The following is a 288,358-nucleotide window of genomic DNA, read 5'->3' as shown; positions in this document are numbered from 1 at the left end:
ACAATTACTGTGACAATCTTCTCCATGGAGACAAGCCATCACACTTCTGCTGCTTTACTCTGACCTTGTTTTGTGACTTTGGGAAAGTTATTGTTTCCTTAAGACTCATTTTACCCATCTATGAAATCTATGTATGTCATCTGTGTGGAATATTTACTACATATCTCAGGACATACGACCATAATAAACTGTGAAATGATCAAAGGGAAAAAGGTGATTGGAAAACAATCTGGGATCTTCTTTAAAAAAACTGGAATAGCCATAACTTTAGAAATATTACAGTGAAGAGCCAAACAAAACATTAAATAATGCATCTGTTTTTCTGAAAGTTTTTTGTTTGTTTTCTTCTAAGAGCTGAGGCTGTTTTCAGAAGTAATTTCATGATTTTTTATGAAATCAGTATCCAAAATTTCATAAAAAGAGTTAGTGAAGTGATCAAAGCTCTATCTCTAGCAAGTAAACAATATTAATAACACTGAACAAAGTTAATCTGCTTCTTTTTTTTTTTGGCAGGACTGCAATGCTGACTATGCAAACAACAAACTGCAAAAAATATTAAGCTCAAAAATATTTTTTATTGACATTTTTTGTCAACCTCTCATAAACATCAGTCCACACAGTGACTTTTGAAGCATGTAGAATCTCTTCTCTGCATGAAAAATTCATACTGTAGAGACGGGGTTATTCTTAGAAAGACATGGAGAGAGTGTGAGCAGTGTGATGGAGAAGGTAACTTTTTCTGTTAACAGACTCCTGCTCTCTCCCTTATTTTTCATATTTGAATAAAAACATACTGTGCATCTACCATTCCTGTTCACACCAACCCAACTGCTTACAACAGGTGTTGTCTTTGCAATGCATAGTGTTAAGGACTCTTCACAGAGGCTGTCACTTGCTAGCAAGGGACACCCTGCAGCTTGCAAGTCTGGACCTAAAATTATTTTCTACATCTGAGTTTCCAAATTATTTTCTGATCTATAAAAGGCAGATTTCATGAGACTGAAGGGTAGAGGCAGTGAGACAAAAGCTCAAATTAAAAACAAATTGAGAAGAACCTGGAGGAATTTAGGTGCCCAGTCCAAGCACAAGACCTTTACTTTTCCCCTTGAAAAGTTGTGCTCAGGGTGGCGGCTTGTGGGGACCTCACTGTGTCCTGGCCTTCAGAGGGTCCCCACTGGTGTTGCACACCCTGAGGGTGCAAGGCTTGGCCATAATTTGAGGGGGGGAACAAGCTCAGCAGAAAGGAGTGTGCTGCCTCCTGCTCCCATGCCAGAGCCTCGTGGTCAGGTTTGTTTTTGACCCTGGGGAGGATCCAGGTCCAGGTCTCCTGTGTGAAACACCAACCAGGCAGGGCTCATGGCACCTCCACTGCAGACCCTGATGCTGGCACGTTTGAGCTGCTCTGCTGCAGATCCCAAGGAGCTCAGTTCTTCCAGCCCTTGACAGGGAGTAGAGGGTCCTCATTCAAACCAACAGCCATCCCGCTGACAGAGGGGCACCTGATGCAGAGGTTTCTCTGTGAGCCCAGTGCCATGGAGGCACCCCAAAAGTCAATTTAGGCAAGCAACAAACTGCAAACAGACTTTTTTCTAACCAGACCTGTTTCAAAGAAAACCAACTACAAACAGGGTTTATCCAAAAGTATTCAGCACTTCAACATTATAAAACACAGGTTCAGATACCAGTGAGGTACCTGTCAGGTATAGTTCAGTTACTGTACAGCCAACTTAAACTCAAGCAGATCAGATCCCAAAATTCTAGAGTGATGATTCCAAATGTGCACCTTCCCATGCTGTGTTAAAGTGAGGTTAGCAAGGCATCTCAGTCCTTGAGGCATGTTCCTCAGATGGCCAGTCTAAGGAAGAGAGTCTTCACCTTGCTTCACCTTGCTCAGTGGCGGTCTCCAGCACTCTCCATTTACACCCTAGCTGAATCTGAGCTGTAGTCATTTATGGCAGTGATCCAGAAACCTCTTAGCTGAGGTGTCTCATTGGTCAAAGGCCCTGCCTGTCAGCCGAGGAACATGTGCATGACCATAGTGGTCCATTAGCCTAGAAGTTTCTGTTGCTTTGGTGGGGGGGGGGGGGAAGGGAAGTGCATCTGCCACACCCAGATCTCAGTAACTTCACAGGGTCTCACCTGAAATCTTTCATGGACATGACAATCTCTGGGATTCTGGAGTTAAGGTAAATGCTCCTTCCCTACCAGCACTTGTCAGACGTGTTTCTACTGGTATAAAGCTCTTATTTCTACATAGCACAGTGTCATAAAGATAGACAGGTACAGCAGTGGAACACACTCTGAATAGCCACAGAATACACTGACAGTTTTGTGTTAGTTGGTTATACAGTCTCTTCCTGCGTGACAAATGCTCGCTCAGCTAATGGGAATGTGATGAAGTCAGAAAATCACACCTGATTATAAACCATGCAAATGGTTTTAAAACTAATAACAGAAAATCATGTGATTTGTGTGATAGAGCTGACATGAAAAAAAAGTGTTTTCAACAAACCAGACGCTGTGCTCAGAGGGAAGCAATTTTTGTATTCGGACTGAAGGTTAATGAGCCTGATGCAAAGTGTGAGCAAAGAAACATTGCGGGAAATTAAAATATTTCAAGAATCATTAAGTGTAGACATCTGGGTTTTTAAAAATTAATTTACACTAAAACTAATTTTCTAATGTAAAGCTTTGGCAACTACTGTTTAGCTGTAAATTTCAGCAGTAAAACATCTGATGCTGCTGGTGTAACAAAGGCACTCTAAATGAAAGCTTTTCCTGTGAAATGTTTTTTTAATCTGTAATTCAGTCTAAAAATGGCAAGCAATACATCTCATGCATCTGAACTTCTGCAAAGTATTGGAGGTAGTCATTAAACTGGAGACTGCAGATTAATTCAAGGGTTGAGAGGAAAAAGCTACGCAGGACATGGTAAGAGGGTTACTGTAAGAGGAAATTTTGGCTGGATGAGTGAGGTTACCGACCAAGCTCCTCAAGAACCAGCCAGAAATAACAGAGTGATCATAGTGCCCAGCTCCAAAGTGACCCTCAGGCTCTTTGTGAGGCAGCCATTGAAAGACAACTTCAAAGCTAAGCTGGATTCAAGTGAAATGTCTCCAGCAAAGAATATCAGTTCCACAGTTTTAGGCAACAGTGACACCCCTCTTGAATCCTGTATGTAATCAGAACATCCATGCTTAAGACAACAAAAGCAGAACAGATACTGGAAATTGTCCACTTACAGAGTTTTCAGGGGATGTGGCATGCTGGGACGGTGCTGAAGGTACTTTACAGTTAAAGCATCTGTATCATCACATCCATATGAATGCAGGGTTTATACGAACTATAGTTCATGTAGGATGAGTGCTGGACTTAGACTTTGGTCCCACTGTACTGCTTAACATAGACCTCAGTGTGTCCTAACCTGCAAAAGAGACTAGTCAATCACATCATGGATGACATCAGGTACTGAAGTCAATGGGCTCCTTCCCAGAAGGTGCTTATCTTATTTACCACAAAGTGCTGTAGGTTTCATATGAAGCTGAGCTACATAAACCCTACATTGTCACAGCAAGTGTGCGAAGCTTAGGGCAAGGAACAGACCTTATGTTAGCTGTACTTTAAGCAGTGGTTTTAAGTCTGAAAAAGCCTGGCATGCTTAGTTTGGCAAAACAAGGGCTATTTTCCTTTATAAAAAGAAGAATATTTAAATGCAAAGAGAGAGCTGAGACTGGCCAGATCTTTTAGCCTACCAATAAATCTTAGAGGATCTTCAGTGACCACAAAAGAGAAATTTAACTGTCATCTAGAAAATGGTCAGAGCAAAAGTCATTCCTCTGTCATGCCATGCAGTTCTTCTTGCAGCCTGTCTGCTTTCACTTTGCATTTGTTAAAATGTCCTTGTGTGGTTGTCAGTGATCGTGCAGAGAAATAATTCCAGTCCTGTTAAAGTCTCTCAATGCTAGATTATAATTTAAAAAATAAATTACTCCAAGGAAAAAGCTGTGCCTCTCCTAAAAATGCAAAATGAAGAGCATGCCGTGTCAGCAAGGCAGAACCGGCACAGCCCTGTTTTCCATTGCTCTCTGGCTGTGCAGTTTCTTAGGCTGCTCTTTGTTTATTCGCCATTCTGAGGATTTTCAAAGATATACACTGAATTCAGAAGAAATGTGATACTTGCTACCTTTTCACCAAAGTCTCTGGGAATATGTCAAGATCGCTGATTATTAAGCTTGCTAGTATCTCTGTGAAAAAGGTCCACTGTGGAAGACTGTACCTCCAGTAGGTTTGTAGTTTGCCATGTGGCAAACACAGCTCCATCGTGGCAGTACTTATGACAGCTTTAAGGCTGGCCTTGAGCCAGTGTCTAAAAAGCAGTTCAGCTGTGCTTGATTCCTGCCTGCAGTGTTTGGAGTGCCTGGTAGACCATGGGAAGCAAATCCACCAGCATCATGCCCCAAATTAGCTGTTCCTGGCCCTCTGGCCTCTCCTTTTTTGCTCTAGTACCCTTAAATAAAGACAACTCAAGAGAAAAGAGAAGCAGGGCATAGACTGCTGTGCAGGAAGGCAGTGAGGGAAAGCAGGGTAGTTATTGGTGCCTGTTGAAGACCCCATCATTTGTCCTCGTGCTCTTCTTCCTTTTCTCCTCCACTGCTGACATTGATTCTCAGAGGGCTCAGGTGCTCTAAATCAAAGGAAAAATAATGTTCTGGCAAATAGAAAGATTAAAAAGAAGATGCTTTTTTTTTTTTTTAACTAGTTGCTATTTTAACCCTAGCTTATTTTGCTGATCTGGTTTATAGCACAGCCCTCACACAATACTGCTATGAAGGGGTTGGACCTACATCAAATAAATTTGCCAGTGGGCACATATTCATGTAACTGTACCTTGAAGTTGTCTTAGCAATTAACATAATTAAGACAAATTCAGAGTAACTCTCTACCTGCAAAGAGCTTAAATTCATTCTTTCTTCCTTTTCTGATTCTAGGAAAAAACATGCTCTGTAGAAAACCTTCTGTATTTTTCCCCAATTATACTGCCTAGTGTAATGAAAGATTCTCCTGCTCAGTTGAAATAGAATAGAATTTTGAAAACATCACAGAAATCCTAATCTTCAGAAAATCTTTAGGCTTGTTTCAGACCTTTGTGCTCATATTATTGTATGGGCCTTGTAAGCAATTACTGTAACAGAACTCTTACAGAGTGATCCAGAGATTTTATGGAAAGAATGGTGGTTTTGCAATACAAAAATCCCTAAGCAAGTCACTTTTACCCACTCCTCAGTCTCTCAGGTTTCATTCACACACTTTCCTCTGACCTATATACTCACAAGTACGAAGACACATGTGCCCAAGTGGTCTTGGACTGCTTGTATGCAACGTGGAGGACAAAGGACGTCAGCAGCTGAGGCCTCATGATGTATCTTGGCTTCTGGACTTGTGTTTTGTACCTTTTAGGAGTGGGTGTTGCTCTGGATCATTTGCCTCATGATTTTGACTCACCCCTCCTAACTGTTCAGCAAAGTTCCTGAATTTCTCAATTTTTATTTTCCTTGCCTGATAAGCACTAGTCCTGCTCTTCATCCACTTGACAACTTTAGTGCAGTTTGTTCCTCCTTTTCATTGGAATGAAATCACAGATCCTGACCTCTGTGGCAATTAACAAATGTCTCTCCTTTTAACCTTTGTTCTTCTACTTCCTCTAGTGCTTTTGAACATGTTTCCATTCTTACTCCATTCATACCAATTGTCATATTTCTATTACAAATTTCTGCAGCACTAGTGAAGTCACTCCTAACTTGAGACTTTACAATGGACAACTCATTATAGTCCCCCCAGGAATATCAAATTCATATGGTGAGAACGGGGCAAAAAGCCACTGCTTTATTTTTTTTTTTGTTCAAGATTTATAAAAATATTGAACATGAGCAAAATACAAAGAATCCCATGGCTTTGATCGCACATAACACATTATTTGATTTTAGCATGGGTACATCTATTCAGATAATTTCCCCTTGGTTGACACTGTGAATGCTGCTGTAGTCACTTGTAAATGCACCCACACCTTCCATGTGGGTTTTCCAGCTCAGCCCCGTCGCAGCCCTTCTCGGCTCCAACGGAGGAAGATTGTTGCTGATGCACTTCTGCACTCACGGATTCAACCCTCTTCTACATGACATGCAAGCAAGAGCCTCAAACAGCTCTTCTTCATCTCTGACAAAAGTGTTTTCTCCTAACAGCAGGCTCATCAGCAAACAACAAAATGTCATTGACAAAATGATTATAGTGGGATGGCAGAATGGATCTCCATAGTAACAAACAAGTGGGGCTAATGCCACCCCTTGGAGCATCTCAGGCAGCCACCTAAAGTTTCTTTTACTTTCTTGGAGCAGAATGCACAGAGGATCTCAGCTGCTGCTTGTCCCCAGGAGGTGAAAAGCCAGCAAATGTCTCTCATGGCTTCTCATTGCCTGTCTGGAATGGGTAGTCAGGTACTGCCACAGTTATGAGCAGCACCTGATGTTCCTTAAAATTGTATTAAAGGAAGTGGCACGACATAATAGTTCCCTCCAAGAGCCCTCTCCTTTTTGTCCTCAACAGCACAAGCAGAGTCAGATCCTCAGCAAAGTACACTTTGTATTTGCATTCAGTTAATTTTAAATAATTCCGTGTTTTATTTTGGAAGTGAAACATATTGGGTGGCAAGGAGGTGGCCAGGGAGCTTTTCCAATCTTCCTAACCACATATTTTATTACCATCAACATTTTGACAATTGCAGATATGCTATGCTTCAGTAGCACTGAATACTACTATTTATTAATTTCTTGAAATTTGCACAACATGAACAGGCCAAAGTTTCAGTCCTTAGTTTAGCTGAGGTTGCTCTTGTGATGTTGTTTAAATGTCTTATCTCCAAATAAGGCCTTCAGCTAATATAAACCACACTAGTTTTAATGATTTCAGAATATCTGTGCCATTTTCCCCTCTCAGTATCATGTCCTACTGTCTGTCTTGTTAGCTTTGTCTCAAGGCTCCTTGAGGAATGGAAGAAAAGGAAATGCTTCTTGCAATTCCTATGACAAAGGTGAAAAATACATGCGTGCATTTAGCAGGAAACATATCCCTGGCATGCAAAATTCTGTACTCTGAAGAACACAACCGGCTTCCAGGTAGATATTCTGATCTTAACACATCAAACAATTTCCATAAATGTCACTGCTAGATGCCTGATTCATCCCTCAGGCACAAAGCAGACCATCCAAAAAAAACCCAGGATGACACTGAAGACTAGCACAAATTTCCTACTAAGTACTTTTCTTTGTGCTTTTCTGTCATTATATATGAAATAAAGTTGTTGCCTTGAGACTTGATTCTCCTTCGCTTTGGTAGATACCTGCTGGGGCTAATTCATGTGGAGTCATGGCATTATATATCTTGAAAGGAAGGTATGCTCAGGTCTCCTTGTGCCCCTGGCTTTAATGGAGAATGTGTGATGTAAAATGATTAACAGTAGTCTGTGAGCTCTTATTACAACTCACATCCACAGTTTATGGCTTCTCCCCTGCAATACATTGCTTCCTTCATTTCCAGGCAAATTGTCAGGCAGAGAAGCCATGTGAAGAAGTGACTTACTTTCTTCTCAACAGGAACTTTGCACAAGTAAAAGCAAATCTGCTGCTCTGCATCTGCAGAAGTGTTTTCTGATATAAAGCAGATAGCCATAAAAATAACAGAATAGAACTGAATAATGAAAGTTACAAGCAACCACATACAGCCACAGAACTCAGTGATGATACTGCTAACAAATGGCTGATATTCCTAATCTATATTTCAAACACCCATGTTCTAAAGGACCAAGAAAGTAGTAAACATATCTATATATCTATATATCTATATATCTATACATCTATACATCTATACATCTATACATCTATACATCTATATATCTATATATCTATATATATCTATCTTGATGCTATGTTTCTACATTAATAACAGTCAGATTTATTTTGTAGGGAGTGATTTTCACCTTAATAGTTGTCTGGTTTAGTTTACAGCCATTTTATGACTGTCAGTTTTGTGACTGTTATTAGAGTACTGCTTCTGGAAGTTAGACTGCCTGATGTCCACTCCTTCATACTACTATGGGTGTAGCTGATCACTATAATGAGGAAAGAAGTACTCTAAAAAATGGACTCTTTCACGTCTCCTTTACCCCAATTTCCTGATGATAAAAGTCTATCTACTTACTTTGTTTCTCTGCTTTTATTTCTGCCAATATACACTTAATGAACCCACTGGCCAATTTCTACCTAATTTGACAGCAAGTTTGATATGTCAAAGCTATGAAGTTTTTCAGACCTTCATGGACATGGATCATCATTTAGTAATGTCCACTCTCAGGGTACCAGATAAATAATTCACATGTGACCCCTGCCTGGAATGGACCAACCACCAGTGCTTGGTATCTCCAGCAGTTGTTGACTCTTCACTCATCTCTATGTAAATCCAGGAACAGGTAAAACTGAATAAGTGTATGGAGCAAATGAAGTGGAGACTGGAAGAAATAAAGGTAGGTTTGGGAGTGATGAAGCATGGAGAGAAAGGAAAAATGGAAAGCAGATGGCATTACAGTAAGAGGGGTGAGAATATGGAAGGACTGTCTGGAAGTTAGAAAGATGAAAACAACGAGATCTATTGTGCTGGGTCTGATAAAGGATTTGGGGGAGATTGACGTTATTGTCAGGGAAAGACACTTATAAAATGAAGCTGAAAGCTTTATTCCAGACTTATTCATGCTGCTAATCTGATTCTTCCCTCAATTCTGCCTTTCCAGGAGTCAAAGTGTGAGGATGTGTGGAACAGATCCTGTAATCTTCCTTTCTCAAAGAACCAATTTTCCTGAAGCATTGTCTTTCCATTTTAAAGATGTGATTCAACCACTATGGATGTCTAGCACGCTCAGGTTAGATCCCATGGATGGTACAAGAATGTTGACTTTCACATAATCTTGGTATTGTAGTGCTTTGTTGGATTATGTGCTTGCCAGTCAATAAAGCAGTAATTTATCATCTGTTATTGTTAACACATATCAATATACCAAAAGGCAAGAGTGGAAACATTTTCAAGAGAAAGGAGAGAGCATATTGTAGAAGTATAATGCAAAATTACAGCTGGGCTAATCCTTGCTTCTGAGTTCTCCAAGGAAGCTCTCTGCATAAAACCAGCAATTTATGCAAGCATGAAGTGTTTCCAGTGTAACACATCAGAAGCTTTTTAAGTATTCCAAGTGATAGGACTACAGTGCTATTTTAAAATACAGATGCATGTCAGATTTTTTAGATACTGTTGCCTTAGGAAATAAAAACTTCCCACGAAAGGTTCTGAACCAGAAATCTCAGAAGGTTATTAGAAAGATTTGGTAGAAACAGGCAGTGGGTGGAAAAAATATAATCAGTAAACAGAGAATACAGAAAAAATAATTTAGACGAACTATAATCTGTTACACCAATTATTAGATGTCTATACTGCCCTTTTAGTAATATGATCACTATTCCTGAATAAGTTTTTTTCTCCCAAACAAACTCTTTATATGGATCTATAATTCTGTAATCTAATTATGTTTAGGTTCTCCAGGATCTTATATTTGGGAATCTGTTCATCGGTAATAGCAGGAATAAAAATGCATCTTATAGAAGCACACTGAAAGAGAAGGAGTAAAGGACAGGCTCAGAAAGTGATTCCTTGTCACAGTGGTATAAAAAGTGGACTGGCTGGACCTGCTATCAGGCAACAGCCTACAGCTGGTTTCTCATAGCTAGGCATTTAAATTACTTTCATCCAGAATTGCTTCAAATAAATGAAATTTGAAGAAAACACACTCACAAGAAATACACCCTTCTCAAGGGTCTCTGTGGGATTTTTATTTGCCAGAGCCCTGGAGGAATTTAGAGGCAAGGCTGGAATGATCTCAGCTCATTCTCTTCAGCCTGGGAAAAAAAAATGCTCCAGAGATGCCTTCCTAGAACTGTCTTTTCCAATTCTCAGAGAAGGATTTGGCTATGTGTGAGCTTACCCCAATTTTCCTGACAGGCTGATAAAAACAGAGAAGGCTCTCAGCTCTACACTGCTGCACTTGGGACCAGGCTAAAGAAAAACACATTTTTGGTTTTTGTCCAGGCTTCAGCTGTTTTTGGTGTACTTCTCCACTCTCCCATGGTCTGTCTTTGCCGTTCCCCTAATAACCTCTGGATCTGGCTCCATCTGACCATAGGGGGCCTGTGAGCCTGGTATCAGCCAGAATTTTAGCCTGGTGTACCTCAGTGAAACTGCTAGCTATTGCTTCTGTGGCAGCCGTGGTGTTCATTTTCTACCTTTTTTGTGAAAGCTATTGCCTTTATTCTCAAATAAAAAGAGCTGAATACACCTGTTGGTACTGAAACAGAGAAGGGGAAAAAATATTAATTGCAGATAGCTCTTGAGCACCATGTAAACCCTATTTTGCATGTTGAAGTGGGACTTTGGTGGAATAAAAGCTTTGTACTGCTCTTCAGCACCAGGATGTTCACCCAGAGTGCTCCACTTCTCTGTCATCTGCACATACAGCTAAAGTGTATTGGGAGTGCTCAGACACATCTTCAGGATGAAAAGAACAATATTTGTTGCATGGCATTAGGAAAACGATCTCTCCATCCATAATGTCTCTGGTTTGTACGTAAATCAAAATGACCTGTGCTATGCCAAAGCTGGAACAGAAAGATAAAGCTGAGTGCTGCTGCTGGACCTCATTCTCCTCCAGATTTTGAATAGGTGGAAAGCTGTCCTCAGCTCTGTTCAGTTTGAGTTTCATGGACTGCTGAGCATCCTCACCTACTTATTTTTTCACTGCCCTGTTTGACTTATTTTTGCTCCATCGAGAAAAATCTTTCCTTGTTAGACCAGGGATATTCTGAGCAAAAGTATCTGAATAGCCACCTTAAATATGTGTTGCAGTAAGTGCTTAGGAATCTGTGCTTAAAGCCCTTCAATGGCATGTAGTATTTAAGCTTGCATTTTTTAAGAGTTTATATATGCAGGTTTTCCCTCTTCACTTCTTCCTGAGTTGCCCCCAAGCATGATCCAGAGAGGTTCAGATACAGCTGAGCCACTTGGCTTCAGCATTTACTAGTTATCATGGGATCCCTTAGAGCATGCAAAGAGAGGGTTTGTCACCAATCTACCTTATAAGTTTTTTGGCACTCTTAAAAGAAAACGTTTTTGAGGATTGGTTTCCTCACTTTGGAGAAGAAAAGTTGGATGTTCTTCTAAACCAGAATTCATGTTGATTGTGACAAATGCATTTAGTGCTGGCGTTATGCCATTTTAAGAGGTGGGATGCAAATACTTCACTGCTCAGGCAGACCATTGTGTAAAGTCTGATTCCCAATCAGGGGCATGGGAAAGCTGGTCTTAAAGGCTGCATGCCTACACTTAGTGACGAATAGGAAAGGAGTGTCTCTAATAATCCATCTCTGCTTTGGGTTAGTTTTCATATTTCCTGTCACCTCAAGCATGTTTGCAGGGCCTTCATTGCCATTAAATATCCCACTTATATTGACATGCACTACTTTGCAGTAAAATTACATTAGTTTAGGGCATTTGGTTGTGTGCCTTAGCAAGCCTTCTCAGCCCATCTAAATTTCTGCAAACTGGCCAGCTGGTCTAGAGGTCACATATGGCAGTCTGTGACACAACTCGTAAAAGAACAACAATGGAAATTGGGCAGATATTGAATATTAAAGAAGTTTGTGGAGCATTAGGGGAATTTTTCTTCTCAAACAGAGAGGGGAAGAAAGTTCATGAAGCTCCTGTTTCTATATAGGCTGGCTCTGGTATTCAATACTGAAATGTGTTAGAGACTCGCAATAAACGTACCATGTAAGTGAGATTAAAGCTTCCTCCTGGCCCCATCTCCTGCCCAAAGACACAGTTGGAAAAAGTGAGCTACAGAGCTGTTGGAAGAAAATAAAGGGACCAGTTATGTCTAGCATGAAAACCTTTCAAGTTAGTAAACGCTCCTTGTTGGGACAAAACTGTGAGCCCTGTGCTATTTTTCTCCTGAAGATTCATGATGAGAGCTTTCATTTATAATAAATATGAATATTTTTACTGAAAGATATTGTAAATATTAAATATATTTGCACAGTACAAGAAATAATGGCAAGCCACCAATACACATCATCTATCAATATTGATTGCTTACATATCTGAAGCTCTTACTTTTATTTCTACTGCCTTTGGTGCTAACATGTCTTTCTGAGTGATCATTATTTCAAGTGACAGGGAATTACTATAATTCTAAACATAACTTATTATCTTCCAGGATCAAAGGTCATTTTCATTTTGAACAAATAAATGTCAAATAGTGGATGATATACAGGATAATAATGCATGGCAGCCAGCCAGAGGAGATAGCTATAATTAAATTCAAGTTCAGGATGACACAGAGAGCCAAGAGATGAAAATCTGAATGTTTTCTGGAAAGTTATCAGAGTCCATTTTACTGCAGGATGTGCTGTTATCTGATCCTCTAATCCTGACTGTGCCCTGAGCTGATCTCATAAAACACAGAAAACCTACAGGAAGAGCAGTCCTATAGAAGTCCCTCTTATCTGAGAGCCCAGGCAACCAGCAGGCTAGCTTTATGTAAGGCGCATGCGGGTGATGGTGATTCATGCTCAATGGAGCTGCAACTGCTTCCACCAGCAGAGAAGTTGCTCAGTGTCTCTGGAAATAAATACAACAGGTAGAAAAGTGTGAAGTGCTCAAGAGGGCAAAAGCTCTTCAGAGGGCAAAACTTGCTGGATGCAGTGGGACACATAGGCAGCTGTTTGCCTCCCTTGTTCTGCTCATTTTTTAATTTGCAGCTTCACTTGAGACTCAGTTCAGGACTAAAACACCAAACCGTAGTTATCCAAGAGCCAGTGGAGAGCAAGGCTTCCACACAGTTCACCTAATTTGACTAAGACAAATCATTTTATTGAATTAAGTGACTATGGGTTCAATTCACCAGCCTAATCCTAGGTATCTTCAGTGCCACTTGGGATGCCCTCAGGTATCTGAGACACCTCGCTGTGGCAGATATGGCAGAAGACCTTCAGATTACCAGCAGCCCTCCAAACAGGCAGCTGGAGTCCAGGCAGGATACTATAGAGCATGTTAAAGCACTACAGACTCCTGGGTTTTGGTCAACTGAATTGTTAACTCTTAATAGATCTCTGTGTTCAGTTCTGAGCTCCCCAGGTTAAGAAGGACAGGGAGAGAGTTCAATGGAGGGCTACAAAGATGATGAGGGGTCTGGAGCATCTTTCTTATAAGAAAAGACTGAGAGGGCTGGTTCTGTTCATCCTGGAGAAGAGAAGGCCGAGAGGGGATCTCATAAATGTTTCTCAGGCGTGGGTGTCAAGAGGATGGGACCAGACTCTTTTCAGAGGTGCCCAGTGATAGGATGAGGGGCAATGAGCACAGAATGAAACACAGGAGGTTCCATCTGAATATGAGGAGAAACTTCTGCACTTTGAGGGTGTCAGAGCACTGGAATAGGCTGCCAAGAGAGGTTGTGGAGTCTCCTTTTCTTGAGACATTCAAAACCCACCTGGATGCATTCCTGTGTGATCTGCTCCAGGTGAACCTGCTTTAGCAGGTGGGTTGCACTAGATGATCTCTAGAGGTCCCTTCCAACCCCAGCCATTCTGTGATTCTGTGATTTCATGATCTCCATTGATTCTAACAGGAACATAAACTCCTAGCTCACAGAATTACAGAATCACAGTGCTGCTAAGGCTTGCAGGCATCCTTGGAGAGCATCCAGTCCAACGCCCTGCCCTGAGCAGCATCAGCTACAGTAGGTTGCTCAGGTCTGTGGACAGTCAAATTCTGAGTATCTCCAAACGTGAATGTGGGACAACCTCTCTGGGCAACCTGTGCCAATGTTCAACCACCCTTTGTTTGGACAACTGCACACTACCTCTGTTCAGTACCATCAGCAGAGCCAAGGGAGGGACCTAGCTCACACAGCGGGAGATTCCTCCTGGAGGGACTGTTTTCCTAATATAGGGGTCTAGTGGCATTGAAAAGGTCCCTGTGTGTTCTGCCAAAAATCCACCTGCCAGTCCCAAAGGTCCTGTGTGATATCTGTCAACCCCCTGAGAATACCTCAGATATCTAAAATACCTCCCAGGGCATCTCAGATGGTTGTGGTAACCTCAGTGATCTGAGATGCCATTCAGGTGTCTAACTTTGAGCAGCCGAATTGCACTCACAGGCTGTAAGGGTGTTAAGACACAGAGCTGGCCACATGCGTAAGCATCTCCGGATAGGTGTCATTCTCACACTCATCCTTGCCTCTGTATCTGCGAGCTCAGGTACCAGCATGCTGTTCTGTGCTGGCATATTCTGGGAGTTCAATTTGAATTTACTTTTATACAGCACAACTAAAGTCAGAAAATAAACTCTCAGTCTCCAGGGCATAAAAAGCATTTAACTAAGAATGAATTTTCTCTGATGTACTGTTCCTTTTTTCCACCTACTTTTACACAAGCGCCTAATACTTGTCAGTGCCACAGACAGTATCCAAAATGAGATAGCTGATTTGCCTAATTCAAAATGGCAAATGTTATGTTATATAGTCCTATTACTACAGCTGTAGTAGATGTCTACATCCTATTATTAGAGTTCCAAAGGGTCATGAACTGGAAATGCAGGTTCAAACAGGATTTGCTCGGGCATTTAGAGGCTTTTGGAGCTGGAAGAAAATGAGCAGTTGTTTACTGCATCACCTTACTACACAGAGAAAGTCTGTGAGGGTAATATATGCATCCAAGATTTCTTGCCATTTAAGGATGAATCAATCTTGATTTTGATTCAGGCCCACTCATAGCCACAATTTGAGTAAAAGCTGTCAACCAATTAATTTAAATGAGTAATTAACAGAAAATAAACAGAAAACAAAAAATCCATAGTCATGCAATAACAGGAGATAATTCTTTAGGCACACAATAATCTCTTCAGTAAATCTGATATGACAAACTCACTTCCATCTTGTGGAGGAAAATTAAGAATTCTCAGCTTAAGTGAAGCAAAAAACAACTTTCTGAGAAATCAATAAAGCCAGATTTTTTCCTTTCATTAGAAATCTGCATATTATGTGATTGAACTATTCCCAGGACAACATAACTCCACACATGAATAAGTAGACAACTGCAATTTGCAAAACAGATGTTCTACTGACCTCCTCTCACTGGAATCTGCCAGCTGAACTGGTTGGGTTATTCTCTCTTTCACCCATCAATAAATCAACTTGTCAACTAGACAGCAATGATGGAAACTTTTAAATAAGTGTGCAGAAATATAATTGCACAATTCCCAACAGTATTGCTAACAACTGGTAGTTAAAATGGAGCCACACGCATTGCAGAAGTATTGCAAAGTAATCCTTATTAATTCTTATATGCGGTTCATTATTATTTTGTTGGCATTCAGTTCTTGGTACCAGGAAATTATAAAAAAATAATTTGAGACAAATGGGGAAAGAATGTTTTAATGGTGAAGTCTGAAGAATAATGTCATAGAGAAAGTAGTGTAAGTTTTATTGTTTAGTAATATAGAAATTGCCTAGAGAGAACTTCAGAAAACTGCAAACAATGAGTTCCTTACCCTGGCACTCCAAGAGAAAAGAGAACTGTGTGAACATGATAATTTAGTAAATCCTTTTAATCTCTAAATCCTATCTTACTCTTATCCAGTAAAATACTTGTAAATTAAGCATATGGCTAAAAGTTGTGTTGGATATGTATCTGATTCCAAGAATATTCAATATTGAGTCCAAGACAGTACCACAATCTATCCTGTCTCTGTTCCTTAATCCTTGAAATATTGTAAATGTGGGGGGTTTTTAACTACTTTTTGATTCGTGCTAATTTATGCTACAGATTGATTCAGACCACACTAGCAAGGAACTTTTAAGTGTACCCTGAGGTAAGTAATCTTCTTTTACATTGTATGTTAGTCATAAAGATCCAAAGGTGTTAAATAATTGCTATGAAGCAGAGCTGCAAAGCCACCATATTAAGATTCAGTGTTGCATAAGAAAGCGGTTTTGTAGTCTGAAGCAATGATGGCCAAGGTTTCTAACCACAAAGGCAGTCCTGAGGATGGATCACCTTGCATACAAGCAATCCCAGAAGGATACATTTAACAGATATCATATTTGCATACTTGCCAACTGTTGCCCTTTTGCTTTGTGCATTGAGGTTTAGCTGACTTGGCACATCTGCTTTCCTCTTGCTGTAGGCATGTTATCCAACAAGGTGTCAAAGCTTGTGTTGCCATGAGGAAGACTCAGTGGGAATATTTTTTGAGGTGCTGGGACTTAATAAAACATTTTTTGAGAGTAACAGCTGTCAGATGTTAATTTACGAAGTTTTCATTCTGAATAAACAGAACACAAAACTATTGCCCCAGGAAATCCAAACAGTTTGCTCTTTCAGTGATACATGTTCCAGACTGAGATTATGTGTTGGAGGAGTATCACTAAGCCATGTTTGCAAGGGTTGTCTTTCTCAAAGGAAGGACATCTTTATTTGTTTCAAGAGGGCAAACTATGGTTGTGACTCATCTGTGCTTCCTCTCCTAACTGGAGAGGAAGGACTCTTATGCTGAGCAGAAGGGGATTTCAGGATTATGAAAGTCATTCTAAAAGTTGCTTTTTTTGTCAACCTTTAATCTTCTTCAGCACTTACAGGGTACAGAAATAGCCCAAGACAGCACAAGTGATGGATTTCAAAGCCTGGTGTTGCTGTAACTGCATGGAAGCTCCCACATTATGCAAATATTCCCTTTCATTTGATTGAACTATGTGCAGAGGAAAGTACACTGAATGTTGGTAAAAATGTCAGAACCTCACCTAGAATTAATTTCTCTATTATTGGTCATGAGATACTATAAAGAGCTCTGGAATTCTCTTTCAGTAAAGTGCTAGAAAACTGTCACAACACAATTAACATGTTCATTTTATTAATGCCAGTTTTTCAAATCTACATGTTTATATTCCTCACTTCAGGCTTGTAAAACCTGTGTCCTGGGGTATAGGGAGATGAACAGCTTATTAACAAAGAGGCAATAAAGCCTCCTTCTTGGGTGAAGAGTGGCTTTCTCCATATCCATGAGCTGTAGCAGCTCTCAGATTGTCTTCCTTGCCTCTTTTGTACTGACCTCAGTATTTAACTAGTAACCTGCTACAGCCCTTTCTATGGTGTGACTGTTGTACTGGTGAGCACTGAAAAGTGGTCAGACCTCTGTCATGTTCTGTCTACTTGCTCTCCCGTTTCCTCAGGAGGATTGCCTGGGTTAATTGTTCCTCCATCTTTTCTTCTGCATCACCTCTGCTGTTTTCCAAGGAGGGTGTGTTAACCCCACATATCTGCTAACAGTACTAGAATGAACTTTACCAGGGTTTCTAGAGGAAATCGTAGAAAAATTAGAAGTAGGGTTGGACTCAGTAGTGGAAGATGTACTCCTGACATGCACAGTCAGCAAGGTTGGAAGAGACCATCTGATCATCTACCATCATCTATTTCCTGATCCAATAGCTTTAACACTGTTACATCCATACTAAGCCAGATCGTTTAGGTTTGATTAAACGTGCTTTGAGAAGGGCATCTATCCTTGAGTGTGAAAAATGAGGTGACACAGAATTTATCAGCTTCTTTGGACCCAGTGGCTAATCAGCCTGCCTGTTAGAAGTTTGTGTCTAATTTCGCACTGGAATCTGACTTCACTCCGAGCCACTAGTTCTTGATGTGCCTTTCTCTGCTAGATTAAAGAGCCATTCAGTAACTGGTATTTACTCTCCATGAAGGTTCTTACACACTATAATCAAGCTGTCTTTTGATCTGTCTGATAAGATAAACAGATTGAGCTCTCAATGTTCTCTCTTTTTTTTTTCCCCTTTCAGCCATCAAAATATATCTGTGGCTTATTTCTATACCCTCTGCAGTATTTCAACTTTCCTTTCAAAATGTTGACACAAGGACTGTATACATTATTATACATCAGTCCCCATAATGTCACATAGAAAGAAAAGTCAATTTCCTCCTCCTACTCACTATTCCTTTGTTTATACTCACAAGAATTGAATTAGCACTTTTTGTGTCTGTATCATACAGGAGCTCATGTTCAGTTTTCCTTAGAAGCTAATGCTATTTTCACTCAGTCCTTTCCAGGGTACAGAACTCCTTTCTGCAAGAACGATTTGTGCTGCTTTCTTTTAAATGGATAATTTGGTTTGGCTAGGTTTTTGCCTACCATACCATGAGGTTAACCTCTCTTTGGTTTGGCAGTCCTGTTATTCTTGACCATATTTAGTATTGTACTACTACTGGCTTTGTATTAGCTTCCTAAACAAGTGAGACTTTTGGACACAATAAAATTCCTTGCCAAACTCTACAGAAGCTCCTAGAAGTAACACTGTCTGATAAAGACCACTGGTGACAATCATTTTTTGAGATCTTTGAGACAACCGGGTATTAAGCCACTCAATGTGTACTTTGTTGATACTGTAGAGAGCTCCTTTATTAATCACCATATCGTGTGCTATTAAACCAAACACTTTGTAGAGGTCTGAATAATACCACATCTTTGCAATGACCATTGCCAACAGAATTTTTAATCTCATTAAAAAAAAGAAATAAGAGTTATCTGATAACAGCTATATCCTTAACACATAATGACTCTCATTAATTACATCCCTATATTCTAATTCTCTATGTGTGCGTTCCTAGGAGAACTGATCTGTTACTTTGCCTGTAGCAGATATTCTTAAATGACTTTCAGGTCAGCCCACTGCACTTTTGAATATTGGCACAGAAGCACTTTCAGGATCTTGCACATTCCAGCTGATATTGCAAGCTTTATTGGGAAACTATGCTCCTGATGAATGTGAAATTCAGTTACCGACTCTTGATTGCAAGTAGTGCAGAACTGACAGTTATAGGACTATTTGTCATCTATTATCCATTAAATAAGGGAATGTGACATACTTCAGCAACGTACTTCGTAACGTTCCTTCTGAACAGAGTCCATAAAATTTTTTTAGCATCTTTGCATTTTCAGCACCACTATTAAAATGCCCATCTAGTATGTAATCTATACCAGTGCCAGAGCTTCTTTTGTTCCAAAAATATTTGTTCCTTGACATTGTCCTCTAATTCAGACAGATATAGATTTTCTCCAATGCCTATTCTTGAAACATATTGCATAGTTTATCAGTGGCACTCATGAAAGCAAATTTCAGGAGCCCGTAGAACCTCACAATTGGACCTGTTCTTTTAATAAAGTGATGAATGTTGGAACATCAGCTTCAAATGCATACTAAAGTTATCAGACAAGCAACTAAACTGTGCTACCTGTGTTTGTTTTGTGCAAGGAACCATAGCAAATGCTGAGCATTTAACTGTTTACCACCTTGTGACAGAGGCTTTAGCTAACCTGCAACACAGACTTTTTAGCTTAATTGTTACACCACAATAATCTGATCAAGAGCCTGAACTGAACTTACAGCTAAGGAGGGATTCAGTTGGCACACGTGATACTCCAATGCACATGTCCATGCGGAAGTGCCTGAATGTGAGCGAGACATCAAAGCTCCCAGCACAATGGGGACTGCCCATTAACATCCAATGCCATTTCACATGCAGTGCCTGAGACATCTCCATAGATATGATGCAGGAGCCTTTGGGAAACTCAGCCCTCTCACACCAGCAGCCAGAGGCTCCCAGTTGACTCCAGCCATCCCGAATGGCACCAGGTGTCTCCGTTCAGGTAACTGCATGTGGGCCACCTCTGTTTAGTACTGCCAGTAGAGGCAAGGATGAGATCCAGCTCACAAGGCAGGTTATTTCTCCTAGACAAACTCAGGTGTCTCAACAGAGGTGTCTAGTGCCATTTGAAATGTTATTTTGTGTCCTGCTTGGTATCCATCTACCAATCCAAAAAGTTTCTCATAGGTCCCATGTGATATTTGCCAGCTCCATAGGGTTACCTCAGAGACACCAGGGCATCTCAGATGACAATAGTTAAGGCAATCAAATAGTCCTAGGTAGGTGGTCAGAAGAGTCACTCTCTGGGCTTCATCAACTGTGAAGCTTTTTCACTGACTATAACAGGAGCTTAGACAACCAACTTATGCATAAACATCTGAATGAAGTTGTTTTGGACATGGACAGCTAAATTAAAGTGTCTTGATTTTGAACCAAATGCCACCCTTCTGGTTCCTTCATGATGGCCTGGAACCGAGGCTTTTTATTTTCTTATATTTATTTTAGAGAATCTTGTCTTCTCATACTGGGTTAATTGCCAAGATGGGTTAGTCCTCTGAGACAGAAGTTATACTTTTTCACTGTGTAGGCAGGATTTAGAAACTTTGGTTGACAGATCTCTGTAGTCCCTTGAAACTCTTCCATCTCACAGTGATGGTATGTTTTTTTCACTTTCATTAAAACTTCTCATTCCCAATATGCTTTGAAGCATTTCAGCTACTTACTTTTACCCTCAAGATTAAAGCAGTGTTAATTTTACCCTTTTCCTGCTCTACTCAGTCATGCAGTAGCACTTAAGAGATTGAGGCAAAGTCTTGTGACTTTAAAAATTCAGTTCTGTCTTTGTACCATGGCAGCAGATGTAGCTCAAAAAGACAGCTCTCACTAAAAGACAAGTTGGGTCTTCAGTCCATAAGGCCACTAATTTAATGAAGCTTTCTCCAACACAGTCTTTGACAAGTTTTCAATTGTCAAACCATAATTTTTAAATTATCTCCTTTAACAACATAATGCAGTGGAGAAGGGTTTAAATCCAAGTCCATTTGATCTTCTTGATGCTGAAAATATCTTTTCAGTTTCTTATACCAGGCATCAATCTCATGTGTGATGGTCTACTAATAACCCATTAGACAGTGCAATTTCTCTTTTGCTCTTGCTATTCCTGCTTTTTGTGTGCTGTTTGTTCCCATTAGAGAAACAAGAACAAAGAATTGAGCTTTGCACTTAAAATGGAGTGAGGTGTCCTGTGCATTTGCTCTTATTTCCTACAGACTTTGATCTCAGTGCCTTGAGACTGCCCTTACCAACTCCCTCATAAAATTGTATCTTCTGTATGATGGAGCATCACACTCTACACACCTCCACTGAGCTATGAGAGTGGAGATACCAGTCAGGCAGTATTTGTTTTGGAGCATTCTGTGTTCTGGTCTCCTCCAGCTCAGGCAACTGAGCTCCTGGAAGGTGAGGATGTGAGATTTTGAATATAGTGGAACAGATTATAAGTCTGGTGGGAATGTGATAGCCTGTGTTGCAGGCAAGACGTGGTCTTGCATTTACTATAACTGTTGCTATTGAGGGCTAAAGGTTTTGTGACCAACCAAAACATGTTGCTTTAGAGGGATCACATGTAATATAGCTATGTATAAAAGGCAGGCTGTCACCACTCTGTTAGCTTACTATATTTTCTTAAAACTAACTTTCCTTTTACAGGTAGATTCCTTGGTTTTTTTACACTGAATTTGTCATGTGTACATAAAACACATTTCAGCATAAGACCTTGTGATTGCAAGATGACACCAGTTTCTAGTTCTTTCTCCCAGACTCTATCTCTGGAAAATATGCTTGGGCAATATAACTTCTATTTTGGTCTTGAACAAAAAATGAAGCTATTGCAATTGTCTAACCCTGCATCACTCAGAATCAATATGACTAGCAGAGTTTAGGCCATAATTCAGATTTCAGTCCTGCAACTCTGAAATTGTATTTTAATTCCATGCCAGATCTATCAAGTAACTGTAGTTAAACCACAGTACTGGTATATGTTAGTGCGCAGTGAATTGCTCTTCTCTGTGATGTATGATTTTGGAGAAGAAGTCCATGTAATATATAAAAGGGAAAATAATTATGTCTCTCATTGATTTACAAGTATAACACCTTCACCTACATCTGTACTCCAGACAGGAGAAATATGGGAAAAGGAAAAAGCCCAGTATGATCAGTTTTAATGTGTAGAAGATATAGAGTTCTCTGGTGATGTGCTGAACATATGAAATAAAAGCTGGTAAATATCTGTTGAGGGCTATTTCTAGTGAACCTCTCTGATCTTAAGATTTATTCAGCAGATTGGTCTTCTGGAGTCCCATGTAGAAGTCTCTGCTTCTCTGTCTCTGTCTCAGGACCCAGAGTCAGAATGCAAATCAGAAAATGTATTTCAGGCAACCTAGCTATCTCTTCCAGAAGTGACTGCAATTTCACCTTTATTCCCCTACACTTTAAGGCAAGTGATTTGATTTTAAGGGTTTCTCTAATGACTTTGTATGGCAACTAAAGCAACTAACCAGGAAAAAAAAATCACAATCATTAAATGATTTGTTAAATAGACACATTTGACCAATTGTTCTTCATTTCCATTTTACTTTCTCCATAGTCATAAAAGAAAAGGTCATAAAATGTAGCCATCTAACCTTACCTTTTACATTGACAGAAGTTGTGGTTCTGAGGCTTCATTTGGCTCCACAGTTGAATTTTACTCCAAATGGCAAATTTACTTCAGAATTAGCAGCATTTCAAAAAACACTCACCTTTATGATTGCAAACGAGGTGATACATTCCCCATAGAAGTGGATGCTAATTAGGAGAACCTTTAACCTCCCAATTACACAAAATCAAAGTTTACAGGCTTGCTGGAGGAAACATGCCCACATGAGAAGACACTGATTAACACAGACTCTCTGCCAAGAACTTTTTAATCTTTTATTCATTATTTTCAGGACTCTGCTAAATCTGACCTTTGAGTTTCCCCTTTACTTTCCAGGGGAGAAAGCAGACTTTTCCTCACAGAGCTTGAGAAAAATCCTGGATTTTTCTCACTTGAGCCATGGCATTTTTGAGGATGTTAAAAAATGAAATAAACATGCCTACAAGTGATATCAGATGTACTCTTCACAGATTTAAGGTTGATAATTTATGGTTCAAATGTAACAATCATAATTTCTTAAACCCAGACATGGTGCCTGGGAGAAGGAACGGACCATATATCTTTCTGTCCTGCCTGTTCTTCACCTTTTCTTCTTCTGTCCTGCAAAAATGTTGGCAGTTGTTTCTCTTTAGGTCACCCCCTGCCTGTTTTTTGCTGTTTGCACTTCTCTCTTTCCAGCCTTCATCTAGACCTGCTGCTGTAATGTTTCTGAGGCAACATTAAATTGTGAAAAAAATGGATTCATGCTGTTTCACACCTTTCAGCACAGTTTTTAAACAATGGAAAATCGAAACAAAAAGCTCTTTCTCAAGTGAAAAAGAGCTAAGCAAACTAATTGCATTTCTTCTTTTCTTATCTTTTTATTGCTCATGCAGATTACTTCTTCTCTCTTTAGCTGCCTCTCTTGAATTTCTATACTGCCTTACATTTAAAACTTAGGAAGACAAATTACCCAAACTGTTGGGCTTGTTCGTGCGCATGACTTTGCCAAAATAAACTTTTTTTCGATCCTTCCAGAATATAAATGATTCAAGTCATATTGAGGCCTGGCAGGATATTTATAAGAAAGTAGTCAGACAGATTCTCCATTTTAGGTAAACTCCAGTAAATGAGAAATTTGGAAAAAGGTACCTCCAGCAGCATCTCTATTATCCTGCCTGAGATTATTTCCTTATGACATTCCCTCTCCAAAGATCCACAGACTGAAAACCTTCCCTCTCCAAACCCTTGCAGGTGAAAATACTGAAAAAGCATCTCTTACCCCATGATGAGGTTGTGTTAATTATTGTACAGTCCTAAACTACAACAGATGTAAGGAGTTTGTCATAGTCCATTGTTACGTTGCAATATTTTTAACCTGTTCTTAGGCTTCCTCATGCTACTGTTGCATTTTATATTAAACTCTTTCTTTTTTAAAATTTATACTGTAGTTCATGTATACTGGATCATGATGAGGGTGCCAGACTCCAACCTGGAAGAGTTTATAGTCTATGTATGAAAGAATTTATAGTGTGAGTTAAATATTTCATGCCCCAGCACCTTCAGACACCACAGCGACATACGACTGTGTTCTCACCAGCGCTGTTATCTGACTTCTTTGTAATATAACACTTCAAACAGAGTGAAGAGATGTGACAAGCCACAGCTTCTTATAAACAACTAGTTGATCCTCTTGGATAGGATGTAATCTGTACACTGTGTTCTTATTATTTTGGGTTTTCTTATGCAAAATTAAAATCTATTCGAAATTGTACACATTTGGCCACAACAACATCAACAATCTAGGGATTTGTCTTTCCCACTGCTTCCCTGAACTGCTGGGTGATTAGCTTTTCCTGTTGTGATGAAAATAGTGTGTGAAAACCTGTTAAACTTCTTCAGGGAAATCCCTGAGCTGCTGAAAGAATTGGAGGGATCCTCCACAGTCAAAAGAGCAAGCCATGAGGTCTCCAAGCAAGGAGAGCTCTTTCCAAAGGTGAACAGAAAGCATCACAGTGCTCACCAGAGAGCGGAAAATGCTGTGAGGGTGCTCACAATAATTTTGATCAATCTAAATTGCAGTTATTCAATAAATCACATTAAAACCTTCTGCTGTGTCTGACAGCAACAAAAAAGACTGAGGAATGAGTATCCAGGGTCTCTTCTGACAAACAGCACAGTCATCCCAAAGGGTTCCTGTCCCATCCCTCAGCATCTGAGAAAATGAAATGCATTATCTCTGGGCACCTTTAGCAGGCAGTCCCTCCACTCACAAGCATTTGAAGATTTCTGCAAAACAAGTGAAAGATGGCACAGCCAGAAACGAAGGAAAATGCAACAGAACATGCTGTGTAAACAGCAATTATATCCTGATCCTTTGAGAAGGATTATCAGATGTCCATCTCACACCTTTCTCCTCTATCCTAAGGATGTCTATGAGATACTGGCCCATGCGCTGTTTCATGTTGTCTGTTTACTCCTGGCTTGGATCAATAGTAGTAGCTGCCCACATTTCCCTCAAGAGCTGAGCTAGGCTCTAAGGATGCTTTTCCCTGGTCCAGCATAGAAACATCACCTGTAAAACACGTCACCAATTCACACTTTTTAATATAAAGTTTATCTATCTCTTCTCCAGTGAGCAGCATCCTTCTCAACACCCCTCAGAGCACAGAGAAGGTCGGAAACAAGTAAGCTTTGCCACAGAATAAAAAAAATATCTCAGTCCTTCTGGGCATCTATTATGCCTCTGGAATATAACCATGACTAGACAGGTTGCAAGTACAGAGCCTAAGCTGAAAAACTTCTCTATAGTAGTTCTCTTCCCTTTTGATCATGTGGGGAAATACCACAGTGCTTGTAAAGTAAACATTCAATTTGCATTGTCATCCACAATGCTAGTAATTAACTCACTGCCTAATTTGTTATAAGCTTAGCTGGAACTAATGGATGCAAGATGAAACTTGTCCTTGTTAAATAATCAGCTGGTCTTTGATATACTTCCTTCTCGCAGAGAATCTGGATCTTTTTACACAAATTCCTAGGTATATAAATTCCTTAAAGGACAAAAATGAAATGTTGCACACACAGGTATTCTCACATTTCATAATATCAGACATGTTTCTAATGCATCTCAATTTTCAAGCTACACCTATTATTGAATGTTATGGATCCTCTTTTCTTATTCCAGTGGAAAATTCTGAATGGCTTTAAAACACAGAAAACATGGAAAGGCAATTCAGTCACCACGAACAACCCAGGATTTGGCTCCTCTTACTAAACAGCACAAATGGGTAGAAATATGATTTTTAGAGAGGCAACTAGGTCAGTAATATTGAGGGACAAGAAGGGGCAAGACTTTCTGAAATTACTGGAACAGATTCCTGATTCCATTTTTCACAGTATTACATTTACTGGAGTGTTTACTTTCTCCTTTTTTGTGTCCTGTCCCCATCCCCCCCGCCCCGATCAATTTTACAGTCAGCTGAATTATTTGAGCCATAGCAGCAATCTCCCTTATGCCCAAGGCCAATGGGGATCCAAGGGAGGGCTGTGGGGATTCTATTATAGCAGCGTCAGCGTCACTCCTGACAGCGTGTGGAGCCCGTGGTTGTTTCACATGAGCTCAGGAAACTCAGAGAACAATTACACAAGTTGTCAGAGTTTTGCATCCTATTGCGACAACCAGCCATAAGAAGTTCTCTCTTTAAATGCCACTTGCGTGCCTTACAAATTAATTAACAGAGGAGCTTGCTTGCACTTCATTTGTTCACTTCTTTATGTAAGTGACCTTAGCAGGTTGTGTAACCCAGCGTAACGCTGTGATTCACTGCAATGCTCTACTGTATTTAGTCTTATTAGCAGCTATTTGAGAAAGGCTGCTGCTCACTCTGGAGAGACATCATTTATAGTGCTATATAAAGGTCTCTATATTTTCCCCTCCTGAAAAGGATTGCTGCAGCATTCTTATCTGTAATGCAACGCAGAATAGGAAACAGTCATTGATATTTGAGGAGACATTTTCAATATGGTGACCTGTGCCATGCTTTCATTTGAAGTGTAATTACAGCAAAAAATACTAGGAAGGGAGGTGTGTGTTGTAGGGGAAAAATCAAATACATTTTTTTCTTGGCATTTACCGAGAAAAAACCTTGCCTATTTTCTAAATGTTAATGAACATCATACCCAAGAAGAATCAGTGCATTTCTTCACGGAGTTTAAATACCCACCACACTAACACCAACTGCAATGACAGTTTTCTGAAAAACAGGGTGAGGGCTGAATTTTCATTCCTAATGTTAGCTCTTTTAGTGGAGAGGAACAACCAGAAGAAAGATCTACACTGCATAAACATTTTAAAATTAAAATCAAGGAATTGATGCCTTGTCTCCTTGTCCTCCTGCACTGTGGTATGACTGTCATTTTCTGGATTTTGACAGAGCTACCCTCAGTCTTGTCAGTGCAAGTGGAAGAGGAAAAGCAAGCCTGGTGCTCGTGTTAGGTTATTTGACAGAAAAGCCATAGTTTTTGCTGCTTTATCCTGTGCATTTTAGAATTCCTTCTGCCAAAACATGAGAGAATGAAACTCATCAGTCTTGACACGTTACTAATTTTAATAGGAAATTATTTTTGTTGGGAAAAATAAAGTTTTCCTACTGGTCAATCTGGATTTTTTACCTTCGCCTTCTCCCCGGGGCTGGCGAATGCCCATTTCCTGCCCTCTCACAGCAGACCTTAGCCAGGCTTTACAGACTTCATCAGAAACGTCATTTTCAATCCGTGAAACTTTAGAAAAGTCCTCAGAAGTAAACAGCAAATTTCATATAAGGCACAAAGTTCTCATGAATACCTACTGCCAAAAGTCATATTTGAGGACATAACACACTTCCCAAAAAGAAGCCAGCACCTTTGAATATTTGAGCTTATTTTCTTTATAACTTTTTCCTTTTGTTGAAGAAAAGCAAATGAAAAAAGGAGGTACCTATATTGCATACATTTCTTTATTGGATGCTTTGAAAAATATTTTTTTTATTCTGTATGATCAAGTTATAACTTCTCTACTGCTTTATATGATGTATATAAAACCTAAAAGCCACAGGGATTTCTTGGTAGTTTTATGACACTTTAAAAATGCAATATATATATATATTACAATTTTTATCATACCTTTGGAGTGAATTATTCATATTTCTATTCATATTTCCTGTGGCACTGTTGTTTTTCTCAGCCTTGTGGAAGAAGACCAAAGAAGTTAAATGAAAGGGGTGATTTTTGTTTTGTTTTGTTGTGTGCTAAAAGAGGCTGATCAATTGCTAATCATTTCATCTCAGGATGAATTTGCAGTAAAAGATTATGGGAATTCTAGAGTAAAGACCTCAACAGTACTGTCAATACCATGAAGATCAATGATGACACTGTATGATATGGTAGAGAAACATTAAATACTGCTGGAGGGCACACATACAAATATATCTTGTTTTTTTCTTTAAGGAATGTTTTTGTTCTGGAAACCAGGTATGCAGAACTCAGCAGGGTGACAGGATTGTCACTGTGCTGAGCACAACATTACAGCCACCTTCACTGCAGCTATCACTCAGAAGATGTTGCACTCTGTTTCCATCCTTTAGACAACTACCAGATCTCATCTTCATCATGTCTTGAGCTTCCTGCAGACAAAGGTGTGGCAGCAGGTCTAGATGAGCTGGCTCACAGGCTATAGAGATGATAGAAAATGTGGAGAAGTGCTCAATCAGCAGCTTTCAGCACAGAGTCTTCTGAAGCAACTTGCCTTCATAGTAACACCTCCTGGTACATCTTTGACCCTACAAGCTTTTACCATTTGTGAATATGCTAGTTTTACTCAGAGACACCACCACCCACCTCCATCATGGTTTCCTTGTGCTCTCTGTCTGAAGTGGAGAGATCAACATCATGGGACCAAACAAACGGGACTGGAGATTAGGAAGTACTCTATCATTAGAAAGCTGGAACAGATCCCTGAAATGTCTATGCAATCTCCACCCTTGGAGGTTTTTGGGATTTGGCTGGATGAAGCTAGAAGTGCTAATTCTGCATTGGTGTAGGTCCTGTTTTGAGTGGGAGACAGGGCTATATGACTTTCTGATGTCCCTTCCAAGATTTGTATGATTCTATCAAATATACCTTAAGCACCCTGTAAGTGGCCAACACCTCTTTTTTCCACACTCTTATTTGTAATAGAATAGGACTTATATGTTGCCTATGCAAACCTCACAATGCTGGGCTAATGCTTTCAAGCAAAGAACGGTGATCTCATCAGACTGTTGTGTCCTTTCAGATTTCAGTGATGACCTTTCCTTTGCTCAGTGCTGTGGTGATTACTTCAGTGAGGATGTACAACTCCTTTCTTCTTGCTGCAGATCTGCTTGTTTAGCAAAAACATCTGTTGAACTTCACTGTTAATTCAGTCTCCTTCCCACTATCCTTTGGACTTGCATATGAGACAAAGCAATCTATATCAAGAATGGAAAATAAAATTACTGCGAGGGTTGTAAAAAGACAGTAGCTGCAACAGCAAGCTGGAAGAATATAAATTTAAACTGAGTTGAAAGAGTATATCAGTGTATTTTTGTCATACTGAAAAGGATAGAGTGCTGAAGAAACTTGCCCCGACCCCCCTGATTAAGTATTTTTTCTGGACTCTTAATGAACTGAAAGTACATATAAATTTGCAGATGACATGAAGCAGAGTAGTGTGCAAGCACTCTGAAGGACAGGTTCAAAATTAAAATGAATCTTGATAAAATGAAAAAAATATCCTAAATTCTGAAATGTAGAATTCTGTGGAGAGCTATGTGGTCCATTAAGGAAGACATTAAACGAATGAGTCCAAAATGGGAGATGATGTAGCAGGTAGCAGTGCTACATGGTATAATGGATCAGTAAGAGAATAAGTCAATGATGTGAACCTGCAAGGTAAAAAAGACAACTCTAGATCTGTACTAACAGGGGAGTTACACATAAAACACAGGAAGCAACTATTCTGCTCTATTTGGCCACAGCTGAAATGTTGGGTCCAGTTGTGGTCCTTGTACACTGAAGAAATGCAAAATTATTAGAGCTTACAGAAGGGAGAATAGACTTAGGAAACATGATTTAGAAGGAAAGAATTGGGTTTGTTGTGGGAGTCTTTGGTTATGCAAAAGATTGCTATAGGGGTGGTGATGATTCACTCTACCGTTTGCTATGTCTCCACCAAACAGCTACTGAAGAAGATTTAAGAAGATCTGATTCCTTCCCAATGCAGATGGATGGACTGTGTGATATCTTTAGATATCCCTCCACTGCCCTTCTAGAGTACAATGAGTTGGACACAACCGCAGTATGTTCTAAGGAGTTATCTTGCTAATCCTCTCTGAAATCCATTAGCCAGTTTTGTGGATAATTGTGTGAGAGCAGTGTGAATAAAGCAATTAAAACTGGGGGCCAGAGGGCAGAGAAATATTGCCAGAAAGCCCTGCTCAGATCGATTCTACTGGCTCTATTTAAATCCTTCCTCATTTGACACCTCACACCAACATCCTGCATCAGCCCCAGGACACGCTATAAATTTCTGGGAACTATTTAAATCAGACTCTCTAACTCCCTTCCCCTTACACAAGAAGCACATACTTGCCCTGTGCTCTCTGATACCTGTCCTGAAAAATTATTTTACCAATCCTAAAGTGGCCTCAGAAATAGAGCACGTTCTTGTCAAAAGGTTTCCACTATGATGAATTGCTGAGTAGCCTTGGGAATGTGACTTCCATCAACTCCAAGACTATGTAAACATACATATCATTGTCCTATTTCATCAGCAATAAGTTATGACTTTGGAGGTAGCACAGACAGTGAGAAACTTTGGGACAAAAAAATCCTCTTTACAGTAAAGATGCAATCTAAATACTTACACAGACTTCATTGCTGTGGTATTTCAGCAACTCACTTTTTACTACATTTTATACTTTCAGTACCTGTCTTTAAATTGCCCCACCTCATGAGTGAGAAAAGCATTATATCTTTTTGCAGATTGGAATTTGGGTTGGAAAACTGAGCAATGTACATGACTCAGAAAATGATTGCCAGTCTTCACATCTGCAATGCTCTGCCAGGGTGCGCTATCCTGCCACTGCCTACTTGTGATAAATATTCCTTCCATTATGTTGTGTAATTGTGACCCCACACAGAGCTTCTTTCTTGACCTATTCTGTGCTTACATGAGGCATTCTCTGGGGCGTGTTGATGGCTGTGCATAGTAGCTGAATGATGTTATTATGCACCAGATAATGAAGCCAAAAATGTACTCAAGCTTTTTCTTTTTTTGATTGATATGACTATGTTTTAAGTACCAAGAGGCAGCAGTCCAATTCCAGAACCTTTCTGCTTACTGTTTATATGTTAGTTTTCTCACTGCAAAGCCAGTATTCCTCAATGCAAGCTGAAGATTCCCAGCAACATGGTATAAGCAGAAAAAGACAAACCTAAATGACTTTCCTCCTTTCTCAGGTGAGTTTTAGGGATCACAGCTTTACTGATTCCCTGGCAAGTTTGCACCATGGTGATTAGTACTGTTCCTTATTTTGTCCATTTCTCCTGGACTGTCCATTAGTTCACAGATGTTCCAAAAGCACCAGTGGCTATGGTCCTCAGCATTTACTTTTGCTTGTGATATTGGCTGATCTCGTCCAGTACATGAAGGGAGGCAGGTTTTAGGACTTCTTTTCCACCTCTTCTTCAGAACATGTTTTCCACCTCTTCTTCAGGGTGAGCAGTGAAGCATGTCAGAAAATTACTGAGTCCTGTCGCCTTTCTAGATCAGAGCGCTTGGGTTGCTGATGGTAATGGCCATAAAGGCGACCTGCTGATAAGGGATGAAATACTGACAGAGAAAATGCTCGCCAGCCTGGGAACTGCTAGCCTGGGAATTAGGCCTGTGCAAGGAGCAGAGTGTTGGACTTGATGGTTCCTTAAGGATCCCTTCCAGCTTGAGATATGCTGTGATGCTATACTTGAGAAGCACAGCTGGTACCTCTGAAGTGGAGCCAGGTACCTGAAAAACAGAAATATCCTGAGATACTATTGGTAAGTGTAACACCAAGAAACTGTAACAGCAACTCATCATCTGGAAAGGTGAAAAACAGTCTGGAAAAGAGGGAAAAGATCCTGAGGAAGCAGGATTCAGCATCTCCTATTGGATCGTTTAGCTGAAATAACAGGAAAACAGTCTGAAAAAAAAAAAGAGAAATTGGTCTGCAAGAACAGAAAACGTCACTATCTATTAGCTGTCTCAGATGAAAAATTAGCAGCATCTATTGACTGCTCCAGGTAGTGGTGTCCTGCACCACCATATATCCCTGTAATATAAATTTGTCTTGTTTTCTACCCAAAATGGAGCATTTTCTCTGAGAACTCCCCCTGCACGAACTTCTCTACGAGATCTCCTGGACAAGTCGAACCACCACAGACTGACTCCAAATTCTGTGACATGGATCTTTTTGGAAGTAAGATTTTGTCTGCCATTGATTTCAAGGTCCTACTCCTGGGAGCAGTTTGATGAGTTCCATACTGGTACTACTTTGAATTATATATAGGTGTACATATAAAGAATTAAGAAGAGTGGGTTTCTCCCAGGCAGTTACTCCAGGCAGTCAGCAATAGGACAAGGGGGCATGGGCTTAAACTCTGCCAGGGGAAATTTAGGCTGGATATTAGAAAGAAATTCTTTACAGAGAGAGTGGTCAGGCATTGGAATGGCCTGCCCAGGGAGGTGGTGGACTCGCCGTCCCTGGAGGTTTTTAAACTGAGATTGGACATGGCACTTAGTGCCATGATCTAATAAACGGACTAGAGTTGGACCAAGGGTTGGACTCGATGATCTCTGAGGTCTTTTCCAACCCAGTCGATTCTGTGATTCTGTGATTCTGTGATAACTGTATTTGCTGTTTTACTAGTGATAATTTCCGAGTAATTTGTAATATTCAAATATATACTAGCTGCTACTATTGATTACTGTTCCTGTTGAAATATATATATATATATATACACTTGCTTTTCTGGTACTAATTTTGTAATAACTTTATACATATACAGATACATATTTGCCTTATTAATCACAAGAATACTTGCTTTACTAATAATAATTTGCAGTAATCTATAATAAAGATAGTTAGAAAATAAAGAGGCTATGTCCTTGGATATTATGAATCATGCAAACCCAGTGTCATAGTAACCCTCTAAGTCATGACAGTTCCTTAAATGCAGGTCTACAGCATTTACAACAAGGAGGCTTACAATTTTGACCTTTCTTACTGTATCATCTAATGTGCATCAGAAAACTGTGACTGCCAGCAGTTGAAGAAGAAAAGCATCATGAGATTACAGAGTATATCTTGGCTATTGTACCTCACAGTGGCTGCAACTCTCCTGACAAGTGTGATCATTTGATGCCGTATAGCCATTACAGGAGAACTGGCTGCCAAGGTGGGATTTGAAGGAGGAAAAGTAGAAGAAATGTAAATTGAGGGAAAGAGGGAATTTGAGGGAAAAGGCCAAGCAGCTCTGGGAAAAGGCAGGCAAATACTGTAGCTTCAAAACAGGCATCAGCAGCAGAGGAGAGGAAACTGAGGCAAACACAAGAGACTGGAGAAGGCAGATATGATGTAGCAGCCGTTCAATGACATATGAGTGGGAAGAACAAGGAACTTCAGACTGAAATACCAGGAAGTAGGGTGGGCTGTTGTGGCCAAAGGCAGGAGGAGCATCACTGGGAAGGAGACTGGGAAAATGGTCTCCTTCAGTACTCCCCTTGTTCCATCCTTATCCTAGCCTGGGAAAACAGTAGAAAAGTCTGATCCACTAGACAAGTTACTCATTGCATTGCGCACAGCAATGCTGTTCAATCATCGGAAAGACCTGTCCTCCTGGATCGCCACATCTAGTGGAGATTTGCGTCAACATTGCAGGTCATGACACACTGAGAACTTGTACCTCTCCAGAGCTGATGTCAAACAGCTGATTTAATTACTCTTAAGTACGCAGTGTAACTAGCGGTTCCATCAATAAAAAGCAGCTTTTCTTCCTGCCTATGTTGGCTTCTTTCCCTGGCTGTAGTGACATATCTGAACTCATATCTGTAGTTCATTATACTGCATGGGGGTTTTGATATAGTTGGGCAAACAGACTATTACAATTGAGTGTTTCTGCCTGTTTGTTCAGAATTGCTGTCTCAACAATGCAAAGTAAGGGCTTGCAAAAATAGAAGAAACTGTTAAAACAAATTTTATTTCCCAAGTTTTTTTGTCTGGATGAGAGAAGCCTAGGTATACATGACTCTTTAGTATGGGTACAGCATTTCATTTACCCATTCATGTATTCTGGTCCCAACAGCACTATAACCTCACCTGTCAGGATATATCCTGGACTTTCCTCTTTTTCAGTGCAGTATGGCTAGACCCAGTGGGCCACCAAGGTGAACCAGAAACACCATGATCTTAGTATGCAGAAACCCACTCTTCTTGCCATCAGACATGTACGCTTTTCCTGAAAATCTCCTTTCACCAATAAAGGCTCATCTTCCTTTCTACATTACCCACTGGTCTCGTGCATAACCTACAGTCCAGGCTAGTCCAGACAGAATGATATTTCCCCATGCTTTAAATTAGTTCACCTGGTAGGGCTCATAATAAGGAAGAATACACTGACTTGCATTTGCAAGAACCTTCAGCTACTCTTTTTTCAAATTATGTCACCAAAACTAAAGAAAGTTGATCTGATTTCCCCTGGCTTCAGTTGACTTCACTTCATCCCTGAATAGTGCTAAGTCATCGGCAGAAATTCTCTGGAGGGCAAAACTGTTTTCCAGTATTATCAGACTGTATTTGGGAGAGAAGGCATGAATGTGTATGTCTATCACAGGAGAGCACTTGAGGCTCCTCCTCTCAGCCCACAAGGTCCTGCCCCCTCATCCTCTTTCATGTGGCACAGGACTTTACAGATAGCCCATACTCTGGCATGTTAAGCCAGGAAAAAATCTTCAGAGCTCTTTCTCTCCAGAATCTGATCTCCCTACACAGTCAGAGAGAGATGGTTGTTGGGGCACCTATGTGAGGCACACAAAACAAAGATCTGAACAACATAACTTCTCCAACTTCTCTCCAGTCCTGTGCTATCAGAGGCCATAGTTATGCAGCCCAGGACAAAAATGGCTTAATAGGTCTCTTGGGCTTAGATTTGGGAGTAGGCAGCTCTGTTTTGTACCGTCACTACAGCCATGATTCTCAATGCAGTCACAAAATGGTTGTTTCTAAAAGGCAAGCACAAATGTTCTCAGCTAAACCTTCTAATATGAAATTGTCTGGTCAAGTTCTTCTCTATGCATGAGGGAAACTGAGCGGGGAGACTAGCAGAAAATTGTTTTCATGAGCCTATTTTGAATTGCTAGCAGCAAATGTATTTGCAAAAACCTTGGGTTCATAACTTGATTTTGTGGACAGATTATGTAACAATCTGCAATCTTGCTCCAACAGATATTTCAGTCATATACCTAAGCCCTGCTTTAAAGTATTTGAATATGTATTTGTATTTGGAGATAGCCATACCATTGTAATAGGGAATATAAATGATCTTTTCAATTCTTACAACTTCCAGTTTTGTTCAAATTGGACTTGGCTGCCTGCTCACATCTCAACAGATATAAATTTTGCTGGCAGAAGTACATGCAGCTTAAAATGGTGTGATCTGAATTTGGCTTCTTCTTCTTTTTATTCCTTAAAAAAAAAAAAGTGATCATTACACATATATCTACACTGATTATTAGGGTCATCTTTGAAGTTATCTGTAAGGACTCCCAGGTACCTATCAAACTTTCTACCCACATTACAGCTATCTATACTGGAAAGGTTACACCAGCAGTTTTGTTGTGATAAATCCTACCTGAGGGAGGCAAGTTCAGCACACCTACCAGAGGATCGTCTGACCGTCAAGGATGACCTACAGTCTGGCCCTTGGTACATGGACTATCTGAGACCAGTCAGGTGGCTGATGATGATTTACCATGAGTCCACCTATAGGTCTCTGAGCCCAGTCTTTTTTCTAAGCCTATGAAGGAAGAACTCTCCTTCCCTGGTCAGAATAGGATTGCTGGTCAGTGTTTAAACCCACTTTGTGGGCAAACAGAAGACAGTAGCTTCTGCCCAAGCAAGGAGTTTCCCTTTCAGCCCTTGTGGAGGCTGCATGCCTACTAATAGGGGATAATAAATGACGAGAGGAGAGGGAAGATCCAATGCTTAATGTGACTCTTCTTTTTCCTTCCCTGGGTGGCTCAAGCAGCTGCCACAGCTGGGACATTAGGCACATACTGAACTGCCGTTTACACTGTAGTGATTCTTCTAAGGATGCTTTGCATCACTGCTGTTCAGTAATGGAGCTTTAATCTCTGTGTTCAACCCAAGCCCGTGGGTTTCTCGCTTATAAATAACATTTCTACAAACTGAAGAACCGACGCTCATTAAGATGGCTAGTCCCTAAAATAGGATTGTGAAAATAGGCTTGCCCGTCAGCTCTAACTGCATTAGCTCAAGGAACTATTAAGATTTATTTACTACTGCTGAATCTTTCTGAGAAAATTAGGTTATTACTTCATACACATTAATTGATTACTTACCTTCAACCTGCACGTCAGATTGTATTACATTCTCATATATTTCACATCAGTGAATATTTGAAGGAGGAAAGTACCAACTGTAACACAGAAAGAAAAAATATATGTTCAGCCCAACAGATCTTAGTGTTACTGTGGCCCATAAACAGGCTATTGATTAAAGCTGAGAACTCAACCAAGCTGAGGAAGACTTGGGCTGCAGTCTGGTGAACAAACACAAAACCAAAAAGGAAACCTACTCACAGCCACTGAGATAGTTACCTTAATATTATACTCAAATTCCTTGTACTTTTATCATTAGGTAAAATACATTTAAAACCATTTGTAATATGACAGCAAGAATAATGAATCAAGTTATGTATGTATTTTAATTCAACTGACTTCTTGCATTTTGAAAAAATAGGAAGAAAGGATTTTAAAGAAGTGCCACAATGCTGAATCACACCAGTCTGGGACATGATCACAGAACTTAAACTGCAATTCAGTAAAAGATTTTTCCATACTTGTGACATTTTAATTCTAAACAAATGTTTTACACGGCCAGTAGCATCATCTCTCAAGGTAAAGAAGCCAAGTCACAGGCAAGGGAGGTTTGGGTTTTCAATGGGTAATGACTGGAGATGCCAAGGGAGCCAGGACCTAACTTTCTAAAGGTACAGACAAGACACCAGCTTGTGGAGCCAGCACAGACACAGGGCTGGACCAGTGGTACTGTTTGGAGCTTAGACCCACTTGCTGTCTTTGGGACAGCTAGCAAATGCATCCAAGCCTTGAACAGAATGTGCAAGTTTGTGTACGGGAAATCCTCTGAGATCCCATAAAGCATCCTAGAAATTTTTGCACAGGCATCAGATAGGATCAGCTGCAAACCCTTAGTTATTAAGTTGTGTGCAGCTTTTCAGTACCTCTGCAACTATACGTCCATGTATGGAGTGGAAAACCTCCAACATGCACATGGGCTACTGAACACAGCTGAGTTTATCAAGGATTGTCACAGCTCCAAAATGGAGATTACTTGGAAAATGCTCTCCCAGGTTCTCTCCAAATAATTAGAGAAAGCAACAGACATTTTTCAGAGAGCTTGTTCTTTTCATTTCTTTCCAAGTGCGATAAACAATATTAGTATGATTGGATAAAACCTAGGAAATAAATAAATTGAGGTATCACAGAATGATGGAACAGCTGAGGTTGGAAGGTGCCTCTGCAGATTGTCAAGTGCAACCCTCTGATCAAAGCAGGGTGAGCTAGAGCAGATTGTTCATGACTGTGCACAGTTGCTTCTGGAATATCTCCAAGGATGGAGACTTCAGAGCCTCACTGGGCATCCTGTGCCAGTGTCCAGCCACTCCCATGACTGAAAAGGGTTTTTTATGTTTAAACTCACTTTTCTGTATTTCAGTTTGTGCCTGTTGCCTCATGTTCATTTGCTGGTTACCACTGAGAAGATCCTGGCTTTGTCTTCTTCATTCCTTCCCATCAGGTATCTATCCATATGGATAAGATTCCCCTGAGCCTCTTCTTCTGAAGGGTCTTTTGGCCTCTCCTCACATGTTAGATGTACCAGTCCCTTAATCACATTTATGGCCCTGCACTGGACTCATTCCAGCAAGTTCAAGCCTGTCTTGCACTGAGGAGCCCAGGACTGGACTCCAGACATGCTGAGCAGAGGGGATCTCATACATAGTAAACAGCAGAACCACCTTAAAAATCAGGTTCATCAAAACACATCTGCAGTTCACAAAAATAGGACACATTTTAATAAACATCTAAACCCATATTCATAATTTTACAAGATTAAATTTATTTTTGCAATGCTATAGATTTGGAATAGATACTTTGAGATCATTTATGTCAGAAGGAAATCTACCAAATACCACTATGTTATTATCATTAAACTGAAAGGTCAATTTTGCATGTCCCTCCTGTTTGGATAAACAGGAATTTAAATACAAATCCACTTAAAATTATATAAAATGGTGAACACCAGGAAAGGAAGGCAGAGAAAAAAGAAAGCAAAACTTCTATATGATTCCCTAAATGTTGCTATATCTCTAAATTGTATTTGTCTGAATCATGGTCAATTGATTTCACAGCAGATGGTCCCTGACTATTTACATCCTGTTACCAACAGTATCTCCAAAACCAGTCAATTTTCTCTAATCTACAAAATCTAGCACACAAGAGACTGTTGCTCCCAAATCCTTAGATGTCATCTCTGCTTTTGGTATGTAATATTTTTCAGACCACAGGGCAAGAGTTTACTACAGAAGTTCTGTACTAGGGAACAAACTAATTCCAGTAAGTGTTTGTCTATAGTAAAGGACCCTGATGTACCGAAAGCAACACCATAAATAACAGAAAGCTGGGAAACTGGTGTCAAGAGAGTTTGATTTTAGACAGGAGCAGATCAATGCCGTACTTAGCATTTTAATCCTGATCAAAATACAAGAGACAGCAGATTTCACTGGTTTTCACCAGGTCAGAGGAGAAGAGAAGAGAGTTCAGATTAAGGGCCAGATAAAGGAGGTACAATTTACAGCACTGCAGACCTCAGGAAGATCGATACTAGTCTCCACATCAGCACTGAACGCTGTTTTCCTGAGCCACTAACAGCAGCAGCCAGCTCACATCTTCAGGCAATGCAGCTGCTGGGGCAGCTGAGGAAGACTCAGGTGTATTTCTAGTTGGCTCCTGCTAACGAGAGGCTAAAGCAATCCCTCCAACATATGTAATTGTGGACCTTAAAACAGAAGGTAGATATGTAGGGACCGAACGCTCAGTTGAGAGATTCCTGTGTAATGCCTGGAATTTCTCTAGGAGGGAGCCTTGGCTTACAAGTATAAAATCCTGTCACTCATTTTTATCCTGATATAAAAGAGCAAAACGATTAAGTAACCATGTGGAATGGGCATAACGGTGCTGATTTAAGTAACTGCAATGTCGCAGAAAGAAGCTACTAACAATATCTTTGAAATATTATGAGACATAGCACACTCTTAATACTGAAAATCCTTTCATGCATGCTTGTTCAGAAAAGGGCATTCAAAGGTAAATGAAGGCTGTCTGAGAGAGGCCTATTCATTGTCAGAGATCTAGTGTCATTAATATCCTCTAAGTAAACAAAATGAGAAATTATTAAACCTTCAATTAAGCACTGTTGGATATATTATAATTATACGGAAGAAATACCATGCAAGATAAATAGTTAAACTGCTAACAGAAACAGTGGATATAGAAAAATTATTTAATAGAGAGTATTATGAAATTACAGATGGTTCAGTCAATAATAATATGTTATGTATGAGAAAGCAGAGATGGTCAGATGCTTCCTAAAAGGACAAGCTCCTCTTGTCCTCCCCAATAAAGGAAAGAGATTGGGTATAGATCACAAAAGTCTACATGCATTTTGAACCATTATTTTCCAAAACCTGATGATGTGTTGTGTATTTAATTCATTGTACAAGAATTTTAGAAGTCATACAAAAATAAGACACTATTATAAATCCCAAACTATATACTCTGAAATGAAACTGCTCCAACTTGGAGAGATAAGGATATGATTTTGCCAATATTTCTTCATCAGTGAGACATAGACAGATGTGCATTCAGCAAACAGCTGTGTCAGTGGCATGTAAGACTGCTCAGGATCTTTCCTCCAGCTGTTCATAACCCTCCTCCTGCTGCATCACATCTGCCAGCAGAGCTGCTACCAGCTCACTCCACTGGATTTAACAGAAGTTTATAATTTTATTATTTGCATGTCAGACTCTTTTGGCATATAATTCTGCTGGCACATATAAAGTAGAAATGGGACAGAGAAGAGGTGAGAGGCAGACAAAGCAGGTACTTCAGATTTCAGTAGACATGACCACAACATCAGGAGATGTCTGTCCAGCACAACTTAACTGCCCTTTTTTGACAAGCCCTGAGCTTCATCCTCATACAAGTGTGACAGCCTTTTGCCCTAGAGTAAGGAAAGACAGCAAAATGGGTCACTTTTACTGAGAACTGGGCCAAATAATCAGGGCAGTTACCAAGCCTTCTCTTTTCTGTGAAAATAATACACTTAACTGAGTTGGTTAACAGCTAGGATCTCTGTTCTACAGAATAACCTGGGACTTGAAGAAATGTCGCATAACTTAAATTTTTAAATATCCTCAAGAAACACACACTCTGAAATGTTTAAATTTTATCATGGTTTCTAGCATTTCAAACTATTTCCTAGACCCCCATCAGCCTTGCAGGTAGCGGATGTGGCATCCAAAGCAGCCCTGCAGCACTTTTGTGGGGTAACGCAAAGGGGGAGATGGCCCCCGGCTTTCATGTTGTTGAGGGGCTGGGGAAACAAGAAGCCCTTGAGTTCCTTATCTCCATGGGGGTCAGACAGATTTCCTACTCCCAGACCCTGGGCAGCATAAACCATCTTGACTGAAGTGGAGGGACATACCCAGAAACTCCTTATTTTAATTCACAGCGGTTTGCATCCTAGGGGAAGTTCTCTGACATAGTGTTGATGTTTAATTTGTAGATGGCCACTTTTGAGCAATTTCCCCCCTCATAATTAAAGTGAGGAACAGCATTTCCATGATCTAATTCATCTCATTGTAGTGTATTCAGTTGTATTCTAAAATCCACTGTGCCCTAAAAGTGCCTATTTTGCTCCATTGACTGGAAGGAAAATCTGGAGTGTTCAGACATACTAATCATATGAGATGACTCACCCTACACACCTAACAGAAGCTAAAATGTAAACAGGACAAACCTATTGTGGCATTAACACTCAGTGAAGTAAAGATGATTCCTTTTTCTAAAATGAAGCAAAAAGCCCATCTGACCTCTCTTCCTGAACCACCAGGCTCCAGAATAACATCTCCTTGTTTTCTTTGTGGACCATACAGCTCATATCCTTTTCTGGTGTGTGGCACAACTTTGAGAGTTGCATACAGAAGCTGAGAATACAGGGTTTTCTAGCACCATTAAGTGTTGAGTTTTTTGGTTGGTTTTTTTTTTTTGGTTTGTTGTTATTGTTGTTGTTTGGGTTTGGGTTTTTTTTACTTTGAATTCCATATATGAGGTTGCATATCAATGCCCATAGACACAGGAGGCCCTTTAAAAATGACCACAGATCCTGTTGTAAGGGAGTTAGTTGTGATCCCCATGAGAGAGGCTAACAGCGTCCCATTCTAGCTAGATTCTTGTTGTTTTTTTAAAGCTGCTGTAATTCATCCCTGCACTTTGCAGAGAAACCTTCAAAATTCAGCAGGGAGGAAGCCCTCAGGCTAAAGAAATATTTTGCCTCATCAAATTCCATTTAACTTTGGCTGAGTTATAAACTGTTAAAAACCACCAGCTCCCTACTCAAACTTGAAATCCTCAGGAAAAAATATTGCTGGCAAAATGCCAAAACAAGTTTAAAAAAGAGGGGAGAGGATTTAAGCATCGGTTTATTGCACTGCCAAGCAGCATCAGTAAGTTCTGGAAGATCCTGGAGAATGGGAGACTGAGTGAGGTCTATTTGATTTGGCCATACTTCTTAGAGTTACACACGGTCCCATCATGTCCTGGCACATAAAGCAAAACCTGCTCAGTCCAACAGGGTCAGGCACCTTTAACCAGCTTCTAAAGATACAGAATCAGACACCAGCCATCCATGTCCTCTCTGGGATGACAGTCTTCTCTGACCAACAGCTCATACAGCAGCTAGAGCGCTGGACAACTGGGCCAACAAGGCTGTCAATCCCACATGAAAACCAGCCCATGAGGGAGAGGTTATTCAGGTTATAGAGACAAAGATTTCTTTCAAACTTTTCCTTTAAAAGAAAAAAAGTTATAACTGTCTGCATAATCTTGGCCCTCTGATGAATTCTCCATATCCATCATGATATTTCTATTCCTCTGTGCTATTTTTTCTGCTGTTATGATCTGATTCATCCCACATAGTGTAATGATATTCTTTGCAGAGGGGAGAGAATAGTGATTGCACATGCAACCATCCTTCATTTTTCTGCACTTGTAATGCTGATCAGGTTTTTTCCTACATACAACATACATGAAATATTGGTAAAATGATGGAGATTCGATTATTTTTTACTTTCTGACCTTTTTTTCTAACTTCCTCTTTGTGATGGTGCCACAATTATTTTGTTTAGTCTACAAACTTAATTACAGCCAGAAACCTATTGCGTCATTTAATTCATGTCCCTATCACCATAAAAGTGTTATTATTACTGCATTTTTCTCTCTGCTAGAAGATGTAGAATTGTTGCAGCTATCTTAAGTGATAAGCTAACAGATTTTATGTTGTGAGATTGCTCCCATCTCTCAGATTTTACTGACAGAAATTTTTGCTTGATAAAAATATTTTCTTTAAAAAAAAATAATCAGCCACTATATTCCTGGGTTTTAATTCCACACCTTTGTTACTAGATATGTCTGTTTTAAAGACTTTCACCAGCTTCACTTCTTATAATATCCAAATATTAGCAGGCAATAAAGTTTTCAGCTAATCAGCACATAGACAAGTTAAAAACATTTAGCTGCCCTAATGTTTTCTCTCAAGAATCAGGCATTCTGGCAGTGATGTTGCAGAGTCTCAGACATTGCTGATTTCTAATGAACAATTAATCTGAGCTGTGTAATTTGGCTTCAGAGCATACAAAAATCTGAATTCATCTACAGCTGAGTGCTACTGCAGCCTGCTACTCCTGTTAAAAATGTAAAAGCAGATAGAAGATTATTAAGGCACTTGCAAGATGGCTAGTAAGCCCTTATTTTAGTAGGTTTTATTCAATTTCCTTTCTTGTGTGATTGAAAGGAAGATTGAATCAATCATCAATGAAACCTGGCCAGATCAACACAAAGTCATGTAACTATTGATTAAATACTGTTTTCAGAATAGAATTCCAGCTCATAAAATGTAGCTTTTAATGAAAATAACCACAGAGCCTCCAAAATAGAAATCTGTGTACTTCAATACTGTTCTGAAATGCACACTTAAAATTGAAAGATCTAGATGCAACTCCATGTTTGAAAACCTTTAGAACATTGTATGGTTTTTATATATATAACATTCTTTCACTTACAGCTCAGGTGGATTGCACACAAATAGGAAACAAGGGAGACAGGTTAATGAATACTTATAAAAAGAGCAACAGATGCCATACATAGATTCTAGAGTATTTTTTTGCAAATATTTAGTACGTAATGTGTGCAAGGTAGACCTTTGAAACTGGGAGAAACGTGAGATAAGCCCTCTTATGTAGAAGCTGGAGTTCCTTGGAGGATGTCTTACGAGAAATCTCCATAGATTTTCATCCAATTTCTTCAGTTTATGAGGAGAGAGGGAGTCCACCCTGTTGAGCTCTGTACACTGAATGTCAGCCTGTCTTTGGCTGATGAGGAACCTGTAGCTGGGAAAGGAGACGGGCTCCCTTCACATTTGACCTCAAGGCAAAGAGTTTCAGAGAGAACGAGGATGGAAGATGACATGAAGAATAAAAAAATTGGAAACTGACTCAGAATGTTGCTGGCAAATCAATAAACTTAACAAAGGGTTGGGAAGAGCCGATGGAAGTATTGGACCACAGATACAGTACAAGTGGAGTGGAACTATTTTTTCTTGAAGATGGATCTCATTTCCCCAAGCCACACTAGAGTCTGAGGGGAGTGCTTGTGCACAGGACCTCAGGTATCAGCTTACAGTTACAGAGCACACTTAAAACCAAAGGATGTAAAATTTCCCCACAAATCGTTTACAAAAATTATTCCACCTGTCATAGCAATGCAAAAAGCAAAGAACTGCAGCTGGGATTATACTACGCATGGAACGTCTGCTTATCTGAAGAGAACTTGATCCAAAATGTTTAGCAAAAGTAGAGCTAACTACTGGCTGTATCACAAAAAGGTGTTTATTAGCCCAAACCTTTGTGGCTTCAGGCTGGAGTGACAGATCATATCCAAGTGCAAATATGCATATTATTGGTTTAGTAGTTGATGACAATTCTTCTTCATGTGTCTGATAATATAGTAGGAATTGTGATAATAGCATTTTATCAACAAATCCAGACACAGTCCCTAGGATGAAACAGAGGAATGAGTATTCTTGGAACGAGTACAGAAATGACTTTTCATGGTTCAGTAGAGAAACCAATAGTTCCCACAAGACTTACTGTACTTTACAGAGAAACACTTTCTCAATTGCTTATAAACATGTTAATGAACATAATAATTCTTAACATGAGACAAAATAAAACATTTCTTCCTAAGAAAATGGCCATTATAGCCCTCTACTATGTATCACACAAAATTCTTTTCATGCAGATCACTCTAATTTGACAGCAAAATGAATAGTGTTATTCCAAGATTTCCAGTAGCTAAAATGTTTTATCTTCCTAAGACATGCTTCAGGCATCATTCAAAAAATATTAACATGCCTTTCAACTGAGAAAGACTTTAATGCCAATATAGAAAATTACAATTTTTTTCTGTGGCCACAGATGATACAAACCATGGAGATACAAAAATGTTTTTCATAAACAACTGTTACTGCATTGTGACAAGAGGAATAATCCATTATTTTCAGGACGCCAATAAAACTGTAAGAAATGCTTGCAAATGTGAAGTGTGTACTGCGGTCAAGTAGCTTGAATTTGGCAATGCATGATTTGTGACAACGTATCACTGTAATGCTAAATGTCGACTTTGGGATAAACCTTTCTGCTCACAGATAAATGGAGAAGGATAATTAATAGCTGCTTCTTGCTAATTGTCTTTGTCTATACAATATAGCAAAACATTCAAAAGACAAATTGACAGATAAAATTGAGGGCTGTATAGCAATAATTTTGAATTTTTTCTGTATCCTCCAGGTTTCAAAACTACTGAAGATCATAAATTCTGACAATCTGAAGCAGTGGGGTAGGGTAGCCTGCACCATGGGTCTTTCCACATCTTGCAATTGAAAGAATATTAAAATGGTTTTATGTTATCAGAAGTTTCTACTGAATGGTTGAGAATTCCCCAATAAAACTTTAAAATTCTTTAAAAATTATTCATTCTGAGATGATGGAGACATACTTTTGGTGACTTCTCTCAAAAGCTGAGACTTTTTACAACCTTTTCAAAATCAGAATATGCAGTATGTGCTGAATTTTATGACCTCACTGAAAAGTAAAATACAATATATTCATATTTTAAAGCATGACATGACAAAGCAGGTAAAAATGCGAGTGGGACATTATTCAGAGATAAAATCCTTGTGAATTTCTGTTCGAATTGAGGAACAACAATATCTTAACTGGATCTATCTCCCTTTCTTAAGAAAATATACATTGACTTTTTCAGGAAATTGTAAGCACTGCTGAAAGGTTGAAACCTGACAAAAGCTTAGATCATAAAAAATATATATGTATAAAAATATTGTGTACTGAACAATTCAATAAGCTATTCATAAATATGTCAGGAGTTTTATATTAGGAAATCAGTAATATGCTACCTTAACTTCTTAGTTATTTCATGTTATTAAACCATATGGATTAAGAAACACTTTATTATGTCAAGTCTCAAGTCACATGCAACCCTGGAAATAGTATTCTCTTTATGAAAAAAGACTGGGAAGAAAGCAGAATCCTGCTAAATATTGATAATCTTCTGACAGAGCTTCAAATTAATTTCTATTTTTCATATGAAGACCTTAATAAACTTATCTCGGAAAGCAAGAAATATAGAAACACATTAAACCTGTTAATAAGCACCATTTTAATAATAAATTAAGTCTTTAACAATTTATTTGGATACTTAAAAATAGTAGAAATGTGCACTTGAGTGAAAAATGCATGACTTGCTGAAGGAAAATGGTATTTCCATAAAGTTCCTTTAAATAATAAATTGCCATTGTTTTTCATGCCATTCTCTTTATTTCCCTCAAAGATGGTAGTCGGCATATGCTAGTGCCCTGCATAATTGTTTCTGAAAGGACAGAGAGTAGAGAAATGGCGTTTATCTGTCACACGTGCCCTCAGATGCCCAGGGCTAGGAAGATAATAGTCAAGAGCAGTCTGGCTGAGTTAGTGCTTTCTACAAGAGCAACAAGGTCAAAGACAGTGACCAAATAGAGGTGTTCTACTCTGTGCCCATCTGTGCCATATGTATAATTCCTTCATCTCCAAAAACCATTATTCAGTTTTGTTTGTATATAAACTTGCTTACTGAGATCTGCAAATTTTATTTCATTTGTTTAGACGTCTGAAAATCTCTCTGCATTCACAGCATTAAACAGAACTATTGCTTCCTTTTTTCTTAAAGGTTTGTGAACCAGCCATGCTCCTATCATCTAGGTTTCTCCATATCCCTACCAGTTCTACTTGTTTTTTCCCTCTGTTTTCCAAACGTGAAGTATAAATCTAAGTTTTGCAAGTAGGAGCATTTTCCTTGCTTGATTTAAGGATTTAAGTGCATGCAGACAAATTGACTAGAGATATCTACCAAAGAGACATTCCTGGTAAGTAAAACAGATAGTGACATGCAGGGTCCTAAATGTATACAATTTAGGTAGATAAGAACTGTCTATATGATACAGAAGATGGAGATGGAGGAGCAGGATTGTCAGGGTCATGAAGTGATGGAGATGTTGGCTTTTTGGAACAGATAACTACACTGAAACTTCTCAGCCACTGTCTCCATGAGGCCAAACTACCAGTCTGAACCTCCCAGTGTGCCTTTTCCTGTATGGCTTTCACAGTCCTGATCAGATAAATCAGATTCAAACAAATGAATAAGGCATGAAGGATGGAAAAACAGAGCAAAGACAATGGTCAGCAGAACAGAGTACCAAACTGGTGATTGGACTCCAAAGGGATCAACAGTGATGTGACAGATCTGTGTTGCTGTATATAGAATCATAGAATCGTTTTGGTTGGAAGAGACCCTCAGGATCATCAAGTCCAACCATAACCTAACTCTAGCACTAAACCATGTCCCTAAGAACCTCATCTGAATGCCTTTTAAATGTTTCCACGGATGGTGACTCCACCACTTTCCTGGGCAGCCTGTTCCAATGCCTTTTCCGTGCCTTTTCCATGAAGAATTTTTTCCTAATATCTGATCTAAACCTCCCTGGGCGCAACTTGAGGCCATTTCCTCTTGTTCTATACAATCAGCTTTGTTTGTTATAGAGATAATATTTTTGTTGTATGAGATTGCTCATCCACACAACATTCCCTTTCTCTCCAGTATGTTCTGAGGGAACCTTTGTTTGCAGGCAATTACTGCTGCTTTTTTGTTAGACCTACTAAAAGGGAGGTGGGCCTAACTGAAAGTGATGTGATAGTAGTGGTGCCTGTTATGCAATACTACTTAATACCACAGGACCTTTATAAATACATAGTGGACAACCTGCCACCCTAGTGCCTGACACTCCTATCCCTGAGGCAGAAATGGAGGAAATGGTGGTGTATCCATGTGTGAGCTCCGCACCTTTACTGTCCAGCTCAGCAGTTTCCACTCCTTCGCAGGAGTGATGATTCACTATACTACCAGAGTAAATTCACAAGAAGAGCAAACTTTTCCGCCTTCCTTGTGGAAAGATCGAGTAGGTGGGATGGAAGTAGGAAGAGATGCAGTCCGTGGATCTGAATCTGATAGCACAGACCTGTCAGAACCTTCAGCGCTGACCATAAGCCTCTCTCAACTGGCAAATACTCTTACTATGAGGTGTGTACATCTGCTCTCTTGTCGAAAGAATGCCAGTCTGTGGGTGCGTGTCCAAAGAAACACCTGTTAGGCTGAGCACTTTCCAAATCAGGCAGGGCTTGAAGGAATCTAAAGTTTAAACAAAACTATTTTCAGACCCATTCCTCCTTTTGGTGATGTTCGCTGCTTCCTTCCTCCTGTTCCCCAGTTCCTGACCCGATGCAAAGGAAACAGGACAAGTGATCGAGGTGCAGTTCGGCTAAGGGAGGATCATCATATAGTGGCAGTGTACTCCAACAGGGCAGTTCTAGATGCAGTTTCCACATCTCAAGAGCTGGTGAACTGAGCACGGAAGATTTTCCTTGCCTCAAAAGAATCTGAAAATATTTATGCTTAAGTTCATGAGGCACTAAAAAAACAATGACAACATGAAAATAATTCAACATGAAAATCTTGTATGGGCAGAAGTAATTGACACAGAACTGCTGTTGTTGTCACTGGTGTATCTGAGCTATCCACATAGGACTGGCAGATATGACACCAGATCTGCAGTTGGAGATAATCCAAGATGTCTTAGGGCATCCTTATTGGCAGTTGGCCTGTGACCTTCTTCAAGTCTCTGGTCACTATAGTCAATGGAGTCTACAGGGAAATTCAGGCAACCGAACATAGGTGTTTATCCTGAGAAAGATTATTAGCTTTCCAGAACACATTGACTGCAAGGATTGAACACAACAGTAGATCAGGACCAGGCTCCTGTGAGACGCCCAAATGTACGTGCCTATGTTCTTGAGCTGCATGCTACGCCAGAAGGTCCAGCCAAGCTTCTCATCACAAGTACAGCTGCTCTCATATTTGTTGTGCTCTGACAGACCCTGTTTTTGAGAAGTCATGAGTTCTGCACCTCTTGACTACCTACCTGTTCACGGATAATCACACACAGCTTAAGCTGTACCTCTCCCAATTTTGATGACATTGTTTCAGTGAACTAGTCTATTTCTGGTTCTTAGATAACCATTTCATAAAGCTGCCTATCCTACTCTGTTTTTCATCATTACCATCAGTAACTTTTTCACTAAGATGCCAGTTTCTGAATTGGAAATATTGCCTACAGAGTTAACTATTTTTTTAATAGAAGCTATTTATTTATTTCTCTCTGTAATGTATCCTCGTTAGCTTTTCATTGCATACAGGGAAAAAGAGGAGTTTTTACGTTGACAAATTTCATACAAGGTACTGACAGTTAATGGAGTGTGAAATGCGCAGCCATAAAAGCAAACTAATGTTAATTGAAATGGCTACTAAACATGTGTGCTTATTTTGCTAGCACATGGTTGAGAAAAATGCACATTCATTTCAACTAGCTGCGCACAAAATCACCTGCTTCTGTGCAACAATCTTTTAATCATTGTTTACAGCAATTGAACTTTACGTTTGCCAGTAATACTATCATATTATTACTGTAGACACTGTAATGGCTGCAGAGCTGCATCAAGGATAGGAGAAAAAAAGCAACTTCTGTTGTAGCAAATAGAGTAAAAAAGCAAAAGAGGATAATTTTCATTCTCTCCCGTCTCCCTCCTCTTTCTTCCTTTCACACATGTTAGCACAGTCCTTGTAGATACACATAAACAAACATATTTATTTCTCATTAATAAAAATAAATAAAAGACCTGAGCTTGGACTTCAAATTTTAGTTCCTCTGAAGATGTTATCAAGAATCTTTCATTGAACAGCAATACTCCAGTGCTGACTGCTCGGAACAGAGCCCAGTGCTGTGTGATGGGCCCTAGGAAGATGCCCAAAGTGGTGTGGGGAGGTTTTTCTGCCTGCCTCTCTGCAGGTGTCACAGGATCCTAGCAACAGTGGCAAGAAAAGCAAGTAACACCCTATAATAACCCTTTATGAGAGGCTTAACTTGATGATAGCAGGTTTTCCATCACGCCTCTTCCCTAGCAGAACAGCTCTGGTGCTGCTCCTCTTCTTTTAGCTGGGCCTGACAGGCAGCAACATCATCCTCCAGGTCCTTGACAGAGCAAGTTCCCCAAGGAGAACTTGGGTACATGCATGGAGGAAAGTCACTAAGAACTGAGATTTCAAAGCTCTCCTACTTCATCTGAGCAGTAAGGGATTTTCCATTCTCAGGTTTTCGTTTGTTCGTTTGTTTTCCCCATAGAAAAAGTAGAAGGAAAGTGAGAAATCCATTCCAAAAACTGACAAGTTAACCATATCTTGGACTTATCCAGTTTCTCAGAGAGGCAGACAGAAAGTCTGTGACTTCACTAAGTCAAGGCCATGTTCCTCTTAACATACTTTCTTGTGTAGCCATGGTTTGGAAAAACAAAGCCTATCAGGCCTTGGGATGCATGTCATTATTATATGCATGTGCTTACTAAGAGTCATTTGAACTGAAATAGTTGTTTCCTTTAAAAGATCCTAGCTGGTTGCACCCCTAAACTTACTTCACAATAATCTAAGAAATGTTGCTCAGCTAAAGAGCAATCAAGAGGTAAGACAAAGAAGGACAACAGATAGTCAAGAGAGTGATGGTGTAGGCCAACGGACTGTAGCTGGTATGAGAAACCCAGTTATTATCCAACAACAACAGATATATTGCTATTCTCAACCTCATCTTCAAAAGGAAAACAAAGAGCAGAGTACCTGCCATAGCATGATTTACCATTCCCTAAACGAGACAGAAGAGGAAGAAAAAAAGGAACATAAAAGTTGTAGGAGGAAAAGCAGCTGCTAAGGTAAACACTACCAGCCTCAAAGGAAGAACTGGAAAAATTATGAAAGTCATCAGAACGAAGAACCTGTGACACCTGGAACAGAGAGCTGAATGCACACACAGCCTGTGGCTCCGTACCCACGTACTCCTGGGCAGCCCACGTACCCCAGGTACCCCTGCTCCATGACAACAGAGTTGCCAGGTGGTATTAAAAAGGACTACACATCACTGTTTATTATTGTACAATTTTGTTTGTTCCCAGGTAAGTTTCTCCATTAGAGTTGTGCCACCTTTACCTTCACTGCCAACTGCTTGATTGCTGTCTGGATTTATCCCTTCAGCTACAGTGGTGGCAGTGAAGCAGAGAAAGAATGGTGAGGGACAAGGAAAGGAACAGTTTAGGTGAGGACAGAGTTTCTTTCTAAAAGAAAAAGTTGTAGGTGAGAAGATAGTAATAGTAAGATGGTGTTCAGTCAGTGGAGTGTAGTTTTAAGTGCAAATTAAAGCTCAGAAGAAAGTGTAACTCTGAAAGTGGGCTTGATGGTAGGCTTGATGCCAATTAAACAGAAATGCAGACTGAAACTCTCTGCAGAAGAAACGAGTTCCACAGCTCTGTCACCAAAGTGTTTTTCCTTCACTGGAAGATGCCTTTCTCACTAAAAAAAACCCCACATTGTCTTGTTCTCATCTCAAAATAACTCAAATAATTCTTCCTTATGTTCTAACTGTTCATTTCCTTGTCACAGCAGGAAACCAACTTAAACTGTTGAGTTGCAGTTGTAATTTTCTGGAGTCAATTTGAGGTTCATGAGGTTCAGGGAGAAATATATAGAGCTCCATTGGAAGATGAGGTATTAGCATTGACTTCATGTGTAAGATCTCCTCTCCCCCAAAATAGTGCTGAAACAAGGCAAGAACACTGCCAGTACCTACAACTATTAGGTTGATATGTTTGATCTCTCAAGTAACTTACAGATGATTGAAATGTTAGCAGCTTCAAAATCCAGTCTCCAAAATCATTGCTGCCACTTTTGACCATATGTGTCCTAAATATAACTTTTTTTTTTTTTTTCTTCTATGACAAGTATGCTTAGGAAACTTGGTGAGCCTTATATTTTCAAAATTTACTCCAGAATTATCTCCCTCTGTTTGCTACTTTGCAGGTTTTAGAGTTTCCTGTGGTATGAATCCCCATTCCCAGTCTAGGAACTTTGTTATAGTTTTGCCTTTTAGGATCTTGACTGGAGCTTACACCAGGATATGCAGCCATGTAGACTAGGAAGCAGCTTGGAAACAGACCACTTGTTGGTACCACTTGCATCTCTTCCAGTTGTCATTGTCTCTGATAAGAAAGCAAGAACATTACAGAAAAGGCAAAAATATCTGGAGGTTATAGTATATTAGAAGCTGAATATGAGCCGAGAACATGCTGATGCAAGAAAATTCAGTGCAATTGTGGGATATACAAGCAGAGGTTTCATAAGTGGCAAAGAATGTAATATTTCTGCCCTACACAGCTCTGCTGAGGACATGTCTGGAGTACAAAAATGTAAAAATAATGGGAAAATGTCAAGAGTGTAACACTGTTTCTGAGGGCTTTAGAAAACAACCTGATGAGAAATGGTTGTCAAGAATCTTGCTTCTTCAATCCAGAATACAGCGACTTGAAGAAGGACATGACAACAGACCTCTCATTAATTAAAATACTATTAAAAGAAAAACAGAGATCAAATGTTCTCCATGTCCACCAAGTGTCTTCCAATATAAACAGACTTTTCATGAAGAGGGCTGCAATCAGTGGCTTGAGTTTTCACCAAGTGTGGAACAGGATGTTCTTTGCCACAAGAGATAATAGACCAAGCATAATAAAAAAACGTCTAAAGGTAGTGATATGCGGAAACATGGATCTTAGGCATATTTAACACTTTTTAAAAGCCTACAAGCACCGTCAATGACATACGCTTATACTTTCCCAGAGAAGGAAGACAGCTAAAAGGACTTCTTCTTGTCTCTTCCAGGATTAATAATTTCTGATTCTGATAAATCCTAAACTCATACATGTACTCAACAGAAATCCTACACAGTCAGCTTTCAAAATCTCCCACCAAGCTGCCCCAGCATGGAAACAGCACACCAAATGCAAAATAATATTATTGTCATCACCAGAGGCTCCTACAGAAATTTCATTCATCAAGTGTCTGTTGGTATTAGCTGCCAAGTAGACAGATGTCCTAGTAGTGAAGTCCTCCCTTTCATCATTTCTCTCCTTTTACTGGTAATGTTTCCTGTGAGCCTAGTATGGATTATATATAAGCACTGTTCTCTCTCCATTTCTGTTTTGCTGTCTCCACAGAATTCAAGCACCTTTTGTTTTATTTTATACTCTATATAATATAAATATATGATCACTATAAACCGTATGTTAAGCTGACTTTTACAATTAAACAGCTGGGTTGGATTTAGCGGGATGGTTCAAAGAGCTCTCAAAAGCTCTTACTCTAAAATCACTGGAGCAGGTTCGTATCCTCTGACAGAGTCCCAAGTGAACGCTCATCAAGCACATGCCTACTCATGATATGATATTATCCAGATTTTAAGAGGAAAGTAGGATGGACAGCTGAACGGGGAGATGTTCTTTCAGCAGCTGAGACTTTACTGAAAGAAAATGCATTTTAAGCAGGAGGTGTTGATTGCTGCTTCAGTCCCAGCCTAGATTTGAACAAAAGGTGGGTCACAAATTTGTGTCACATGCACAGCATTTTCCCTGCTTTAGCCTTCTGAGTGAAAATAAGATGAAATGGAAGAATAATGTTTAATGTACTCCTAATGATTTATCCTGTCAAACTATGGTACCTGAGCCCAGCTGAGGTCTACAGTCATTATCTGAAACCCGTTATCACCTATAGTGTTCGCATACAAATTGTATTCCCTCTAAAATCTCATAAATCCTAATTAGCTTTAACTCTGATGCCTTGGAGTCTCTGATTAAGGAGAACATAGTATCTCACTTTGCTGCAGGATCCCTCAAGAAGTAGAGTACAGCATTTGAAGAATAGTCTGATATAAATTTAATAACCTACGAGCATCATGTTCAGACCTGATATTTTTAATTAAGAAAATGCCAGTTGTCCCATTTGGAAGTTCATAAGAAAGAACAGGACAGATAAAAGGAATACATTTACAAGAGGAGAGTGGCAATTTAGCAATGTAGTTATTGTGACTGCCTTTAAGAAATATTCATATCACAAATGTATTTCACACTGATGTCATTTGTCATAGAGCAATTTGGGAGCTTGCATCTCAATTACACCTTTACTGGTTTGTAACTGCAAGACGTTATGAAATGTTGTCTGCAACTTGGCTAGCCCATTTTCTCCCACATTATTGTTTTGCTTCCCTATATCTAATGCTTTCTTAAAAGACACAAAAGCCAGTTGCTTCTCACAGTCTGCAGTTCTTGCTTTTAAAGAGAATAGTCTCTTATACTCTGTGCATTTTTCCCTTCTGTTCTAGGCTTGTCCTTTATACTCACAGCCTTTATGGCATAGCTATCAATTTGCTTTTTATTTCCTGCCTGCAAAGCTACACTCCTTTTTCCTTTTTCCACAAGTACGGACCTACTCTACTCCTTTTTGAGTGCTACCTTGGAAATTCGATTTGAGCTTCCCTGAGTTAACCTCGGTTTCACTTCACTCGTTGACTGTATATTCCCAAATAGTTTTTGCAGCATTACAGTGTTCTGTCCTCTGACCTCAAAGGGAGATCTGTTTGGTGTCAACAAGGCTAGCTTCCATTTCCACTAAAGTACCTTAAAGCTAGACTTCTTGCCCACAGTGAAGCACACACTTCAGAGTGATTTTTGCCTCCTTGCAGACATATAGAGTGCCAGATACACAAGAAGCCAAGCTGGTTTGAAAGTATTCTTCCCATTGGAAATGTTGACCAAAATTTCAAGGGAAAATATAGTTGGTTGTTAAAAGCAAAAACTGTTGTGTTTGGATTTCTTGACATCACCTTCCTCACCTTGTTGTTTTCCTTCCCTCCATCTCTCTTTTCTTCTGTCAGAAAGAAGGGGAAAAGACTAAAAAGGAAGAATGAGAGAATTCTCCAAATTTTCCTCCTAAAGAGTCTCATTCTCTGTTTTCTTCCTCTCCCTCACATTGTCTCTCTCACTAGAACACTTTTTAAAAAGAAAACAACAAAGTAAAATAAATTCTGAAAACTTTCCTATTCTTTTAAATGTTTCCTTTCCACTCCCACTGGGAAAGGGAATAAACCACCAAGATGCATATATGAAATGAAGGGGTTCTTCCACCTTTTTGAGACAAGCTACTCCAAAGTCTTCCCAAAGTAAAGGACTTTATTCAGTTCTGATCTTGAATGCCTGTGAGGTGATAAGGCAAAATAAAATTGTTTTCTCTTAGGTCACAGTGAGCAGCTTGAGATCTTGAGTTATACCTAAAGTTTTCCTTTGACTTTGCTGCCAGTTAAAACATCTTCCACTTCCAAAGGTGACAGAGAAACAGCAGTTGTGGGCAGTTTTAATTACAGCTGAGTCTGCAGTAATATCTTCTGCAGAATTTTCCCTGCCTTACATATTCATGTAGCTTTTACCCTCTGCCTGTCTCTCTTCTCAAATTCAATTTGCCTTCAGCTCTTTGCAGCAAGACACATGTCTCCAAGGAGTTCACCTTTGTATTTCAGGGGGATACTTGGCTTCCCTACATGCACAGAAATTGCATCTGCTCCGCTGAATCACAAGATACTCATGTCTGTGCATGAGACTGGATTTACTGTGCATTTGGTGGTTGTACTGTGAAAGCTTCTGAAGACACGGAAGAACAAGGGTCAGAAAAGAGCCCATCTTCAGGAGAGCGGGGTGGAGATTTAACCCCGGTCATCTCAGGATGGGTGGCTAATGCAGCTGTCTGCTTGTGGTCACATCACAAAGCAAGGAATGGCCTGTTAACAGGGCCACATGCAGCCCCTGCCATCCTTTTCTCTACGAAACCTCCATCTCTGCCAGTCACTAACAATTCCAGACAAATGTACAACGAAGACTGGGAGCACAAAACCACTGACTCCAGCTATTTACGTTCCCTATTGACCGCAGCAGCTTTAGCACTGGGCAATGCAGGTGTTAGGCACAACAGGTAGTGGGGTGAGTGACAGAGGGAGGTTTGCATTGTCAGGCTGAAGACACAAGTACAGTTTGAGGTCACATCTTCACTTTTCCTCCAGGCTTCCTACAGGATGACATCTGCCATCTCCCAGCCAAAACACAGGCATATGTTCTGTTAGCCAGTGTCAGCAAACCACGTGGCTACATTTCTCCTTACACGAGCAGAGGACTTTGTCACAGTAAATGACTGCAGTGCTAAACCTAAAAAGTGTCATGAAATGTTTCAGCCCCTCTGAAGAATTAGATCTTAGTTTCTATTTGTCTTCTTACTTGGGGAGAAAAGTTGAAAACTAATGTTATTTCTTTAGCTGTGACAGAAAACAGAACTGAAAAAAATATTTTGGAAGCTGAGAGGTTTTTCTTTTCATAATGTTGCACCAAACCTTCTCAAACTCAAAATTTTACAGTGAAAATGTGAGGTATGTGTTTCTACTTACCATATAATAAAGAACAGTAATTCCTCCCAGGAGAAGACATCAGCACTCCAAGAACTTTTGCTGTCCTAGATACAACAGGATTTCAGCTATCTCCTGGCACCAGAGATATATTCAGAAATATATTCCTTCCTATATTCAGAAATCTTTGCTGGCAGGAAAAGAAAAGAGCAAACACCTACACCTCCCATGAGCTGCTGTTAGCACTTGGTAGGATGAATTAACAAGAAGCAATTTGGTCCCACAGTTTCTGCGCTCCAGTCGAGTTGGCTGTGGTTTCCAAGAGCTGGTGAGACTGCATGTCTGGACAGTCAGCTTTTGATTTACATTTATTTTCAACACTATTAGTCTCAGGCATTTTTGTAAACAACCTGCCTTTGACCACTGCCATCAGGAGTGTCTTCTGCCTAATAAATACTTTCTGATTCCAGATACTAGGATACAAGATTACAGCCAGGATTAGGAATTTGGGGTCTAAGGTTGAACAGGTTGGAGAGAAACAGCCACTCAAACACTAGTGTTCAATTTCTTGGGAGTGGAACATTAGCAGCAGCAAAGCCCAAGGTCCTCTTGGAACTGATGACAGTCAGTCTGAGAACTGGTTGCAGTTACCAACCAGCCCTTCCATACTTCCTCTAGCATAGCTTTGAGGACCTGTGACCTGTGACCTGCTGTCCCAGTGGCTGGCTTCTTTTTATGGGTCAGAAGTGATCAACTGCCTTACAGAAGCTGGTATAATAAACTTTCAGCTAAGCTCTAAAATAAAGACGTCAATCACAGAAATAGAGATTTCATAACATCTTCCTATGTGTCCTAGCATTGACCAGTGTCTGCATACTGAATCTCTGGTACTTCTCTTTTGTTTGCATTAATTCCTAAATTGAGTTTCTTGTAGAATGTACATTGGGGTCTTGTATTTCTAGGGTAATATCTCTCAAGACAGAAAACTAGCTCAGTTCCACAGAAAAAAAGAATACATCCTTTGCAAAGATAGGGTAAAAGCTCCCCAGAACCACTAATTACAAAGTTAACCACTGAGAAATATTTTGCAAATATATATAAGAAGTATACAGAAATATGCTATATATAATAGATATATAGTACTATACATAGGATATAGTAATAACATAATTAGAGTACTAATTTGATATGCAATTAGGAAACGACAAACTAAACTTGCAATACTCCATAAAATTCACTGTTTGAAGAGAATTGACTTAGTTATGAATTAAATTCTAGCCCAGTCTTTTTGTTAGACTTCAGTTATCTTTTTTTTTTTCTTTAAGAAAAATGCACATAGTGATTAGATGAGGAAGCATTACTTTTGTTGTCACTGCTGTTTCCCAGCTTTACCAAAACCCTCTGGTCTCAGATACTATTCTCAGTCATATTCTATAGACCTATGTAGATTATTTCATTACATTTATTTGACAAGGAGGGTTTTTTTTGGGGAAAAAATAACAACAACAACAAACAAAAACAAAAAACAAAACAAAACAAAAAAAACACCCAACAACAACAACTAAAAGCAAGTCAATCTCCACCCCCCCCATATTATTTGATTTCACTAATAAAACATCGGTACCTTGGGTATGACCTTTGCTCTGACTCTGTGTGTGATTCAGACAGTATTGATAACAACCCAACTGGTATGTAAACAACTGTTAAAAGTTAATGTTGCAAAAAGTATGAAAGGATTAGATGCACAGTAAGTGTGCTTTCAATTTTAAGGGGAATTGCAATTGCCCACTATTATGCAAAGTGTGAATCAGGATTAAGTAGGTAAGAATTATTTTTGTTTTCGCCAACACTTGAAGCTCTAAATTATATTGAGTGCAGCTAATTATAGCATAGTTCTTTGAACAGGGAACAACATATCGGTTCACAGGAATGCCTCTATTAATTAACAACTCTTGACAGAGGTTTCAAAAGTCTGCTTTAAAATGTTCACTATTCTCTAGTAGAAGAATATTAAAACTTTAAGAGAGTATCTCTTTTATCCCAGTGTGAAATTCTCAGCGTACCTTCCTGTTGGTAGCCTTCATGAGGCTCCTTATGCCTGGGAGGAGATTTCCATCAGCAAAGCCAGAACTCTTCATCATCTCTTAAGAGAAAAAATATACCTTAGTGAAGAGAGATCCAGAACTGGAGTTTCCCCAGTTTCATGAGACTGTGTATGTGGAATGGAATATCTCCTGTGAGCGAGGAAAATGTGACACCAACTAACTTTGGCTTTGGCCATCAAGCTCAGAAGGCATCTGATGTACTTCACCCAGTGTGAAGTCAGGAATATTGCTAGAATAATTGCTGGAATTGCAGGTTTTCACTGAGCATTTGTACGGTGTGTTCATTCCCTAGCTTTGGTAAGGGGGCTGCAGGGTGCCCTCTGTGAGGAGAGACCACGGCTGCCCTGACACGGGCACAGACAGTTCCTGCTGGCTCCAATGGGCCATCATAGGGCATGGATGAGCCCAGCAGCCAAGATGGCAGTGCCTCTGGGAAAAAGTATTTAGGAAAGGGAAAAAAATTCCAGACAGAGCAAGAGGAGAGAAAAACAAAAGTGAGAAACATCAGTGTGAACACCAAAGTCAGAAGAAAGCGGGGAGGAGGTACTCCAGGTACTGAAAAAGACCACACCAGAGAAGATATCTACACTGCAGTTCATGGAGGACCCCCTGCCAGAGGAGATATCCAACGTGCAGTCTATGGAGGACTCCACACCAGCACAGGTAGATGTGCCCTAAAAGAAAATGCAGCTCATGGAGAGCCTGTGCTGGAGCATGTTTGTCCTGACAACTGCAGCCTGTGGGAAGGACCAACACTGGAGAAGGGGAAAAAAATGAGGAGGAAGGAGCAGCAGAGAGGAGCTGTTTCAGACCAACCATAACACCCCTCTATTCCCCATTCCCCATTTCACCTGCATGACCTGGAGGAGCAGGAGGTAGAGAAGTTGGCAATGAAGGAGCAAAGTTGAGCCTGAGAGGACAGAGAGAGTTAAGGGCAGGTGTTTTAGTTTTTGTATTTGTTTCTTACCATACTATTCCATTTTTAATTGGCAATAAATTAAACTGATTTTTCCCAAGTCATTTCTGGTTTGTCCGTGATGGTAACTGGTGAGAAATTGCCCCATCTTTATCCTGACCCATGAGTTTTTTCAAACAATTTTGTCTCCCTGTCCTGTTCAGGAGCGGGGGTGAGCAAGTGGCTGGGTGGGTGTTTGGCCCTTAACTAAGGTCAACCCACCACAGTATTGCACAGCGGGATTTGGGGAATTTGACATGTTGTCAACAGAAAGTCTGCTGCAAAGAGTCTCCTCTCGAAAGTGTGCAAGGTGATTATCAATGTACATCTGCTCAGAATCAGTTTATCCCTGTAGGTGATGACTAAGGTAATCATGCAAGTGCTTAAAAATACTGATCACAGAACCACAGAATCACAGAGTGGTTGGGGTTGGAAGGGACCTCTGGGGATCATGCAGTCCAACCCACCTGATAAAGCAGGTTCAGCCAGAGCAGATCGCACAGGAATGTGTCCAGGCGGGTTTTGAATGATGAACCCGTCAAGGAACTACATGGAAATAGTCTAGTTCACCATTTAATCTGAGTTGAACACTCAGTTCCCAGTTTACCTCAAAGGCAGAAACTCTGTTTCAGTTCTACCTTTATTGAATAAAAGTTATTTTGCTTTTCTGCCAAATGCAGCAAATTATTTAAGCCTCAACTTTAGTGGAAAGGCAACTTAATTAATTCACAGAGTTATTATTTTAATTGGATTTGAGTGAATCAACTTTTCTGAAACTCAGGAAACGGGGCTTATTGGCTTGGCTTCACAGATGCTATTCCTGTTTGCATTTCAGCTAGCACCAGAAGCAAGGCTATTTCTCTTAGAAGATGCTGGTCTGAGACAGTAGCATCCACTGCAGTTTTATCATTCTAGAAACATAAAATTCAAGGAAATGGAATGTTAAAATAAAACTCTCACCTTCTAAATGCAGTTTTAAATGATGAAATGTTAAGTAGGCTGACACCAACTTGATCATCAACTGCCAAGAAAAAAAATCAATGAAAGGGGAAAAGATTCATGTTTTGGTGAGGAAATTTTCCTCTCAGCTTCATCATGGAACTGAGTGCAGGCTGGTAGGTGAGATAGAAGTGATATCCACAGAAGTGTTGTCAGTTCCCTTTGATGTGCTGAGTAAAGCAAATTCAGTAAAACAGTGAAGAATGGGCAGAGTAGTCTGCACTAAAATAACAGGAGGCTTTGCCTGTACTGTGGCAGGACCAGCAAGTTGAGAAGACATTATAAAATAATGACTGAAACAAATAAAAAACTCTCAATGTCAACTTTTACCTAAAACCACCATGTCTTGAAATGGAATGAGCCCTCTATGCACAAGATATGCCAAGAGAAGGATTTTTCTTTATCTTTTTCACTTGCAGTGAATTCTTGGGTCATTAGGAAGAATGTAGCCATCATGATATCAGCTCCAAACAGCTGGAGCTTCTAAATGGTGCCTTAATGTCAACAACTCTCCTGCTTCCTCACTCTGTCCCTTTCCCATGTGTGGGCAGACAGGAGTGAGCAGCGTGTATTACCAGCATTTGTGTTTATGTACCGTGTATAAACTGAGCCTGCGGCTGACCCTGTGGTCCCCTGATGGCACCAGGCACAGTATAAAAGCAGAATAGGCCACAGTTCTTGCCTCCAGAACTTTCTAAGTCAAATGAGACAATAGATATTGTAAAAGGAAACAGAACAAAGAGAGGTGAAATGATTTGTCCCAGGCTACACTGGGCCCAGGCTACTCACTGCCAGAGCTGGGAACTGCTACCAGCTCTCACATGCCGGAGGCCCTGTCCTTGACACTGTGCTTCTCTTCAAATCAAGCAAATTGGTTTTGCACCTGTTTCTACAGGATCAGCAGTAATCCATAGGACATTCAGTGCTAGTAAAGAGATTATGCATCTGAACTCATAAAAAAAAAATCCTTCTAACAACAATATTTACAAAATTGGAATTCAGGTAAGGTAATGAATTCACATTCTATGGCTGCACTTGTAAACACCAAGGTGGATGTTGACATTTAATTTTCTCACATTTATATTTCTAAGAGCAATTATACATTCAGTTTACACAGATTTATTGCACCTAATTGCTTAGCAGCATTTGGTATAATATTAAAAAGGTCAAAAAAAGTTTTTAATACCTACTGTGAGGTCCTGAGCTCTGGTGGATTACAATGATACAGCCTTCCCTCTAAAACAAAAAAGCAGTCTAGATGTGAATGTGCACAAATGAAATGGCTTCAAAGTGGGAAAAAGGAAAAAAGAGGTAAATGCTGTTTGAAGCCAAGTGCACAAAAGCATATTTATGGAAGTAAATACTACCTTCTCTGGTGGTTGGAAATATGCATGCATTATTGCATCTGAAGTCCTCAGCTGTCATCTTTTCATTGCCTGTTCGTAAGCAAAGACCCTGGAGTGATCACATTTCATGGTTCTGCTTGTACAGAAGTCTGATAAGATCATCAACTGGATTAGTCCCAGTGCTTGGAGTGGATGTGAATTCATTGCCTTACCTGGATTCCAATTTTGTAAATATTGCTGCTAGAAGGATGTGCATGCACACTTTACAGTAGTGGGAAAATTAGAGCATTTATTAAACAAAACCATTTTGTAGAAAGCTTTGCCCTCTTTTAAACACATTCAGATTCTGAAGAAAAACCTTTCTTTATCTTAATCAAATACATATTCCTTTTTTCCAACAAAGTTTCAATATTTTTCTAAAGAATGTTTTCTTTTCCAGATAGATCTAGTAGACATGTCAATGACTAATTATGTAACTGATTATCTTTTAAGGTCAAGATATGATCTTGTGTAACTCAGGTTAGGTCTGCTGAAGTCTGAAGAGTTATGGCTGGGCAGCAAATTTTCTGAGATACTGTGAACTCTGCACTACTGCACCACACAGTCCCCTCTTTCCATGCCAGCAAGTGAACTTGCAATAATTAATGCATTGAGTCTTATACATCTCCTTCCCCACTCAGATAAGGGCTGAATTCTCCAGTGAGGATATGGTCATCCATGTATTCCTCTTTCAGTCCTAAATTTCTCTACATGTTTCCCATGTGCAAAGCCTCGAACAGCTTATGAGCTCACTGTGACTAAATAGGAAATTCTTTCAATCAAAAAGTTTCCCACTCTGTGTTGATGACATGTACTGTAACTTCAGTGTATGACTCCTACTACTGATCTACCTTAATAAGAACGTGTAACATCACAAAATCATTTGGCAACAGCAGTGTTAGAATGCCAACCAGAGTTGCTGCCATGAAATGAAAATTAGTTTAATCTTCTAAACCAAGGAGTATAAGCAGTCAGAAAACCAGCATAGTGACTGGAATGAACAAAGGAGTCAAAGTTAGGATGGCCAAATGCACAGACTTCTGCAAGAAAAACACATTCAGTAACTTGTAAAACATACTGCCAGTGCTGAGACCAGCAGGTGCACCAAATATCGATAAGAACATGCCACTGGCCAGGCAACCCTTGGGCAAAATCTGCCCTGCAAGTCTGCCCAAGCATAAGTTCATTTTTCTTCCCACAAGGCAAGAACAATTCAATATTTCTCGAGGTGCTGGGGTGTGAGCAAGCTGTTGGAATTACATTCAGGAGCAGTCCTGCTTTGTTTTCCTCTTTTTTTCATGTGTATAGGACAGTGTAAGCACCTACAAATATTCTTCTGCCCAGAACAGAAAGGGGGATGTGTGCCAGTTCACAGCAATCACACAGACCCTCAACCTTGCTGAATTGTTTCACATGGAGGAACTGACCAAGCCCTTGCTCCTGTGCTCATGCAGTTAACCCATATGAAGATGCCTGGCTATATACTATGGAACCTCTGGCTGCACTGTGAACACAAAACATTTTGCAATATGAGATTTTTTACACCATACAAAACTCTGCTCAAGCACATGCAGCTGGAACAAGGGATGGTGACACCTCTATGACTAATGAATGCAGGTCATTAAGTAATCAAAAAAGGAGCTTTCTGCCTCAAACTCGGTTACTGTTTGGGAAATTCTATTGTTATGCTTCGGGAAATTGCATTCACTTTTTGCCCTGGATGCTCATTGCTGTGGTAGTGATGAAGTCTTAAAATAGGAAGGGTCACGCTTGTTTAACACTTAAATGCTTGTTTGCTGGAGACCATTTCCAGCAGGAAAACCTGGATTGCACATTTAAAGAATGAAGAAGCAGAAATGTAGCTAAAATCCTGTTAATAAGAGGGAATCTGCAGAAATATGTAAAAAATGTTCAGAAACAAAACAAAACAACCATTATTTTTATATGCTAATTTGTTCCAGTGGGTTGCTTGCAAACCCCAGTAGTCTGCTTGATGCTTCTCTGGCTGTCACCCCCTGGGAAATTCCTGTGACCATTAAGCATTATGGACCTAAAACCAAAACCAACTGATATACAGGGCTTCCTTGTGCTAATTGCAACAGTGAATATTTTTTGGAACACTTGTCATCCTGGAGGAACAGGCAGAAACCATGAAAATGAGGCTGCTTTTGCAAATTTATCCAAATATCGTAGCTCCTACCATATTAGATGCACACCCCTGGGCTTCTCCTCTGGAAGGATGCTTCTGTAATAGCAGAATATTCCCCTATATGCTTGCATAGAAATTCCCCTTAGAATTTTGACTCCTCTTGCTCCCCTGAGCAGAGTTTTATCATTAAAGGTCTTACTTCTGCCAGTCTTCTTTGTTACAGTGCCATGCAATGTCAAGCACATCATGGTGGAAGACTTCTCTGTCTTAATGCCTGTTCACTCCGCTCCATCTTACCATGTCACATCATCCCACATCAAGACCTACACTCAGTTCAAATGGTTTTCCCAGAGCATTAGCTTTTTTTTGAGGTTGCAAATACTGCCTTTCCATGTTCTCGGCTGCACCACGAAGTCTGCTTTTCTCACCCTACACATCCAGCAGGCGATAAATTTAGTTGGCAGCAGTACTACACCACTTCCCCGTCCCCCACTGTCCCTCTGTCCCATCAGCTGTCACTGCTTCTCTCTTCCTCCTGCCACCTCCTGCCTGCTTGTGCTCCCCAGTTCAACCTCCCAACATAATCCTGCTCAAAAGTGCCTTTTTCCCACAAGTCCTCCAAAACATTTGCCTTGCTTTATCCCCTTTGCTTGTCACCAGCCTCCCACTGGGTCTGACTTTTTGCAGACCCTTTTAGCACTGACAGGGTTAATAATGGAATTAAATGGCTGTGAAATGAGAAGGACTAAAGCTTCTAATTCCCTCCCTCTTTTTTTCCTTCCCCTCTCCCTCATTTTTAAGGGGAAAAACTGCAAACACTATTTCAAGGACTGAATGTGGCTGAAATTGCACTGGAGGGGACAATCTGTTCCAGCCCATAAGGTGGTGGGAAGAGAGTCCAAGCAAAAGCAAATTGTCTATCTCCAATTGTAAAATGGAAGAGCAACAGGACTAATTATCTACCACTTCGGATGCAAGGGTTTGGCAAACCTGTCCTGACTGTTGTATTACCATCAAAGCTGAAATGTTAAGATGTATGCACAGTGAGAAATCATAAAAGCAGAGCAGCAAAAAGGTTGCGGGGGCTGAAGGAAGAAAGATTTAAAGGGCTATTATGCATAGAACTGTGCTTAAACATATCTGCAAAAGAAAAGGGACACAGTGATTTTCTTATCAATATTTGAAGGGTCTGAACACCAAGGGGTGTTACCTTCTTCAGCAGAAAGAATACAATTAGCAACAGTGGATGAAATCACAAGGTGAATTTAAACTGCCCATTGCAGAGAGGGAAAAAACCCAAGAAGTCTTTTTATATGAAGATATTCTAGAATATGGCTGTCCTGTTGCTTGGGGTGTGGAGAGCTAGACTGATTCAACAGAAGCACACTGCTTGCAGCAGTCCTGCCCTCCATATTCTGGATTAAATGACCACAAACTAAAGATTTGTATGTGTTTATTAAAACAATTTAAGATTGCTTCTTTGTGCTGTGCCCCACAGGCTGGCATCACTTTGCTTCCCTCTGTTGCCAGCACAAGTGCCACTTGAATTATTAATGGAGTGCATTTTTAAAGGTTTTCCTACCCTAATACATTAAATCTGTCTTGGAGTTGTACTACTGTGTAATTAAGTTTAACGCATTTGAGCTGGAGGCACAAATAAGGTGGATGCTATAGTAACAGTGTAATGATGGGATTTTTCTCCAGCTGATGATACACCCTGAAGCATTTCAAATTTTCAAATTTTGAATATAGGGGCTCATTCTTGTTCTTTACCAGGGAGCATGCATGAGATAGAGACACAGAGTGAAAGCACTGAGCTGCTTATCTCCTAAAAGTCAGCGGCTACACAGCATGTGTGAACCCAGACCAGTAGCTCATCCCAGAAGCTGGGAGGGGGGACACAGAAAACAGACTTCAGGAGGTAATTTGCTAGTTGGTTTGGACATGACAGAACTAATTGCTCTCACTTGCCAACACACGTGGATGCCAGGGACATTACAGGAACTTGGAACAGCAGATCTAAAAACCTAAACAGCAGCAGCAGGATGGGGAAATGGGGACCCTCATTCCAGACAGCTGCAGGCAGGAGGGATGCACCATTATCCAGCTTAATGTTTGCATTTTTCTGGAAATGAGGGCCTCCTGGGATGGCCTTCCCAAAGCACCAGGCTGATTTCTTAGTTTCTATGACTCTCTATAATAATTAATTTTCCGTACTCTGGACAGCGAGGTGAGTAGCACTGATTTGTTTATTTTGGAGAACCACCTACGAGTCCTGGTAAATATTGTGTTCCCATGCCAGAAAGGACTTTGCAGAGTCCAGCCCATAGAAATAGTCCTGGATCACTTTGGTACTTAGAGTCGCTGAGACAGCTCTGCCCCACATTCTCCAGCTTACGTTTAGTGGGAGCCTGATTCTTCATTCAGTTTACATTAGTGGGAACACTATTTGTTTCAGAAAATTCAGTGTCAGGAAAAATAACTTCTTGCTTTTATGAAGTCTCCCTTTATTTGTCTTGGATCATGCTATTTTCTTTGTTCACCTATCACCAGTACAGGATAATTCAAGCCGGATGCACCAGTTCAGCGGCCTGATATTTAAGCTCACATTTACAGGAAAGAGGCATTCACTGAGCAGCCTTTGACTCAGGAGTCAGACTCTGCCAGGCTGGCAGGGCCCAGGGGTTTCAGCCTGTAGAAAACAAAACAAGGCTCATCTCCTGTCAGGCGCCTGGGTGGATGCCCAATTTACTTTCAAAGGCAAACTTTTGGCTTGAATCTTGCATTTTAATGCCACACTTTACATTAAACACTACACATGGAGCATCAAAGAAGCAATTCAGTGCAATACTTGTAGGTCTCTGGTGTGAAGTATTGATTGCATCTAGCATGTGCCAGGTATGTTTTGTAGCCTTGAAATTTTCCAGCAGCACAGAACAGTCTGATTTCTGTTCCCCTCTGGGTGTGTTTCTTGCTGACAAGGTATCTGGTCTTGGTGAACCTGCTTTAGCAGCTGGATTGGACTAGATGATCTCCAGAGTCACCTTCCAACCCCAACCATTCTGTGATTGATTAATTCTGCATAAAGCACAAATGGCAGAAAGAATCTCCTTTTAGCAGAAGTGTCTCTTCAAAGTCAACACACTGTAGGTGCTTCTGTCCTTTTTACTTCCAAACTGCCCTACGCACAACTCCTGACTGTAATAAACAATACGTTGCTGATAAACGAGTTGTGTTCATAACAACTCTTCCTACAAGACAACCAGGAAAGAAAAGGCACTTTTTCCACTGCCTTTTCCCCTGTGGATTATGCAGTCAAAATAAAACCAGTCATATATAAATATGCAGCCTCTAACCTCTGCCAAGCAGACCATGGTGGGACTTCCAGTAGCACCAGGAGCCTATCACTGCAAACAAAAAAATAACAAATCTGTGTTCCAAATTTGCTCCCTGTTATAACCTATGCAACTAATTATGACTTCTTGCCTACATACAGTTTCTACTGAAAGCTCACATGTCTGTTCCAAGCGTTCCTTTACAAAGACAGGTTTTCTGCTGTTTTCTCTCAGACTGTCACTGGATTTCCAGTGTCAGAGGTATTAGAAGTCAGTGTCAGACAGGAAATCATACTGGCACAGCACCTTGGGATATGGCACCAAGAAGATCCCCACAGACCAGATCCTGCCCCACTGCAGAACCCGGCTCAGAATAAGCTGTTTCCCTCCTACTCCTGGAAACACGCTGGACTGAAAACAGGAGATTTTCCATTTACACTGATTTACTAGTGGTTTGAAAGATACTGTACTCCCCTGCCAAGCTCTACTTTTCTTAGTCCAAACAGGGATGTGGGTCTAAGTTACTTGGAGAATTTTTTTCTTTCTACAGCATGCTGGGGAAACATGTGGAGATAAAGTAGTCTAAGAAATACTGAAGGATAAAAAGGGCATTAAAATAAGGACTTGACAGTGTATGAAAGCCAAAAAGGATTTAAACTTTAAAGAGAGCCCTCCAGGACCCTAACGACTCTTTTGGACACAGATATAATCTTGTTGGGTTTTTCTTTCACTTTGTGAGTTTTTGCATTTGAAGTAACAAACTTCAAATTATGGATGTGGGAAAAGGTTATTCCTGGGCTTACAAAGGAATCTAGCTGGCCACAGGAGATGGGAGTTTTTGTCAAAGACTCATCTGACTCTGCATACCTGACACCTGAAAGAAAGGTAAATACCATAACTGATAGATCTTCCTTCTCTCCCCTTTCTTCCCTTCACTCATCAAACATCAAATCTTTCTGCATCCTCCTATACCCCCTCACTTTCTGTTCTGCAGGACCTGCTACTTTGCAGCAGGCCCTGCTCTTGGCATCTCTCCTCCTTATCACTCTGAACATCTGCTTTCACATCAGCATTTAAAGTGCCTTCCTTTTTGCCCATGCCTCTGCTCATCCCTTGAGAGCTGTGGCGCAGGTCCCAGTTAGTCACTGCAGCCCTGGGGCTATTGTCACCCCATATCTGCGAGCATGTCCCAGGGAATGCTGTCATCCCAAAGGGCTCTCCTGGATGCCTCCCATCCATCCTTTGGGCAGCCCAAGGGTGCTTCTGCATCCTCCCTGCCCCTGCTGCGGTAGCACTGGCAGTCTTCATCAAGTCTTTTCCTCGATAGTATCTCACAAGGAGACACACAGGACAGCTGCAAAGGCTATATGACCTGCTATCAGCCACCCCCATGAGGGTTATGTATGCTGTGGGAAGTACTCTGATCTGCCCAGGTCCTGGGACTCCTTTACTCATGCATTTTTCTTGCAGTGGGTCTGCCAGCATGTCTCTCAGGACTTTTTCATAGAGCAGACCAGCAGCTAACTGGGATTTATTGATGTGCAAGGGGGTAACCTATCCATCAGTTCAGTGACTCTGTGCATACCATGGAAAGGTGCAGTGTCCTATATTGCATTAGCAGGCATTACAAAAAAAATGGTTGGGAGAAAAGCAATAACTTTTACCATTCAGCACTCCAATACTCTTAACGGTAGTGACTGTTCCATCATTCTTGCCTCTCATCAACAGCTTTCAAGGAAGCATCATTAAGAAGGCATATTCCAGTACAAGAGAGACATCAGTCTCAGTTCATTTAAAAGAGATATTTCAATAAAGCCAATTTAACATTCAGATCAGAGGTGCCTTCAGGGATCCCTGAGCATGTCCTGCATGGCTCTGATGCTCAGCTGTAGTTCATGTTTTCACAATACATGTGTGTAATATATGGAGATGCCCAGTGAGGGTGGATTTTCATAAAAGACTATAACATAATAGTTTGGTTTTCTGTTGGCCTCCACAATGCAGCTCTGTTTAGCCACATATTAGAGTGTGGGAGGCTGTAAATTGTACTACATAAAGAGATCTTTACTTGTACTCCAACTTACAGTACTTGAACCTCTGGTGGAAATTGATAGAAAACTTGATGTTTGGATCCTTGGTGGACTCAAAAATGAGTAGGAAGAAAACAGAAGCCAAAATATTTACAGAGATTTCAGTCCCCACTGGAAAATATTTTAGCTTTCCGTAGTATTCCACTTGTTTCCTTAAGTGATTCAGTGCTTTAAATAAATAGTTTTGATGGCCTTAAGTGTTCTAAAGAAAAATATTTGGATTCCAGTGATATTCAGGAACTAGAGCACAAATAAAGCAGTGTTTATTAAGCTGGGTATATAACAACAGCCTCCTCTACAAATCAAGCTGTAAGCTTTTGTGATCTCCCCATGACTTCCACAACAGAATTTTACAGGCTCTGTAGAGAGTACCTGCTCACAAACAGTCTAAAAAAGAAGGTGGGAACTGGTTACACCATTAAGCCAGAAGGATGCTATATATCCTCTGGAACACCTTAAATTGTAGTAAAATTATTCTGCAAGGGATACAGCATTTAAAACATTGGAAGTAAGCAGCAAAATCTCAGCACAGTCCGTTGAGCTGAGTCAACTAGTTCAGACAATGTTGCATCTAGAGGTAAAAAACTATTTACGTACGTGGAGGTAACACAGTTCTTTTAGTGTATTTTGCAGATGTGGCTTGGCTTTACTGTTTTAAGAACCAGAAGCTAGGAAGATATGATTTGTAGCTTGATATGTGAATTGCCATCTTATATGTAATGATTACAGGGTAGGATCCAGCATGGCAGTCCAGGGAATGAGTGCTCCTAAATTTATTATCACAGAAACTTTTCCATTGACTCTCAATGGAGAAGTTGAATTGCCTTTCCATTAAGGAAACAGTTTTTCTATGCACCTACAATTTAGGTAGATATCTATCTTAAACAGGCGGCCTGGATCCTAACCTATGATACTAACACTATTGACAAGCCATGTTCACAATATCATGACTAATATTTAAGGATCCAATTAGCCAGTGAGTCTCTATTACAAATTTGTACCTTCTTGCCAGTCTGCGTTGCCCAAACAACCTATGTTTGCTAGACTATGTTTGCAAAACAGGCAACAACTTTGCCTAATTTCACACAAAATTAAACCTATTGGGACTGTCCTTTACAGAACTCTTCCATACATCTTTTAAAGCTGTTCTAATCTGTCAAATATCATTAAACAAAACTTGATAGCAAAAAGCTTAGGTTTGCCAAGGAGGGATAACTGCATATTTCTATAAACATAGCACACATTCAATAGCATTCATACTGATGCTAATTCATGTGCTGCATAATGTTTTCTACTTTGATGGTTATAAATTACACACTATAATGTAACAAGTTGGAAAATGTGCTATCCCAGGAATAAGAGAGGGAAAACATAACAGCAGTCACCTGCCAGTTTTAATAGAGAGCTGTAACAAATAGCAGCTATTCTTTTTTTTTAAGATCCTCACTTCAGGGCTGCAGCTGTTCCGTTCTGACATATTAAAAGAGCAAGAAAGGTATGCAGGGAAAAAATAATTGTAATCTTAACTCCTGCTGGCCTGGCAGGTGCCCACATATTTCCCAGATCTCTGGTGCTGTCTGGCATATGCTGGTGAACCCATGAGCTTCTAGAGGGGATGGGAAGTACAAACATATTTGGGTTACTCCCTGCCACTCTGTACTGCTGCTAAACCAGCACAGGTGACCCACCTCTTAAAATTCAATATTGATGTCTTGGGTGTTTTTCAAATGCTTTGCCATCCATCAATGTCCAAGTAGAAATGTAACAAGATCCTCGTGGATTCAGCTTACTCTTGCTTTTCTGCTCATGTGCTACCAGAGAAACAAGGAAAAAAAAGCCCAGAGAAGTACTGAAAAACCAGTGCCTGGAACACAAAAAAAAATGAAACAGCTTTTGTTTTCCTTTTGTAGGAATGTACTGATCTTAAGAGAGAAGAAGTCTAATTTGAATACTGCAAGATCTAAAATTACAAGTGACCATCAGCAGCGAATATGGGAAATAACCAAGTCCACCATCTTTAATTAAGCAACGGAAGTTATTGGAAGAGGAGAAAGAAAGGAAGGATGAAGTGCACCCACCTTATTCTGCAATGCCTGTCACCTGATGAAAGGAAAAAACAGCTTTTAATAGAGAGGTAAGACTCCCCACAGATGATACTCTCTTGGCAGAAAGTTTCCACAATGCCACCTTTGCAATATGGTGTTTGGTTTTGATCACCCCATTGAAAAGATGTCATTTCACTGGATAACAGCTGAGATGATACAGGCTTTGGATGATGACCAGTGTTAACTGTGGGCAGCAAGTGCATCTTGAAGCAGTAAACTAAATCAAGTGGAAAATGCTCACTACCACTTGGCAGTTTAAATTGAGGAAAAATATAGTGGAAGAGATTCTGGTACTAATGCTGGAATATAAAGCTTTATGTCATGGGATTTGCACTGATGTGTGTCTGGATGAAATAAAAATTTTACCTAGAGAGGAACAGGCCAATTTGTAACTCAGAACACAGCATAATATTGTCTCAGAACAAGCCAACCTGCCAGCTTCTTCCTAGCGGAGCTGAAATTAAAATATCTAAAGCCAAATGAGTTTTAGTAAATCAAATGTCTGCAGAGGCCTCTGGTGATACAAAAGCTATTGTCAGGTATATAAATAGTTAATATTTACAGCTGAGAGAAAGACATGAAGAAGAACCTGTCCATTAAGGTTTCACTAAAATAAAGCATAGATTTTTTGGAGAAGTTTCTTTAAATAAGGCTGCAGAGTTCCTCTTTAAAGCATCAGAGGCCATTCATTGCTTCAGCACTAAAGCTTAATGGACGGTCCCCAGCATTGTGGCTTCTATTGGGAAATTAAGTTTCCACAGAATCAACTTTTTATGCAAGAAAAAACTAATTTTGCCCAAAGCATTCAGGTTTCCTTTGGGAAAACCAAAACAAAATACTTCCTTCGCTAGATGGGCTTGACCTAAATCAAACGTTTCAGTTTATTTTTTAACTGAACAAGCATATTTTATTTCAACTCAGTTCAAATTGAAACTGCCTCTGGGTTTGCTGTTGTGGTGGATATAAATTGTCCAGGAGAGTAGGGAGTAAGACAATTTGCATCTCAGCCAGTTAGCTGGCTCATAAGTAAACATTTTTAATTCAGCAATATTAAAATGTTACATTTAGATCAACAAGACTGAAGCAGAATTTTTACTTCCATGAAAAAAATTTGATATAGGAAAATAAACATTTAAATAGTCAAAATTGCACGAGAAGAAAAAAATTCTGACTCTAATTTCCAGCCAACTGATCACTACATCAATTTTATGCCACAGCAATTCCATTGAGCTCCCCTGGAACCACTGGAATCATATAAACCTAAAAGAGGTCGCAGGTGCAATGTTACTGACCTCAGTGCACAGGTTTAGGCAGATAAAAGATGTGCCTTAAGGTGCTCCAGGTCTCTCTCACATCCACCTCCTTGTTGGGACTGTAAGTATGTGGATGAACTTGCAGATCCTGAAAGAATAACATGTGGTTAGAAAGGAGGACGCCTTACAAATCACCAGAAATACTGTACGTCTTTCCAAAACTCCAGGATGAGTGAGATAATCAGGCTTTTAAAAGTAAGAGATAAATGACAGCTTCACCTGGGATTGAACAGAGACTGAAACTAGCATTTGCGTATGGTTTAGACATGAAAGTTGAGAGGGTTTCAGTTATTTTATGTACATATATGATATATATATTTGCTTATTACAGATGCTTAGTATCTATTACACATAGAAATCAACAGAACAAATCAATAAAAAGACAATCCATTTCATAGCAGAGACCTCCACAGAAACAAACCAGTTAACACAGATTTTCAGCCATCAGGACCCATGGTCCATGGGAGGACAAAGGGTGCTAATGCCACAACACTCAGCTTCCTCAGGATCATCACCTGTGGACAGCAAGGTTGAGGGACACTGCTCCTACATAGATTTCAGAAAGGTCATGCCAACCTATTGTCACCTCGTTGCAACGTCACGGGTCAAGAAGGTTGAGAGATGCAGCTTGACTGTGGAGCGTGCATCAAAAAGAGAGCAGCACTGTTTAGTTACTTGTACTGGTTTTTAATAACTTGTCTCTGATTCAAATCTTGAGGCACCACGGCATTAATGGCTCCAACAGCCCCTGGTAAATGTAAACAGAGGTACCAAATAGTAGTAGTCTTGACCGCAACATAAATTATTCACATTCCACTTGCCTCACTTTTAGATGTCAGAGTGAACGATTAACCTCTACAGTTTATACATTTACTGGTTACACAATCCACTTAAAACATCGAGGAGGGCAATGACAAACTCAAAAACCAGGGAGTTTTATACCTGAAATAATCCTGAAAACACAAAATTTAAGTTATATAAACTAGGTTTTTTACTTCTCCTCTTTCAGATGAAATAGTTGAAAAGCAGCATTTCTAGGAAGCAGTTATATGCACGACATCAAGCATAAAAACCTTGCCCAAGAGGACAGATTAATGTCCTACAATATTTCCAAGCTGAGCTAGGGAACAGAGGAGGGTCCCTCATGAATCTGATACACTGGTCCCTTCCAGAAATGAAAAACAATATGTAGACTGTTCCAGTGCCAGCTGTGTTTCTAAAGAATGTTTTATGTCTAATGCTGACCACATTATAGCCATTTTTACGCTAAGATTTCACTTAATTTACATAGACCAGGACAGACTGCAGCTGTCTGGTTTTAGTGCAGACACCCTGCCTGGGATTGCGGGTCGCAGTGTGTGAGGCTCTGCTGCTATCAGAGTCACAAAATCACAGAATCACACAGAATCACAGAATGTTAGGGATTGGAAGGGACCTCAAAAGATCACCTAGTTCAATCCCCCCACCAGAGCAGGAACACCCAGATGAGGTTACACAGGAAGGTGTCCAGGCGGGTTTTGAATGTCTCCAGAGAAGGAGACTCCACAACCCCCCTGGGCAGCCTGTTCCAGTGTTCTGACACCCTCATTGAGAAGAAGTTTCTTCTCAAATTTAAGTGGAACCTCTTGTATTCCAGTTTGAACCCATTACCCCTTGTCCTATCATTGGCTGCCACCAAGAAGAGCCTGGCTCCATCCTCATGACACTCACACTTCATATATTTATAAACATTAATAAGGTCAACCCTCAGTCTCCTCTTCTCCAAACTAAAGAGACCCGGCTCCCTCAGCCTTTCCTCATAAGGAAGATGTTCCACTCCCTTAATCAATCCAAGCTGGTTTGTTTAAAAACGGAAGATGATGGGACCTACAGTTTTCCAGAGCTAACCACCTTTAGGAAAAGCAATGGTCAAGGCTGAATTTAGACATAATTAATCGTCTAGGAGTTGTGCCTGACTATTGTCTCAAGGCAGAGCACATGCTCAGTTCTGAAAGGAGACAAGAGCACCTGTGAAAGCCCTGGCACCCTCCTCCCACTGGGTTCAGCACAGGAAGGTTGGATGTATTTTTGTTGCTCGACTATTGTAATGATACTATATGGAGGGAAAACCATATTCAGGTTTCTGCAGTGGTTTATGCAGTCAAAAAAAAAAATCCTGAGATAAATAATACAATATACTTGTGCTCAATAACACATCCAACATACTTTGCTATAAGACATCATAAGATCACAGATCTGTTTCTGGCACACTGGGCTACACAAGGGTGGTTTCTGACTCATCAGCATTTCATCTGCAAACCTAAAAAAGACATTTCATCTACCTGTGCCTCAGTTTGACATATGTAAAACCATTTTCTGGAGGGACAAAGTAGTGCTCAGAAGGCACTCAGACCTTATGGCGGTGTGTCTACAGCTAGACCAAAGGAAATGGTGCAGTGCCTATCTAAAGAGCTTTGGGCATCTGCTTCATGTCTACAGGGAGCTGCAGATGTGAAATCAGGATTCACAAGCCTTTTAAACACAGCCTGTTTCTTAGGGTATTCATTCAGGGAGGTAGAATACCAGGTTCTAAACCTCCACTCCCATCTTTGGAGTGGGAGAAAGTTTCACAGCCCTGCTTAGTGAAGCTGGGCTTTGCTGGCAGCTACGGCCTCTGACCAATAGTTTGAGTATTCACCTGCAAAAAAGTACCTCTCATCCATTTACCACTTATCCATGATGGTTACCTTAGAGTCATTAGAGCCCAGAGGGAGCCATCTAAGAAAATAACAGCACACCTGAGTTCCTCATCAAGGATTCTTATGCCCTGTTTTTCACTGTAGCCATGTTCAACAGAAGCAGAGCCCAACCTCTGCAGCAGATCTGCACTCTCATGTTGAGGCCATCTTCACAGGGATGGCTACCAAACAGTCTGGAGCATGAATGCTGAATTCTCTTGGTGAACACAGTAACCCATTTGGTTATCATCTAAAAGGAGAGAGGGAAAGGGCCTCTTCTGGCTCCTTGACCAGAGCTGAAAAAGTTCTTGCTCAACTCAGCATTACCAACCTTTTTCACCAACTTGTGTTGCCTGATAGTGTTCTGGCCTCACCTGTGAGACTGGAAAACTTGAGTACTGGGATGACTCATTTCTGACTCCTGAGTGGGCATGAGTGGGAGGTACTGCCCAGTTGCTCAATCCTGCCGTGACGGCTGTTGGTCTGGGCTCGGCTGGAAGCAAAACCAGCCCCGAAGGAACTTTACTGTAAAAGGCTTTCTGTAACACTGCCTTATAGATTCAGATGTGTGTTGGTGGGTGCGCTGAGAGTCTGATAAGATTTTGACCCCTGAAGAGATTAGCATGTGTCCGCTGAGCTGTACTAACTCTCCGTGTGTTTGCAGCAGGATTAGTGGTGCTGCACATAGAGCTGAGCTACGGGAGCACACTGAGCTCCCGTTGGTGTGCTGGGACCCACCGGTGCCTGGTGACAACTCACACCTCTCCAAGCTCTCACTGCCAAATGCCTGAGGCTGCCTCAATTAAGCTATTTCAGTATGGGCAAGGAAGCAGCAGACCCACTCAGCTGAAAATTTGACAACTCTAAGTCTCAGAAAATCTGGGAGTAGGTTTAGTGGAAAGCTGAAGAGTTGGCTACTTGTTCATCCATGTCCTGGCAGCAGACGTACAAGGCAGAAATAGTGGAAGGCTCTTTTGTTTCCCCCTCTGCTATATGCTGTTTTGCTTTCCTGAACTGCCTCATTTGGGACACTTCCTTTGGGCAGGCTGCTGGCATTAATTGTTACATCCACGTCCTAACAAATGTGTGACATCAGAGTGACTTCTATTTTTTATAAATATGTATTACCAGTTTTGTTAATATTTCGTCACAGACCTGGAGTCAGAACTGAAAGGGACTGAATATTGGTCCTTCCTTTTAAGTATGTCATAATTACTCCTCTGCATGCAAAAAGCTTCATACTTACATTTTTCACTAGTATCTACCGTTGTCAGTCTTAGATTTTGTCTCTTTTAAGCCTGCATCCTGTAAAACACTGTAATTGCACACAGCTGTGTTTGCAAGCCATCCTCTGCAAATGGAAAGCATGCATTGAAAAAGCACCCAAGCAGAGGACTTCCAAAATACACACTGCAAAAGCTGCTAGTTTACCAAAAAGTCCCTCTTTGGTCTGCCCTCCCCTGCCCTCCTCTGCTGTTGCTACCTTGCAGTTTGTGACATCCCGATAGTGGGAGGTCTGACAAACCGAACAAGGCAGCGAGCAAGAAATTCCATTCCTGTTGAAATCAGTAATTGCTCTGTGCAGGCTGCTTTTTTTTTTGTGTGTGTGTGTGTGTGTGCTCTTTCTTTTGTGTCACTCTGAGAAGGGCTCTGATATTGTTATTATTTTAAATATAGCTTGCCCTGGGGCGGGGAAAGGCACAAGGAAAGAGTCGGCAAGCAGCCTATCTCTCAGAAGAAAAGAACAAGCCTCGCAGCACAGGAGCTGGCTTCACTCAAGTGTGCAGTTTAGAAGTCAAAAAACTATTCCAAATACCACCATTTTGGAGGAGACTGAGGAAAAGGGATGCAAAACTGGCTAAACACAATGAAGAATATAGTGAATCTGTACAAAGTGAACCTAATCGCATTTTGAGAGTGGGCTCTGATGTACAACGTAAGTCTTCCTTAAATTCTATTTTTTTAACATAGTATCTACCTGTTTAATTTCCATTTTGAAGCCAGGCTGGGCCAAAAGGTACAATTAGCTATAAAAACTAGCATGGAGCAGAATGTGTAATCTCTGATATGAGGCTGAAAGTGATACTGAAATACAACAGAAGTCAGAAACTATCAGCCATATTATGAAGGATAAACTATAAATAAGAGCATGTCTAATTATTTCAAGAGAAAGATGCTGGATGGAATCTTTAATCAACTTTCTTAATAGGGAAGCAAGAGCTCTGCTGTTTTGTATGGCAAGCTATTTTAATACTGCTGTGTTTAAAATTGTGTGATTACAGTTACCAATAGCAATAAGATGTAGCTCCAGAGGGGAGTCCTAGTGGTTTGCAAAAGTTTTTTCTCTTTTATTTCTCCAACATTTTTGCTCTCTGAAGCCTCAAGTCCACATTCTCTATCCTACAGTTTGGTTTTGCTTTTCAGCTGGATTTTCAATGTATGCCTACACTGGACTTCCTATGGAACTGAAAACAAAACATTTCAGCATTCAGAGTAATTCTGGTATGTTTTTCTACATCACGCTAGTGGCAAAAATACAGTCGACAAAAGATTGTGCTCCTTCAACTTCTGGCATGGACAACTGAGGAATATAAAGCCCGATGGTGACAAAGGGCGATAATTTCCTGTTTTTCACTATTTATCCCACCGGTTTCAGACTTCGCAATGGATATTCTTTGTGATCAGGAGAACTCTGCGAACCCAACTGCAAAATCTTTAATACAAATAAATCATGAGAGAAGACTTTACAGAAATGTTTATGGAGCTGGAGAGATTAATGCATCACATCTCTTTAACTTGACTGTGGACTCTGAAAACCTAACCAATGTTTCGAGTGAAAGTAGCATGACTCCACCGTGCTACTCTTCTCTGTTTCAGCTTTCACAGAAAAACTGGCCAGCTCTGCTGACAGTCATAGTGATTGTTTTAACAATTGCTGGAAATATTCTTGTCATCATGGCTGTGTCACTGGAGAAAAAACTACAGAATGCCACTAACTATTTTTTAATGTCACTTGCAATAGCTGATATGCTGCTGGGTTTCCTTGTAATGCCTGTGTCAATGTTAACCATACTGTACGGTGAGTATTAGCTGTGTAACTTACTGCATGTATTGAGAAGCTTTAAACATTGCATGCACATGTTGTTGTTTTTATTGTTTCATTCTCTTACCACAAAAAATTGTAGTCGCTCCATACAAACTGAAATATGTGTAATTGGTTAAGGGATGTATGAATAGGTGAAGTACTTGAATCTTTTCCTACTTTAAATTTCTAGTGACAGACATTTTAAACACAGTCCAGAACATTAGTTTATTAATCTGTTGCTGAAGGAATTGTTTCAAAGTGTATATGAAGGTGCTTTGTTCTCTCTATTCTTTCAGTGTTTTTCTGTGGCTAGTAATTTTCAATATTCCTAATGAGAATGTAAGGTCCTGCCAGTTACTTTGCTCTGCAAATATGCATAGAAGCACTAATGACTACCTTTAGATTCAAAGTAGGCAGCCCCTCCAATTACTTTTAATGAAGTAACAAAAATGTAAATAATTTTCTTAAAACCAGTGCCCTACTTTGACATCTACTTACCAGCAAACGCTGGCATAAATATTGTGGAAATTCAAAAATGGATGGGAACTAATTCTGCCTAATTTTTAGTAACATTTACAAATGCAAAGCTATGATTTCTTAAAAGCAGTCATTTAACAATTAAGTGAATAATGACTTACAGTTCATACCCTTGTAGGTCATTAGTAGCAGATTTTTCTTCTCATTTTCACCAAAATCACTTGCAGCACATCTCACGTAGAAAAAAGCAGCAGCCTATGTGTTCAGTACCAATATTGTCAGACTGTTATAATCCCTAAACTTTGAGAAACAAAATTTCTAGTGCCAGAACTGAATTGCTACAGTTCAAGGGGAAACTGGACAACATCAGGAGGAAAGTGAGGTTTTTGCAAATATTTCTATTGCTTCATTATTTTGGAACTAAAGGTCCATGCATGAGCCTGTGATTTAAGAGAGATTTCATCCAGAAAATTGAAAGTTTATTTCCCAGTTTCAGTATCTCTACACAGATTGCCCTCAGTAGCATTTTCAAACTGTATTTGGCATCAGTGACGGCATAACGTTGTGATTTACTGTATTAGTGGTGCAATTACCTTTGGCGGGAGAAACAGTGTAAAAGGGAGCCGTGGGAGCAGAAAATTTCCGATGCGTGAGATTAGCAAAACCCTTTTAAATTCGGAGTGATTCCCTGAGACATGCAACAGGGACTCCTGCTGGCCAGGCTCTGCTGCTGAGGAAAGAGGCACCTGAAATCCGCGTCTTGGAAGCAATCTGGAGGTCAGGACATGGGATTTCCTGCATGCAGCGAAGCCGAAATCCTTGTTGCAGGAGGAAGACTGTGTTGTCCTCCCTTCTGATGGCTGCACAAAGGAGCAGCAGGACACCTAAAGCTGCAGGCAAGGCAGTGTGCTGGCATTCCCTCCTCTCTTCCTGCTTTTTCCCTTGCCAGGTCAAGAAGGGGAGGCCTTTGCAGGGTAACTTGGCGTGAAAAATCATCTGGTGTTGTGCACGGGTACCAGAAGAGCTGTCTTGGCATGGTGAACCCCCAATCTCTCCAGGGCAACCAATGATGCTGCAGAGGGAAATCTCCCCTTATACAGGAGCATTTGCTTGGCCTCAGCTGCTCAGAGAAAGGCCAGGACACAGCCAGCGTGAGCCACATCTCCCATGTTGACAGTCCTGAGCCCAAATGGAGTGCCTTTGCATCTGCTTCGCTCGGCTGGAGTACCTCCAAGGCTGTGGAACAAGGGTGTTTCACCACCCGCCCTGCAACCCCTTGAAGGGGAATTGTTTTGCTCAAAAGAGAGATGATTGCCCTCTTGAGAGCTTTACAGCTACTGTGGACGACTCCCATTCCGAATGCCCTGCCACACCAGCCAGACATCTGCCCAACCCGCAGTCTTTGGGCCAGTCAGGCTTCTCCATCCACCCAACAGTGTGAGCCTCCACTGGAGAAAAAGACTCCCACCAAGGTGATGTGCCCACAGAGCAGAGAATTCATGGAGTTCAACAGCAGCACTGGTTCCCACCCAATCACATGTCAGGTTCCAGATGTTTGTTGCTCCTGCCTCAGAGACTTGCCCCATGCCAGTGCTGAGAAGCTGTCAGGATTATTGGCAGATTCTGTGTAACTCCCTGTTGCACTGGAAAGAGCAGGCATTTCAGAGGGCTGCTGACCAGCTGAGTGCTGACCTTAGATGCAGCTTCAGCTTCAGACCAGGCAGGATGGTGCACTGGGCCTCCTCGGCAACCTCCCGGCCTATGGACTCTCCTCTCCCTCTCCTCTCTTCCCTCTCTCCTCTCCCCTCTCTCCTCTCTCTTCACTCTTCTCTCTCCTCTCTCTACAGCATGTCCTTAGCCTTCCACTCAAAACCTCCTGTTGCCAACAAGCAGCAGCCCAACCATCCTGGATAACTTCACGTGTTTGCCTCCTTGCCTTGCCTCTTATGGACCACATCAAATCCTGCACCTTAGAGATGGCCTACCCAATCTTTAAATTGCAGCCATGTTTTGTTATGTTTTGTTTTGTTTCCTTTTGGATACATGGAGGGCTGAATTGGACAGTGGCCAGAGTGCAGCATAAGGCAAAGACACATAAAATGTCCCAAGGCCTGCCTGGAGAATGTTATTTACAGCCTTCCTAACTCTTATTGCATCTACAGTTGGCTCCTATCATGTACTTGGCCCTTTCTTTGCCCTGTTATCTGATGGATACTGTTTTGTCCTTGCTCCATCCACATTTAGAGTAAGGACAGGAGGTTTAGAGGGATACAACAAACATGTTCCTAAAGGGCACTAAAGCAAGAGAACAGACGCATGTTGTCAAGTGTAAAAATACTTCGTTGCTTTTCCTTCTGTAAACTGGGGTGGCCTGACACAGAGAGCCTGCTGGGAAGACATGCCCCTGAAAGCAAACCTTCATGTAACACATTCCAGAGACTGGATTCCCCATTGGAGGACCAGAAAACAAGATAAAACATATTCATAAATACTGTATGACTTGTCAGGGTAAGCTCATATTACAGCAGTCAAATAGCACCAACAAATAGGTCTTCCCAGTGCTGCCTGAGCCTAAGTTTAATTAGACACAGACCTAGCTCCTCTGCCTCTCTCTCTGTTCCTGTTGTTGCAAATCTTGTATTGTATCATCTCCAAAGGAGACAGACACACCCCTGAAACACCAGCGTGTTCAATACCTGCTCTGGCATTGCCCTATGCTGCACTGTTATGGGCAACTCAGATAATATGCTTTAAATAAAATCACAACAAGCTAAGGACACAGCTAACTGCAAAACCTGCTCCAAGGAGAGTTATTAATGGTTCCCTGCAGGACTAGGAAGGGCCTTTGAATGGAGTCCTGCAGGGCTCTGCTTAGCCTGGGTCTGCTCAGCATTTGCTCCTGACAACTTGGACAGTGTATAGAGTATGAGCTTACACAGCTTTCCAAAAGCACCAAGCTGGGAGAGGTTACAAGCACTCAGAGGGACAACATCAGAATCATCAACAATCACCTGAACCCCTGAAGAGAAAGTCTGAAATGAACAAATAACATTCAGTGAGGATAAATGCAAAGATATCCACTTAGGAAAAAGACAGCAAACCAACTACTGCTGGGGAAATTCGTCCAGGCTTCAGGGATGCCGAACGAGATCTGGCTCTCAAAATGGATCATAAGCTGAGCATGTGTCACTAGTATGATATTTTTATACAGAAGACACTCATCATTCCAGGTTGTGTAAGTAAGGACATTCCCTGCAAGACCCATGAAGTGATCTTGTATTTCACTTACCAGTCAGGAGGCCTTTGCAAGAGTAACGACTCCTGTTTTGGTTACTGAAGGAAAAGCAAAATGTGGATAAATTAAATATATTCCAGGACAGGGAAACAAGAAGCACAAAAGCTTTAGAAGCATTATCTGCAAGCAAAAGATAAAGGAATTGGCTTTGCTTAGTCTGGAAAAGAAAAAATTAGGCAAGACAGGATAGCCATCTTCCAATAGCTTCAAGAAAGGCATGTGATCAATTATTCTTCATGGCTAGTGAAAAGAACAAGGAAAAAAGGGAAGGCTCAGTTTGCAGCGAAGATGTTGGCTGGATATTGGTAAACACTAATGCTTTTAGTTTGGATTCCTCTTTCTGGAGGAGCCTATCAATATTCATTGATACAGAGAATATCCTTATTGAAGTAAATGGTAGGTACCCAAAGACAGGCAAGATAAATATCACTGGTATGCAACAAAATACACTTCTTTCTTCACCTGCCACTAAATTGAAAGTTTCGGTTTCAGAATTCAGGCACCTTTGCATATCAGCAGGTACTAATAATGCAGTAATCATGTGGATAAAAAGTCCTAAAACAAAATTGAGAACTTGCAGGAATACAACGACAAAATTGCTTCTCTTTCCATAGATTTGCTGCCAGAAATGGTTGATTATAACACCAAGCGTCTGCAAATAGAATTAAAAAGAAAAGAAAAAAAACATACACTGCTTGTACCCTGGGAAAGAAGCAGAGTTAATCTCAACAGCTACAAAATTAGAAGTCTGCAAGCAAATAAAAGAAGGTTTCTTAAAACAGTGTCAGGCATGTCCTATTGAAAGCGTCACTTCCCACCAGCTTCTCCTAGAAAGATACATGCACTAAGATGTATGTGTCACAACAAAAGGTGTATGTCATATTCTTAGCTGATGTCAACTTTGTCTTGTACAGGATATGCATGGCCTCTACCTAGAAAGCTCTGTGCCATTTGGATCTACTTGGATGTGCTTTTCTCCACCGCCTCCATCATGCACCTCTGTGCCATCTCACTGGATCGCTATATTGCCATTCGAAACCCCATTCATCACAGCCGGTTTAACTCAAGAACTAAGGCTTTTGCAAAAATAATTGCTGTTTGGACCATATCAGTTGGTAAGTGAGGCAATATTTCAGCATGTAATTGCAGATTTCTAGCCTTTGAGAGGATTTGACATACATTGAAGTCTAAATCTGTATTCCCTGCCTGCAGTATTTTGCTTGCCACAGTCTAAGAAGTGCTGTAATGTAGTAATTATGCAATGGAAATCAACAACAGGAAATGGAGGAGAACTGAGCAGCACTGTCACTGAAAGAATATACATCAGTGATAGGACTATTGGGTTCAAGTTTGTTTTAAAGATGTGTTTATTTCCCATATTGATTATCCACCATTACGTTAATGTCTGAAAAGAAAAAATGATCTCAAATGAAAAAAAAATCTCCCTGTTTTATGTAAGTCAGTTGTTCCCAACTTCTTATGAGGGTAATTTGCTTAGAGGTGTTTCTTATGGGCAGATCTCTTCTGCCTTTCTCAGTGTGTAGGGCAGGCTATTTATTGCATCCTATTCAGGAGGCATTAGATACTCTCTGTTCGCCATAAATGAGAGAAGTTTCTCCACAGGACAGCTCAGAGTTGCAGCCTAAAATAGGTGCCATGAATGGCTCCCTAGATTAATATCTCTTTGTGATGGAAAACCTCAGAGACTCAAAACCAGGCATAGGAGTGTTGCTCTTCCGTTCCCATGGTGGCAGCATCTTCGGTCCAGAGCACTCTCATGGCATGGGAGCTGGTGTTTGATGCTATCAGGGATGTCCTCACACACCCGGGATGGAGGTTCTCAAACATGTTGAAAGCACAGTTCCCTTTCAACTATTCTGCTTTTGTAGATCCCCCTGAGCATTGGCAGCTCATTTATTCAGAATCAGGAAAAAATTCACACTTTTGCCCTGCAAGAGGTAAGTGTTGCCAGCAATCAAAGGTAATTAGCCTCTTCCCTGGCTAATAAAAATTATTGCAAGGGGTAATTGTGATTTGTTATCATCCTTCTGAGGGGAAGGAAAGGAGACGATGCCTAACACTGTGCCTGCCTGATGCTCTGAATCATCTTCTGCTCTCCTACTTGATCCTGGTCCAGAGTCTGAGAAAAAGCAGTTCAGGATATATATGGCTTAAAATAGCTGTATTTTCTGCTGCACAGCAAGAAATAGGAAGAGCACTCAACAGGAGGACAGTTCTGCATCCTTCAAGATATGGTGAGGTTCAACAGCATCATGTGTGGCTCCAGGGTGCATTCAGGTGATCAGATTTAGATGTCTTGCACCAGCCAGGTGAACTCCACCCTAGCTCTCTACTATAAAGGAGGCCTGGAGCAACTCAGATGTAGATGTCTTCATTTAGATTAGACAAATCATACCTTGTATATCACTTATATCAGTGACTTTTTAATCAATCCAGTAGAAAACATGTTACTTTGTCCAGTTTTTCCAATCTTGGACACTGCTAAGTACAAGAATTTTCAGTGTGTTCTCCATATAACTAAAAAAGTCAAGCATTACTTCAATTTGTACATACTGTTTTTGTCTGGATTTGTGTGTGGTGCCTGTATTTGGCGTGTGTGAAATAACTGTCCTTTTTAAACACAAATAAATTTACAGAAGGATCAGAATGACCATTCCAGGGGCAAAACAGCAATCCACACTGCTCAGTGTCTTTTTTTAGGCAGCAGCTCACTGCCAGAGTATCTGAATTAGCTCACTATTAAATGACTCCAGAAAAATGTATTATTTAAGCCCTTTTAGTTAGAACACAGTTTATGTCCTGTAGCAGGAGGCTTTAGTTCTTTGATATGTTGATATTTCAGTTCAAAAGTTAGGACTATTCTTTGCAGTAATAACTGATAACAATTTACCCATTGTAAAAACACCTTTTCTGCTCTCTAGAGAATTTTCTTCTAACAGTGATCAGACAAGCCACAGATGTTATTTGTTATTACTACAGCAAGTGATAGCAACATGGTCTCTATTTATATACCTCTGAAAAATACAACTCTGTATTTTATTGGAAAGCACTCAAGTGTGGGATGAGTGAAGAGTGAAGAGTTCTGCTTTACTGCAGCTGGGTAAGGACACATGTGAGGGAATGGTGGATGCCAGAAGAATTTTGGGGCAGATAGGGTAAACTCCATCCCATTTGCACACCACCTGCCATCAAAACAGTGAGTAGGTTAAATAGATATAAATGAATGCAGGCAAGCATGCTGAGGTGTGCAGGAATGAAGTGATGCTGAGCCAGTTTGCTAGTCCTGTGGATGCAAGGGCCATGGGGAGATGAGCTCAAGGAAGACAGGTCAGTTCCCAGCCTGGCAACTGTGTCGTGAATGACAAATGTGATGTCCTCCAGAGGACAGACAGGGAAGCAAACACACAGCAAACTGCAAAGAATCTGCTGAGCTAGTCACTGCCAGGCTGGACTGAGATTGCACCGTGGCGTGTTGCTATACCATATAGAATAAAAATGCCAGTATTATAAGGAAACTTGATAGATCCCAGTTCACCCGTGCAAATGGTTGTCAGTCTGTCATTGACCCTGTCCTGATCTGCCATGATCCAAGTCAGAACAGACAGGAAATGGTTTCTGAAGAATGAAGTGTTTTGCATGTAAGTTCTATATCATTTACTAATAGGAAATGTTTTCTGAACAAAAACGTGCTCCATGTAACATTTACTAATCTGCATGCTTTCGGTGCTACTTAGAATGGCAGGGCTATAAATCATTTGGGGTGGAAGGGACCTTTAAAAATCATCTAGAACAATGCCCCTGCCACACGCAGGGACATCTTTCACTAGACCAGGTTGCTCAAAGCCCCATCCAACCTGACCTTGAACACTTCCAATGATGGAGCAACCCATTCCAGCCACGCTTATAGTAAAAAAACTTCTTCCTTATGTCCAAACTAGATCTACTCTCAGTTTAAAGCCATTGCCCCTTGTCTTGTCACTACAGGACTTGATAAAAAGTCTCTCTCCATCTTTCTTATAAGCTCCCTTTATACACTGGAAGGCCCCAATAAGGTCTCCCTGGAGCCTTCTCTTCTCCAGGCTGAACAACCCCAACTCTCTCAGCCTTTCTTCATAATGAGAGGTGTTCGAGTCCTCTAATAATTTTCATGACACTCCTCTCTTTCTTGAGTAATGACAAATAGTTTTGCATATTTAGATAGGGTTCCCTCCAACTAACCTACAACTCTTTGCTTCTTAGCACTGAATTTTCTCTGCTACTTTGCTGTCCATTAGCTGAGATTTATGAGGACCTTCTGCAATTCTCTACAGCCAACAGTTGTGTGCTGACAGCACATTTACTCAGCTCCAGTGTCCAAGCAGACAGGTCACAGATGGGATGAACAGCACTGATAAACATAGAGGGCTCCTGGATGTTACCTTCTACCCTGCTCACTGTGGAAACAAACCATTTAATCCTACCCAGTGTTTTCTGTCTTTCAACCCATCCTTTTTCTACAAAAGGACCTTTCTTCTTCTGCCACTAGGGTTTAATTTCTTTAACAGCCTTTGACAAAATAGCATTGTCAGAGTTTTCTGGAAATCCAGGAACATTATGTCAGCTGTATCATCGTTATCCACCTGATCACTGGCTCCTGCAAATACTTCTAGCTGATTTGTGGGGCATGGCTTCTAGTTTGTTTTGTGGGGCATGCAAAAGTTCTCCAAGTGCTTCTCAATCTACCATTATGACTTCCAACTTACCTAAGTAATAACACTTTCATTCACTAAATTCATAATTTTCTTTTTATTCACTAAAGTCACAATTTTCTTTTTATTCACTAAATTCACAAATTTGTTCAGCGAATTTGATCCAAAGATCAATCAATCAGTGGTGTTCCTTCCATTGGCTTCAGTGATATATGAAATATTTTTTAAAAGCATTACAAAAGGACAGATGATTTGATTTATTTGACTTCTGAAGTCTTGACTTTCTTAGATTATTTAAAAAAACTAAATCATACTAATATTTGGGTTTGCACTTAGTGGAAGAAAAGCATTTAGCCAGCAGCCTTTCTTTCACTAGACCATGTAATGCCACAGGCAATTGGTTTAAAATGGATTCTAATTAGTGTAACAGATTCTAATCGTGTCTTTAATTCTTAAATCATCCAGTACCCAGAGTGGCCAGATAATTAGATTATTTGTAGCTGTTGAAGGCAAAAGCCAGTTAAACCCTGAAAATTATTCCATTTGTTTTAAAGCACAGAGGTCATTACTGAGAACAGGTGTAAAAAGCCCAAGCATTTCCCTTACCTAGAAAAATTAGAGTTGAATTTCGAATAGCGTTTAACTGGACTCTACAGAATTGTAAACAGAGGCTATGCTGAAAAATACAGGTAAAGCACCTTTGAGTCCTAAGTGGGCCTAAGAAACCTATTGCTCTGCAACTGGACAAAAATGCATCATTCTCTTCTTTAAAAATCCTTGAAAAGGCCACATAAAAGAATTACAGTCATGAACGGTAAGCCCTTATATATATATCATTCCTCAGTCCTTATTTCTCTCTATTGCTCTATTAATGGTCTAAGTAATGTGAAGTTTGATGAAACCCAAATCCTCTTAGCTGAGTTTTCTCTTATCATTTCTCACTCAGCCTACACATCTGTTCATTGCCTCCAGGCAGTCTCTGCTCTCCCCAGTTGCTAACAACTCAGATTTATTCAGCACTTTTCATGCAGAAAAGTCGTCCGAAGTGGAACTGGCTGAAACTGGTGAAATATCTCCCACAGAACAACTCTCTTAAAATTTTGCCATTGCTTTCAAGGCTTCAAAAATAAAGAAATACCGTAGCATGTCAAGCATCATTCTCCAAAGTGCGAAAAGTTACCTGCAGGTATATGAAGAAGTCCAGTGCAACTGAGCCCACTGGTGATTTGGCAGCAGGAAGCTTTATGCTGACACAGAGGCTTTCTCTCTCTTCTCAGGCAGCCTGCCATTTATCTCCATGACTTCTTGCTGTCCTACAGAGTATGAAGGGCCAGGGAAGCAACTGGGATTTGGAGAGGACAACCACCAGCATTGTCATTTGATGACAGCTTTGGCGTCCTTTAGCACATCAGCCACTCAGTTCTGCCAAGGACAGCCTTCGTTTGAAAGCCCCTTTACTGTTTTCAAAAGGCAAAAATAGCCAAGGGGCTTCAGGTTGGGAATCCCTGTTCTGGATCAACCACATCCTCCATTTCTTCCAGATGACATAGTTATCATTTGCCACTTAATTCTAGTTTATTTTAGGGATGGGTTGGCACAGGAAAAGATCACTTGTTATAACATGGAACACACTGCCAAAATATGCAAAATTGCAAATAATTACACGCAGCACCATACTCTGACAATATAAATTTAAAGTTGAGTACCTACATTTGGAAATGCTAGAGCTAAACTTGAAATATCTGCGACACTACTCTCTTTACCATGTAGTCATTCACTTTGCTTCCATTTCTTCTTCGGAAAACTTGGCTTTGGATTCTTAGCAGTACTTATAATCATTTCCTTAGCTGACATTTCATTGTATCATACCCATGAAACCATCTCCCAAAGAGTGAGCATACTGTTTGCTCTTTACAGATGGAAGATCTCAAGGGCAAACTTTATAGTTTTTGTGTTTGGACAATCCCCTGGGACCCTTCCCATTTATGAATGTAGATGCCACCATAAAAATAAAATGCCATAAAGATGCTGTCAAAAATAGTGACACAAAATATAGAAAAATTTGCATTGACTATAATGAAGGGTCAAGACACAATATTTCATAAATGAAGTGTTAGAGCTTCAACACCAGGTCACAGAAATAGGATCCTCATTGTATCATTTTATAGAGACACAATGTATGAAGCTCCATAGTTACTAACAGTCATGGCAGTACAAAGTTCATTGCTATACTAATGACCCCACCAGCAGTGACAACTAATGAGTAAATAATGCTTCATGGGTAGGTTGTTCAAGGGAAGCTAATATTCAGTGCTGTGATACACATTTCTGAGTTGGCTAGCACGTACATTCTGTTTATGAGACATTACATAAGATGGTTCTGAGAAAGAGACATAAATATCATATTTACCTTGTTCATTGATGTAAATGATTCCTGTGTTTCCCATACAACAGAATCTTTTTCTTGATTTGTTCTTCCCAGAAGAGTGAACACATCTCAGCCAGCATCCCAACAGCTTACCACACATATCTCCCTCTCATAACTGTGAAGGTTAAAAAAGCTTGCACTTTGAACTTGTATATATTTTTTTCATTTTCTGATGATGAGGTGTTACGAACCTCGTGCTTTTCTTTATGAAAAAATGCTAAAGGAATGGTAATGATTGAACTGCTTTCTAAATCCTCCAAATTTGAAAACACAGAGAAAAAGAAGCAACATAAAAATCCATATGGCCACATTCGCAAACCAGAGACATGGAGCAACCTGGCATACATCTGGATGGGGAAGAATACATTATACCAGTACATATATATTGACAAATGAAGAATAATTATTGTGCATAGATTTACCATTTTCTTTGTGTAATTACTGATTAACAGGAGATGAAGGTTTTTGCCTCTGAAAAAGGGACACACCCATTTTGTGAGCTCCTCTTTTGCAAGAAACATTCTGCTTTACAGGTAAAAAGGAATGAGGAGTGCTCACAATATTAGTATTAACATTAACATGTGGCTTTTCTTTCTGCTTTGGCAATATTTTTAAGGGCAAGTTTTAAACAATAGAGCTGTATTTTTAATACCAGAGCTACGTGAAAAGCACCTGATTAGTCAAGTTACTGATGACAGAATTTGTTCATTGTCTTTTTTTTTTTTTAAACTTGTATTTGCTTTGAAGACCATAAGGACCCTGCTCTCCTTCCCCTGAAGCTGACAGCAAAAAAGCATTATGTTCAATTGGACCAGGCTGATCCTACTATCAGGTTTCTTTGAATTAATAAGTAACCGTTCCTCATTGGCAATATGACCTGTAATCGGCCAGTCTCTCTTTGGAAGATACTTCAGAGTAAACGAAATGTTTTAAGGAAAAAGGCAGCAACACCACAGTACCTATTTTAAGTTACTCCTCCTTCTCCAAAAGATGATATTTTTTTAGCCAGTTGCGTACCCAGCACAGTGTGAAATACATACAAGAATCCAGAATGGATTCCCCATCCAGAGGGTGAAGGATGAGCTTAGGTCCTACCTCAGGATACTCTTTTCTGCAGAAAGTGCTATGTGAGGTATTGGAAAGTGCAGAAAGGACATGTTCACAGGCCTGCTCTGGTCTTCTTCCTGTAGGTCTCCACAACAGTACATGCTCAAAAGGATCCTATATTGACCAAGGAATTACCTGAGCATCTCTAACTAGAGGAACTGGGATTTCTGCATAGCAGAAGCCACATGCAATATAAATAAGCAGAAAAGGAATCACGTTAGGATTTATTGACTCTGTCATCTGTACACTGTAATTGCATTTAATCGCCTTCTAAATTAAAAATAGTGTTGTTAAAGTAGCACTGTATTGCATAAAAGAAAATGTCAAGAACAAAGAAATTTTTGTTCATTTTAAAATTATACAGTGCAATTTCACAGCTTCTTTTATGTATTTTAAAGCATCAAATTTTAACTAAGCCAGATTTTGCATTTGATAATGCTAGGAAAAACAAACATATCACAGAATTCTGCTTTAAAATGAAATCCTTACATTTAGCCCAATTAGCAGGAACATTGCAAACTATTGCACACTTAGGCTGCAATTAACCTTCCCCATGCATTTCTGGCCCATGCTATTGGCACCATTTCTAAGTAGCAGCCCAGCTAATAAAAGTCTCGGGCTTTGTCAGAGCTGAAACAACATATTCCTAATTACCTACAACAAATTTAGAAATACCTGTCAGCTGGTTTATCCTATGATGTCCTCCAGAGTCATTGATGGAAAATGGTCTGTCAAACTCCAGTGACATCCTGAAAGCAGGCTGAGGCATCGCAATAAAGGATCTCTTTTCTGGATGATCAAAATTGGAACTATGTATTTCATGGTATTCAGCCCTGCACTTATGTTGCAAGTAAATCACACCCACTGGGAAGACTTGTTTCCCCTCAGCAGAAGATAACCCTCACCATGATTTTGTATTTGATCTAAGTTTTGGCATGTCAAATTGACCACTATTGCTAGGACCATAGTCTGGACTGAACTGTGAACATCCCAGGATAAACACTGTGGTTTTAGGTCTCAGGTGCACTGAATGAGCAGTGTGTCAAAGTGCCCAAAAGTTTTAGGCTGAATGTTCCCAGGGTTAAACAAGCCTGCCTTGTATACTACTGTAGGACATGAGGAGGTCCGTCCAGCATGCAGAGTAGCCATTTCTTATTGCAAGGGTAGGTCATGTATTTATTTTTCATTTTCAAGGTGGTTTGTGACATATTTAGCAAGAAAGATAGCCCTAGGGATTGTGCTATAGCACCGACGTAGACATCGGTAGATGGCAAATATATGCTCTAACACTTTTTCATCTCTTCTTCAACCCTGCCATCTTCTACATGTGACCAGGGCACTGAGTGATCTGACAAAAGAGCAGGTCATTCAGGGTGAAGGGCATTACCCATTGGGTGGGCAGTGAAGCATAAAGAACAGGATCTTGAGTCAAGATGTTCAGACCAGTGCAGGTCTCTAAGCTGCTTCTTGTCCTGTTTTTTTGCTTCCAAATTATCCATCACGTTAGGACATTTACCCAAATAACTGTCCAGCCATTGGTGCAGCATCCTTGTATAACTAGTAAGAAGCTGATCATTTGCTTCATCAGCAGCCTCTGCAAGTAACCATAAGAGATGTAAATTAAAATGGGACCTGGTCTGAGGTCTAGGAAATCCAGAAGAATTACAGTTTTGGTTGTCTGTGCCCTTCAGACTCAGTGCAAAATTGTTGCTAAAAAATAACAATAAATAAACAACTTATCTGATAGTTACATTCAGTCTTCTGTTAAACTACTCAAGAAGGCCAAGCAGCACTGCTGGAGAAATCTCAGAGAGATATCAATAGAAAATTCTGTTCAGTTCAGAGGAGGAACAAGGCAGAGTTAAGTAAATATTCAGCATTCAACAAATCATATCAAGTAATAATTTAAAGCCCAGAAGTATAAAAACCGGGATAATAGAGGATCTTGTCACTTAGACTGCTCCAGCAGCCATCACATTCATTGCTTAACACAGTGGAATACCTAAGATCTTTCCATAAGTTCTAGCTTCTTGCTACTCTGTCTGTCTATCTATCTATCTATCTATCTATCTATCTATCTATCTATCTATCTATCTAATCTTTTTTAAGCGTTACTGTGTACATAGCATGTATAGCATAGAAAAGTTAGCCCTGAGGAGCCTTCAGGGGCTTCATAGCTAAAAAGGCAGACTGACAATGTGTGATCCAGGAAGATCCTGTTACAAATGTATAGTATTTCTTTCTTTCCCAAAGCACAACTATCCCCAAATCTATTCTCCTAGGGGCCTGAACTGTGACCATTGCCAAGCCATCAGATGTGATGATGGAGAGAGAGGGATGTTTAAATCGGATATTAGGAAAAAATTCTTCAGGGAAAAGGTTGTCGGGCATTGGAACAGGCTGCCCAGGGAAGTGGTGGAGTCACCATCCCTGGAGGTGTTTAAAAGGCATTTTGACGAGGTTCTTAGAGACATGGGTTAGTGCTAGAGTTAGGTTAGGTTATGATTTGACTCGATGATCCTGAGGTTCTCTTCCAACCAAAATTATGATTCTATGAGATACAAAAAGGTCCTGTGCTGAACAGGAGGGATATCACAGGTGGCTGGAGCTGATCCCACTTAGAGGTTCTTTTTGTTTTCAAATTAACATATTTACCTAAGTCAGTGACACCTGTAAATTTGTAACTTCTTTTGAGAAGAAATCAACACCAGTGCAATTTAAACAACAATAACTGAGTACACAGAAAGGAAAAAGGGTGTTTACCCTGCTCTGCTGCATTTTGTTGAGGCACAGAAGTAGCAGATTTGTCCATTCAGGAGCTTTAAGTATGAGTGAGCAGCAGCTCATCCCTCTGTGCAGAGCGAGGCTGGAGACCTGTGGCACCTCTTGCAATTTTTCACATTAAATATTAGGCTCTTTATCACAAGGTCAGCCACATCTAATCACTTCTAATCACCATGGATGAAGGGGCTACACAGCCATCATCAGCCTCCATGCCCTGGAGGAGAACATGTAGCCCAGCTCCCTACTGACTCCCAGCTGACAACAGGACTGTAGCTGCCATCTGGCTACCTCCGACCTGGGCTCTGCTCAGCCAGCATCCCCCAGGCAAGCTGGTTCCTCATGCTTAGCCAAACACTGCCTTACTCTCTGCTTTTTCCAGACTTAGGGATAGTGACCAGTTTCTATTGCACACAGATGGTGACCAGTCCCAACCTCACCAAAGACCAGACTGCAAATAAATTGATATTGTAAATAATAATGCAATTAAATTAGAGGGTGAGAGGTCTTGAAGTCTTTTATTGTTACATTAGAAACCTCCCCCTACCCCTAGATTTTTGCAGCCGTGGTTTGATTTCCTCCAGGCACTGTGCATGTGACATACCACCCTGTCTCCCTCCTGGCAGGGCTTGTTTGGTGGGAGGCAGGGATTAAAGTGCAGGCAGATGTGCAGAGCAAACTGGAGTCCATGTAAATGGGCTGGCACTGGCCTTATTGGTCTTCAGGGGACTGACAATGTTTGCAACAACCTACACATGCTGTTATCAAAACAAGGATGATGTAAGTAGTGATGACATCAGATCACGAAAATACAGCTTGAAACTCAGTTACTCAGAAAAGCTGGCAATCTTAGTTGAGCAGGTAGGCAGGCACATGCAGATGGTGCATGTCCATGTGAAATTAGTGCTTATTTTCAGCCTTGGTCCTTTTAATGTGACATGTTGTGGTATTCATGTGCCTCTCAGCTAAGCAGGCTGTAAGAGTACCTGTGGCTTTCCATCTTTCCATTCATCATATTTCACGTTCTCAAATTTAAAAATGCACCAGAGGTGGCAAGCAGGTCTCCATGACCTTCCCTTCTTGGGGCACTTCCCCATGAGAATGTAGGACTAGCTGGCCTGAGGAAGGGCTCATGAGAAAGAGAAGCCTCTTTTGAGATGCAAATCTAACCTAGCTCAGCTCTCAGCAGAAGAAAGTTATGATTTCTATACAGATCACCAGTTCGCCCTTCTCTCAGTGCTCCTTCAGCATTGCCACTCTGATACCAGTTGTCCATGTGCTCTCAGCATCATCTGGGAACCACGGGACTGAGTAGAGCAAAAGAGGAGCAATCTCATTGGGATGCAAAGTGGTGATGTGGTGCCAAAACATTGCTGAATCATTCCCATAAACATTTCTTTGTCCTGTCTCTAAAGATGGGCTAAGTTTTCACCCGAGGAACACAAGGATGGTGCTTTCTCAGGTCGACAAGTTTGCTTTATGTGGCACAATGGCATGCTCATTACTGGAGATTAGGTTGAGTGGTTTCCTCTGGATCACTAAAGAGGAAAAGGATTTTTAGGCTCTATTATTGGCTTTCAAACTCCTGGACATCCTGGAACTAAACAACTCTGCCCGGCCTTCTGCTGCAAAAAGAAATCCTCCCTCTTCTTCCCTGTAGATGCATTTATAATTATCTGTATTTGCACAGTAATCTACACAAGGTAAAAATATTCATTTTTTATGTAAAAGTTGACACACTTGAGTCTAGGGCTGGGGTCTTTTGACATCTTTCTCCAGGCTTAATATCACTAAAATATTCAGAATTAGACCATAAGGTCCAACCAAGCACAGTAAACGGGAGATTCATTGAATCCATGGGAGATCTCTGTAAGAACATGGCAAGTGGTACACATAACTTTGTTCTTCAGTCACATTGGGCAAAAATTTATTTACTGGGCAGTTTGGTATTTCTTACTTATTTAGGAAAAGTTCTCTCCCTCAGTAGATACAAATGCTGTAGTAAACAAGCAGATGGAATGCAAGTATTCCAGCAGGATGAGGGAAGTGAGTCCCTTTCTACTGGCCGCTGATGAGGCTGCACCTCGAATCCTGTGTTCAGTTTTGGGCCCCTCACTACAGGAAAGACATTGAGGTGCTGGAGAGAGTGCAGAGAAGGGCAACGAAGTTGGTAAGGGGTCTGGAGCACAAGTCTGATGAGGAGAAGCTGAGGGAACTGGGGCTGTTCAGCCTGGAGAAAAGGAGGCTGAGGGGAGACATCACTGTGTACAACTTCCCGAAAGGAGGTTGTAGCATGGAGGGTGTTGGTCTCTTATCCCAAGTAACAAGTGATAGGATGAGAGGAAATGGCCTCAAGTTGCACCAGGGGAGGTTTAGGTTGGATATTGGGAAAAAATTCTTCACTGAAAGGGTTGTCAGGCATTGGAACAGGCTGCCCAGGGAAGTGGTGGAGTAACCACCCCTGGAGGTGTTTAAAAGGTGTTTAGATGAGGTGCTTAAGGACATGGTTTAATGCCTGAGTCAGGTTAATGGTGGGACTAAATGATCTTGAGGGTCTCTTCCAACCAAAATGATTCTATGATTCTATCATTCTATGTGTCATCTGAAAAAAAAAAATTCTCTATAAATTGATAAAGTCTTCCAATTTTCTGAGGTTTCCACTGATCAAGAACATACTTATTCTATTTGCTGGTCCTGCAGGTGAAGGTTTTACCTGTGGCTGTCCCATACAGCAAGTCACCAGTGTGCTAACTCCAAGCAGAAAGACTTTTACTCTACAGAGACAGAAGCACTACAGAGCTTCAGTTAAAATGAGGCAACATGCAGTCAAGAGCTAAGGAGTTCATTACTTGGGAACAACTACAAGCACATTAGGAAATAACTAAAAAATTTAATATTCAGATGAGATACCAAGACTAGCTTTGAGAAATGTGACTGCCTTCCTGTTTATGAAAGAGCAGACCAGGCAGCACAGCTTTGTCCAACAATCTCTTACTCCTTGGAGTCCTCTCTGCCCACTGCAGTCCACAGAATATGAAGGCAGCCTATACAAACCTGTACTGGCACTGAATTAAGATCGTTTGGTTGTACTAGCAAGACTCTCTATTTCTGCTTGTTCAGCTGAAACCATCAGCGTCTGTTCACCATTGCTCCTCACTGCATACATGAATGGTATAATCTGAAATCCCCAGTCCCTAAATCCTTTTTTCAAAATAAATTTCCTCAGGACATTTATAAATCTTTCTTTCTAGCTATTTGGTAAGTGTAGACTTCTATATGCCTCTGTTAGTCCCTTTAGTGACTGGTTAATCACATTGCACTGGGGGATAACAACTTCTCTCGATTTGAGATAGCTGTGAGAAGCCAATAAGCACCTTAGCAGAAGCTTCTGCTCAAACCAAAGATAATGTCACTAGCTGAAAAGTAACTACTATATTGGTGGAGAGACTCCAGTGAAAATCACTATGCAAAAGGTTGTGCCTTCCTCAGATACTCAGAAGGATCAGAAAATCCAGCAATGAAATAGGAAGGAGCAGACACAAAATACACAGAACTGCTGTAAACAAGCCCTGCAGCACAGCTAAGAAAGGGGATTTGAGGTGTGTATAGGCAGGAACAGCACTTAAAACCAAGAACAAAGAAACTGCTTCCTGCTGTTGGGTTCTTGCTGCCCCTGGGAAACAGGGCTGCATTCACATTTTGTAAGGGAAAAGGATTATACCAAAGCAGCAAATGACTCCATCAGTGCTTTCCATTCATAACTCAGCCCATCCTGGAGCCCTGGGTTTCTAATCAGTTGGGTCAAAAAGGGGCAACTGTCCTTCATTTCTTGCTCTGTCCTCCCTGTAATGCTCCTCTAATTCTGTTTCTATTTAATTTATTATCACAGTCCTACAAATTAATTTGGACAGACACATCTCTCTACTTGTAAGAAATAGGCTTCAGGACTGAGAACATAAATGAGAAATCAGGAGGAGACTCAGATTTTTGCAGAAATCAGTGAAGTGTTTGCAGGTCTGGGGAAATGATGACTTGCGTAATGGTGAGTGCCACATGCCAAACAAAGACATAGAGCCAAACTGAGTGGCTCTTCTGTAGATATTTAAGTGAAAGCACATAACGAGCTGTTGTGAAACTCCAGCTCCTGATACAAGGTCCAGACACATTTGCATCCTTGACACTCAGAGAAGGACACAGTCCATGCACTGTCCCCCGCCAACCAGTGGCTCCCTGTGGTCTGTGTTCCTAGAGCAAGCAAACATCCACACAGTGCACCATGGTAACCCAAATGAATAAATATTATATTGTGTGGTTATTTCAGTCCAAAATGTTGAAAATAATGTAATGGTTGTGTTGCATCAAGGCAATTCTTATAAAACAGGAAACTGAGGTATGCGCTGTATGCCTTGAGTTGCTGCAAGTATATATGGATGGGTGTTTGTTCTTTGATTTTGTAGATATACCAAGGAAGGGCATTCCTGGATTACAGAAAGGCACCAGACACCAGGCATGGGTTTTTCTAAAGAAATTAGACAATATTGCCACACCAAGCTGCTTTAAGGAGAGACCAGCCTTCTCCAAGCGGCAATCCCTTCAGAGGTCCCCAGTGCCACAGCACATCTGATGTGCCCATGACTGGGCCCATAACATGAGTATGTCTGAATCAATGCCACTGTTGAAGCTTGAGCTGGAGAGGCTTTTTTTCTTTTTCATATGAAGGAGAAAAAGGTGACAAATTTTGCTGAGAAACTGTAAAGACATTTCTAAAAGACATTCCTATCCCTTGGGCATTTATTAAGGCATATAGTAATGTTCATTTGTATTCAAATTGATTGAAATGGATATATGTGAGGTGAAAGCCCGTGACTGACAGTATCTGCTTGGAGGGAACTTCATGAAAGGAACCTTGATTTTATCAGTTCATTCCCCCCTCCTTCTCTTCATCCTAAGTAGAACAAGTGTACCATTCTGCTGAGCGTATTGTAAATTCTGGGTTTGATTCATTGACAATCTCAGCAGCTCAAGGCAGCTGCAAATCCAGTTTACCTGTCCAGTTAAAGACATTTTATGGCTGCTTTATATCTCTGAAGATTTGCAAGCCAGCAATGTGTACCACTAAATCAACCTTTGTCAGTTTTACCAGGCTTTTTGAGAGAACAAAAAGAAGGATGCTATTGCTTTACTTCTTAACCTTTGGTGTTTTCAAGAGCCTTTTGTCATTCTGAAGTTGTGTCCAAATGCTTCAGGTGTAATGCAGGATTTATTACCCATCTTTACCGTTTGAGTTCTGTTTTGTGGTTTATTAAAGTCCATAGAGTTTGAAACAGCCACCTGTGTATAAATCAAGCTATATTATATAAATAAACTACCTTCTACCACAGGAACATAATATTTAGGGTTTGTCCACAAGGGAAAATGTTCTAAGTGGAAATGTCAACTGGAAACACAGTGGTTAATATACCTCTAGTGCCTGAATGGTTGCTCGCATTCTGTGCCGAGTGCTTCCTTTGTCTCAGCTTAGTTTGATTTTGAAACAGAGTAAGATAAACAGTAAAAAAAGCACTCAAGGGTTATCAAGACTTTTGCCAGGCTGACCCGAGCTAGTGGGAGCCAAGAACATGGAATGGGCAGGGTGTGGAATAGCTGTTCTCCTACAGCCCTGCCAGGTTGTTTCCTCCAGATCTACTGTTTGCACATGGTCCATTTCCTAAGTACCTGCTCGTCACTACCTGGTAGCACTGCGTGATCCTTTCTTGTGAAGCTGATTTTCATCTCCTGATGTCTGAATACACAGATGCAGCCTGTTTCTTCTTAAACATCAGCAGTCACCAAGAGCAGGGAGCTGGAAAGCAAGGACAATAAAACCAGCAAGAAATTACACATCTGAATCATCAAGGAGAAATAGATTGGTCAGCTTTGATCTTTAAAGAATGAATTCAGACAGCTGTGATAATGCTAATACAGCTTAGACTGTGACTTTTTGTTATGTGTCTACAGTACAAGCTCGATCTTGACCAAACACGAGTGACATGTGGGTGACATTCTTGGCCATGTATGCTGCTTCCTAAAAATCCCATCAAAATAGGGGACATGAGTTGCACATGGAAGCTCCTTTATTTAGAGTTTAAATATGACTACCTTTGAATTTGGTTCCCATGTCCTCACTGGGATTTGCTATCCCCATGCTACAGAAGACAGAAGCTACCTGTTGAGGGACAAACTCTGTTCCACTGGGGAGGAAAGCAGTAAGTTTAGTCTCTGTAGAGATATGAAAAGAGAGAATTGGGCTGGAAGTTAATTTATTCCATGCAGGAATGCCACAATACCATTTGTGGGATGCCCTACATCATCTGAACTGGAATGTGCACAAAAAGCAGGTTACAGCTGTCGGTGTTTTCTGTTACAACACTGTAGTACAGTTTTCTCAAACTGTATGCAGGCCAGTTACCTGTTGCTGTAGGGGAAAGATGCCTTGAACCATCACTCAGAAAAACTTACATGACTAGCAGTGCCTGTTACAGCTCTGCTGTGAACAGCACTTCTGCACTTGCTAAAGGAATGACAAGGAAATGTGGAAACTCCAGCTATAAAGCTGAAGCTCATTTCCATTTTTTAAAGCCAGAAATCTGGATTTAGATACCCGTCCTCCAGAAGCTACTAACAATAAAACAAAGGAGATGGGGAATTGCTGCCTTTGTGTTTTGGGTGAGGAGTTGTAGCTGACTGTGGCCTTTTAATTGAAAGAGCTTGCCGTTATGCTAGAATTTTCACCTTTCTAGTGCTGCTGCCTCTCCTCCCATGCCTCCTGATGCAGCAGAACCATAAGGTCTGTAGTAACGAAAGCCATCTTTTTACTCTGTCAATACCATTGCTTATTTTATCTCTGCAGCTCAGACGAGGTCCTTGAATTACAGGAAAAAATAGCCCTGCTGTTATCTGTACAGGGCAGAACTAGACAGGAAACTTGTGGTATTGCTCTGACTAGTGCTGTGTCTTCATGCAGCTGGGAGGTGCTGGATGCCTTCAGTATCCCCTCAACTCATCCAAAAGAGAAAATTAACTTCAAAGCATTCCCCAGTTCCCTGGAGGTGATTTGCACCCCAGATTACTCAGCCATGGCTGGTTGATGAGGCTCCTGCAGGTGACCTCTCCCTCCGTACCACCAGTCGGGCAAAACTCCAACCATTTTAGGCAGCAGCTTTCCTGGAGTTACTGGAAGATTTCATCAGCTTGATCCAGGAGCTGCCACACACTTTATGAGTTTGCATCGCACTCAGTGGTTTCTCACAGCCCAAGTTCAAGAATTTAGGGTTTGTACAGTCTTTGAACAGAAACAGAAAGGGCAATACTGCAGGTTCTCCACCAGCTTCTGCCTTGGGCAGATAAGAACGGTACTTTTGTAAATTGGCCCGAGGCATTGCCATGACTCAGTTCAAAGCTGTGCAGATAAAATAAGCTACAGTGTTGTTAAAAAAATAAAGAGCAGTGGTGTTAGAAAAATAAAGAGCTTTGTAGAAGCTCCAGAAGCACCAGAAGAATGGAACATTTGAAGAGAATAATAGTTTAATATTATTATTACTGTTATGATTATTGTTTTGTACTGTGCTCAGACTCCACAGCCAACCTGTAGGACTGGATCTGTCATGCTGGGCACTGGAAATCTGTGAAATGAAGAGACAGCCTCTGTTTTTAAAGGGCTCCCAGTCTAAGCACCAGAGTGGGAAGAAGGGAAAAGAAGGGAGGTAGAGGTACCATTGAAGTGCTGATGTTGAGAGGATGAGTTTCAGGACTCTGTGAACCAGTAAGGACATTCTTGGGCACACAGGGGACAAGGCAGAGCACAGCATCATCCTCACATCATAAGAAATTCTTCTCTAATTAATTTTTTCTTCCTCAGAAGCCAAATACAGAATCTGGGATTTCTCTTCAAAGATGCAAAGGGGACTGAAGCTCCCTGATGACGTTAACTTTCCATAGGAGTCTGACTCCTGGCTGCTCTTATCCAAACAGGGCTGTACTGTCGCTCCCTGCTTCACAACTCCACTTCTGCTGTGTTCAAAACACATCTTCCCTTTTGCTATCTGAATGTTGCCCCTCTTGGAGAGACAGCATCCCTCTGTGGGGAAGGGAGGAGACAAATATTGAAAAAAAGCCCAAAACAACAACCAAAGAAACAGCAGCTGCTTGATTTTACACAGACAGTGGCAGCATTTGCAGAAGTCCCTGAAGAAATGGCTGAGTGAGCTTGAATCAGACAGAGCAGTCCAATGAGAATGGACTTCACCTCCTGGCCTTGCCGTTCATGACAGGGCAAGGACATAGCAGGGGGAAGACAAAGTTTGCAGGGCTGTTGTTGCCCTCAGGGCTGTGTGTTGAGAGGGAAGCCTGTAGCAGATGCAGTACCATGAAGGGACCTTGGCAGTCCTGCTGGGTGAACCACATCTCAGGCTGCTCATTGGTGTCTCTCAGTGCTTAATTTGTCCTCATCTTCCCTCTGGCTGTTGCCATGGAAAGTTTTTGTAGCATTTAGACTGTGCCGACTGTATGGGGATTACAGGGAGAAAAGAAAAAAGACCCAATGAAAGATTACTCTCAGACCTATGATAAAAATGTATCTTTCCTCCTAAAATCAGTATTTCACAGCCTAGTCAGAAACCAGTATGCAGAATATTTTTAATTCTCTTATGAAAAATAGCTCAAGACCACTCTTAAGCCACCTCAGAAAAAAAAAGACATGGTATCATCTTTATTATAGTTGCTAAGAGCCTTTGCCAAGGTGGCAGGAACTAAGAAGAAAGTCTGGAGATCCAAGAACGTTAGGAGTCATGCTCTTGTTGCTAGCAGGTGTCATGGGACAGCTGGATGGAAGCATATGTGTTCTATTAATACCTGTGGCTGAGGTTTCCTTGAAGGAGAGAGGAAATTCAGGTTAGAGCAACAGCAAAATCCCATGTCACACCAGTGATGCTCTTCCCCTGTCCTTCTTCACCGAGATCCTGCAAAGGTGGTGGCAGCACAAACGCCAGAGCTTGGCAGACCAACGTTTCACACAGCATCTTTTCTTGTGTAGCCCCAGTAAAATGTCCCAAGAACAGGACTAGCATTGTATTACTGCTGAAACATGAGATGCAATATTTTTCCTTCCCATGTATAAATTCAGTTTGCTTTGGGATGTCTACTGATTGTAGTTCTGTTAGTGTTCGTTTGTGTCCTATATCCATTAATTAATTGAGAAATGATCTGTGTATAGCTAAGAGCACTTTTTAATTTTTTTTTACTGGAGACTGAAAATAATGTTTTTTATTATTGTGTTTAACTTCTTCTTTAATCTACCTTCAGGTATCTCCATGCCTGTACCTGTCTTTGGACTACAAGATGACTCCAAAGTGTTTAAGAAAGACAGCTGTTTACTTGCAGATGACAATTTTGTCCTAGTAGGTTCTTTTGTGGCATTCTTCATCCCTCTAACCATCATGGTGGTTACCTACTTTTTAACTATCAAGTCGCTGCAGAAGGAAGCTATGCTATGCGTGAATGACATTGGCCCAAAGACCAAGTTTGCTTCATTTAGCTTCCTCCCTCAGAGTTCCCTGTCCTCAGAAAAACTCTTTCAGCGCTCTTTGAACAGAGACGTGGGGACTTCCGGGAGGAGAACCATGCAATCCATCAGCAACGAGCAGAAGGCTTCCAAGGTTCTTGGCATTGTCTTCTTTCTGTTTGTTGTGATGTGGTGCCCGTTTTTCATCACCAATGTGATGGCCGTAATTTGCAAGGAGTCATGCAATCAAGAAGTCATTGGAGAACTACTTAACGTATTTGTTTGGATTGGCTACCTTTCTTCGGCTGTCAACCCACTCGTATATACGTTGTTCAACAAAACCTACCGCTCAGCTTTCTCTCGTTACATTCAGTGTCGCTACAAGGAGGAGAAGAAACCTTTCCAACTGATTTTAGTGAACACTATCCCAGCACTCGCGTATAATTCCAGCCAGCTCCAGCTAGCACAAATGAAGAGTTTGAAAAAAGAGGCAAAAATGATGGCTAAGGATTATTCGATGGTCACGATCGGAATACATCATTTGGATGGTACCTCCAAGGGAAGTATCAGCCCTGTGAACGAAAATGTTAGCGGTGTGTGACGGTTGGCAGCTGCCATGACAACCACTGTGCGTGCGCTGAACATTTCACCTGGCTGAGAGAAGCTCTGATAGCTTAAGGAAAATCAGCCCTGTTCAAGAGACCCTCCAATAACATCACACATGCCTCATATTATCCTGTGGATGAAAAGCAGGGTTGAAATGGTATCAAATGTGCAATTTTTTTTCATACAGTACTTTGGCTGTTTTAAGCACAGGCTTTATTAAACTTATTTTTTTAATATTCTAAAGAATATATTTCTTAAAGAAAAAAAATGCAATTTCTGGTATTATAACATAGGCTATGAAGAAATCCATGCATTTCTTTTCTCTTTGCAAATGAAAGCTAAGCTGCCCTTTGATGTCCACACAGAGTAGGCTCCAGCTAGTTTGTCTTGCTACAACAGAATTTTGTTATCATTAACTGAATGAGCACTTTATGGAATTTTAAATAAAATGATGGTTAGTTTGCTAATACATATTTAAAATAAATTTTAAAGTATTAAAGAAAAATCTATTAAAATCTGTATAGATTAATTATATGGACATTTTGGTAACAGTGTTTTTATGGCTATTTTCAGTTCTGAATGACCATTCTGAAATGTTACTGGGCTTTCCTGCCATTTGTTCTATAGTTCAAATTAGCAGTCGTCGAAGGCAAATTATACTTGAATGATCTTTTGTTTCTACCACCATGCTTAACCTTTATCTTTATTTTTTGTCTTTTATTTCCATTCCAAAATTTCCATCTGTTCTGCTAAAAACTTGACAGTAATTTTTTCAAAAGTAATTATTAGGCTTGATTCTCTTCTCCTTTTCACTGGTGTTGACAGGGAAATGAAGTGAGAGAAGAGTGGATAATCAGGCACATTGCTAAATAATTTCAGGGATGATTCCACATCCATGTCTCTCTTAGATTTCAACAGAGTCTGATTTAAGTAACGCCAATGGAAGTTTTGCACGAGTAAATCCTTCAGTAAAAGGCTGCAGCACATCCTCACTCACCATTTCTCTTTGGTTAAAAAGGCCATTATGAAGGTGTTCTTCTGTTTTTGTTTTAAGGCTGCTAGATCCAGAATTATTAGAAAACTGTTAGTTGTTCAAAATTGTTTTCCCTAGTTTTGCTGTTTTGGTAGATTGCTCAGGAACGGTACGTAGCTTGCACTATTAGGCCACAGCCTTAATGAAATATGTATGGGCAAATGGGCCCCACTTGAAAAATAACAGGACTTATAATCGGCAATGTAATTCACCTGCGTAGCTCCAAGGGCAGAATACATTACACAGAGAACATCGAATACATTGCTTGACAGAAATGCATAGTCATGAAACTGTTTCCTTTTGGGCATCATAGACAATTTCACTGAAGCCAGTGGGACTGTGCTAGAGAGAAGAAATATAAATATTGCATCCACTGAAAAACCTAAATCCGAGCATTTGATTCATTCAATTAATTTTGCAGCCATCAGCAGCAGCAGCAACAGGATGTATTCCAGCTTCAGATCCTGTCCACTCTGAAAAAAACTTTGCCCACCCAGAAGCCAAACTCCAACGCCCTCATCAGTCCTTCTCTTGCAGTTGTTCATTCTTCACAGACCAATTAAATTTCCACTAAGGAAAAGAAAGAGAGACAGAGAAAAACTGAATCTGATTCTAGCTTACCAGTTAGGGGTCTTGGAAGAGGAAGATTTTCAGCTTAAAATACTGATCTGTGGTAAAGAAGACCTAAAATTTGGCTTGGTATTTGGCTGCTTTACAAGAAACTGGTTTTATTGTTCTCTTGACAGTATGACAACTAAATCTGCCGGTTTTACGAGCTGTTTCCTCTGATGTGGGACAGGTCAGAGCCACCATGCACAGGTCACACAGGAGCTCTGTGTGCACATGATGACACTGACTCATTCCAGAGCCCTCAGCCTCCATGCCTGTGTCAGAGTCTCGTGCTCTGGCCCTGTTGCAGCGATGCCACGCATGTCACCCATCATGTTGTGGACATTAAAACTGGGAATTTAGGATCACCTGATAAATCAAGTGGTATAAATGCTGTGCTCACTGAGCTGGTTTATATGTTCTCTCTCTTTACACTCGGTCACCATAACCAAACTGAACAGCTTCAGTAGAAGGAAAAATGAACTCGTGGCTCCTGCCTCCCTGTGCACACCCTGCTCCTGCACAAAGTCGTGTGAAGGGTGCACACAGACACAGAAGGGATTTCAGGAGGGGATCCACTGAATGCAGCTGAATATGAGGAACACCAAGTAGTAGGTGGGAGCAGTGACTTTCCACTGTTTCCTGATGAGTTTGATATAGAGCCTAAATCAGGGGGGTTGAGCTAAGGACAACAACCAGCTCATATCACATGCGCCATCCAGTCAAGGGATGGAGCACTGATTGAGCACAAGTGGTCCAGAGCATCCCACAAAACAGGGTATTCAGGTACTTCCTGGTGTCCAGATGTCTCCACTCCACAAGTGGAGTGATAGTTTTGAGGATTCACCCTTGGGAACAGGCACCCCAGGGAAGAATTAAGCAGTAATAAAACCAAAGGCCTTTTGTGAGCAAAGACCTGAGGCTCAGGATCTGCCACCAAAACAGATTGCCTTCACGTGGTGGGTAGAGACACAGGGTTGAAGGACTCTAATCCCGTGTGTGAAGGAAAAGGAAACACAGGGGCTTCCACCATTGGAGGAGATTGCCACATTTTGTGCTATTTGTGCCCATCTTGTTCCAAGTATCCCTGGCCTAGCAAGAGAAGGAAGCAAACAGAACAGACAACTCAGGTCCTATTGCGTGTGTGTGCCAGGGAGCAGAGCCTGACCGCATACTGTATGATGTATATGGCACCCTGCACTTCTCCAAAGCTCAACTTCTCCCAAAACTTCTGAGAGCGCAGTTGCTGGTCTGTGCAGTCTCCTTCACCAGCTTGTGCTCGATGAGCTGTTATTGAGCATTTAACATTCACTGCTTACTCTGTCTGCTTACTGTCTGCATTTCGCTCACGTGGCAGAGCAAATCAGGCCCCCCTGTTTCTCTTTCATTTCACCTTTCGTTCCTCTTTCACAATGTCAAACTGCTCAGGTTGCAAATACTGATGGGGAATATTTCACTACAGACAGGGTTTCAATTACTTGCTTCATGTTTCATTAGAATATGACTCTGAAGAATAATAATTTTTCCAGCTTATTAAAATAAAGCCTGTGTTTTGGACCTAAGAGACATGACAGCATTTCTTTAATTGGCAGCTGGAGGTAACATAACCCTTATTTTTTGCTTAGAAGCAGGGTTAGCTGATGCCTGATATTTTAATTCTGCGAGCACTCAGCAGCTTTTACCTAAGAAGCTTCTCAAAACCAAGAATGCACAGCAGATAAAGACCAATACGTATAGCTTTTTATGGACAACTTTGACAGTTTGGTGAGGCCTGATTCTGCCACCCTGCACCAGAATATTAATAGATTCTTGTGTGGTTTGCCTTAGTGAGGATGACAGAGTCAGCATCTGAATTTGTTCTGCCCACCATGCCAGATCCGCGGGAGGTCGTTCATCAGCAGATAGCAATTGATAGAGTAATTATATTTCTGATAGATGACAAAGTTCAGTCATTTTAAACTAGAACTTACAGCACTGGGCCCACGCTTGGGGTGAACAGTTCAGTGTGACCACTTTCAGAACAACACTTCCATCTTGCAAAAAAGTGAGTGTTTTCATTATGCATCAGACTGAAATGGAAACTTTTGTAATTTTCCAGGCAAAAAAAAGAAGACATTCACATAGACTAGCTCAGAGGTTAGGGCCTTCCCCTACCTTAGTGGAAAGGCATGGTGAATCAGACTGTCCTATCTGCATCTAAAAATCCTACTTTGTCTGAAAAAATGTTTTAATCAGCAATTTTTAAAGTAGATCGACATTTTATTACTGTTAAGACTGCATCTGAAAAATGTCCAAAGACATAAAGCTCACCATGTATCTCCTAAGCTGGTGTGCATACTTTATACACTTCAGGGTAAAAAATCCTATGTATCTATCCCATCCAGCCAACCATGCACTGTACTTATGTAATTATTGCCAAACAGTGAGATGCATTCTATTTTGAATACCTACATTTGCTTATGTAAATACATAGAGAAAAATGTTTGCTGTATTTTGTAAATGTTAATGTAAAACAGTGTTCCAATGCTTTATTGTTTTGTCAGATCCCACTGCTAGTAAAGCAGATTAAAACATTTAAATGCCATCAGTTGTTTTATACATTGGGGGTTTGTCTTAAGTAGTTATTTTGGTTTGATTTAATTTCTCCCATTCATAACCCCAGCACAATGTTTGCTAAAGTCCTTTCAAATACCTTGCTGGACAAAGAGAATGTTGCAGAACTTAACTGTCTCAGTAAACTGGTCCAATAGGAGACACTGCAATCATTCTCTTTTTCTAAGGATGGCCATTCTCCTACGGAAAAGGTATACTCTTTAGATAAGGACATATAGCTTAAAACATTTCAGTCTGAAGAACAATGTATTTGCAATAGTAATAAGCCAATTAAATTAATTTCACTAAGAAGTCACAATATAAGACTAAAATTAATAAGCAGCATAAATAAGTAGCATTGCACAATCACACAGACATAAATAACACCTGAGTTACAGAACCGCAGTGCCCTCTATTGGTAGTAGTTCCTTTCACAAAGAGTATTATAATAAGAAACCAAAAAGGATTTTGTTATCTTTCTGTTTTCTCTATCTTAAAACAAAAATAAATGTATTCCTCCAACTGATCTAATGGCATACACACTCTTGTTTACAATTTCAATGTATATCAAAGTAGTACAGCTGTGAATAAGAAGTCCTCTCAAAACCTTGCTGTAATCTTAAGGTTTTATCATGCTTTTTAATTTGTAGAGAAAAGCACACAAAGGCATATGTGTGTTTCCATACAGGTAAATATCTAAATAGATATATCAGGACTATATAGCTGCATATAACGATATAATAGATCAGGACTCCCCAAAAAATGGACAAATTCATGAAGGGATGATAGACACTTCTAGCCAGAGAATGTCGGGATCCCAGACTGCTGGGTGTTGGCGGGGGGGTCTCCGGAGCTGCTTGCCAAACGCTTGTGCTCCTTCGACCAGCTTGTGTTACAGCACATCTCCAAAATGGGCTGTTCAGCCGAACGGACCTTTGGTCTGCACAACTACAGCTGCTCTTGCATTACATTTCAAACTGAAAAAGTGATCTGTGTATGAATTTAATTAAGCAACTGCCCATTTTTTCTGTTCCTGATCATCCATAAATAGTTGTGCGAGTGCATTTGTGATTGAACTAATAAACGTCAAGGAGTTAATTCACAAATTGTTAGGTAACAATTCACTGACAATACAAATATTAGTACTTTGTGAGTTCACTGTTACTTTTCCTGTTACAAATGTTCTGTAGCAACAGAAAAGATTGTTAGTCTGAAAATGCTTAAACACTTCGCTGCTCTCAGGAACTCAGTAATAAAAATTATGTTCATGCAACCACACAACTGCTGCAGGAAACAGAAGCAAAGAAAACAGTCATCAAAATGAATTTCCAAGCAAATTTACAACATACTTGTTTTGTGAAAGTAGAAAGAATCACCCTTTGGAATTGTCTACTGGGGAAAAGTCCAGCCTTCAAATCCCAGAAGCATAAAATAAAATTCACAACTAACAGCAGCTACAATGTAGTCACAAAACATTGCTTTTCAAAACTAGATACTTGGGGCTGGTGGGGCTAAGGCTGAGCCTGGAGATGTGGCACAGGGGATAAATTGCTCATTGTAAGAGGACTATCAACAGCCACGTCTGGGGTCCTTGAGGGAGAACACAGACTATTTGCTGAACGGGTCTTTTGAGCAACAATCATCTGGGAGAAGGAGAAAAGATTGAACCGTGCCATCTTCTGATCTGCCCAAGAAGCAGGTGTTGATGAAAGAGGAGCACACCGTGCTATTTTAAGTGAGGTTTTACCTTGCAGATTTACATCCAAGCAAAAAAACGGGGGAAAGAGAAATACGTTAAGCAGATTACTGCAGTCACTGTTGGACTACATTCATATTTATTTATCTATCCTTAAAGTTCTTCTAAGGTAAAGACAGCTTCTGTTGGGACAACGGAGGTAAAGTAAGATAAAATCACCAAAAGAAGCCACTCAGTGAGCTGGGAGCAGAACCTTGAACTTGAAAGATACGAGTGAGGGTCCCCTCCCTGTAAGGCTCTATTTCCCAGTGTCGAGGGAGCAGAGATTTCCAGAGGGCATCTGGGAATCTGCAGTCCTTACAGAGACATTGGAAAAAAACATCCTAACAGTGCAGTCAAGGTTTGCAGATTTGAAATTAATCAAGTCTATTTACTTTAAGTTTGAGGAACCAGCAAAAGTAGGAAATCAAAGCAGTTTATAAAGGCACTTTCTGAGCTGAATTACAGCACTTGTGACACCCTGAATGACCCAAAGAAAGATGGATTATCCCCAAGTTCCTCTTTGGTAGTCATTTGGGAGGGAGCACACAGGGGTCTGGCAAAGAATCCAGGGCAGGACATCTGTTTCAGAAATTGGCCTGAGAAAGACAAGGAATTTTGCAGGGTCAAATAAAGGTGGAAATCTCAGAATTTAGAGCAGCGTGGTCCAATGGATACTCCACCAGAATATTTTGAACTGCTGCATATAGCTATGCATAAAGTCACTGATCAAGTTTCCACATGAACAATACCCATCATGGCTGAATTCAGGAAATTTGTATTGTATCTCTGTTCTCCACATGTGACTTTTTCTCCTTTTTATCTTGTAGACAGCAAACTCCTCAAGCCAGAAGGTTTGCTTAAACAGGGTTTTGTACATTGCTTTGCACTGTGGACCTGGTCACTCTCAATGACAATAGCTCTTCCCTTCTTTTTCAGTCACCTATATTATCAATGGTGCAGAATAGCGCATACATTGCTTCCTCCACACCTTACTCATGGGCCATCCATGGTGCTGGGGATGTCAGTGCAACGACCAAGCTACCATTAATGTCACTTTTAGTTTTAAGATTATGGTTAGGGTTCCAAGACTCACAAAGCCTCCAGCTCCAGGGCCATGGGGCTGCAAAAGGCATGCCAAGGGGAGCACGACACAGCACCTACATTGCTGCCTCCACCTCTGTTGTTTTAAAGCCCTTGCTAATGGCAAGGTGCACAACTCCTACTGCTCTTGTTTTGTCCATTGCAGCAAACTTCTCATCAGAACGCAATTAGACTCATCAGGTGTGCTGTGTTCTTGGTAAAACCCTGTTGGCTATTACAAAGGGCTGGCTACTTATGAAGAATTTATGGAAATAGATAGATCATGCAGAAAAAAAATCAGGGAAACAAAAGTGCAATTTGAAGTTAATTTGGCCAATTCTGTCAGGGATAATAAAAAGTCCTTCTTCAAATATGTTAACAACAAAAGGAGGGGCAAGGAAAATCTTCATTCTCTGTTGGACTCTGAGGGAAATATAGTTAACAAAGATGAGGAGAAAGCTGAGGTACTTAATACCTACTTTGCCTCAGTTTTTACCAGTAAGACAGGTGGCCCTCAGGACAACTCATGTCTGGAGGTGGTTGACAGAGATAGGAACCCAAATAGGCCCTTGTATTCCAGGAGGAAATAGTTGGTGATTTACTGAGCCATCTGGATCCTCACAAGTCTATGGGACCAGATGGGATCCATCCTAGGGTGATGAGGGAGCTAGCAGAAGAACTTGCCAAGCCTCTCTCCATCATCTTCCAACAGTCCTGGCTCACTGGGGAGGTCCCATATGATTGGAAATTGGCCAATGTTACCCCAGTCCACAAAAAGGGCTGCAAAGCTGACCCTGGCAACTACAGGCCTGTCAGCCTGACCTCAGTGCCTGGCAGGGTTATGGAGCAGATCATCCTGAATGGAATCACACAGCACCTTCAGGATGGACAAGGGATCAGACCCAGCCAGCATGGGTTTAGGAGAGGCAGGTCCTGTCTGACCAACCTGATCTCCTTTTATGATCAGGTAACTCACCTGGTGGATGAGGGGAAAGCTGTGGATGTGGTCTATCTGGACTTCAGCAAGGCCTTTGACACTGTCTCCCATAATATACTCCTGCAAAAGCTGGTAGCCCATGGCTTGGACAAGTGTACTCTACGCTGGGTTAAGAACTGGCTGGAGGGCCGGGCCCAGAGAGTGCTGGTGAATGGGGCTGCATCCAGCTGGCGGCCAGTCACTAGTGGTGTTCCCCAGGGGTCGGTGTTGGGTCCAGTCCTATTTAACATCTTTATTGATGATTTAGATGAAGGGATTGAGACCATCATCAGCAAGTTTGCTGATGACACCAAGTTGGGAGGGAGTGTCGACCTGCTGGAAGGCAGGAGGGCTCTGCAGAGGGATCTGGACAGACTGGAAAAATGGGCCAATTCCAATGGGATGAAGTTCAATAAGGCCAAGTGCCGGGTGCTGCACTTTGGTCACAACAACCCCCTGCAGCGCTACAGGCTGGGCGCAGAGTGGCTGGAGAGCAGTCAGACAGAAAGGGACCTGGGGGTACTAATTGACAGGAAGCTCAACATGAGCCATCAGTGTGCCCGGGTGGCCAAGAAGGCCAATGGTATCCTGTCCTGTATCAAAAATAGCGTGGTCAGCAGGACAAGGGAAGTGATCCTTCCCCTGTACTCTGCATTGGTGAGGCCACACCTGGAGTATTGTGTTCAGTTCTGGGCCCCTCAGTTCAGGAAAGACATTGAAGTGCTGGAGTGAGTCCAGAGAAGAGCAACAAGACTGGTGAAGGGACTTGAGCATAAGACCTATGGGGAGAGGCTGAGGGAGCTGGGGTTGTTTAGTCTAGAGAAGAGGAGGCTTAGAGGTGACCTCATCACTCTCTATAACTACCTGAAGGGAAGTTATAGCCAGGTGGGGATTGGTCTCTTCTCCCAGGCAGTTAGCAATAGGACAAGGGGGCATGGGCTTAAACTCTGCCAGGGGAAATTTAGGCTGGATATTAGAAAGAAATTCTTTACAGAGAGAGTGGTCAGGCATTGGAATGGCCTGCCCAGGGAGGTGGTGGACTCGCCGTCCCTGGAGGTTTTTAAACTGAGATTGGACATGGCACTTAGTGCCATGATCTAATAAACGGACTAGAGTTGGACCAAGGGTTGGACTCGATGATCTCTGAGGTCTTTTCCAACCCAGTCGATTCTGTGATTCTGTGATACACAGGTAGCGTCTTTCTTACAACCTTTTTATGTGCAGATGATGATACACTTCCTAAACAGAGCAGTACTTCTTTCTTCAGTGTCCTCACCACTAACCTGTGTGAAATAGCCTTCTTGTTCTTTGTGTACTGGCAATGGCCTCCAGGAGAATTTGTTCCACATGTTTCCCAGGGACGGCAGTAAGGCCGAAGAGCCTTTACTTTGCTTCATCCTCCTCATGCCTTTCTTGAAGGAGGGTGTCTCATTTAAAATTCAGATCAATCAAGGGGTTTTTGCAATTTTTCTTGGGGCAACATGAACAGCTACTTTTACTTTTTCTGTCTTAAAACATGCTTGGAATCTTCTGACTCTTTCATTACCTGTATTTCCCCAAGGACACAGATCTATTACTGGAATAAATGTTCTTCTTTCTGGAGATCTTATCAGTTGTTCCAAAAGTCATCTAGGCCTGCTACCATACTCTGTCTTTGACAGCAATAAAATTGTGTTTTTTCTTCAGCATATTTAAAAGCCATGTTCTTCAAAATAATCTTTTAAAGAAAGAGCAGAGGGAACCTTATGCATTGTAATTTTGCATGTCTCTTTGTCTTACATCATTATAAAATAATATATATATAATATATATATAATATACAAAATAAAACGGTCCTCACAATAACAGTTTATGATACACAACTCAAAGCATCTGTCTACTATTTTGATCCTAATTTTGACAAATGACTTCAAGTCTGTGGCCTGAATTGCATCCCAAGACCAAGAAAGAATGTCCAATGCATTTGTATTACTTCAAGCTTCATACAGGGATCAAGATCCTAGGAATGTCAGCTGATGTTCCTGATCTTAACTTATTCTCTCAGACCTAAAGAAAAGCCTATCTGCTAGGGGAAGACAACCAGGAACCTAAACAAATTGCATTTATGTCTCCTCTTGTCCTTGGGACTCCCATTAATAAAGCAAGCTCTAATGTTCTACTAAATTATTTATTGGCTGAAATAGAATTTAAATTTGTGCTTTCGTGTTGATTTAGTCTGATCTTAACTATTACATTCCTGTCAGCCAATATCTTTCTTGAGTTGCAATTATACCTCAAATTTTACTTGGATAACTGAGTTTAAAATACCAGCTTCAAAGGCTCAGTAAATCAAACATGAGGAATTTAATACTGTATGTGGAAAAATACACAAGCAAGCAGACTCTGTGTAAGTTCAAAATTAATCTGTACTGAAAAGAATGAGAAAACAAAAGGCATAATACAAATATGTGCAGTCAATTTAATATTAAAAAGCTGGACTGCTCCATTTTTAATTGTAAATTGTTAAGAGGAAAATACTTTGTCAGAATTATCAGACACATACACCTCACTGGATTTTGGTATCAGTTGTAACATGTGCTTAATTTTTCATTTTCCTGAAATGATAAGAAAGTATTACAAATCTTTCTTACGCACATAACTGTAATAAATGAAGCTTTCCTCCTGCCCCCAAAAAGTTTTCAGTGCTTTAACTGCTCCAGAAACAAAGATTTTTTTTTTTTCAAAAAACTCTACCTTTTTCTTATTTCTTATTGTAAATACCTTATTTCTGCAACTGCAAATCTTCTGTGTATATATTCCCCACAGTCTCTCTGCAAAGAAGATTGATGCACGTGCTCAATCTTATAGCAGCTCAGAGCTATTGAGGTCATTCCAGATCACCAGTGCGGCACTGCAGAAACACCAATACAATACGTGGCCAAATTGAAGAGAAGCCAAAGGAGCTATACTGATAATCAGAATGACAAAAGACAACTGCTCATTTAGAAATCATCTCTGGCCACAGAAGAAACTGTGTAACTTGACCAAAGACAAACTGACAAAGCTGCCGGGAGAAACCTCAGTGTTTGCTAATCTGTTTAATCAAATAAGGTTTTTATTACAGACTCAAATTCTTTTTCCTATAGAATTAGAAAACTTGTGAAGAACACAAAAAGAGTAGATGGGTAGCACTGACACCACTGTAACTCACATTACAGTGCAAGCAAGACCAAAGGACAGTGTTGTCTCCCAAAAAGACCTAGTCTCAAATGACATACGAAGCCTCTAGTGAACAAGAAAGAAATAATGAAAGCAAGAAATGGAGCAAAGATGAAAAAAAAAACCAACCAGCCAACCTTAATGTAGGCAGATAAAACAAGTGAGGGTGTGTAGTCTATGCCATGGGTTTTGTTGGCTAAGAAGCACCTTGGGCAAGTTGCCGGAAAATGTGAAGAACTGCCTTGAAGGGACAGAAGTTAATGATGTGACAAGTTGCACTCAGGTGAAATCTTAACAGTATGGAAGGAAAGAAAATAAATTTTGGAAGATCATTTGAGACAAAAGGTAAGATAGATGGATGTGATAAAGAAGGGGAAATAGAAAATAAATCAATAACAATGAAGTGGCAGAAAATTTTCCTTTTCTCTGTGTAAAGTTTCCCCGTTAAGAAGCTAAAGACTTGAAACAGATTGTGTCAGTACAGTTGGAATGAAATATACTGAAGAATACTACTCTTACAAGCCACATATGTTGTTTGGAAATGACTGATAGGATGGTATTAGACAGTTAACAATAATTTAGACATACATGACATTACAATCATAAACAACTAAATTATGGACAATTGCTAAAAAGAACACTGGAAAAGTTATTTACAGAAAAGAATGGCACACAAACAGTCTCCTGGCAAAGCAGACAGTGAAGTGCAAATTCAGTGGTCTGAGTAACCAAAGTCAAGATGAGATCACATACAAAAAGTTATTGAAAAAACGACAGGAGCAGGAGTTGGAATCCACAGCTATTGGGTAAAAGAGATTAGCAACTGCCACCCTTAATTCAGGCTACTACAACAAAAGCATCAGGAAAGCATGTACCAAGATGCATGGCCAAGGGAAGGACTGTACTTACTGAAAAAAAAATGGCAAAGGAAGAATTTGGTACTATAAGCTTAAGACATACAGGTTGCTTGCCTACAATGTGGAAGTTTCTTGCTGGAATCTTCACTGCAAATGTGGTTGAGCAGGATGAAGCCAATGATATTTCCCCAAATACAGTAAAGATGCTGGAGATAGGGTGAAAAAGCAAAAAATCTTGTGACAGAATACAAAACAATCCTCACAGATGCCAGAAGAGCTGTTATACAGACAAAATGAAATTGTATCTCACCACTGGATTTGATCAGGGGTGAAGTGGTTGAAAGTACTGCCTGTGTAGGAGGAACACACAGAAAGTATGTTAGAGAAGTATCTATTGTACATGGAACACAAGAATAAAGTAATATACAAGTATAAGATAAAGTAATATAGAGTATAAGAATATGTAAGCCATAAGATTTTACAAAGAGTCTTTCTTATCTTTTTAATATCCTCATTTCCACTGTTTGCCATGATGCACCATATAAGTAGAAAACATTTAATGAAGAAGGTCAGGAAGCCCATTTCACATCTGTTTTTTCAGATAATCTGAAATGATATGCAGAATGAAACCAAAATGAATTCACTAATGACAGCTCTAGGCACGGTCTCAAAGGATACAGCAATGGCATTAAGGTTAAACAAATGTACCTATGCATTTACTTCAGTAATTTTTAACTGAAAAGACATACAAAATAATGCATATATCTTGATGCCATGGAGACATGGGGAGGCCAGGTAAACTCATCAGCAGGCTGCCAATTAGATCCTTCTGAATACATCACTCTGAAATGGGAGCAAATTGGACAAAGGTTATTTAAGGGACTTGGACAGGAAGACCAGGAACATATAAAAATCTTATCAGCATCAGTGCTCAGGTAGGCAGGCTTTATACTGACAAGAGAGAAACAGCTAAAATTGAATTGCAGATACTATGGAAAACAAGATGTATATAATGACAGCTGGCTATCTATACAAGAGAGAAAACACCCTGGCTAAACTTTTGATCAAATAACAAACTAACTGGGCCATATTTTGCTAGGGAGAGCAGGACATTAAAAGAGCTACAAAACGCACACAGATATAGATAGAAGGAACAACCTGAAAAGTGTTTGAGAAGCCCTAGTGAAGAAACATATTTTAATTTGATTAATGGCAAATTAAACCTTCCAAAAGAAAAACTGAGAGAAGAAAGTTTAAACAGGTCAGAGACTGATTATTTGTACCAGCTACATCCAAGTAGAGAGACAGGACAGGAAAACTGCTCTGGAAGGCAGGATGGGTGTCCCAGGTCTAGCAGCCACAGTCCAAACAAGTCTGCTAGAGAAGAGCAGAAAGTAATGGGGGTGCAAAGTTGTTGATACTATGGTTTGCTAGAATTAGGGATTAAAATCCCAAGTGAATAATTTGCACATTAGCAAAGTAACATGATCAGACTGCAAACTCTCATGGGCAAAACCAGTTACTGCTAATGCAGTACATGCTAGGAGACTAAAAAGAGGGAGAGAGCTTTGCTGAGGACATTTTTGGCATCCAATGGGTATATTTAATTGGAACTTTTAAAGTCTTTTTAACAGCAGCCAGTGAGAAGAATTTAGGTTATGAACACGAAGCAAGCAATGCCAGGTATCATCTTTATTTTACGTGAGCTGTCAAGACAAACACTATCTAGACTAAAATTTGGTTTTTATATAAAATCAGGAGTCTGTCAGGTGGTGTCTGCTGTAAAAGAGCTGAAATATTAAGGAGACGTGGAGAATCTATGATTCTATGACAAGGTACACAGAATCACATAATGTCAGGGATTAGAAGGCAAAAGATCATCTAGTCCAATCCCCCTGCCAGAGCAGGAACACCCAGATGAGGTTACATAGGAAGGTGTCCAGGTGGGTTTTGAATGTCTCCAGAGTGGGAGACTCCACAACCCCCCTGGGCAGCCTGTTCCAGTGTCTGTTACCCTCACTGTGAAGAAGTTTCTTCTCATATTCAGATGGAATCTCCTGTGTTCCAGTTTGTACCCATTGCTCCTTGCCCTATCATTGGTTGTCACTGAGAAGAGCCTGGCTCCATCCTCGTGACACTCACCCTTTACATATTTATAAACATTAATGAGATCACCCCTCAGTCTCCTCCAAGCTAAAGAGCCCCAGCTCCCTCAGCCTTTCCTCATAAGGGAGATGCTCCACTCCCTTAATGATCTTTGTTGCCCTACGCTGGACTCTCTCCAGCAGTTCCCTGTCCTTCTGGAACTGAGGGGCCCAGAACTGGACACAATATTCCAGATGTGGTCTCACCAGAGCAGAGAAGCGCCCGAGGAGGCGGAGTGCAGCACTCGCGGCCCCCCAGACACGGCAGACCCTCAAGGAACGAGCATTTCCCTTCGACAGCGACTACTGCCCAACGCCCGCCATGGCAGGCGGGAACCCGCCGCCTGAGGGCTCTGCCGCGGGCGGGCAGCGGGCGGGCCGGCTGGAGGCCGCGCCCGCACGGGGGCAGCCTCCTCCCCTCCGTCCTCCGCCGCGCTGCCCCGCCGCTCCTTCGGGGTAAGGGAGCGGGGGAAGGGACCGCCGAGACCGCCGCGGGCGGCTCAGGCTGGGGAGCGCGGGGGCAGGGCCGGGGCCTCGCTGCGGAGAGAGCGGGGCTGCGGCGGGGCCGCTCGGGCGGCCCAGGGGGAGGCGGCGCTGCGTGTGGGCATGGCCGAGAGCGGGAGGGCGAAAATGGAGGCGCAGGACGGCGCTTTGGTGCAGCGGCGGGGCTGGTGGTGTGGAAGTTTAATCCGGGAACGGAAATGGGCGTCCCGAGCCGCGGTGCGGCCCCTGGCTCGGTGCTGCTGCCGGGGGTGGGGTAACGCGCTCCGGCGTGGGCGCCACTCGGCTCCGGCCTCCGGGGCAGATAGAAGACAATGAAGAGGCCATGCTGGCTGCCCGTGGTGCGTGGGGTTTCGTGCCCCGTGAGGGAGGGAACTGCTCTGCTGTTACCTGGTTTCTCCTCAGGACTTTTCTGGTGTGCCGGCTCTTGAGGCCTGCTCCCCTTCCAGCTGCCTGGCTGGCCTTGGTCTCCATGAAAACTGATAGTATATCCATTTGTGTCAGCCTTCCCCAGTTCCCTTAGCAGATTTGCTACCAGTGTGCTGCTGGCTGTTCTGAAGCTCCCATGACTCTCACCTTGCTTTTTTCGTAGCTTTTCCCATGAAAGGGACCCTTCAGCTTCCCTCTGAGGCCTGTGTTTCTGCTGCCCCCCAGACTTTCAAAGTGAAGTAATTAAATGGTCCTCAGTATTGTGGTAATTAGTGGTTGGATACTGGCACACAGGGCAGAGGAAAGGTGGGACAGGTTTATCTGCTGCGGCACACGCAGCTCAGGCTGACCACAGCACTCCAGGTTTCTTAGCTGGTAGCAGCGTTGGTAGGCAAAGATGGAGCTACGGCTACGGCAGAGGTCAGGGTGGTGGGAGATGTGGGTCTGTACAAAAGCTGGAAGGCTTTGTCAGCTCCCCCTCCATTTCTACGGGGGAAACAGGAAGTTAATGAAAGAGTTGCAGGAGAGTCTTACTTCTGAAATACTACAGTGTTAAACAAAGGTGCCTTAAGTTGTATTCAATGTTTCTGTTCCCATAACTCATTTTAAGTTAAATCCAGAAATGTTTTACTTTCAAATTTAACTTGCTCATGTGTTTTTTTTTTTCCTTACAGTTAAAGCCATGGCACTGAAACAAGTCTCCAGCAACAAATGCTTTGAGGGTTTCCAGAAGGTGTTTGAACATGACAGGTAACACTACAAAAGAAACCTGTACATTTAGCATAGGGCAGTGAATCCATCACTGCTGTCTGTTCTTCAGCAGTCTGCAGGAAAACAGCATGTTCTTGCTAATATCCATACTCCAGTAAGGAATGCTATCAGTTGCTGTTTTGGCTCTGTTCTTGTATTTCAGTGTTAATGTTTAACATGTCTAGTAGAAACATAGTGCTGCAAACTTGATACAGAAAGCCAGTACTTTTACCTTTTAAGATAAAGCTTCATTACTTTGAGTTTTCCTGTTTGCAGCATAGAGAACTGCAGTGTGTACAAAGTTGTATCCACTCTATTGTATATTTCACTTTTATGCAATCTGTCAGACAGATGCAGTAGATAGATTCTTGTTGTTTGAGCAAGCTGAAGAGAAAAAATAATTCCAAAGGAAAAAATCATTAGTTTTGCTTAGATAAGCTTTTATTGACAATTTTAGGCTTTAGTATAAATTGGGCAATCGGTTAGTCTGTAGGTTTAGCAGACAGAAAACACTTCTCTCTTGGCGGGGTATGCTGTATAGTTTATGTTCTGCGAATCATGTGGATGTGTTTTTCACTAAAAATTACTTTCCAGTTTAATAGGCAAGGCTCAAGTTAAATATTGCTGGGTTCAGAATTCAGTTTTCAGGCTGTTGCCTGTTAGCAACACTGCAAAAGTGTGGCTTATTTTTAAGTCTCTGGTGTAGATATATTCACAATCAGGTAGGAAGGTTAGCTATTGTCAGTTCAAGAGACTGAGTTTTTAAATAGCTTTTCACTTTATTTATCTTCTTAAGTTGTTGTAATTCACTGACCAAATCACTCTTTGCATGAAATGCATTGATTAAACTTTTTTTTTTTAATGTTAGTGACCTTGTTAATTAACTAGTGGTGATAACAAGGAGTATTTTATTAATACAGTGCAGAGCTAAAATGCAAAATGAAATTTGGAATCTACTTGCCTCCAAAAGCTGAAACTGGAAAGTGTCCTGTGCTATATTGGCTCTCAGGTAAGTAACATGAATTTTAGTACCTTAAAAAAGATATTCTCAAGCATGTTTAAGCTACCACGCTGCAGTTACTGGAAACCTGATGTAGAGGTACTTCAGTGGCAGCTCCTGCATTCTACAAAAGATGATCTTCTGGAACATGCATTTACTTTGAATGCCCTGTGATAAAGTTGGATGCAGACAGCCTCAGGCAGTAACCTACCAGATTGTGTTCTAAAGTGCTGAGTGTTCAAAATATTTTACCCTTTTGTTCTAAAACATGCATGCTTTTAGTTCTAAAACATATTTAAAGGTTCTCCTGAAAGGCCTTCCCATTGGGACACCTCCTGCTTCCTTTCGTCTGTGACAGAATGTTTCAGCTGACAGGATGGGGGGCAAAGTTGGCCCATGGGAGCCAGCAAACTCGCCCTCTGGACCCCACCTTGTTCTGAGTGCAGTTTTGCAGGGGTCGGCTGGTGAACTTGGGCAGAGAAGTGCTGTTAGGTGCCTTGGCACAAGCTCATCCAGAGTGAGGTGACCCTGTGGGATCAAAAGGGGCCAGGGGCTGAGGAGGGATGTGTGTCAGGAGTGAAGTTGTCTCATGCACAGCATCACTTCTTCATCCCTCTAGCTGCTGCGGGGCCCCATCCAGCTGCTGTCTGGCGGGATGTAAGGCAAGCTGGGTGAGACTGGATGGACCAACATGTGTTCCCAGTTATCCTGGCTCTGTTCCTCTGCCCTGTTCCTGTCACCTCCTACAGAGCTGGGTCTTGCACCAAAAGTGCATAAAAAATTTTAAGGCATTCTTTTTGGAGTGGTCAGATTTTTGTTAGTGATGGCTCCAGGATTAATTAATTATGGGGTTTTTTTTCTGTTATTCAAAATGAAAAGCTCTGTCTGTTCTGTAATTTTAGGACTTGCTTTATTAACTCTTGTGTTTAGAAAATTGGAGAATTGACTGGTAACGTGGATATTATATTCCTTGTATGTGCTTGTTTCACAAAATACCTAGTAGATCTGATTTGTGGTATGACAGTGGACTGGGTAAAAATGTTTAGCCTTGAAGTTGAAGCATCAAAATTGAAGAGCTCCAAGTCATGCAGCACATTTATTTTTTTAATCTAAACCATGCTGTCCTTACTAGTATATCAGTCAAATTAGGTTATTTGCAACTTGTCCTCAGAGAAAACCAGAATCATTGAACACTCAAATGGCACAGTAAAGAAAAATTGAAATACTGGTATGCAGTATTATTTATTTGTTTTGGACTTCAGCTGGGCCTGCTGCAGTACAACAGGCATGAATTGCTGTGAGTTTTGGAGCCAGAGTGCTTATGGGCCTTTATCCTGTCTAAAGAATTTGGGATTTTTTGGACCATACATATAATTTTGTAATGCACACAGCTGAAATGGTGGTAGAGAGAAAAATGGAGTTGCAGGGTCAGATGTCAGAAGTTAACAATGTTAACCTTAGCAACAGTGTCTGTAGTCAATGGATTTAAATACACAGTACTTGAGGAAACTATATACCATATAGAGTAGGTGCTCTAGGGGATACAGAGTACACACTGACATGTTTTTCACCAAATGCTAGTGTGACTAGATGTGAAGGTGCAACTGTGGCTGTTTCTGTGGATTGTTAAGTATTGTTGAAACCAGGGATAAGACTTTTTTATGTTCATGGAGATAGAAATCGCTCATGTTTTTCAAAATCTTTTCTATCAAAAAGGGTTTTTAAACTGGTATGCTGTGAGCAGTTTGTAACCAATGATATTTTGATCTCCTTAGGGTTGACTTGCACAGAACAGAATTTTATAACAAAAGCTGGTTTTCATCAAGCTGCAGCTGAACACGGCCTCATTGTAGTTGCACCAGACACAAGCCCACGTAAGTTTTAATGAGATGTGATAACAGTTGTTACGCTCAAGTTCATCTCTTTCTCCTCAAAAAACTGAGTGCTGCAGTTTGCTATGGAGTGTCTTGTCTACCTAAGTCAGAATACGACCTCACCACTGTATCTCGAATTGTTTGCTACTTATTGTCTATATTCCTAATAGCATGGTAGTGAAGGTTTGACATTTGAAACTCTTTTACTGTCATGGCACTAAAACTAGAACAAAGGGGCTGTTGAGTTCAGCATGAAGGAGGAGAGGGAAGAAAAGGAAAGGAAAGCACGGGGCATGTGTTATCAGAGTCACTTGTCTGCACTTCGTGGCTTTCTGAAACTTTAAAAAAACAGCAGAACTGTGTTGTCACACAAGGATGAAATGTTCACTCTTTATTGTGTTCTGTCTTCAAAAGCCTATTAGATACATGTCTCCAGAGTATTCCCATACTTAGAAAGGTAAACCAGAAACCCTTCCTCCCTGCAGCTGCAGTAAACTGCTGCTGAATGGCTTTTTTAAATTATGTGCTATTATTTGGATAAGGCTGAGCTTATGTGTAGTATGGGAAACCTGAAAATGTTGGATCTGCAGTTACTGGAAGCACAGTCTTTTGGGGATCCAGTGTATATGTGTAGCATTAGCTGGATTCTGTTAAAGTCTTTCGAGTGCTGTATGCAAAGTTGGCAGTCTTTTAATTCCTGAGCTTTAGTGGGTCAGATCTGAACACAGGTAATAGGGGAATGAAGTGATGTTCCTTCCAGGAGATATTTTTCACATCTAGGTTTTGAAGTTGTGTCAGTTCAAAGATCAAAAATGTCTATTTCTAATGAAGAAGAGCGACAGAAGAACAAGACTTGTGTATTAATGAACTTTACACTTCATTGTTGCTGTCTGCTGTAGACTAGAGATGGGCACCTAGCCTTTGTGTTATTCAGACTGGGTAATCATACTGGGACTTATTTTTAGTGCTGTTTGTGTAAGTTGCCTCTCTCAATGTGTAACTCATTTGCATAGTTCATTGCTTTGTCCATTTTCTTTTAAAACCCTTTTTGCAGCTTCTCGCTTGCCTTTTAGCCTAACAGTTGATCAGGGTTGCTCTGCTATTTAGCTGAATTTCAGTATGTATTTCATACTATACTGTTAGATTTTAGCTCAGAGACCTCAGATGTTCTTAAATGTCTTTGAGCTGTCTGGAGAAACAAGTGAAGAGTAGTTCAAATGTAACCACAAATTAAGAGATATGAGCATACGTAGAGAAAACACTAATATGTAGTTTTTAACTGTGTAGTTAAGACTACATGAGAGTTACTGGACTTACTTTCTAGGAGCTAGGAGATGTATCTGCATGGGGAAGAAGACTGCATGAAAACATGAAATACCTGTCGTTACAGACCCACTGACAGACCCTGATTGACTTTACTTTTCCTTCTTTGTAGGGGTTTGCTTTTCCAGACAGGTTTGCTAAGCAGTATTTCACAGGTTCCTTTTGAGTTTGGTTTTTTTTTTTTTTTTTTGTAGCATTTCCCTTAAGTTTCTTTTAGCAGAACCAGTGTTGCCTTTGTTGCCTGGCAGAACCATCAGAGTTTCTGTCTATCTCTGAGGGTCAGAAGATAGACTTTTTATATCCAGTATGCTGTGTAAGCACCCCAGTCCCTGTGACTGCTGGATTGTCAAGTTACAACATCACTCGGTGTTCAAGGGCACGTCACTGGAGCAAACTCAGCTTTGATCCTTGTAAAAATCTGATTTCACACTGTGACAGGTGGCAGGTATCTCTCCACAAATTGTCAGGGACTGTCAAATTGCACATGGGTTTGTGGTGTAGTTTGACAGTGGTAAAAACCCATGTAATTTTGGATTGCAGAAAGTAGGAGCATTTGGGGGAAAGGGAGGCCATTATTTCCTGTCACATATACCTTGAAATATTACATTCTGTTCTGCAAACCAGGCTGGTAAATCACAAGCTAATCAAAGGGAGTATAAGAGAGGAGTGGATGGAATATATTGACTTTCAAGGAGATATCTGCAAATTTAGTTTCAAAGTGTAGCCTTGGAAAAGAGGATATAACCCTGCAGTTATTCAAAGAAGAAATTACCTAGGTTTTATGGGGAGTTATAAGTGGGAGCAATGAAAGGAATTGCAGACAAGGTAGAGTTATATGCTTAAAAAATGGTAGGAATAGTAACTGTTATTATGCTGCTGAACCTTAAAAAGGGGAATGTAGCAGGCATTATTTGAAGCACATAAACTGATTTGGACACACTGGTGATATATGGTTCTGTCCTTCTGGGGGAAAGCAAATTTTCTGCAGTTTCTGTTTCTCGCATAGTTTCTTGTACTTGATAGGATGAGGTCTAATAATGGGAAAAAAGCTGATAGCACCAGTTAACATGTACCAACTTTTAATAGGTCCCTAGGTAAACTGAACAAAGCTCTACAGAATTGGTTTAGGAAGAGACCTGTATGTTCTGTGTATATATGAAGGGATACTGGAACAAGTAAGAAGTTGGATAAATCTGCATGTAATACCTAAGTGGCATTTTGAAAGCATTGTTGGAATAACACTTGAAAATACTGCACTGATGAATGAAAATCTGAATTGTCTTATAGTTGAAGGAGTAGTGACATGTTGATGGAGAAACTTGTGTTCCGAGTCTTTGATGTATATGGCAGATTCTCCAGCTCTGAACATCTGGTAAAGGGAAGACAGTAACTATAGAAAGAATTTTTATGGTAGGTGGCTGCAATGTTGAAGGAGAAGATGAAAGCTGGGATTTTGGCACTGGTGCTGGTTTTTATGTGGATGCCACTGAAGATCCTTGGAAGACAAACTATAGGATGTATTCCTACATAAAGGATGAGGTAACTTTGCTGCTGGGTTCTCCTGGTGGTGTTGGGTAACATAAAGAAGGGGTGCAGTTCAGTCATGCTCTTTGTTCTGAGCACCAAAGCTTGCTTAAGGTGATCTCGATAGCCTCTGGATGGTTTGCCGTTTTCTTGCTTTCCTCTTTAATAAAAAGAATTTATTATTTCTTTTTTTAATCCTTGATTATTTCAGTTGTTGGATTTATCCAGTTGTTAGGCCTTTCCTCTCCAAACAGATATTCTTGTAGAACTGAGGAGGGACAGGACTGCAGCACAGAGATGGTAACACCTGGCAGGGCTTGAGCAGAAAGCCTGAACCTGCTTTCCTGCCAGAGATGCCACAGGGTTGGCCTACACTTCTAATCTTGATTCATTAATTGTGCCATCTCTCTTCTTGTAAAATCTCTGCTCTGCTGCTTCTGAAACAACCCACCGCATTTTCCTTCAGTTGTATTGGTCATTTACACTGTTTTCATTATCTGTCTTGGGAAGGTGAGGTGTGGTGTTTTTGGTTTTTGTCCTTTCTTTCCTTTCTTTCCTTTCTTTCCTTTCTTTCCTTTCTTTCCTTTCTTTCCTTTCTTTCCTTTCTTTCCTTTCTTTCCTTTCTTTCCTTTCTTTCCTTTCTTTCCTTTCTTTCCTTTCTTTCCTTTCTTTCCTTTCTTTCCTTTCTTTCCTTTCTTTCCTTTCTTTCCTTTCTTTCCTTTCTTTCCTTTCTTTCCTTTCTTACCAGGTGTAAAAGGAGATCCTTGAGAAATATATTGTAACGGTCCATTTTACTCTTCATGTGGTTTGTGTGATGTGAACTGAAGTTGACTGGAATATGGGGACCAAATAATCTCCCAAGAACAATGTGCAGTTCTGGTTGCTGACAGGAGCACGTACCTGTTAAAATAAGACTATGTTTATTGGAAAGTTCCCACAGCTTGTGTTACAAGGTTATGATAGATTTCTGTAAAGAAACTTTGAGTTACTTATTAGATTAACTGTTTCTTTTTGATTTTACAGTCCCATTCAAATTGCTTTCTGGCTATAACCAAAGATGTGCCTCTGGTTTTAGTTATTTGTGTGCTTTTTTTTTCCTAAGCATACTCAAGCTGCTTTAACATTTTTATTCCACTGTTGTTCCTTTACAGCTGCCTAAACTAATAAATGCCAATTTTCCAACTGACCCTGAACGGATGTCTATTTTTGGGCATTCCATGGGAGGTCATGGAGCTCTTATTCTTGCTCTGAAGAATCCTGGAAAGTACAAAGTAAGATATAATACAACTTATATGAGGTATACTAAGACTTTCTGTAGAAATGAAGAAAACATAATGCCAAGTTCTTTGTAGCATTAAATATATAAATAGTTGTAGCAGTTCATTGATACCTAATATTAGAATATGGAAAATCACCAGAAACACCACTCTGGAATGTGAGTATCAGTGAAATTTAAAAGAAAAAAATCTGCAAATTTTAGAAGTTAAGAAGAGTTTAGTTTCTTTTGGATGATGCTGCAGCTCTTCCAAACCAATGATTATATTTAAATGTAAACAGGCTCATTCTAACTCTGGAGTTAAATCTTGCTGCCAGTATTGTCTAGAAATCTGGTTGTGTGATTTGCTGTATCTTTTCAGATCTTTATCATGTTCATTTTGAAGCTTTTATTACCAGCAAACCTTTTCCCCACCGTTACTGTTTATTTGCTTATAATTTACTATGGAGTCTATTAAGTCTTAATTGATAGCAAGTGTAACTCTAAGCACCTGAACTGCACATGGATTAGTATCTGGAGACACCCCACCCCATCTTTCTTTTTCCCCTGGATTTTGATGTCAGTTTCCCTAAAGATTAACTTTTGGAGTATTTGAGGTATCTGAAGTTGTGTTCATTTGTGTTCTACTTGAACCTAAAACATGCTGGAACTGTTTTGCCTTTCCTTTATACTCATGAGGTTCGAGAGAAATTTTGCTGTTCTCTTTGGAGATCGGCTTGTGTCAAATGTGCTTGTGAGGGAGAACCGGGCATTAATGTTTGAGCGCTGAGCAGCTCTGTGTCGGTGGATCAGTCCTTTCATGACCTGTCCTGCCCTGTGCTTTGTGGTCAGCTGCTGCAAAAATGCAACTGCGTTTTTGAAAATAGCATAGCATCTGCTCAGTGTCATTAGCTTGGCATTATAAGAGAGCTGAATGTAAGATAAAGCTTTATTTTTATTTTTCCTTTTTATGTTTTGGAGCTGGTAGTTCAGAATTTCCATTTTCACTGTTGGGTCTTAACTGTTATTTGTATTATCTAAAAGGATAAACATTAAATTGAAAATACCAAATCCAGGAGAACTGGCAGTGGCTCAGATAGTTTGTTGCTGTTTCTTTCAAGAGTGGAAATGTTGATGTCCCAAGGTCAAATCCAAAACAAGAATGTAAAGACAGGGCTTGGACTTCTGACTCCAGAACCTGGAGTTGTCATCTGAAATGTGCTTTCCTTGACCCCTAGTCCTGGAACTACCTGAATTTGTGAGATAACTGTTGTATGCTTGGACTGGCTGAGCAGCCCCATGCCTCAGGATTTTGTTGTGCTCTGCCAAAATCCAGCTGGAGGTGAAATGGTCCCGTGCTGACCCAACACTAGACTTGAGATCCTTCTCTGCTGCTGAAGGGAGTTCAAGATGACATCTCCTAACAAGGAAAGGAATGGGGCGTCTAGCTCTGCTTCTTGAAGCTTGGCTGATGTGCAACAAGTAAAGCAAAACTGGGGCTAGAAAGAGCGAGTAAGAGGAAAGTAGGATAATGAGTAGGGCACCTTTCTTGGAGGGTTGCAGGGGGAGCACCTGAATTCTGGCAGTAATTTCAAAACTGTTTTTGAAAATGCTTTTTGTTTGATTGTCATTCTTCTTAATTCATACGCTTTTGTTCCTGCTTGCTTTCTGAACAGTCCGTATCAGCATTTGCTCCTATCTGCAACCCAATGCAGTGTCAGTGGGGGAAGAAAGCCCTTGGTGGATATCTGGGATCAGATGCAAGCAAATGGGAGGTATGTGTTGCAACTCGCAGTCCTTTAATAACGCCTTAGATATATCTCATGAGGAATCAGAACAAAACTCTGGGATGCCCCTGAGTGGGTACTACTGTTTTACTACACCCCTAAGCATGGATAAGCATTGTATGTCTCTGGTGGGCATGACTTGCTGTTGCCTGGTGGTGCTTATAACAAATGTAATGAGATAGAAGGCTCTCATCAAACTGACTTAAAGTCCTTCCTGTTTTATGAAGATCTTAAAATCGGAACTAAGAAGAATTATGAGCAGTCTGAGACTTTCTCTCAATGTGTGAAAGCAGTGAGCAGTTTAAAAGAGAGTTAAGCTATGGCCTGTTTCAAAAACTCAGTTTTCAATATACAAAATGTAATTTTTTTTGGTAGTAGCCTGTAAAGAGAAACAACTACAAACTGTTCAGAGACTGATGAGCCTGATGGCATCTGCAGGGGTAGCCTGTTGGAGGTAGCTAGGAGGGGAGCCCATTGGGTGCTTTGAATTTGGTCTCCCCTAGAACAAGATTAAACCAGACTAAGTTAGGTTTTAGTTCCAAGGCTGTAATTTTTAAATATATGTGGTTGTACGTGAATTGCTAAGATACAAAAATGTTTGTGTGTTTCTGCATTATGTGGGCAGCCCTTCAGTATTTTTAATCTCAGCATAAACATTGCACTGTATTTCTAGAATTAAGTTAGAAGGGATCATCATGACCAGGTATTCTGATTTCCTTGTAAATAAACACAATCTGCAGTTAAATCCCTTGTGAATTGGTTTAAAGTATCTCTTCAGAAGACATCCAGGTCTCATTAAAACATCACAGGAATGGAAAGCACTAGCTGCTTTCACAATTTTTAATAGTTTGTATATTTAGAAATCACCAGTTAAACTTGCTTACACTTAACACAATGAAATTATTTTGAAAAATATTATGTTTTCTGGCCCCTTAACTTGCTTTGGAGCTCTTCTGCAAACTCAGTCCAGTAGATCGACAGAAGCATCAGGAACAGACTTAGTCCTGCCTTTGGCACAGACACACCACCTCTGATCTCTATAATTCTGCATAAAATTGCTGTGTAAATATGTGTAAGGACCATTTTATACCATGGCCACAGTGCTTGACTGAGCCAAAGCTCCCATTTCGATTGCAGTGTCATTTCTGGGTTTGGTGGCATCCTGGAAACAGGGCTCTGATGCCTCGGTGTAGGATGTTGCGTTTGGCTCTTTATTGGTAATCTATCTACTCCATTGCCTTAAACACTTCTCTGTCTTTTAAAAGGATTTTTTTGAGTATGTACCAAGCACAGGTCCCCACAGGAAATGTCCCGCATTCACAATTGCAATTTGATACATGTATGTTAATAGTCTATGCCGTGTGTGCCATTTTTGTTACAAAGTTTTTGTGGTGAAATTACAATGGTAACCTTCAAGTTAAATGTTTTCCATGAGCATAGCTCTGTTACACCCCTGTTCTAACCTTTAGCTGCCAAAATAGTTATATCAAGATACCAAGTCATTTGGCAGGATCTGGCTTTTGTACAAGGATGTGAATCGGTACCAGATTGTATTGCTGTTGGTCTATTCTGTATGAATTTAGCCCCGGGCTGGATGTTCCATTTGGTCTAGAAGTGATGTCAACCTGCCAACTTGGTAATAACTTAGGTCATACTATTTGCCCTTTTTAAAACATGGGTATTACTTTTCAGTTGTCTGGAATTTCCCCAGTGTTTTGCTCTTCCAAAGTGCAGTTTAGTGTCCTGATGAGCATAACCCAGTATTTTATACATGCCATTCTTTCCTTGCAGTCAGAAAAACTGAACCTGTCTAATGTATGTGTCATTTTTCTTTTATTTCTGCAGGCATATGATGCTACACAACTTGTGAAGTCCTATCCAGACTCTCACCTGGACATCTTGATTGACCAAGGCAAGGATGACCAGTTCCTGTCAGCAGGCCAGTTACTGCCGGACAACTTCATCGCCGCCTGCACAGAGCGGAAAATCCCAGTCGTCTTCAGACTGCAGCAGGCAAGTTGCTTCTGCAATCCATGATTGTTGGGTTGTTGCTTCGTGATTTTGAGGTTTATAGAACAGGTAGCAAAGAGGGTGCATCTCCACTGGGCATGCTTTTACTTACCTGCGGGTCTGTCCCTGGCCAAGTGAGGAAGAGGTTGGGAAGTGATGTTTTCCTGAACATCAGCCATCAGAGTGCAATATCCATCAGATTCAACTGTGTTTCACCACTAGGTGGGGTCATGATTTTAGTTATAACAAACCAGTCCGTTGATGGTAACTCAGGCTGTCAGCGGTCAGCTGAAGAAATGGCATTAATGATTTTTAATAAGTATCAGAGTCACTGTACAAGCAAAGTGACAGATGTACTTCTGCTGGGTTCCTTATCTGTACTGTGGGTACTGTGTTCAGCCTAAAACTTTGTGATTTAGTTTGCATGAGTTCGAGTAAATTGAGAGAGGTGTGGAACTGCTTGAAATCTTTGATTCATTTAAAGACGCAGTTGGAAGGTTTGCTCTTTGCTACAGTGCAGTGACCCGAACAGCGCTGTCCTGGGAGCACTGGAATCTGTGTAAAGCTACTGACAACTTCAAGCCAGACTCAGTGAGGGACCCCATTACAGAGAGTGAGAAGGACTGTCCTCTCTGATTTATCGTGAGGGCTTTTACACAGCCTTGCGTCAAAAGATGGATTTAGCGCTGACAAAGTAGAGCAATTCAGAGGTTTCCTTGTTATTTTAGTGTAGTGCTGGAGCAGTAATTCAGAGGTGGGCTGTGCTCTCCTTATCCCTGTGTTTTACTGGTAGGGCAATGCCAGTGAGGGGAACTGTTCTCTCAAATTGCATGCCACTCTGCAGCTGACACTGTTATCCATCTCTAACTTACATGCCCTTATTAGGGCAGGTTAAAGTACATTCCGTTTGTTTAGCTTCCTAGCATTCATACGTACTTAATCTATTTGTTAGGTATCCTTTACAGTTTTTGTATATAATACAGGTATTTTTGATTTCTTAAACCAGATCAAACCAGAAGAGTCATTAACTTCCCTAGAAGAGAGCTTAACTTGATTGCTTTATCATGAACTACATGTATTTGCTGATTTCTTTGTCATTGTTCTTTTCTAGGGTTATGATCACAGCTATTTTTTCATTGCTACATTTATTAATGACCACATCAAACACCACGCAAAATACCTCAATGCTTGAACCATTTGGATAGAAGCATCATCAGTCCAATGTGAATCGAGGGATAGAAGTGAACTAAACAAAAATCATTTGCTGAAGTAGTGTCTGTAAAATGAAGCTCTTCTGATTGTACTTCTAAGAAAAATAAAAGTCTCCCCTTTGTTTGCTGTGTGTGCTTCAGCGTAAGTATTTGGAATGTTCTTGCATACTTTGAAAATTCTCTCAGCCCCATGAAGCTGCATTCTGGGTCCAAATGAGAATTAGCAGATGGGTTAGTTTCAGACTACAAATGTGGGTGTGTACTTGGGACCTCAAAAGGTTTCTAGCACAACTACGTATAGACTATGAATAACTTCAGTGTGCTTCTTCAGCTAAATACCAGGGTTTACTTCACCACTTAATGCTGAAGGAATTTATTAGTGGCTTAGCCAATCAAGCTGCCTAATTAATCTGAACTGGTTCGTGTATTTTAGCTTGGTGTGTCTAAATATATTCCAAGGATAAACTTTGGTGGAGAACACAGACATAATCTTGCTGTGCAGAGTGGTGTAATGTCCTGTGCATTATTAACATCAAACAAATAATCTGAAAAGTATTTAATGGGTGATAGTTAAAAGACCTCTTAGAAACCATGTGAAGGAAGCAGTCTAGTAAAGGAGGGCTTTTTTCCTCTGCTTGCCTTTGCCAGGAGACCTGTGTGGCTAAACAGGGAACTGCTGGGTATGCTCAAGTGGAAGAGGAGAGTTTATAGATCATGGGAGGAGGGGCTGGCCACTTGGGGAGAATATAAGGCTGCTGTCAGAGGGTGTAGGGAGGCAAACTAGGAAAGCTAAGGCCTCCTTAGAATTAAACCTGGTGAGAGCGGCCAAGGACAGCAGGAAGAGCTTTTTTCAATACATGGCAGATAAAACTAACACCAGAGGCAATGTAGGCCCACTGATGAACAAACGAGGTGGGTGCCCTGGTGACAGAAGATACAGAGAAGGCAGAGTTACTGAATGCCGCCTTTGTCTCTGTCTACTCTGCCGAAGGCTGTCCTGGGGAGCCCCATACCCCTGAGGCCCCAGAGGAAGGCAGGAAAATGGAGGAGTCTCTCTTAGTTGATGAGGACGGGGTTAGGGAGCAATTAAATAGTCTGGACATCCATAAATCCATGGGTCCAGGTGGGATGCATCCGCGGGTGCTGAGGGAGCTGGCTGAAGTCATTGCTGGACCGCTCTCCATCATCTTTGCCAAGTCTTGGGAAATGGGAGAGGTGCCTGAGGATTGGAGGAAAGCAAATGTCACTCCAGTCTTCAAAATGAGCAAGAAGGAGGACCGTGGTAACTACAGATCGGTCAGCCTCACCTCCATCCCTGGGAAACTGATGGAATAACTTATCCTTGGTGCCATCTTGAGGCATATCAAGGATAAGAGGGTCATTAGCGGCAGTCAACATGGCTTCACCAAGGGGAAGTCGTGCTTGACCGACCTCATTGCCTTTTATGATATAATGAGGTGGATGAATGATGGCAGAGCGGTGGATGTGGTCTACCTTGACTTCAGTAAAGCATTTGACACAGTCTCCCACAGCATCCTTACAGCTAAACTGAGGGAGTGCGGTCTGGATGATCGAGTAGTGAGGTGGACTGTGAACTGAAGGAAAGAAGCCAGAGAGTCGTGGTCAATGGGGCAGAGTCCAGCTGGAGGCCTGTATCTAGTGGAGTGCCTCAAGGGTTGATGCTGGGACCAGTATTATTCAATATATTCATCAATGACTTGGATGAGGGAATAGAGTGCACTGTCAGCAAGTTTGCTGATGACACTAAGCTGGGAGGAGTGGCTGACACGCCAGAAGGCTGTGCTGCCATCCAGAGACCTGGACAGGCTGGAGAGTTGGGCAGGGAGAAATTTAATGAAATGTAACAAGAGAAAGTGTAGAGTCCTGCATCTGGGCAGGAACAACCCCAGGTTCCAGTATAAGTTGGGGAATGACCTATTAGAGAGCAGCACAGGGGAAAGGGACCTGGGGGTCCTGGTGGACAGCAGGATGACCATGAGCCAGCACTGTGCCCTTGTGGCCAGGAAGGCCAATGGCATCCTGGGGTGTATTAGAAGGGGGGTGGTTAGTAGATCGAGAGAGGTCCTCCTTCCCCTCTACTCTGCCCTGGTGAGACCACATCTGGAATATTGTGTCCAGTTCTGGGCCCCTCAGTTCCAGAAGGACAGGGAACTGCTGGAGAGAGTCCAGCACAGGGCAACAACGATGATTAAGGGAGTGGAGCACCTCCCTTATGAGGAAAGGCTGAGGGAGCTGGGTCTCTTTAGTTTGGAGAAGAGGAGACTGAGGGGTGACCTTATTAATGTTTACAAATATATAAAGGGTGAGTGTCAGGAGGATGGAGCCAGGCTCTTCTCAGTGACAACCAACAGTAGGACAAGGGGTAATGGGTTCAAACTGGAACACAAAGAGATTCCCCTTAAATTTGATAAGAAACTTCTTCTCAGTGAGGGTACCAGAGCACTGGAAGAGGTTGCCTGGGGGGGTGTGGAGTCTCCTTCTCTGGAGACATTCAAAACCCGCCTGGACATGTTCCTGTGCGACCTCACCTAGGCATTCCTGCTCCAGCAGGGGGATTGGACTAGATGATCTTTTGAGGTCCCTTCCAATCCCTAAAATACTGTGATTCTGTTTATGGCTTTCTTAGATGGAACAGGACTGAAAGGAAACTGATAAACAGCCCTGGAAAAAGCCTTCTCTGTCTATAGTTGATCTGATATCTCATTGTTGAAAACAACATTGCTTATTTCACAGAAGATGGCAGAATTTAGTTGTAGATCTAAAATAGTTGCCAGTGGCATAATTCTGCCAGGTACCTCATGTGGCACAAGTACAGAGATTGTTCTAGTGAGCTCTTCATCTTGCGCTCAATCAATCACTTGTAACCTCTGCTTTCTTGTGGTTCGGCTGAACCCGCATCGTTGCTCAAACCTTGACTCACTCTTGCATAGCAGGGTGGATGTAGGAGTGGTTTGCTTTGTAAGCAATGCTGTGTGCTCTCCTGTTTTGCCAGCCCCTGCTCAAGTCCAGGTTGCAGAGAGGCTGATGCTGGGACTTTATACTTCTGGTGGTGGTCACTAGCTTAAATTATTATCTTTTTTATCAGTCTTGCATTTGCCTATTTCTGAAGTAAGCTTAGAAGGCTGGGAAGATATGACTCTGTACTTTGCAAGTGTTCTCTGAAATGCTGAACACAAGTTTCACACACGGTGTATGTAGCTTTATAACAGACACTAACTCCTCTTTCCTTACAAAGCAGGGCACTAATAAAAAAAAAAAATAAGCCACAAGTGCTAAACATTTACCTTTTCCACTCCCACAACAGCAGAATTGGCTCAAAGGCTTTAATGTGTGGCAGCTTCGAGTTAGTTGTTCCTTCCCTCCGCAGCAACCACGCAACCACCCTGCTGGATCCAGCACGTGAATGACTGGGCTGTGAGTAACGCAGGTCGGGAGCAGCAGCGCGCTGTGCTCCTGCTGCAGCCTTGTGCCAAGCGCTAAGAGCAGAGCAGCAGCAAGGTCGGGCTGTCCACCTTGGTGCAGGGGCTACTCATGATAAACATTTCCATTGTTACCTCCCAGCTAGTATTTTTGTCCTAAAGCATTTTGATAATTGCATGAAAGGCAAAGGGGCATGCCATTTTTTTTTTGTCATTCCCTAACAGGAGTGTGTGCACCTGCATGTTATATTAGAAGAGATTAAAAAGCAGGTTTAGCCCTGTAATTTACTTTTAAGTGCTTTTAAACAATTTTAAAGCTGCTGGTTTAATGATATGCGACAGCTTGACCTGCATGGGGAGGTGGAAGGCCCTCTTTCATACCTGATAAATTTATATGGCATAATTCTAAGTTTCCCATTATACTGTGGGGAGCTTTATTTCCTGTATCCTTGATTTACAGTCCAGCAAGAGATCAATTACCATATCAGCTTCCCCAAACGACTGCCCAGCTACAAGTTCTGGAGCTGAAAATACCCGTCATATTTTCTACTCAGCACTCATAATTGACTGCCCTCGCACACTGCCTTCTTAATAAAACTTAGCACTTACCTGCAGTGCTGCTGCCTTCCTCCTGGAGAGGGACTTGCAGTTGCCTCGCTTGTGAGCAGGAGCAGATTCAGTTAAGCATCTGATGGGCTCTTTTGAGTCCATGAAAACTCGCTTTGGAATTCAGTAACCTCAAGGCTTTACAGGAACTGCCCGGAGCTCTTACAACAGTGGTGCTGGAGGGCTGACCAGGACAGGGCCCTCAAACCGCCCTTGTCCACAGGCTGCAAGTCCAGCGCAAACCCAGGAGACTTGGGAGACCTGAATCACTTTTGCAGGTGGCTACAGACACTTAGTGTCTCTGTGCCATCTTGATGAGAACTGTGTGCCCGTCAGGTCCCTGTTGCTGGCAATGCTCAAGCCTCAGCAGGATGGGGCCCTCAGCAGCCTGTTGTTCAACAGGCGCTGCTCTGGGACTGCTGCTGGACAATTCCTGCCTAAATTTTGCTGAATTTATTGCAGCTTTGTATTGCAACAGCCACAAAGGCATTCAGCTTCTTTGGGAATTAAAAGCAGGATCTCCCCTGGAAATCATTGCTGTAACATTATCCCCTTGCACAATCCGCTACCAAAAGTAAACCAACACAACCATAGGATCACCTGGTTAAGGTAAAGACTGTTCATTAAAGAAATGAGAAAATAGTGAAATCTCTACTTACATGACTCCAGAAAACCTGCACAGGAAAGAGAAGGCTCTACGCTACGACCTACAAGCAGTGGTCCCTACTATTGGTTTCTGCAGAGACAGGGGAAAGGCAAGCAGGTCAGCACAGCCTGTCACACTGGATTATCCCCAGGTCAGAAAGCGTTATTGCTGGATTCACTGGAATAAAGAAATCTGATTTTGTTTGCTAAAGCAAAAGCCGTCAGAATAACCTCTGCATTTCGGGAGGGCAGGGAGGAAAAAAAGCTGTGCTGTGCAAAAGTGGTAAAAAGAACATTGTATGGTAATGTAAGCAGGAACAAACCGAAGCGGGGGATCTCCCTTCTCTCCAAGCCCCGGCAGCAGAGAGGGCGCCGGTAATTCCACTGGCAGGAGATCTGGAGCACCAGGAGCAGCAAAGCTGCAGGAACCAACACCAACCCAATGGTTCACAGCTGGATCCTATTCCTACTTGAGCTGCAAAATTCCTTTGTTTGGGTCACATCATCCTCCCCATCCCCAAACCCTCATCCATCATTCCCAGTGTTGAGCTCTCCAAACACCATCTCTTTGAAATAAAATGTCAGTCACAGGGGTAGTCAATAAAGGGTTTCTACAAATAATATAGTTTAATTGTAACTACAGTAAAGATTTTCTATATACATTATGTTCACTGCTTAGGGTATTATAGATTTGCCATGCATGTTTTATTGCACATATAAATAGTATACAAAGATTCATGAAGATTCTCTTTTTAGCCGTACAGGTTAAGACTGCATAAAAAAGCTGTATTACAAAATATTTAGAGCTATTTATTTACAGCCAACTTCAAGCAAATACTGAAGGACACTATCAGGAGAAAAACAAAATTTTAATTATGAAAAAAAACCAAGATCTGTCAAAATAATAATTACAAAGCTTCATGTTGCCATATATACATTGTAAAAAAATACTCAGGAAACCTGCATTTTATCCCTCAAGATGCAGAAATCAATATTCCTATTCTTATACTCGATCTCTGAATGTTTTTAAAATTTGATAAACTCTGACCTGAAAACTTATTTTCTTTACATTGCTCGTGCTTTTTGACAAAACTGATATTTGTGCAGCTCTGTAAAATATTAAAATACATTTTAATTTAGTGTTAAAGTGCAGAGTACATTTTATAGGAAACAATACGCTAGCTGCCAATCAAAATTGCAATTTAAGTCAATGTTCCCTCTATAAAATAAACACTTTTGCTTTGGTTGAAGTAACTGGATATCCCGTGCATACTGTATGTCTTGTTGTTTGTGAGTCCACTTTCCTCCTCCTAACACGCTGCTGTCAGTACAGACCAGCACATTGGCAATTTGTGGTATTAAAAGGCGGCGTCTGCATTCAAATATGGTATTAACCACTAAAAACCTGCGATTGGAATACTGGTGGTTTTAAATGCAGCATCTGTGAATATGCATGTACCTTTGCCTAGATACACAGCAGTGACAAATAGGCATCATCCCTCCCAAAAAACTTTATACAATAGTTCTCTCCACATTCTCTTGCTGAAATACTTAACCCTCCCACCACGCGCTGCCTCTTTTTTGTGATCATGCATTTTGAAGTACCCGCTCCTGCGCACCCCGACCCCCCCGCCTCGACCTGCTCACCACGTGCAGCGTTCCCGTCCCGCTTGCTGGAGCTGCGTCCCTCGCTTCCCGGCTGTTCCAGATACGCTGAGAAACGATGTGCTGGAACTTTTCCATCTAAACCACAGGATGTTTTAATAAGAAGTTAGGCTTTTAAAAATCTCTTAAAAATGTTAACTAGTGATAAGAAAAAGAACCTTATTTCCTATTGCTGACGTGGGATTAGAGGTCAGATCCCGCAAACGCACTACAGAACATTGTGCTCACAGTTCTGTGGGACAGTGACGGAGACCATCAGGAGCAGCACTGGTTGTATCTCGAAGATCATGTCTTTGAGACGGCCTTTGGCAATTCTGATCATTTTATCTCCTCTCAATGTCATCATTGAAGAAAACAGATTTTTTTTGCTACCTGGTAATTTGTCTCGTTGATGTTCTTGTGCTATTTTTAATTAGTTTTTCTGTAGTGCTGTAGTCTTTAAAAGAAATGAAGTTACAGTGCAAAATTATATTTCAAGACACATGATCCTAATGCACATCATTCATTTTGTTGTGGCAAAAGTTAAATGTCTTGTGCATAGTAAAATAAGCAATCAAAAATATTTGTTCACATTTATTTTTCAAGTTTACATATTTCCTTTTTTTTTATTGTTTTTTTAAACATCTATATACAAATAAAATGGGTGTGCTCTCAGTTTCAGCCAATTCAGCCTAGTGGGGGGAAAAGTGCTACTGGAATGTAGGAAACTCAATGGAATGCAGACAAATTTTTACCAATGTTCCACAAATTCAAGAAATCACCAATGCCATTCCAGCTAGCTGTTTTTTTGATAAAAGCACCTATTTTGTTTGCTTTTCATCTTACAGATTAGAAAATACAATTTACGGAGATCTAGAGCTACTGCACACCAGGTAGAATAAAAAATAACTAAATATTTATATTAAAATAAAGTGTTTAACCACAAAAAAGCAGTAATAAAATACAGTTTCCTAATTTACATTTTGCATCCAAAGGATGAATAACAACTCACTAATAAATAATATTTATATAAATATTTTATGTCAGGATATCTTTAAAAGGCAACAGCCTGAAGCAACTGCAGAAAAACCTAACGTGGTCTGATTTACTCTCCCTCCCTCTCCCCCCCCGCCCCAATTATAACGATTCTTAGTTTAATAATATGAAGGTATCTTGCTGCAAGACAGCTGTGTACTCCACGCATTTGTAAGTGGCAGAGAGGTGGCTGTTTCGGTGAGCACTGTACAAAGTGAGCTTAGAAAAGCAGTGAAGCGCCAATTTGCTCTAGAAAGTGTTTCTGTTTAGCTTCTGGTTTGTAGTTCGCGCATGTACAGTCTGAAAGATGATTTTAAAATCGGAAGTATAAGAATACTCTTGGAGTACTGGTTTTTTGCAATGCAGTTTGAACAGACGGGCAGTATTTTGATTCTTTGATGGCACAGTGGAGCTGGTAACAGCAGCGAGAGCAGTTTCATGTGAACAAGGTTTGTTTCACTGTGGTTACATCTAGCAATGCTTGAACTGTTGCGCTCACTTTTACCAAGCCCTTTTCTTCTAGGATGTGATGTGGTAGGCAGAGCTTCTCCTAGAAAAAGACAAAGGAGGGAAGATTAGGATATTCAATACTCACTACTAAAACTTTGCCTTACGTGAACACAGTTGGAACACAAAGCCCAACAAGCAGGAACCGCTTCCCATTCTTAATCAAAAAGAACTTCCCATGATTTTGACAGAAAGTGTCTGATTTTGCTCTCATTATACCGTAGAATTAGTGAGAGATCTGTTAATATTCTGGGCCTCGGGAAACAGCTTGTCCTGTTGTCAGTACGGTATATAAACATCTTAACTAAGAGTGAGGGCCAGCAAGTACACACTGAACCTTCACCTACAAAGCGAGATAACATGGCATTTGCCCCTTAACATATATAAATATATATGAGTGTGTTTGGGGACAGAAGGGTGGGTTTTGGTCAAAAGAAGTTCTACCACTGAGCTCTAGACAGGTAGGTCATGGCCCCAGGATACGCACCTTGAAAACCACCCAGTAGCTTTAAGAGAAACCTGCGTGTAATGTTGTGCATTCAATGGGCAAAGTGTTTCATTCTGAGTATTGAGCAGCTTATTTTGAAATATCCAGGAATCAACTTTATGCACCATTAGGACACAGCAATCACGGCCAGGATGAAAACTGCTGGTTCCGCCAGAAGACAGTCAAACAGTAAATAGTGTAGCTCCTACAGGTAACAAGACACCTCAGAGAATCACTACAGAAAGCCCTGCTTGTGTCACACTTGGCTCTGTCTTTGAAAAGTAGGTTTTTTTAGTGTAACTGGGTATTCCCATTAATGAAATTCATGAAATTATAAAATCAGGCAGCAGGTTTGTAAAAATAAAATGGAAAGACTAGACTACATCACACAAACCATAATCACAGCTGTGAGACTCATTGCCACAACACGGAAGCCAGAAGTGTAAGCGGGATGACAAAAATACACAGAGAGAAAAAACCCCAAGCAATACTATTCAACACAAACATGTGAATACAGTGCCTGGCTCATGAAGGCCTTAAACTGTGCATGTCAGATTGCCTAAAATTTGAAAAGGCACCATCTATGTGATCTTACCTCTGTTCTTTCCCTAAGCATCCACACGTGACCACCAGCAGACACAGGATACTGATTTTTTTAGGAGAGGGCTGTTTTGATATTCTCAGGGTTCTCTCTGCTGTTCAATAAACTTACAGCTTCTAAAACTACTGATGCATTTGAGATATTTTAATTAATTGCCTGTCTTTTATTAAATATTCTTGCTTCTGTTGTGTCAACTAAGGGTCTCTATGCAATTCATGGTCCTTTGTCACACTTCCTCATATTCGCATTGATTATATCTCCAATTTAAACATCACTAATCTCTTCAACCTCTCTTCTCATGACACATTTTGTTCAGCTCTAGTCCCTTCTCTGAATCCTACGAACCCATGATATGAAATACAATATTCAGGATGATGGAACAGGAGCTGGTACATAGAAGAACAATTAACACAGTTTTTATGATGTTATGCACCCATATTTAATTGCTTTATCTGCTTCCACTGCTGTCCAGTCTTTGCTCAGGAAATCTCCAGTGGGCCACGGCTCCCTCAGAATCCTACCAGCCTTAAACAGCTGCTCTGAGTCTTCTGATGGTTGTTCCTTTTTGTTAATGAGCATTTCTTTTACACACAACCAACACTTCGCTTGCTTAAATGTTCTGTGAAGTTCCTCACACTCCAGTTCTGGCCTCAATGAGAGAAAATCCACAAAACTTACCTATTAACAACTGAACCTAAAAAGTGAGAGCCAAACTTTATTAACAATTATGACACATGACACTGATTATCTATCTATATTTGGCTTTTGTATTTTATATTTATTATTTAAGCTGGTTTAATATTTATTTTTTAAACATTTTTTAAACTTAATTTTCAATTATTTTTTTTAAGAACACCAAACAAATACTGCCGATTCCTTCTACACACACAGACCCAAGGAACTATTTCAGACAGGTAACTTTCAAGGCGCTTGGCTGAGCAGGTCTGCAAGAGATGGAGCAACATCCATTTCTCCACAGGGCAGATGCTGGAACGTTCTGGCCATTTGCTAACACTGGGTTTGCACTTACATTTGCTCCTGCCTGCGGCCGTGCCCGGCTCTGCTGCAGCGGTTTGCCCAGTTTGCACACAGGAAGATCCCTGTCTCGCAGCCATTCCAGCTCATCACTCAGACTTCCATCTCAAACCTTCCCTCAGCTGGTCATTTAAGTTAAGACACTGGGTCCTGCAGTTCATTCTGGTTTGTTTTTCTGACTGAGATACTGACCTGCAAGCTGTCAGAAACAGTTCTCCCCAACTTTTACATCTCTGGAAAAGAGTATCTTTTCCAGAGAAATATGTAAATATAGTCTAGGATACAAACTACTACACTGATACCTGATTAGCTGTGGAGTAGCTACAAAAGAAGATAGTGATATCAAATAAAATGAAGAAAAAAAAAAAGAAACAACTCCAAAACATTTCTACTTCGAATGCTTCAAAATAACCACTTTTCCAATCTAATGTCTTGGGACACAGTTCATATACAAATCTACAATAGTCTGATTCTGATAACTTTCAGAAAAATTATATTCATCAAATTTATTGAGAATGCAAATCAGACATCTGAAGTGAAAAGTTATTTGCTCTGCTCTCTTCTACTTCTTTCCAGTGCACTTGAACAGTGGGGCTCTTGTTTCACAGACTGGGTGGCCCACAACACGTCACTAACTCATTAGTCTTCCCTGCTAGACAAAAGGCATTAAATAATAATGCCCACTAAATCCAATAGCTGAAAACTAAGTGATTAGTTAGAGAATTAGTTAAAGAATGAAAGGCAGGGATTGAATCCAAAAACCCAGCCCCCAAAAAATTTACCTTGCTAGATATTTATCTCTGAGAATATTCTAAATTTTTCTATTGATGACAAATCTGCTGAAAAGGCCACAGTTAAGAATATTTCCATTAGAAAACCTTAAATTCTAAACTTATCATTTTTGTGGCACCTTTCAGCACTTGGAGAACTATTCTGTCACGCTTTCTCGCTAGGAATTTTGCAATTGTCTATAAGCACATTTTCACTAAAAGCATAAAGGAGGGAATGCCTCATTTAATGAAAAAAAACCCATACAATATAATTTTTCTCCTTTTAAAGAGAATGCATTATCTAATGATTTTAAGTACAGGGCAGTAATCCAGTTTGTATAAAACAACCTCTCTCCTCCTGCTGTATTTACAAGATGCATACTGAAATAAGGAAAGCTATTTAAGAGGGCCTATAAAAAAAAGGACTGTACAACTTCATTCTAGGTGTGAGAAGTTTCAAAGCATGGTGCTTTTCCATGTTACACATCATTCTTCATAAGTTCTTAGAACATATACATTTAGGAGAGTCCTATTATTAAGCAGAAGGTGGAACTTGGTAAATATTTTATAATTCTGCAGTTAAACGTGGCTATAATAAACTTTCCAAAATTGACAATGAGACCTATGCCCTCTCCTAAAAATGACAAACTGCATTTTAAATGTGTCATGAATCAACTCTCTATATAAAACCTAATCATTACCTTCAAAGCTTTGGAAATGGCTTTCATCAATCCTGCCTCACATACTTTTCCAATCACAGCTTTAGAATAAAATATTTAACTCATCTCAGAATACAGAAAACCAAATCCTGCTAAGGACGGAATCCTGAGCACACAGATAACCAGCTCAGCTTTCTGCAGAACAACAGCCACCTTGGGCCAAGATCCCAGGGGTCTCAGTCCCGACATTCAGCCCCAGTCCCTGCAGCAAAATCCACTTTCCATGCTCGGCCTCACTCTCCAGCCCCCTACAACCGTGACCTGGAAACCACTGACAGCAGAGCCGTGAAGCTGCAAACCATGAAGATTTCAAAAAGTTTTCTTAAGCCTTGGTGTTTTGAGACAATATGCTTGACCAACCAAGACAAGAAACTCACCCATGACTCTGAGGAGACTCAACTTCACCCACTTCTCCTCACCTTAATAAAATTTCTGTCCCTTTTACATTAGCATCAAACCTATAACACTTCAATTTGGTAGTATGAATCGTCTCTCTAAAAATACCCCTGTTGAAACCATCACTGAACAGAACACAGAGAGAAGAACTGGCTACTAATTCTCAAGAACAGTCTTTAAATATCTTTAAAAACACTTGTGGAGGGAAGGGCTGTCAGTCCACTCATAGGAGCATGAATGTCTTTATCTCTATTACAAAAATGAAGATCTAGACTCTTAATGTAATTTTTCTCCCTGGGAACACAGAGGAACTTAATTACATGTTACAAGCAAACCACTTTCTACCAACACATAGCCATTATGAATGGATAAAGATGTTTTCAAACTCATCACAAAACAAAAGAACAAACTCCTTTTGATAAAAAAAAAAAGGGACGAAAAGGAGGCAGCAGCCAGGAGGCTGAGTCACAGCAACAACAACACGACAGTACAACAGGCGTACCCACAAATGCACACGCGTGTATGTGCTTGCCAGAGCGAGTTTCTAATCCTGGAACAAAATGCCTGATTTAGCTGGTGTAAAAAAATACTAATCCCTCAAAGATACGTGACAAACTACTCATACGCATCTGTTTTCTTTGCGATCAGATGCCTTCAAAGTCAAGATAACTGTTTGAACTGGTTATGCCAGGGCAAACAACTTGACAATTCAGATACAGTAATTCATTATGAAAAAGTAGTTGTTGCTATTGTAGCACATGGGCAAGCAGCAAAATGGCCACATCGACATCAGGGGGCAACTACATTTGCTAGCAAAAATACAGAGAAATGGAATTCTACAATTTGACAACAGCCCTTCTCTTTCTTCCTTGTATTTGTAGAACATGAGATTTCAGATCTACAGGGGAAAAATGCTCAGAAAACAATGATATAGTGGAATGTGTAGTTTCTCCAAGTGCAAATTAAAAAAATAAGTCTGTGTAAGGCCCATCATTCAATTTTTGGAGCCAACTACTCTGGAATGGAAAAGAAACATCAGGGTCTTATGTTAAAGCAAACTTGGGTCAAATATGTAAAACCTTGACTTCTTTTAGGCCAGGGCTAAGTTTTCTTTCTAAAGAGATGAAAAAAAACATAGCGAACATTTACTTTTTCATGTATCTAAGGCAATTTGAAATTATGTCTTTTGATATATATTTTCCTTATCCACTATTACTGATCATGTCTGTCCGTATCCAAATGCCCTCAAATTACCATTTGAAGTCCAAAAGAAAAGAGCAGAACATCAAAAAGCATAGTAATTCAGGCTACAGGTATATTTAATCATTTTTTTCTTTTAATTTACAAAGGAAAGATTAGTATGTTTTGTGGAATATGCACTTAGGACCAGATTTGACAAAGCAAAAAAACCTCCAGGCCTCCAGTACTACTTCAATACTGCAGCTGCAATTCTGTATTTGGAGTTAACAGCCAGTTAGATACCCCAATTTGTGCATCCTCTGAATATGTAATAAACTGCTAATATTTACAAAAGTGTATTTACAGATGGTGGGCTTTACAGATTCTGGCCTTCAGCCACAAAATTTTAGAAGTAGACCATATATTTTGCCAAAGTACCTCAACAGTATCATTCTAACATGCTCTAGAAAACGGTGACCTGAAACTGAAGGGAACAGACAACTTCATGAAGACAGACACACATTGAACAGCAAGAGAAAACATCCACTTAAACTTGAAATATCGAATTTACCATAACCTTATACATTAAATTATGAGAGACGAAGTGAAGGAATCAGAATGTTTTGTATCAAAGTAGAATGAGTAATTACCTGAAAGTACTTTTATACTGCTCCTTCTGCATAATGCAGCTTATGTGCCAGAAATGAAGGAAATGGCAATGGTCCACAAAACCTGCTCCATGATATTTTCTAAACTTGAATCTATGACTGCTTTCTAGCAGGATTGAAATGCCAAGAATAATTATTTTTGTGAAAAATAATTATGTGGCAACATTTGGAAACTTACTAATGTCTATGGAGTAGAAAACTGGACTGAATATTTCCTCAGGCCTAATTCAATCCCCATTCACAGTAAGTATGTTGTAGCCATTCAGAAAACTCATTAGGAACACAATGGGATCCAGATTCAGTTTTCAGTTGTATAAGTTTGTTAATATACATTTGAAGAAAGAGGCATTTGAAGGACTACTACACTGCATTACTCTACATTTCAAAATATTTATCTGTTTTCTCCCTCAAGGAAAAACAAACCCAAATCCTCACATCAAAATTGCCCTTGCAATTCAGCACAAATACAGTTTACCTGCATGCATATTAAATTAAATCATTACAGTCTGTATTTATTACTTTACTGCAGTAGGGATGACAGGACCTCCACAGTATAGATTGGATTTGACCAATTTATCAAGAAGTCACAGCTTGAAAGTCACTGATGACCACTGCAATGGAAAGAAGTGAATGGGGAAACAAATCGGGGAGCAAATATAATTCACGTTATCAATGAATATGACGGTGAATTACAGAGTACATTGTTTTTAAACCCAAGGCCATCAACTTAACCGTGTGACTGGCTCTGGGCAGTAAGTACCAAGTGTATATAACTGAATGTCTCAACACGGGGATCCCCTCAGAGGTGAAGAACCACCAGGCAGTTGAACTGTTGGTTTCCCAAGTACTAAAGCCACAGGAACAGCAGCACAGAAACAGCACCCTGAATTCAGCAAAGAGCCCATTAGAGTATATTAATGAGCTACATATATGTTTTAGTTTCCACCTCCCCATTTACTAGGAGAATTATTGGATTCAGGGATGGGCAGGCAGGGATTTTTCACATTTGCATTATGTTTGAAATACATTTTGAGAAACATTACTATATTCACTCTTAGAGAACTGTAAGGGTATATTTTACTATTCCTTTTCTTGTAAGATTTAGGTATATTTGGAAGTGTTATCAATAACAACCAGGAGAAAATACAAAACCAGATAAGCTTCATGTGTGGTATTAAGGCTGTGCTTGTCATGAAGCGAGTATTGTCAACTCCAAGTCTGGATCAAGATAATTTCAACTCAATAACTACAAAAAAGTGCTGATATTGTTACATTTTGACTACTGTATACTGTCATAGTTGAAAACAGTGATAAAATGTACTCTAAGTAACTACAAGACAACCCTGTTTGCATGGTAAGCAATTGTGAAGTTAAAACTTTGGACAAGTTTGAGAATTAGGTATCATTATGATTGGGGTATGTTCAGTTGGTCTACATGGGCACAACAGTATTTCCATTTCTCATCCAGTCTGAGAAAACACTCAAAAACACTGAAAACATAACTTCAATTTCTGAACACTGGAAATGCAAAGCACACTGATCTACTACTTCTCTTACCTCCCTCCCAAAGCTGTTGGATACAGTGGATAATCAGACAATGTAAAACGAGACAGATGTGTACTATAGGATGGTAGCAACAACTTTCACTGCCTGATTTTCTAATGTCAAAAAATGTTAAAATATACTCATATATGTAGATGGGCACTACATGAGGAGCGCACAACACAAAGCATTGACAGGAGACCTGTCTACTACTTATGGGAGCTGGAGTAAAATACCAGCTCTGGAGAAGACATCACTTTTGCCTCGGATACCAACTCTGGATTATAAAGAATGAAACAACCAATGTATTCTGAACTGATTCAAGCTTTATGACACCTTCTCAAGTTCTCTAGAAAAGCATCATCATTAAAATAAAGCCAAAATCAAGGCAAAGATCTGCTGAAAGTGGAAGCCTAAACATCAGGCTCCAACTCTGAGTAAGCAAATGTCCACTGTTCTACTCATTGAAACCATGCTCACAGATAAGAGACAGGCCTGTGCAAGATGAAAGGCAAAACTCTATAGCTATACACCCAAATAACTAGTACCTAAAGAACATAGAAGCACTCATTGAACTTATGTCTAGTCACAAAAGACACTCTTTACAGTAGAGTTGTTAGATTTATGCACCAGAAGCTGCTAGACACTAAACACTTTTAAAAAATCTGATTTATCAGTCATCTGAAATTATTTTTCCCCATCTTAAAATACATATCTAATTATGCATTTAATCTTTTTTATATATGTATGTGTATATATAAGGTATGGAAACCAGGAATATAACTGCATTTAGAAGTTTTATAATAAAATTTTACAACTATCCATGGAATAGGGATATTTATAGTATAGCCCTAAATCATAACCATATGGCCAGAAAAATCAGTAACATACAAGTTCTTATGCTAGTTATACGCTAAAGGTCTATAGGTATTTTTTAATATACTAGCCAGTGAGAAATGAATGTATGTATTTCACAGCCAAGAAACTGGGGTCTTTGGGTTAGCTAGCCTGAGACTGAATTGCAAATCAACAGCATCTAGGCCAATATTGCAATATATGTCAATATATGTTTATATTTGAGGTTTTGTATTTTTCAATCAATTTCCATTTGTCTATATCATGTTGATAAGGAGTAAAACAAGAACAACAAAATGTCTTACTCAAGTTTTACAATAGATGAACAGAACACAGAACCAGAAGGGAAATGGAGGGGTCATCAGTCCAGCACTGGAACCACAGGCAGAGTTAAACGGACCAAAACAGATATTGGCTAACATTTGTCTGACCTATTCTGTAAAACCTCCAACAATGGAAAATCTAGCACCTTCCTAGACCATCTATTTTCTGAGCTACATTGTCTTTGTTACACAAACAAACATACATTACCTGCATTTTCACAGGTGATGAAACAGAGACAAGATAGTGACATGACTTGCTTGACGTAAGAATGGCAGATACAGGCATCTAACAGCTTATTCTCCGACTATCCTATTGTCTCACACTATACTCCAAAATCTTCATCTGAAATGTTCTGGAGCCCCTGCCATATTATGGGTTGCTCATACCCACCCTCCATTTACAGTTATCTTTGCAGTGCAATGTAAGTGTTTAGAAGCAGTTCAGCGCTGCTTTCTGTGACAGAAGAAAGATTATTCTACGGAATCTGGAGGAAAACAAAACAGAAGTAGGGAAACATAACTACGGAATTTAATCGGAACAGTAGAGATGACCAACAATCTTTAAAGTTACAGTACTCGTTAATCTAAAGGATTAAAAACTAACAGTAATTTGAAAGATAGTTCTGTAAGTGCTCTTAACACGATGTATGTTGAGATAATTGGCACCAACTCACAAAATAGTGTCATCTATTAAGTGTTGCCTCAGCTGCTTCAATACCTGCATTTTTCTTGGATTTTCACAAAAAGCAAAAGGCTCGGTTGTTTAGCTTGTGTTAAACATCTAGCCTACACCCCAAAATGGGACAAGAGTAGCTTCACTGCTTTAACACAATTAGTGTGTAATCTAGGAAACATAAAAGAAAACAGATTCTAGATAAAGAGGCACATAAGTTCTTAAACTAGGGCTGGAGAGGGGGAGAAGAGATGGGCCTTGCCTTCAAGATGCCCCCTCTCCCCTGTTCCAAGAGATTAATAAAGATATTACAAGGAAGGGAAGCGAGGGAAAGGGAGAAGTTTGCAAGACAAAGGAAGGAAATTAAGTACCTGTAATTTGTCAGAGACAAAGCAGAAAGTTTGTGTGCACATGCGAACAGGTTATGCTGTTAGCACATTCCAGTGATAAGTTATATACATCAAGACTATAAAAAGTATGTGGAAAAGACAAAAGCCTATTAGATCCCAGGAGCGAAAGGTAGAAGTTGATTGTGGGGTTTTCTCCCCGAGGGCGAGCAGAGAGTCAACAGTCTTTCGAATGTGCCGAATATCCGACTGCAGGATGTCATACGGAGAGCAGAGGTCAGCCTATCCCGAAGGGCAGCCATTAGAACAGAAAAAACACAGTGCATAAAATTAAAAATACAAAAATAGAAAGATATTGATAAATAATCACAATATTCTAGCATAAACATGTAGGAATAGTTTCGTCCTTAGTCACTAGATACCCCAGCTTTCTTTTATTTCGTCTAAATACTGAAGCTATTGTACAATATCAGGAAGTTAAGCTAGAAGAGCTCAGTCCTTCAAATCCTTCCCCAGTTATGCCCAGATTCACAAGGGTGAGGAGGTGCATGTGATTTTTCCAATGAGATCTGCGCACCTTTGTCCACCTGGGCCTTATTCAAATGCGTAAACGGAACCAGTTATAAAATATCTAACTTATAAAACAGCAAACAGTGGGTTAGAAAGCTGTTAAAAGCATAAGCAGCAGAAATATGAAGTATGCAAAATTCTCTAACATAGTAAATAATCTAAAACTTGCTATTCAAATATCACCTGAAATGATACCCTGGGATGGAAACTGGAGGGGAAAAAAAAAAATCAACTAAACCAAAGAATTTGACACTAAATTGCTTAAGTAGCATTTAAAAAGTTATTGACAGGTTAGATTCCCATACTTTTTTTGGAAGGTATCAATGAATTCACGTAACAATTTATTCTAGACCAGCTATACAAAAATGAAGTGTAACATGTAATAATAATATCAAATGCATACACAATACTTAACAGTAAAATCAAACCAAGCAACAACTAGTACTTTCAAAAGGCAATCTAAGATATATCATTCTACTTTGCAAATGAGGCCTCAACTATCAAAGATGGTGAATATTTATGGAATAAAACTACAGGAAGTAGGAAAGAGATCCCCTGTTTCATGGGAACACTATGTTTCTTTAGCAGCTTTTTGTTTCACTTAATAAACTGAGAGTGAACACAATAAATGAAGACGTGGAAGTTCAGATGTCTGTCTTCTGTTAGTGCAAAGTTTCAAGGTCTCGTTGGCAATAAGTTAAACTTTAAAATATTTAAAAGGCCCTTCTGTCCTGAAAAGTGACAAGTGAAACTGGAAGTCAGAACTATAATTCATACACAAGTCATACTTTTTAAGCTGCAAAATTTTAGTTTTCTTACTTAGGCCAACAGATACACAGAGGTGGAAAACCATCCTACCTAGCAACAAGGCTTTCTTTCTTACAGACATTTTACATATTTTTTTCAATTCAAAATTCTAGTGCAATAAAAAACTTCTGTGCAATTGTATTTGACTTTTTCTAAAGGATGCAAACTCACAGACAGAACAAAACATGCTGATCTTGTTTTAAAAATGGGATAGGACTAGTACTGCATTCAAGAACATCCACATCCCCGAGTTGCTTACCAGAGAAACTAGTTTTAGGGCAAACAAAGTACTCACTCATGACTACCAACTATGTAACATATTGCACTTTTACCAAAGATACCAATAAACCCAGAAAATGCTGGATTAGTTTTCAAACAGCATAAAAGACTTAATTCCTACTTGTTGTAAACAACCCAAAATCAAATAGCTAAGAAACACTGAACTTCAATTTCTATAAAAAAATCGGACAGCACTTTGAAAAATAGTTTTTGTCCAAAAAAGCCCACAATAGTCCTTCCTGCATTCAAATGGCGAAGGAAGTCATTTCAGAGTTAGAGAATGAGAGCTGGTAAATAGGCTGAATTTTTCCAGAGACTGAAGAACTTTCTAACCAGAGATTAACACACTAAGCTGTATACAGGAGAAACCAAAGCGTACAAAACCAGCCAACACATGCAGAAGACACTTCCTATGGGAACCGCCATGCTGTGCTTTAGTGAAATTCAGTGAAATCTGGGGAAGCCTGAGAGACGTGTGATCATTTTTGCTTATTTTTGTGTGCTGTGACAACAGATCATTTGGTGTTACATTCACACTTCATTAAGTAAAATGTTTATATTGTGTGTATTTTAAACTTCTGTGTTGTAACTCTAGATTAAAAAAAATATATATATACATATATGTATATAGCTTTTCAGTAATGGTGAAAGTATCTCCATTTTCCAGAATTTTAGAGAAGCTGTGAAATGAAAATACCAAACTAAACATGACATAATGAAATAGTGAAAAAGTACATGACCCCCACATAAAGTCGCAAAGACAACCACCCACCCACCCATCGCAAGCACTGCCCTTCTCATTTAGGAGACTAAAATTATTACTAATAAAAACTAAAAAGATACTTAATCCTTATGTTTATGGATTGACTTGTTAGATCTATGAAGCTATGCGATTAAATCGTATAGTTGCCAATATCATGCACACAGAATAAACACAGTAAGGGAGAAGTGGAACAACAAAAGCATAACCAGCTGCTGGTGTGCGCAAACCACCCCCATTCTCCATGCTCCTGCAGTGACTGTGAGAGCAGAGAGTATTTCAAAACCAACCTCCTCAAATTTTGGCGAAAAAGTGAAGGTTAAGTTTGCAGAAGTGCATTAAAGCATGAAGTCTGCACTGAATATACACTATACTCAGAACACAAATGAAAGGAACCTCAGAATGATGCTTTCAGTACTGTAATTGACAGCACACTGAACCACTTAACTCCAGCCTGTTGGCCAAATGGGGCACAGAGCGAAATGGTGGAGAAAGGAGTCGTACCTGATGAAACTCACTGCAACTTCAGGGATGTCTCATGATGAAACTATGGAGAAGTTACTGCTTATGTGAATTGATCAGAAAGAAAGCATAAGTGGCAATGAAAATATACTTTGCATTAAACTGAGAAACATGATTACCAGTTAAACAACGAATAGGAGGATAAAAGATAAAGCACTTGACACACTCTGCTTGGTTGCTTCTTTTGCTTTTTGCTGCCAGGTGTAGCATACAAAATCCTCCTGTGATTTTTCTGTTTGTTTTACTTACTTAGCTATTCCTACACTAACACAAATCACAATGATTTTTTACATAATTCTAGGTGACGCTGCAACGTAGTCAAACTAGCTTTCAGAGGAGGAGATAAGATGTAGTAACAGTTCCCATTTGCAGGGCTCCAACGTCACAGGAAGGGTCACAGCTAAGGCTTTTGTAACCTGAATCTTCACACGACAATTTGAGTCAAAAAAACAGTTCCTTACCATCATGCTCCTCTCTGTTCAGCAGGCGTAAACCAGTAGCTGACTGAAAATTTGAGACAGGGCAGCAGTCTCTCATTCCCACCTGAAAAATAACTCATCCCACTAAACCCTGCTGCACCACGACTGACATGCTGGAAGGCAGAAGCTACTTAAACCTGCTGTAACAGCTGCCTGTTGAAGATTTTATCACTGCTTTTTATCAACAGAAAATACCATTCTAGTATTAACCATGATAATTCAAGTCTACCTTTTTTCCAGGCTATATGAAGATTGACAAGGGGTGTGTGTGTAAATAGGAAAAGTCTGCCTTTCCTTTCTAAAAAAGAACTCTTTTACCTAATTTCTCTGACCTAACGTAGCCCCAACAAAGGGTAAAAAGATGATCAAATGTCTAAACTATCCTGATCATTTTTAATACCCCTGGATGAAATGTCACTAAGAAGAGTAGGACTGCATTTGAACTGGTACATTCGACACCGCAGAGGTCACAAAAAACACAAAGAGAAATTTTTTAAAAAGCTTTCTTTTTTAAACTCAGAAAGGGAGAGAAGGTGGATGCAATACAAGTGGACTCAGTAAGTGTTATAAGTGGTGTTAGAAGTGTGTTCATATGATGTTAACAATCTGCTCCAGTGAATGGCACCATCCAAGCATTCTTTATGCCATTCTGAAAAAATGCAGGATGGACATCTCTGGTTATATCTACTGACACTTGCTTCATCAATCTGTATCAGCCAAAAATTAGGAGTGTTTGCCATTCTATACCTATTATAGAGCAGATTCAGCAGTTTGACAGTTTTTAGTTAACAGTGTAAAATAATCTGTAAAATGTAAAATAAAGTCATCTTTTGTACTTTTCTAAGTGACAAAGATTGTGCCTTTTCTGTCATGTACTTTCTGAGAGGCACAGCAAAGACGTTTTCTGAATCTTCAAGCTTTCTGATGCTTACCTGCTACCATCTCTTTCTCACATCAAACAAAACTGTAAAAAAAAAATCATTTACAAAAACCTCTGATATCCTTAAAACATCCCTTTTGCTTATGATCCAACACATCCCTTCTGCATATGATGAGGAACATCATATGGCCATTAACAGAAAGTTTTTTCAACATGGCACCCCCTCGCACTAAAATTCTCATTACCAGCTTTCTGACACCAGTTGGCACAAAATTCCAGAATCATCTGCATACCAGGTCATTATGAAGAAATGCTCATGTTCCTGAATTTGTATTTGTATTTGCCGTTCTTTGGTCAAGACACTAACTCCTGATGCTTATCAAGACACATTTAGATATGGATACCAGCTGCATTTTTCTACAGTTGGATGAAGTTTCCCAGGCTCATTGTGGGGAAAGCAATTTTGACCCAAGAACTGAATGCTGAAAGCCACAGAAGTGAGAGACCTTGCACATCAGCACAGCACAGTAATTACTTAGCAATTTTCTCATTTTCATTTTACATGATTTGACAGGATATTATTCTAAATCTGTGGAGTTCAGGAAATAGCATGTACTCTACTTCATTCCCTAAATAACTGAAAATAAAACATCGGGAACTATGGCAATTTAAAATCCTTGAAAAACCCCCATGCAGCAGAATTTCAAGCTAGCTCTCAGGAACTAAACACAGAGATAAGTACCACAGAAAAGCCCAACATCTATGGCTATTAGGATCCATAAGTGGAACCTATCACTTCACCGTAAGATGCTTGTTTTTAAAAAAACAGGGAATAATTCACTACATTCCTTTTACTGGCTTGTCCAGAGGTAGTCAAGGAATGCACAACTCATCAACCCGAAGCAGCATTAAACACACCATTTGTACTACTTTAAAAGGTAACTGTCATACTGGCTGTCATACAACTTTGTGTTCCTAATACACAGCCCTCCAAGATGCAGCAAAGTTCTATCATCTACCACACAGTTCCATAACACATATAGCAACAACATATAGCAAACACACACATTTGCAAATTATTCACAGCTGATAAAAAAAAATATCCTCAGAGTACTTAAAATCTTTTGTAAATGTATAATTGCAAGTCATTAATTTTAAGTGAATGAATTTTTCCCCTCAAGAGAGGTTAATGCTTATTTAGATTCTTAAAGATGCTTGGTTTATAAATCACATCAGTAAGATGTCCTTGTGTTTAAGGCTCTGTGTAACTCCGCATCAAATATACTATAATAAAATATTTTAAAAAATCCTAAAAAAATCAACACTAATTTCAGTGGAAGCAATAAAGAGGATTTATATTAAATATAATAAAATGTGTATTCATAGAAAACAAAAAGGCATTTCTCCAGAATGCTTACTTATAGAAATCCACAATTAAAAGATCTCAGAGTTAAGGCTTAGCTTACCCATCTCTGATATGGTATCGCAAGGATCTTTGTAATATTTTCTGGTTTATTTCCATTTCTGAATGATCTCTTGACAACAATAAGCTATATCCAGAAAAACTTAACTTGAATTCTAATCCACTGAATAATTTATGATGCATCAGAAGACAAGGAATTTTGGGGCAGCTTAACAAACACTCTGTGCCTACAAGCTCACAGCACTGAGATTTTGATCTTCTCTAAAGTGAGATATTACCTTTAACATGAAATCATTCTAACATAATAAATCACATAATTACAAGAACTAAATCAACCATTACGACTTAGAGGGACAGCCTATAAAATTGCATTCTCAAATTACATTTATGACGAACCATTCACAGCAGATGTAAGATACAATTCTCCCCCTCAAAATTCCTACAAATAGCAAAAAATAAACTGTTATTTTTGCTGTCCTCCCACTCAATTATAGATAAAATATAAAGAATTCAAACTGGATTTTTTTTTCCCTATGTGAAATCTTTGCATGACCATCTGCTCCCCAAGGGGGAGATATACACAAAATATCCTTTAGTTTCAGCATTCTTGAAACACAGACTAAAAGGAACTTAATTATATTGTCACATGTAGGTATCAACACAGGGAATCTACATCATGCAATTTTCATGTTTTCAGATTAAAAAGACCTTATATACTTTTACCTTCTTTTGAGGGTCATGTATTTGAAATTAACTTTGTCTTAACAAGTACTTCTAGACCATAAGAGTCTTTGAAATATTTCAAATGAAACTCCACAATTCATTACATTAGTTATAATGATATTTTTCCTTGTTAATATGAGAATAAATTACATGATGAGTACTGCCATTCTTAAATGAAAAGTAGAAAACACCAAGCACTGTGATTTCCCTGTTTCCAACTCCTGAAACACTTATAACTACACTATAGAACAACCTCACTCATACATACATGCCATACTTAATACAAAAATATTTTCTTCACATCACTGCAGAAGTGTTTCAATACAAGACATGAGTGTGTTATTAGTGACAACATACTATAGAGATCTTAATATTGTAAAGAAAGGGAAAACTATAATTAAAAGGAATGAAGTCCATGTTCTAAAAGCACTAGTTAAAATTGTAGTTAAGTTGTATAACAAAAAAAAAATTGCAAACTTTCACCAAATTACATATTACCTAAGTAATTTATTCCTTTTCTATTTTCCATGGCAAAGACAGGGAGTTACTGGAGATAATACTGAATTACTAATTTAAGACAAAAGTTGCAATTCTTAAGTGCTACGACATGATTCACTTAAATGCAGTAAAGCAGTATTAAATCACATTATTTAAAACAATTTTCTTAATTATATGTCTTTATGGTTGAAAAAGTGAAGCTCATAAAGTCATCCTTTGGCTTTAAAGTAATTCATGTGTTTTGCAGTTTTGATCAGCTAGATATGACAGACTTAATTAAATTACCTCTGGTATCCCCAGTTTTCTGCATGCATCCAGAAAATTTTCAACATTTCTCCTGCATTTGGCCATACTAAGTTTAGGCTGTGAAAACAAGAAAAAAATGCTTATGGCAAAAGAAGTCAATAACATCAATTCAGTCAATAAATTAAACTAGTGTATTTTTCTGGTACTGATGTACCATTTTCCACATTTCTCCTGAAAACAAGGCATAAAATTCTGCTTGAGCTTTTTTTCTACACCTCTAAAAATATCGTGCCTACAGATACGATCCAAGTACGTAAGTTGTGGATGCCATGTGCTTTTGCTTAGTTATTAAAGTCACCAGCACATTTAGATCTCTACTTGTCCACATACATCTTGCAATGTTCTAAAATCTGACTCTTACAATGACTTGTGATGGATGATATTGATTTTAGGGACAAGTAAACTGATGAAGGATTTCAACATACATCACGGGGAACAGACTTAACTGTAATTAACAGGCTCTTTTAAAATTTGTTATGTACTCACTAATGTATACTAACTATACACAATTTTCGTGTCTATGAAGAAAAAATTTCCTATTACTGTAGAATTTCAATATTTCCATAGTTTGTCTCACTCAGGACTACTTTTTTAGTATTGCTACTAAAAAAAAACCAAAACAACCAACAACAAACAAAACAAACAAAAAAAACCCCACCACACTCTCACTATTTTATTTTTCAATGCAAAATGTTAAACAATGGTAATTCCTGAATATCCACTTAAACAAATAATTCACTATAGTACTAGGGACTTGAAGAATTATTTTCTAGGCTAAAGTAATTTGAAAGCTGTTTCCAGCAAGACAGCATCATCAATATAAAGTTGAAACAAAACAAAAATGGAATTAAATTATTTGGTTTTTGTTACAGAAAACATCACAATATTTTAATCTAAAGAAAAAAGAAGACGGAAAGAGATGGGAAGAGAGAGTAACAAAACTTAAGGTTTTGACTCAGAAATTCAAGTTTGCATTGTCATTGCAATGTCATATTTTTACCAAACACAGAGGTAATTTTAAATCAAGCAACAGCAAAGGAAATTCCACTAGACCATCTGAGAAAATGTCTTTTTCTTAACATCTGTCTTCTTGGAAGTCCTTATAGATTGCCTCTGAAATTCACATGCTGTTCTCAGAACTGAGCATACATGGCAAATATTTACCAACATGTACATTGAAATGCATTTGTAATAATGTCAATGTTGCCCTTAATAGCAAAGAATATTAATTGAACAGCAACCTGTTTTACATAACTAAATATCATTTGGCAATAAACCAGTAATTTTTTTAAACATTTCTTCCCCCACCCAAATGCAACAAGAAACATTCGACTTACTACTGCTGGTGAAGGTACATGAATACTTCCTACGGATCGGGGACGAACGTGATTTACTAAATGGCAGAGAACGACACCATCCATCAGAGCTGACCCCAAGTCTTCAGGCAAACAAATCTTTAGTCTTGTTTCAATGTTCTGCAAATGAAGAACCCATGCACATTTTAATACAGGAGTGGATGAAAGGGAAAAATAGGGAATATATATCAGCTTCTCCCACACTGTAGACATATAGCCAGTTTTGGTTTAGCAAGAAACAGACTTCCTTGTGTAACTAATCCTTTGAAAACTAAACCCCAACCTCCTCTACCCTATGTTGGTCACTGAATTACATAAATGTCTTTAGAAGGACTCAAAACTTAAAATGCTGCTGTCATAACATGCATTTATTTGATATATACATAAAGAAACATATGCATGCAGCCAGCCATGTGACTGTGCTACATGTGACTCCTTCCTTTCACCATTGCTCCAAGTCTTCTACTTATCCATCTCAAATTTTCTTTATCATCAGCACTTTGAAGCAGTTAATCACTGTACAAGTGGAGAGTAAAAGACAATGTTTCCCTAGTAGCCTAAAAATTAGATTGAAAGCATTAGAGTGATCAGAAAGACACGTATGACAAAGCAAAACATTCAGATTTATAATAGAATTTTTGGGTACTTGTTAAGTAAAACTGAAGTCTTATTGAAAAGAATCTGACAATGCAAAATAAAATACTTTGAAAATATTTGAGAATTTCCAGGAAAAAAAAATAAAAAACCCAAAAAACTACAGTAAAATTGTTACATATGAGTTTCTTAAATTGTTCTCCAATCTTGAAACCTTTCCAACACTATACTTAGAGAGAACTCTTAGTTTAACTCTCCAAGATAATTACTTCTGTTATCTTAAAATAGATATTTCTTATTCCTAGTTGAACCTTCTTAATGTCATTACTCTCTATTAATAACATTACCTCAATCTGTGCTGGCTGTTCTAGATGAAAATAAATTATTATCTTCAGAATCAAAGGAGAGTGTAGGTTGGAAGGGATTTTTGAAGGTCAACTAGCCTAACAGACTCGAAGTGACATCAGAGCTTTGGTTAGTTAAGTTCTGGATATCTACAAAGAAGGAGATCCCACTTCATCTCCAGGCAACCTTGTTCAGTGTTTCACCAGCCTTACTGCAAAGAATTTTCTTCTTATAGCTACTTGAAATTTCTTTCACCGTGCAGCCTGGTTCTATCTTCTCTATTACCATCCTTCAGGCAGCTGATATGATATTCTCAGCATCCTCTTCTCTGAGCTAAAGAAATCCAGCTCTTAGTTTCTTCCTTGTATGTCCTTTGTTTGTGTTCCCTCACCATGAAGTAAACTCCACTGAACTCACTCTGGTACTTCATTGTATTTGTCCAGTTTTTCTTTTATTAGACACAGTACTCAAGTAGTCCCATGTACAGCCTCACAAGTGCCAAACTGGGGAGTGCGTCACATGCACTAATAAAATGTTTTGTTTTCACACTGGATTAATTAATAAATTAGAAAACATTTTTGGTATATAAGACCTGTACAGAAATAATATATTTGGAGACTTTTTTTCCAAATCTGTTACAAACAGGTTTATAGAAATTACTGAATTAAAAATTCTTTCTCTTAAAAGCCTGATTTGACTGTTGGAAGACTATTTAGTATAGACCAGTTGCATTTTTTTTATTCGCACAGCGCGCATATAACACTAGTTAAATGCCATTTCTTGTTAAGAGTTCATGGTTTGAGACTAGAACTAATTAAAATTGAAGATTTCAAGAAACGGATCAATTCTCTTTCAACTTTGTCACCACTGAATAACTGCTGCTTTTTCAGAAAAAAAGTTCCTAACTTCAGCTTTAACTATTAGATTTCATTATGCCTTTTACTTGCTAGATTGAAGACTTCTCCAGCTGTTAGGAAATAGTTTCTAGACCTTTCTACCTCTTAAGTGATCACTTCATCCTTTCTGAAGAAATTAAATAAACTGTTAATTCCAGCAGTGCAAGGCATGCTGTTTGACTGTAATGTCATTCAGGTAACTCTCATTATTATGTCGCATTTTTATGAAACCTCTCCTGAAGTACAGACATCTGGCCAAGATAAAGCACTTCAGAAACAGTCTCATCAATGTAATTTGCAGAAGTAATATTGCCTCATTTAACCTTTTTAATATTCTCCTACTTAGACTTAAAAATATATTCCATCGGCACAAATTAATTCCACCAACACTCACCTCACGTAGCTGTTCCACAAGCTCTCTCTCTTCTCTCATCTGCTCCATTTTCCTTCGAATTGTAAATTGTGGGTCTATTGATTCCAAATTTCTTTGTGGTCTTAAGAACACTATGATTTTTAAAAAAGGGCAGATTTTAGTTTAAAAAAATGAACAGATTGATTTATTAATTTCTAAACAAAGCAAAATCCTCAGGTACTACCTCCAGCAAAAACTGTTGGAAAATTTCTCTGTCCCCAGAAGGACAGAAAAATCTTATCTTGGATTAGAATAAAAAAAGGATATTTTCTGGATATTGGTCTGAACAGCATCATGTGCCACGATTGGAGTGGATAATTTTTCAACCAAATCCTAATCAAAACAGGCAAGTTTTATCAGCATATCAAGCAGCAGCACTGTCCCATAGAGATTTTGATCTGTACAAAAGTTGGTATCTAATACAGCAGGAAACACCTCTTATTCTTTTAAGTAGATGCCTCTCCTACAGGATGCTGAATTGTGTGACAAGCATTTTCCTACACAGGACAAACTGCTTACTAGATAGGTTTATACTAAAAAAACCCAAACCACATCCCCACCAAACAGACCAGTGTGGGCAACTTCACCATTCAGTAAGTCTGCCTACATTAAAAAGTTGTATTGCAAATACAGCATTGCACAAACTCCTCACAGTACTCCCACCCACCAGTCCTAGTTCTGTCAACTGTATCACTTTGTCCACATACAGTTCCTTGAAGTAATTACATGAAATCTGCATAAACAGACCTCTACCCTTCCTTTTTTTCTGATCAATGACTGTTTTGAATGGTTCTGAAGAACAAGAAGATGGAACTGTCAGCTCTTTGCCACTTAAACTATAGGCCAACTTTATTATTGTGGAAAACAATGCTGCTTAAAAGAAGGAAGCATTTTATATTATTAATTTCCCACCTCTGCCTTTCTAAACACAACATGAAACCCTATGTACCAATTAATGGGGTGGAAAGTACAGAGCTTAGAAACCTTCATTTTTACATAAAGCTACTGCTCAGTTTCAATTTTGTTAATTTAAGACAATTAAAGAAAGATACTCTCTAGTCAGTAAGTAACATGACAGAAGAGGGCAGCCACTTGATTCACAAAAGGTGTATCAGAAAACTGGAAGTGTACAAATTGCCAATAGCACCTACAGCAGGAGTAAAAATGATTAATTACTCTGACTTTAAGAAAGGCAGACATGGTTGCAAGCACAGTAATTCTGATATTTCATTAAAAATTGTGGCACATCAATAATTTTTACTTAGGTTGTGAAATGGGTAATAGCCTGAATTTTAAAAAACAGTCCTCAAAATACATAACAAAACAAAATAAAAACAAACAAACAAAGAACTCTTAGTAAAAGGGTACTTCATCTACATTCTCACCAAAAATAGTGTTAATGAAGCCCTTGCATCAGTTCAGGGCCAACATACAAGATGGTACCCTCTAGCATCTAGGACTCGGATCAACAAAACAAAGTTCCTTTACAAGAAATACTTTGAAATCTCAGACAAGTCTAGTCACCAGGCATCACATCTAACTGTAGGCAGGTTGGTTAAGTTAAAAAATGAATAAACTAAGCTGCTTTTCTCACCAAAAGGGAAAGATAGACACTACATAAGGCATTCCAGCCAACAGGCAGTCATTGCTCTTTCCCTTCTTTACTGAAAAAGGACCTCAAGGCAACAAACTCCAAACATGTCCTCAGGTTAATTATCAGAGACACCAAGATAGAATTAACTATGGCCAGAGTTACCAAACTTGCTTCCTTCCACTACTGTTAAATCAGTAATTTCAGGAAATGCCATATTTAAGGCTATTGGTTAAACAAAACTGCTTCTAAATATAACACCTAAATATTATAGTTTCATGTTAGTAAGCTTCATCCTTTAGTCCTTAATGTCACCAGAAATCCCGCTGGCAGAGTGGGAGAGTGTCCTAGAGAGAAAGTGCAGGACAGAAGTACAGACACCACCTGCAGCTCAGTTCCCTTCTCCAGGTGGACCACACAGCTTCACCAGTGTCCCCATTCAGAAGGATGTACGCACAGGTGCACACATCGTAAATAAAAACATCCCTTATGCTGACCTCCCCCACAGAAGGTGGGAGGAGCAGAGCCATGCCTTCCAACGCAACAGGTCCAGAGCTGTACTGACTGGAATCTTTGCCTTTGTAGAAGGCAAATTGCGAGCTTGGGATAGAACACTATTTCCAAAGCACCTGTGTATCAACAGATATGCGCTTCTGAACAATTTATATACAAACATACTTACAAATATGACTTCTATATATCCACATACCCAAACATACAAAGTCTATTAACAACTGTAGCCACTGTTACAAAGTATAACAATCCACACACCCGATTTAACTACCACATTTCAAAACCATTACCTATTGATTCAGGTGATTTTTAAACTCAGCTAATTAATAGATTGGTAAATTTCTGATGACATAACTTGTATATGGTGAAAATCAAACAATCAGAAATTTCTAAAATGTTGTTAAATAAAGCATATAGTTTAGAATGGCTACAACACATACACAGAAAAATCAACTCTCAAATTTTCAAAATGCGGAAACTTGTACTTGAGGCTTCTATTAAACTCCAAAATTGTACCGAATTAAAATTTCTACATTAGTAACTCTAACAATTTATTGGAGACTCTTCCTAAATTTTTAAGAGGTGAAATAAAAAACTCTTATCACATTTATTAAATACTGTAGTTGCAATTTCCAAGATTTTTATTTTAGAAAGAGTTCATTGTACAGCCTCTCACAGATGAAATGCCTAACTAAAAACATTCTCAAAGAATAATACCATATTTAAATGATATTTAGATCCCATTGTAGCTTTATTAGCAGCAGGAACATTTCAAACGATTCTCTACAAAATCAGTACTTCATACAAATGATGTTTAATTTTGCATGTATCATGGAGTATTATCATGGCCTTCATTCAGTTTGGCCACAGTTATCTTTGTTTAGACCTTTGCTGAATCGATATGAATGTCCCAAGCACACTTCCTTCAGATTTCAGACTACAACCATCTATTTATGAAAAGTAAATATTAACATCACTTATTGAATTCTATTAATGAATGAGACATACGTTGCAGCATTAGGAAGAGGCAGGCTAATCTCAAGGCAGTGAGATACCCACAGTTAAAAGTTTCTAAATGAAATAAGGTTGATTAAAAAAAAATAAACAAAAAGCACGCTCAAACCAATTAGTTATAAAAAGTTTCAGTTATATACTGAATTTAAAGAAAAATGCTCTAACACGGGAAGTTTTGGCAGTGCTGAGTATTGCTTGCTTCTCTGCATTACACGTCTTCCAGCAAGGGGAGCCCATATCTCACACGTATCATAAAGGTCTGTATTTTACTCTTTCTGGTAGCGAGTTCTCTGCTTTCTGAACCCATGGAAAACCCAGCTTCATGTAAAGCTTGTTCCAATCATTAAAAAAAAAAAAAAAAAATTACAAGTCTCAACAAGTTAAATGGGTAACAGTTAAGAAAGTTAAGAACACATGATATGTATTTGACATTATCACAGTCAAGCAGAAACATTTGTGAAAATTTTCATTTTTGTACTAAGTCAGAATGTACATAGGTGCACTATAACACATCAAGGAATTCAGTATCCTGAGTATTTAGTTTGTCAACACTATCCTTCGGGTAAACAGCTCAATGATTTAACCTGCTTCTACAAATATATGACAAAAAAAAAATTGGACTATTGCCAAGCAGAAGTTAAGTCAGGCTGAAAGTCTATAGTTAGACTTTCATTTGACTGATTTATTCACTCCAAACTTAAGTAATAGTAAAGTTGCTCTACAGAGTCATTATTTGCTAAACGGAAGATTCCCCAAGGATATGGACATTACTCTTGGGAGACTCAGCTGTTGCATAACCTTCCAGAAATTCTGGACTTAGCCTCCTCTATTACAGAGCTGTTACTAGATAGATACCTTAAAGATGATAGGAAGTATTAAGATGTTAGAGTGACACATGGTATTTCTGTACCCCAGGCTATGTAGAGCTGGTACATGTATCTTCAGCACTTTCCTGCTCACATCTATAGTGTACGCCGTTGATTCCTGGTATAGTTTTGATCTGTGCAAACCCATCTCTCTGTACGCAATGTCCAGGTACAGTTCAACGAGTAGCACAGGCAAAGGGTATTCCCCAAATGCAGCTTAAATATAGCCATCCTGTTTTGGGAAGTAAGAATGTTTACGTATGGATTTGAATCATGCTGTGCCAACTAACCTCAATGCCAGAGAACAGTCTCTGGTCCAAGTTACTTCCTACCATAGGAAGACATGCCTCAAATAATAAATTTAGCCCTAAACTCTAAAACAGAAAGACAACAGTCTTGATTGTAAAAGCAATGTTCTGCTGTAAGAGCCCAAGGTAATAAATGCTAATATTTGCATTCGGATTAAGATTTGAACGACAGAAGACATCTCTCTCTTCCAAATGTATAAGCACAAGCTAGTCTATACTGCTCATTTAATCTAGTAACAAATCTAGATTAACATAGGTCATGCTATTTACTGAACTATTAATAATATAACTAAGCTGAAGGCTCTATCACTAACTGGTAGAAACAAACTAGTGTAGTGCAACTGGAATTTACAACACAGTTCATGACAACATGCGCATTTTTTAATATTTAAATCCAGGATGTTTATGGTCTCTTCTCTTAGAGGGAAAAAAAAAAATTAAAAAGTACGAAGTGAGTCCATCAAATTACACTGGACTATATTTTGCCACTATACTCTGCAGATATAAATGCCCACATAACCTGCAAGTCAGGGAAGAATCCAGCCCTCCACAGATTCAGACTCCCTGGTCACAGCCAGCCTTCGCCAACAGAGAATTCTTTAGCAGATATACAACTTCAAGGAGGTAAAACTTTTTAAAAATGTGTTTTTTCATACTAAACCTAAACAAAGTCACTTGAATTTTAATACATGAATGGAAAGTGTTATCTTGTTAATTAAAACTTGACATTGAATTAGCTTTCCAGCGTAAGTTTCCCTCTACTGTTCCCTTAGCTCGCCTATAACAACAGCTTCACTAATACAATTCCTTATTGTACCATTTATAGTATTTTCCAATTTTGACCACTGAAGAAAGTACATTAGTGAGATAAGATTTTTATAATTAAAACACATTTCAAATGCTGCAACTATGGTACTGAAATTATAACAGACTTATTATAATGGTTTCCCATATACACTGGGAAAAAAAAAATGTTCATTAATATGGGAATGTCTTAGTGTGACTCCAAGATAAAATTCTAGTCCCTTGTATATGGGTTTCCCCATTTACTTCCACGAGTGAACCATGAAGCTGCCCAAAACTGTCAGTGCTGATTTGGATTTTACTCCATATTCATGTAAATGAAATGTTATTAGTTTTCATATGTTATTACTCAGAACATTCATCATTTAGGAAGAGCTATGTTCCTCTTCCTGTTTTAGAGATATGAAAGGGTCTGCAGAAACATTATTTTCCTATGATAATTACATTTTGCTGAGCTGACTCGATAAAACTGTCAATACTTTTGCTATCGGAAACACACAACATTAAGTCCAGTAAAATCAGCTCCGTGAGTCTCATTTTCCTCAAATGTCAACAGATTACTGCTGACAGAAAAGATACATTTTTGTTAAAATAAAGAAAGAAGCAAAAAGTAATATGTAGATTACTTTTTGTCTGGAATAAACCAGTACTGGAGGAAGACGATTTTTTTTTTTTTTTTTAATTTTGACCTTATACAAATTCTGCACTGCCAGAAGTATTCATAGCTTTTTCTTTGCTCTGTTAGAACATTCACCAGTGAAACATCAAATCAGCTTCATACCATCATGAAGTAAATTCAGTTTTTCAACTTACCATTAGAAAGAATTCTTATATTACATACCCATTTCCCTTATAGAGCAAGTTCCTTATATATGCTGTCTTCTACAGTTTCATAATTAGCAACACAGTGGCAATAACAAGTATTGTCAAGCCATTAACTGAACTAAGAATGTAGGCATTCTAAACTAAGTATGTTGGCTTTTATCATCCAAGATTTGTGGTCTGGGTTTCAATCTGATGCTTTTGACAGTTTCATTGCCTTCCAATACCTAAACACCCTTCTGCTTCAGAGCAATAGGAATAACAACAGTCTGTCTTTTAAAAAAATACATCAGGTATATACAAGCAGTTTAACTGTCTAGGTTCTGTTTCCTCCATCTGATGTTTAACTATTCGTGCAGTAGACGACTCTGATAGCCCAAACATGGCCCGCTTTGCCTATTAGCTCCAAAACTCGATGTAGTATGACAACACCACACTGCAGAAAAACAAAACAAAAGCTGTAACAACATCCACTAATGGACCCGGCCTTCACTATGCACAGATAAGTTTGACGGCTTACTAACAGTTTTTGTTGGATAGAAATCACTGGTTTTGCTTAGACGATTGTTTCAGCTTTGTTTCTTCATGGGTTCTTCTTCTAATTAAGTTAGCTATGCACTCACATTATTAACTGCAGATGAGGGCAGGATATTTTTATTAACAGCCAGTATCTATCAAACAAATCCTTAAAAAGTGCAGAAAAGACCATAGAAAAATTAATTGCTGTTTGAGTACAAAATTTATAAACCCTTGAAAGTAAAGCAAGTAAATCGACCTATATTGGAAATAGTTATTGAAGCTGATATCATGGGAAAAGTTGTTTTGCCAGGCTTGAAAACAGTGACACTCCTCACTCATTTACTGTCTTTTCACCCTTAGCCACATGTGGCATTTGTCAAATATTGAGGTTTCTGAAAACACAAAATTAAGTAAATTATATTTGGAACACCTACCATTATCACTGTCTCCTTCAGATGGGATACTGTAGCTAAAGTTGTCCCATGTTTGGCCCTGTGTAAGTGTGTTGAAGGAGATAGGAGGAAGACTGAGGGATGGGTCTGCTGGAGGGGGGGTGATAGCCAGTCCCACCATGGTGGTGTAAGGACCGGAGGGGGATAAAAAGGGGCAGCAGCATTTCATATATGGCATTAGGATTGTATGGTAATGACAAAGATGTAAGTCAAAGGTGATTAATACATAATGCGTAATTTTTGAGAAAAGAATGAAAGATGGTGCAGAATAAGAAGAACGAAAAGTTACATGTTAGTACTTGCAAATCATACATTATATGTGCAGTTAAGGCTGTTAAGCTTAGCAAAATAATTGTAACCATAGCACTTCATACAACTTGCTTACAAACAATTTTAAGAAAAAGTACCCATAGATATTTACATTATGGCCTGATAAAAACCCTGACTCTGTGAATCATAAGGTAAATATATAAGCTGTGAAGTTCCAGCAATAAAAAGTTTGGAGAACACAAATATAGGTATTTTTTGCAACTATGTCATAAGACAACTTCCCTCCCCAAAGACAAATAAAATTTACACATCTATAAGAAAATATTATTATATTACAACTTCCTAGCTGATTTTGATAAGTAGCAACTACATTATGCCTTGGATTCTTGTTCTGTTGAAATATGTCCTGTAAGTACAGGTGCTACAGATGTTTTCTTGTTGTTTCAATTCACTTAATAATACATGCAGCACTCTTTATTTCTTGCTGACTCCTCCAGCAGTAAGTCCAACCCCAGAATGGGCCCACCACCCCAGGGAAGTTCTGGTCCTCAGCAACCTTTGCAGACTTTCCAAGGACAGGAACAAACATACAATAGCTTCAAAGGGTGATCCTGAGTCTGCATCACAAGCCTTGGCAAACCTGAGCTGTAGACAAGTCTTCTGATAAGCACAAATTCAGTACTGATGCAACTGGGCTCCCTAGAGCATGCAAAATCGCACATTTCCATAGAGGCTGCAAAAGAGTCTGTGGAACAGACCTTGCGAATAGTCTGGAGACTATGCATCAGATGACTGTAAAAGCATGACATGCATACAGTTCCTGACCAGCCACCAACCCATTATGGAGCTCAACTTGTACAGCAAGACAGTCTCCATCCATTCCACCTTCTCACCTTTAACTAGTCCTGACAACACCTCTTTTTTTTGTTTGTCAAATCCTTCACTGGACATTTTTATTCCTTCTCCACCATATCTACTCTGCACTTGCCTCCTCTCTTTGACTATGGCAAGGCTTTCTGCCCAAGCTTTCCTCAAACCTCCATTCTACAGTGTTTAAGAACTGGACACTGACATCCTTAAAATATCTCCTCTTCGCTTATCTTCAGCATGTTATCAACCTTTTCAAACTTTCCCACTGGCTTCCTATTTTCTGACACAGAATTCAAATCCCTCCTTCTCTGCCCTTCACAATGACAAGTGGCTTCCTATATCTGATCACTCTGTTCCTTACTACTTCTGCCACAAAAATTATTAACTCCCTAAATTTCTTGGTTTCCCATGTACATTTCCAAGTTTTATCTACCAAATCCCACATGCAAGCAACATTCATGCTCCTCAAACTAAACTGGAGATTATAAACTACCTCTACTCTAAATGCTTAACCATAACCCTAACTCAATTTAAAATTACTACCTAGATCAAAAAGCAGTTTAAACTGTTTCATATCAGAAGAACGTCCAAGGTAAAGTTTCAGTAAGCAAAGTCCATTCCAAATTAACAAACGTAAGTAACTTAGTCACATAGACTTTTTTCTATGGAATCTGTATTAACATGATAATTCAGACAGCGTCATATAAAACTTCACCTAAAACTTCCCTTTGCACTCAGCTGTTTACGAGCTCGCTCTCTTTAGCCAGACCTTTTCACACAGCCAGTTTACTGCTTCTGGCTACTGGGAAAACAGGTCGGCTGAACTCGAGAGTCAGCACAACTGAACAAAATCAACACTGGGTGATGGAACACAGATCTACAGCAAATGATAAACAGTCCTTAACTATGCTGGCAATGAGGCTTCTCATTATTTTCCAAAATACACAGATAATCCACTAGGGGAAGAAAACAAATAGAAGGGACAAAGATTCAGAGATTAGAAAAACAGTAACTAATACTCAAAAGAGGGAAATACACAGTCAAGTTCTAATGATCATTATGTGTTCCAACCAACTTGACAGACAGCCAGACAAGCATGTCCACAGATACTCACATTGCGCTTCAAATCCTCTACAAGTCGCCAAAATGAAGACACTGGGTTCACAATTATACAAAGTAAAGAGCTTCAAGGGAACAACTTTTCACTTCCCAATACAAACTGCTTCGTAATTTTGAGTTTTGTCAGTGCTTCTTTCAGCCTCTCAATGTACAATTTTTTGTTTGTTTGTCTGGGTTGCTGTCACCTCGTTCAGTGGAAACTATGAAACACAGTGACCTCAAAATGGCACAGAACAAAAGCAAAAAAACATTCTTCAGTACTTCAAGATGTATCAGTAGATGTTCAGGTCTCAAGGTCTGGCATATTAAAGATATTGTGGCAAGAACTTTGCAACACTCAGTTTTGACAATTGGCCCCACTCTGAACATTTTAATAAATTAATGAATCAAGCATAAAGAGTTTAAATTTATTAGCTATTTTGAGTGATTCCTTTTCAGAGAGCAAAAGCACTTCCCAAGAGCAAAACTACGTTTCTAAGAAAACTGGTAATAGTAATTTTTTAAGGTTTTCAAAATTAATGTTAATTTGAGAAGCCCATACTCCATGAAAGTATTTAAAATGCAGAAGGAAATATTCTGAAAAATTAAAAAATCCTCTCTCTTTTTACCTTGTATGTAAACACCTGTCCATTGAAAAGAATCTGTGAAGAAGTCAAACCACATTCATTACTTTTCAAAACATTTTCTTTGGGTACCATCTCAGGCATCAGATAGGAATTTTCCCAATGTTTTGCCTAGCTTTAAAATGAAAGAATAAAAGGACCTTCAGTCCTGAATACATACAAGTACGTACTAACACAGTACGTACTAACACCGAAGTTTAAGCTGCTGTAGTTTATCCTCTGGAAGCACTTCCAGGAATCCTTACCAAAAGCTTAGATCTATTTACTTTCACCTTTCCAAGAGACATAAACCATTATGAAATGATGGGGGGAGGAGAAGGAAGTCAAATACAAAGTAACATTCATTTAAAATAGATGAAAATAAACACACTGAAAATAAACTCTCAGGTTTCAGAAAGCTACGGCTGCATATATTTTCACTGAAAATTTGCCACTGCTTTTTCCACAGAGCACGATGTACACATTTTAGTTAAAACACTTTCATGTTATTTTAATCTTGCACTCAGATTTAAAAGATTTATAGAAGCCAGTAATTCAAATGTAAGCCCTAATGAAATTGAACAGCTAAAACTCATTTCCAATGAGTTTTCAGGTTTCCCATAAGGGCATGACGAACTTAAATGAAAAATAAATTAAAAAAAAAAAAAAAAAGAAGCTATTAAAATAAACTATAAACTGAGCTGAAAAACTTTCCTGAATCACAGAATTGATGGACCCCTAGACTAGCCCAGCTCAATGGCAATAAAGCACAAATCCAGACAGTGATAGAATGGTTCAAATTTGCAACAACACTTGAACAAAAGTTCTAAAGGAAATCCAGTGAAGAAACTAGAGACATGGCAAGTGAACCAGCTTTAATGGGAAAAACATGAAGGATTCACAAACATGCATTTTCAGTCATGTACTACTTCTGTCTGTAAATTACTCTATGTGTTAGGAGAACAAATTTTAATACCACTTTTAAAGACATTCTAGGGTGGGAGCAGGAACAGAAACAATATACAGCTTCACTGCTCCTTTGCAAGGTTTCATTTTATGTTGTGCTATACAGCTTATAAACTTCCTTTTTAAGTTGGACCCAATGTTTTACCATTACCAAATTCCCCTGTCTTACCATGGTATAAATTTAAGGTAACATGACTGAAATTGAATGTGATGAAGTGAAAGATTGTGCAGTAATGGCTCTAGGTTGGTGACTCTGTACTGTATGATATTGAAAGGAAAAAACAATTCAGATTATTGAGTTTTCTACAACCCGTAGCTGTGACCAAAAGACACTATAGTATTAGCATAATCAAAACTATTCAAATATATGAATTTGAATTGGCGCAGTGGAGAAAATCCACAGATTATAACCAACTGACTGGTATTTAATGAGGCTCTACACAGCTGCAATACAGACAGGGAAGAACTGTAGGAGTTGCGCACATCTGATCTTCCATTGTGTGACTCGGAGGATTTGTTGCAAAGGACTGCAACTACTGCAGTCTAGTCTTTCTAGTCATCCTCTAAAAAAAGATTCACTAAGCTATTTTGACTTAATTTATTCCAGTCATTAGGTACAGGGCATCTTGGTGCACTGATACACCAAGATTTGGAAGCGCACATTAAACTACTACTTGAACAAGAAGTCATGGCCTTGTGCTCTCTCCCACAACGCTGGTTCCAGTTCCCGCAGCAGATTTCCCTCAGCAGGACCCAGGGTACAGCTTGTGCCAGCAGCAACACGGCACGGGCCCTTTTGCCCTCACACAGCTTTCTCCTAATGGTGTTATTGCAACGTTGCCACCGGACTGTGCAATATTACCCAGTGGTTTATTTTTTCCAAATCCTGAAAGAACTCATTTGCTCATAATTTAACCCATACTTTAAATATATAGATAAATAATACCTCGAAAGCATGAGGAACACACAAAAATAGACTTTAATAGTCCAGCAAATTAAGAAATGCAACTGAACAGATCTGTCAAACTTTTATATCATAACAACATGAAAAGTTTAAAATATCCTCTTCATGAAACAAGGTTGTTTCAATACCATTTTCTTTGATTTTTAGAAGTTTTTCTTTCTTTTTTTTTTTTTTTTTTTAAACCACCAAATCTATGGGTACAATTTCTTAAATATTTAAATGTGAAACTGCTGCCTTTACTGCCAAGATATTTTACTATGGAACTACAAGCTTGCAGTGGTTTACCAGAATTTGATTAAAAGCATTTGTGGTGAATGCGAGAAAACAGAAATAGTCTTAGGACATTGAAACACACTGAAAAACCTAAGGTTATTCTTTAGAGGTGATGTGAGATGATTTAACAATATTGACTACTTCAGCATGGAGAAGATAAAAAATGAGTTTAATCCTGTAGCTAATCCTGTTTTTAAAGGAAGCTGTTATCCAAGCCCTCAAATATGCCAATAGTTTTTTTCTTTTTTTATAGATAAACTACATCTTGTTCAAAGATTGATGGTTATGCAGATTTAGTGCATTGAAAATTCATTAAACCCAGCTGCTGGCTGAAGTAAACAGCTAATCTTCTTATAAGGCTTGATCCTTACACAAGCAGAACTGCTGAAAGATTAATTGCAATGAACCATTGTCAAAGCAATGCATAACCATTTTCAAACAAGCCCAATTATTCACATATATTATTCAACAAAATCTGAACTGTATCACTACATATCAATTAAACAAAAATTATATTTCAATTGGTATATCAGCATAGATTATACGTATGTATACATGTATAAAATGTGCATTTATGTAAATACACACATTTTTTTAAACATACATACACATAATTTTATAAAACAACTAATTTATTTGTAAGGGATAAGAAATGATCCATATATAATGTGCCAAATAGATATTTGTTATAAATTTGATCTTGATTCAAACCTATAACCTTAGAATGTCCTAATCTTCTAAGTGTTGTATAGACAATGTTTCATTACTGCCTTCTTATGGGAAAAAAATACAGATGTCTATTAATAACACAGATCTCAAAAAAAAAAAAAAAGTACACAAAATTGGTTAATTTTCTTTCCCACATTACCTGATCGTGGTTTCAGGCCAAAAGGGATTGTGGCGTTTGTAGTATGAGACATTTTCGGACTTTTATCCTTGTTCTGTGTAATTCAAGAACATAAATGTAAGTAAGAGTAACATCTAGAATATCTCAGCACAACTGACTGTATTAAAATGCGAAAGTTAACAATACTGCACGCTACAACTACTCCACCAGATTCTGATCACAATATAGTCTTAAACCCTTAATAATGTCCCTTTTTTATTCCGTCCTATTAGTTTGCTGGAAAATATGAGTTTCTGGCCAAAGACTACAAGATATTCCCCCTAGCTATAAATAAGGTCAATTGTTTATCAGTTTTCTTATTTCCATGAAACATACATTTTTGTGGCATAGTACATTTAGAAAAACAAAACAAAGATCCATTTTTCCTTAGATATATTTCTTTCTTTCACAGAATTAATTACCATTCTGCATGGTATTTTCTATGCAACACTGAACTTCTGCCTAAAAGGTGGAAAAGAGGGAGTCAGGCATACACCTCACAGCAGGATTGCCCTTGACCCTGAGCTGGGCTAACAGTCACAGCAGGAAGAAAGAAGTAGCGGCACACAAGAGAAGGTGAGGTGTAATCATCAGACCACCAATGGTAACATAGAATGAGTCCTATAACCAAATTCCATAATGGGAATCCTATTTAAAAAGTGATTCCTAAGGGAGGCAGGAACTATAGGAGTTCCATCATCAAGACTGGTGCAAGGTGGCTGGATGCTCATGAATCTGCAAGATGCCCATCCAGAGTGCAATGGAGAGGGAGAAGACCCTTTTCTGTACAGAAAATACCAAGGGAAATAATCTCCATAAGGAGCTCCCTGCAGTTTCCCTTTTTGACCTTCTGCTGAGATTCGCACTAGGAGAGTGACAGGATCAATAAAATCAGACTCCTCTCTGAAAACTAATCAAGGACATGTCACAACTGTGCAAAAAGAAATTGCACTGAAATCAATAGAAACTACTGTGGAACAATGAAGAGAAAAAAAAAAGAAAATGTGGCAGAACAAACAAAATGTAAAAAACAAAAACGTTTTATACTAAACTACGTAACTCAGAAAGAAGCTTATCAGAAAGCATTTTTTATACCCTAGTAAATCCCTTAAGACAAGAAGGATAAACCACAGGCCAAATAAACCACATAGCAGTTTGTGATGAGCTCAGTCATGTTTTCTGTAATATTCAATTACATGTTTCATTTAATATATAAATCATTCATACAAAATACATAAAAGACAAACAAATGGCACTATCATCTTACCTCATTGTGAGAGGTTTGCCCACTTGTATTCCAAACGATTATATCATTCTGCAAAAACAACACCACCACATTTCAGTAACCATATTAATGACATAGCACAACAGGATATTTTACTCATGATGCTCACGGAAACAATTGATTTTCATGAATAATATATACTTTCATTGCTAGTTGAACACCATTAAAAAAAAAAAAACACCTTGTGGAAATTATTCACCCAGATTTGTCAAATATTTTTTTTGTTTCAATCCTTAGTGATAACTGCACGTATAAGAATTTAATGTTTGTTGGTTCAAATGCAGTATCCAATTTTGTCTCATGCATTTTGTTATTAAGCTATCATCAAAAGTTTAATACACAAATATCGATTTTTTTTAAATACAGATTTGAAGAGAAAAATATTCCATAAGCAACTTATTTTATAATTGCAATATAACCTACCTTTTGTTGCCATTTCTTCTATAGTTAAATTTGAAAAATATAAGTCACAATAATAAATATTAAATACAATCATTAATTCTGCATTAATCGTAACTTAGTCAACAGAAACAAAACTATCATAAGTAAAAACAAACTATAATTCAATTGTAAATAATTTCCTTAGGGCCATTTTTTTAAATCAATAAAACATGGAAATAAAAATAAAAACACAGCACCTGGAACACTTGGTCCCAACAGTCACAGAGCTTTTCAAAAGTCAGCAAGATGGGACGGAAGATTACACACCCATTTTGCTTCATGACCTTTCTTGGCTACTTTTCAAGCATTAAAAAAAGAAAATCCTTCAGCTTTAGACATCTTTCATGATATTACCTCAATCACTGTATTACTTAGAATAAAGAGAAAGAAAACTTACTGATCTGATCCCAGCCAGTTCTACCTGGGGACTCCCACACTTGAGCACTCCTGTGCTCAGGGACTATGTCCTTGTGACAGACCTGGTAGTTCTGCCTATGTTACAGGTTTAATCTTTCTCACAACATGCAGGTCACTAGTCAGAATTTTGAATTTATGCTAAATTGAATTAATTTAGTAACACACGTAATAACACAAGTGCTTACTGTACTACACAGAGTGCAACATGATTAAAAACTTGCTCTTGCAAGATGTGTTTCCATTTCACAGAAAGGTGCTTTCACTTGCACAACACAGTCTAGATCAGGCCCTCTGCAAGAGTTAAGGGAGATTTATTTCTTATTTTTAAAAGACTCTTAAAAGTGAATTAGCAGTGTCCTTGTTAAACACTTCATCAAAACACAAAGAGCACAGATATTTTGATACCGAATTAACCTTATCTGTTAATCTCAGCAATGTAGTAAGAACTGTTTCAAATCAAGTGTTGCAATCCCAATGTACAACAATATAACAAAAGAGATTATGCAACTTTTGTTTTTAATTTGAAATTTTAAAGAAGAAAACAGACAAAATTAAGACTAACAAAGTAACAACGATATCATAGGACTATTTGACAGTAATGATGATTTTATGTAAGAATATCTGAAAGCATCAAGACAAACCAGATTTAATCTATATCTGGATAAGACAGGCCATATTAAGATACTATCAATATATACAGAACATTATGCAATTTTGTTCTCAGAATCATCTTGCAAGAGCAGTCACAAAAATCCCTATGCAAACAAGTTCAGAAGTAATAACCTAGGCACCAAAAATTTTAATCAGATTTTTTGCATAGTTCTTGATTTCTGAGTCATTGTAATGTACACAAAACTTTAAATGCTTGTGAAACTTTAAAACTATTGTCTCAACCTATATACAGTGTGTTTGTAATATTAAATACATTAAAATTACTGCTGTTAACAATGACTTCGCAGCTTAGGTAACTACAAGAGCATTCAGGGTGACAAGGAAGAAGAATCAAGTGCTTCATTTTATTGAAGATCTAACTTTGAGGTGACTTATTTTTTCCAAGGGAAGGCAACTGCTGCAACTACTATAGTGTTTACTGGAAGAAAAGACTTATTAATTTCATTGTATTAGTTTTTTTTCCTGAGAGATAGGTCTTCAATTTACAGCCAAGCCTTGAGAATCATGCTAAGGGTATGAAAAAAGAAAACAAAACCAAAAAATCAACCACAAACCAAGGGGCTTAAACCCACTATTGTTTCCACACACAATTTGACAGAATACAACGATCCATTCAGTGCATCCAGACAGCACCATACCTGACTCAATGACCATTTTTCACCCTGTTCACAAGTTCTCACTTCAGGCTTTGCTTTCTCCATAATGAACTCTCTCCTCCTCTGAAATTCTAGTTCCTCTTCAGCATTTTCTCTCTGTAAGATAAATAACTCCTTAGACTGTCTTATTTTGTATAACAGTGGTATTTTTTACAAATACTGTGATGAAAAGTGAACCAAGAAATAAGCAGATACTATATACTTTCATTGCCAGTGCTAACAGGTAGATAATGTAAATCTAAACAAAATACGTCATAAAAAATACCAGTTCACCAGTCAGGATACAGATCAGATAACAAGCAGCATTTATCACACTGTAAAACTTCAAATAATACTTTATGTACTCACTGTAACTATAGTGATAGTGCTCTGGGAAAGCACTCGTTTTTAGTTTACAAAATATTTTGGGGTTATCATTAATGAATGTACTGTTTTCCTACACCAGAACAGGGAGACAGGGAGTGGGATGGTGGACGAGTGTACATGGCTGCGCTATGAACTGGCATACATGAAAGCTGCGCATGGGGGGCAGGGCAAGGAAGGGAAACTATGATGAAAAATTGACAAAGCCAGAAAAAAATTACGTATATGCATATAAAAAATGAAAACAATTACATAAAAATGTTAAAGAATAACTAGTTTTGTCCTCCAGCCTACTAAATTTTTCCCTTCCCTGCTTGGTAGATTAATAATTCACTAAATTGTTGGCTCATTTCCTGCCTTTTCCCCCTAAATATTTTGTAATGATACACTCATTAACGTACCTGACCAAGGGAAGACATCTCCATCTGCATTTGACTGCTATGTATAAAGATAAACAAATACAAATATGTAATTCATTGTGTAGAAACTTGAATATGATTAATATAACAAATGCATTATTTTTATCTAAAAAAGGAAGATAAACACACTTTACTGTAGACTCCTGAAATTCTAAAGCTGTTGCTGGTTCCATGGGATACAGATTCACACCACTGCGATCAGATATATCCATGCTTAATCTGCAAGGTTTGAAATAAAAACATTGCACTGGGGTACAGCTTTGGTAACCATTCTGTTCAGTATTTGATTTCAAATCAATAGATAAATTGAAATACTTTTATAATCATGGTATATACCTGTTATCTCTTAATAACCTCCTGCTGCTTCACTATCCCAAATACAGTCAAAGCAATGTTAATGATTTCATCTGCAAAATGTCACCCTGAGCAATAGCTCATATCAAAACAAAAGGACTTGTTTACTTCCAACAACCAGAAGACTCTACATTTCCATATCCAACTGCTAGCACCCTATGTTCAAATAAAAGCCACAACCCTGGCTTGATATTCAAATTTAATTTAAAGTGGATGAAAATAAAGTGGCGCAAGGATAAATTCACACAACAGACAACGGTCTGAAAGAAAGCAGTGAATATAGGAAAGGGAATACAGGAATCTGAAGCAAACATCTGAAAAATACTGAAAAAGGTCAAGTCTGAAACTCTGCAAAACATGAGGACGGCAGTTACTGGACAAGTGTTTTAAGAGGTTAATAGTCATACCTGTTAGTGACAATGGTTCCAATTGATCTGCTCTACCCTGAACTCCAGTCAGTGCATGCCAGGTATCTCAGCATCACTTACTGTTTCAGCCCCTACAGTGGTTTCTCCTTCTAACTCCTAAACGAACTTGAGTGTGAGAAAAGGATAATTCTGGCTACAGTTAGTAACTTCAACTAGGTTATCCTGACAAGCTGACTGGAGTTATACTGATGCACAAAGGAAATCTCTTCAGGGAAAGTTAAAATTTTTGACATGCTCTAGGTTTAAGTTATTAATAAATGCACACAAAGGCTTTGTGCCTCTTAAACTAAGGAACAATGGGACCATTTAAATACCTCTGGGTATCTGGATAAAGACACAAAAACTACTCAGCGTGAAAAATCAAATTTTCTCATGCTGCTTTATGTAATGCACATATATAGCAAACTGCCGTGTAATCCAGTACCTATAAAAGCAAGCATGAGGAACTCATGGCCCAAAAGATTAAAACTCTACAGTATCATTTGGCAAGTATTAGGCACCCAGGTGTATCTTGCTGGGTAAATCTGGATGTTAACATAAAGGACACATACATTGAAAAGCCTATATAGCACTCAGTAAATTAAAAATAAATAATCATATTTTAAGGTTAGAAGAAGAAAGTCCAACTACAAAAATACCCCAACACTATGTAAAAAAAAAAAAAAAAGTAGAAAAATACGGACATATATGACATGATCAGCCATTCTGAACAGCCGTATTTCAAATTTGCTACAGTGTTACTAATGAAAGCACATCTGAACCTGCTAGGAGAAACAGTCGTATTTTATGTATTTTACTGCCATTTTACATTTAATAAGAAAAACTAAATATATAGGAAATATTGGGGCAACATTTCAAAATAAAATTATAAGGGTAACAACTAAAATTTTTTTAATTGACACTTTTTAGCAAACCAGACTTCTTCCTTTTTTTAGTTACAACACTTCTCCCACAAAATAATAATCCTCACATGAAGTGCAGAAGCAATGGTATACTACCCTGCAGAAATCACAGAAACTAAAAAGCTTTCTTAATGTGTATGACTTATTATCAAGCAAGAATACTTCTAATTCAAGTATTTAGTATACGATTAAAGAATTCAAGTATTCGCTATGTGACTCAAAATAAAGCCAGATAAATTTTCTCTCTAGAAACACTAACAGGAGTGAATTTCTAGCTTTAAAAGTAGAAAGGTCCGCTAGGTGAAAAAGCGGTACCAAAATAGACATTTTAAACTGAATAACAGCCATGGTGAACTGGTAAAGGGAAGAAGGAGAAACAAGGATATTTTAGGCTGGAAGCAACAAGGAGGTTTCCAGTCTTCAGAGAAATTATGCTCTAAAACAGCTACCTCATAGAAGTAATGAAGAAAAATGAGTTACCTAGTTTTGAAATTAATTTCTGAAGGTGATTATGCTAAGAAAAGCAATAACAAGCATCTGGACAGAACCACCTACACCACTCTTGTCAGTCCTTTTCAGTAGGACAAGCATTTATTTTCTTTTAAATACTTAGTTTATTTGCAGATTCAGTGATTCCACCTGACTTCAGCCACTTATAACAGGCACCTAAAGCCTTGCTTTCTGTAGTCAGAGGAAATCTAAGTAAATTTCTCTAGGTGCCTCCTTCCCCTTTTGATTTCAGAGGGAGACTACAGAAATGCCATCACTAAAAAGAACTCCAAAGTCATTCACAAAAATTTTAAATACATTACATTAACATATAAGCTACTGTAAGCGTACCTGTTGGGATCTTGTAATAAATCTACTGCTTCTCTTAGTTGTTCTATCATTTCTATATCAAGAGTTTGTTCTTCTGATAAATTTAATCTGTAATAGAAAAAAGAGGTATTCAAAAAAAGAGGCACAACAGCAATTATCAAAAATAGTCTGAACTTCAGTTTGTGAGCTGTATCTTCCAACTGGAACACAAATACTATAGAGGGGACAAACCAGCCTCTATGCACACTACTGTGTGCTGAATTTATTAAAAATATCTCCAGCACTTTGTCCTTAATGAAGCGCCCTAACCTAATACACACATAAACAAATGTCATGAACTAAAATTTGTAGCACTTAATTAAACAGAGTGACTTCTAAAAATGAAAATTTATTTACCCATATTTGATTCTTTATTAACTGCACTCATCACATGTACTGTTTTAACATAAGTACTAAATACAATGATTCTTTAATGGATCAGTATGCTTTATTTTGCTTTTCAACATTTGTAATTCTTTTTGGAGTTTAGAAACACGATTGTCTGATAGTTCTACCAATAAAGCTCTTTCAGAAAGTACTTATTCTTCCCTTCCTTCAATTTTTGTTTTAAATCACATAAGACTCCACTGTTGTGCTTAGTGACAACTTCACAGTAGACTGTCATGCTAAATCCCATTTTCTTAGGGACTCTCCTCAGCAACTGGCGTTCACTTGCTCTGCTCTTGAATTAATCTCTATGAATTAATGATTGCTTCAGGGTTAAAATTATGACAAGAGAAGAAAAAAGATAAAGGGATTCCTTTCCACTTAGATTACATTTTTTAAAATGTACATTAAATCTTACAAGTTCTGATAAAATCCTTTTTTACAATGCCATTAACAGACTGAATATCAAAAACTTAGTTTAAAAGCTAGCATTCTACATAGGTAAAAAATGTTACAGCATTATTGCTTCATATAAATTAATTAGTTGTAATATGACATCTACTCTATTTGGCAATAATGTGTAAAACATTGAGCACACACTAAATGTGCTTCTGTCATGCCTCCAAGTCTACAAAATTATTAACTGATAAGGAAATGTCAGTTCTGATCAATCTAATGAAATCATACAGCTAATTACTTAAAGATACATAAAAAATACTTACATTTCGTCTGTTTGCCATTGTGTGTCCTCTTCTATTCTCAATAACTCATCACACTCTGCTGCTCTGCTCTGTAAGCAAAGTGATATTGAGAACTGAACTTTGCAACTAAGTAGGTAGATAAATTTTGCTTTCAGACTCTGCACTGACCTAATTTATGTAACAGTTCTGGTGGCTAGTCGAAGCAATGCAATCCTTCTGCTCCACTCCTCACTCTACCCCATTTTAAGATACTGATTCCAAATCTTCTATTCACTGTTCAGCTTTTATTGAGGTCAACAGCCCTTACCTTCCTTTAACTGTGGAAAGGAAGTCAAGCAGCATGAGAATTCTTTACGTCCCAGATTTCATTCGTGCCTTTCTGGGGTATGCAAACGTGTTTCAATTAAGCACAACCCTAACTCTCCTTTTACTGGCTCTCCTCCTGCAGCCAGATTTGTTTACAAAGCAAGGAAATTCCAAATATGCAAACAGTAGCAATTATGTACTTCACCCATAATTATCAACAGGATTCCTTTTTGACAATTTTAACAGCCAGTAATAAATTTTTTTAAAACAAATCAGAACAAAAAGTGCATATCAGTCAGCTGGTTATTTTGGGTTCAATGTAGACATATTGAGCCCCCCCATCCTACCTGTAACTATGAAGTACTACTTATTAGAAAAGATGACTCTTTTATGCTTCTATTTGGTGCTGTGTAATTTTCTCTTTTATCTCAGATAGGCAGGAACACTGAGGTAGTTCAGCTGCCAGTAAATACAGCAGCCCTCTGAATGGATGTGCTTTTGTACTAGTAGAGAAACAACAGGCTTGCCCTGTTATGTGTCATGTGTTTGGCACAATCGCATCACCCTGTACCAATAGATGCTGTCCAGCTCTGCCAGATGTGTCACTGAAGAGTGCACTGGCTTCTCTAACATTCCCAAAAGATGGCCCATTCCCCAGCAGAACTAATAAAGCCATTCTTTTCCTCCTTACAGGAATGAAGTATGTTGATTTTCCCCGTGAGAAGGGCACATATTGTAAGACCAAAAAAACCCAGCATTTTTTCTAGAAGGTGATCTGTATCCTGAAGGCATAATTATATAGATAAAATAAATAAAGGCACATAAATTACTAACATTTGAAAAATTACAAAATCTTCCAACCCTAAGCCCCTCTTTTGCACTGCAAGTTGTACTGATTTTACATATGGTTTGGTTAACCAGAATCTCAATTTTAGAAGACACCCACTATCCCAAATGGCATTCTAGTACACGACTAAATGTAAACCACAAAACGTAACAGACTCAGAAATCCACACAAGAAGGCAAATGCCTCAAGTTCAAAATATTCAGAATAAAATGGATGTACTACCTGTCCAAATCACCAACTGCTGATCTCAACTGCCATAATGTTAAGAAGGTATCAAAATTTTACATTTTTAAACTGCTTACTCTGGCACTATTCTTATACTGAAAATCAATACACTAACCTATATTTTACTGAATCAGTGCCTGCAACACATTATTTTGGATAATATTATCTTATTACGATAGAGGACATTCCCAAGGGAACAGTCTTCACATTGTATAGTACTGAAAAAAATGATGATGAAGTGAGAAGAATGAGGAAAGAAAATATAAAGTATATACAAAACATAATGTGTGGTCAGCCAAAGGATGTGTCTACTCCTTTGTCAGGGGAGGATCAAAGCATTCTATTCCCTTTTATCTAGTTCATTCACCTCACATGTGCATTAGCTGAAAATTTGTTTGCAGCAAACCTATGATCATTTAGTAACATTTTAACTATCTAAAAATACTACTAATATTTTAACTATCAAAAAAAAAACCAAAATCCTCTATTTTTTTTAGTATAAAAGTCACAAAAGAACAAGCCAATATAAGATAACTTGTAGTATCCTACATTTCCAGCAACTTCAAATAACTCTTCCTAATTATCAACATCACTGAATTCACATTTTTATTTGTAAATAACAAGAAACAATAAGCAACATGTATTTAGTATATAAATAGTTTTCTGATAACTACATGTCTTTATTAACTATGAAAGGGAAAAGTTTATTTCTTTTTTTTCCCTTTGTTTTTAAATGCTAGTCCTCTGTGGCTACCACCACAGAGATTCTGCAAGTAGCTGAATATTTTCAAGATCTTTGCTGCTACAAAAACCAGAAAGGTTGCTCAAATAAAGAGATCTTTTGCAGAACCAGAACTCTGCTTCCAAGAAGCTGAAAGGCCACATCCTCTCTTTTCACTATTACTTCCCAGCACATTTTTTCCTATAAGGGATGGAAGATGGAAGTGATACAGTGCTTCTTTCCACCCCTTAACAATCTCCACGGATGGAGAAAATTAGTCTAAAAATAGCCATACTAGATAATCTCTTCCAGCCTATAAATGGAGACATCACGTCCACAGGAATGTTACAAAATACTACTACTATTTCTTAAATATCTTTGTACTACAAAGGATCTAGAAAAAGTATCCATCAAATGAATTTTCACAGAAAAAACCCACTTGCTCAAAACTTCTCTAGAATATTTAAAAAACTCCTCAATCTACCTAATTACATTTCATTCATAAATTCATCAGGTAGTTTTTGCTATATAATAATGCAAGTGAATTACATGAGCTACCACACAACAGCGATCATAGTACTCATAGTACATTTCTATGGATTCCATTGCAGCTTTTTCAGACACTTATATCTAGACCTATTCCACTAAACATAATGCTACAAATAGAAAAAAAAAAAGTAAACAGGGAAAATACAACTTAGACAAAAGGCACAAGAGAACAATTTCTAAAAGGTCATTCATTGTGAAAAACAGTTCCAAAAGGAAGCACATTCGGCAGCTCCCCAACTAGAAGCCACATGCCAGGAAGATGCTCCATGACTAATAAGCAAGTGCTCATTAACCATGACAGAAAGACAAGAGTAATACTTTCAAATGGATTTAGCGACTACCTACGACATGTGTAACCAGCAACCCAGAGCACGAGTGTTTAGTAATGAATGTCTTACGGAAATTAAAATGGCATCCAGACCTTTCCATGCAAAAAAGGCTGATAGGTATCATCTCCAAGTTTCGTATTGTGGATAACCTGTGTTTTCTTGCATGTTTCATTATATACACACACTTTATTATACACACAAACATACACACAATTACTCAAATGCACTCTCCTATCACTTATAGCATGTAAAAAGTACATAGGAGAGTCAGTGTATACTCCCAAAATCCAAGAAAGGAAGTTGCCAGATCTTGTAAGAAGCAGGTTCCTAGAATAATAAATTTTATTTTAAATATGATCTATTGTCTTTAAAGATCTCTCCATTTCCACTATAATTTTAAAACATTCAAGAAAATGTATTTCAATAATGTAACATTATTTCATAACTTCAGCCATCACATATGACTCTGAAATATCTTCTTGCATTTTCCTAATGTAACGAATGCCAAAATTTCTCAACTCAAAACAGAAAGCAAATAGTACAGAACATATATGCCACATTTTCTTGAAGGCTTATACATAGTTAAAGGATAACTCTCATATATACTAGAAAAAGAGTTATGGGTAAACTGACCTCCTAGATTACTTATAATCACTTTAAACCTACCTGTTTATGTTTGCCTTCTGTATTTTTTATGACAATGAATAACACCTGTGGTCTCTTATTCATTAACACGTCATCAGTTTGTTATTCCTGCTTGCTCTATGCTTACGAAAGCAGTGAAGATATTTCCCCCCATTTAAAATTGTCACAAAACTTGCCTTAATGTAACTCATAAACTCCGTAGTAAGAGTATCTGATTCATCAAACTGGTTTCCTGTTTCTCTTGACTTATCATTGACAATCAAGTGTGAAGATCCCTGATGGAATTCCACTAATAAAAACAATTAAAAAAAGACAGAAGAATGATTTCTGGTTCACCTCAACATTTGCTACTCAATACAATTTAACTGTATTAAATTAAGAGAGCTCAAAAACAAGCAAAGTTTAAATGTAAAGCATGTTAAAAACCTCAAGCAAATTAAGACTTTCACTTTCTAAGGAGTGATGCCAATTAATTTCAAAGTTGGAATAAATCAATACCTTTGGCTCCTACAGTCGCAGATCAGAAGCACAAGAACAGGCATTGATGGAGTCAGTTTTGAACTACACCAACTACGTCTTGCCAGTTCCAGCACAAGAATACAGTTGGACAGCCAGAGTATTTCAGGACATTCAGATGTCTCAGTCAGTGACTTACAGTATAACAAATCTAAAGTTGCATTAAACTGCAACACAGTAGGTAGCATGTAATGCTGTTACTATCTCAGTATTCTACTAAATTCTGATCAGTATTTCAATTGATGTTCATTTAATCTAGTACATAATACTAGGGAAAGGCTGATCTTCTATTTATGTGGTTTCCATACGCAACTCACTGAGTTCATCCTGTGATTTATCATCAGTATTTGCAGACTTTGGAGAAACATTGTTTATCACTATATAGATATAGTTTAGAAAAATGTAAGTTACTTTAATAAAATTTAGATAAAATTACACCTCTCAAAATCTGAAGAGATTTATTTATTTCCAGGGGACACGCTGACTTCAAGTAATAAACCTTTATATGTGCATTAAGTCCAACTGTAGAAATGGACTCTGCTTTTACACAGGACTGATGCTTGTTGGGTTGTGGCTTTTGCAAATTTAATTTACTCTTATACACAGAATTATTGACAGAATTTCCCTGTGTTTAACTTCCACTTTTTTTAGATTCCAACCTTTTCTTGAGTTAGCATGGCGACCTGGATCTTCCTTTACAACCTGATCTTCTTCCATGATATCTGACATTGGAACATTAAAGCTGATAGTATCTTCATCAGATGGCTAACAAGAAATAACAGAAACACTTGTTTCAGCTCAAACCAAGACTGATAAAAATGTATGCGTTATGAATAATGCTCACTAAAGAGCAGCAAACTAATTTGGGAGATGATACTAGCGCATCTAATGTGCCCAAATCCTGCAACAGGAAGTTGTAGTCATGCTGAATACATCCTCACAACAGGCTTGCCAAGCACCACCATTCGTTTGCTGTCTTCTCCTATCTTCCTCCCTGCACCAGTCCTCCCGCTGCAGTGACACTGCTGCACTGTGCTGCTCCCTGTGTGCATTTCAGGGACAGCTGAAAATAGCAGCTCCTTGTAACCAAAGCACGTAAAAAACCTGAGCCTCACACCATAATCCTCTTTAATTTCCCTTCAAGACTCTTTTTTTTCTCCTGCATTACCATATAGATTCTTAATTTAATGCCTATAGTAAGCAAGATGAGCTTTGTACACTGTGGCAGTATGTTTTATGAGATTGAGTGGTAGAGCCAAAAAACAGCAAATAACTCTCAAATAGACTAGGTTTTCTTCATTGGCTTAAAAGATCATCCATTTTTTCAGCTGTATTAGCTGGTACACTAAACCACATTACCTTTATCTCCAAGCTTATCCTGTCTATGACTTTACAGACAGTGGCTACACAAACAAGTGCTGACACACTGGCCTCTCTCCTCTGTCCCATGCCCCTAGAGCTCTGTTATTCTGTAGGACTGGCAGCAACTTGCTCACAGTGGGACCTGCTCACATTCTACCCTGAGGTGAACTATAGCAATAACTAGTAGGCCTTGGATACTGTTCGCCACAGCATTTTCCTGGAGAAAACGGCTGCTCACAGCTTGGATGGGCATACATTTCACAGGGTAAAGAACTGGCTGGATGGCTGGACCCAAAGAGTTGTGGTGAATGGAGTAAAATCCAGTTGGTGGCCAGTAACAAGTGGTGTTCCCCAGGGCTCAGTACTGGGGCCAGTTCTGTTTAATCTCTTTATCAATTATCTGTACAAGGGGACTGAGCACACCCTCCATAAGTTTACAGATGACACCAACTTGGGTGGAAGTGTTGATATGCTTGAGGGTAGAAAGGCCATACAGAGGGATCTGGACCAGCTGGATCATTAGGCTGAGGCCAATTGCATGAGGTTTAACATGGTCAAGTGCCGGGTCCTGCACTTGGGTCACGACAACTCCAGGCAGCACTAGAGGCTCAGGGAAGAGTAGCTGGAAAGCTGCCTGGCAGAGAGGGATCTGGGGGTCTTGACTGACAGCTGGCTGAACGTGAACCAGCAGCATGCCCAGATGACCAAAAAGACCAAGCGCATCCTGGCTTGTGTCAGGAATAGTGTGGCCAGCAGGACTAGAGAAGTGATTGTGCCCCTGTACTTGGCACTGGTGAGGCCCCACCTTGAATCCTGTGTTCAGTTTTGGGCCCCTCACTACAAGAAAGACATTGAAGTGCTGGAGAGAGTGCAGAGAAGGGCAACAAAGCTGGTGAGGGGCCTGGAGCACAAGTCTTGTGAGGAGCAGCTCTGGGAACTGCGGCCATTTAGCCTGGAGAAAAGGAGGCTGAGGGGAGACCTGATCGCTGTCTACAACTACCTGAAAGGAGGCTGTAGCATGGAGGGCATTGGTCTCTTCTCCCAAGTAGCAAGTGACAGGACAAGAGGAAATGGTCTCAAGTTGCACCAGGGGAGGTTTAGATTGGATATTAGGAAAGGCTTATTCATGGAAAGGGTTGTTGGGCATCCTGAATCTATGGCTTGTGATAAGGAATGGAGCAATCTGCTTTGCTCTTAAAAAACTGTATCAAAGATATGTGTGATTATTCCTATTTGCCATGAATATCCTGGACTTAACACACTCTGTAAATGCAGACCGTCCTAAATGTGCTTCTCCATGAATAAACCATATGTCATTAAACCTACGAATTCAGTGGCTGTATTATTCTGCTGAAAGAGAAAAAGTTCAAAGGATATTAAAGGATTTGATAAAGCCTTATCAAAATGATGAAGCTTTATAACAAAGTGAACTAACATTGCAGTACTGACCCTATTTGTCAATTCTTAAAATAAATTTTTAATTTTAAAATAAATTTTATTTATAAACAAAACAAATTAGGATCTCAAAGATAAAATAAACAAACTACACATCAAGTATTCTAAGCACAAAATTTGCTAGCTCTTTTAGACCTGAAACAATAACAATTCAACAGCTTAAAAAAAAGAAAAGACATGCACTATATAAATTAATTCAGACAAGGTTACAGTGAAGTTCCTTCTCTTTCTTTCAGGTTGTATCTCATGTGACATTTAAGCACTAAATTCAGTTAAAAGATTCACGTTTCGTTAATTTTGCAAACATCATTTGAAAATTTTAAAGTAAAATGTTCCTATATGCATTATTACAAGTTCTGAATATTAAAACAGGCAAGATTTTTTTTCTCAGCAGAGTAACACACATAGCTTTTAGCAAAATATTTTGGAGTGTTGGTTTAAAAAAAGAAACCCGCAAGCCATTCAATCTGTAAAGAGAAATCATTTCTTTAACATGCCATGTTTCACTTTCAGGACCTACAGAATTTTGCAATTGATTTTCCAGGTGTTTCCTTCCAGTATGCTATGAAACAGAAACTATCCAAAGCAGCATGCAATAATACAAAAGTATTGCTCCTTTGAAGGTGAAATACAGTATCTCACTTCCTTCATCCACAGTTTTATTTTTATGCAGCTGGCAATAGACGACAATAGACATATAACAATCAAAAATACTTAATGTTATTCCAACACTGAATTCAGATTATTCATTTTGAAAGAATCTTCATATATGCATTTTTGCTGGTTCTAATGTGTCATTCATATGGGTAATAAAGCAGGGACACCATCTGGATCTTGTAAGCACCCTGTTGCTCTAATAAATTTTAACTAATGATAAAATAAGACCAAAGGGGGGTGGAAAATGAATGAAAATATTACACTTTTCCTAAAAGATGAGGTGCATGAGTGCACTACCTTAGAGCAGAACTCACCTTCAAGTTGCTGTCATCAATTTTACAGCAACACTACATCGTTCACTTGAAATGCCCAGGATGACTACAGCTCTGAAAAATTGACCCTGTAATGACCCTACCAACATGTCAGAGAGAAATATGCAAACTATTCATTTCATCAAATACTTCATCCTGTGTATAAGGACCCAAAGTTAATTAGCAAGTGATTCATTTAAGTTACTGTTTACATTATACAAATGGAAAATGACCTTGTAGTATTTTCTGTAAAAGAGCTGAAACTCAACAGCCACTAGCATTCAGACTAAAATGTAGCTTGTTTTTATATGTCTGACGTATTTATAAAAACTGTCCAAAAACATGTTTTAATGATCACTTTATGACTGATCCTTTTATTTTTATCTAATGCTTGGTATGTGGATATCTGATTGTAATTAACAATGTACATGAATCTGTACTTGCAACATGCTAATATTGCTTGCACGATTCTCATGGATAACACAGGTATTTAAGGTCACCTCAGAAGGAACAGTGAGTGGTGAATTTACTACCAAATGCATTTGGAATTCCTGATCTCAGCATTATTTTCTCCTTAATGAAGAGCAGTAATCAGGTGGGGACGGAATGAGTAAATAGTTCTCATATGAAAAGCCTTTGTACTAAAAAAAATGTATTGGGTTGATTGTCTTTAAAATGATTTTTGCAGCATTCTGATTCCTACATTTTGATTACAGGAAAGATGGTCTATTTTCTAAAGGTGTTATTTATAGCTAAGGAGGAAATTCTAGAATAACAGTTTAATTATCAAGCTAACTCTGCTTCAGGAAGTGTAAGAATGGCAAAACAGTTTGTAAGTGTCCCTGAATAGACCACATGCTCTTACAACTAGAGCGAAACCATTAGAAATCACAATAATTCTGCTTCATTTCCATAATAGCCAAAATATGGGTGTGGAGGGAAGGGAAGCTGTACACAAAATTCAGGCAACTTACCTCTGTTGCTGACAAACGTTTATCACCATTATCACTACCAACACCTGAATCTGAGTCCTTTTTACTTGGGTAGATGTCATCAATGCTAGATATGAATTAAAAAAAAAAAAAAAATTAAAAATCCCAAAGAAATAAGAAACTATCATAGCATTTACCATTAGAATTCTGTCCTGGCTTTAACTTAAAGCAAAATTCCAACCAGTCTTAATGGCAGAAGGTGAAATAGCCTAGTATGGTTAAAAACTACACATTTGCATTCTGTCAATAGTAAAATAGATAAGCTAGAATGTCTGGTTAGCCTAATGATTAATAAAAACAACAGAAATAATGTGCTATAAAGCTTTTTTTTGTCTATACACTATGTAAAAACACTTAGTTACCATATACAAGTAGCACAGGAATCTGACTGAACTCATTTAGCCAAGGGAAAAGCAACTAAACTAGTTGAACTCAAACTGGAGTCAACTGATTTAATTGTAACCATCGATGCATTAAAAATGAACTGATATTTCCCTGAGGCTTGAAGTAGTTATTAACACAGAAACCTTCTTTATGTGTTTTAAAATAGACTTTGAAATCTGGGTTTTTAAGAAAATGACTATAATAACAGTAAGTGCTCTCTCTCCTAGTTTCATTACCTAGTATGACCTCTACTCATTTTAAAGCATGCTACTAGACTCATCACCTAACTTGTTTTTAATATTATTTATTATCCTCTCATTTGCAATCCTGAAAGCTAAAATCCTGAATTTGGATTGACATAGCAATTTAAAAAATAACTTCATCAGTCTTCATGTGAATAAGACATCTGATTAATCCTAATCTTAAATTATCAGTAAATACTAAGGATTTTTTTATAGAAACTGCATACGGAAATCCTAATCAGGTTATGTTTTTTTCTTCAGAAGTGTAGTTACTCTCGAAAATAAAATTTTGGTGATTATTATGTGACAGAGCATTAGGCTGTTAGTTACCAACTGGTATCTACTCTGTACTGTCCCCTTACCCTAACCTTCATGATCTTATATGACCAAAATATCATACAGGACATGACATTCCTGTCCATTTTCTTGCATACTAAAAGAGCAAAACAGAAAACCAGTAGGTGTTTCCCAAACTGAAAACTTATTCTCCATCCTGGATTCTTCCCACCTTTGGCATTTATCTGACAGATATCCACAAAGATGTCTCCAAGCATACATAGAAGGAAAAAATTTGCTTGAAACCTTATTTAGATGACCAACAGCAAGATTTTTCACCCCCCAGGGTGTTAGCAGCAACATTGTTACTTTTTATTCACAAAAACATTGTTTTTATTGAATACTTCTCTCTAGAAATAAGGCATTATCGTACTGTCTCAGATTGGCTATATTATACTTCCCATGTTAGTGAAGAAAGAGGTGGCTAAAAAGTGGTTTCCAATTAGCTGTGGAGATTCTCGTAAAAAGGAGCTGCTTCATAGTTCCTGTCCTTAAACCACCATACAAGATGACATTTCCTAGATGTCTGACATAACCCATTTAAGATTTTGTCTTTCATTTTGCTAACAAATAAGCACATTTAACTTTAAAAGGGTCTCAATATGCATTCAGTTCTCTTTGCTGGATGGATAAGCCTCTGGATTAATAAAACAGCTTGAAACAACAATGCAACAAATGTATAACAACATATAAATCACAAAACAACAAAAGAACTTACTTAATGTGTTAAAAGATTAACAAGAAAGTTCCAACGCTTAATGATACTACCATCTCAATATATTTTCAATATATTCCAGTAGTCTACTAGTAAGAGGTTAGGATTTAAACTAAGGTCCACTTCTAAGCTCTTTCCGAACATGCTGCTAACTTTAATCAGATATGATTGTTAAAATTATTTTTTTCTAAACTCTTACAGGGATTGTACTAGATTAAAATATATTAAAGCAAAACAAATCCCTTCAAAAGTGTACACTCCAAATAGCACCTAAATAATGAAACTCTCGAGGCTAAAGTTATAAATAGATTTATTTCACTTTGTTCACGTTACATGAAAAAAAAACTAAGCGAGATTTTCATACATACCTCTCTTCCACAGGTTGTGGCAAATGCTGTTGTTCTATGGCATTAAGATACAGTGAGTCTGCTGTTTTAATCTGACACGCCTGTACAGTCAGATATTTGAATATATGCACCTTACCCTTTGTACAAATCTGTTAGACAAGACAAAAATAGTGACATTCATAATTAGAATGAAAGAAACTATTTATTCCAAATGTCACTTACTGTAAAACATCCCCAAACCCAACTCATCACAAGATACCATGTAACGGAAAATGGATTGCCCTCTTTTTTAAAAATTACTAGTAACTACTTCAATTACCCAATCAACTACTTGTTGTTACTCAAAGAGTAAGACAGAAAAAAAGAAAATAATATATTCTAGTTAAAAAAAAATTCAAATAAGCTTTTCACTAAAAAAGAATTATGATAAAATATATCATATGACCTATTACTAACCATCCATTGAATAAATATTTCCCCAAATTAGTTATTAGACATTTAATTCATCACCATGTCCCTTATACTCTTAGTCACATTGTTTTTACTAGCGCCCAAGCATCTTTATGATGTGTTTCACCTGCATTTTAGAATTTTTTTTCTTTCCTTTAACTGCACACTTCTAGTTCAAGTGCTTGCTGAAACTTGTTCTGTATTTTTTGAGTTTAGTAATGGCATCACCATTGGTCATGAGAAGCATTTCTCCAATGTAATAAAAGCAACAGCTGTTGATCCAGAACAATTACAACTTTCAGCAATGTAGTTTGAACCTACTGTCCAGCAAGTCAACAACAACGAAGTTGTCCTTAAGCAGAAAGCACAGGTTCCTTTCATTTATTATAATCATTTCTCAGCATGGCCTACAGTTCAGAACAGCAATTTGATGCCCTTATGTATCACAATCTATTAACCTACACTACTAATTAAAATGCATTTCACATTAATTACATGCGAGACCATCTGCATATTTTTTAAGTTAATAGTAAATCACTGTAGAACTTCATAGAATTGGGTTCTTATTAACAGACAGAAAAATTATCCAGGAAGTTTCTCAATTCTCTTTTTCAAAATGATATACATATTCCAACATTTTCATATGCAGACAGGAATGACAAAAAAACCCCATCTAACAGAACAGAAATCTTCTAGTTATGTTGGTTCAAGTGGTGTACAGACTCATACACGGAACATATGAAATTTTCTGTGATTTATTTACATATAAGCAACGAATGCTTGTGATGACTGAAGTTCCTAAGTCTGCAATTGCAAAATGTGACATTTTTAAGCTATAATTTGTTAGTGTCCACCTGATATTAAGGCACAATTTAAATGATAGATGTTACTTACTTGTGCTGGTGGAGACTGCAAAGGATTGTTCTCAAGCAGTAATACTTGTAACTGCACCATCTTTCTAAAACAAATTGGAATCACAACCACTTTATTGCAGGAAAAGTCGAACTTTACCAAGGGAAGTTGTACTAGTTCTATAAGTAACAAAAAAGAGAGAAGATATTATATCTGTATTTATTTTTACCATAAAATAATAAAATAAATAAATAAATAACAACAATGAAAAATACTAAAATAAAAATAACAAAATATTTCTCAATAAATCTTCTTTTGGATTCTGGAAAAATACAAACTTGGGCAGGAACATGGTCAACATTTACTCCGTTCTATACTGGGAAATGAAAAGTGTGCATGTTAGACAAATGACAATAAATTTTAATTTTTTTTTTCCCTGAAATTCAGCTGACAGTTCCCATACTGCATTCACAGCTAAGTACATGTGCAAATTAAAAGATGCCTAGAAGGTAATTCATTAAAAAAACCTCACACACCGGATGTTATATTCTGCAACCTCAAATGGAATAAATTTGAACACAAAGTAATTACTGGTTTTTAATCATATTTACTTCCGTGGTCAAAAATACTTTCAAAATGCTAATAAAGAGAGTTACTGTAAAGGTATTAGAATTTTTTGTTTCTTTTTACCTTGGGGTAAAACTTCGAGGTAATTTCTTCTGACATTCAGTTCTTTTAAAGATTTCAGCTGGCCTATCTGCTGTGGCAAAGCTGTGATTTCATTACAGCTGACATCCTACAGCAAAATAGTAATGATAGAAAAAATGAACTTCTGGCTCCTAAATGTTAAACACTGCAGATGTGAAATTGTAGCTAATCTTCTATTATCATTGCAATTTTTTATTAACCTGAAAATATGCAACCAGGTATGTTCTGTCTCCACAATGCAAAACTAGATACATGAGAAAACGTTTACACATTACTTAAAACCCAGAGCAAATTCTTATTTGGAGAACAAGTTAATTTTGAAAGTTAGTTTAGTTTCTATAGAAACATTCAAAACCAGTTTCTTAAGATGTTCTGCCATTTTGTTTTTAACTTTTATTCATATGAAGAACTCAGTACTATGACTATATAACCAAATATGTTTGGATAAAATTTAAAACTGCTAGTGTGTGGATCTGATTTTTTAAAAAGGTTCTTGTTCTTCGGAAGGGAATATTTAAGCAAAATTTAAAAAAACAAAACAAAACAAAACACACAACAAAAAAAACAAACAACAAAACAAAACACAACACATAGCAATAGCATTCTGTATTAATGCTCAGGAAATGCATATATTCTAAGTAGGTCTGATTTTGATGACAAAATACAACTGGTTTAATGATCTGGATGAAATTGGAACCCATCCTCATTTCAGCATTCCTTAACAAGTAAGTGCTGTAAAGTTGAGTTCAAAGTACAGGGTCTGGCTATACTGAGTATGATGTCAAGCAACAAGTTTATATACGATAGTATTACTGTAAGAAACACTACACTTTAACACTACTGCTAACAAGAAACTGCTATGAATATATAGTAAAGATCAACTGCAGTCAGATTTCCAAGTCACCTCTTTGAAGATAGTTGCTTTAATACTCATGAAAAACATCATATTAATGCTCTATCTTTAAGCCTAAAAAACTCGTTAACAAAAAACAATAGTAAAAGCAAAGTGTTATCTGGCAGCACTGCTCACTGCATCAGACAAGTTTCTTCTCGTAACAGAATCTCAGTGCTGCCAAAGCTTCCTTCCCTTGTCAAAACAGAGTCAGGAAATCATTGTAGCTTTTAGATGAGGAAATTAAAAATCCCAGTTAATGAGTGCATCTTTCACCCAAGTCGCTGAACAGTATGTTTAATTGCACTGTTCCCAGATAATTTATTTTTAAAGCTTTACTGTCCTATTTTTCGTTTATACACTTTAAACAACTTCATAATTAGATCCTCAATTTTTAGAGCACTGAATTTAAAGTCACCTTGCAGCACAGAAACTCTGGACCAAGTGTACTTATGCAGACATATCAGAACAAGTCAGGGAAAGGGAGAATTTTAAAGGAAAAAAAACAAAACAAAACAAAAAGCCTGGCAGTGAGTAGCCGCAAAGTCCACTTACCACCTTTCATAACATCCCCAATAAGATGGATCTGTTATGACAGCATGTCAGCATTCACAAGATCTCTAGAGACACTAGTATCTTTTATCCTACCAAACACTGCAATCCAATTTTTTTATTACTTTGTTTGATTAGCTGTGGAAAACAAAGACCCATAACATTATTTCTTGTTATGCACTTGACTATTATTAGACTTCATAAGCGTGTATGTGACAGAGACAGCGTTTATCTTTCCCATTACTTTGGTACTAATGGAAGAAATATTATCAAAGTCAAATGCCTTTGGTTTTCAGGCTAATAATTTTTTGAAGGAACTAGATAACCAGCAGTTTGGAACTTTGCTTCATGGACATCTGCAGAAAACTGAAGTCCAATCACTTACTTAAGTTTCAGGGCCTAGTGTTTGCTGAAGGTCAGACTTCTTGCATCAAGTCTATTTTGTCCTGCCATGCCAATACAGACAATTTCTCAAGATCAGAAAAATGTAAGGCATATATAAATTTAACACTAATTACTGCAGCATGAAGCTCAATGGTATAGAAAAAAAAAAAAAGTCATCAATATTTTTCTTTTGTTTATGGTAAAGTTTAAATGGTCTTAAAACAATAAAATTCAGCATAATATAAACAGGAAAACAAATACAGTACTCTGGCTCCATATTAATGTACTTATTGACACACAGAAGTCCATCCAAACCTTACAAATTGAGGTAAATTTCCTCCTTGTATCCATTTTAAAACTTGGGAGTCCTGACTGAGCTGTTATTTCTAATAAGCAGGCGGATTCTATCAGGGCTTGTGACACACAGCCATACAGACTGGTAAAAGGAAGTTACACAATCAATGAGCACACAGACGCTTTTAGGAAACAGGAGACAGCAGGTCCCACTTGGTCAGGCTGCTGGCCCAGAATTAGATGAGGTGAAGGACCTAAATCCCTGCTGAAAGATTTAAAGGCTTCCAAGTGTGAGACAGGAGCATCCCAGAGGTGGAGAATGCTCTTCTCTAAAGAAGGCACAAGTGCAATACTGCCCAATAGGATGGAGAACAGAATTTTACTGTACGTCTGACAGTTTTAGCTGCAATCCATGAGCCATTTCTGCCCAATTACTTGTCTTTCATGGAAGGAAGTTTCGGATTGACTTCACACCAGTTCTGCACTCATGCTCCCGGCTGACAGTAGAGGTATGATAGAGTTACACAGTTGCAAACAAAAGTAAGTTTCCCAACCAAATTTTGAAAAAAAAAAAAAGAATATATAATAATTTGTATGTTTTTTGATGCTTGCATGATAGGTTAGATCTATATAACCCAGAACCCTAAAATTTGAAATTATACTCGAAAATTTACTGTATGTAATATCCAAGTCATTATATACATTTTATACTTGTGGCACAGGAATGTGTACATGTAAAACAACCACCTACCACATTTTGGAGGAGAGAAGGAAGAAAATGTTTAGTTGGAAAGATTTGATGCAGCTTGCAGCAAACTATGCTTGTATCCTTCAAGAGTGACTACAGAGGTATGATTTGTTTCAAAAAGTTAGATAACAACAACAACCCATTTGCTACGTACACACAGATTTTACTGCATGCACCCTGTGAAAAGCTGTAAAACGCTTCGAAAACCTGAGGGTGCTTGGCAAAGTCCAGTAATACAAGAACTGAGTGCAGCCAGGTGGCATCTGTCACCTGTCAGGATGGATCCCCTGGGCCAGCTTAGCACCAGCATTGCGTACATCCCAAAACAACAGCGTGCCCCACCAGAGAGCTGGGTGGTGTCGTTGCTCAGAGGCCACATGCTGTTCAGGCTGGTATCGCTCTCACACGGCTGAACATTTGGTGGAACAGCTGCAGCATGCCTTAGTTTTTTTTTTCTTTTTACTCACTTTAGAACAGCGAACACCTTATTATCTAAACTGCATTATATTATATATGCCAATAGAGCTACTGGCTCTCAATCCTACCACTGTTTCCTTCTCCCAGTACACCACAGTTTACTCATTGCCAGCTAAATAATACAATTTATTTCACTGGAAATGCACCCAATACTTAAAGGTGGCATCAAACTAAGTAGTCAGATCATCTAAACAGAACCATGCCCCCAGTTTAATAAAGCATTGTCATTCACTTCCCCCTCTGCCTTCTAATCACAAAGAACTAACAACAGACCTTCTTTGGTTTTCCTAATTCTTCTAGGCTACCAAAGTGACATGTTGCTATGGCGTCTTTTTTGAAATATTTTTAGAATGGGAATTGTTGTGTTTTTCATTACAAAGAGTAACACTGAAATTATAGTGTAACTGGAAAGCAATATGAAAATCCAGTATTCTAGAAGTTAACTTAAACATATGATTTGTTTTAAAAAATATAGTAAACAAATACACAAGCCCTACCCACCTCCTTTACAATCTACATTGATTTTCAAGCTATAACTTTTTAACATTTCAAAATCCTAGAATAAAGACAAAGGCTGCTATTAAGCTATGTACAAACTCTTACTAACAAATGAAACACTTCCAGCATCGGCAATGCTAGTTCACCTTACTGGGAAGGCTCAAACTTGAAACTGGAGGGGAAATGCGATATGACATCACTTCAGCAGCTCTTTATTGAAAATACTATCACAGACCTCAATTAATACAACTAAAATGGACGATTTTGACCAGACAATCAGGCCAAGTCTTTCAATTATTTCATGAGCCCACTACCACTAAGCTAGGTTATGTTTAATCTAGAAGGAACTAATAGGTTCCAATCTCTATTTATTATCTATCCAGTCATCCTAACCCCTAAATTAGGATATGTTTAATTCTGTTTAACCTTAATTATATATAAAACTAGAATGACAATCTTTTATTGAATCTATTTTAAGCACTACAGAAACAACAGTATAGCCTAACACATCTGCAATGAAGGTTAATTAAACTAAAACCATTTCAGTAACTTAATTAAACCCATCACATGTCAAAAAAAAAGAAACTGTTTGATAAATCAATAATGCTCACCAAACAAAGCAAAACAAACTTGGTAGTCTTTCACTCAGGTATAACGCAGAAAGGAAAAAGTAACTACACCCCAACCTTCACCAACCGCCAGATCAGTTGTAATAAATAACAGAAGCCTAATACTGCAGGATGCTGTACAAAAAGAACACTAGAAGGAAAAAAGCCCCATAGTTGCCACTTCACTGCATAAATGAAGAATCAGTAGGAGAGCTGGGGCCTAAACAAGGTCAGCTCAATATCTCCAACATAATTTAGTGGAGAAGTAGAGAAAACTACTGTTGTAAAAATAATAAGCAGGTACTTTCAGATACCAAAAAGATGTCCCAAATTTAAAAAAAAAAAAAAAAAAAAAAAAAGGTAAGTTAAAATATCATCATTTTACTATGCAGTGTCAAAATGTGGTTTATTTGACAATCTGTATCTTAAGAGGTCAAGGTGAACAGAAACAACCAGAAGACACAACGCATATGCCACAGACAATTCAGAGTCTCAGACTATAATACACAAAAGAGGAAGATATAGGGAGAGAAAGGGAAGCATTCTCTTGTATACATTTTCCACATACAATCTTTAGAAAACATGTGCAATTAAATTAAAGTACCAAATAAGTTTTGCCTTTTTGAGATTCTCATTTATTAGACAATACATTATAGATGATCTACTGCTTGCAGAAACAGTAGCCATGCGGACAGTTTTGAAAGCAAGAGTGTAACAGTTTTATAAATCTGTTTAGGTGGCTGTTCCAGGAAAGGAGGCTGCACGACAAAAAAATAGTGAAATAAAATGAAAACAGACTGAGAAGACCAGTACCACTAGTAGAATACAATGTGGTAAGCAGATAATAATAGAGAGAAAGGAAGCAGAAAAGGGGAGGACGCTAGAGAGGGGGATACAGCTTTGCAGAACCTGATGCCATAAGTATGAACTTGATACAGCAAAACAGGCAGCCAGTGCAGGTGATGAGTAAAACTGGTAAAGACGATGAACTTAGAAGCTGAGTTTTGAAAGAATCAAGGACAGTGATGTTGTTGGAAGGGTCCTGAAGAACACAAAGGAACCTATTATTGTGTTACCACCCAACACACTTGAAAAGCTTAAAAGTTAATTTTTTAACCTCAATTATAGTCTTAGGCATTTATTCAAATATATTTGCAAAGTAAATTTTACTCTTTCTAGTTAAATACAAAGTCAAAATAAGAAATAATAAAAGATCAGTCACATACCAGTTCCATTAACTGTTTTAGCTGACCTATCTCTTCTGGAAGGGAACCTAGCTTATTGTTACTTGCAATTAAGACTTTCAGAGGAAGACCACACAGACAAGCTGGCAAAGAAGAAAGCTGATTTCGACTGCAACAAAACAAAACAAAACACCATTAAAACCACCAGTGACATTGATTGTCTACCCACGTAAAGTGTGGGAGTTGTAAAATTCCTTCATTTTGATGGGTCAGATCTTACGCATGTCAATCATTAAGAAAACACACATCAAAAATATCTGCAGTACAGACTAGACAGTATTGTGGGATAGTCCCACTCTGGAAAAAATGTATTATATCAGTTTAATAATATTGCAACAAGTCTTGTCACCTAGAACAGCTGTTTCCCTTCCGAATGAATACAAGGTAGTCAGCTGAGACAGTTTTTGCGAGTATTTAAACATTTCTATGGTTTTATGTGGCAGTTAAGTGGTTCTCTTTTGTTCCAGCTGAAAGACAAATAACTAAATTACAGACGAATTATTATTTTCTCATTTACTTTAAAGGACACTTATCGTTGAAGATTACTTGGTACTTGTTGTTCTATGATATTGATCCAGGTAAATACAGCAACAATTTCTGTGACCATCAGTGGTCCATTTCTTTCCAAGACTCATATTAAGCCATTTTATCTCTATATCTTTTTCCTAAAACTGATAAAACAATTTTTTAAAGTGACTGACATGCACCATTTTATTCTTCATATCACATTTCTGGGGAAAAAAAAAAAAAAGCAGCAGAAGATTCTCATGAAGTGGAGTTGCAAGGTTTGCGTTCTAGTAACAATTACTTAAGTAACTGGAACTAAAAGATAACAAATGCCACGACGCTTTGTGTTCTCCAGATGATTAAAAATATTTATTTCTTGTGATTTGTGGATCAATTCCCAGATGAAACTTTAAACTCAACACAATAATGTATTAATTACTGTCTCTCCTACAGTATTTAAAGGTTTTCTTAAAACATAACTTTTTATTTTTATGGATATTAACCTGTAGCAAAACAATGAACAGTAAGTTAACGTGGCAGCCCAGTAAGAACCATTTTATTCAGCTTCTGCATAACTGCTTAAGGCTCCAGAGAACAAATATGCACGACTGAACTCTGAAAACAGATAGCAAAAATTATCCTGTGTAATTTCAGTAAGAGTTGCAACACTGAACTGAAATGAAACAAAAATCAAAATTCCACAAGTCTCAAAAGAGATAAGGAACAGCACATAACCCAGGCAAGTCAGTAATAAATCATCATTAGTTTAAAAGGAATTTCTTTAAGTAAAACACAAACAACAAGGCCCAAAGGCTATGTATATCTCTTGGCATCACTTTCTGATTCTATTTAGCGTACAGGCTCTGCTGGAAACAGGCAGAGAAATATTAATTTCAAATTAATTTCAATTTTCTTGTCAAGAATCAACATGATTAACAAGTCAAGGAGATCTTTTCTTCCTCTACAGACTGCTTGCTGTGTTCAACTAACATGGGAAGGGCACATCCAAGCGAAGAGGAGATTTGAAACTGAGGAAATTATTTAGTAAAACACGAAAACTTTCCTTTTGTTTTGATTGTCTAATTTAAGTGATATATGATATTAACTCTGTAACTATTCTGAGTTTGTAATGATTCACAGAAATTCCATCGCTGCATTGAGTTCTAATTCACTAGCTCAGTACACCAAGTTCTAATTGAGTTTACTTTAATTCGTAAATTTACTAAGATCTTTTATGTGAACTTACTAATTTCAAACAGTCTTTATTTCTTTATGTAGTTCTAACAAAACTATTTCAAAATTTCAAGTCCTATTCCTTACATGAGTGCATATTCTCAGGATACTTTATTCTGTTTCATAGAATCATTTCATTTCAGTTGTAAGAGAACCTCAGGATGATGAAGTCCAATCATAACCTAACCTGACTCTAGCACTAAACCATGTCCCTAAGAATCTCATCTACATGTCTTCTAAACACCTCTCAGGATGGTGACTCCACCACTTCCCTGGGCAGCCTGTTCCAATGCCTGACAACCATTTCCGTGAAGAATTTTTTCCTAATATCCAATCTAAACCTCCCCTGGCACAACTTGAGGCCACTTCCTCTTGTCCTATCACTTGTTACTTTGGAGAACAGACCAAGTTTCAACTTTTAGAGCCAAAATTAGTGTTCCACAGTGGTCAAAACTGCAGTACAGTAACAATACAGGAAGGCTTGAGAAACATCTTCGGTCTTTACAAAACTGATGATCGTACCTTCGTATCTTGAATTTTGAAGCCCAAGAGCCACTTGGCATCCTGCCCAAACTTCATTCTTGCAAATAGCAGATTATTATATTTTCACTATCACAGGTTTTACATACTAAACTGGAAATAACCCTCCACACCTTGTCTTAGCTGAAGAAGTGCTGACATACCCTCTCTCAAAAGCAAATATGCATTTACCTGCACTTTAACCAATAGCAACTCTCTATACTGATTAGCATTCATGCATATTTTTCATGGAAAAGAGACTAAGGGGTGAAATTTTTGCATCTTTCTCCTAAAAATGGCAGTAACTACACTTCTTGCATCAGAGGATACTAATAATAAAGTATCATGCTTTCCCTCTCCATTCCCCATGAAAACAAAACAAAAATACATTATTCCTCTGTCTCTGTCCCTCCAGCTTTTGAACCACAAAAAGTATGTCAAGTTTCACAAAATTTATCAGAAGGGAATTCAAAGAATCCAACTGTGCTGATGTGATTAGCATTATGAATTTGCTAGCAGAATAAGGCAAAGAAAGGGATTAATTCTACTTGGTCTTTCTTTAAATAATTAGTTTTACTTTTTGGCCTTTGCAATGCCTTCATACAGAGCTGTATCTACAGCCTATAGTTGTTGCATTACAGCTTCCAATAAAATGAAACATCCCAGAAACACATAAAGTACAGACAAAAAACAGCTTTATACATTTTCAAATAAATAAAAAATGTCGCAAAGTTAAACTTACCTCAAATTTAAGTAAGTTAGCATTTGCAAGTTTACTATGGCATGTGGTATAATTTTAATACAATTGTGGTATAGATTTAGTGTTTCCAGTGACACAAAATGGCACAACTCCGTAGGAACCTCAGTTAATCTATTCTTGGATAAATCTGAGAAGAGAAAAAGAGAACATACATTTTTTGAACAATCAGAAATACATACTTTGAACAGCTATGCTGCTTTACTAAAATAAATTAACAAATGTAAACCTGCAGTGAGACTGTAAATTAAGCCAATGTTTTTATTATGCAAAATAAAACTAGTGCTAACCTCCACAATCTTAAAATGGAACAGATTGTATATAAAAGAGTAAATATTCCATTAAAATTTATTCGGTTCAATAAAAAGTAATTATTTGCAGGACTCAATATGTTGAGGAAATACTTGCAAACAGAATGAAGTATAGATTCCAAAGCTCATATAATATACCCAAAGATATAGCAAATACACAGCTAGACATCTGCAAATAATGAGAGTGTTTGGAGAAAACAAATAACAAGGATTATATCTTTAATTATATATTTAATTTCTTTCAATAAATTTTTAAAAGTTATTCAGGTAACTCTTCAAACTGATCTCTATTTCTTAGATCTTGATCAATTATAAAAGAATGTTACCTACAAAAATTGTGAAGTCCTTCAGGAATCAATCTGGTATATGGTATAAGTACATACAAGACAGCATTGATGGATTCCAAGCCCCTAAGTGAGTGCTTGTACCAACAGAACAAAAGTTCTTGATTTCTGACCAATGATTCATTCTTTATTTCTCTTTCTAATCCCACAGACACAAAGAAAAATCAGTAGGAAGAAATGTTACTGAGCTCTGTTCTTTAACTACCAGAGAATGAAAAATAAGGTATCATAATAGTGATGTGAGCTCAAGTCATAAAATAACAATGCATGCCAGCATTCAACTGAATTAACTGGGTTCAAAGAAATGTTTAAACAGTGTTGGAGAACAAATTTCTCTTAACATTAGAAACTGTATAAATACCAACTACCCCTACCACCAGATGGGTAACCTGACCTGAGGAATGGTCATCTGTTTTAAGTGGAAGGAATGGGAATGTAGCTAGGCAAAAAGAGAAATGTCTGATGGGAAGGATACAAAGGAGAAAATGGAACTTAATGATCTCCTCACTTCTTCACTGCTGTTATTTTAAGCCTCCTCCCTGATCCTTCAAAGCTTATTTCAAAGCTTATTTTCTTAAACTACAGAAAGGGAAAAGCAGCCAAAGTACAGCAGATATATTTCCAGAGTGCTGATGATCTGACTCCCCTCTTCAGGGCCATAAAGCAATTTCTTTTGCTTTTGTGAACAAATAGGCAGAAGCCTGAAGATCTTTTTAACTTCCTTTGCAGTTCCAGACTCATCAGTTTGCTGTACAGAGGCACAGCTTGAGTTCAAAACTAACACCAGTAGAAAGCTTTTATAATTTTTATTTTTGTTCCTGTCTCCTTCAATGTGAGCTGAAATTCAGTACACTCTATTTCCCTTGCCAGACTCCACTTCTTTGCTTCCAACAAAAAGTTGGTTTAATTACTCCATCCTCTACCCAGACAACAGCAATGGCCTCTGAGCGCAGTAACTGAGAGCAGCCCTGCTGACCCAAATGCCAGTACAGCTGAATTGAGCACCTCAACCAAAATTATTCCCTCCTAAGTTACTGTACAGCAACAATGCTTGAACTGCTCTGCTTTCCCTTACCAGGCTTTGACAGCAGCATTTCCTTGGCTTCTCCTTTCCTCCACTTCTGTCATCAAACTAAAGCATTCCTTATTTGAGTGAATGTGATTACTGTTTCAAAGGGGAAGAAAGCTGTTCAATGCTCCTCTGTTTTAGTGCTTTAATCCTCTATTGTTTTCTATTTGTCATGAGAGTACTTGTTTACTAACATGGCATTCCAAAAAAATTACCACTGGTTCCCTCTCCTGCTGCCTTTGCAGCTGTGTTTATTATCAGCTATTAACAGAGGACTTGCCATGCTGTAACTTATTGAATCATGCAGGGGATCTTTATATTTTACAATTCAATTGCAAAGACAACCTTTCCTTTTGTTATACCATGTTTTTTCTGCAATGACACCCCATATATACTGCTCTTGTTTCCTCCTTTAAAGCAGAAGGAGCAGCAAGATCCCAAAGAGTGAACTGAAGTTCAGGCCCAGGCTGAAGACAACTTGCATGGCACTGGATGGTGCAAGGAGAGTGACCTCTTATCCTCCATCCCATCCTTCTCAAGTGATACACAGATCAAAAACTGTGAACACAAAATGTTACTTCCTCTCAGGCCACTAAAACTGCAGGCTACCTACTAAACTCCACCTTCATGCCTGTTCTCATTTACCTTCACATCGAATAAAAGGGACTGTTGACACAATGTTTGACTTACCCGTGAAAAATTCTAGTACCTCAAAAAAAGTGGAACAGGAACTAGACTGACCCTGCTCCTATAACAGACATTACTTTGACAATAATTTTGGTTTGGTTTGGTTTTTATTTTATTACTAACTTTTGTTCTCAAGGGCTTTAACTCAAGTTAATCTAAAGGAGGACAAAACAAAAAGCCTGCAGATAACAGAGAAATTCCTTCCTGTCATCCTCTGGACCATGGGTTATAGGACACGCTATGTACACAAGAAAGAAATTCAAGAATTAACTTACAACCAAGGAAGTCAATTATTTGTTATTGTCTACTTTAAGATAATTTAAAAACTTCTACCTACTGCTGCTTCCTAAATAATAAAAACCCAATTCTATTCACAACATAAGGCAGAGGAATAAAAACTATACGTTTCATTTAATGTTATTATAACATAACTTAATAGAAAAAGCAGAAGTTCACTACTATGATTTACTGGTAAGAGGTATCATTAATACCAAATATGAATGTCTTTGAGAAACAGAGTACTGGAATGGAATCTGACACAGAGAATGCTCATCACATTTCTTAACTAGTGGCAATAATTTCCACCAAAAAAGAGACTTCCCTGATTAAATGAAAGCAAAGGATAAAAGGGTATTTTTTGTATTCGATCCTAGAATGACTGTGAGCATTTGAACATGATGCAACTGTGAAGAAAGCCTAGCGGCTTTCAGATGTCTCTGAAAATTCCAATACAGAAAAGTCTATTTCCTTCAGAAATGGAAAGTAAAGACAACAGCCTGCATTACAATTTTGTACTGTACCTTAAAAGCATATATAATCATGTACAGAAACCTCTGAAATTTACATCATTATTTTCATGTTACTTTTTACAAAGGTATTTTTGCCTCAAATTACTGCATCTTACAATTACGTATCTGTACATATTTCAGGTTTACACTGATATTTAAGTTATAGAATAAAATACAAGTATTTAGCTTTAACAAAACTGCAGAACCTTTTGAGCATGCTGAGAAAAAGAATATGCATATATCTTGTTTCTGTCACAATTCAAAAGCTTTCTGAAAAATATTTTGCAAAGGTTTTCTTGTGTTTATTGTTCAGGGAAAAATAAGAATTCAGAAACTAAAATTTTAAACAACTTCTGAAAACATTTTTCAAATAGAGAAATAATTTGTTGGTGAATTGTACTTTCTTACCGTAATTTTTTTAACTCTACACTTCCCAGATCACTAAGCTACAAATCCCCCTTGCTTCATTAATTTGAATAATATCACTTCAGGGTAATTAAAATTAATAAAATTGCTGTGCAAACTAGCTTTTGCTCCAGAAATGGAAATGAACAGAGGGATGGAATTTGCTGATGCTTAAAGGGATTTTGACTAATTTGCTTATACTATCTAACACAAAAAAGATCTAACAAAGTAAGGAATCCATGACAGCAGAAGTACATTTCATGGTTGCCAAGAAAGTCTAGGCAGCTTTCACCTGAGGTGACTATTTTCTATAACTTCCATTATGAAATAGGTGACACAAACACAAACAAATATGAGGGGGAGAGGCTGTGTGCGCAGTGAGCTTTTTGTTTTAACTGAAATACACTATTCATTCATTATTTGCAACATCAAGATATTTTCAAACTACATCTGGCTTCACTTCATCTTGTCCTGCCAAGAACAAGTTTGTTAAAACTCCAAAATAAAGTAACAGAACACAAAAAAATAAGCAAGCCATTTTAGAAAAATATTAGATGAAATCTTTAAAAGAGTCAGCACAATTCTGGCACAACGACATGGCTTTTGTATGAGAAATGTTACTATGTTGGACGCTAGACAGGAACTACACAAAATAAGCACTTCCTTAGCTGGGAGTGAACAATAAAAAACAAGAAGTTCAGACTGTTAAATAAGAATTTAAGAGAAGACTCCAAGCCTTGTTTGGTGTCTGGCACACAGCATAGTCAGGGTCCACGCTGCTGCCACACCAGTGATAAATGACCCCATCCTCAGGGCAAAATCTCTCAGTTCTTATAGTTCTGAGTGCATCAACCGCAATGAAGTACCACCGCTGACTAAGACATTCCTGACTTCATGCTTTACAGGCAGATTGCCAACTGCCACTATACATATACACATAGTGTAAAACACTGGCACTGCAGAAACCAAAATAGCATGGTCAAAATAACCAGACTGACACTAGAAGTCATACAGTTACATTTTCTTCAGTAAGGTTACCAAAGTGCTTCAATTTTCCTACCTTCCGTTATTAAATACCACCTATTAAAACATTAGTAAATAAAAATTGTGGATTATTAATGGGAGAGCTACACAATTTAAGCCTTTAAGTCAGAACAGCAGTTCATTAAACACATATGCATATGCTTTACTACATCAGAAATCTTAGCCAAGAATTTTAATGAAAGCGGTATTATTAAAAAGCAGTTATTTTTAAATTTTGATATTATAGAAAAAGTCACTGTAAATTTATACTTCTCATACACAAACCTACAACAGAGAAAAGCTGGAATTATGCAAGTAAGCATCTATCCACCACTGAGCAGGATATTTTTGAAAAAGAAATAGTGAAAGATCTGAAATGGGAGAAATAACTGTATTTTACATGGAGTTTTGAAATCATGAAGTTGCAAGGTAAAAAAGTCACCCAAACAACCTTAACTCCAGCCCACCAAGTTCCTATTTTTGTACTCTTCAGCACTTAGTGAATAAAAGACAGGAATTATTTTGAAGAACGCATTTGCATTTTTACTAAGACACCATTCAAGGTATTGAAATAAGATGTCTGAATTGGATTTGCCAAAATCCAAGCAAATCACTGTAAGAGCCTAAGAAAAAAATAGTAAGTTCAACCCTAATTTTGTGGGAAAATTATGCAAATAAGAATGCTGGGCAACACATTAAAAAGTCTCTATATGACATGACACAACTCTATGGAGCGTCACCTTTTATTCCCTAAGTTATCCATATTTTTATTAGGCTTTTAGGAAGCTCATATTTCCATATTAGCTACCCATGTCTTCACTGATAATAGACACCACAAATTCATGGCACTGTATCTCAGACAACTTTTGAAATATCTACTTAAATTCACTTCAGATCTTCAACACCAGTGTACACCACCCATACTTGTCTTGGCAAAGCAGCAAGTGACCTATTATCACTGTAACTGTGCCTATCAGAATCAAATAGTCAATGATCTGTAATGAAGAAATTGCTTCATTCTAGCTTTTCCCCCTAAATGGTAGGAAAATGCACCATCTCATAGACAAATGCAGTATGCGAGCCATGTAAACACTGCTACACAACTATGAAATGCTATATAATTCTAAGCCATGCCCTACAACTTGTCAGTCTCTAGCACAGCAACATACCTTGTCTCAACTACTTGCTATCTCTATCTGCTGGTAAGCATCAATGAGCAATGTCTGGATGTACAGCCAGCTTTTACTGTAGTCAGTAACTTCTAAAGACAGGGATGCTCCATGAACAAAAAAGAGGCAGCCAAGACCTCCACTGACTGACGTCTAATGCATTCTGGTCTGTCCATAACAATTATACCAAAAAGAACACATGGCATTTCTTCACTAAGAAACATTTCTATTTGAGGTTATTTAGCAGACAGAAGAACAAATAACAGAAGACAAAGAATGCCCAAAACAGAATTAACAATTCTGCTTCCATATAAGAAGAAACATATAGTAGTACATGGACTCAAGTTTTTCCATTCTCAATTTGTAACAGATTGAGAAAAAAGCTGCAGTGCCAATTCCTGAGAAAGTCACTGTTATTGATGCAATAACATAAACAATAACATTTAGACATTGATAAACACCACTGAATCTACAAGTACGATTGCTGACTCAAAATATGTAGAAAGTGCATCTATCCCAGGTAAATGGACATAACAATGTAGAGACACTGCAAACAAGTAATATTTTGAGCAGATAATGAAGTGACTGCTGTTTCATACACGTTTCCACCTTACTACTTTTTGGAGCACTGACAGCATATTCTTCTTTCCCACCCGTCTCCCATTGTTCATTGAAAAATTAACATTGAAATTTCCACCTCAAAGCCACAGACAAATTAATATTGCACTACAGGTGTAGCAAATCTCAGCTAACACTAGTGAAAAACTACACAACACTGTTTTCAGTGTCACTGAGGGTCAGAATGAGTTCAATCTATTACTTGCCTAAGTAATGACCATAATAGCAATCATATGTATTCACCACAGTTACCAGAAGGGATCTACGTGGGGCTTTTAGATGGAGAAAAAAATTCATCACTGGAGGAAAACAGCATTTGGAGAAAGCATCTCATACAGTCTGGCAGAGGTGCCACCACTAGAGGGGGGCCTGATCTCACAGACTTGCCCAACACCCCGTAACAGTTTCTCGACTGTTTCCTTCTTTCAGAGTAGATCACAGCACATGAAAAGGACAGAAACAGGCAGGCATATCTTACCCCCACCCTCCTACACACACACCTATGAACTTACTGCCCACCAGAGTTTTCAAACTACGACAAATGAGGCTACTCACTTGCAGCCATCACTGCAGGAAACAAATACATAGTGATTTCTAATGTGGACAAGCCCTTACAAAATAAAGTCTATTCTGAAATAGTCACACTTAAGTGTTTTTCCCCAGTCTTCCCTCAGATGTAAAAAATATGAGGTATCCTTGAGCACTCTGTAGTTACAGCAACATTTGGCATATATCAGACAAAAGTGGCACTCAAAGTTAGAAGATATATTTGAAAATACCTTGCTTAAAAACCTATTTCTCCTCAGTGATCCTCATCTACCATTCTACTCTAGTTCATCTTCCACTCCATTATGAAATACATCATTTGCTTTCCCACAGTGCCCTGTAATTCCCCCAAAAAGTACAGCCAAGTGTAAGAAGCATGCATCCCACATTTCTTCTCGGGTAGTGCACTAACTGGCCTGAAGCAATCTAACAGTATAAGCTACCTCTCCCAGACAAGAAAACTTGAGCGAATGTCACTTCTGGGTCTTCTGCTTCCTCTGTGTGAAACAAGGGTGGGAGTAGGAGGCAGGGAAAGGTTAGCAATAACTCAGTAAATTGAAGCATATTCTCATTATTAGCTCCATGGTATGCTCCAGTTCCAAAGAGGTGAAGGAAATTTCTCAGGAAGAAATATGCTGAAAAACAATATCCCAGGCATGGAAGGAAAAAGAGAAGGTGAATACAGCAATTTGCCTCATTACAGCATCTGCCTTTACGTAGTAAAATAACACATTTAAATTTCTCCTTTGTCTTCTATTTCTTCCTCTTTGGGACAACTGTTTGGGGTTAAGATCTGCAGAAAAAACATTTCCCTAGGGGGCTCTGTTTACATACTGAAGGCAAACATGATGTCGAAGTGTGTAAGACTCCCTAAAAACCTATTGTAAAACAGCTGGATTCTTCCTGCAGATCTCCATGTAGGTACGAGCAGATTTAGGACTACGGTGGGTTGATCTCGGCTGGCCAACAGGTGCCTACCTGGCCGCTCTATCACTCCCCCTCCTTGGCAGGAAAGGGGGAAACACAATGAAAAAGCTCACAGGTCAAGGTAAGGACAGGGAGATCACTCACCAATTACTGTCACAGGCAACGCAGGCTTACCCTGAGGAAATTAATTTATTAACAATTAATAACAGACTAGGATAGTGAGGAACAATAACAAAACTAAAACCACATTCCCCCCATCCTTCTTTTCCCAGGCTCAACTTCATTCATGACTCTCCTACTTCCTCCCCCAGCCCCCACCACTCCCAGTGGCACAGAGGGACAGGGAAATGGGAGTTCTGGTCAGTCCATAAACACTTCATCTCTGCCACTCCTTCTTCCTCACGCTCTTCCGCTGCTCCAGTATGGGTCCCTCCCATGGGTTACAGTCCTTCACAAACTTCTCCCACATGAGTCCTCACCACAGGGTATGGACCTTCAGGAACAGGGTCCCCCGTGGGGTCACAAGTCCTGCCATCAAACCTGCTCCAGCATGGGCTCCTCTCTACAGGAGCCTGGTCTGCAGTGTCCGCTCTCCATGGGCTGCAGGTTCCTTCAGTGCATGTCCACCTGCTTCAGCATAGGGTCCTCCAGGGGCTGCAGGTAGACAACCTGCACCAGCATGGTCTCCTCCATAGGCTGCAGGGGAATCTCTGTTCCAGCACCTGGAACATCTCCTCCCTCACTTTCTCCACAGACTCTGCTGTCTGCAGGACTGTTTCTCTCACATTTTTCACACTCCCTTCTCACACAGCTGTCATGTAAGAAAGCATTTTCTACTTTTCTTAACTATGTTATCACAGAGGCCCAACCAGCATTGCCAACAGGCTCAGCCTTGGCCAGGAGCGGGTCTGTCTTGGAGCCAGACAGAATTGGCTCTGTCTGACACAGGGGGAACTTCTGGTGTCTTCTCACAGAAGCCACCCCTGCAGTCCCCCTGTTACCAAAATCTTGCCAAATAAACCCAATACAGGTACCAAAACGTGTACCATGAGACGGAAGAAAAAAAAAAAAAAAGAAAAAAAAAGAAAAAAAAAAAAGAAGATAAAAAGAAAATTGGTCAGCAACCACCTTCTGTCAACAAAATGACCTTTAATAACATGTGGTACAAAACCCAGTTAATGGGCCATGAAGTGTTCCTCTCCTTCTCCCACGCCTTCCCCACAAGAGGGAGGATACAAGTCATTAATTTTTGCTCCTTAATAAACAACCAACCCTAAGAAGGATCAATGGATCGCGTCATTCCAGCATTGTATTAGTCAGCCCTGCAGGAGGCTTTCAGGTGTTTTTTCAGACATAGTAGCAGTAAGAACAAATGTTCACCCAACTCTAAAAACTTCAACAACTGTTCTTCATCATTTTCAGCCTTTATAATAGATTGACGGAGAGTACTGGAGGAACAAAAACTGAAGCATCCACATCATACACTACCTAGCTGAACATCTTTACTGTATCAAACTATATTTCTGTTGTCTGCCTGAACTGGTCATACTGGCACATGAAAGAAAATTTGATAGTGAAGACCCACCCATATGAAAGCAGAACTTTCTGTGGAAACAAAAACTGAAAGTATACTTTGATACTGAAAAGTCTTCCAGATTAGCTTCAGCCATCACAGATACACTTTGATTATTAGCATGGAATACTGTGATAGCAGGTAAACTGTGGGCTATAAGGGGACTTCCAGGTATATTAGAGAGTTCTCACAGGACTGAGAGTTGGATTATGAAATTCTTTTCTAAAAGAAGAACCGTGACCACAGCTTTCACCAAATGAAAAACAAAAGTTCAAAAATATGTAAATTGCTTACGTGTGTATGTGAACACACAGGCAGACAACTTTATTTCAGTCAAGCAACTTACTTCTACCTATTGGAGAACAGGAAAAGAAGTGAAACAAAAACGTGAATTACATTCTGTACCAAAGATGGTGGTGGATCCCTGCAGGGGCATACTCTAGTGTCTTCTATTACAACTCTCTTACTTCAGCCACAGAGATCTCCTTCCTCAAAGCTGCCTACTTTCAAAACCAACACCTTCCACTTCCACAGGGGAATTCCCCATGATGCACTCAAAAACAGAAAGATGTATTCTAGTGGTCTACAACCTTTTCCAGCCCACAGACAATACTATTAGAAGTAACAAGCTGAATGCAATGTCAAGGTTTGTTTTTCACTTTATTCTCAATTTTAATGGCTATTATTATTATTTTTCCCCAGGTCGTAAAGAGAGGACACCATTTGCGCTACACATTATCTGCCTCTGTGAGCTGCTCCAAGAGTAGCTACCTCACACCATCTGGTAGAAGCAGCACAGAAACCAGTTTCTGTGAAGTAGCTCACTTGCTGCACTCTGAAGATGATTTTTCACACCTCACCGACTAAAATAATAGATTTGTTTATTTTTAATTCGTTTTTATACATGATCTGTCTCATATTCTGTAAGAAAATCTGCTATGAACAGGGAAAAGAACAAAAAGGTTTTGATCTTTGGGTATATCAAAAGCATGTGGGCAAAGACATGAAAAAGCTACCTAATGCTAATTTACAGTGACACGGAAAGCAGAGCATTACTCATCTAATCACCTCCTTTTCTGTCTGTCCATCTCCCACAGATGCCAGGTTTAATCTACCATATATATCTACATTATTCATGTACTTCTCCCGCAATGGTTCTTGAAGTCAGCACAACATAATTGTAGCAGTTTACCAACACAAATCTGTTTTGTACCGTAAAAGCTGACTCACGCTATTGAGAACATCCTTAAACAAATAATTATTAATTAATATATGACTACTACCCAGGAAAATGTGAAAAGAATTATTTGAAATCATATTTGAAATTATTACTGAATTTGAAAGAAATGGCTAAGAAATACTTCAGACTTCTAAACAAAATGCAAATCCATGAAAACATTACCAGAGACTGAGGTAAAAGAAAGCAAATCATGGAATAAACAAATAAATCAAGTTGTAATAAATAACAAAGAATTAAGCGGCTGTTCATACATAAATAAAAAAATAACACAAAGAATTCCTTGAACTGAAAGCAAAATAAGCACAGTACATACTGTCTCTATCCTAAAAAAAAACCCAGAAAAACCTAGAAGCCACCTAGCTGGAACCACTAGAACTACAGACCTGTAAATTCTGCACCAAGATCTCTTTTCTATGTAACTGTTCACATGGCACTTTTTAAAGTTTAAAACAATATTTCTCAACCTTCTCAATTTCTTTCCTTCAGAATAAAAGAACATTGCCTCCTTTGTGGAAAACAAAACCCAAACAGATACCTCATTTAGTATGCTGCTGTCAGTCAGGGGAAGAGGTGGGTTTGATGGATAACACATGCACCTTTTCACTTGTTTTAACAAGTCATAGTTTAAGATGGAAGACATCTGATACACAGACCGCAAGAAGACTGGGGAGGAAGTAAAACACACATCCTCTACTTAAAAACAATCCAGCACCTGTAACTGGGCAGGCAGAAACCACCTTGCACTGCCGTAATACTTGCTGGGAGACACAGGTAGGAATAAGCCAGCAGGTACTGATGGCACCTGTGGGCCAGTCTGCAACCACAGGTAAACATCAGTGCCATAGGTATGTAACAAGCATCTGGCAATATGCATTTGAAGGGGCAAAATAATGTTTCCTTCTGCTAATTTCCTTCATATTGGTTTGGTTCCTTGTTTTGTTCTTCTTGGTGGTTTGGTTGGTTTGGTTGGTTTGTTTTGCTTTATTTTTAGCAGAGGGGGATCACTTCACAACCTCCTGAAATGCACAAAATAACTAATGCTCACCTGTATAGCCTACTGAGCCTATCCCACAATTCCTGCTTCTGGTGCAGATTAATTTCTACTTCCTGATTTATTTTCTTTTCAAACTATGCTTCAGGAGGCCTAATTTCCACCTTCTATGCTAAGTACTACATTAATAATTTTTCTGTAAGAAACACTTTGGACTGCATTCTCTTTCTAAAGGAATTCTGTTCTGCTTTTATTTGTAGCTTACCTTGCATCTTCCACTTTGCTTGATGGCTAATGTGTTCTCAATGTGGTAAGAATGGGTTAGCACAGATACAGACCGTATAAAGTAGGAAAAAAAACAGGGAAGTGTTGATTCACTACACCCTCCCCATCAATAATTAAAACAAAGTGTAAAGAACTATCTACTCTGAGGTCTAATCCTGAAGTGGCTACAACAGCTATTCTATTCAAGGCCCAAATGAGGGACCTAAAGGCAGATAATAAGGAGTTCTGTGAAGAGCAGATGGACAGCACTATTTCCCTTTGGTTGTCATAGTCTGATGGGTAGGAGGAAAATGGAAGACAGATCTATTAGATCTTAGACTTAAGAAGTCCAGTAAGTCCAGTGTACATTATTGCTATATTTTAAAAAAACCCTTTACTCAATCTGCTTTTTTCCTGCTGATAAAGTTCACTATTGCTTTAACAAAACACTTGGGGCTAAATTACCCTGGTCAGAAGAAAATGTCTTTGCTGCACAAGCTGTGAACTTGCTGAAATCAGTGACAAATAACTGATACATGTGCTGCTGCAATCCAGGTCAGGTTTTTGGAAAGGAGAAATCAAGGTAAAAGCTTCAGGACTAGAACTTGGAGATTTGGGTGGTACACTTTCAATTGTCTCAGCAGGAACTCCAAAAGATTTTATAAAACACTTCTTGGCTTGGTTTGTTTATTAAAAACAAAACAAAACAACAGTCAAGAGTTCGCAAAAATGTTTAAAATTTTCATTTGGACTTCTCCCAAAACCAAGTACTCTATGTGTCCGATGCATACACTTCTTAGCTCTAGTCCCTTCTCTCTCCCTTCCCCTGCATCTTCAAAAATTTGGTTAGCAAATATATTCTTTTGTGAAGAACTCTGAAGAAATGGACTAGCAAATATACAATTATAAATACATTTTACTTCTGAAAAAAATACTCCGATTACCCAGAAACTGTGAATCATTTTAACCAGCACTTCTTTCTCTGAAGAGATAGCATTACCACATACCCCCATGCGTTTCCTATGCTTATTTAATGAAAGTCTCATCTCTGAATTTTGCTTATTCAAGATTAACACAGCAGAAAATCAACACTAACACAAAAAGCTTCTAAGGTGGCTCGTGCTGATCCCTCTGCCAGCACACCTGCAGATAGACTGACAACGTTATTTGAAAGACTATCACAAAGTTATATACACTGTGCAAGACACTACACAATTGCTGTGCTATAAATTATCAGTTGATCTGTTTTCTGTATACAACAGTATTTGATTTCACAGAAAGCTAATTTTAACTGCTGACTGAGAACAGAAATAACTACTATATACCATGCTCTTCTAACAAATGGAAAAGGTTAAAAGGTTGGTAAAACTTTGTTAAAAGGTTAGTTCATGCTTTTAAATCAAGCATCTCAAGATTTTCAAATGAATGCCATCAAGCTTAAGATATATTCTATCAAGGGCTGCTGTATCATCTGAAATCTTTCGTCAGAAACATATGTAGATAACAAATTCTCTCATAGCTCTCTCCAACACCTTACAAGCAAGAGCCTTTTTTCTTATTCTGCAGCCCACTTTCTATAGAACCATTCACATTAATATGTAAGGCTAAGGACCAAGACCGTCCCTTTAATAGTTCCTCCCCCCATCTTTTTTCCTATGATATATTCATGAGAACAACAACTTCTCCCAGTCTTTCTTCTGCTAGACTAATAAACAAGCTGGATTCTTCTAGCTTCCTCTTGTTACAGGTTTCATGACCATCCAAGTAAACCTGTTCTGCACCTGTTTCAGTCTCAAGTAATTTTCCTTGAACATGAATGGGACATTATTCTTCATGGGAGGATTATGTTACACCACTGCCGTGCTTAACACCATTAAGAATTTTTAGGCCCTACTGAAATACATCTTCTGATAAAGCCTCTGGTCAAACTCAGATGTTTAAGACTTGCCATATTGGCAGCTTGTGACCATCTTTGCCAGTGTTATATATATCTAAGTTTTCTTCCTTTACTAATTACAACTGATGAACTCATGACTAAAAGCAAACACTTTGCTTATTGACTCTAAATTTTCAGCTGCCTTTTTTCTGGGCCATTCTGCATAAAGCAATGAATGTTTCCAATGACTGTTGTCATAAGGCTGCGTTCTCACCACAAAGAAAGAAGAGCGCTTAAGAAACAACACTGGGTGAAAAAGACTGACACTAGAATATACTTTCTATAACAAAGTTTCCTGTCTCAGATATAAGTTACCTACTCCAGTTGAAATTAGAAAAACAACAATAATAATTAAAAAAAAAAAAAAATCAAGTCTTTGCTCGCAAACAACATTGTAAGCAACAGCAATTTCTATTACAGGTTCACAACAGTAAAATGTTATGCAAGCTTAAGTGTATTTGGCATTACAACTCTCAATTATAATTCCAAAGGTAAAAGCTATGAGGCTTTAGTAAATTAAGCCAATAACCAGATCACCTCTAGCAATGGATTATTTGGAAACATCCTTATTACCATTTGTTACCAAGTTTTCCCATGTTTGTTTTTGCAAGCATCTGAAAAGAGTCTTGCTCATACCCTTCCTCCCCACTAATACATCAGCCATATCTTAATCATGAACACAAAAAACAGTTCTTCACATTTTCCACTAGCAAAGCTCTTCTATGAGTTTAAGTAAACCTCTAAAAATATGTTATTTAGGCTTATTTTAAGGTTCATTTTAGAGGTTAAAAAAATCTCCAAAAAGAGAGTTATTTAAACAAACTTCTTTTACACCATAAAAGCTCTTAAACCAAGTATGGACAGATTCAACTTACTTTATCAAGTTATGTGGGCACTATGCTTGTGGGACAATGTTCTGATGTGAAATGACATCAGTCATTTGTCAATCACTCCCAGTCAATGCCAACAACTCACAGAGTTGCACTAGCATTTCCATCTCATGTTGCATCTTTCCCAATGCAACAGAATCCACACAAACAACCTCGACAACTTCCATCAGAGAAGCCTCATTTGTTATCCCACTGTTTGTTTTTTACTGAGAAACAACTTATCTTGCCTACTTGCAGCATTTTTTCTTATGAGTCCAGACACTGTAGCCAAGCTATAAAAATATTGTTTATTAACAAAATATATAGACTGGATTAATATGCAGACATTTTTGAAAGAGGGGAACAAATACTAGCATGCACAGAAGAGGGAACTTAGTCTTTCCTTCAGACATGATGAGTGTAGTGTCTTTAGAGACTGCGGCATAGAAACTTGGCACTGTGGGTAAACTAGTGATTCTCTGAACATACTGGCTGTCAAAGAGGACATCTGTAGGAGCAGAAGAAGGCTGACAAAGTCCTGGACCAGCATACCCTCCATCATGCAACTGCAGGACTTGTTGCAGGACACTGTACATTATAACAAAAAATACACTGAAGTCCTGCTACAATGCATGTTTACGTATGTTAAAGACACAAAGTAGGAAGAGGAAATAATAGCACTCAGTAAGACATAGAAAACCTCTGTTTATTAGCTTCAATGACAAGTGATCTTCAGAAGCATGTAGGACACAACACAGTCATGGCCATGGATCAAGGAATGACTCAACTGAGGTCATCAACAGTTCCATAAGATCACTGCCTTTGACAGAAAGGAAGGGAATGCAGAGTCAGGGTTCTGATGCTTTTTCTTCAGCAGAAGAATGTTAAACATAGTCAATACTCGCCAACTCATTTGTCTCTATTCTTCCAATAAAAACATAGATTCATTTCTCATTTGCCACTGGAAAAGATAGCCTCTGAGAAGGTAACAGAGCAGGAGTATTTTTCTCCACTGAATTCAGTTCTACTTCAGCTGTGCAATGCATACAGACTACTTTCTTTCTTACTATTTCAGACAACTTGGAGACAGCGAAGTGAAAAACCTAAAATTCACCTCCATCCACTTTACAGCTTTGAATACGGGAAAGCATTTTTTTAAAATACTCTTAAAGCTGGAAGTAGTATTTTCTTCTCATGGATTAGCAATACCAGGATCACAGTGTAAACTGCACTTGTTTTAGAGAAACCTTAACAAATCATGTTTATAACATACAAATACATTTTAGAAAAAACAGAACTCCTACGAATATCACAGTATTACTTTAAATAGCTATAAAAAGGTTGGTCTAAGGTGGCTTTAAAAAAATATTTATTATACTCTTCCTACAGTAGACATTACCATAGCCTAAATGCACCCAAACTGCTTTGGTTTTCTTTACGAAAAAAAAAAAAAAAAACAACAAACCAACCAACAGAAATTACAGGACACTCAGAAGAACAGTTCTTCACTGACTGGAACATAAAAACGGGGGGAGGGGGAAAGAGGGAATCTCAACCCTTGCATATGCTATGCTTACAAACAAACACAGGGAAAAAACCCTCTCAACAGCACCAGTGCCACTAACATACTAGTTCTTTAGACTATAATATTCTATATAGTATTATTATACATGTAATATTAAGTGCATCACATGAAAAACTCTCCTTAAGTACAGAAATAATTCCTCAGGTCTCTGTTAATATGTATTTCATTTATTTTCTTTTGGCATATGAACATATAGCAACTGATAAAAAGCATATCACTGAGCTGCCTCAAGCTGCTTCTAGTTGTAGACAAGGGAATTTATTGCAGCAGGAGCAGTCTACATTTTTTAAATTGTTTCTGCATTCTCCATATACAGATTGTCAAATTATTTGCATGTGGTAGACTCATGTCATTTCCAGCTGCTCTTTGGTCCTTACTGCTTTGCACCAACATGCAGCATCTTTCGGTACAGCTCACTGAAACTTGGCCACTCAGTATCTTCCAAACCCACAACTAAATACACAAAACCCCTCTCCCAGTCATTAAATGGTCTAAGAAATAAGAACTATAGTCTTTCTTTGACAGCCAAAGCGAACAACTCAGTAGCCATTCACTGTTTTTCAACAGCTTTCAGCCTGATTCTGACAGGCTGAAAGTCTATGCTAAGCCTTCAAATTCACTTTAACAAACTAAGCAGTACTGCAATGTGCCTTTAAAGATCTTCATGATTTTTTTTTTAAAGTATTATAAGCAAAACCTTGTAACTTATAAATGAACTCCAGTGCCTACAGTTCCTAAGCATAAGGCTCTGCACTCCACCAGCAGTTTGCATTCAAAATTGATCTCCAGATGTTAATAGAACCTCTTTAGGTGTTTCTAGAAGCTCTCTGGTCTTATGTACTTCCAAGAAAATCCAGCTGACCAAGGAACTATCCCTTTGCTTTCACACATTCACTTTCCAACATGACTAATCTTGTACTGAATTGCAAAAATGGTGTTGAAGTAACTTACATACAGTTTATAAATAATGAACATAACTTTTTTTCCAGTGTCATAAATTTACTGAACTGTAAGTTCCCTAACCTCCCTGTAGCACTCAGCAAACTGTTAAGTTCACTAGAAAGTTAACCAAATTACTATCTAGGTAATACAAATATGAAAAGGATCACATAGAAAGACCGGTAACCCACACAGTACTCAGATTAAGAGTTCAATAAAAAACTTGTAAGACGAGGGGGAAAATACTCCCAACTTCAGACTGGGCTCTAAATTATTATCATTTTTGCAGGGTATGGATAAAGTAGTGGTTATCCTTCTTGCAGGACACGGATGAGGTAAAAAAATACTCTAGTTAAGAATCTAGCACACTTTTTACAAGTCAGTAAGTGCTGTGACTTGGCACTGTCTTTCAAAATTAAAATAAATTTCTTCTCAAATTCAGTTATACTGTCTACAGCAGCTGCTCATCCAAATTTCTACACAAATGCTCTCCAGTTTGCTTTGGCTGCATTTCTTGGCTGCACCCTTCTTGACCAGGGTTATGCGACCCCCAGTACTATCCCCAACACAGTAACTTCCCAAATATGCCAAGCCAGAGGCTTTTGTTTTCTAGGTTTTTCTGCCAGCCACCTTAACTGTTATTAATACAATTAATTAAGTTTGAATTCCCATACAATGTTCGGCCTATTTGGTACTGAGAGAATTATCCATCTTATCAGTAATGAAAATAATATTTAAGAATATTGCTTTATTGAATTCAAGAGTTTGAAGAATTATTTATTTTTAATTTCTTACTGGGACTTCAAAGCATGTGTATTAACTAAAAAAAAATTAAAAGACTCAAGTAATTTGGAAAGGCCAAGGAATTGTGAGGATGAACATAACTTCTTCAAGCCCAATGTGTAGGTGTCTCAGGATTTATTTTTACACTTGCTTTGTAATTTGGTCTGGAACTCTGATATCACCCTGCCATGCAGGGACACACATGCCAGGGTAAGAGGTCAAAGGACTTTCATTCCACTCTTGGTCTAAGGAAAACCTGCATTTTAATATATGCATGACTGCAAAACCAGTACAGTGATCAATTCATCTACAGGACAGTCACCAGCAGCTACCCAAACATTTTCAATAGAGCAACATAGCCCATTAATATTTTTGTAGAACACTGCAAACTAATCAAACACTAATGACATTGCCTAAAATTTAAAATAAAAAAAAAAAATCAGCCTCCTCCAACTTTTATCAATAAAAATAAAACTTCACATTCACGAACGTGCTATTTTATAGCTCCAGAGATGGCTAAATCAAAGGCAGATGAGAGTGACTGTCCATATGAACACAATGTACAAAGTTTAGAAGGCGTTTAAATGCCTTCACTTTAGATCAGGAGCTGATATACAAGCATGAAAACAAGAATGTTGGGATAGAGAGTTTTCAACTATAAAACTTCTGAACTTCTTGTGCCAGTCTATTCAAAGCAGTAAGTTTATGACGGAAAAATGTTAACTGTGCTATTATTAGTCATACTGTAAGTACATTTATCCACAGACAACTGAACTGTCTCAGCTGTTGCTTTAAATGCTTAAGCATATAATCTATGGCAAACACTTACAGCAAATCAACAACTCAAGTGAAGTAAAGATGACAGAAGTTCCTGCCACTGCTTAACTTCAGCACAGGTAAAGTAATAACAAAAAAAAATAACATCTGAAACTCAATAATATGTTAGATGCAACAGAAGTTCAGCTTTATTTTTATACCATTGTTTCCACAGAACTGCAAGTTCATTTAGTAAGGTATAGTCTGTATATCCAAAACTTAACTGCTTTTTACTCTACACTGAACAAGAAACTTCATAAATAAAAACGATAATGTACTATTTATTCCCTATAGAAAACAAACAATAGTGTCCCTATCCGCACTGGCAGGAGATGTGAAATTATTTAGACCTTTGGCAGCTGAACCCAGCAGAATGAATTCAAACTATACTGGCATCAAATGTGCCAAATCATCTAAATTGCTAACTGGGAGTCCCCAAAAAAGAATGTTTGAGTTACTGTATTGTCTATGTAAAATTCAAACTTTACTTATACAGGACTGAAATTAAAAATAATATCACAAAAACGTATTACAAATCATTCTGCAGAAGTTTAAGAATCTAAACTAAGAAATAAAACAAACTTTAAAAATGTTATGAGAAGACACTGCACATAATATTGTTTTTTTATCATTCCAGCCCTGTCTAAACTTACAGTTGAAAAGTTCCTACCTACAAAATTTCCAGCAACATCTTTTACCATTATCCACCATGAATTTAGTTCCAAAACAGTGAAAAGTTAGAACTGCATCAACATTCCTCTTATTTGAAATCGTTCAAATTGGTGAGAGGATTTTTTGTGTATATGTGTGTGTGCAAGTCAATAAAAGAGCAGACCACTAGGTCTTTGACTTTATTCCTCTGGAACTACAAGATGAAAAAAGGGCATTAGTAGAATAAGAAAAAGGTATGACAAAGTTATCATGGTCAGACTGAAGGGCTTTTAGAAGCTTTATCTTTCTAAAGGAGCTTAGCTTTTAATATTTATTTTGCAAACCATAAAGTAATTCTACCCCGATCAAAGGGAGAACCTTCAGAGCAGCTGTTCAACTGTACATACATATATCTATCTATATTCTTGGTAAGTCAATAATGCTGTTTGCATTCTTTAAGTCAGATAGTGGCCTGCTAGATCGTGACCTAGTTAAGCATTACAACTACACAGCTGATAATACTACACTTCTTGTGGCTGTAAAGACAGAGGCCAATTTAAGTGTTGTCAAATGACACTGTGACAGTAAAGCAACCAGTGCTACACTGGAAGATTAATGAAGGTAAAAATAATGCATATGGTGGGCGCAAATCTAATTAAACATAGCAAATAAAAGGTTTTAAGGCATGTGAATATAAAACACTCATCCAACAATGCATGATACAAGAGTGGAATATAAAGCTCCCAGAAAAAAAAATGAAAGTATTGCTACAACACTGGCACTGCTTGTAGTATGCTTAATGCTTTTCCGTACCCCAGAAAGAGGCACTTGGTAAGCAAGGCTGGAAGACACTTTTTCCTCCCTTTTTCTGAACTGTATGTTGCTCCAGAGGATAGAGTTTGAGTTAAACTAGGTTTATGAAAGAGCAACACATTGGTCTGTAACAATTGTAAAAGCAACTGACAGATTCAAAAAAGCAAGCAAGGAAGGAAGCACAAGCAAACTAAATAGCAAACAGAAAAATCTGTTTACAACCATGTAAAGCCACAGAGAATCCTATTTTGATGAATATGGTCAGAACTAAAAAAGCCAAAGAGAAGTAAAAAATAGTAACAAAAGCTGTGGAACAATTTCCATAAAAAGCAATATTCAGTGGTTTAAGATTCTTCAGGCTGGAGAAAACCTGGTGGATGGGATACAAGAGTCAAAGTCAGGACTGGAAGCAGTATAGTCTGTACAGAACAATAACTGTGTCTGTAATGCAAGGTAAAGAAACCAAAACAAAACATGGGACTCCTTCCAAAAGTTTACTGGCATTCAAATAGGAACTACACAAACTTTCTGAAAGAAATACTCACTGAGCACTCTAAAAACAAAGGCAACACTTCAACCTCATGAAGTCCCTCAGCTGCAAAATTTTGCAAATCTGTCATGTGTTCTGAAGAGGTAAGAACACACATGAGGGCAGTTTCTACTCTCCCCTTAGGCACACACTGTGGGCTACTCAGACAGGCTACTGGGCTAAGCAACAATGCTACAAGCCCTTCTCGTTCATCAGGATATTAAAAGTTCACATGAAGTTAAAGCCTGCAAAAATTCAGGGTAATGGCTTTGTTAAAACTGCCAATTGACAGTAATACATTATGATTACTGACTAAAGTTCATTGATTTGCCACATTCCCTTAGCTGCATAACAATGGAAAGCAAAGCTAATACTTGCAATTTAATTGCGCGAATCATATTTTTGCCATTTCACAGTGCCATCTGCACAACATACCTGGTATACAGCCCTTTTTATTTCAATGTCAAAATTATTTTAAGGTTAAAGTAGACATTTAGTATGCCTTGATACACTTCAAGACTTTTAACACAGTAAGTTTTGTCTGCATGACAGCTTGATATTTTAAGATGACAGACCAATGAAAAGAAATAGGATTTCTAATGGAAAATGGTTGCAGCCATTCTGTCAATGTAATGATAGCTTTTGGTTTGAATGGAATATATATGCAGTCTCCTAAAAATAGATTGGATAAAGAACTTCTTCATACCCCAGCAATATGCTCATTTAACAAGAAACTAAACAGTACCGTTTTAGGGGAACATTGGTATAAAAAAAGCTACATCCACATACAAAATAATTGTTAACTTTATATGAATAACTAACGTGTTACACAAAGAAAAAATCGTCTCTTCTCTGAAAAACTCTTAAATCTAGAGGTAGACAACTACCTATAGCAGACATGTAACATGCAGAACTTCACAGGTACAGTTACTAGCAGACTTTAATAAATTTTACATGAATGATGCTTTCTAATAATAAATAATAATAATAATCCTGTATGTCGCTAAGCTACACAATACTTGATTTATGAGCAGACAATTAGAACCATACCAAAAGAAGGAAATGTGACCCACCTGCCTTTCTTCACAAAGCTGGCAGGTCCCAGCTAGAATTATTTTTTCCACCAGATAACAAAGGGCAGACAACAAACAGTGCTAAATATGACACCTTTCTGACAGGATGTATGTTCAAAACATCTGATAATATATGAAGTCATATGCTAAAACTCCCAGCTTTGGGGGATTCCAGCATAGGTCTGCAACTGAGACAAAAAAGCTTTTATATTGCTTGAATCTCCAGTTGAGCAGTTGCAGTGCTTTCTCCAAAATTCTCCCTACATTCTATGTGCTACAGCAAAACACTTTTTATTCAATTAATCCAGCAATTGCACCTACAAAGATGATGAACCTGCATCTAACACCTCAGGGGGCAGTAGCTCTGAAGCACAATTATGACAGCTCACGAAATGTGAGCTCCTATGAAGAAGGAAAGGTGCACTGGTTTTATTATGTCCAAGATTTGACTCCCAACAACTACATTTCACTGTGACCTCTTTAGCTGATACAGTCACCATTCTGCAAACGTGAGAGAGCTCAAGTGTAACTGTTGCCATTTGCTTCCTCCTACGTTATGATAATTTAGTCAGACAATGCTCTTCTGTCTGAGGGTATCATGACATATATAGAAGAAATTGGTTTGATAGAAGACTACTGGCTTGGTAATTTGGTAACTGGTAATTCGACCAATCCCCTGCAGCAATTTTTTCAGCAACAAGTGACAGAAGGAGACTTCAGAAGACCCCTATGAAGGCTGATGAATTTTCATAAAGCTTTTCAAGAGAAAAGGATTGGTAAAAATTTAAAGCATTAAAATCAGAAACAGTTTTCAGCAAACTCACCTACTGTCAAGGTCCAAAATAATTTAAATGCAATTGTTGCCAAATCTATTTTTAGGTAAAATGTTGCCTACCATGTCTCTATAATATTTATTTTTATACATAATTACTTTTTTTGCCAATTGAAAGAAGAAAATGTTTTAACAGAGTAAAACTAGGTCTGCCTGGCATGCAATCTGACCAATCTGGAAAAAATAACTCCAAACCAGATGTCAATTGTCTTTTTACTCACAAAACACATGGTATCGCCTTAGAGATGTAAAAAGAAAGCATATCGCATATGAAGACAGTATGAATAAAATGTTTTATAGAAGTAGGTAAATTATGTGTTTAGGTGAAATACGACCTTTTCAAACCCGTCTACTAATGTAGAATAATATTAAACAAAGACAGCATTTCATATTTATCACATCCATGTGTTGCATAAAATCAGTGATCAATTTAGATTGCAAAGGACCTCTGGAGTCACCTGGTCCAAGCTCCAGCTTAAAATGAGGCCAACTCTATAATATTTTATAGGAGGATTACAAAGAGCTTGAAAAGAAGGACAAACATTTATGCTTCTTTCATAATGAGAGAGAGGAACTTCATAAGGGCAACAGAGAAGCCACCAAAGCCTGACTGGACAATGGAGACATCACCCCACTGGCATCGCAACCTCCTCCATGCCTTGGGGAGCTGCGTCCCCACCACATGACAGTGGCAGCCACACTCCAAACAGCAAAGTGGCATACAGGGGTGATCCATGGCTTGGGTGGGCTATGGGACTTGCTGGTGGGAACTTCACCCTGGCCTGCAGGTTAATAGATTGTAGGAAGTGGCCCTGGTATAAAGCTGGAACATCCACAGCTGCAGGAAGAGCTGTGTGCGATTAGGTGAACCCGAGCTGGTTCCTCACGTGGAAGAGCAGGTGTTGCTTGTAGCCCACATTGCCCATGGAGCTGGTGAGCCAATAACTATGTGGGGTAAGAGGGTGATTAGAACTTGTCATGATTAGCTATGAAAAGTGTTTAGATATTTGTTGGCTTTTATTAATGTTTTTAATTGTATAACACTCTGGTTTATCTGTTGTACTGCTAGTATTGATCCTAAGTGTACAGTTCCCTGATAGCCACTTAATTACCTCATGTAAATAAATCAATAAATTGCTTTTTGTGGTTTAAATTACACGATCTGAGCAGTTTTTCCCCTGCAACAGTCAACAATATGTGTATTTGAATATATCTACCTTTACATTAACTTCTAACATTCCATAGCAGTTGTGCATAGATAATACATAACAAACATGCATTTTTGTAGGGGAAAAAAAAGCATTTCCTTGGAGATGATTCAGTATTCAGCTGTATCCAGTTAACTCAAAATATACACCTTTTAGCTAAGGAGTAGAACCCTAAAGAGGCATCCAGCACCTTTACGAACTTGCCAAATCTCTTCATCTCTAATCACATACAAAGTGGGCCTCTCCACCATTTAAGTCTTTTAAAATCTTATGCTAGCCTGCTTTCACAGGATCCGATATTATATCCAGCATAATTAGAAATCACACACACACATATGTTAATTAAAAACAGATCTAATACAAAAAATACATGCAAAATGACTAGACAACTTTGCTTCACACTGTAGAATAACAGGTCAAAGATACAAAGGAAGAAACAGGCAAGGTTAAAAACACTTGCATTTTAACAAGTTCCAAGCTGGTTTTACAGCCGCATGTTTTCAGGTTTGTTCGGCACTGCTGAGTAAGGTGAAAAAAATTTTTACCTCTAGGGGAATTAAACAGAAGGTCACTCTCAGACAAAGACACAGGTCTTGCCTCAGCAAGACAGAAATACCTCATCTTTACTGTTTTGCCAGCACTGCCCACGCACAGTTACCACGGTTAAAAAAATCCAAACCCGTGCCACTCCTGCTACTATTTTTCTCTTTTGATTGTGAAAACAAAGCCTCAGTCTGACGAGATGGCTTCAGGTCTCCTGAATCAAAATGTCTCACCCCTGGAGAACTACTTCATTATACACATAGTATCAGAAGATAATTAAACATGAAAAAAATTCAAATATGGAGAAAAATTATACATGATCCCTAACATCACCTTTACCCAATTAACACCTTCATAAATGGAAACCTGGCAATGCTAGCAAGGCAGCCTTGCACAATCCACACCTCCCAGATCATGCAAGGCTTAGTTTCTCACAGTCACCTACCTCAGAAGTGTCTGGCATGAGCAGTGTGTTTAAAAGTATTCCAAAATTATAGGCAAAAAAAAAAAATCATGACTCACATATATGAACAAATTCTCACCTAAAGAAATAGACAGTCGGTGACTATTCTATTACAGAAGTTGTCAATATTCTCCGTACTTCATACCGTGTGGTTCATCCTACAGGCAAAACTAAAGAAGCAGCAGAAAAAATAAATCCAGGTTTACTATTGGTTTTGTATCTTCTGGTTCAACTACAGTGCTCAAATCCAACCTCATATCCCATCAAGGCAGTTGCTTTGATACACAATTTTTTGTCTAAACTCAGAGACAAAAGCCATACTCTGTTAACAAGAAGCTGTCTCATAATTTCTCTGATGCAAAAATTTTAAATGCATGAGACTTGAATAACAGCTCAACTCCCTTCTGAATTCCTTCTTAGTAGTTCTAACATTACAATCCTACAAGCTCAGCTGTTTTGAAATCCTTTCAGAAAAGGCTATACCTGAATTTCTAACATGAAGACTGAAGGGCAGGGCAATGAAATCATTCAAGGCAGGAGGTATTTCTAAGTTTTACATCAGATTGGTTAAAAAAAAAAAAAAAAAGAAAAAAAAAAAGGTAGCAGCCACTATAAGCTATCAACATTTTGAAGTAATTACTGGAGTAAGTAAGTAGTTCAGAAAAAACAGGAAGTTGTTTATACTGCAAAAAAAAAGTGAAGTATTTAATTTGACAAAATATAGCTACTTTGCAAATTTGTAAGCAGCATATAAAATACAGGTGTATAAACCATTAAAATATATGTGTAGTATTTTATGTTTTACAGTTTGAATATGACTTGCACACCTACAAATCTTGACTTTTTCCTTCAACTCTTCCCAACTAGTGCAACTGGCTCTCTGCAAACTTTGAATTTAAACCAAACAGCCTCAGTGCCAGTGCTAGCTAAAAAAAACCCAACCAAACAAAAGCCATTCCTTCATTCACAAATATAACTGTGCAGCAAACATACTTAAGACTTTGAAATTCCAGGATTTGTGTGAGGTAAAATAAGCTGTTGATGAAAGTCATGATTTAGTTCTTTTGTATTTGGCCTCATTGCAAGTATAAGATTCTCATTTCCTGAAAAATGTAATTAAGTTGTGGAATTCTTGTACCACAGCAGAATGATTTAACAGAACTATAAACAAAACTGAATAAATTATTTTTAAAAATTGTACTACTGCGAAGATTCACAAGCATTTTTGAAACTATGTTAAAAATAGCTTCATGCAAAATACTAAACAGGAATCAAATTCAGTAGCTATTTCCATTTTCAGCCCTAGAAGTTAGAGACAAATTGCTCCTGTCAGTTGCAGAAAATAAAGTATCCTGGAGTTTCCATGGGGAAAAAATAAACACCGAAGCAGAAATAAAAACCCTAAGATTTTCTGTACAAGGAGCTCTTAACAATCACTATACATTGCAAAACAGTCTTATAGATTGAGACTTCTATTACTGTTAAGAACAAAATTCTTTAAAATGTATTTTAAAATCTGAGGTGATCTGTACCTAGTCTGAAAAATATTTTTTGCAATTCCTTAGAAATTCCCTCTTTAGTCTCCTCATTAAAGAGAAAAGTCACAAAGAATCTGTGGTATGCCATAAAAATGTACTATTTACATAGCATGAAACAATCAAGTCAGTAGTTTCTAGGGTGTCCTGTGGGCTGTGCATGACTTTTTTTCTTTATTTCTAATGAAAAAGCGGTTACGGCTTTGTTTTGATCAAACTACTCTTTTAAAATTCTGGGGCATATAGAAGTAAACCAAAATTTATTCTAGAAAAATAAAATTTAGATTTTTGTGCCAGTAGATTCTGACTCTGAAATTCCAACTGAATCAACAGACTTCTATTTTGTTAAGTAAAAAAGATACTGTGATAACAATATGACTACTCCAAGACCATGGGGAATATTACACAAAGGATCACTGTGGCAGGAAAGCCAGAGTCACTCATTCATCAGAATTTTAAGTATGTTCAGACTACAACTGAACAAGCTACAATACACCCACAAAATTTATTTTTAGGAGTTCAGTAAGGTTGCTTGTTCTATTACTGTTTTTCTTTGCTAACTGTTCAATGAATCACAGAATCACAGAATCGACTGGGTTGGAAAAGACTCAGAGATCATCGAGTCCAACCCTTGGTCCAACTCCAGTCCATTTACTAGTTCATGGCACTAAGTGCCATGTCCAATCTCAGCTTAAAAACCTCCAAGGACGGTGAGTCCACCACCTCCCTGGGCAGGCCATTCCAATGCCTGACCACTCTCTCTGTAAAGAATTTCTTTCTAATTTCCAGCCTAAATTTCCCCTAGCAAAGTTCAGAAGAAAATATGTTGAAGATATTAAATGTATAACATGGACAATAAATGCAATATATGCAACATACCCACAGGAAACATCAATGGGAAACAAAATGCCTAATTCTTGGTATTTTGCAATTATCTCTGCAAACGTAATATTAAGTCACTAAGATAGACATATAAGTAAAACCATCCATCACACTCACCTAGTTACACTAACAGGCTTGTCGCTCTATACTAGTTCATACTCATTGCATTCATAATTTAGTTACATTAAACTATTCGGTAATCTCATAATACAAGTAACATACTTAGAGGATACATAGATTTTTACATGCCATGTTCACTTTCTTTGGACACATAAATTTTCTTCCATAAAACATCACACTTTACACTTTAGATACAGGCTTGTTGTTTCGTTTTGTTTTTTCTCCCCTGTTTTACCATTATGAAAAACTTTGGAAGATCTGACAGGGCCTTAAGGCAATGCTAGTATTGCAATGCTGTGGCCATCCAAAAAACCCAAATAAAACCCAAGAGCACATAAAAAAATAATCTCTTATTTTCAAATGTTTGCTCATGAACACACAAGCATAATTTGAGTTTCCCCATTTACCTGTAGCATATGACAGTAGCATTCCCTTCTCCATCTCAAAATTGGGCACTAATGGGATAAAACCTTGTTTTGGAAAACTTTCAGCCTTAACGTCACAAGTGGCACAACATAATGAATAAAAACAGTGTCTTCCTTTGAAGTAACAGCATATATCATGCTGCTGATGTGCCTACATTATTTTATCTCAGTTGGCTGCAATTACAACAAAACAGGAAATCAAGATTACCTAATATCTCGAGAAGGATGACTACATCTTAGTCTTAACCATCTTCCGTTCTGAACCCACCAGAGAACACAAAGAATACTAAAAGTATTATGAAAAAGTAACTTCATTATGAACTACTATAATTAATTCCCTTTTTCAAGCTAAGAGGGGGAAATTTTGTATATTTCCTTGTTTACCCTAGACCCACAAATGCCCCACAACTGCAGCTCAGAAAAACTGGGATGCCATAGGGAAAAGCTAAGAACAAACACACATGCAGCACAATACACACAATGGAACTAATGGTGGTCTTCGAACTGGATCCAGAAAGACCCTTCCAGAACTCTTGGTATTAAGAGAGAAAACTTGTGGATCAGACCGGGAGGTAAAAACCTTCCCTCCAAAAAGTCCAGGATAAGGAGAAAAAAAAAGTAGAGAATCAAACCAGCTAGGCACCACAAATTTTCTCACAGACTGAAAATGCAGTGATCTCTGGTCTATTTTCTTCTTCAAAAACTATCCACTCAAAGCATCCATCCAAAAGCTATATTTAGGTTTCTTTGACAAGAAATGTTATTATTAGACATGTAACAGCCCTATAGTAAATAATGGTTTAAAGCAAACGATCAAGTTTCTGTAGAATGCTTAACATTGCTTTTTTTATACTTGCTTATTAATAACAGTTCTGTTGCTGTTAACAATAAATTTGATAATTAATGAAATAGTTTTTAGTACTTTAATAGCCTCTTCATTCAAAGCATAACATATTCAAGATAGTTTAGGTACATGCAATTATCGCAAGCCAAGGGTATGATTTATGTTCCCATATAATTTCCATTCTATGAACCTCCCATTCTTTTTATGAATAATAGTTCAGATAAATCTGCGGTCACTATTTCAACCCTACTAAAAGCTTGTCCTTTGACATCATTTAAAAAGTCAGTAACTACTTGAATACTAAATGACCTCTACCATTGTTTGCTAAACAGAAGATCCATCAATCCATAAAACACTTCTGCACTTGTCAAAACAGCATGCATCTATGCAGTAAAAACTAAAAGAGGATCTCCAAATCTTTTTCTAATTTTCCTAAAAAAAATCATATTTTAAACGTATCAAAAAGAGGAAAAGAGTCACAGAAATATGTTTCTTCAGCTGGCATGGATTCACCTCACCTGGTTGAACTGAAAACTTAATATTGTCTTTGGAATAAACCAGCAGCACCTCACTGTTATGGAACAAATGCTACAGAAAGGGTAGCCAGTACTAGTCAGAAATCAGATCAAACTCTGGACTTATGTACCTGCTAGGAGATGAGAAATTTGAGAGGGGAAAATCCCAAGGCAAGGGCTGAAACTCATGAGCCACCCGCTCAGGAAGTGGAGTTCACCAACTGCAGAGTAACTGCATGAAGTACAGGAAAGGTAAATTGCAGTCTCAGGTAAAAAAGCACACTCTGATGAGCACATCCTTTAGGAAGAGAAAAGGAACAGCTAGAACTGCCCACTGCTGTCAGTGACAACAACACAGCTGTGTGAGAACCCAGTCAAAAGTCAAGTTCATTTTTATTAAGGATTTTTTTCTAAATACGGCAACAAGTGTCAGCTTGATTTAAATTTGTCTTTTTGGGCCCGCTTTTTTTCAGCCAGCTGACTGGACAGCAGTCACTTCCAGGATAACTGAACCATCATGGTTTGTCTTCCATCATCCATTTCCTAACATGAGGATTACGTTTTGGGTGCCTATAAAAACTGCTGCTTTATTGCTGATTTTATGGCTTATATATTGGTCTTTTTAAGACCAAAGAATTTTTTCTTTTACTACTAGTAATTTTTCACATTCTTTGTAAAGCAAGTTAAGAGGAAATGATTCAGCTACTCAGTCTAACAACTTCAAATGGTCCAGCTCTCACACAACAGAAATATTTTAATAACTGCAGAAGTGGTAGGCTACACAATCCCTCCAGCTTTATTTTTTTTAACTGCAGTCACACACAGAGTCTTTCAAAGTCATTACTAGCACTGAGTAATACACGTCCTTTTCTTCATCATACAGTAATCAGGACACTATACAATATAGGCCTAGGTAAATGATCATGCTTATTGCTGGTAAAATGTACCCAAACAATGAAGTTACATCTCCTACAGAACTGTAGGAACACTGATAATTTCAACCTACTTGATACAAACACCAAGATTTTTATTGCTTTTGTTTTTTTCCCCACAAACTCCTTAAAATTGCTTCAAAACTACAGAGGATCCTTCCATAGATATGAAACAGAACACAACCATCCATCAAGAGTGGTTCCAAACAAGTTATTTGAAAATCTTTACTTTGAGCTGCAAATGGCACATTATTGTAAAATATGCCACAGTTGTTAGAAGAAGATGCCTTAAATCAGTAAGGTGCAAGGAAGAGGCTACATATCTTGGCAGTCAGATACTTCTACAATGTTTATAGATCACGTTTACTCTCTCTGTCAAATCTAGAACAAACAATGTTTTATGTCTTAACTACAGTTTGTAAAGCTCAGATGTCTCACAATAGTACTTGGCAAAGTTATACCACTTTATTAAGGAGCATCTAAAAGCAGAGGAAGCAACCTGGTGCCACACATACTCTCCACTCACGGTATACAACAAAAAAGTTACTTAATGGATCTGGAGATGACAAATGAGTTAATCGCTCTTCATTACTGCATGAAAGCCCAACACTCGGTCAACACTGAGAAAGTAAACAGTAAAATGGAGCAGGAGAGCATTACATTTTAAGCTAAAGAAGGAGCAGATGACTAAGACCTAAGCAGTCTAAGAATTCAGAACCAGCTTTCTAAGAATAATGGTTTGCATAAAGCGGGTATAACACAAACTGTCAGGGCTTTTGAGATAAAAATGTTATAGAAGCTCTCTACATCAGCCATTGTGTTTATTAACAAAACTAATGACAACTGTAAATCTACCAGGTAAGCTTTTTAAAATAAAAACAATGCCAAAATCAATGCCTTCTGAAATCATACTACACTACTTCTAATCACATCATGTAGTGTGGAGGCAACTTTTTCCTCACACAAATAATTTCTCCTATTTTCAGAAATGTTTACAATGAAATAAATGTAAGAATATGAAATAAATGTAAGAATATGAAATAAATGTAAGAATATGAAATAAATGTAAGAATATGAAATAAATGTAAGAATATGAAATAAATGTAAGAATATGAAATAAATGTAAGAATATGAAATAAATGTAAGAATATGAAATAATCAGAGCTATTTCCTCTTCAGAGAAAACTAATTTTTCAGAATTGTCCTGAAGAATCCAACTATAAAACCATGAAAAAACACACACACAAAAAAAACCCACACTACAATTCATATCTAATTATACCTTGCAGATTTTCTTTCTCCTGACATGTGTGGTACTTCAGAAATCAGCTGTCTAGCAGGTTACTCCCTTTGGATGGCTGAGTTCATCAGTTGGCCTCCTTACGGTGAAGGAACAACTGAAGTCAGATTGCAAGGAAGACATGCATACCCAAAAGAACACTTATTTCTTGCAGTTTTCTTCAGCAAACAAGTTTTATATTAACAGTACTTCTAGACACGGTTGGGTAATAAGGGCTAGGAAAGGGAATAATCCTAAAACACACTTCTTACCTATTCATGTCTACACATTTACCAGTGTTTGTGTTAAAGCAGTTTTGCAATAGTTTCTCATATGCTCTTGCCTAAGTTTCTCATATGCTCTTGCCTAAAAATCACTCAACCTCTCTCCCCCTCACTATCACTTTCTATTTGTTTCTATTAAGTAATTTTATGGCAATAACAGAGAATACTGAGCTGTTGTGCTAAACAGCACAGTGTACAGTTCAATCAGTAACAGTTACTGTTATGGAGTACAGAAACAGTAACTTATGTTATGGAGAGTTTTTAGGACTCCACAGCATTAAAATCCAAAAGTGAAAGTACCCTGACTTTCAGAGGTGATAATCAGCCAGAGGGCATATCAAATTCCAACAGAGTTCAGGGTGTTAACCATTTTTTGAATACCAGGCCTCCAACAAGGAAAATTTTTTTCTGTGCCGCTGGGTACAATCTTGACACAGAAAACTTGCCTTCAGGGTAGACTGCAAAGGATCCCTCACAGATAACTAGCAACTGAAGAACCAAAAAGCTTATTTCTTAGGGGTAGACAACTATAGCATACTGAGGGACCCACAGATTCCCTTCTTTCCTGACCTGGTCAATAGGAGCTGCTGCTCCCCACCACCTTTCCAAGTTGCACAAAGAGCAGGTGGGAGCAACAAATGCAATGGAACAGAGACACACATTATAGATTATATGGCTCACCACAAACACAGATTAATAGAAGAGGACATCACTGCATTGAACACTCACACAAACACAGACAGCACTAATAGGTCCATGCTGTTCCTAAGGATCAATGCTCAGAGATTAAAAAAGCCTTCACTACCGTCGCTAGTAGCTACCTCCCAAAACTTGAGTCTCTCTACCGTCTGTCTCTCAGACCCTCATCCTGCTTGCTGGATGTCTGCTAGCAGATCACACACACATTCTAGGAAGACATTCACAGCAGAAGGGAAACAAACAAACAAACAAACAAAACAAACAATCAAACAAACAAACAAACAAACAAAAACAAACAAACACCAAACCGGAGTTCAGTAAGATGGGAGAAGCCATGGCTTCAATTTTGACTCTTCTCCACCTCTCATCCTTGCTTCAAACTTCCCATAACGCATCTGTACAATCCCCAAATTCTTTTGTTCAGTTCCCAATTCAAACCCTTCGGCACTCCTTAATACATCCTATGTGTCTTTATTTAACAGCTCCCCCTCCCCAGTTTGCCTGGCATTCCAGAGAGTTTCTTCCAATGAATCACCTCAGCAGGTTTTGCAACAGCAATAATGGCTTCATTTGCCACCTTTGCTGGTTTTAGGAGCAGCTGATTCATATAGATTAAGTTGGCTAAGCTATCTCCTTTGTCTCTATTGCTCTGGTCACTATCTGTCTATCTGAATAGCCATTAGCCAGATATCCGTACACATATGATCTCAAAAAACAACAAGCTTTTGCAACAGTTTAGTTATTTTTTCACCAATATTTTAGCATTTTTATTGTCTTTAGCTCTATTTTTTCTTTGAAATCATTTAAGTGTGATTAAATAAATAAATTTTCAGGATACTGTGGTTATTAAAAAAAATCAAGAGGTGAGATGAAAAGCTTAATGACAGCTTAATGTAGCTGTAAATTATACTGAACTGTTAAAGCAGCTGGTGGTAAGAGACAATGCTACTCTTTCCTGTTATACTATAATACAACATCTTTCCCACACTCCTAATTACCACCTTTCTTGCATCTTTTGTTATTCATTCCAGCACTTGTTCTTGAATCTTGCTGACACATTTTCATGAGTCCTGAGATATCAGTGTATCCCATTTTATCACACTTACTCTTACCATACTTCTACCAGGTAAAAATTACTGCTATGTCTGTTCTACAAAACAGGGATTAGTGATAGAGTGACTATATGACTGAATTGAAATTAGTTTATCAAAAATACACAAGTTATTTGCTTCAAGTGCAGAGTGAGTTGTATTATCCATATTTAACAAGTAACACAAGCCAGCAAAGTCAGTCTAATATGGGAAAGCCAGATTTGTCTGTTTTACCCCAGATATATGTTCTAAGATGTCACGTTCTTTTCTAAGGGAAAATTATGATGCAGAGAGGCTGTAAACGGATATAGAGAAGCAAAAGAAGTGCACAATAATGCTGCTGAAAGTGGCAGGAAAGAGACGGAAAAGAGAGACAGAATTTCCCTGTCTTTACCACACACAAATACTGTTCTAAACATAAGATAGGAAGCCAGCTTTTGCCTGAAGAATACAAGACACTTTCAGTTCATTTTTGTTTTCACTGCAGACTGAAGAGTAAAGTGGCCTAGCATTGACCAAATGTAAACGTTAAGATTCAGAAAATATGCCTATATCAACCAAGTTCAGGGTCCTAGTTTGTACTGGTGCAGGTGCATTAACAACAGTAACAGTGGACACCATCAACTAGTGTAAATATAGATACTTTTGCTATGTCAAATGATATACAAAGTTAGGGAATAAACAACAACATTTTTGCTTAGCTTTCACTATTAATTCCATCAGAATTTTCACCCCATTTTTAAATAAGGTCAAAATGTTTTAAGGTAATTATCTTTTATTCACTACTTCTTTCAGAATTAAGAAGTAATTTGTGTTGCTTTATATATGAGCAAAGGCTAGGCATTCAGTTAATTAGTCAAAATGCTTTTTTCTTCTGCTTTCCTGGTGTGCTCTTAAATAGCCACTATATTTAATAATAAAAAAGGCTCAGTTCTACTGAGAATTTAGATATCACACAGAATAATTGTATGTCAAAAAATGTGTTTATTTTAGCCTTGGCTATCAACATCATCCAGAAACTGTTTCTATACTGTGGTCAGTCTATTCATTATGGCCAGCCACAGAATACTAATTTATCGCGTTATTTGAAGGTTATGTTGTAGTTTTTAATGTATGCCTTTATTTGATTTTTCCTCTTTCCCTAGTTATCCCATCTTCATTCACATTCATTTCAGACAGTTCCACAAGGAAAACAAAAGCCCTGCCAGAGTCAGGGACCCTTAAGAACCTGCCTTCTTTCCTACCTTCCTTCTCTTCAGCACCCTGCAAACCAAGCATCTCAACTATCAAGGCACAGAAGTCCTGATAAGCCACAATAATAATAATAAAAAAAAAAAACACCCACAAGAAAAACATTTTAAACTTGTTTCCAGTTATCAAATAAAAAGTCCACCTGAAATATTTCCAAACATATTGTGAAAATATATTCTACCTCTAAATCAACACAGAGTAATTATGAACTTTTAAATAAACTAGATATTTAAAACAAGTATCTTTTCTGAGAGTCTAGAATATTCATATAAAGAGTAAAAAAATAACCCAGACAGATAAAGCTGCTAAAGTATTGATACTGAGGTACAGATTTGAAATAGAGCGTATTTTTTTAATCTTTGCCACCTCAAAAGTATTGAAAAAAAATACTACAGTTCACTACTAAATTTATGGAACATTAATGACAAATTCCCTGGTGAAAACAAGATTAACGGATTTTTAAAACTTAAATTAAATGAGGTGCCAGGAAGATTTGAATATGCTTTGATTACAGAAAGTCAAGCCAACAGTAAAATGCCCTACTATCTTAACCATGAGAAGATATTGTGGGATATTACTCCAGACAAACTTCCTAACAAACATTCTGAGTTTTGTCCAAAGTGATAAAAATAAACTGAAACTAACCATCTGAAAATACATTTAAACAGTGTAAGATTTATAATGATTGGTTGCTTTTACACATGTGCAGAGTGCACAAGACTCCATAACGGGAAAAAATCCAAAATGAATAACATTTAATCACATTAATAAAAATGCTTATGAGTTGTGAAAATATTCAGAATTGCAGAAGAAAACATGTTGCTCTTTCCTTAAAAAACAATAGTGCTTCATGGTGTAAAATAAAACCACTTCCAATGTGGATAAATACACTTAAGTAAAAGGTCACTTACACAATTCAAAAGCGAATCACAACTCCTGTACTCCATGTCACAGTCCAGCAGAGCAAGAGTTGGACCAATCTGTTTAATTTGCTTATCTCCACTTCAAAAACAGAACCTATTTACCCCTATTTAAAAACATCCTTGACTAAATTCATCTGGTTACATTATGCCTCCCAAGTTCTTCCGGCTTCACTCACAAAAGCCATGTGCCTTCCTCAATTTCCTTTGTTCCCTCAAGTTTGCTTACTGCTATATGGACAATTCTGAGAAAATAACTGATGAAATTATCCTCTTATGTTACTAGGAATAATAACAACAAACAGGTCACAGGAGTTCAGACGTTAATGAAAAGTTCTCTCAACTCTCAAGTCCCACTAAGATACAAATGTAATTTTCAAACTCTCAACGTACACAAAGGGCTGATTCTTAGCTCTTAATTAGGAACTGAAAGGAAGCAACAACAGGCTTGCAGGGACAAACACTACCACTAGTATTTCAGAGAAAATTCATATAAATTTATCATTTATGCACAAATTACATTCAGCTATTGCCAGGGTAACAGACCGCAAAGACAGTCACTGCAGCAAAAGATGCTTCCGATTTTTTAAAGCTGACACTACCAGAGTCTTGAGGCGTTATCAGCAAGGTTCAATCACCACTGCAGAGACATTATCATAACCAGTCCTTCACAGGAATTCTCTTTCTGTGAGAGAGAATTCTTTCATCAGTTACGAAAAATAGGCAGTTTTGTGTAATGTTCCTCACCTATGGAATATAGTGAGTCCATATTACCATCTCTCACCTTGATAGATGTCTTTCACTTCTTCCAGAAATGTTTTGCTTGCTTACTACCTTTATATTGTACATGCTTTCCATAAGCTTCTCTCAAGCCTTCCAAAACCCAGCAACAATACCTTTGAACAGTAAGAAGGGAAAACTGCAATTCTAGGTGAGTACAGAGAAGCACTCCTACTCAGCTGGTTTAAATCCAATGCAAGAAGGAACAAAGGTATATACAGTCAAGGTGATCAAGGTTTTTCAGCCCCTCTTAAAAGAGCATAAATTTTCTGAATAAAATTTGGATTTTAAGTTACAGTCTGTAGACTCCTATCAAGTCTAACTTTTCTCTAAAAACAGGAAGTTGACACCGTTACTATTTGCTTATTTAACTTTCATAAAAACTGCATCTTCCTACAAGTCTTCAATTCTACCTGGATAAACTTAATCCTCCTGTACCTAGGGTTCATCTACTGCTTTTATATTCATCTGGGAGGACCATCTGAAATGGACAAGACAGATAAAAGTCCTGTTATTAAACAAACATTTTCATTCTAGAATCTCCAGATTAGGCAGTCTAGCTCTCCTTTGGAACACTGCTTAACACTCAGAGTTTGGTTTTGTTTCTGGCTATTGCTTGTATTTTTAGTAGTCATAAAGGAAAGAGGATGTTCTTTCAGGAAATCCTCAGGTTTCATGTTAAGGATCTGTAAACAGATTGACTGAAATGCCACCTTCAAGCTTTTATGTAATTAATATTTTTCACTTTGGAAAGTACTGTTGTAGAGAAACAGTTTGAAGAAAAAAAAAAAAATCAGTGTAAATCTCTTCCACCTCTAACTCCAACAGATCCAAAACACTTACAGAGTCTCTCTGAGATAGAAGTTCATCAACACAAGTTCAGAGGGAAAGGTTTTCCATACCTTTGTTTCAGTAAGAATTTATAAGGAACATTCAAGTGAACTTCTACACACACTTGAACATTACATATCCAATAAAATTGTTAAATGCTTTGCGTACCTTCACCAAAGGCTTTTCTTTCAAGTTGTGTAGTCTACATAGATCTTGATATTACAAAGCCACAGGGATACCTTGGCTATTGCAGTGGTCCCCAGTCCTGCAGCTCCAAACCATCAGAACTGTCTAAAGTGACTTCAAGCATATACAGCCACCATAGTTAGGTGACACTACACCTGTAGCAGTACCATGATTTTCAGTAACCTTTGTTATACTTTGTTCAATGATATTTAAAAAAACAGACACTGAATGTTATATAGCTAAGGCACAGCTCTGGAAAGACAGAATTTTTCTCTGATACATTCTGCTGCAAATATACAATCCAGTTTTAAAACACTGTACTAATGGCGGAAAGGATGTCATATACTCAAGTGATATTGTTTTTTTCCTGCTCTAAAACACAACAGTGAATTCATGCTCACACTTCCTGCTTACTGAAATGAAAACAGTGCTGTACTACTGAAGACTCAATATCACCTTTTTTTAAATACAATGAATCACTTCAAAGTCCATGCATAACAGAAGTTAGCAAAACCAAAGTCTCTTCACACTGGGTAATTTCTGATGTCAAGACATTCACCTATACCTGAACTTTTATATTACAAGTGTTGGGTGTTCACACAAGGCACTGTCTCCACTAAATTAATGCAAAAGACTTGCTTTTTTAAACAAACGCTAAGGAAGAGGATCCATCAAATACTTTGCATCTGTAATAACAATTATTCTCTTATTTCCATATGAAGATACCTTACAAAACACTGACATTGAAACATCAAAATCATTATACTGTAATTAAAAGGTATTACGGTAAAGTATCTGGCCAGATCAGACAACCTGAGAGATGAGACGCTACTGCAGCTCCATGCCCCCAGGTCCAAGCAGCAGCCAGGTGGAAATTGTATTCCCAGTAGGCACATGCACACAAAACACACATAGTGCACATACGCATCACATATACATATATACACAACTGGCCACACAAATAATGATGACATACACACAGAGCACTCACAGAACCACAGGCAGCACTGACAGCCTCATCCTGCTCACATTCTGACTGAACAGAATGGAAGTTTGCTAGTGAGAATATATGTGTGTATATATGTATATACACACACACAATGTGGATCCCTCCAGAAGATGAGTTCAGACATTCAATCTCCCAGTTGCTGGTGTCTGGACATAAGAGGCCCTGAGGCCACACACAAGTGCACAGACAGAGCGGCCAGGACTAAACTGGTCCCCCAACAGCCAACCCTACTGTGGTTCCCCTCCTAGAGAGGTGCACACATACATAGGTCCGACCCCTAGAGACCCCCAGACCCTACAGTCCCTTTGGTACTTGGACAAGACTCCCTTGATCCTTCAACAGCTTCTCTGGACTTGCCCGTCAGACACATGCATGCCCCTGGCTCCCTCGCCACTTCACCTACTCACAGGCTGGTCTGGGTTGACCTTTGCAAGTATTCACAACACCCCGTACTTGCTCCAGGAACTGGCATCACAGGCACACGGGCCTCCGAACCCCGGCCCAACTTCAGTGGCCGGCACTTGGTTTCACCCGCTCCAGTGTCACCAGTCACTGGCACTGTAGACCCTGTAACCTGCAATCCCACTCTGACTACTGGCACTAAGTCCATTCAGTCCATTCTCTCCATCTTCTGGCACCACAGACAGGCCCTCCAACTCATGGTCCAGCTCCAGTTGCTAGCACTCAGGCCCCTGCACACACTCGTACAAAGAACAGGGAATCCGTCATCCAAGAAATGACTTAAAAAGGAATTTAATAAGATAATACAGACTGGGCTGATCAGGTGCAAGGCATGGTCGGACATGACCAGTTAATTATTTAAAAGTGACTGGCCTTTTTTAATCATTTAAGTACTCCTATTTTCCCATACATGTTCCTCCTCAAATCACTTAAATCACTCACTTTCTCCATCTTTGGTTCATCTCCAAAGCATGCCATAATATATCCTATACAATCCCCAAATTCTCTTCCCCTGCAGCCCACAGTGTGCCACATACCCCAAGACTGGACTTCCCTCAGTCTAAAAGTTGCTCCAAGACACGACTCATCCTGATGGGTCTCACACCTTGATAATGAGAATGAATCCTCATAGGAGAGCATCTCTTCCTCCACATCTGTATTCCTCGCCTCCTTTTGTGCCCCTCTGCTACTCTGGGCTTGTGGAGATGGGCCCTTGATGGGTGATGGCTCCTGTGATGGGCCTGTAGTAGCCAGGGCAGGGTATTATTTGGGGTCCCCCTCTTGCACTGTCTCTCTGTGCTCCACCATGCAGCAGCAGCTGAGCTTTTATCACATCACCTAAAAAACGGAGGCACAGCTACACTAAAAGGAGATGTTAATTAAGATGTTCTTGCAACATATCAACTAACTCGTAACACAGATTTCCATATAGCACCAGACCAAAAATTCATCCCTCCAAAGTTACTAGAATTAGAAGTGTGTCTGTTTTTTGAAAGCAACAACTATACTCCAAATATTACCTTTAAAAAGGTGATTACAACACAGTTTAATTTTGCATGTTAATTTTGCTAATGTAAATTAGCTTTTTGCCCATGTCCAATTTATTTAAAAAAAATAAAATCTAAATCTCTGCTTTAGCTAATACAGTATTCTGGGAATCATATTAAATAATCAAATGTTAATTTATCTTATTCCATCAAATTAACTTAAAAAACAAGGTCAGCCTTATTTAAAGTCTTCTGAACTGGATAACACTGATGTTATTATCTCTTTATCAATTCACGTACAACAAGAAGATAGTCACAACAAATAGTACTAGTTACTAAAATAAAATTTAGGCAATGGCCAAATGTCAGCCATTTAAGTGCAGTTCTAAAAGCATTAGATCCAGTCAACTTTCAAAGTGCAATACAGAATCAGAATTACTTGAAGTATTCTGTCCCTCAAAGCAACAGAGATGCTAATTTCCTGTTCCAGCAAAATAGGAAGTGATTTTTTTTTTGATACTTTGAATGTGGCATCTTTTATAGGCATCCTCCTGTTCTTCTAAATAGAGTGCCAGCAAAAATTCAGATTGTTGAAAATATACTGAGTGTGTCTACAGCAGCATTTTACTTCAGATCAAGAATCCAAAAGATCAAGTCTTCTTACCATCACCAATTACCATGCTATAATGCACGGCAGAGAGCTCATCAACTTTTAGAGGCAACAAAACTTGAAAATGCACTCCTAAAAGAGTAGTCAGTCTATGAGATCTGAATGAGTCAAAAATAAAATCCCTACAAATTTGTAACAATAAGGTGACTGAGGCCCCAGTACCAACTGTTTTGCTTTCAATATCCATTTACAAATTGTACATGTACACAGACAAATCTATTTAACTGATACAGCTCTATCCAACTGAAAAATCAATCATTGTATAAGTAACTCAACTTTCACTGGTCATTTAATCCATCATACCTGCCTCAGGGTCTAATGATAAAAAAAGAGCAGACAAAAGGGCAGTAGAAACTGCCTCTGCTAAACATGAAATTTAACAGATGACAAAACTGCTTCAGCTTCTAAGCAGTTTTTCTACAGGACTCGTAGATTTAAACCTCAAATAAGGGATTAACATATCTTGCTTCAATGAACATAGTGACACTAATCTACTGACATCTAAGAGGAAGAGTTAGTGGTTGGAGACTGAGACATGTCTCAGTATGTGTTTGAGAAGGGTAATTCCTCTCAGACCCTAAGCAATCTTATAAGCAATGATACAACATTAAAATTAACAAAGGAATATCTACAAAAATCATAAGAGAAAAGTAAAATATATTTTTTCTTGCTAAACCGTACCCATACATACTTAGAAAAACAACTGCATAACGACACAAAATAAAAAAAAAAAAAACAAAAACAGAATTTTGAGGTGCTTATACTCTGACTGTATTCACATGTTCTGTAAAAACAGAGAATAGATATTTTAAAATCAGTGGGCAGCTGCATACTTTCCAGAAGATTACAATAAAAGATACATAACTATGTAACAAAATAGCTAATGCTACATTTCCTAAACACATAAAAGTGTGACCATGCAGAAATTACTGTAAAAATAACACAATTCCTTAAGTATGAATTCTGAATATCAAGCAAGTTCAGAATGAAATATAGACAACTTCTTTGAATAAATTCTGCACAAATCACAAATCTTCCTAAAACTGATCCTGAAAAGCTCCCATGACTACACTAGAAAGACCTCTAATATTCAAATTACAGACATAAAAACATGCCTTTTTTCTCCCAGCTTCAAGGAAATGAAAATCCAAACTTTAAGTCCACATGCCTGAAGTGCGTACATAGTTCTCTCACAGGTCTATGGACATGTACTTGCACACCCCTGCAAATGAGAGAATACAATGCACAATGATTGAGATAGTTCTTTATTCAAGTACATCCTTGCTTGAGAAACTGCTTTATCCAAAACTGTGGTAATCAGTAATTTCAATAGCCGGTATAATTTGAAATATTTTGCCTGCATATTGTTATGAAAATGAAAACAAATGTGTTTTTATGTGAATAGTTACCCCAGGGAATAGTCTGTTAAGGAAATATATTCTCACGGCTTAACTATGGCTTTATCTGGCAAGTAAGTACCCTACCTCCCCTACAGATGCTTAGAGAGGCCTATACTTGAGTAAGACAGGAGATATTTATATACACACAAATCAAACAAGGATAAAAAGTAATAGTGATCTATAAATTAAATTTTCCTTAAAATCTTACAAGCAAATATAGGAAAAAAGTACATACATTTGTCAGACAGCATCATCAAAATAAGGAATAGTAATCTGGTAGCCTTCAGTAATTTTGACTCAACTAGCCATCGCAAAGTAAGCTTTCATTATAATTAAACAAAAAAGAACACACCACCAAGCAAAGAGGTCAATTAATTTCTTCTGAAATGAAAACTAGCATTCTGGGAAATATGATTACACAAAGACTCTTGCCATTTGCCAGAAGTATGTAAGATTGTAAAGAACTGGTCAGTGAGATTTTAGGGCTATGTTGTCCAACACAAGCCTTTTATATTTATTTTGTTAACTTTAATTAGTTCATCTTTGATTTTCATATTTATCTCATCCATTTGAAGGAAGATACAAGGTAGGCAATTACGGATCATTTGACTCTCTCCATACAAAAAAGGTACATAAAAATAGCAAAAGATTTTTCCATATAGTCCATAGAAGATGATCAGAAGGACTGGGAAGTTGCCATACGAGGAAAGGCTGAGAGAACTGGACTTGTTCAGCCTTGAGAAAAGCAGGCTTAGGGGAGACCCCATCACCATGCTCCAGTATTTAAAGGGTGGCTACAAACAGGATGGAGATTCTCATTTCACAAAGAGTCACATGGAAAAGATAGGGGTAATGGCTACAAGTTACTCCCGGGGAAATTCTGACTGGACATAAAAGGGAAATTGTTCATAATTAGGACAATCAGCCGTTGGAATAATCTCCCCAGGAAAGTGGTGGATTCCCCAGCATTGGACACTTCTAAGATTAAGCAGGACAGGGTGCTGGGCCCTCTTGTCTAGACTGTGCTTTTGCCAGGAAAGGTTGGACCAGACAATCCTTGAGGTCCCTTCTAACCTGGTATTCTATGATTTTATAAATAAATAGACTGGGTCACAAGTAAGAAGGTATTTAAGTGTGTAATGCAATGTAGCTGTAAGTTACTGTTTAGTATTAAAAACTGTTTTTTCAAGGTTCACTTCCAAGCAGCACAGATCATTTAAAACAAAACTGAGAAAAACAAGGTAATCAAGACATTCATCTTCTTAAACTTTCCTTTATTAAATAACCATTCCGAATTACAGATCCACTTTCTTACACAACTAAAGAAGAAAGCAAAGTTCTTAGATAACAACCATTTCAAGAGGTCACACCTCAGAATTTATTCTACTGCAAAAAGAGAAGGTTGGCTCTATCTTCTGTTCCCTTCATTTTTCCTCAGTGTCAGAGGCATTTGCATCAAGACTCTGCTCTTCTGTGAATTAACTAGTTTCATTACTGTAAAATGGAGGTTAAAGCAAAATAGGGGAGGAACAAATTTCCAAGAGGAATCCAAAGATTTAGCCTTGCCATCTTACTCTCACATACAGTACAGATGAATTCATTGTGCCATTCCAACTTAACTACTAAAACACTGCAAAACAATGGATTCATGCTACATAACTTACAAATTTTGCTCCAAATTAGTAAACTGCAGTAAAAATGGTCCACGTTTATCTGCAGCTCAGTGTTTACACAGTAGTTTTATGAAAGACCAAGATCCAAAGCGCTTTTTTTTAAGGGGAAAAAAAAAAAAGCTGTCTAAAAATACCCACCTATACTACAGTAGAAATCCAGTGGAAAGTCCCTAAAAAGCATTATAGATTATGGAGTCAAATTATATTATTTAAACACTGACTTCTTCCAGTTAATTTACTGACAGGTACACTGACTGACAATCATTTAAAATGAAAATTAAGGAACATAGAGAAATCCCCCAGGGAAAATACTTACATGCTGCCAAACTGTATAAATGCAGTATAGCTGGATATAAACTAAACTACTGTCCTTACTGTACTTTCTTTTTCTTTAAAACTTCCAGCTTACTATATTTATGAGGACAATACAAGAGACAGTTAAAGGAGATTCAATCATACCCATGTTCAAAACCACTCAATGCACCTAAGACAGTGAAACTATAACTTTATTTGCTACTATTTTGTCAGTGGTCTAATACACAACAGCTATTCCTTGTTTCTAATCCTTTAGCCATAGAGGCTAACTGAAAGCACAAAAATTTTTGCAGAGGGTTAATATTATTTAAACATCTAGAAATCTGTCTCTTTCCAATGCACCTGCTGCCTGTTTCATTCCTCATCAACTTGTCCAGTTATAACATGAAGGTTCTCACTAGTTGAAATCTACCATTCAGAAAGTTTATAGTCTTTGATGGGTATTACAGAAATAAACAAAACAAAACAAGAAATAACATTAAATAGAAAACACACTGGTAACCACATTTCAGAATGGAAAATGCAATTAATGGAAGAGACTTTTGTGAGAATTACATTGTAAGATATCACTTGATTAAATGTTACTGCTCTTCAACCTAATAATATTGTACAAAAAGAAAAAACATTCCCACAGTCCTCAGTGTATTTCATTACCTAAACCATTTTACACTAATATGTGGCTGAATCATAAAAGTAGTCTGGTATCATCTTGCCACAGATGAGTTCTCCTGCATATTTTGATCTGATTAAATTCAGAAAACAGGTTTTAACTGTCTTGCTTTTATCAGCTACAGTTTCTGGTGAATTGCTAAAGAAACTAAAGTGAAGAAGCCCAAGGAAAACAAGTATTTGTCCTCTACCATATACTCTGTTGCTCTAAAGGTGGGGGGGGGGGAGAGAATTTCACATATCGAACCCATATTTAATGAAGTTATACAGTAGTGACACTGCATACAATGAAAAAATATTGAAGTTCATCTAAATATCAGAAGATAACTTTCTAACATTCAGATACTGCAATATAAGAACAAACTCTCCTAATATTTTATTAATTGAATTACTGCTGATATAGCACTACTTTCCCCAAGATAGTGTGAAACTAAGAATTAAAACCGATGCATAACGTGCAACACCACACACACCAGCTAGTAAGCAAGAATAACTATCTTTCAAGAGCAATAATTGCAAACTCACATTGTATACAGACATCTATACTACTACAGTCACAGTGACTGGACATATTGGAACTTCTTTAGAACTAACTAAACTCAGATGCCAACTGCAGGCTAAATACAGCAGTGTGACAAGACAGCTTGCCAAGAAAACAGGCTGAATAAACCTGTCCTGAGGTTTATGCAGATAGAAGACAGAAAGGTACCTTACACTGCTCTCACCTAGTCCTATAAAGTATGATTTGTTTTAGAAATTCAGAACAGGGAAAATCCCACAAACATCAGTAAGAATGGATTTTTTTCAATAATTTCAGTTATGCCTACCTTTTACCCTACCTGCATTTGCACATCAACTTAAAAAAAAAGAATCCACAAAACCACAACTTAATTTGCTTTGCTTGCATGTGCAGCTTTTTCTTTACTTATTAAACTGCCTTCTGCTCAACTCAAGAGTTTTCACACTCACCCTTCCAATCTTCTTTTCCATCCCACTGGGGAGGAGCAAGCAGCTGTGGGGGGTTTAGCTGTCTACTGGGGTTAACCCAGAACAAATAAGTAAAACTTACTGCCGTATCACATAAACATATCAGTAATTTTAAACACAGACATTCCACACTTGTCATCTGAACTTAAAAAGGAAAAAAAAAAAAAACAAAAAAACCACACACACACCCCATACTATGTCAACTAAAACAGATCTGTGTCTCCTAATGTTCTTGCTAAGCATTTCAGTCTTAAGTGCTACAAGCTCCTCATTAACATATTTCAAATGGAGAAACCCAAATGTACCCAGAATAGGGTTTAAAACAATAATCAAAACCATCACATTCTCTTTTAAAGTGTTGTAAAAGCACTTCTGAAATGCATTACCCTAAGTCCTTTCTTCAGCATTCCCTAAATTAAGAATACGAGTCTACATTTGGTAATAGATGAAAAGTATGTCAGGATTTATGTCAGTACGTAACTGGAGCAAAACTCCACAAGTAGGTTTATGGGTATATATGTCAGAAGACAAAAGGTGTCTTGAGTAGTAAATTTTGCACAAACGCAAAGCCAAGGTTGTAAACAGAATTTATTCACATCAGGTATTCCTTCACAATAAAAATGTTGGGAATTTACAAGGGCAGGAATGCCTCGCACCTGTTTCACACAAACAGTGGTCTGGCAAAGCTCAGCTACCCTGTTCAGAATCTCATCTTGAAGCTACAGAAAGAGGGCTTTGAAAGACACAAAATAAAAGAGCTTTTATTTAAAGGGGAAAAAAGATGTTAAAAAGGAGGCCTCCAGATGACCTACTATCTTGCACTTGCAAAACAAAATCTTGGGAGTTCAGAATATTTGGGAATGCCTCAGCTAAATGAGATATGCTTCAGCTGGCAGGAACAGGCTAAACGGGTTCATACTTAACCCTGCTGTGCACAGGTGGTTGGGCCAGGTGACCTCCAGGGGTCCCTTCCAGCCCCAGTTACCCTACAAACCCATAAAATTTAGATAGCAAGTTAGAATAAGCCTGTAGGCTTTTATTAAATTAACCACATATTTTAACTGATACTTGCCTTTTAATTTACAAATATCCTGTTTAAAGAAGCTGTTTCTGGATAGTTGTAATTAGATCTTAACCAAAAGTTTCCAAAGGGAAATGTTAATAAATCAAATGCCAGTTGAACCAAAACTATCACAAGAGAAAGAAAAACACAGATAAGAAACCCAAAAGAAGTGAACAACACAATTTTGCCATCCAAGAATGGGAACTGAAGAGGTATGTTTTAGAAAGATCACAACCAAGCCACCTGCTGTACTAAGCAATGTTGCTTTCTTGATTCCAAGATGGGTTAAAGTAGCTTTTAATGAAGAGATTTGAAAAGCCCAAAATAAGTCAATTAAGCATTTTCTAGTATAAAAATTCAACATAAAATGACCACCAGCATCTTTCACTCATTTTTTAATTTCAGTATGTTCTGAAACTTGCTATTAAAAACTTGCCTAATTTATGGCCAGTTACCAACTCCTCTTTCACAAGTTCTTCAAAACTGTTCAGTAAAAGCTGACATTAGCTCAACATCTATGTCCCTTTTCCAAGTCACCACTGCCTGAAGCAGAAGCTCAGACAAGACCAACAAGACACCCCTTATGATGGGAAAAGACCAATATAAAACTGCTCCAGCATAAGGCTGGAGAAGGAAGGGAAAACAAAATGTGCAAAAGAAGGGGGGGAAAGCAGGAAAGACAATTCTCTTGAGTTCTCGGCAAGGGCCACATGTTAGTATGGTTTCTCTGTGAAACACCCAAAATATTATGGTCTTGTATGAATCTTTGGAGTACAGTTGCTGATACTGCCAGACCTAAAATACAGAACAAAGATATGAAAGTGTGGAAAGAGTAAATGAGTCCTTTCTCCCTTTCCATCTACATTTTCCTTTTGTCCAGTTCACTTAACCTTTCTTTTCATCCATTAAAAATAAACAAACAAACAAAACCAAAAAACCACACACACACAAAACCAACCAAACAAAACAAACACCACCACACCACAACTTACTTAGTTGAAATAGCTGAAACACTGTGCATGTGCTACTGTCACATTCTACTAAATGCTGTCACCAGCATTTAACCCGAAGTCTGTGCTACAATAAGCCAAACCAGCTTTCACCACTGATACACTTTTCCAAAATAGATGCTTGGATCCTTTTCCATTTGTTCCCAAGTCTTCCTGAACTAATCCCCCAACTCTATTTTTGTTGCGTTAGGTATGGTCACCTGGATATCAATACCACAAATTCACCTTAACTAGTAAGATTGCTTAGCGTGCAATTCCTTTTATGTCACTGACACTTCTAAAGCTGGTCTTTATGTACTGGCTGTAGCATCAGTACATAAAAAAATCTGATGTCATCTGCATTCCACCAAGGGTGGAGGCAGACAAACACTTTCTCCAAATGAGTTCCCAAGAAATCCACATTTCATAAAACCAAAACATCCTGTTTCTATAAACAGAACTGTCAAACAATCCATTCTAGAATGGATACTCAAGCAGAAATTCTTAATTAAAAAGCTACTTCTCCTGTATTTGATTTAAAAGCCTCTTACCTATTAGAAACAATCTTATTTTTATGTCCCTATTGTATATAGTAAAGCACCAAAGGCACAAGTGTAAAATTATTGCAGGAAAAAAAAAATAGATATCTTCAAAAAAAAAAAAAAGTCAGAAGCTAAAACTTGTACACTACTGAAACAAATCAAATTCTATAACCTCATGTGACTATATACCATCTATTAGAAGAGCCTTTTTGACTTGTTCATACCAGAACATCAGTCATTTTGATTTGGTTGCTGAGTGTTAATCAGACATCTACTCAGAGAAAACAGAATGATATCTTCAAGAAAGTCATTAGGCATATCATATTTCTTCACAACCCAACATCAGTTAAGATTTTCTAAACTTTCTCCGTTAGAACACAAAGCCATTACTGATTAACATCAATCACTTGCAGATTTTAAGTAACAGCAAAGCCAAGTTACAGAAACATGATGGCCTAGAACACACGGTAGGTCAGACACAATGAAGCTCATATTTAATCATGTTACATGAAAACTTAAAAATACAACACGGAAGAATGCAAACATAGTCTTGTGAAGTGATAGTAAGCTCGGAGCAATGACAATCATGAGCTCCACAGACTCTAAGGTGCAAATGACTATCATGAAAATTGGGTGTATTAGCAGCAATTACTGATAAATAAGCAGAACGCACATTACCCCACTGACAGTATTTGCAAAGCACATCACAAATTGCCATGTCCAGTTGTTGAGTTAATAACTAAGTGAAAGATAATAAAAAGGTTAAAGCACTCAGGTACCTCGGAGGTTTCATTCAGATACAAGATTTGGGATCTGAAATCATACTCCACAGCAGAACACCAACAGTTTGTTTAGGACTGACTCACAAGCCCTTGTAACATTCACTAGAGCAATGTGAGGTACCAGCAGCCTCAGCTCTGCCCCCACGCCTCTGATGGTGGTGACCTTCCCCAGAACAGGGGCAGCAGGTGGAATCCTGTACCAGATCCTCAACACCGCAATTCAGAGCTTGTCCTGTGAGTTTAAATCCACATTCATCACCATTTAGTCTTGTCACCCAAGTTAGATGGGCAGTACCTTTCAGAAGGAAGCAAAATTAACAACTGCAGAAACATCTTAAATTAGAGTAATAGGAATTACCCCTCATTAATCAAAGCTTAGTTTATTAAAGACAAAAGCAAACATTAATTTATAAACAACTGCAGAAAACCGAATGCCTGATATAGTGGATCTAGTAGTTAAAGAAAGAACAAATGATCAGAAGCCAAAGCTAAAATACAAAATAGTGTGTAATTTCACTTCTTTCTAAAGGAAATACATAATTAATCACACTATCATCAATGGCATACTTTAAAATGGAGACAGTACATCTAAGCCATAGATTTCTGATCTAGATACAAAGACTCAGATAAATTTATGGCCAGTATTAGGCAGAGGGTCAAATGGTATGAACATAAAAGTCTCTTTTCGTATTAAGATATATCAATTATTTCACGCTTCAACAAGCCTAGTCCTCTAGCCCCAGAATGAGAACAGCAGCATGAAATGAGGTGAAATACGTCTTGTAAAGAATGACAGAATGACTAAACATTCTTGAAGCATTAGAGAAATTCCTCTAAAAGAAAGTAGCTTCTATTAATAAGCAAAAAAATCTTATTGCTTGCTACCATTTACTTTTTTTAACACTGCTTCCCATGGATTTAGTTATACTATTCCATAGGTAAGATATATAGTGGTTATGCTCAAATAACCTTAATTTATCAACTTCATAATTTCCAATAAAATAACATATTTCTCCCTATGTCCTCACTTCTGCAGATTGAGCACAGGTATCCTACAGAAGCTGATCTGGAATGACTATTTTTTCATAAATGATTTAGTACAAAAGCATTTGTATTTTACAGACAGTAATTTTGGAGATAGATACAAACTGATACAGAATTAAGAGTCTTTGCAGAGTCATTCACTAGTGTGGTGATCTCAAATTTGTGTGATCACAAAGTTGATCAGAACTCATTTTATTGTGGTCCTGTTTCCAAACCACTTCATTAACACAGCCTTACACTGCAAATTTAAAACACACATAAACAAAAAAACCCAACTGATTTCTCAGGAGATTTTAGAATTAGTGTTTTATGGATGTTTATGAGCTATGTCTAGAGCAATATTGATTTTCATGCAGAATTCGTCCATGCTGACTTCACTCACACACACACACACACACACACACACACAAAAAAAATCATATAATTGTACTTTTACACAAATTTTAGTCAGAAAAGCTTTCCCTTCATGCAGCACTATGTATTATTCCCACTTGTTCCAACTCAAAAATGTGGGCAAAAGCTAATAGATTTGGGAGGGATGTAAAGGGAAGCAATATCCAGTCTTTTCATAAGTCTTCTCCTTTTCAGACCTTTTATTGGTGGAAGATTGCTCAGATTTAAATAGTTAGCCCTTCATTATTCTCCTGACTATCCCAAATTCCTGGTTGTTTAATTATCCAAACTGTTCAGAAATCATTCAGAATACTATATTTCTTAGAAGCACGCATTCACATACAGTAACGGGTATACTTGTTTCGTGGGGCAGGGAGGTAGTGTTCACTTTTAAAGGTAAATCCTACTATACTGGATAGAAACGTAAGGAAACTTCACAGACACGTTCAATTCCCCACATTTTTGGGTCTCAAACGCAATGTTTGGGCTTCACTATTCCCATAGCAATACCAAGATTTATTTCTTCGGTTTAGAGCCTTTCCCTGTAGAGGCTAAACTTTACACTCATTCTTACTTCCCTTTAACGAGTACTTGTAGAAAAGCCTTTTTTCAGGCTACCATTGCCTCCTAGATAAACATGGCTTAAATTTTTCTGATAAACTGGATGTTAGGAGGACCACACAGCCCACAGCTTAACACTGAAGTGCATAACTAAAATGCTTCAGTGAGACTACCAATTACTGCAGTTATGTTACTACCGCACAGAACTGCTCAACACCAAACTGAGCTGTAAGATTCCAGAAGCCATTTTTAGCCTTGGGCACTAGGCCAAAATAACCATTTCAGTTCTCTAGGAAGCCAAATGTACAAAGATATGAAAACTGACAGAAGGAGTACAGCAATTCTTGCCAAAATGATGATTTTTCTGTAATGTTAATACTCCTTTCATATTACCTGATTCTTAACTGATTGCAAATCTATAGCGATATTCTTTTAGAGATTGAACATTTCTGAATCACACTATCACACTTCTGTGCCATATGCTATTAATACTATACTATTAAGTGAGCTCTTCATTTCTGCATTGCATTAATACATTTAAAATCACTCCCTGGACTTACACCGTAATGAAAGCATCAAGGTTTACACCTTTTATCCCAACTTCTTCCAGAACAAAGTTTCAGTCCAAATGCCTCAACCTCCCCTCTTCCAGATATCTTACACTGCCACATCTTAGACATAAAATAAAGAGAGAACCAAAGCTGGATTTCTTTCACAGTTTTGTCCTTGATCTGTTCTGAGATCTGTATTAGGCCGTTCAAAATTACCCTTCCTCAGTTTTTCCAGTCTGTAGAACGACAAATAACCTGCATCATTATAGGACAACAAAACAACTCACTGAGAAGAACAAAGTTTGCAAGGTGATTTTAAAAAAGCAACATAGAATAAGGTCTATGCTAGGACCAACTAAAACTAGAAACCAGCTCTTAAAGTCATTATATTAACGCTCAATATATTTACATAAAAGGCTTTTGAACTAATCAAAATACAAGAAATTCAAAAGACTACTTTATCCTCAGAAGTTCCAATTGGTTGGCTGAATGTCAGAGTTACACACAGCATGCTTTAAGAGAGCTGCAATACCATGAAACAAAGAATATACCAAGAGAGTGGCTTTCTTATCAATAAACTCCTTTAAAAAAATTTTAGCAAATTGAAGTTCTTCGATGTTTTATATGAGCTAATATTTTAATTCAAAACATGAGATCCATACCCCTTGCATTAAAGATTTTCTTTGAAGAGTGCAACAGAGATCATCTTCACTTTTCAGGTTGAACTCGATTGGAGAGGGGAAAAAAAAATAATTAAAAAAAGAGGGCAGTTCCAAACATGAGGAAGAAATGTGCCAATTTTTTAAAGAAAAACAAGCAATTTCAGACTCACCAGCTTCTTTCACCCCCCTCCCTCAAAATACCTCAGAAAAATAATGGCTGAAACTACACATTGTCAAACTAACATGATAGTTCTCCATCAAATTAGAAAGTTCAGATGATGAACAGAAACATCCATTGTAATACAACTATAATTTGGTAAAACACTCTACTAGTTTCTGCACATTTTGACTAAGAAATTACATCGTCTGCTTACAAGAGATTAAAAAAAAAAATCAAGAACTACATGCAATAACAATGTATGTTAATGTTGCATACCAAGTAGGTAGCGGTACTGATAGGTCTTAAAATAAGACAAAGTACGGAAACATAAAATATTTTAGATGGACCCCACAAATAAATTCTTGATCATGCATCTTTTTTCAAAAACACTACTAAGCAGGGGAAAATACCATGTCTGGTAAAACCCGCAAGTGAAAGGACATGTGTGAGAAAAGAACACGTCACTAACACAAAGCAATCTGAACTGGCTGGTAAATAAAACACAGGCAAAGAGCAGGCATTCAGCCAGACTGAAATTCAAATCTTGGAACAGGGATTGCAGGCAAAACTTACCGAGTAGGGAAACAACATTGTACACAGTGGAAGGCCAAAAAAAAAAAATCAATGAACTGGGATGAACTCAAAAAAAAAAAGATAAAAATAAACCCTAGCAACACAACATACAAGAAGCATGGGAAACCTGGGTATAAGCTACTCCCCTTAACCACCTTAACCACTCAGAGCTGCTAATAACCAGGGCATCGTCACACGCCCCCTAGACTTCTCCAGAAGGCTCCTTTCATCTTTGACCAGAAATCCCATCCCAGAAATCCTCACCACTGTATTTTTTTTAATTATATAACATACGAGTGACACTACATTCCTCCTTCCACACTGAATAAACAGACACTTTCGTTGTTACTACACTTGCCATGCCTTAAAAAGACAAAATTGAATAAATTCCTCTAGGCCTCACTATTCTCAAAATACAGTAATAACAATAGCAACCTGTCAAGTATTAAATAATTTTACTCCCTATTTCTCCTTTCATTAAAAGCTAAAAGTTCAAGCAGTAACAACAACAACAACAAAAGTCATTTTAATAATGACTTCACTTACCATGATAGCAATTTCATTATCTTTAAATTCTGTCACAAGGTTCTTACTACTTATAAACTGTTGCCTTTGTAGTTTTGGTATCTTGCCTTACTTCCTGTAAGCCTCATCCAAGGGTATATTCTGTTCTACTTCTTTCCTTGGATTAATCTTCGATTCAGCTTTCTTTTTCTATCCCATTTCTTGTCCATTTTCCAAAACAACTTCATGAGTTTTGGTGATGACCAATTTCTCTTTGTGCACACATTTTATGAACCTGTTTCTTTCTGTTCACTAAACAACAGATCCAACTTGACATTTATGTTTTTCTCTTCAAATTTAAATGTGGACAGGTTTTTATTTCTCATCTGACTTTTTTAATTTTTACCTTTTGCCTGTCTAATGTAGTGCTACAAAAGAGTGATGCCACTGCAAATAATGCAACCAAAGATGCACACTTTAGATGTTAAACAAAGCCTGACATGTCTGTATACAAACAGTAAAACAGTGAAATTGTCATTTGTAGTTATTTTGCTACTTTTGAAACATACTACATTATACTACAATCTTCAGTATAACAAAATCCATGCCACGTTTAAATATACTTCCAAGATTTTTTTCTGAATTTAGTTTCTTTAATTCAAGAAATTATTTACCTCAAATCCTCCATTCACATATTAATGCCAGCTGTCCCAGCAGTGTCTCCTTCTACCAGTATTTATAGGGCTGCGTTAGTAGAAAACACCTAACTAGTCTATACAGTTAAACCCAAAAAACAGAAATCAAATCTGTTACCAATCTTGCATTTTACAGCACTTCAGTTTTGCAAGGAAATAAAAGTTCTGTTTTTAAACCATGTGTTTCAATTCTACCTTGATATTGGCAATATTACAATTACTGCAAGTTGTACCAAGAATAAAATCATCCGCCTACAGAAAACCAACATAAAAACTTTATCCATTAAGCAGCACAGGTCACTGTTAACGTGGTGCTCGGCTGGTTTTGCTCTTCTTCTGCTTCACATAGGATCAATATTCAAAACCTCCAACTACTTCAGGTAACTTCACTACTCACACCTAGAAGAGCTACCTCACATTGGCATAGTGAAATTATCAGCTAGCTTTTAACTACAGGAGTCAGAATTCCCACAAGCTCAGCTGAACATGAAACATTTCATGCAGCTTCAAAAGTGAGCGCAAACCTCAGGCTCCAAATTAAATGCAAAGCTAACCCTCGTTTAGCTCTGCCAAGATCATCGTCTCACAAGTTTTGACTTTCTTTTTTTCTTTAAAAATATTTCTCCTACAGAGTGGGATAGAAGGATGAAAGACTTATTTCTATTTTTAAATAGTTCAAAGGTTTACAGATATTATGGTGTCCTGCACCATACAAGGAAAGAAAGGGATAAAAAGGCAAGCTGGCCAGCAAGACACCCTTAGGGGAGAGAGGCTGGGGAGAAGCATCAGAATTTTAGAACTGAACTTCTCCCACAAAGACCCATCTACCCACAAATTGGCAGAAAGAAGTTATTCTTCCCAAAGTTTACATCCTCAGTACCTTTCCAAAGAACCACACTGATGTATTATATCTTGCAAAATATGGTCAGCAGAGAACAGTCAGAAGTCAGGAGACACAATACCAATTTCTACTTTTGACAGTAATCCGCATGCTGAACATGATGATAACATTTCTGGCTCTTTCAGCTTTACACGTGGGAGAACAATAAATGGGTACGCTATTTTCATAATTCTGATCTCAACAGAACACATTAAGGGTATGTCTCTTGTTTCAGAAGTGCTATTTAAATGACTTAAATCATACTGATTTTCATTGTAAATTAGGGATCTAAACAGCCTGGGAATGTTCACAAATCTAGTAGATGCTTACTAACAGAGACAGTGTGAACACTGCAGGCAGAATAAACAATCTGCAACCTGGGAAAGTTACTCATCCTTCCTAGAATGGTCATTCTGATATGCAAAACATCGGTCCCTCATCTTGGTTGCAACTCTGTATGCAGCAAAAATGCCACCAGCTCTTCCTTCTGCAAGCAAACGAATGCTAAGTTTCCAAAACTTAAATTCAACAGTTAATCTTTTAAAGTATTAATTTAAAACTATTATTTGTAGTATAAAGCCTGTAAATGTCATGTATATTGATTTTCTCCATGTTCATATAATTATCTGTTCACAAAACTCTAATCATCATTAATGTACCTGCTCAAAAAAATCTATTTTCCCTCATTTTACAGATATCAGAATAGTATCCCAAGCCATAATGCTCAACCAAAAATATACAGCTCACCTCCCTGTTTATAATCCTTTCCCTTCTACCACTTTAAATATTTTCATTCAGAACTTCAAAATTTTTCACTCACTTTGTATAACATTTCTGCCTTTAAATAGTATCTTCTTTCTATCCATTTTCTTGTTCAAACCTATATTACAGTGGCATTTACCCCCTTCCTCTTCCAAGTCTCAGTTCTATTGGGTAAATATTCATTCTACTTTGTCACAGCATATTCTATCCTGGTTTCTTCCCCTTACAAAAGTATTGAGTGTTTTCAAAACTCTGTGTATACTAACTATATTAAGATTCACATCGTCTCTCGTGTCTTACAGATGTCTAAATAAAGATGTCTTTTGTGCTGAGGACATGAGAGAAACAGACTGGGGAAGGAAAAGAGGCTCAGAAACCACGTAGTGATATTTGGCTTCTACCTCCCATAAGGCCTGTGATCACATGTGATTGGGTCTTCAAAAACAAAGTTGTTCAACTAGAAGTGTTTGAAAAGGAACCTGTAGCACCTTTACTACTATAAAAGCACTTTGTGAGCTTTGAGTCAGTCTTTTCCAAGGCAGATGGGTCAAAGGCACGCAAAGTAACATCATTTCTACAAAAGCAATCTGTTTTCATGCATTTACATGCATAGCATGGCCAAACGTGGCTTTGGCAATTCTTAGCAGGGATACACAAAAAAAGGCCACCCTAAATTGGAAGTTAACTTTAGGGGTAGATGTTCAATAACAGCTGATCTTACTCCTGCTGAAACTGAGAGGTTTCAGCCTCCTATCATGTGATTTCTAGGCTGTCATCTTTTCTACTTCCTAGCCCTTGCACTAGTTTTGAACCTTCTCTACAAAGTAAGGTAGCAAAAAAACAAAACAAAAACAAAACAAACAAACAAAAAAACCCAATCAACAAACCTCCACACGGGGAAAGAAATGGGGACACACACATACAGAGTCAGTGGTAGAAAGACATTAATCTGCTCAAGCCACATTCTGAAACAGTAACCAGGCAATTGAGTGCTCCTAATTTGTTCCATACAACAAAAGGCACTCAGAGCACTTTATTTTGCCCAGAGAAGAGCCTAACAGCACCTGCAAAGCCATTGACTGCATTTCAGCTATGGGGGCATAAATCTCCAGACAAAAGAGGTAACTTTCAAAAGCACAACAGACTAGACTCAATATAGTAAAAGAACTAACAGATTATTTTCAACTGGAGTCAATAGCCTTGATGTTGATATAATCCACAAGCAAGGACACACTCAGACTTAGGGAAGAAAAAGAAAAAAAAGGACCAAAGGGCTTGAAAGGGTATTCCGCAGTTGTAAGTTGCTAAGAACATCTATGCTTGAAAAAAAATCACTTAGTTTGATAAAGCTCTTTCACAAAGCATTGCTTATCGGGGGGGGGAAGGAGGAACTAGAATATGTTAATATAGGTATGTCCAGACAGACCACACTATGAAGTTACAGTCCGAAAATGCTTTTATACTGTTGGATACATAACAACAAATACAAAACAGGTTTTCTTTATTTTTTTAGCCTAGATATAAAGGTACATTATATAGTAATCTCAAAAAAAAGAGAGTTACATCCCGTAAGTTTTGGCTGTAGGGCAATATTCAATTCATTTGTGAGAATAAACAAACATACTTCTTCCTCTCTCCTAATACACTTAAGATTTTATTTGTATAAGAGATGGAATAAGTAAGGTTAGAAATCTTCAGATAAACACAGGAAGTCTGTAGGAAGGGACTGACTATTGAACATAAAGAAGAAACAGAGTTGTATTCTTTTTTTTCAAATTTATAACTAAATATGTTATTTTTAATAATATGAGTTTGGATAAAATGAGCAAAATGAAAGGTTCTCAAGAAGACTCATCCAAAAAACCCCACAATGTAATCAAAATATGAATTCAAGATGATGAATTATAACCTATTCAATGCAGTAATAATCAGAGAGAATTCCTGAAAGGAGAGGGACATATCAAATATCTTTTCTTCCCTAATGAGCAAATAATAACCAAATTCTAAAGAAGAGTCCCTTTGGTGGTCCTTTTTCGTTCATGAAAGTATGTAGTACCACAAACAAGCTAGTCTGTATCTGTGACATTCTTCTCAGTACAACCTGCATTTATAATAAGGCAAACCAAGTGCACATCTACTGCTATGACTAGGAGAATTGCCAGAAGTGAGGAAGAATTACATCAATAAAGGAGCTGGAGAAAATCAGTGAGAATGAATTACGGCAACCTAATATATACAGTTACTTATTTAGACAAAAATTGGGAAATAATATTTTTCTTTTTTTTTTTTAAATTACATTAGCAAAGACGATTAAAAGTAACATATTTCACCTGAACCAGTATCAATCCCCAAAACAAGAAAAATTTTTCAGAAAGTGCTTTCAACTGTTGGGTACAAACAAGCGCATTCCTGGACTGTGATGGAGGACATCTTCTAAATTTGTTTGGGGTTTTGTTTGTTGGTTGGCTTTTGTTGGTTTTTTGGGTTGTTTTTCCTGTACATGATCCCACAGGAAGCACTTTGATGTCAAAGTTCAAGGTAAAGTGTGTGGCAAAAACTTTACACTAAAACCATACACGCCCTCAGATAACTGTTCAGGTGCTACTGTGATTTTTGGACCATCTTGAAAATAAATCTGTAGTTACACAATCCAAACAATTATTTCAAAGATGCTGACAGGCAGGCTACAATGTCTTGAGCACAGCATTGTCTGGAGAGCACACTCCACTTATAAACATTTTAAAAAATATCAGGTAGGAGTTCTTTTGTCTAGTGAGCATTCTAATATATAAAAAAAATATAAAAATACATATTATTTCCAGAATTTCATACTGTCCAAACTAGCATTCAAATGCTTCAATACATGTTTCTTTTCAAACAATCTAACACCTGATTAAAAAAAAATATTTGCTTCTCTCCCACGTCATCACAAGCAGCAGCCAGTAATGTTTCCTCGTGTGCTTAACTCACACAATAGAAATGGATGAAACAGGTATTCACCAGAAAACATTCAGAGGATTTGTCTTCAGAATGCAGCCAAAGCCTACAGAAAGAGGATGAAGTGATACCGGCAGCCATGGTTACACATTTAAGTAACAGCTTTAGGCTTTTTCTTCCTCTTTCATAAACGAACATGCTTCCAGCATTCCCAGTAGCTTTGAGGAATATAATTGCATACTATTACTTAAGAACTATGTGATTACTGTGCCACTGTCTTCTGCATAACCCAGCCTGTAATAAAAGTGATAAGAATAGCGTTTATTATTTTTGAAATGATTTTTGCAATGCATCCACACTGATGTGGTTTAAAACATCTGACTAAACTCAAGATACTTTATGCAGAGGTTTTATTTTCTTCTAACAGTACTGCGCACTATGTAAACTCCCTTCTGTGTACAAAGATACTGCCTGAAAGTTCATCTGACTGGGTCACTCAGCTCTTGAGCAAAACTTTCAAAGACAGAGGAAAAAAATGCTCTATCATGTCTCTATAAACAAGATATATTCAATGCAAAGTCACAGAAGAAAAAGCATACCAACAAGCTGCACAAGCAGAAAGTGAATAGTTAAGCCTCTACAGTTAGTATGAAATGTAACTGCAATAAGAATTAGAAAAGTCAAACAACTGTGCCCTGGCTATTAAGACAATCAAGCTGCTTCCTTTTCCTAAGTGCATCAATTGCTATATAAAATCCAACTTCTAACTTCAGGAAGAAAATAAATGGATGAACTGAAAATTTGAAATTTAACACTTCTGTCTTCCTCAGATATACCTAAAGCATTCAGAACTTCCATAGAAAACAAGCTTGATAATATTCGAGAGTACCTGAATCCAAAAAGAACTGTTAATATCTAATGCTAAAAGACTGTCAAGGTGCAGACATGATTTCAGTTTTCTGGAAATCCCCTGCTTCTCAGACCTCTAAACTCACTCCCCAGACTAGTCTATTCTTCAGTGAGATTGGCCCTCATTAGCAAAAAAAAAGCTTTGACAGTGAAAGGCTACTCCTACCCCAAATACCAAATTTTCACGGCTTCAGAGACATGCCAGCACATCAAATACAAAAGTAAAAGTCACTCATTGCAAGGATACATTCCAAGCAGTACAAGAAAGTGCTGTTTTTATACTATGTACATTTATGGAGAGGAAGTGAGAGAGAAAATTCCCATCAAGAGTTTGCCCCAAGAGCTTCAAAAATCTGGGCTGAAGCCAAGCGTCTCTTCTGTTTATATATTCTACTTATGTAATGTAACAAGTGAAAAGGAACACAGATTTTTCATAAATAAGACTTAACTCACAAGGTAAACAATTCCCATTAAACAGTTACAACATATTGTTACAAACAAAAATATAAAGTAACTACAGATTAACACATGGTCCCCCTAAAAGGGCAAAATGTAAAAAGGGCTGTTGTTGTTACAAGACTGAGGCATGGGCTGCTCTACACTGCTGTTTATACAAAACAAAAAGAGAATGAAAATCTCATTTTACAGTTAATTTTATATAGAATGTCTTCTGTGCAAACTCTGAAAAAAAAGCACATTAATGCTTGAAGGCAAAAACTACTTTTTTCCCGAGCTCTCCTCTAAATAGAAAACTTACTCAAACAAGAATATAACAAGCATGTACTACCTATATATGCAAAACACAGCTCATGCTTGTACAGAATGCACTTACACAATATAGAAATACTAACACATAACCACTGCTAATCAAAGATTTTTTTTTTTTTCTAGTACATAATTTCGTTTTCCAGCAGTTCGGATCAATATTAGGTCAAAACAAACAAGCTAACCTTCTGGATTTCGAGACCGCTTATCTCATTTTGCAGCGTGTCTTCATTAGATTACAACGTTAAAAAAGAGATAAAACATCTTGTTTGGGGAGACAAGCTGCGTTCAGTTCCACTAGCACGTTTTATCCCTTTCACTATCACATCTGTTACTGAGTCAGTTAATGGTTAGCAAGGCAATTCATGCTACAAATTTACAGTAGTTTCATTCACTGAGGCTCCTTCGTGTTTCTCTTTTATTGATACGATGAAATAGGTGTTCATACGGATCACTGTGAAATCCGTTCAGCAACAGCAAACAAGTGACAGACCTAAATAACAATTACATATTATGTATACCACACATCTGAGATATTACTCTGTTCCTCATAGCTGGATTAGATACACATATGCAGTCAGTACGTATGTCTCCACATACAGAAATACATAAATACCCTCATGTTCAAGAGCAGTTGAGAATTTAGGTTCATGTTATCACATGTTTGCATGCAGGTATAGCACCTGCTGTTTTGTAGGACAAGTAACTACTTGTCTACTCCTTTGCTGTTACAGCACAACTATCTTCAGCAGACAAATGGGGACGCGAGAGGGCATGCGGAGGCAGTACACTAAAGATCTTAGGAATATGCTAATATATTCTTCTAGTGCGGGTTTGCACTGTTCTACCTAGTTACACTAAGTAAAGAATGGTTTAGTTTCCAAACCTCGGCACAAACAGGGGCAGAAAAACAGATATGACCCTTTGTGTGGGACTGCCCCCTCAGGTGAGAAACACGTGTGCCCTTTTTTGTGTTGAAGAGTGTGAGGGCAAATTAAATGAAGACTGGATACACCTCCTGTCACCCCTCCTGCCTGCAGGGTTGTCAGGCCTACCCTCTCTGCAGATTTATGTAATGATGGTGTCCTCCACCACAGAATATGTACAGTGCCTGTGAAGCCACTGATTTCTCTCTGAATTTGCCTTGGAAGATAGTATTGCATACAGAGCTGGAACTACGGCTGCATGACTGTAAAGGTACAAGTTTCAATGTGAACCCCATTGTCAGACAAGCAGCACTTGTGAAAAGTAGCATGCTCCCTGGGGTAGCTGCAGAGCAAAATTGTTCCTATGGACATGCCTCCACCTGTGGCGTGAAAACAGACGAGGTGTTCAGAGGCACACAAGTGTCTTAATGTGGTTACATACAGACTTGCATCCCCTCCACACCAGGCGGGTCCACCCACATGCAATGGGACAGAAGAAGCAGATATCCACCCTGGCACGCGTATGCATTCCTCACAAAACCGATTCAAAGGTGGGCTGGCTGCCACCTCAAACCTCAGCGGTCGGGGAAGGGTGGCACAGACATGTACATTCCGCAAAGGGGGGAAGAAGACAGGTGCGAGCAAGAATTCCCCCCTACACACACACACACACACACACTCTCCCCAGTGTGCCAGGGGAGAGCCAACTCTGCCTCACCAAATGCAGAGAGGGGGAGGATGGAGGGGGGTGTGCAGCGATCCAGCCATATGGGAGCTAACACCTACTTCATAGACCAAGGCGGGGGGTGGGGGGGGCGGCGCGGAATAAAGCAAGCAGAGTGCACAGAGAGCTGGGCGCGGGCTGGGTTTCCGTGTGGGGACGGGTGAACGTCTCATACCAGAGGCTGAGTGAAAGGGTGGGGAGCAGGTGTCCTCCTCATGGGGAGGTTGAGGGGCACTAGGATGCCTGAAGGGGCGGGGAGGGAGGAGGAAGGTTAGATCCCGATTAGATCGCCGGGGGATCCACCTTCCCCCCTCCCTCCCCGCCCCCCTCAGTCAGACACCGGCACCGGTCGCCCCCCCCGTTCCCCGCCCGGCCTCACCTGCCCGCACCGTGTCGGAGAGGTCGTGGCTGAGGGCAGCGGCGCTGCGCGGGAACTCCTTCAGCTTCCTGCCGCTCAGGTTGAGCCCCCCGGAGTTCGCCGCTTCTTCCAGCGCCCGCTCCAGACCGCGGTTCAGCGGCGCCTGCAAACCCAGCGCCCCGCCGCAGCCGCCGCCGCCCACCCCGGCCGTTGCCGCCGACAGAGCAGCGGCGGGGAAGGGCTGCGAATCGCCTCCCAGCGTCGCCATCTTCCCCCTCGCCCGCCTCGCCGCTGGGGGTACCCGAGAGAGACGCCGGACCTGCCTCCCTCTCTCCCTTCCTCCTCCTCCTCCCGCTCGCTGTGGTGGCGGCGGCGCCGCCGGGAGGGGGAGGGGGAGCGGCGGCGCAGGCAGGAGGCGGAGGCAAACGGCCCGGGCGAGGCGCGCGTACTGCGCATGCTCCGCCTCGACACCGACCCGCCCCCCTCCCTCCCGCGGGCCATGCGCGGGGTGGGGCGCTGCGGCGCCACCTAGCGGCGGCGCGCCCCCGGCCTCGGGCCGCAACTGCAGCCGCAGCTGGAGAGCTGAGCTCTCCATTGGTGTTTGCCATCTCATCCTCACCACCTTCCCTTTTAAAGACTAGCTCGGGACGGCTGCTTGAGAGAGCCCAGCGGAGAGCAACGAAGGTGGTTAAGGGAGTGGAGCATCTCCCTTAGGAGTAAAGGCTGAGGGAGCTGGGTCTCTTTAGCTTGGAAAAGAGGAAACTGAGGGGTGACCTCATTAATGCTTAGAAATACGTAAAGGGTGAGTGTCAGGAGGATGGAGCCAGGCTCTTCTCGGTGACAACCAATGATAGGACAAGGGGCAATGGATACAAACTGGAACACAGAAGGTTCCACTTAATATGAGAAGAAACTTCTTCACAGTGAGAGTGACAGAGCACTGGAACAGGCTGCCCAGGGAGGTTGTGCAATCTCCTTTCCTGGAGACGTTCAAAACCCGCCTGGACACCTCATCTGTAACCTCATCTGGGTGTTCCTGCCCCGACAGGGGATTGGACTGGATGATCTTTCGAGGTCCCTTCCAATCCTTAACATTCTGTAATTCTGTGATTCTGTCTGCCTGCCACCTGCTTGGGCCCCTTTTCCTGGCATCCTGCGCCGGCAGGTTCGGGGGCTGGATAACACAGGAATTTGTGGTTGGGCGGTGTGAAACCACCACGCAGGCATGCAGGCAAGCATGCATGGGCTCAGGCAGTGGTCTTCATTTGAAAATTAAAAGCTGCAGTGCTGGTGCTACTGAGCCAGGCCATGGGGAGCGTCTGCCCCGCAGAAGGCTTTTCTGTGACTTGCTTCTCCTGCAGCCACTGGTTCACACTTGTGTGGCCACGGGGGCCCAGCCTGGCAAAGAGAGACCCCTGAAGGTGTGATTTGTAGTGACAAACCAAGCACAGGAACCATGGTCAGTTCAGCTTTCAGTGAGATAACCTTCCTGAGGGGGCAGGAGTGTTGGGTTTTTATTCCCCTTTCCCACTTTCTGCAGCTTTGCAAAGCTGAGCCCAGGAGTGGGAGAGGAGCGAGGCTTCATGTTTCCGCAGGGTTTACAGAGTTCAAAGCTAAAAAAGGACTTGGATGTCATCACCCATGGCCTGTATTTTACAGACCATTGCATTTTTCTCAGTTACCCTATGTTCTGTATTGTGACCAGTGGCTGACATTAAACCAAAGCCTTCCCAGCTCCAGGAAGTTCAAGCACTAAGTGCTACAGGGACAAGGAAGACAGAATTGCCACAAGGAAATAACTCTCAGTTTCTGAAAAACGGGAGAGATCATAGTGAGTTTAGCAGTCACAAGAAGAAACAGCACTGGTTAAAAGGGAGAAAGGGTATTAGAGGTAGATCTTTTAACATAACAACATCATATGATCCATTAAAAACTTGTTCTTTGTAATTGAGATTTGCTCTCAGTATCAGCATTTTTCATTTAAGTTTTATATGCATTGCATCACTGCAGCAGTGTTGCAGGCAGCACAGCAGCATTTTCAAAGAGGCTGCCTTACATTAAAGAAAGGTTAGATGGATAGGAAGGGGATTGTTTTACTGGAAGTATATTTATACTGCACCTAAAATATAGGCCTTGAGCTTAAACTCTAGTTCAAACTTGCCAGTTCTTCATGTTTGATGTAGAGATCTTAGCTTTCAGCATGACAAATCCAGTGTCCTACCAGTCTGACAAAATTTTGGGTGCACCAGGGACCGATTCTTGACACCATTCCTTGGAACAACCCCTACATTAAGAGGAAATCAACAGTTACCACATCAACAGTTGTGCCCAGATATCACATTACTTTTGACAAAGCACTTTGGTGGACTTTTAAGATAGTTTTTCCCACAAATTTCCACTAGTCACAGCATGGTTTGGGTTTGTTAAAAAGCTTAATTCCAGCTTGCATGCAATCTTTGTATTGCTGCTGGAAAACATAATCAAACAGATGAAGAGCTACCTCTTCTCAGCAATGTAAAGAAAGTCTTGATGAACAGTAGTACAAGTTGTACTTGTAAAATGTGAATAAAAGCAACTGCTAGGCTTCCCCAATAATGGAACTTTTTTGAATGCAAGTTTAGTGAACTAGGTACTGTATTCTTTGACACTTAGAGAAATCTGAAATAACATAGGTTTTATAACTCAGTAAATGACTTTGCAGAGGAGATGTCCTGTGTATTAATTTACCCAACATCATGGAACTTTATTTTGAAACTAGTAATATAGAACTAAACAGTCAGGCAGCATATCTTTAGAAATCATCTTCCAGCATCTGCTCTTTACAGTCAGGTAACAGGCTTGTCTTTTGGTTGAGGTTTGGTAAGTTTTCCCACAGTGGGACAACACGTTCCTTCCTTCCTCACTTCTGGCACGACAAAAGTATTTCTAGAGCTGATTTTGATTAAAAAAAAAAAATATATATATATATATATAACAATTTCTCTTTGATTTCTTCTCACCATACCTCTGATCCTGGGATTTGGTTCACAGCATCTCAGATAAGGAATGCTAGCAGCAATACCTTTCTTATCACCATTTATTTGAAGGGCAACTAATCCTCCTTTGCAGGAAGCACCCAAGGTGTGGAGGAGCCTGATGGTTCCCCGGCACACAGGCAGGCACAGCGTGCCCACCTCAGCTTGCCCCACTGGGCTCACATGAAGGGTCTGTGGCTGGCAGAGGCAGATAAGTCAGCCCAGCCCCTTAAGACACCAAACATCAGGACAGCTGGGACATAGAGAGGCTGGAGCTACCCTGGTACGCGGTCTAGCCAGGGTTGAAGATGTAGGTTCCGCTTTATAGCAACACCACGGCACACTCTAATAATCAGGGCAGAAGTCTGTTTTAAACTGCGTGTTGATCTGAGTGGCTGAGGTGCAACGCAGGCATGATGTGTGCTTATCAGATACTGTGTAGAAACTCCTAGGAGCAGCACTTAGAAGGCTGATAACATTAGCAAGATTGTGGAAAAAAATACAGAGCACTGAAGCTGTATTGCCCTGACTTCCTCTCTTCTCTGCCTGAGTGCTGTGCCAGATCTCTGTTCCTATAGATACAAAGGATTATAAACTGGAAACTCTACAGAAAAATAAAAATCAATCACAGCAGCACCAGTTTGCTGTCCATGCAGATGTATACAAGAGGCCACACTCCATATATTGACTTTGACTGGATCACAAAGTGGGTACAGCCTGGCACAGCAGCAGCGGAAAACTGTCATTGAAAGCAGCCCTTCCATTCCTTGCCCCCAGCAACATGATCTTGCCAGTTCCTATGTGGTGGTATTTGCACTTGTCTGACTCTTCAGTGAGTCCTAGAACAGCTTAAAAATTAACTCTAGAAGGAAATGAAAACAGTAGATGCTCTTCAGGGAGCAGACACAAGTGTAGCAGAGGAAAGAAGGAATGCAGAAGGAAGGCTTATGGGTGGAGCAGAAGGACAAGATTGCAGAGGTGACCGTTCCGCAAATTTGGTCACACATAATGGCTGCGACAGGAAAAATCCTATCAGAGGTGTAGAGAAAGTAACATAGCTGAGGGAGACCATGAGTCTTAGAGTCTCAGAGTGAATTTCTATGACTTTAAATTGGCAGAAAAGAGGCAAACAATAGGGCCCACATGTTTTGCATAGATCAGAGTTGGGTGAGGGCTTATGTGCAGGGAGCTGGTGCCTCACAAGACCACACATGACCTCAGTGTGGAGTCCTGTCCTGTACTGGACATAGGGTTTTTCAGCATCGAGTGGGAAAGCCTCAATTTACTTCTATGTACAGATATTTACCTCATGCTTCCTGTGCTCTAAGACAATCCTGAAGAGCTATTATCATGAAGTAGCTTGCACACAGGGTATGCCGAGTGTTTGTTCACATGGATGTTCTGGGTGGACAAGTTGTCTGGTACAGAGACAAAAACAACACACAAACACTAAAATGCCAAACAGCAAGTGAGTGAGCATCACTCAATCTGCAAGGCTACCTCCACTTGGTACAACACAAAACATCAGTCACAACTCAGAAAAGCCCCATTGTACACCCTTGGTAGCATGACTGTAGTGACACTAGGACAAGGAAAATTATTAGATGAATCCCAAGAGAAAAAGCATGCAGACTGAAGGTGCCCACAGACTAGAAGATGTTTCTTTCAGTTAAAGCACAGACTCCTGAACCTGCTCACAGCATGCCTAAGACAAGTGGTTCGTAGCACACAGCAGCAGAACGAGTAGCCTACGCAGAGCAGACAATGAGCTGCAGCTTCCTTGCAGCAAAGCTGGTGAGAAGAGCTTGAAGGGCTAGGAAGCTATATCAGGAAATAGCTCAGAAAAATCCATCTATATAGCACCTGCCTCACAGAATGCTCAGGAAAAAAAAAAAGGGGAGGGGGGGAAAGAAGGCAGCAATTAATTGATAGGAGGCAGGAGATGAGGGGAAGCTTAGATATAAAGCAGGAGCTCAAAAGGTAGGTAAGCAGCATGGTCACTGCTCAGAAGATACACAAGGTTCATACTCACATCTGAGAAAGGTCACTACATAAGGGGGCAAAATTATTTAAAAGCACTTCTTGGTCCCAGTCACTGATCATGGTAGCTCAGGAAAGCATCTCCCTCTCTGTGTCATGAGACCCGACAGGTGAGAAGGTTCAAAACACACACTGAGTGATAGTTGATCAGGTGCCACAAAATCAATCTTGAATGGCACCACATATACTAAACATGTTGGCGAGATTCACTGTCATGGTAGCGATGCTGCTGGACAGCCATGGATGTGACAGTACAGAAGCTGCAAGAGACCAGGACCAAAAGCTCAGTTCTCAGCTATGAGATCGTGAAAATAGACCTAAGGGTAAACTGAAACCAAAATTAAACTCAGTATCCCTGAAAGACCTGAGCTGACTAAACACTTAAAGGCAACAAAGTAACGTGCCCATACCTGAACTATTAATTTAGTTCAAAGACTATTAGCAGTTGTAAACTGGCAGAGTTTCTTCCAGGTTTCTCAGATGCACTTGAAACATGCAATATGATAGAGCAGTAGCTACATCCATGCTTACCTTGAATCCACTGCTGAAATACAACTTCAAAAGGGATTCAGTGGAGAATAGGGGACTGTTACCAGAGTGAGAGCCTTGCTCTTGAGACAGGAAGAACTGGCAGGTTTTTGCACCACGATCGGTAGAACAAAGATACACCTAAGTTCGGAAAGGAACGTCTGGCAGGAGTTTGCCTTTGTGAAAATTTGAAACAGCCTCTAGTAGGGCAAGAAGCCATCAGAGTAAGAAATAACCTGTCTTCTAATAAAAATAGAGGAGACGATCAGTTGTTGTCACTAGCAGTGAAACATTTACAGAGAGACACTGTTGGCAGTCCCACAATGCCTCCAGTGTATGCTGTTGAAATACCACAGTTTATATGTCTGTTGCAAACAAACTATGCAAACCCGATTTACTAGCCGCAGCAGACTATTAGCACAGACACATCGAATTGAAATAGCAAGTACTCAGATTATTGCAAAATTCAGAAAATGCAATAAGGTAGAAGACATCAACCAAGCAGTTGAAGTCTGGTTTCTAGGTGGAGCACATAAGGCAAAGATTTTGTAAGATCCACATTCATTACCATGGGAAAGACAGCAGGTAAAATGCTTAATATCCCTGTTAAGAACAGTAAAATACACTTGGACCAAGGATAACCACTGCCTGGTAAGCAGTTGTCATATACATGAAGAAAGTAAAGGCCTAAAAGACAAAAGCAGCAGTGGAAATAGAACAGCTCTACCTGCATGCAAGCCCAAATATTTTCCCTGCAAACCACACAAACCATCTCTTTGGTATGAACAAGTTCTTGAGACACCTGGAACTTCAGTAAGAGCCATGAACCAGCACCAGCCTAGTGGTTGTAAACCACTCACCTGACTTGAGTGAAGTAACTAATTTTAGTTGACCAGTGCTGTGTATCTGCCTTTTCTCCATTCAGGCTGTATGGGAATTGCACAAGGATGGTGAGGAGGCTAACTGTAAATATGCTCAAGTGACTGCAGCTGTGGTACAGAGAAAGCATTTGCATCACACTAATTGTTTTACTGACCTTGTGTGCTTGACAAGTAGAACCTCTATGTTAGATAACACAGACCTGTGAGAAACTCTAAGGCACCTTATCACTATACCTGAGATTCCAGCTTTGTTGTGAGGAAGAGCAGGAGGCTGCACCTGTTTGAAGCCTTGAAATACAGGTGAACGCAGCAGGCCAGCAATCTTCTACCAGGGCTGAGTTCTGCAGCACCGGTGTCTTCCTTTGTGTCACCTCTATCCAGGAGCTTAGGTGCTACTTCAGAAATTCCCTGGTAGAGAGGTAACTAAAAGGAAACTTGCTCTTTGCAACTCCATTCATGGCCTCTGTTTGCTTCTTGTGATGAGCCTGTGTTGGTTCACACACAGGCCAACGATGTTGCAGATACCAGTCAACTGGCAGCAGTAAGTGTGAAAGTAATTTTGCAAAGACGGTTTTCGGATACTTGCCACTGGGAAAATACAGCATGCATGCAATTTCTGAATGGTAAATTATATCCAAGAACATGGTAATAATCAGATTTAATGCTTTGATAATGCACACGAATAACCAGCAGCACCTCTTTACCCAGAAGGTATTTCACCCCTAAGGGGTATCTCTGCTTTCCAATATGCATCCAGGCCCACTGAAGCAAGGGTTATTTGCAATAACAGCACCAGCAGAATAAGGCCTTTACTAGCAAAGAGCAACCTCCTCCTTGGATGTACTAACAGCCCCCAAACATCATCAAGGATGCCAATATACAATATTTTGTTAAAGAACAAGTCATGTGAACCCTCAGTTTTAATCACTTAGTTTCAATCTCTTTTCCTGGAAGTGAAGGTGTATGTGTTATAGATCGATAGGTTTTGGCCCATGGGGGAACACTGCCATGGGACACAGCCAAGGGAAGCGCTGGACTAGGAAGGGGATACCCGGTATACTCTATATTTCAAGAACTGTGGGCTGTATGACATACAAATAAAATGCAAGTCTTAGAGCAGCCTTTAATTCTTTTTTAATTCATACATGATGCTAGAGCAGCTGACAGTGTTTGCACATTCTGGGGTGCTCAAAAATAACTTATATCCACGTTTGCCCTTTGTCTGCTGTGCTGTGAGACAGCTCTTGAAAAAGAGCAGCGGACAATAAAGATCAAAGTTTATGATTTAACTGCAATTTATGTCATCACCCCTTCCGTAAAGATCAAGGCATTCAGCAATTCACGCTAAACTTCCCAAGAACAATCATTTTGACATAACTACCAAGAAATATCGCACTCGCTGTTTTATTTGAGAGAAAACCAGACTCAGCTTGTTTCATCAAAAGTCACTAACACATCTAAAGTAACTATAGTAACTCTATACCAACTAAGTTTATAACCAATATTTTAGAGGCATTTTACTCCCAGATAGCTATAGAATACAGCACTCTGTTTAGACCAGTCTTATATTCTTCCAGCACATAATAAAGCCTCCATCCTGTAAAACAGGAGTGTCAAACCTGTTTTCACTGGGGACCACATCACCTCTGCTGTAAACAGTCACTTTAATATTGTTTCGAGCCTGTGAACTGGATCACTGGAGACCAGCATGGGGTGGTCTGGGGTGCAGAGGCTGTGCCAAGGAGGACCTGATAAGAGAACCTGAGAACTGCTCTTCTAGGTGGTGGCTTTGGTACTTCACCTGCAGCAGAAAGCACTTCCCAGCAGCACATCACAGGCTTGCAGCATCTGGGAGGTGAGCAGGATCCTCATCCAGCAGACTCCTGCCTTCCAGTGAGGTCTGGGTCCTACAATCACAATACGGGGGTGTGAACTTTCCACTACTCCAAAACCTCATGTGCTATGTACCACTGACCAGACACAGCAGGAGCTTGGTGGGAGCCACAGGCAGGACCCTGATAGAAAGGTAGCACTCCCCTCTGGAGTCTCCCTCCAAAGCCCATCATGCGACTTGTCCTTTGTCCCTGTCCTTTTCCAAACCACACCATTATATGAGAGGATCTCAGTCTTTGCCAAAGAGGATAGTTGAAAGAACCAAAGTAATTGATGGATGTCTAGGGCAAATTCCTCTCATTTTTATTAAAGAAAAAAATGCTGGAGATCCCCATCAAACAAAGACTTCGTTGCACTACTCTGTGCAAGAGGACAGCTACTGGCCAGAATCTCTTACATTATAAGTGTTAAATTATGTTTCATAAACAGAGGCTTACATGTTTGGTGACTGAGTGCATATGGTAAAGTAAGAAGCATAATATCAAGGAGCACAATGGAAACAGTAGATTCCTCTTGGGAAGAAACAGTATGCAGCATTCCTAGTAAGACTGACTGCAAAAGACAGCTACAAATTGTTGAGATGGGGTAAGTCCAGGTTCTTGCAGTGCTGAGCAGGCAGCCCTCCTCTCTTTATCTCCTCCTCTTGCTCCAGATGAACACTGTTGGACAGGGCAATGCACAGCCAGCAGGAGAGCTTTCCTTCTCGCTGGCAGGTGGAGATGCAGCCTGCTCCTGGGCATGGCAAATAAAGGCAGTTAGCTGCAGAGCTTCATACCCTGCATGTAGTGGAAGCCAGGACGGTGCGAAGGGGCGGTTGATGCTCCATCCAATTTCTCACAACAGTTCAGCTCCTGGGAGATGTCAGGAGGTCCTGCCCTTGCTGCAGAAACTGATGGGAAGGGGGCTGTTTACTTTTGCACAGAATCCATTCATAAGGGCACACTCCTTATATTCTCAATGTGCATCCATTTAAGGACACCTACCTGAGTGTCCTTTTCTGTTCTCCTCCAGTTTTGTTTGAGCCATTTCCCTCACCCTATGCCTTCAAGTGCTTTCTTAGAATTAACGCCTCACACTCTATTTTTAACAATAGGAGATGAACACTGAAATAGCAGAGCTATGTGAAGCGTACGTGGAGAGAGGGGAAGGAAAAGCAATTTTCCACCCATCCCCCCATCTGTGATCTGTACATCTCTGTTAATATGTAAAACACAGCGCAGTCTGTACAGCCTACATTGCATGTATCAGTTAGAACAGGGATGTTTTTTCCATGTGTTGCCTCTAGCACTGAAAACACTGCTATTACTAAAACACCCAAGCAGTAATGCAGATTACTAGCCCTCAGTGGTTCTAATAGAGGAAAGAGAAACAGCAGAAGTGCCTGAGAAAAAACCTTTCAGGGATCTTGCTACCTTTTCCTGAATTCGTTTGGGCATATAGATGCTGATGGTGTGTCCTTTATCTCTTTCATGGGAGCCTAGAGAGCTGTTTAGAAATACAGTGAAACAAATGTTCTTAGTACTCTGAATAAAATAAAAAGTAAGGAAAGTACTGGTCAGGGAAAGCCTTCAAACCCTTGCATGACAGATAGGCAGGGGATAGAGATTATTTTTAAGGAAAAAAAAAAAAAAAAGAAAAGGAAATAGAAATCAGAGTTTATAACCAGCACCTTCCTGTTTTTTATTTTTTCCCCAAAACATTCTGCATTCTCCATGCTTGCAAAGAAGCAATTGATTTTTCCAACATATTAAGCTGGGAATTTGTTAGGGTGATTGCAACTGTAGTGCAAATACCTTCTGCTCTGACAAGATTCCTCTCTCTGTAATTACAGTCCACATCAATGACATATTTTTCATAAAGCGTTTCAGAAGTTTTTTTCCAAAGTCGTAAATCACCGTTCTTTGTCTATACACAACACAGCTGAAACTCACACAAACCAGCAGCAAGCTCCTCACACCTTTCATCTATGGCCACTTAGTTGTCCTTTAGGTCAGCAAGTCCTACTGCAGCAGCATCTCTTATGTGACAAGTCAGTTGGCTCCACATCTCTCTCATCAAGTGCTGCCCATCAGCACTGGAGCACAGGGAGCTTTTGGTCCAGTCCCTGAGTGGGTTCGGCTTGTGTGGAGCAAACTCCTACCCATCTGTAGGACCTTCTCAGGCTGCTTTTGTGTGGATGGTTACACTGAGCATGCCTGATTTCAGGCACTGCAGTTTGTTAAAACTGGGATTCAAGGAGCAGAAAACATACACAGAAAACTTATAAAATGCCTTTCCTGAGCTGTGTCAGAGGTACTTATTTACCTGTTTACTTATTCACAGGGACACTGCTTCTTTCATTCACAGCATCTCCAAATTACCTGGTGCCTCATGTACATACTGACATTGGTCACGCCATGGATATTTAACCAGATAAGTGAAGAAGATTGACTTCAAGACAAGCCTGTATTTAAAGGCTAATTACCAGGCGCGTCTCACATTTGCAACATCTCTGCAATAAAAACTCTGAAAATTGGCTAGTGCTCATGTTTTTAACAGAACACCATCCAGTATTAAGCCAAAGTCTTAATAAATCTAAATATATTACAGGACTTTTATAAGCCATCAAGCATGGAATTAGGCTTACCTTGCAATAACTCATTTTTATTAATCTATATTGATAGGTAATAATTACATTTGTAGATGTCAGTTCCTTTGAAGCCCAGTGTAATTTTTCTGTCATTTTGCCTACAAGTGATGTCAGGCTAACAAGCCTATAATTAGTGACTCAACACACCCTCTGAATTCTGGCACAGAACTGGTATTTTCCCTGTCTTGTGTAATTTGTTTCCTATTCCAAGGTGTTTTCTAAACATCTTCAACTGCTGATGCATTGAAAGTTGTGTATGAATCTGCTAGGATGCAAGCACAAATTCTGCTACATTCTGAATGCAAACATAATACTTCAAATATTTCTGTCTGTTCTGTGTCACTGATATCAGTTTGCCTGCTGTTTCTGGTGACAGGCCTAAAACACCACCATTGTTCCTAATGATTGAATGCTTTCATGTTATGCTTGACTGTTATTTGCAGATTGTTCTCTGAAATATTTACTTACCTATTTTCAACACTTAATAATTTCTTACTTATATGGATTCCTCTTTTTTGTTCACTATAGAAATTATGTCTTTTCAACAGCTGATTTCCTCCTGCCACTGAATCATGACTGATGTTCAGTCCCTCCTTGACAAAGGGGAAAATTTGTCATTTTTCTGTCTAAATAAACTTCTCTGAAACACATAATGATTTTCATTTTTCTACCTATCTTTTAGCTCTGATACACTTTTCTCATAATTTCCCCCTGCTTCAGGAATTTATTTTTCACAATAACCAATACACACATGCTATTGGTGGCCACTATGCAGTGCTTGCCCATATTGAATGTAATCAGATCATGATCATTGGCGCTGAGGCAACCAAAGCTTTCCAGTGTAGCCATTATTAATTCTTTTTTTATGAACGGAGACGTAACAGAAATCCTGAGCCAACAGCTAAATTAAAGTCACAGGGATTATATTAACTCCAGAAGTTCCTACCTTTTGACTATCCAATTTTGCAACAACAAAAAAAAATGTTCTAAAATAATGTTTGCAGGAGGAGGTAGGAGAACTGAGAAATTGTTTCTCTATTTTTCCTTTTATAAAACCCTTGAAAATACTGATTCCCTGCCCCTTGATTTCACCTTAACCTGGAAGGGCCAGCTTCAGGGCTGGAGGTGACTGGCTCCCCAAGACGCAGAGCTCTGTAGGATATCACAGAGCTTTTGGCAGGTGGTTGTCTTATCAGTGGAGATTCTCAAGCAAGAATCAAAACTATCTGCAGAATATACAAAGTCTACGGCCCCTCTCATGGATTTCCCCTTGGAATGCATGTGAGCAGCCTCGTGCTTTCCTCTACAGCCCTTCTCAGATTTGATCTCTTCTGCTCACAGCTCTTCCAACCTCATCTCCTCCCGTTCCTGACTCCTTGTCCAGTCTCAGCCTCCTACATTTTCTCATCCAGCTCAAATCTCCCCTCATTTCCCTAATCTCCCCTTCCTCTATCCTTTTCCAAAATTGCTCACCCGTCTTCTAGCTCCCATCTTTTTGAGGTTTGAACAAAAAAACCTTCTCTGTCCTTCCTACCACGAGCCAGAAAAATAAGAATATTGAGAGGCCAGGAAAAACAGCACCCAAGGCCACAGTAGCCCAGAGCTGCAGTTACACAGTCCAGAAGCAAGAGTGTCCAGCTCAGACAGACTCTCCAAGGTATTCAGCTCACAGCTGCTGCAGAGATCTACAAAGTATGTGCTAGCTGCATTTTTTTCCCCTAAAAGGTCTATAACTTGGCAATATTTGGGTTCATTTTTCTGGAGATACAAAACATACAAAAATCGTCCAGGGTTAAGTTTCATGTCCTTCCTATAAAGTACAGAGGCCAACTGGAGTTCCCAAATGAAAGACAGAAATTAACATCATCAAAACAATACATATTTTCTAGCCACATTCTTGGAAGTGACTAAACTGTTTTATTTATACACTTAAATTTCAGCTAAATGAGCAGATGCCCAGCAGGAAAATTTTTCTTCCCAATTGTTACCATTTGGCAAAGTTATAAGCAAGAGAGTACAGGAGCCCATCATGGAAAGCATTGGACAACAACAATAGACAATGCCACTATTAATACAAATGTTTTTATTTTTAGATTTCCTATAAAATCTTTATTAAATATGAAAGGATTTGTTTTACTTCTATTTTCCACTGCTTTTACATGTGACTCTTGACTGAGCACTCTGGGGAACTGATGAGAGCTAATAACACCAGTGAAGTGCAATCCAATTGCTGAGATGAACACAAGCTGAGGAGCTTTTGGAGGCAACTTTATAATAACAGAGAGGATGTTATGAAATGGTACTTACTGATTAAAAAATATTTAAAGAAAGATAAAATCCACTAAAAAGTTAAGGGATATTAAGATTCAATAGCTTTTGATTGAGTTTATATTTCACTCCCCAATGTGGTAACTGAGAATCTATTTTTAATGCCTATAAGAAAATGAATAACAATGAGAATACTATAAGGATATGAACAAAAAGAGTGAACAGGGAATAGGAAATAAGAGAAACTTCTAGAAATTATCAACCTGGGACAAAGCATTGTACCCTAAGATTTATGTTAAAGGAATTACACAGATGGACAGAAATTCAGCAGTGAGAAGAGAAGAAGGGATGGGATGTTCACTTTCTAGGTTCCAGTAATCAGTACATAATAAGAACATTAAGTTGCAGCAGATGTGCACCAATACAGCTCTCTTATGTGCTCAAGTGCATTGTAGCTGGGCTTCTTCAGCCAACAGAGAATTGCACCAGCCATGGCCAAGTGCAGCCCTGGCCCCATTTTGTGCAAGCTGAGTTGAGCACAAGTGGCCTTTTTTTTTCCTAATTGCAAATCCCCTGTTTCCCAAATCCTAAAAAACAGCAGTAACAAAAAACTTTGCAAACCCTTCTTACTTCTTTTAAACCTTTTATTCTCTTAGAAGCTCGGTTACTCTTCCAGAAGAGCAAAGGTACTTTTAGCAGCTTCTTTTGGTATACAAATCTAGAAGTGGGCTATTCATCAAGCTCTTTGTTGTATTTTTATCTGAAAATGGCTGGATAAACTTGTGGAAGAGAAAGGCACCATGGTTAAGAAATAGATATATTTTTAAAGGTTATTATGCATGTAACACATAAAACCTTCTGTCTCAGGAAGTCTCTGAGTTGGAAATAGCCAGAAGTTTATTGACAAGAGATATAATTTATAATTACCCTGTTCTTATACTCACTCCTAGGCAACTGCTGATAGATACTGGTGGAGATGAGACAGTGACCTAGATGGAGATGAGGATTACCCTAGTAAGGACAATCGTGTTCTGATTAGAGCTGGGAGTCAAGAATCTCTTGCTAAACAGCAACCTTGCAGCAAGGGCATCTCTGTTTGTCAGTCAGTGGTAAGCAGACAACCTCCTGAATGAGCCTTGTCATCTTGCATCCAAAGCATCTTGATCTCCTAAGCAAGGAGACCAAGAGATATTTGCCAGTGTCTACAGTAGTATTTGCACTACATTTTACTGGGGGTTGGAGTAAAGATTGCTTCTGTTGTCTGGGTCGAGTTTCTTTTGGTTGTTGTTTTCCAACACCGTATCAAACAGGGTTCTCTCTTTCCTCCTGTGGTCTGAACCACGATGCATGCAGACCTAGACTGGCTATTCAAAAGTACCAGATTCTGTTCATGTTATTGCGCCTCCCTTCTACAATTATCTCCTAAATGAAATATAAATCTAGAGTTAGAGCTGAAGCACCTTCTCAGGCAGCCACAATCTCAGGAATACTGACCAGGTTACCCTGTCTTGAGTTTACTACCTACCTTGGAAATTCAGCTACCTTTTTCCCTTTACCCCACACCATAATATAATATTTGAATTCTTGACAGCAACCCAGTGAGAATGGGAAGCCTAATTTTACAGACAGGAATCTGGAAGAGCAAGACCAAGATACTGTAATAAGAGGCCCTAAACAGGAATTAGGCAATCATTTCTGTATTTTGTTCCATCTGTCCTGAAATGACGTGCCCAAAAACATAGAATAAGTAGCAGAGCCCAGCTCTGGGCTGTCTCACCCTAAAGTTGTAGTGACCGGCTTCCCTTAGAGCATATGCAGTTGGCAGCATCCCAACCCTGCATTCCACGTAGACTGACAGCATTTGAAAGTGCTCAGCTGCAGGAATGTTTGGGAGGAAACCTCTTGTGAAAGAGTGTTGATTTGTTGAAACCAAAAACTTTTCCACAGGAAAGAAAAAAAAAGGAGTGTGGCAAGAAGAAAAATTGCAATTTGGACTGCTTCAGAATAGCTGGATCGAAATGGTTAAATAACTCAGCTTGGAACCCTCAACTCGGTTGGGACTCTACTGTGCTTGAGTCAGAAGCAAGAGTTTGAACCCTATCTCCCACATCATCAGTGAGAAGATTCCCGGTATTGACAAGCATTTGACGTTGATGTAGGTATGTTTGAAAGTAAACTATCTCCTTCATGGAAGGAGAAAACTCTTCCCTGCCCAGCTTTACTGGGGCCACTCAGTAGAATCTGCAAATCCCACTCAAGGATCAAAGTTATTTGGCTCAGGCTGGCTGCTGCTGTAGCTGGGTGATTGCAGGCACCTCAGCTATTCTTAGCACTTCAGCACTTCTAGTCAAGGTCAATTCAGTGCATCTGCATTGCACTGATGGCTCTGAATGCAGTGTAGGTATAGACTCCAAAAGTGGGTCATAGGAAGACGATGAAAGCTAAATCATACAGCAGTTATGCTCAGGATCTAATCTGTTGCACTAAGACTCTCAGTGCCCTTTGACATTTAAAATGAGAAACTTTAAGCACAAATAGGAGGTACTCAAGTGTAGTAACAAAGACTGTGCAATACTAATTCAAATATATTTGTGCTTTATATAGTCCCAGAGTAATTATTTTTAGGTAAAACTTTAGGAAACTGCGCAATCTGCAGCTACTAGCAAAGGGCAAGTGTCTAGTTTGCAAAAAAAAAATAATAATAATTTGAGACAAGTCTTTAGCCATGCCCTGTTTTCCTGAGCACACCTATACAGATCAGCCCCCTTGCAGAGCTGCTGCTTACCAGGCCTGAAAGACATCCCCTGGTATCAGGTGCTGCTCTTCCCCTACTTGGCTACCCCAGTGACACAAGGACATAATAGTCCGTAACATCCCTCCCTGCAATAACAACTCCCATCTCATGACACTTGCACCTCCAGAGCTCTTGAGGAGGGTGACATCCCACCCTTTCCCAGCAGCATGCACATCCATGAGCTGAACACCTTCTGCAGGAGAGAGAGGCCGGAGAGCAGGACTTGTAACACAGCAGAACTGCAGGGCACAGTTTGTATAATACCATACGAGCAGGGAGACATCCAAAGACAGCAGTTTAGCTGTGAGTCATTACTGCCAAAACACATGGAAACAATGTTTAACATTTGTATTTCCATAATTTTTAATTCTGTCTGGGCCTTTTATCAGTAATGTAGATTATTAATACAGATAGAATCAGAACAATAGAAATGTGAGCCTGGGTACTGATAATCTCTTGTTAATTTTTAACAGAGGCAGCAACATAGCATTTAATTCCTCAATGAAAATGACTCAGAACCCATTTGTTTCCAATGAGGCAGTTTAAAAAATCTAATAGAAATAGATGTTCCAACATTCAGCATCTTGCAAAAACTGGATTATGCAAATGTTTGGTTATAGCTGAATGTGTTAAAATTTGAAAATGCTGGCAGAAATTTGGCAACTTAAAGGCAGTCATCTTCTATCGTCCTTTGGATGCTTGAATCTATGAATTTTAAATAAGTGCTGTTACTGTAAAGTAATGAGGTGAGACTGATGAGGATCTTCTTTACATGTTACTATTGATAAAAATATCCTTCAAGTCCTAACTGTCAGGCACTTCATGAAAAATACCTCATTTTGTTTGCATCCAGTGGAAATACTAGGTAGACACAAGCAAGAAATAGAGAAAATAACGTCGATGCCATTGCTGGCCAGAATCAACAATACTGCTTCCAGCTGGAAGACCTAGACCATCATTTCCATATCCTCGTCTATACAAAAGATAACAGTGGTTCAAGAACCCTCACTAATAAACAATGTAATTCATTTATTTTTTGTACACCAGCCTGTAGGATGGAGAAAGGCCATAAAAGGGTTATTTTTAATATTGCTTAGCACATTTTTTCAAGGTCTAAGGCAGCCATAAACTTGCTTTTTGTGATGATCTCCATATTGCACAGAAAGATTAGCTTGAAACTTAAGCTAAAGGCATCCCAGAAGAAATAATTTCAGTAGTTCACGGATCTTCGAAACCTTAAGTTAAACAAACATGCAAGGCACATAAAATACCTTCCTACTAGGATCAGATGCAAGTAGTAAAGAGCTTTACGGAAGGAAATGATAAATTTGAGGAGAACTAAAGGGTTTAATCATGAAGTAGAAATTTTGTTGAGATTCCACCACAATACAATGCGTCTGTGGAAAATTTGCCATGCACCACGTGAATCAAGAATTGCCAGAAAGGAAAAGAGCAACTTCAAGTCCTTCTGCCTCCCTACATCTTGCAGTTGCATGCAGCTTTCTAACTCTTTACCTTTCTTACAGCGGTACTGTATGCCAACCTTGCTTGTCTCCAATGTGCAGCAACAGATGGGTATTTTATTACCTTTCAGTTGTCACAATGTAAGTCAGCTGCAAGGAAAGCAGAGCTGAGCCTGAGCTGCAGTGCACCTCCTCTCCCCTGGGGACTGAGGTGCTCAGGGCAGCTCTCAAGGCAAGAGCTACAGGACTGAGAAGCAAATAAAACGTTATTGTGAGGAAGGGTCCAGGCTACTTTCAGCTTTACAGTGACTGCTGTAGTGCACTAGCAATACCAGGGGTGACTGAATTTAGATTATGTTTTCCCAAATTATTCCCCCACGTCTCCCTCATCTACAGCGTCTCAAGGCTCATTTCATGGTTCATGAGGAGGAGGAGCAGCAAAGTTCAGCTGTCAGATGGACACAGAACAAAGCTGCAGCCATGTGATGCAATCTGCTCCAGTGTTTAATGCAAGGCACGGCGAGCATCACCAAGGGACAGGGGAACTCCAGCTACTTTCCAGCCTTAAAAGCCTGTAATGGCAGCTTTTAGCTGCAATGCTGAAAAGAGCCATTACAGAGATGGAGTGGCTTGAAGAGCAGCTCCTTCCAGTGTCAATAACAGCATACTCAGTCCTATTTATTTTGCACTCCTCCAAGAGTGCAGCCACGAGGTGAGCTGAGCAAGAAAGCAGACTGAAGTTTATAGTAATCTTTTTTCCTTTCATTTTTGAGGTAAGAAAGTCAGACCGGGTGTTTGGACTGGAGGAGAAGACAGAAAAATGGTTTTGAGAAGATAAAAGAGCTATCATGTTGGCTGAGAAAGCTGCTGTCTGCTTGACACTTCCACACGTGTTGATGCCATACAAGAGACCAACATCGCCAGCTGGAATTCCGTGTAGCTCCCCTAACAGATTCATTTCATCAGCAGAGTTTGGCATTTTTTTAATCGGGACTTTTATAACACATGAAAATTTCCAAACGTATAGTTAAGACCACCTTAGCTTAGCATTGTATATACAGGATATAGAGAAAGAGAGGAACAGTCTGTTTTGATTAACAACTAGTCTAATGTTTGTTGGACCAATGGCATTGATCTGTAGTAAACATTGCTGCATTTATAATTCATAAGGATGGGGAGTGCCAAGTCCCACTACGAGGACAGGGGTAATATTGATTAAGTGCTTGAGCTGGAAATTTCCATATGGTACCATGTTTTGTTTAGGTTGTTTTCTGGCAAGTTGATTCTTTACTCTGAATTGTCTTGGTTTGCTGTGTACTCTTGTGTCATAAGGAAATTATTTCCGTGTTTCATTTTAACCCTTCGCAACCTATTTGTATTCCTGACCATTGCCTCAAATTTATTTACTCCTTAGTTTTCTGTTTGGCTTCAGTTTTCAAAGCAGTTTTCAGCTTGTATGTTCAAACAGAAATGACCCTGCTTAGGATAGCTTCAGCTAGCTGGATTTTGGCTAAGGAATGCCTTGGGCTGAGTGCTGCCCTGTAGACATTTGCTGGCAGACCAGAGGAAGTATCAGAAAGTAACAAAAGAGAATCAGTTGCTTTGTTTTGTTGAAACATCTCTGAACTCTAGGAAGTCTTCAATTATAGGTGGAAGCTATTGCCAGCCGGCATCTCTTGCTTCTCCCCAGAACCTCGTGCCTGCGGCAGGAGCGACTCTGCGAGAGCTCCCACAGTGCTCAGTGCGGCTGGGAGGGTGAGCAGAGATGCGTGGAGGCAGGGTTGGATTTCAGCCTCAGGGGGCCTCCCACCAGCAGGTTTCTTGCCAGGCTCTAGGATGTTGCCAGCTCCAAGCACCAAGACCACTTCCAGCAGCAAGTTGTCCCTTGTAGGCAAGACGTTAGCTGGGAAATCAAAGATGGTTCCTTGTCATTTGTTGGCGCTGCCAAAAGGAGGATACTTCTTCCACCGTGTGTTTGGCATATGTAAAAATAATTTATTTAAGCTTAGATATTTTTCAAAAGCAATAAAATCTCAGAACTGAGCAACCTGAGCTGTTGCTTGACCAAAAAATAGCTTGAACTTTTATCAAGCTGCATTTGAACTTGATTTAGTCTTTTTTATTAATAAGTCTTTTTAATTAAGTCTTTTTTGAATGAGGACTGAAACCAGAACTAAAAACTCATAGGTAGATATTGGTTCAAAGCAGTGGTTGAGTGAAGAATGATGGGGCATGACAGAGAAATTTGCCTTTTCCTTGCCCTTTGCCCTGCCTCTCTAAAACCAACCACAAATTAATTCAACAAGCTGAGATGTACTGCTTTGCTTATTAAATCATTATATACCCAGGTTGAAACACCTTCAGTCGCAGCTGAAGCTGAATTAAAGGTTCATACCTAAATTCTGCAGGCTGCCATGGGAACTTATTATCATCTGCTCAGCAAATACAGAAAGTGAGAATGTGCTATGATATTATTATGCCTCCGTGAGATAAAAGGACTATCTAGATGTAGGATACTTAAAGGGCTCAGTTCTCCCTTCACTTCCATTAATTGAACACCACTGACCTCCATGAATTTACATTACTATAAAGGTAAAGTAAACTGGATCTACAATTATTTTAGCAGAAGGGTCAGTTGGTTACAACAAGCCACGTCCCAGCTCATCCACTGAAAGCCACCTTTCCTATGGCCTGCGTTGTTCATCATTATTTCTTCACCCTGAAAAGCTCCAGTCCTGAAGTGTGCAAGTTCAGAGACCACCAAAACCACTCTGGTCTATGAAATACAGTGAAAAATGGTATAAAGAAATACCAGATCATAAATGATAAAGCTAATTATTGTCCAATCCCTTCTTTTAAATCTCGGTACTTTTGACTGTTTTACTTAGAGACTGACTTATTTTGCACTAAAATGTTCCTGAAGTTCAATCATCAAGAGATCTCTTTTTTTTTTTTCCTAGTGTTAGCTGCATATGGGCTTAAGCTCAGGAATTTGGGTCTTTATTTACATTTGATAAGTGGCAAAACAGCACAGATCTAATCTTATTTAATCTTAGCTCAGTATAAATTAAGATTTCCTTATTGAAAAAAAACTAAATTTTGCAGGTTACTGTAGAAACATATTCTCATCTGGTTTGGTAAACCCACAAAAAGTGAAAACTGGGCCATTGCTGGAGAACAGGAGCAGATCACAAAGGCTGGGCTCCCTCATGCTGCATTGTTATGTTTCCACCAAGTGACAGACCCAGAGGAGACACAAATATCTAAAATGGGCCTTTGGCAGAATTTGCCTCTGAAACCTGGAGCAGCAATGCTGGAAACAACTGGACAGTCCCCACACATCCTGGGGGGATTGCAGCCTACAGAGGAAACTCCTTCAAAACTTCCTTGGTTGACCAAAGTGTTGTATCTCCATGAGCAGTAGCGGTACATTTTGGCCATGCTGAACACATGCCAGAGAGCACCTGTCATGCTGGAGCAGGGAATTCCTCCAAGCCTCATGAACATCTAGGGCTGGAAGTCCTCCTTGCACTGTTGCAGGCAAGAGCTTGTGGGGTGGCTTCCATGCTAAGCATAACAGAGACGCCGCTTTCTTTAAAACCTGGCCAAGTATTTCAGGTCCCTTATTGAACTGGACCTCAAGTAACCACCCTCCTCATCGCACTTGCTCTCCATGTTCTCTGCCTTGTGTATACACCAGGTGGATTAATTGCCTGTGAGATTGTTGCTTAACTCAACTGGACCAAAATTAGCTGCTTTACCTTAAGAAATGTAATAAAATGGCCTTTTCTGGAAGCCTGACACAGTTCACCTGAAAGGGGATTTGGAATGAATGCACAAGCAACCGAACCATCTGTCAAGCGATGGTGGGGCCATGGCAGGGACACAGCAGCAACCAAAGTCTCTGTCTTTGCCAAAAGCAAAGTAGAAGCTTTTGGTGGGTCTTTGTTGCAAGCCCAGGACCACATCTACATCTGTGCCTGGGAGTGTGGAAAAGATTGGGGACAAATCAATGTCACCTGATTTTACATCTTTGTGGAAAGATGTCTATATCTGAAGTGGCATCTCTGTAAGCAAAGGAGAAAATAAGACACTTCTAAGAAACAGATGATCTTATTTTATACGCTGCCATCTGCTTGGGCCCAATTCTGTCTCTCTCTCTCTCTCTCTCTCTCTCTGCCTTTCACTATCCCTCTAGCCTTTCCCTGCTTGCATATAGGGCCCAATAATGATGATGGGAAGAACACAAAATACACCCTGAAACAACCTCTTTATACCTGCTGCCCATTAGAAATGTCCAAGTACTTACTGATAGCTTCCAGTCCTACCTGTCCCATCCCACCATTTTTACTGTCCTACAGCCCTTCATCCTTTGTGGTTTTTTATCTTGCTGTGTTTTGTCACTTTTACAGTTGCCAATGTCTAGTGAGACCCAGTTGTGTTTTGAGCAGTTGCTGACAGCCTATTTTCCATCTTGTGAGGGCACCTTTTGTCACTCCTTTCACAGATTATCCCTCTCCACCTTAGATTTATATTGCCTATCTAGAGCAGTTACTTGGATGAAAGCACAAGAAAAGCTCTTGCCTTTGCCTGTTAAACCCATCACATCTATTGAGGGTTCCATGGAAATGAGAAATGAGAGGTGAAAGGAGTTCAGTGCTCTCTGAAGACCAAGGTACTGCCAGGCTGTTCCTAAAGTTGCCTGGAAAAATGAATGTGTGCATGTGTATGAAAGGCTTGGCATGTTGCTTTCAATTAAGAGCCCAGTAAGGAATTGACACAAAGCTTGAACAGAGCCTTATTTTCCCAGTCACTTAATATGCTTGCCCCAATATCTGCTCTGCTCCATTCTCTGGCCACCTTGGGCAGTGCACCCATCTCTTCTGCCCCAGCACTGGTAGTGGCTCCTGCAAATCCAGCATCTCTGTGCAGTGTTTTTGCCCCAATGTGAACTCCATGTTCTTTTGAGTTCGTGTCACCCAGATCATCCCTGCAGCTCCTTGGGCTGGTGAAGGGAGAAGAGGGCAACCGTATTGTCACAACCAGCTGCTCCTCCCTTCCAAGATGAAGAAGGCATCTAAGAGGGGTTTTCAGCTCCTCTTCTTCTTCCCAAACCAGGTAATGAAGGTGAGCCATGAGGACCATGTATGACAGGACAGGGAGGAATTTGCTTTGGGCTTCTGGGTGGTGTCTGCTCTCCCTCCTTGTGGGAGCCTGTGGTTTCTGGCAGGGAGAGCATAGGGAGATGGGTAGCTCGGGAGATCAGCATGGCAGAAAGCTGAAGGAAGGGTCTTTCCTCTGACAGGGCCAATAATGTAATGACACCAAGTGATCCTCAGAGCTATTTAATATTTTATCTTCCCCTCCACTGAACACCAGCACCACACAGTCTTGGATCAGGTAGAAAAGATGCCTTTTACAGACATGGCTGTGGATCAATGGGAAGAGCTGCAGTCTTCACCAAGGCAATGGTGTGGGGCTTGTAGGCACTTGGACACCACAGACATCCCATGGCAAGGGGTGGGGGATGTGGCACTTCCCTGGGACCTTTCAGATCCAGGTCTATGGCCATGCCCCATACCACACTGGCAGGGCACCAACTTCAGCGGGGTGGATGCCAGGGGTTAGAGCACCCTCTTGGTCCTTCACCGCAACAAACACCTCATCCGGAGCTGGTGCAGCTTGGAGCTGATATATTGAGCACTGCAGAGGCCAGGTTTGCCCTTGGGGTAGGCACTGAAATCGAAGCACTTCCCTGCTCTCCCTGCCCTTATCCTCCATCAGCTGTACACTCCCTCCTGAGCTGCTTCTCCCCATGCTCCCAGAGGCTCACGGCTCCCTGGCGCTGGCTGATTTTGATCTCGATCTTCCAGTTTTGTTACATTCCCACCAGACGCACAATAATTGCGTCAGGCATTTTAGCATGATCTGTCGCATAGGTTGGTGAACTGTGGGTCTTTGCTCCTGATGGGCAGCTGCTGCATCTGTAGCAGGGTAGGAGAAAGCCACTCTGGGTCTCACAGTTGCTATGTGATTTGTTTACATACAGTTTTCATCTCCTTTAGATCATATCGTGGTGGCTACATGTAAGCAAAGCTCTGTCTGAAGCCAGTGGGGTTTTTCCCTGTAGAAAGTGGGATTTTTCCATAGCTTTCCAAACCATTTCAGAGAAAACATTTATCTAGCCTAGGCTGAACCAGACTGGTCTGGTTAGGGAAATACTGATTCTTTATGTCCCACTAAAGAACATTCTTGCTTACCTTCTCATCCCAGAAAAAAGGTGCTTCCTTCTCCCCTGGGGGCATGGGAGCAATCTTATGAAACTAACAGCAAAAGAAGAAGAAGAAGAAAAAAG

At 39.1% G+C, this 288,358-nt stretch overlaps 3 protein-coding genes across 13 annotated transcripts; 2 read left to right on the top strand and 1 right to left on the bottom strand.

Moving 5' to 3' along the window:
• The first annotated feature begins 76,989 nt into the window (after positions 1-76,989).
• On the top strand, positions 76,990-107,798 carry HTR2A (5-hydroxytryptamine receptor 2A). 2 transcript variants are annotated; one of them, XM_082043483.1, is made up of 4 exons: positions 76,990-77,287; positions 77,776-78,430; positions 83,123-83,323; positions 102,573-107,798. In XM_082043483.1, exons 2-4 carry the CDS (start codon positions 78,016-78,018, stop codon positions 103,370-103,372), a joined length of 1,416 nt encoding a protein of 471 aa, XP_081899609.1. In that variant the 5' UTR covers positions 76,990-77,287; positions 77,776-78,015; the 3' UTR covers positions 103,373-107,798. The 2 variants fall into 2 exon arrangements, with proteins under 2 accessions (XP_081899609.1, XP_081899610.1); XM_082043484.1 differs by having other exon boundaries at positions 77,758-78,430.
• Positions 107,799-117,988: 10,190 nt separating this feature from the next.
• On the top strand, positions 117,989-131,414 carry ESD (esterase D). 3 transcript variants are annotated; one of them, XM_082043486.1, is made up of 9 exons: positions 117,989-118,060; positions 119,209-119,284; positions 120,205-120,293; positions 122,060-122,158; positions 124,896-125,020; positions 126,157-126,276; positions 127,937-128,035; positions 129,893-130,060; positions 131,169-131,414. In XM_082043486.1, exons 2-9 carry the CDS (start codon positions 119,217-119,219, stop codon positions 131,247-131,249), a joined length of 849 nt encoding a protein of 282 aa, XP_081899612.1. In that variant the 5' UTR covers positions 117,989-118,060; positions 119,209-119,216; the 3' UTR covers positions 131,250-131,414. The 3 variants fall into 3 exon arrangements, with proteins under 3 accessions (XP_081899612.1, XP_081899611.1, XP_081899613.1); XM_082043485.1 differs by lacking the exon at positions 117,989-118,060 and adding an exon at positions 118,228-118,446; XM_082043487.1 differs by lacking the exon at positions 117,989-118,060 and having other exon boundaries at positions 119,222-119,284; positions 120,153-120,293.
• A 5,395-nt stretch (positions 131,415-136,809) lies between these two features.
• LRCH1 (leucine rich repeats and calponin homology domain containing 1) lies at positions 136,810-264,868 on the bottom strand. 8 transcript variants are annotated; one of them, XM_082047563.1, is made up of 21 exons: positions 264,515-264,868; positions 201,959-202,103; positions 198,940-199,066; positions 193,243-193,348; positions 192,595-192,731; positions 191,272-191,399; positions 189,209-189,293; positions 185,109-185,214; positions 184,110-184,222; positions 180,333-180,400; positions 179,206-179,292; positions 176,811-176,900; positions 176,664-176,700; positions 175,882-175,995; positions 173,696-173,743; positions 172,411-172,483; positions 159,572-159,681; positions 157,325-157,462; positions 155,967-156,044; positions 139,138-139,188; positions 136,810-137,658 (listed from the first exon to the last, which is right to left on the bottom strand). In XM_082047563.1, the coding sequence occupies exons 1-21, from the start codon at positions 264,759-264,761 to the stop codon at positions 137,425-137,427; spliced, it is 2,322 nt and encodes a 773-aa protein (XP_081903689.1). In that variant the 5' UTR covers positions 264,762-264,868; the 3' UTR covers positions 136,810-137,424. The 8 variants fall into 8 exon arrangements, 6 of the variants coding, with proteins under 6 accessions (XP_081903689.1, XP_081903690.1, XP_081903691.1 ...); XR_014183525.1 differs by lacking the exon at positions 136,810-137,658 and adding an exon at positions 148,765-149,022 and having other exon boundaries at positions 139,095-139,188; XM_082047566.1 differs by lacking the exons at positions 136,810-137,658; positions 139,138-139,188 and adding exons at positions 151,661-151,717; positions 152,140-152,221.
• Positions 264,869-288,358: the final 23,490 nt, after the last annotated feature.

The sequence above is a fragment of the Streptopelia decaocto genome (assembly GCF_964273445.1).
Source record: "Streptopelia decaocto genome assembly, chromosome: 1".
Lineage (NCBI taxonomy): Eukaryota > Metazoa > Chordata > Aves > Columbiformes > Columbidae > Streptopelia > Streptopelia decaocto.
Note: the sequence above shows the minus strand (reverse complement) of the source record. Positions and strands in the feature narration are given on the sequence as shown.

What these genes read in the sequence shown, in the direction of transcription:
- ESD (XM_082043485.1), top strand. An exon ending in TGTGCTATATTGGCTCTCAG is followed by an intron (nt 120,294 to 122,059) that starts GTAAGTAACATG and finishes TGATCTCCTTAG; the next exon opens with GGTTGACTTGCACAGAACAG. An exon ending in ATTCCTACATAAAGGATGAG is followed by an intron (nt 125,021 to 126,156) that starts GTAACTTTGCTG and finishes GTTCCTTTACAG; the next exon opens with CTGCCTAAACTAATAAATGC.
- HTR2A (XM_082043483.1), top strand. Translation starts at nt 78,016, where the DNA reads ATGGATATTCTTTGTGATCAGGAGAACTCTGCGAACCCAACTGCAAAA. An exon ending in AATGTTAACCATACTGTACG is followed by an intron (nt 78,431 to 83,122) that starts GTGAGTATTAGC and finishes TGTCTTGTACAG; the next exon opens with GATATGCATGGCCTCTACCT. An exon ending in TGTTTGGACCATATCAGTTG is followed by an intron (nt 83,324 to 102,572) that starts GTAAGTGAGGCA and finishes ATCTACCTTCAG; the next exon opens with GTATCTCCATGCCTGTACCT.
- LRCH1 (XM_082047563.1), bottom strand. Translation starts at nt 264,761, where the DNA reads ATGGCGACGCTGGGAGGCGATTCGCAGCCCTTCCCCGCCGCTGCTCTG. An exon ending in ATGTACCTTCACCAGCAGTA is followed by an intron (nt 156,045 to 157,324) that starts GTAAGTCGAATG and finishes TTGTTTTCACAG; the next exon opens with CCTAAACTTAGTATGGCCAA. An exon ending in GAAAACTGGGGATACCAGAG is followed by an intron (nt 139,189 to 155,966) that starts GTAATTTAATTA and finishes GTCTTTTTCTAG; the next exon opens with GAGAAGCTCTGCCTACCACA.